General features: G+C 44.0%; 1 protein-coding gene and 1 non-coding gene across 2 annotated transcripts; one reads left to right on the forward strand and one right to left on the reverse strand.

Annotated features, from left to right (window-relative positions):
• Positions 1 to 21,565: 21,565 nt before the first annotated feature.
• LOC126109457 (uncharacterized) lies at positions 21,566 to 217,846 on the forward strand. The gene is made up of 3 exons (XM_049914486.1): positions 21,566 to 21,607; positions 34,788 to 34,924; positions 217,601 to 217,846. Exons 1-3 carry the CDS (start codon positions 21,595 to 21,597, stop codon positions 217,844 to 217,846), a joined length of 396 nt encoding a protein of 131 aa, XP_049770443.1. The 5' UTR covers positions 21,566 to 21,594.
• Positions 163,402 to 163,475, reverse strand: Trnat-ugu (transfer RNA threonine (anticodon UGU)). Its single transcript has one exon. It is a non-coding gene; the product is annotated as a tRNA-Thr (tRNA).
• Positions 217,847 to 255,091: the final 37,245 nt, after the last annotated feature.

The raw sequence follows: 255,091 nt of genomic DNA on the forward strand, positions 1-255,091 counted from the left end.
TAGTCACCAGACAGACATGTGACACACTGCTCTATGAATCTTGAATTACTGTGTACACCATTTACTCTTCTATAACATTAAGATCTGCTGTATTCAGTGTAGCATTCAGTTCATCATGTTCATCTATTGTACACACTTGGAATATGTCTGTAGACTAATTTTTATAGATATGTTATGTGACTCAGTTGGCTGATTATCTGTGAAGCATATAATTTTGTTGTTTTAATCTATGCTAGACTTCCTGAACTCTACAGCCATTGAAGATTGTCACATTATGGCTACAGGTTGCATAAATGGACACTGACTGTCTGTGCTCTTCACCAGCAGTCATTTTTATAGCTCACTAGTTACTTGAAAGAACTGTGCTACTGAAAATGAAGTGGGGCTGGAGGAAGAGAGATTTACTCGCTGTGAAATTTTTGATATAATTAATGTGAGACTGACATCGTAAACAGGTTACATTCAGTATAAATGCATTTTAGTACAATAACAGCATTTTATAGGAAAAATTAAAAGTATTTTTTTAGTAATCTACTCTTACGTCTAGGGCTAGTTGATAGATTTTTATGCCTGTTCATTTTCCTCTGTGTCAGTAAAAACATCTGCACCACACAGCATCCCAACTGTTATGATTGTTGGGGATCCATTTTGTTAACTAGCTTTACTTGCTCATTTAGAATGTGTTGAGGTGAAGTGATGGTGTAACCAAAGTGTGTCCCACTCAAACCTCCTTGATTTCAAGGACCCAGGAGAGATTGTGCTGTTGTATGTACTGTGGTTTTTGTTGTGCATTTGTCAGAGTATCTCAAAGAATTTATATTCCCACATCAGAAGTGCCAAATTTCGTCGCCAGAGTGCAGCATAGTCGCATGAAGTGAAAACGGAACTCCACAGCAGTGCGTGCAAGCAGTATTGTGGTTTGCAGAAACAAAATCGCCGATTACTGCGCAAAGAAATTATCGTTGTGTGTATGAATGTGATCCACCTGATGTGAAAACAATTAAGGAATGGTATAGGAAGTTTCTGGTAACTGTAAGATGCACCATCAGAATGTTTCAGAACACTTCCTGAGTTTCAGAAGAGACCGTGGAGGACATCAGACAGACATTTCTCAGAAGCCAGTTCATCAGGTATCTAGGCAACTTGATGTACCTCGATCAACATTGCGTCATGTAGTTCACCAGCATCTTCGTATGTGTGCTTGCAAAGTGCAAATTCTGCAACATCTGACGCCGACAACAATTTGGTGCTGATATGCTGCAGCGTATTGAGATGGATGACAGCTTCCTGGAAAGATGTTTATGCCAATTATCCCTTCCTGATAGATGAAAGGTTGCGTCATCGGAGAATAATGTTTGGGTTTGGGGTTCGCAAAATCTGTGCGTTGTCATTAAACATGTTCGTGATAGCCCTAAACCAAACGTCTAGTGCGGGCTAATGCACGACAGGATTGTTGTTCCACAAAGGAGAACAGTCCAAACAGTGAATGGGTCAGTGTATCTGGACATGGATTGCAAGTCTTGTTGAAAAATGATGTTGGGGCAGTTTGTGTACCCTGAGATACAAGATGGAGCTTTGCTGCATTGGTCAAAGGCTGTTCGCAAGTTCCTGGGTAGGTAATTTCCCAGTCATTGGATCGGACGTAGAGGACCCATTGCCTGACCACTACATTCACCCAATGTTACGCCACTTGATTTCTTCATGTGGGGATTTGTTAAGGACCACATGTATGCGACCAAAGTGGTCGATATTCCTACGCTAAGACATTGTAGCATTTCCTCTGTTGTTGCATTTGCATCAGTGATACAAAGAACTAGGCAAGAAATTGAATATAGACTTGATATTCCTAATGCTACAAATGGTTCACATGTAGAGCTGTAGTGATGATAAATAAATTCTTTTAGATGCTCTAAAATGTGGTGCATTTTTCATTGCCATATCTACTGTTTTTTTCCTCTCTCCCGGATCTTTGAAATCAGGGAGGTTTGAATGGGACACCTTATACATAATTCTAGTTTTCTATTAGGTCTGTTTCCTTGCTTTTGTTAATTGTATACAATATTTGTAACTTATCTTTAATGTTTGAGACAGTGTGTCCATGTTGAGTTATGAAATGGGCAGTTGCAGATTTAATTAAATGTTTCTGCCAGTATGACCAAGATGAAAACTGGGGCAATTGTCACAATCAGTCATGTAAAATCAGGAAAATACCAGGCCTAGTCTGGTGATTTTGGTGCTGTGTTCTATGTTACAGTGCACAGTATTTGGCTCAATTTTATGTTTAAAGTTGAAATTGTTGTCATTTCAATTATGTGCAGATCCTGGGCATAGGATTTAGCACTGAGATTCAATTGTTTACTGTTGAATGATGTTAATTTGGTAGCATTTGTACCTTGTGTTATTTAAATAATCCTTGAGTTCATAGTATCATTATTTGTGAAGTGTGCTTCAACAGACTATTTAAATATGCAATTTTTGTTTTTTTTTTTGTCACCTTGGGCAACCCATACAACAATTTTATTCCTGTGTAGAAAGTGTTGTTTTGTGTTTGTTTGTTTTTCTCTTGGTAAATGGAAGTTCAGTCTTACTTTTGTTCTGTGATCATGAATGCCGCTATATTTGTGATTACTGCTAATGTTGCATATATGCAGAAAGAAATTTGGATGTTTCTTGATATTATGTAATTGCCCAGAACCTGTGTTTTTTGACAGGGTTATTTCGGAAATGGAGGCTCGGTGATTATTACACAGCTGTCCAAACAATACTTGGGAATGAATGTTTTGCAGGAGATAACATCAACTGTATGTCATGTGTAGATTGATTGACCGTGCTCAACTGTAAATCAATTTGTGCTCATTCACAGTAGAATAGGCTGATGAGCTACAGCTGTCCTGTTGTCAGAGAACACTTCTTTCAAGCTTTATTTGAACAGTAAGTTTCTATAAATTATAATGTGTCAAGTGAAATGCTTAGCTGATGTTCCTTACATACCATAGAAAATTGATGATTTAACATGAACTATAAATAATGAGTGATTATTTCTGCCTTAGCCATCATTATCCACATTTACAGTTACATTGTACGTAAAAAATATAACTATTCAAAAGTAGCTTCTTTTCTTGATAAAATCATTATTTTTTTTCTGTTACAATATCATAAGATTTTCAACTAGTTTATTCATGTTAAAAGATAATGTCTTCTTACATTTTGTTATGTAAATGTTCACTGATTGTCAAACAACTGTGTAATGGGAATTCCACTGACCTCAACTTCATTTTTTGCCAGTGTTCAAAATAGCTTTATCAGCATGTGTATGAAACGTTTATCAAAAATCAGATGTAAGGTAAATAGAAATAGAATTAATGTTTAAAAACAAACTTCACTTTCTTACTGTGTACTGAATTGTGGAGATAGATAATTTTCTTGTGGGCATTTTCAAATGTAAGCTTACTTCATGCTGTAACTGTTAACTTTCATAGGTTCACTCTTACTTGGTTACGTATCATGCATATTTGTAAAATGGTACAAGTGAAATAAGTACAGTACTATTTTTGTGTAAAAAAGAAACTCCGAATACAGGGATTTACAGTTGTATCAGTCCTGAATGAATTTAACTAATTATAACCAGTACAGTACAATGAAATTGTCTTATTTGTCAATGTAAGTGTGTGTTTTCCTTTGTTACATAACCCTTAATGATATCCTCATTTTACCTGGAATTATCATCTCGTGTCCTCAGCGGTACTCTTCGTTGTAACAATTCATGAGTAACTCAATAGTCATGAATGAGGTAATTTATTTATTTACTTTTTTTTGTATGGAATTGTAAATACGATGACTATGTTAAAGTCATTTGTGTGTATTTAGTACTAAAAAGTGAAAATTATAATAATCAATAACACTTCTTGAAATGTACCACAATCTTCACAGGCATTAATATTGCAAGGGTTATTAGTTTACCACATACTAAGTTTTACATGAAATGGTCTTATTTGTATAAACACTTGATATATCATGAGTATGGCTTGTGTATTCTTTGGTATGAAACACGTTGGGTTCTTACTATTTGCTGGTTTAAAATTTGTCAGTTAAACAAAATTAACTTTAGTAACTGTAGAATGTTCAAACCAATTTTCATATTATTGTCCTGTTCATGCATTATGGGAATCTGGTTGGAGACAGTGTGTGTGTGTGTGTGTGTGTGTGTGTGTGTGTGTGTGTGTGTGTGTGTGTGTGTTAGTTTTTATGTAGAAATTGATTACATTACAACAAACAATACAATACAATGAAAATATTTGTTTTCATTTAAGCTAATTGTTATAACAATTACTGCTGCTGTTTCTGTTTTTGTTGTTAACACTGTACAGTTAATATTCTTGCAATTCTCTCTGCATTTCCAAAGACATATTGATGAGGATTGAAGTCAGTGTCATGGATAAGGAAGCTGAGCACTATCACATTTATCTACTTGATCATTGCCCATATTTGTTGATGTAACTACACTCAATGCTCTGCACCATCAAGATGCCATCTCAAGACTATTGGCATACCTATTACTTTCATTAGCACCAGTAGGACAGTTGCAGGCACTTAAGAAAGTATGTGTGATACTGACACTGGAATCTATTACAGAAGCTGTGTGCATAAAAACTAAAATGGGTCAATAGAAGGTGCTTCGCCAGGCCTGTCACTTTAGGCAGAAGACATGGACGGGGCCTGGAACATGCTGCACAGGACGTGTCCTGCCACACTTCCATGAAGACATCACTAAAACATTTGGTGGGGATAGTGGAAAATACTTTTGCACTCTCGTTACTGCAAGACTACCTTGCAGTGCTGGAGACCAGTAACCTACCCTTGGATGACTGAGTGGTGATTGCTGACACAATGGTGACATACTGTACTTAGATGTACTGGACATTTAAGATATCTTGAACTCCTGTTCACATTGGTTGTCCCTATCCGCTGTGCTTGGCATCAGAAGGTGCTGGATATGTGATACTAAAGAAGGCACTTCAGCTTCCTTGCTGAAATTATGTTGGCACCAGGTAGGTCCATCCTGACCACAGCCTTCAATTATCAGCAGGTACAGTTTTGAGTTTCAGATTTGGCATTACCGTTTGGGGCATCAACCCCACTTGCAAGAAGTTACAAATATAGAAAACTTTACCTACTGATTTTAAAGCAGAATAGTAAGTGCCTACTTAGTTGCTCTATATCTGTATTTAACATTTTATTTGTTTTGCGCCATCCTAATACTGCCACTTAATTATGGAAGATGTAATTGCACTATGTGAATAATGCTAGGTGCTATGAACAGCATTAATGACGACAACAACAATAATAATAGTCTTGTCAGTGCACACTCTCAATTAATGTATCTTATGGGACGAAGAAATGGTCAATCAGTGTATTTCCAGCAGTGTCCTGCATACTAGTTTAGGCGAGTTACATAAAATATGTTTTTCAATGTATTTTGATCTTTGTTTTGCATTCAGCACTGTGCAACAATATTTTGTAATTCAGTTGTCAAAGCCATTACTGGTAAAGAATTCACGGGTTACTTCTATTCAGTATTGTTTGTAAAATGTTGATATCTATTGACCCCTGTAATGAAACAACAACACGATTGATTACTTAAAATATTGTACAGCACCAAAGACAGTTTTTGTTCCTCTTATAAAATTTATCTATTGATTGAATTATAGTTTCCCCTCATTCACATAATTTTGTCACTAATTTGCTATACAACAAATCATTGATGTTATATACATTAGTCACTTTTTAGATCTGTATTGTGTATTACAGGCATCCCCGTGGATGCCCGCAATGCTGAGAGTACCTTTGCCACCATTCCAAATGAAATAAAATGTGGTTTGACTGCACAGCTTTATTATTGAATGCCCCTGAATATCTGTCACTTGCCAGTTGTTTCTCCTGCAGCTGTGTAGCAACCTCAAGATGGGAAAAACTCCTGTTTTTTGTGATTATATATATGAGGCAAATAACTGATATTTACACGTATCAAGTACACAATTCTGCAACACTTGTATTTCAATGATACCTGTAAATATCATTCCCAGTAAGCAAAATTACTTTTGTGACAGCATTCTGGAATAAAATTCTCTGTTTCCTCATGTGAGGATAACTTAAGCTTTTGGCAACATACTACATAATTGTTGACAGTAGCTGAATGTCTGTATAAATGTTAAATGTGAAACACCACCTCCACAGGATTACTTCACAGATCACTACTATATTATTTAAGACAGGCAGTTCCTGGAACTGACAGGGAAATTGACTTTCAGTGAGAAATCAAGTTTTCAACAAAGGGGTAAGTAAACCTGAATGTCAGTATCTAATAAGTTTATTTCATTTTGATATGACTGCAGATCCAATTTCTGGTCATAAGCCACAAACACTGTCACATTTACAGAAGGTAGGATGCTCACATCAAGGCTACATTATCACATTTGTGTAGAATGTGGCAGAGCCAGATAAATTCTCTTTCTGAAGCTTTGAGCACATGTCACTTTTGTAAGGCCATGTAATCGTGTGGCTGCTGGAAACAGAACAAGAGGCATATACCATGTATTTCATGCTGTGAATTACTTGACAGAGGGCTCAATGATAGTAAACTAGAAGGAATACTGGGGTTTAACCTCCTGTTGTTAATGCAAATGCTGCCTTCACACTTCTCTCCGTGGCAGTACATTTGTCACAATGAATCAAATTAGAACTGCATGCATTATATCATTACGTTTGTTCCAAAACAATGAGTGTTCGTTTCACTAGGTGCCATTTTCAAATCTATTGGTTCAAAATGCCTTATATCAGAAGAAGGTGTAAACTAAAGAAAGATCGAATGCAAAATTGGTTTCTTGTGTTTGGTTCACACAATGTGTTAAGCACAACTCCATCACTCGAATGGCTACAGTGATATTCATGATGTTCTGTAGGAATCTTCTGTGACTCACACATTGTGTGCAGGCTGTTAAAGTTGAAAGGTGTGTGTTGTTGTTGATGAAGACCAACAGCCGAAAGCTTTAATTCTGATAATTTTTGCTGTGCGTATCTGTCTGGATCTCCACTATATGGTGAGTAGCAACTTTCCTTTTCATAATATTGTTACATTCAATCATGGATTTTCCACTGTTTCATATATGCTTGACAATGGTCGCTTTGGAAAGCTGACTGGGAGACTTTTTCCTCTGCAGCCACTTTTGCAGATGGTCATGTGATGAATATCAAAAATTGGTACAGGATACTATCGATACTATTACTCACGCTGCAGCAGCAATGATATCCTAATCCTTCTGCTCATCCTGACAACCGTCTGTGCTACGGTGGTCTGAAGACAATGTCGAAGCTATTGCGGAACATGACAAGGTGCCTCATTGGTGCTAGTGGCATTCCTTTATGGATAATTTAATAGCATTCAAAGGATTCTAGGCGAAAGTGCTGTTTTTAATAGAGAAAAGGAAGCAGTGTTATGAGCAATATGTCTCAACTATGAGGTCCCATACCCTATTTCCAAGTACAGACTAAACTCGGCATTTGCAGCCATTCATCACACGTAGCAGTTCCTTGCATCCTCGTCAATGGTAACATGTGCTCTGATCTTGTGTTACTTGTAGAATGTTTCGTGGCACAATTTGCTGAAATGTCCGCTTGCAGTAATTACTGTCCTCATTTCGTGATCCAGAAACACCTTCTTGAGCACTGGCCGCTATCTTTCTACACAAACGACTCTCACCATACAGCACCCCTTTCACAACATTGTGGCAGAGTATCTCAATACGGCCTGTGAACATTCTATTGTGGATTTTCTGAGGTCCAAACACCTTCACGCTGACAGCATGAAACATATCATCTGGCTTTTTAATCATATTTCCCTCTCAATGGCTGGAAGGGATTATTATATCTGTCCTGAAACTGGGAAAGGATCCACATATTTTAAGTAATAACCAGCCAATCTCTCTAAAAAAGAGGTGTGTAAGTTATTCGAATGAATGGTCAAACGCCATCTTTCTCAGTGCATTGAAGCCTGAGGGTATGTATTGAGATTCCAAAGCGGCTTTTGGGCTTTCCGTACCACCACAGATCATGTGGTTCATTTGGAAACTGCAGTGTGTAATTGCTTTTAGGCAATTCGATTGTTATATTCTTTGACCTACAGAAGGCATACGATACTGCCTGGTGACCTCATCCTATCTGCAATGCACAAGTGTGGTTTCCAGGGCAGTTTACCCATTTTTATCCAGAATTTCCTGCCTCTCTGATTGGTTTGGGTCCAGATACGTTACGTTAATGACTTTCCAAAGATTGTAATGGAGGTATCTTTTTCTACTAAGTATGCAGATGACACTTCAGGCCTTTGTTGGGGAAATGATATTCTTAATCTCAGCACAAAAGTAAAAAAAAAATTACATATATTGCAAAGGAAAAGTTTGAAAATGACAATCTAAAAGTCAAGTTACCAACATTGAAGGGGATTATATATGTTTTTTGTGATTTGCAAACTTGTGTCCATAGTAGTTTGCTGTCTATGCATTTACCTAGGAACTTACACTCACTGTAAGATTTTCCCTAAAATATTACTATATTGAGAATCAATACAACTCCAGAAAAGAGCCTTGAGAATATTAGGCAAAAAAGATTATAGAACATCATGCAAGGGGTTGTTTATAGACTCTAAAATTCTGACTATCTCTTCAATGTATATGTTGGAAATAATAGTATTAACAGTAGAAGATAACAAATATACATGCCGTAATGCAGAAATTCATGATCACAATACCATAAATTAATGGAGGAAAATATTTCAATGCACTGCCAAATGAACTGAAGAGACATTCAAAATACACAAAAATCGTGCCTCACTGAGCACTGCTTCTATAGCCTACTGTAGAAACTAAAATCTAAAGTATAATAGGAACTTAAGAATGTAGTCTAAATTTACGTTATTTTTATGTCAAATAATTTGGATTGTGTACTGTTGTATTGTACTACCAATTGCTATGCATGTAATTACATGTTTCACACAAATAAATTACAAATAAGACAAGTTCGAATCTCAGTAACCGGTACTACGAGAAGCTGGAGTCCTTCGGTGATCAGTTCTGAGCGTAGCACTGTTTGGTATCGCCGTAAATGGTATCGTAAAGCAGGCGGATGATGTGACAGCCACTACCAAAATATTGCATTTCCTGAGGGAGAGCGGATTTTACTCTAACCTACCATACTCTTCCACTTCCAGTGTAATAAGAATTGAAGCAAATGCACAAAATGAGATTTCTATTGAGGCAACACAAAAGCCTGCGCTAAACCTACTAGTTTCCTAAAACATTTTGAGGTTAATTATAGTTATTAGCAAACTAGAAGAGAGTTAATTTACTATAAATGCAGATAATATACAGGTCTACCTTCTTTAAGGGAAAACTAAGTGTAACAGTATGTTATAAAATCAGCTACATGAACTAAATCACAAATGCTGATTTACTACAAATTGCTTGTAGATTATGCAAAGGGCCATGGTAGCTTCTGAAAATTTTCAAAAACACATTTATTTGCGTTGATATACAATGAAATTCACTGTACGTGTATGATCTTTGCCTGTACTATGTCTGCATCACTGTACACTGCTGAGGGTCAGTTTCGGGGAGCTGTCTGGAGAGTCAGCCGTGGTTTGGGGCCCAGTCGCGATTAATTTTCCCATGCAAAATCACGAGTAATGCATTTTTTTCGACTTCGGACTGTGCAGCCACACCCAGGAATTTATCTCGGAAACTGTCACCAATTATGAGGTATTTTAAATAAACTCCAAGCTAACTTGGCTGTCACATGTCCGTTGTCTCAAGGCAACTTGCACGAAGCTGAATGCTCTCTGTAAAATCTCACAGAAGTGACTGGGAGAACAAAGCACCGATTTTATCCCACTCTAACTGTGGACGTGTTGCGTGCGAGCCAGCAGCACCGTCCGTACTGACCCTGTTCAGTACCTTGGCGTGTGGTTGGTAATGGGGGCGCCTTCTGTAGAAGCCCTGTCGACAGCCTTCTGGTGGAAGCCAGTGTCCTACTGCTGCGAGTTAGATGACAGCAGTTTCTGGCAACTTAGCTGTCAGCAGTTTCTGGCAACTTAGCTGTCAGCAGTTTCTGGCAACTTAGCTGTCAGTCTGTCCGATGCCGGTCCTCCCGTGGGCCTCAGCTATTCCACAACCAGCAGTGCAGACTGTTTGATCCCAGCTGGCTTTCCCAGTTTTGGGCAATGCACAGTCTTCATTTTCTACTGAAGTGCCTCCAACAGCCTCTGTTTGTCTGTGCTCCTAGGGCTCCCTCCGTGGGCTGTACCGTCCTGTGATAAGGGTGGACTTCTACTGTGGCCTAAGGTTGGAGAAGGATACGATCAGCATCAAGTTTCTTTCAATTCTCCACAATTATTCTAATTCGGCACTCATCTACACAGACAGATTGAAAGTCGACGACAGGACCAGTTACGCTTTTCCACCACTTGCAAGCAAACACGAGAAGGCATAACCCTGTGCTATCCCAAAACTCTTTATGGTCACAAACATCCAAGATCTACTAGCAGACCTCTACACTTCTGGAAAAATGGAGAGCTTCATACAGACACCGAGCCACATAGGCACAGAGGGAAATCAACTTGACGACTGTTTAGCTAAAGATGCAACAGATCATCTTAACATCGCACCACTGGCCCGAACTTAAAATTACAACTTTGTCACAATATTTTGAGGCACTGGGAATAGGAATGGCAGGCTACTAAGGAAGCGCCACTGTTTATAGAACTACTTTTTAACCGGCAACTCTGCTGTTTTATAAACCCAAACGTTGATCCGACAGCTGTTCATGTTTATAATTTTTTTTCTTGTCCGCTGTTTCTATAAAAATGTGATGAAAGTTACTCGATATTTAAATTTTGAAAATGTCATTATGAACTTGTTGGTTAGCTACAGGTAACAACGCTTTTTTGTATGGGTAACACTACTAACAATGTGTACTAAGCGGCAGGTTGCAGTTTCAAAAGTTAACGCCAGTTGTTGTTCTCTTGTAGGAACCTTGGCGCTTTATTGTTACCAAGAGCACTGAAGCAGGGATAAATTATCTTTACAGAAGACACTATTCAAGTAAAAAACAAGCTGAAAAGAACAATCAGAATGAATAATACTAATATAAAGTTGTTGTTTTATGGTTGAACATTTTAGCTGAGTGTACACTATAGACGATGGTACACTCACTTTTAATACATTCTTCTATTGCAGGAGAAATAAAGAAAACGTGTAACACATTTGCTATTAACGTATTATTCTACAGAGAATCATGCAAAATTAAATTATTATTTTTTGATCTAATAATTTGAGATGGGCATGTGCAGCAGATAACAATATGTCCACTGTTAATACATTATCATACAGAAAAGGATAAGAAATCAAAATGAAATAGAAATTTTTTTTCAGTGAGAGATATAGATAGATATCCGCAAGGCGGGGATCAACTTTTGAAACCATGTGTATGATGGTGTTGTTTAGTGTCCCAGGTACCACATCCTAATGCGATTCACCCTAGCGGGCCCCCGTTTCCAAGTAATGGAAAAAAAAAAGTTTCCAGATTGTTGTGCAAGAAATACCATTAAAATGCAGAGCACATACTGTCAGCTGAAGTACTGCACTAGGCAATGTGTCTTCTTACTGTGCAAGAGGTTGTGGGTTCGTATCTTGTCAGGCGATGTAACTTTCTTTTTAATTTTCAGATCATTATGAAATGACTTTGACCACTTAATTACTAAATCTTGTAGCGAAGAATACATTTTTCACCAATATAAACAGATGATTCTACTTTTGTTTGTTAATACATCAGCATTTTCAAACGTTTAAATATGATGGATAAATAAAAATAATTAAACACACACACACACACATGCGCGCAGATTCCAAATGAAAAAAGAAAGACAGGAACAAAAAATGTGACCTAGTGAAAAAGTTAATGCAATATTTTCAACAATTTTTAATCTGTATGTAAGGGCTGAACACCTATCTCCTCTGCCTCAACTGCTGACTTGGTAGAACTGTTGCTGATATTTGAAGCAGCTGTCTCTGGTGGAGGAAGCTATTGAGTGTAATAATTCAACTTCAACCAGACAGTGCCAGTGAAATTTTATCACGTGGTATTGAGGATATATCCAAAGAGGCACATTCAGACTAGACAGTGTGTCATTATGCCAGTATTCCTTCACAATAGTTTTCACTTTATCACATGCCTTGTTCCAGTCGTCTTTCGCAGTGCCCTGTATTGCAGCCATGGTCATTTGTTTAAGTTGGGAAAGGGTAACAGTCCTGATGATGTTCAATTAAACTTTCTGTTTCATTAAATAACAGGTAAGTTCGATGGAATAGCTTTAGGGTGGAAGGTGTTCTAATGGTTTTCACAACAAACTGGTGAAGTATGTGTGTAAACTCCCACTTCTTTAACGATACGACTTACTTCAGATTGCTGGTTAGCTTGCTGCTCCAACTTCCTTTTCTCTTCTTCTCCGAAGTATATTTACTAAGAACAGGAATTTCTCAAGACTCTGTCTACTTATAAAAATAAGCAGGCGTACGTAGTTTCTTTTGCTTCCCTCGACGACGTATATTTAAGATTTGTAAAATGTTTGTTTATGTGGAGATTGAACATCAAATACTTTCACGTAAGTGTCTTCGCATCTCCAAATGTTAGAAACAAAGTAGATTTACATATAAGGTAAGGTTGGCTTGATAACCTTGTCCTTTCCCAATGATTTTCAATGCATGTCTTATCCTCTCCATGTCCAAAATGAACATTAATTAACAATACTTCAGTGGTCCTTTTTTTTCCACTACAATAGTCAAAATTGTAAAACAGCACATAATACATAAACACTCCTTGTTTTTTCACTATGGCTTCCATGGCGCGACCGGCAAACACTTGTCGGCGCCATTCGACTGCCATGTCTTTAATGTTCTCATGATAAACTTCAAACCTGCACACACAGACATGTGATGCGCCCTACCAAGAGCACTTGCCCGCGAAAGGCAGAGGTCCTGAGTTCGAGTCTCGGTCCGGCACACAGCTTTAATCTGCCAGGAAGTTTCATAAATAGAAATGATTGGGGCTGTCTTCTTTCTCTTTGATCTAAGCAAAGGCAGGAAACCCTACCCAGAATCCCTACGTCGCCGGTATTGGAGTGAGGCGCCGGAGGTGGTTTGGTGTTAAATCGTCTTCAACAGAACGGACATTCCCACCTTCACCCTTGAGGTCAGTGAAGGAAATTTTAGCAACCCCATTGAAATGGCAAATGGTGAAAAACCAGGTACACTTGTTTACGAGGGTTGTTTGAAAGGTATCATGTGGTGTGTGTTTTGTGTTAGTCATGATTTATCTGATGGTGTAAACATGCTTTTATCTACAATACCCACCCCTTTCAAAACCGATACAAACCCTCCCACTACATCACATCTCAAAAGGTATAAAATATTCTATGCAAAATAGAAAGTCTATCCACTATAGTATAATAATTATTTAAATTAGTCACATAATATCATGTTTTCCACAAATATAATATTCCATTCAGTTTATTTCGTCTAGAGATCACCTTTTATCCATGTCTCTCTTACGCCAGTCCTTAGGTCATAGTCATATCAAGTTTCCTAGGTCATCAGATTATAGAATAGTTCAAGAATTCCGAAATAGATGACAGAATAGTTTAGTTTTCCTCCACCGAATTCCCTTCAAATCTTATTGTGGAAGAAACACCGAAAACAAGTTGGGATCGGACAGTCATCACTCTGCCCATAAACTCAGAATGTTAACGTCTCTGGCGGATAGATGACTCCGCCTGGGTCCCTTGGATCCGATATTAACTTCACTTGAGCAAGTGCAGACCAATACCTCGCGTTCAATTTTGTTTGAAAGTCTCCCCACTGCAAAACAATCACCACTTCACTAGGTAACACATCATTAGGTGAGGATATACTTTTTTCTACTTTGTTTTGCATAAGCTTCAATTCTTTCCATATATCAGTGATACTAAGAGAGGTAGATAAGTTCAGAAGATAAAATAGTAGATACATTCCTGGATGTTACTTTTTCGTAAACTTTTCGATCTATAAGTTCTTCCATCTGTTCCCCCAAACTATTTATATTTAAAATGTTGGAGTTCGCTAGTTTCTCTCTGAAGTTTATTTCCACAGTATCTACTCATGTATTAACGCCTGTAATTTGCGATTGGGTAATTGGTATTGTAACATCCACGAATTAAATTTTAGCTACAGTGCGACGAGAGGAAATTATGCCTCTAACACTTATAAACATTATCTGTCCGACATATAGAAAAACAGTGAAATAAAACAAAACGATGATAAAATATTATATAAATAATTAATATATATGATGAAACTGGACATATCGATGTGTATCATACAAAGACAATGATAATTGTAAATTCCGTTTATGATCTGCGTTCGTCTTCCTTTGTTTTTCCTTTTTTTGGTTGACTTTTGTAGGTTGCAGACGCAAGACGCATATCAAACTGTCTGTTATGAAGTTGTAAATATTTGTTAATTATTACTTGAGAATAGAGTTCATTATTATTATAAATATGAGTGAATTATTATTTGTAACTTTAACACAGATAATGCTTATTGAGAGAGGAATTAATTATTTCTTTACGCTGCAAGGAGCGCAGCCATTGATTATAGCGACTTGTATCGCATTTTTATCTGTGTTTCTTACGAAAGTAAGAAAGTTACTAATGGAACGCCAAGATATTGCAGCCTGGCGATGCCGCTTTCTTAGAGAATTAGTGGGGATAAATTTTGATGACATCGTTTGGCTTGATGAAACGTGGGTGAATGCAGGACACAGTTTAAAAAAAGGCTGGACAGACGGTACCATCAGCGGTAGTATGGCAGCTCCGATCGGCAGAGGAAAAAGGATAATTGTAGCACATGCCGGAAATTCGAAAGGTTTGATTCCAAATTGTCTGCTGCTATTCAGTTCAAACCATTTCACAAAAGTATTGTGGTTCATCTCTTCGTGGTAGTCGGAGGTCTTATTTGAAGACTGTGTGCTCCAGAACTTAACAAAAAACTCTATCATTGTTATGGATAACGACCCTTATCACTCAGTAATACAAGATAAAGCATCCGCAAAGGCAACTAGGAAAAACGACATTGTTAGCTCGTTAAGGAAACGTAAGGTACAGTTCTAATAATTGTGCCCTTGTCAAATTACTGTCGAACTTGTATCGCAACACAAGCCAAAGAACCCGATTTACATTGTGAATGAAGTAGCAAAAAATACGGGCATAAAGTGCTCAGATTGCCTCCTTATCATTGCCATTTCAACGCAATAGAGCTGATTTGAGCTCAGCATATTGCTGCATAAAATAAGAAATTCACATTAACCGAAGTGGAACGCCTTTTGAAAGAGGCAGTTGAAATAGTGACACCGGAAGACTGGCAGAAGGTAGAGCATCACGTGAAAGGAGTGATACAGGACGCATGGTATCTTATAATCAAGTCTCCGACACTTTGTTGTATCTGTCAATACGAGCAGCGACGCGGGTAATTCCACTGACTCTGAATTAAGCGGTGTTTTCGCATTGTCTGATTAGTATGTAGTGTACTTACTGCCATTAAATATTGTTTGTGAATTTATTTCGTTTAATTCTTATTCTTGTTGGGAGACTAAGAAATACTGTTCGGCCAGCTCTCGTCATCCCCTTACGGTTTCGAGATTTGCAATCTAAAGAAGAAAACTTTTCCGGGCGCGAAAATTTCTCACACTTCAATAGTTTATGTAACAACGGCCCTAATTAAAATTAAGAAAAGATATTTGATACGCTTATAGATACCACTGAGACCGATACTGTACTTAAATTTCAAAATATTTACATAATATTTATAGAAGATAGAGATTTTAAACGTCATACTTGTTTCGAGTTCAGTACTGATAGGGTTGCGTAAAAACGCTGTTTTCAGAAATTTATATACAGGAATCGTAATGCACTACGAAACCTTTTACGCATTCTTTGCCGAGTGCATTATTTTGGTAATGAATGGGAAAAAAATATTTTGCTGTGACACCAATAGTTTTTCAATAATGACGTGATAATTTAGAAGCAGTTTGAAACCATTTAAATTCTCAAATTCGCAAACAAATTTACATAACTCTTGTCCTAATTAAAATTAAAAACAGATATTTGACAGATTGAGAGACATTGTAGAGATATACATCATATGTGGGTTTGAAATTTTTTACTTACTTTTTGTAGAAGATACAGGCTTTAAAACGATTTTCTATAGCCGGGGGTAGCTATGCGCTGAGGCGGCTGCCTCCAGCCAGTGCTTGACGTTACAACGCCGCAACTTCGCAGCGCAAACGTCAAGTGACAATTACTTTAAATCAGACGTAGAATTACAGTCAATATCTAATAGGTTATGGGCCCAGGAGAGATTAGTGAGCTTTCTGAACTTTCCATACCAGCGAAATAAACTGATAAATCAAGGTTACATAATTTTCGCGTGCGTTCAACGTGTTGCAATTTTTTTTTTCAGAGAAACTTTCAAGATTTATTTGTTTAACTATCTGAACGTATTCAAGATGACTTTGGGTGGACAATCACTGTTTAATTTTGAAAAGTTGACCGGTATGACAACGACTGGAAATTCACGATGGAAATGTACCTGAATCATGAGGGACTATGGGACACAATTTCGATAATGCTTTCTGTACATTCTTCTCATCTTCGTCAGTGCCAGAAATTATGTTTATCTGTAAATTCATCTGTGTATCCGAAACTTCGTGGAGCAACGACTGTTAAAGAAGCATAGCAAAATTTCCAATCTGCATTAGGTGATAAGAGCTTATCTAGTTATATTGGGCTGTTACAATGTTTAATGAATGTACGACTGGCTGCTGGAGGAAATTATGGAGGCGTATTTGTCGAAAATTATGTCACTTGCTCAACAAATTCGAAGCACTGGTAAGAAAATGGACGTTGATTTCGGAGCTAAGTGGACTTCCAGCAGATTTCCAACCCTCGATTATGGCAATTGAGAATTAGGGTGTCAAGATTACTAGTGATTTAGTAAGTCAGCGATTAATTCAAGAATCGACGAAACGTCAGTTTACTGCCCTGCTTACTAGCTGCCAGTCCGATTTATGGATGCAAACACCAGAAGACGAATATCCAACGTGATGTGCGAAATATCAAGCCTTTTAAGTGTTATAAATGCCAGAAACCTGGTCACAAGGCGAATGAGTGTAGAACAAAGAAGAAACCAAATAAATTTTCAAATTCTGCGAATGCAGTGAGAACTGAAAACTAAACTGTGTTAATGGCTCTAACTGCATCTTCGCATCATAGTGATGGCTAGTATGTGGATTCCGGGTGTTCACGACATATGACGAATCAAAGAGACTCGTTCAACATTTTCCAATCGACCACAGCTGCTAAAGTGACAGTAGCAGATAATAGCAATCTTCAGGCTATTGTAGAAAGCGATGTTCATCTTCGAGTTACTTGTGACGACAAGAATAAACAGATAACTGCTAATGATGTTGCGTATGTTCCAAGCCTTGCTTACAACCTACTGTCGGTTAGTCAGATGACAAGACGTGTATTGTATGTATTGTTTGACAATGTGCAGTGCGGAATATGCAATAAAAGTGATGTAATTGTTTCTGGAACACCAGTAGCAAGTGCAACTCAAATAAATGGTATGTATCAATTAGATGAAGTGCATCATTACGCAAATGTTGCAGAAATTGGCAGTTATGAATTGTGGAGTCGAAGATTGGGACATTTCAATCGTGTAAGCATGCATTTATTAAAAGAAAGAATGGCTGATGGACTGAACTGGCGAACGTCAGTTTAGATCCGTGTATTCCCTGCATAGAAGGTAAACAGTCTCGACAACCTTTTCCTAAAACATCAAGTAGAAGGGCAAAAGATCTACTTGACATTGTGCATTCTGATGTTTGTAGACCAAGCATGGCTTTGTGGGGAGGATCACGATATCTTCTCACTTTTACGGATGATTTGTCAAGAAAATCTTTTGGTTGTATGCTAAACAGAAGTGTGTGATACATTCATCGAATTCAAAGCACGAATAGAAAATGAAACTGGTCGAAAAATCAAAATACTTCGAAAGACAATGGAAAAGAGTTCGTCCATCGGCGCATGAAGTTATTTTTAAAGACGAATGGAATTCAACATGAAACAACAACTCCTTACACTCCAGAACAGAAAGGTGTTGCAGAACGCTTAAATCGGACAATCATTGAAAAAGCAAGATCATTGTTAACAGATGCAGGTCTAAGTAGACAATTTTGGGCTGAAGCTGTAAACACAGCAATTTATTTGAAGAATCGATCTCCAACAAAAGCTGTTAAGAATGTCACTCCTGAGGAATTATGGAGTGGTCAGCGGATAAATCTGAGTCATTTACGAATCTTTGGATACGAGAATTTGTACATACACCAAAAGAAAAAAAAAGGACGAAATTAGAAGACAAATCTAAGGAACTTATCTTTGTTGGATATTGCAAAGATTCTAAAGCATATCGTCTGATTGATCCAAATTCACCAAAGACAATTGTGAAAGCCCGTGATATGCAATTCATCGAAAATTCAAAGTGCACTTGTGGAAACAGTACTCCAAACAGTAACCCAATTGACGATAATCGTCTAGACAGTCGTCAACTAGTGCCAGCACCTAACTTCATTGAAGAGGCAACTGAACTGACAAAACCTGCTGAAGTTGACAGTAATGCAGTTTATCTTGAATTAGCACAAAGTGACTCTGAGAAAACAATAAATAGTAACGTACATAGTCACACGGAAATTGCGCAGCCAGAAATGTAAGCAGAATTAGAAAATCATCACGTGAAAGAAAACCAAATACTAAATATTTTAATGATGATTTTGCTTGTCTTGCTTGTATTTCTGAACCAAATTCGTATGAAGAAGCAATGAATTGTGATGACTATGAAAAATGGAAGGAAGCCTTAGATAATGAATATAAATCTTTACTTGAAAATGAAACATGGATTTTGACTGATTTACTACCAGGCAGGAAGGTAATTAATGCGAAATGGGTATTCAAGGTGAAAGAAACGTCAAATGGTGAAACTGAACGTTATAAGTCTCGTTTTGTAGCGAAAGGTTATTCCCAAATACCAGGAATAGACTTTGATGAAACGTTCTCGCCTGTTGTTCGTCATTCTTCACTTCGCATCCTGTTAGCTTTATCAGCTGAATTTGATCTTGACATTGAACATATGGATGTTCAAACTGCATTCCTATATGGTGATCTCGATGAAGAAGTTTACATTCGTCAACCTGAAGGCTACGTGAAGAAGGTTTGCAAGCTGAAGAAGGCAATTTATGGTCTAAAACAGGCGTCACGCTTTTGGAATATGAAATTAGACGTGACATTACATAAAATGAACCTAAAGAAGTCAGAATATGATTCTTGCATTTACTTCAGAATTGAGGAACAAAATACACTCATTATAGCTGTTTATGTAGACGACTTGATCATTTTCTCTATTAGAAATAATAGGCGAATGAAAGGATAAATGAATCAGTTTAAGATGAGAGATCTTGGTGAACTTAGTAGGTGTCTTGGAAAGAGAATAAAACGAAACAGGAAACAAGGGACGATTAGTATTGATCAAAGCAAATATGCAGGAAACGTACTCAAGAAATTTGGTATGGAACATTGTAATCCGGTTACATATCCATTTGAACCTGGTTCAAAGCTGCAAAAATGTGAAAATAAGGAATGCGATGTAAAACAAGGTTTTCCTCATCTGTCAATTTATCAGCAAGCTGTAGGATCACTACTGTATTTAGCTCAAAGCACAAGACCGGACATTGCATATGCTGTGGGGTTCTAAGCAGATTCAGTTCTAATGATCGGAAAATCCAAAGGGAAGCGGTCAAACAAATAATGCGATACATTAAAGGCACAGTCAATGTAGGACTAACTTCCCGAAAAAGTGGAACAACTGAAATTGAAGGTTTCTGTGATGCTGATTATGCATCAGATCTTCAGCGGCTATCAACGACCGGCTATATCTTCAAGTTAGCTTGGACAGCAGTTCCCTGGACTTCACAACGACAATAAACCGTTGCTTTATCAACTACAGAAGCTGAGTATATGGCTCTATTCAGCAGCAGCGCAAGAAGCGGTATACCTTCAAGGATTGCTTCGTGAACTGTGTTTTATGCATAGTGAAAAACCAGTAAGTGTATGCTGTGATAATAGAGGTGCCATTGCACTGAGTCACAATAGTGTGCATCACGCTCGAACAAAACTTATTGACGTGAGGCACCACTATATTCGTGATTTAATTAAAACAGGAATATTCAGTCTGAAACCTGTAAATAACGATAAGCAGCAAGCTGATTTTTTTGACAAAGGCACTGTCTAAAGGTAAACATCAGTGGTGCTGTCAAGCTGTGGGACTTTCACAGAGTTCACGAATTGACATCTCGAGAACTTGTGAGGGTGTTGGGAACATTCATATTTTACTATTTGATGTGTTATATGTATGGTAGTTTATGTTTTCTCCTTGATCTTCGTTATGTACATCGCTGGATAAATGGTCTCTAAAAATGTGTGTCCTTCGCAATATGGTGTATTGCGTATTTGATTAAAATGTCAACTTTATAATCTCACAGAGGACTAATTAGAGTCAATATCTAACACTTGTAGTTAACTCTTCTGAGAGCTCTCAGGGCACAATCTGCACTATAACATCCATACCTTTGGCCGTAGGACTGGGTACTGGCCCGTCCGACCGGTTAGCTCCTAGTTTGCGATAAATAACGCACAACGATATCTCCAGTGCTGAGATGACAAGATCTCTATTCGTTCGTTCGGCAATTAATACAGGACGTCTTTTAGACGCAGTGTATGTCAAGGCAAGACTCGCGCGAAAACGAATTAGTAACTTGTTGACTGGATAGTCAAGAACTAAGTATCAAAAGATACTTAAGAACTAACATGGAGAAAACAAGAACATGTAAAAAACTATATACTGAGAATAAACGGCACGACGAAACGGACACAACACAGCGCTCCTGGTGGGCGGCGCGGAACTATTTCATCAGCGCAAAATAAAATACTTGCGATGTGACACAAGAGTGATACACACGTGAACCGAACTGGAACTGCACTGCTCTGCTAATTTATTGTGGTGTCTACATACCCATCCACGTGGTTTCAATTGACGCCATACTGAAATCTGTGCAGCTAAGTAGAATTTGTGGTGTCCTGTGTGAACGGTATCTTATGATGCCACTACAGCAAGTGAAGGTCTATGCAGCAAGTCAAGTTGTGGCGCCACATTAGATGCGTGTGTGAAGCTGACTCCACATTTGGTTTGTCGCCAACTCGTTTGTGTTTCAGATGTTCACTTTGCTCGGTTTCCTCCTCTTTGGACGCATCTGTACGTGCGGGTCAGTGATCACGTGGTGTCAATATGAATTTAGTGGCGGTTTGTGTACTGTTTTGAATTGTGCGTTATTACTGCGGCAACAACCATGCTGTGCCTGCGTAAGTTTAGTAATTACAGCGCGTGCTTTTATTATGTCTACAGATTTAATTTTGAAGTTGGCTAGTTTATGAAGCTACGAGGAAAAAAAATCTAATAATCTCATCTTGTAACACGCAGACCACAGTGTTAATACTTCACTAAATGAAGGAAGAAAGGCAGGTCTTTAAATTAAACGTGTACAGTACTTGGAAACTGTACTATGCACAAGCTTTCACTTTAATGTGCGCTACATAATTGTCATATTTAATACGCGCTGTTTTGTGGAATCCAGTCATTTCATTGGCTTCTAGAGGAAAGTGTTCGACGTGAAAAATATAACGAATGCATTTACGGCAGAGGGTCGAGAGCATGTTGTTACAGCATGATCAATCTCGTCCTGCTTGTCCGTACAAAGATCTGAAATAATAAATATAAAATAATTAAGGCCCGTGAATGTGGAAACGAGTTTACTTAAGTTAGGTGTTCTAAATATTGTCCAAAACTAACTTGTCTTGTGTGAATAACAAGTTAACGTTAAAAAAATTGTTATACATCAGTAGCAGCTTATGAGGCTTGTACAGGCTTCACCTCCATGATCTGATAAAGCTCTGGGTTACATTAAATATATTCTGTTACATAGACTCATTGTGAGGTCCTCCGTGAGGATATGAAGGATGACAAAAATGTGAAATGTGATTTCAGTATATTAGAGGCAGACACTATTGCTATCATTTCATCTACCACCTTTCCTCTTTATTTATTCTCTAGGGGAACATTTCATAATGGAACAGGATTTGTCATCATAATATAATGAAAATAAATACCTGAAATAAACTCTTAGTGTCCTTTTCTTTCCCAGGGTAAGGTTTGCATTTTCAATTGTGACTTTTTGCTGGAGGAAATTGAAGTTCTTGCACATTGTAAAATACTTTCAGGTGACATTAATTAATGGTTTACACCAAAAAATGTTGGGATCTATGTTAATTGGTGCTGCATTTGGACACTGTTATTATGTCAATAATTTTCAGGCTGTAAGGATGTGCATCTGAATAAAAGCATTTTTCGTTTTGCTTGACCCATTTTGAATTAATTTGTTGTTGTGTCATCATTGGAAATACATTGTGCCGAAGGAGACTCAATAAATTAAGGGAAATGAAAATTGGCTGATTAGTTGCACATAGACAAAAGCTGGACATTAATAACATGAGATTGCTAGCAACAGATGTAGACAGACCAAGAAATATTAGATAGGTCACTTTATCTTTCACATTCTAAGTGTTGCAATGAAAGTGTTGGAGATGAAAATGTCGAAAGGTTGTCTTCTCCTGTGTTTGCATTCACAAATGTCTCGCTGAGGGGGAAATATGTTTGTTGCACGGAAGCATGTAATTCACATAATGCGGTATTCTTTTTTTGAATCTTGTAGACAGCTTATTACACAGTGGGGCATATGGACTTTAGCCTCACAGTATGTTTACTCTCAAAGTTTGTTGTGAACAATCATAGTTTGAAAACATTAACATTCCTAAATGGAAGAAAGGAGAAATTTACTGTGTCCATCACTCAGCTTTAGTATTACACAGAAAGCAGTGAGGTATTTGTGTGTAAAAATATTAGACTGCCTGCCCAGTGGTGTAAATAATGTAATTTTACTAACTTCAAATGGAAACTGAAACCATTTCTGCTTGACAGCTACTGCTACTGCACAGAAGAATATCTGAATAAATGGTGGCATTGGGTATGTGGAAAGGAAAAAGAAACAATTTAAGACATTGTGTAAACAGCCAACATGTTGCTATACTTTCCACTGAGATGTAGTGCCTGCTATAATTTTGAAACTGACTGAGTCCTTGTCATAGATAACTTAACTCATTGTGTTGTTTCTACCTGTCTCTAGAAAGTGGTTTGTTATTAGTTCTTCGACTAAAATTAGATTTTTCCACAGCAGTTTGACCTTCAGTATCCATGTCGTATAAATTGCCTTTCCCTTTCAGTCATTGTGCAGATTTTACTAGTGTAATCTGCAAGCTGTGGCTAAGAATAAAACTCTAGTAATCAACTTTGATAAGTGATTCTGTCAGTGCATTCCCAGGACTACATTTGAGAATGCCTCATCAATCAATCATGTGTATTTCAACTGAGTGTGGGGGATTCAGATTGTGTGTTCTTATTATTCATGCTTAAAGTATATTAAACATGTCACAATTTCAGACCACAAATAATAAAGACAGACTTTCTTCCCCCTCTTTCTGCCCCCCCCCCTTGTCTCTCTTTTCCTCTTCCTTGCCCTCCCCACCCCCCCACACACCCTTCTCATCACCACAGTGGGTGGCTCCCCTCTCACTCACCCTGGTCTATGAGTCAACTGATCCTCTTTCCCAACTTTTCTATCTGGGAAAGGAACTAAACTTCTAAAAACCACGTAAGTTTTTTGTGCTTTTAAATTTAGCTGTTGACAGCACTTGCATTTTCCCTCATGAAGGCAAGTCATACTGTCACTTGGAAATTAAATACTTTTTATGCTAGTGTTAGGATACTTTGATGGTACCATTTTTGTAATATATTAGGGTTGATTTGGTGCTGTGTTCACGCTATAAGGGAAGTGAACTTTGCTTACACCTATACCGAGTCAGGGACGTCAGGTCCTGAAATGCCATATTTGATTTTAAAAAAAGTAAATGTAGTGTGAGAAGTAATGAACTAGCAATGATAAAGCATGTTGAGGGCCATAGCAGTATGCATAATGGATGTTTTTCACAAACTTTGTATGGTAAACTTTCCATATTGCTGAGAAGTGAAAGTGTGGAAAAAGGGTTGTCTACACAGTTCAAAACATGAACCTTCATTTGTTAGAGAAAAAATATATACACAAACAATATTTAGAAGGCAGTAGGCTGCATAGGGGTTTTATTTTTAGGAACCAAATAAAGTCAATAACGACAGTTTTTCTCCTAGGGTGGTGCTGAGTTTTTCCACTGTTAAAAAAATGCTTTTTATCAAAATTGTTACAGCTGTTTATTTTCTTATTTGTGGACAGTGCAGGTTTTTCCCACTTGCTGTGAAACCTAAGTTGTTTTCACCTTCATTTAGCCTGTTTGCTGAAAAACACACACAAAAAAGATTTAAGCTCTTATATCGTGGAAACATAGCTAACAATGCAATAACTGATGATATGCCACAAAAACATAACATCAACTGCTGTAACATGATGGAGGATGGCAAAAATTGGTAAACTTTTGACAGTAAACAGGTGATGCCACTTCCCCACAAAAGCATCATCAGACCTCTCTTTCCAAGAAACCTCGTTGTTGACATCCCGTTCATTTGACATCTGTGTAAATGCTACAGTTTGAAATGTGCTGTGGGAAGTTTCAGCATTCCGTTCCTTGAAGTATCAATTGATGTTTACACTCCCAACATGTGTATCTGACAAGAACCATTCAGATAATTATATCTTGACACATTCCAGCACAAGTGTTTGTTCTGCCTGAGTTTGCCGCTAGAATAGAGTAGGTGGTACCTCGCTGAGTATGGATGCAGGATTATCCATTCTAAGGCAGAAAAAACAAAAATGATGCACCACCAAGGAATTATCTGAGTGGGATGGATATCAGTAGAGGTGATGTACATACGAGGTGCGACAATAAAGTAATGAGACTGATGTGAAAAAAAAAGTTACTTACCGTTTTAGTCAAGTTGAGTATGGTCTCCTTCAAAGTAGTTCCCTTCTGATTGCACACACTTTTTCCAGCACTTCTGTCATTGATGGTAACATTTCTGGAACTCATCTTCGGTAATATCCTCCAAAACCCTCATCACAACTTTTTGGACATCTTGTGTTGCTTGAAAATGGTATCCCTTGACTGCTGTTTTGACTCTTGTAAATAGAAAAAAGTTGCATGGAGCAATATCTGGTGAATAAGGTGGCTGATGGGATGGCGCATTATCATGATGCAGAATCCAATTATCAGCAATGTTGACACGGACACGAAGAACTCTTTTATGAAGTCTTTCTAAAATTTCTTTATAGTAATATTGGTTAACTGTTTGTCCAGGAGGCACCCATTTATGAACAATTCCCTTGGAATCAAAGAAGCACACAAGCATGCATGTCACTTTTGACTTCGACATGTGAGCTTTTTTTGGTTTGGGTGATCCCTTTGAGCACCATTACGAACTTTGGCGTTTTGTCTCTGGATCATACTGAAAAAACCGACTTTGATCCCCGGTGATAACATGGCTCAACAATTCTGGATCGATTTCCATCTGCTCTAACAGATCGGCTGCCACATTTCTCCGTGTTTCTCGCTGTTGTGGTATGAGATTTTTTGGGACCGTTTTTGGACAAATCTTTCTCAGACGAAGATTTCAGTTATTACTAAACGAACCGTTTCTCAATTGATGTTCAGTTCTTCTGAAATCATTTTTTGATAATCTTAGATCAGATCGTACGAGTTCACGCACACTGGCCAAGTTGACATCGATCCATGAGGTTGATGGTCGTCCACTGTGATCTTCATCTTCAACATTCGTTCTGCCTTCACTAAACATTTTATGCCAACGAAAAACTTGAGCTCTTGACATAACCTCCTCTCCAAAAGTCTTCTGAAGCTTACTATAAGTTATCATCGCATTTTCACTCAATGTAATGTAAAAAGAAATGGCATACCGTTGCACAATATCAGGCGGTTCCATTTCCGTGATGAGAGACACAAACACGTGTTAACTCATTACAACACAACTCACTACTGAGCAGTTGCATCGATGTGCCGCTTGGACTAGAAGTAGCTTATAGACCAAGGTCAAAGATATTGTGCCTGCGCAAGCCTGCAGGGTAGTCACATCTTCCAAGGAAAATCAGTCTCATTACTTTATTGTCACACCTCGTATACAGCCAGACAAATAGTGTTTCAGAAAAAATGGATGATTTAATCAAGAGAGAGAGCTTCACAAATTGAGCAAGTCAGTAATGCATTGGTCCACTTCTGGCCCTAATGCAAGCATTTATTCAGCATGGGATTGATGGAGTGAGGTGTGATATTGTGCCAAATTCTTTGCAGTCAGTTCCGTGTTGAATTGTCAAAATCCTGAGGTGGTTGGAGACCCTATTCATAATGCTCCAAACATTCTGAATTGGGGAGGCATCTACCGACCTTGCTGGACAAGGTAGGATTTGGCAAGTGCGAAGACAAGCAGTAGACTGTCATGCCTTGTGCAGGTGGCATTATCTTCGTGAAATGTAAGTCCAGAATGGCTTGCAATGAAGAGCAACACAATGGGCGAATACAGTATTGTTCACATACTGCTGTGCTGTAAGTGTTTCATGGACAGTAACCAAATAGGTCCTGCTGTGAAAAGAAATGGCATCCCAGACCCACTAGCCCCAGTTGTCGGACTGTATGGCGGGCAACATTTGGGTTGGTATCCCACCATTGTGCAGAGTGTCTTCAGTCACATACCTCTGGTGGATATTTGGGCTCAGTTCAAATTGGGTCCCATCACTGTAGTCAATTATACTCCAGTCAGTGAGATTTCAGGCCCAAGACATGTCTGGAGATGCCGCGGGCAGCGGTGAAATATGAACCTGTCTATTGCCCATCATAAGGTCTGACAGCCAAGGGTGATGGCCTGGGGTGTCATTTCTTTTCATAGCAGAATCCCTTTGGTCATCATCCGTGCCACCCCTTAGCACAGCAGTACACTGACAATATTTGGCGCCTGTTTTATTGTCCTTCATGGCAAGCCATCCTGGACATTTCATTTCAGCAAGGTAATTTTCTTGCTACATGGTGAGAGTTGTTACTGATTGACAAACCCTACCTTGTCCAGCAAGGTTGCTGGATCATCTCCCCAATTGAGATGATTTGGTGCATTATGGGCTGGGCCCTCGAACCAGCTCGGGATTTTGATGATCTAAAACACCAGTTGGACAGAATTTGACACAATCCAGCAACTCAAACAATGCCAAGCTGAATAACTACTTGCATAATGGCCAGAGGTGCTCACTTTTTGAAACTCTTCGCTTTGATTGCCATTTTTTTTGTTTTCCATCTTTCCGTTAGTTGCTCTAAATTTGTCTTGGTATGTACCGTCTATCCAACTAATTGAAGGCAGTTTGTGTATTGCCATATGCATTTTGCTTCTTTAATTTGGCAAGCATCATCAGTGGTCTGAAATACATGTTTTCTTTTATACATACAATAAATGTATTATGTGGTAGATACAATATGCTGCTATATTACATTTTGTCATGATATTTTTTTGTTTTTTTGAAGCAACTTTTGTAGCACAAATTCCGCAACGTGAACTTATCGTTCATTGTTACTTAGGATTTCCAGCACAGTTAGCTCGTGTGTGGTCCTGGAAATGTATTCGTTAGTTTCCATACTCCAGCTGGCGTTCTTTCACCTGCTTTTGTCACCTTGCATATATCACTTGCACTTTTCCATTTTGTGATCAACATGTGTGTGTTTTCGGCGTGTAGTGTTGCCAACTACTGTTGTGTGTTTGTCTTTTGTTTGTTTGTGTTGTGTTTTGGTTTGATATTTTTCGTGTGTGTGTGTGTGTGTGTGTGTGTGTGTGTGTGTGTGTGTGTGTGTGTGTGTGTGTGTGTGTTTTTCATCCACCAAAACTGCTTTTGGATGCGAAACACATTGAAGAAACATACAAAGAATTTGAAATTTTCATGTATGTGACTGAAAACTGTGACTGCGTGCTTAATCACTGTGATAATTTTCCCAGCGGTGGCAAACTGTCAGAATTATTAAAACAGACGTCAGCTTACAAAAAAGCTGATGATAACTGAGTTCAGATGATCAGGCAGAATTGTTAAAGTCTACATCTACATCCATACTCCGCAAGCCACCAGACGATGTGTGCCGGAGGGTACCTTGAGTACCTCTATCAGTTCTTCCTTCTATTCCAGTCTCGTATTGTTCGTGGGAAGAAGGACTGTCGGTATGCTTCTGTGTGGGCTCTAATCTCTCTGATTTTATCCTCATGGTCTCTTCATGAGATATACGTAGGAGGGAGCAATATACTGCTTGATTCCTTGGTGAAGGTATGCTCTCGAAACTTCAACAAAAGCCCATACCGAGCTACTGAGCGTCTCTCCTACAGTCTTCCACTGGAGTTTATCATCTCCGTAACGCTTTCGCGATTACTAAATGATCCTGTAACGAAGCGTGCTGCTCTCCGTTGGATCTTCTCTCTCTCTCCTATCAACCCTATCTGGTACGGATCCCACACTGCTGGGCAGTATTCAAGCAGTGGGCGAACAAGTGTACTTTCCTTTGTTTTCGGATTGCATTTCCTTAGGATTATTTCAATGAATCTGTCTGGCATCTGCTTTACCGACGATTAATTTTATACGGTCATTCCATTTTAAATCACTCCTAATGCGTACTCCCAGATAATTTATGGAATTAACTGCTTCCAGTCGCTGACCTGCTATATTGTAGCTAAATAAGGGATCTTTATTTCTATGTATTCGCAACACATTACACTTGTCTACATTGAGATTCAATTGCCATTCCCTGCACCATGCGTCAATTCGCTGCAGATCCTCCTGCATTTCAGTACAATTTTCCATTGTTACAACCTCTCAATATACCACAGCATCATCTGCAAAAAGCCTCAGTGAACTTCCGATGTCATCCACAAGGTCATTTATGTATATTGTGAATCAGCAACTGTTTGTGAATACATAGACTTGTTGGTAACAAAATTACTGGCACTTAAACCACACTCATTTATACCTGTCAGTCAAAATCATTGAAAAAATTGAAAGAAAATCTTACCCCATAAAAAGCAATTGTGTTACTGGACTTTGGTGAAAATTACAGTTTTGTAATTCAGAATGAAATTCAGAGTTACCACTGCACAAGAAGCAGCTGTACAATCCATCCCATGTGTGTTCATTTGGTAAATGGAGAAAGTAAATTGGTAATAGTGAACTGCTGCTTTATAAGTGATGATTTGGAACATGATGTAGGATTTGTAAATGCTGTCCAAAAAGAAATGGGTAACTGGCTGGCAGAGCATTACCCACAAGCGAAGAAAGTCCATTCTGTAACTGATGGATGTGGTGCTCAATGTAAGTATAGAAAAAGCTTTAAAATTTGTGTGAGCATAAAAACATTTTTTTAATTGATGCTGAGCATTCCTTTTTTGCTACTAGACGGTAAATCTGTGTGCGATGGTTTGGGAGGAACTATAGAATGTATATAGAGAAGAGTTGGTCGTCGACTAGCAGATGATGCACAAATAAAAACTGCATGTGGTGTTTGCGATTTCTGCTATGCTAATATTGAAAGATGTTTTTTTCATTTCTTAGAGAAAGATTTCCTACACAAGAACACCGAAGAGATTTTCTACAACCCGCAGAATACCTGGTATCAGGAATTTTCACAATTACAAACCACTTTCTTGCGATTCTTTAGAGCTTAGAAGAGTAACTTCTTCTGCCTCCCTTGATTTTTTTCATCCAATGAAAATGCTGCACAATGGACATGCACTTGCCCTCAACAAAATTTTTTTGTAGCAGCTGTATAAGATGACAGGCAGTACTTTGCCTTTGTCAGAAATGTCTATGGTAAAGGAGACTGTGTTGAATTACTTTTTCTCTACCCACATGTACCAACAGTGTCATTCTTTTGGCCTGAGAAGGAAGACTCGTGTGCCTTTGGGATATATTTTATGTGCTGTTGGTGTACCTAAATCATCATCATTAGGCAGAATATATTAAGCCAATGAAAAAGATATGAAGTTAACAGAATATAATTTGTCACAGTGGATTAAAAACGGAGATGCTCTTAAGAAGTTTCATTGACAGTTTCAGGGATCTTCACTGCTGAATCTGTATATTTTAAATTAACATTAGTGTGGCTAGAATAATTGTTGTTTATTTCGGGCATCAAATTAGCGTCTTTAAAGTTAACCCGTGTAATGAAAATGTCTCAAATGAAGTTATAACTTTTGCCTCTGTACCTTCATGAGGCAGCTTCACTACAGGTTGTCGGTTTACAGAATTTGATTTGAATGATCTTTTGAACAATGATGTGATATATGTTAAATGTCCAATATCTATCAATACTCAGGGCGCTGCTTCTTTTTTCTTTTTTAAAAAATATCAGTTTCGATAAAAAGAAATCTTGTACCAGCTGTCAGTGGTTTACGAATTGTTTGGACCACAACAGCTTAAGTTAATTTTGTACATTCCCCAAAGTCAAGAATAGTTATTAATTTTTTTCCAGTAAAGATACATCTCTTCTGTGACATATTAGGAAATATGACACTGATGTATTGGAAATAAGATACTTTCTGTTAGTATTATTTTTGTCTGAAGTAATGTAATCCAAATGACAAGCTTCGGTTTTGGCTTTTACATTTGTAAAAATTTTCCTTTTTCTCCCCTCAAACTACATGGTGGAGAAATTTTGCATTTTACCATGCAGAAAGTAACAAGTAGAAAAATTTTCGTGAAAATCTGAAGCAGTGGATGTCAGGTATGGATGATATTTCTTAGAATTTTTTTTCTATCACAACACAATGTAGTTTGATTTCAGATTTATTTGTGTGTCCATTAACAGAAGACCCATTACTAATTTTATTTTATTACAAAGTGTACTGTCTTGGGAATTATCTAAGACCAGTTATGAGTGCCCAGCATGTTGGAGAAATGTAATACAGGCATTTTTCAGTGTGTCTGTACTTTTTCTGGAAATTGGAAAGTCACACACATCTTTTTTTTTTGTATTGTTCTTTGTAACTTTACTGCTTAAATAATTACATATCTGTTAAATATGTGCTTCTCTTAACTTACAAAATAAAAAATCCAAATGAAAAGCTTCATAAACGCCTGAGTTATGTGCATTTATATAAAAAAAGTACCCTTTTGCACTGACACTCTTGCAGAGTGCAGTTATCAGAATATCACTGCATTTAAAATTTGATACTAAAAAAAGTTTCAGTCTGAGATCAAAAAGATTTTGTATAAGTTCTTATGTTATAAGTATAAGAAAATGTGCAAAGTTTCATGAAAATATGAGGTGATGGGTGACATGACGTGCGTGATTTGATGTGGAATGACCCCGCAGAGTTATTTATTGAGGTTTGACTTGGGATTTCCAAGCCCCAAAATTTAATTAAAAATTGTGAATTTCACATATTACTTGACTATTCACTAGTACTTCATGAAAATGCACTTTTTTTCATTATATTACCTCTCAGATATAATATAAATTAAATAATCTGACCATTGATGAAAAAAGATTAAAATTAATTGGGGTGGGGGGGAGGGTTGAACTGTCTGCTCATCCCCAACCCCCAAACAGGCAGCCTACCGCCGATAGCTTCACACATATACATAAAGTACCTAATAATACCAGAGAAGGAAAGTTGCTACTCACCATATAGTGGAGATGCTGAGTCGCGATAGGCACAATAAAAAGATACACACGTGCATATAAATGCAACTTGCACACACAGGGAGCTGAGACCACACTGCAAACAGCAGCACCAGTGGCAACTGGGATGCTGGGGAGTGATAGTAGGGTGGGAGTGGCGCACAGTCAAGTGTTGCAGTTTAGATAGAGGGCAGGAGAGAAGGTGCGGAGGGGGGAGGGGCTAAGTGCGGAAAGGAGATAATTAAAAGAAATTAAAAGACTCGGTGTGGCGGTGAAATGATGGCACAGTAACCGGCCACGATGGGGCGTCCTGGGTGATTGGTTAGTGTGCTCCCACTGAGAGAATCTCTGCTCTCGTAGACCTACACCTTCAACGTATTACCCAGAACCTACTCTCCTATATAAAAGATACCCAACCATTTCCTCGACCGACTCTCCACAGTTCCTGTCCCTTTACCTCACGGTGCCCTGCTCGTCACTATTGATGCCACCTCCCTGAACACTAACATTCCTAATGCCCATGGCCTTACTGTTGTCGAACACTACCGTTCCAGACACCCTATGGATTCCAAACCAACAACCTCCTTTCTAGTCTCCTTGACCAACTGTATCCTCACCCACAATTACTTCTCCTTTGAAGGCATTACCTGCAAACAAATCCGTGGTACGGCTATGGGCACCCGCATGGCACCATCCTATGCTAATCTATTCATGGTCCATGTAGAGGAATCCTTCCTAAAAACCCAGAATCCTAAACCCCCTCACCTGGTTCAGATTCACTGGTGACATCTTTGCTATGTGGATTGAAGGTGAGGACACGTTATTCACATTCCTCCAGAACCTCAACTACTTCTCCCCCATTTGCTTCACCTGGTCCTACTCAGCCCAACAAGCCACCTTCCTAGATGTTGACCTTCACCTCAGACATGGTTACATCAGTACCTCCGTCCATATCAAACCTACTAACCACCAGCAATACCTCCACTTCGACAGCTGCCAGCCATTCCATACCGAGAAGTCCCTTCCGTACAACCTAGCCACTCGTGGTCGTCGCATCTGCAGTGACAAGCAGTCCCTCTTAAACTATACTGAGGGCCTCACTGAAGACTTCACTGACCGTAATTATCCTCTCATCCTTGTACAAAAACAAATCTCCCGTGCCTTATCTTTCCAGTCTCCCACCACCTCTCAAAGTCCTACAGTCTGGCCACTGAGGAGCATTCCCCTCGTGACCCAGTATCATCTGGGACTGGAGCAACTGAATTACATTCCGCCCCAGGGTTTCGATTACCCCTCGTCGTGCCCTCAAATGAGTAAATGTCCTACCCACTATCACTCCCACCCCTCCTACCGTGGTATTCCACCGAACCTACACAATATACTCGTCCATCCTTACACAACCCCCAATCCCTTACCTCATGGGTCATACCCCTGTAATAGACCTAGATGCGAGACCTGTCCCATACATCCTCCTACCACCACCTACTCCAGTCCGGTCACTAACATCACCTATCCCGTCAAAGGCAGGGCTATCTGTGAAACCAGTCATGTGATGTACAAGCTAAGCTACAACCTCTGTGCTGCATTATATGTAGGCATGACAACCAACAAGCTGTCTGTCTGCATGAACGGCCACCGACAAACTGTGACCAAGAAACAAGTGGACCACCCTGTTGCTGAACATGCTGCCAAACATGATATCCCTCATCTTAATGACTGCTTCACAGCCTGTGCCATATGGATCCTTCCCACCAACACCAGCTATTCTGAATTGCGCAGGTGGGAACTTTCCCTGCAATACATCCTATGTTCCCGTAACTCTCCTGGCCTTAACCTTCATTAGTCACTGTCCTCACCCATCCAGCCCCCTCCCTGTTCCCATTCCAGCACTACACAGCCCTCATTTCACTGCCACACAGGGTCTTTTAATTTCTTTTAATTCTCTCCTTTCCCCCTCCCCCCTCTGCACCTTCTCTTCTGCCCTCGGTCTAAACTGCAATACTTGACTGTCCGCCACTCCCACCATACTATCCCCCCCCCCCCCCCCCCCCCCAGCTTCCTCCTTAGCCCCACCCAGTTGCCACTTCCATCATGCACTGGTGCTGCTGGTCGCAGTGTGGTCTCAGCTCTCTGAGACTGCAGGTGTGTGTGTGTGTGTGTGTGTGTGTGTGTGTGTGTGTGTGTGTGTGTGTGTACTGCTGATGAAGGCCTTAATGGCCGAAAGCTGTAATTGTGTGAATCTTTTTATTGTGCCTATCGCGACAAGGCATCTCTGCTATATGGTCAGCAGCAACTTTCCTTCTCTGGTATTGTTACATTCCATCCTGGATTTTTCATTGTTTGATTAAAGTACATAGTACATGTGTAAAATCTTTCTTGCGATTTCCTCAGAATTGTCAGAGTAGTGCCCCGTACTACTTGAACATTATGTTGTTTTAATGGCCTACTAAAGGTGTAAAAAGTCAATATTTTTCTTAAGTTATTTCTTCTTGTGTACCATGTTTTCTGTCTCTTCGTAGTCTGATTGAAGCATTTGTCTGCACATTGATATTTTGACTTATTACTGTAACACAGTGTTGTAAATTTGCTTGAAACAAATTAGCTCTCTTATTGAACATGTATTTAGTTCACTAAGGCTCATTTCCATAATCCTTGACCCGAATTTATTAGCCTCTGTTCCAAACATTCTCCTGTGTTACCTCACCAAGATATTAAAATTTATCGGTTTTCTTAAATTTTTCATATCTTGTCCCCATAAAACTTCCTGGGTAGTACATGGTATCCTTTTTTACAGGTGGTCTCAACTGCTTCTGCCACGATTTGACATCTAACAACTTTGAGGCTTCGCCTTCGCTGAGCTGCACGAATCTCATTCTCAGCAGAAGCATCAGCTGCCGTGATAAGGTGTTGCTCCACTGTGACACGCCTCAGGTACTGTACACACAAACCCAGGCCCGACACCTGTCAAGTCTGCCACAGTGGTGAGTAGGCTGTTCAATTTGTAACCCAAGTAATCAGTGCACCATCTCAGCTGCCAGCATTTTTATTTATTTATTGATTGTGCCAGAAGCATTCATACGTTGAAGAGCTATGCAGTAACTTAGTGGTATTAAAACAGAAGTATCCAATAAGTTACATACCTTTGTAATGATTTTTATTTATTGATTTATTGTTCAGCTAAATCAATATATACAAGATGTAGCCTTTCTGAGTTATTAGATACGTTTTTAAGAGGTGTTTCCATGCATCTCTGTTAGCTGCTGTCTTTTGAAAGTTGAAGCCTGCAACTTCCCCGAGTTCCTTATCCCAGCGATCACATGGTACCCCTGGTGGTCTTAGTTTTTCTCTGGGACTCCACTCTAAAACTGATTTTGTCCATCTTCCATCCTTCGTTTGGTTAGTATGTCCTGCCCACTGCCATTTTAGTCTTAACCAGTTCTATAATATCTTTTACTCCTGTTATTGCTCGTATGTCTGGGAGATTCCATGGTGACTCAAGTTACATTTTGAAATCAGTGTTTTATTATGTTGTCTTCTTATCAATGTATAAACCCTTATCTTCTTTTGTAAATCACCATTATAAATTATGTTATTCAGGCAAAGATCTTGAAGTGTTATTTAAGCAGGGAAGAGCATTAAAATTAAAGAACACGAATGTAATTTTTGTTGTGACTCGTGTTACAAATTTGGGACATCCTATTCCTAATGTGCATCTTAGGGCAAAAGTGTCCTCAGACTATCTGGAGTATGCCTCTGGTTTTTGACACAGAAAATGCATGTTAGGTTGGCATTCAAATGACAGTGTTACAGATTTCTAAAAATATTTATACCATGTGAAATAATGTAATATTCTGAAAAAGGCATGTGACTCATGTTACTTGCTACTTCTTGTCGGAAAAACTTTTTTCCTACAAGCAGAGAAATGAAAATATGACATTATGTGCCAAATAAGGTAACCTTAACATTAACATTTCACATTTCACACACTATGAAAAATTATAAGAGCATCACATCTGGGAAAATGAACTTTAAATTCAGTTAAGTCAGAGAACTGAAAATATCCTCTTGCATTGACAACAGCAAGTTCATTAATTTTCTTTATAATTTCGTCACATTTTACAGGTCATTTCCAATTGCGACCAGCACACTCCATTGCATTGATTAAGTAAGAATTTCCAAAAACTGCATTTACTTCTCCAGCATTGAATTTACTGTGATATTCTGCTTAGTACCAGTCTCCAATCTTCACACTTCCTATAGTTTCTTCAATATGATGACCTGCAGCAGCAAAATTTTTTGGAAACAGGAGATACTTTTGTAGTATTCCTTTCTGGGAGTGAAAGCATTGAATGCTTTTTATGTTTGGTACTGATGGTGCTGAAGAAAATATTGGAGCCAGATTAAGTTTCACATTGATATGTTCAGGAAGTGCATTAATTTTCCTAAAATATATTCTGAACTTTTGTGCTAACTTACCGAAAACATATACCAAAACTCGCCTGGCTTGAGAAAGCACGTAGTTATAGTTTTGTGCCTTTGAGCTGTCACTCGAGGATGCGGCCTCATCAGGTATTTCTTGAATGGGAAAGCCTTGTCTCCCTCAATCACAAAGGGTGCTGGCTTTCTTGAGGTAAAATAAAATGTGTGGGCACGAGACTTTTTGATGATTGTGATTTGGATTTGATATTGAATTGAAATTATTTTTTAGATTTTATCTAAACTTTTGAGTTCATGCTTTTAATAAATGACTGATTAATAAAGATTAAGATGAGCAAACTTTTTGTTCGCGTAGAAGTTACTTTAATATGAGCCAGTCTAGAAACACATTGCATTTAAATTGAAAACTGAAATAGTATTTTTGTATTTGCCTCAGCTAATATTTTTAACAAGCATGAGTTGTTTGTTATAATTTGCAACTGCCCACACACGTGTGAGAATTGTTCTTATTGCCGTTAACAAGTAATTGAAGTCAGAGTCGTGGCTCTGGATCTCGGCGAGTAACTGAAAATAAAAATCTTAAAAATTATGTTTCCTTCTACTGCATCAGGCGGCTGTGGAAAAATTTGTTATGTTTTGAGTGGGCGATGTCTTTGCTTCCACTACATTCGTGAATTAAAAATGCCACATAATGGCATCTGTTGCTGCAACGGCGCCTGCAACTGTTGAGCTGAAAATTACTCAGAATACTGATTTTAAAGGGAAACAGACATGACACAGGGTTCACCTTCTACAAATAAATGTGTACAATAACTTTTAAACTATTATAATACTGAATTAATATCACAAATGAGCATAAATTCGTCAGCAATTAACAAACATGACGGACCTCTACCACATCAGACAAAAGGAAAAAAAAGTAGAACAACTGACTGCTGTTCTTCTTCACATTAAACTTACATATATTATATTGTGCATAATTAGTAATCTTTGCAATCAAATATTGAAATTAACATTTTACTTAAAGATAATAAAAATTGTTCCTCCTGTGCGGCCAGTATCGCACTCAATATAATATTTCGCATTGAGATAAAAGCTCTCGTCCATATTAAATATTTTTATTATTTGATTTTAAGTTTTTTCAATATTTTCACTGGGGATGGCACAGCATGTCCGTATCAGGCAGGTTCCTGACAGTGGGCGCACAGGAGTTGTTCCTTATCTGTGCTTTGCCCAGATTGGACAGAAAAGGTGTGCTTGTGGAAGAGGGAGGTGCAACTATGTGCACATGCTTTCCATCAATTGCAGCAGTGCTAAAGGGGGAAATACCATAATTTCCAAAATTCGTCAGCAGTTGTTAGCGAGTGCTCTCTTGTAGGAGGAGGCATCACAACATTAGGCATGGTATCAGTAACTGCCCGGCACACCCCGTAGACAATCCTGTGCACTGTAGAGAGCCCTAGCCAAAAGCTGGAGGCTGTTGTCTGTAAAGAATCTCCTAGAAGGAGAAAAAGGGGAATTAACAAAAATATTAAATGACGTCTGAAAAGACTAACAGTCTCTCCTCCATTCATTAATTTTATGCCTGTCCGACAGAGTTCGGCAACTTTATAAGCTGAGGAAGTAAAGGTTGTGCAACATGTGTAATGGTCTGTCTTTGCCAAAACAATGATTGTTACTTTGCCTGTCATTGTTCTTATACTGACTATATTAAAAGTGTAAAAGTCACTCACAAATTCTGAATTATTTTGAAAATAAAATGCACAAGTTGTAAATGGTAGACTTAAATTTTAGGGCAATGAATAAACTGTGGGGGCTGCACAAAAGTAAACAAATACAAGGAAAGTGTTTACTAATGCATAATTTGGCAAACTTCTTGATGTTAATGCAAATTATGGAAATTGAAATTGTCACTAAATTGGCTGTCAAATATTTTTTAGGGCAAGCATAATTCATATATAATCAGTAATCAGATATGATGTGGGTACCTGGGGTGAGGGAACTATCAGCTCACAGATACAAGTCAGTGTGGGTGGGCTTCCTATAAAAAGAATGTCCCAATGTACCATCAATCTTCCTGTTGACCAAACATCAAGGAAGGGAAGGCATCCATTCTTTTCCACCTCCATAGTGAATTGAATATTCGGGTGGATTGAATTCAGATGTTCCAAAAACCGGTTTAAATTCTCACTACCATGAGGCCACACAACAAAAGTATTATCTACATATCTGAAAAAAACACGCAGGTTTCAAGGTCGCTGACTCCAGTGCACATTCCTCAAAGTCCTCCATAAACAAATTGGCCACAGTAGGTGACAACAGGCTTCCCATTGCAACTCCATCAACCTGTTCGTAGTACTGACCATTGAATAAAAAGTAAGTGGAAGTCAGCACATGTTGAAACAAATTTGGTAACACTAGTTCCTCTTCCCCGTATACTACTGTGGGTTCCTCTTCATAAGACAAACTTATCCTAATTCTTCCTCTTCTTTTATTGTACTACCCTCAGCAAACTTTAACCTCTTCTCTTCTCCCTTTCTTCCTTTGACCTTGATAGTACCTTCATCAAAACTCACTATCACTTCAACTTCATTCAACCAATCTATTCCTAAAATAATTGATGTGTTCAGTCCATCCACCACCAAAAATGTTGCTTCGTATTCTTCTCCCTCTATTTCGAAGGTAATCAACACTTGTTCTTTAATAGGTTTACTCCTTGCAACCAGTGCATTCACAATTCTCGCTCCACTCACTGGGAAACTAGGCAAGCTAATGTTTGCTTTCAGTACCTGTTCATGTAGCCTCTTGGATATTGCACATGCTTCACTTCCTGTGTCAACTAATGCCTCAATATTCAGTCCACATAGCACGATCCCTCTCATGGGTAGTATGGGTTCTTTGGGAATCCTACTTCTTTCCTCCAGTAGATCTCTTAGATCTCCACAGTTGTCGTGTCTTAGTAGGTTTATTCTGGTCCTTGTAGCTCTCACTCCGGACCGGACCTCATCTAGAGTGTCGTTCAGTTTTCTGGTCTCTCTGCCTCTTCTATATGCACAGATGGCCGAGTGCACCAATCTCGATTAACAGTTAACCGCGGTTAAGTCGATATATAATCCTGTTCAGCGCAGTATTCTGGTGCACCAACATCGATCAAAGTTAAACGAGGGAATCAACCGCGGTTATATTTAACCGGGGCTCTTTCCCGGTTTTCTCGACATAACTACGGTTTTGGAAGCATACGCTAGTAAGATGGCGGCGCGTTTTGATGTTATGGATGGCATTGAGGAAGATTTGTTATACCTTGACCATTTAAATCGTGTTGGAGTGATTGTGGAAAGGGGAAACCCTTTTGAAGATTATGGTGACAGGAAGTTTGAAGAGAGATTTCGTCTGTCAAAAGAAACAGTGTGGTGGTTATTAAATCAAATTAATGATAGGTTAGAATTTCCTACTGATCGGAATAACCCTGTTTCTCCGATAAACAGACTTTTGATTACTTTAAGGGCATATGCAACAGGTGCACTCAACATTCTTATTGGGGACAACAGTAATATACATCGTACAACAGCACAACGAATCATCAGTAATGTATCAGACATCATAGCATCACTGTCTCCTCGCATTATAAAATTTCCAACAAGAGAAGAAGTGCACTCTGTGATGTATGGTTTTAGTCAACTGGACCGATTTCCTGGCGTTCTTGGTACCTTGGATTGTACCCATATAAGAATTCAGTCTCCTGGAGGACATAATGCTGAACCTTTCCGCAATAGGAAATCATATTTTTCTTTTAACTGTCAAACCATTAGTGATCACAATTCGTTAGTAAGGGATATTGTCGCTCGATGGCCGGGCTCTGTGCACGACAGTACCATATTTCTCAACTGCGCTCGCAGAGCTCAATTTTAAAACGGCGAAATACCACAAGGTCACTTATTGAGAGATAGTGGTTATGCATGTAAATCCTACTTGTTAACTCCACTTCTAAATCCGCAAAATGAAGCAGAGCATCGGTATAACAGGTCTCGTATCAAAACTAGAAACACTGTTGAGAGAAAATACGGCATGTGGAAGAGAAGATTTCCCATATTATTTGTAGGAATAAGATGTAATCCACAGGAAGCAATGTCAATCATTGTGGGTACAGCTGTCTTGCATAATATTGCGAGGAGTTCAAGCAGTGATGAACCACCAGAAGATCCTGAAATTTCTCGACTTTTAAATCAGTTACGTGATGAGAGAGGCCTCAACATTGAAGACAACGAAGAAGTGCTACCTGGACAGCAGATGTATCGTGATGATACATTACCTGGAAGAGCAGTTCGCTGTGCTATAATTAATGAACATTTCCGATAATCTAACATAAATTCAGACATTGTTCGTAATGAAAAATTATGATTATAGTTATGGGATTTCGCCGTATTTTCAATTTTTCAGATTATTTCAGCATATAATCTATTTTGTTTCTGCTGTCTAGCGAACATAAAAGTACTCACTGAACCGGGTGTGTGATGCGAAATTTGAGGTTTTGTTGTGCGAGGGACAGGATGTGCTGCCTACAGACAATTACCCAGCTGCTGCTTTTCTGAGATATTTTTTTAGTGTGGAACTGTTGCTAATTCATTATTAAAGATATATTTCTTGCATCACATTGGTTGTGAAAGCAATGCTGTACTCTGTTATTTATATACATGTTCAGTTTCTGGGTATATACTTAAATTTGAGAACAAATGACTCCGTTACATTTAGAGAGTGTGAGAGTAAAAGCGAGTGGAATAAAATATCCATTATATTTCTGTATTATGTTCACTATAGATCCTAAACATCTCTTAAATTTTCTACTGTAACAACAAATATGTGAATGTCCAACAGTTTTGCAGTATTAAAAGAGCACATTCTTTATTATTAGAACCTTACAGTTTAGAGATTATTTTACTGCACTTCTCCTCATTAGTAATGCAGTCTTATCACCTAGATAAGCTTAAAATTGTGAATATGCAGTACACACATGGGCACAAAATAATCATTTGTGTAATAACATAAAGTGTCAGATTGGGATTGCTTATTTGTTAAATTGTTTCCATATTAATCACTACTCTTTATTTACAATATGATTTTCTTAAACATAAGTGTGTGTGGCCATAAGGTTGTGCAAAGAATTAAATTACGTTGTTAATTCTAGTCAGTCATGCGTGTAGCAGCACTTTACACAATATTATGCACAACTGTATGGCATTTAAAAAAATACATGAAATTGAAGACAAATTTGTGTTTAGAAATTGCCACCAAAAACAAGTTCTCATTGCTACAAAAGGCAATTGAATGTTGTCAGCAATGTCTAATACTTTGGGGACCAGTGCAAGAGTAATAATTAGTTAAGGAGTGTGCTACTTCGGAAGATATGAAAGCAGAACTGTAATGCTGTGAGTTGACAGTACAAAGTGTCATACTTTAAGTTATTACTGAAAACTCCCTCCCTCACCGTGTCACTGATATTGATGCAGTTTTTTCACATATTTAATGCTCACCTGTAGAGAAGGGAATTCCTTGTCATTGCATAGTGCCACAGAAAAATGCCTCACTACAAATACAGTTGTGGCAGAAGTTCTGGGTTGCCATCATAAACATTAGCAGGTGCAGAATATTGCTAAGAAAGCCACACATGCTATGACTACTATAGCAGAAACCAGTGACCCATCATAGGAATGCATTTCTGAAAATATCCTGCTACAAATTTTGCTGTGATAAAAGTTATGGGCTGACATTGTAAACATTAACAGGTGCAGAATATTGCTAGAGAAGCCACACAATTCTAATCTCACTACTGTCCATATTAGCAATGTATTATTCAATAATGCCTCTCTACAAATACTGTTATGATAAATGTTACAGGTTTCCACCACACACATTACCAAGTGGTGTGGTTAGGAAAGCCACATATGCTATGCTTACTTTTGCAGAAAAGAGAACCCACCACAGCAATGTATTTCTCAACATGCCTCACTTCAAATTGTATTGTCATAAAAGATATAGGTTCCCATTATAAACATTACCTGGTGCAGAGTATTGCACGGATAATGGCGCACACACAAAATTATGATTTGGAGCACTTTCCCTCATATTCTGGTACAAACAATGCAAAACATGATAACATTGGGCCTCATGTATGTAACGTTACAGCATGTATGTTCATTCCAAAGTTAGAGTAACAAGGATGCTTTATTACTATTATTTTGTTTCATTAACAGTCTACCTCATTGTTAAGTCATTTAAGTAGAAATTGGCACCTGACGCTATGGCTGCTGGCCTGCAACTGACATGTATCTTACTTGTGTAAACTGCAGTGTTGCTAATCTGTTTTTATATATGAAGTAATTCTAATTTTAAGTGATTGGATGAAACTTAGTCCAGACCAAATAAGCTGTAAGCAGATATTAGACAGACAACAACTAGGATAGAAGCAGTATCACTAACAGGACAAACACAGAGAAACAATTTGAACTGAGAGACAACTTTAATACATTAGACAAAATACAACACAGCACAAAAAATTAAAAAAATTCACTGTCACAGGAAAAAAAAAAGTCACGTGTCACTGGCATTTTTCTTCTTCCAGTACTTCAGTTTTTCTTTCAGGGCCAGAATCTTTAAATTTTTTATCCTCAGCTCCTTTTGGTGCTCTGCCTTCATCATGAGTAATTGGGCCTCCAGTAGTTCCACTCTCTTCTTGCACACATTGTCAATCACTGTTCCCGAACCTGATGGCCTTGGTTTTGCAGGCATCCTGCGACGATTCCATGTATTTTTTGGCGTGAAAATGTTTTTATTCGGTTGATCAGGAGACTGTGAAACAGGTTGCAACTGGGTGACATCCGCCAGAACATTATTTGGTGTCTCTTTACTTAATAATACGACAGGTGTGTGGGAAGTGCTAGGTTGTGTGCACTCTGCTAACTCGACAACTGAAGCAGGTGGCGTGTTCTCACTGCACTGCACTTCACTGCTCTCGGTATTGACAACATCCACAATCATGCTGAACTGTGCATCGGAATCATATGCATTTGTTAACGGTTTCATTGAGGAACCAACAATTTCTAATAGTTTAGCCCGATCATGGATCGTGGTTTTTTGGGTAGGCTTCCCCCCACCTGTTTTATACACTTCCACCTTTTCTTCTGCAAGGTCTTTTCGAAGTCTTCTTTTCATATTTTCATAACAGGTTTTCAGCCTGTCACAGGATCTTTCTGTCACACCTGAAATTAAATAAATGTAGTTTGTAGTACCATAAATTAATTCTTATATTATTTGCATTCATAAGTCCATTTTGCATTCTGAGGCTCTTAACTTATAACTGCAATAAACATCTAAGATCTGTATATGGCTTGTGTTTACATATCAGTTCATTAAAAAGAAAGTGGTATAGGCATATATGAAGAATACGGCACAGGGCTAAGTTAGAAACGTATGTTCACAATTTTCAACATAAAACCTTCCGTTAGTCACATAATATTTAGTTAACAGTAGCACGGCATTGGATTTTAAATTTAAAACTAACAAAACAATTCCAACCGTAAATGTGCATAGTCCTATCACGTATTTCAGTGGTACGCCAATAACAGTTTTAAATTTCAAACTAAAAGCCAGTGTGTCCCATATCCTATGCTTACGATGAACCTAGAAAAGTTATTTATTTATGAGTAAACTTACCAGGAGTAGAATTAAATTGCGCCTCCACATGGGACCACATTGCCTGTTTTTCTGTAAAGCTGCTTTTTGCTCAAAGTTTGTGGTTTCCGCTACCTCGGGCACACGTGCGAATGTCCACGGCTTCACTTGGCAGCGTGCTGATGTACGCAGCGCCTTCGCCTGTCGCTAATCCTCTGTGGGCCTGCCCCCTGTGAAGCGAGCCGACATGGGCGCGCGACCGCCGCTCGCCCGTGGGCGCTACCTGTGTCCACCTGGACGCAGGGCTTCCCAGCTAGGAACGCATCAGAATTTCTTTGCAAAGAGAAGATTCATAGCCCTTTACCGATGCTTAATGACACAATAATTCACCTCCATCACACTTCATATGTTGCAATAAACCAATGACTTATTTTAAAAGCAATTATCTCCTTTAATTATGAACATGAAAAGCTTTGACGCTTTTCCACATATAGGGTTTTGTATATTGATGGGTGCCTGTTGTGCCCTGGGTTCTGTAATGCCTAATATTTGTATCTCCTCCTTCCTTATGAGTTGCTCATTGAGTGGTTTCTTTGTGTTGAAGCCATTGGCGTTAACAAAGCCGAATTTTGCGCTGTTTTGGTTCATACCTGCGAAGGTGGTTGATTGTCTGTTTGCTTCTTTCTTCCTGTACTTTTTGGGCGCTTTTGGTCGGGGAAATGTTAAAGTGGATGTTATTCCCCCCCTGTGAAAAATTTATTTCCCGTTTGAAGAAGGTTTTGGATACTTCTCTCATGGCGCTCAGAACTAGATTTTCCCTGTCTCGAAGGATGTTCATTAGAGTGAGTGTTGTTGCACTGAGAAAGTCTTCACATACCACCGCTTGTGGCTCTTCGCTTTTTTCACCAGCCAGTGACTACTCCGACATGCCACTCTTCATGGCGGTTCAGGATGACACTGTCGAGAACCGCAACATCTTTCAGCTGACTCACGTGGGCGATGTCGGCGTCACTGTCGAAAAACTGCGCAGGAGACGCGGCCCTCCGCAATGCTTCAGCTGCCAGGGCCCGGACCGTGAGGCGAAGTACTGCAAGATGCCTCCCCGCTGTGTCAAATGCGCGGGGGAGCATCCCAGTCAGGAATGCAAGATTCCGAGGACGGACGCGCCCAAATGCTGCCATTGCGGCGAGAAACGTGTGGCATGTTACCGCGGCTGCATTCCGCCCTGCTACGAACCAGGAGGAGCTACGCTTCCTCTGCCACTGATAAGACACCCGCCAAGTCGGTTCAGCAGCGCCCTGCCACCCCCGCTGACGTCCAGGGGCGTGGCAGACAGTTGGATCCAGACTAGATTATCTGATGGGTATGGATACCCTGGTAGTAGAAGGATCGGATCGACTTCTGTCATCCCTGCCTTCTGTCTGATGATAGTGGTAACGGACCGATGGGATTAAGTGTCGTGAATCTGTGGTCAGCTTGGATTTCCAAGGTATGGATTTTTCTGGGAATGGGATATGGTCGGATTTCGGCGTCTTCTTGGCTTCCTGCGCCCCAACGTGCCGATAATGTTGCGGCTCGGAGAACTCGCATGACCACGCTTTGCAGCCTTTGTCTTCGTTCTCGGCGTCTTGTGGTTGGAATCGGAAAGCTGTTGGCTGCTGTGAAGCAGCCTTCTTCCGATTTTCATCGGAAGTTGGGGCTACATTCGGCTTGATGGCTGCCTCAACCTTTTGGGAGGCGGCCAATTCGAGCAACCCTTCCAGGTCCTTGGAGATCCTCACTGCCAGCTTCTTCTTGGGCAGCAGCGGGACTGGATCTGGCTCCGATTCCGTCGTGTCCATGTTCTCTGTGGTCTGAGGTCCGCTATTGCGTCTTCTGTGGCCGCACGAAGCTTGTTGTGCGGCACAGCGTCGTCATGGCGGCGTCTATCGGGAGGCGGAAGGCCCCTCTGGTGCTGCTGCTCTGTTCCTGCCGCAGGCGCTGGCCCACGGCCGGAACGGTTCCGTCGTCTCTTCTTCCTCTTCTTGTTGCCTCCGTGACCCCAGTTATCGATGTAACTGCAGCCACGAAAGCTCACAACGTGCTTTCCTCCGCAGTTTGCGCACTTCGGCGCTACATCATGCAGCTTTGTGCAGTCGCGGGTGTCTTGCAGCTCCGCGCACTTCATGCACAGCGGTTGGTCGCGCCGGCAGTATTTAGCCACATGGCCAGTGGCGGAAGCACTGCACTACACATCTCGGCGTGGTTTGCTGCCACCGAAACCGAGCGCCTCAGTCGGAGCCTGCGCCAGAAGTGGTAGTCGTCCACGGGCGCGGACCGCTGAGGGAGCACCCTACAGCAGCCAGGATCAGCCGCCGGCGCGGACGGCGGAGGGAGCGCCCTTCCCGCGAGCCAGCAGCCCCACGGCCCGCTGTTAGAGACCAGGAAGCGGCGCCATCTCCCCGCACTGACAGGACATCTGCAGTGAATGTTGGGGACGAAGTCAGGGCCTTGAGGGAGCGCTTCAAGCTGCTCCTGCAACAACTTCCGCAGATGATGGCGTCTGCAGTGCAATCGGCCGCCCAGGCCACCATGACACCAGCTGTTCAGACACCCAAACATGGATAGACAAATCGAGGGTCTAACCGTTTGTGTGTGGAACGCAAACAGCATTCGTTCCCAAGCGGGAGAATTTCTCCATTTTCTGCAGGACGTCTCCACTGCTGACCGCCAGTCGCAGCGTCCGAAGCGCTGACACTCCACACTACGGCGCAGTAGGGGTCCAGCGCCGCGCGCTGATTGGCTACCGCGCCCCCCACCACTCAGGCATGCACCGCTGCGCCTGTGTAAGTACCCCACCGCCAGGCGCCGCAAACAATCAGACCAAACCCAGCAAAGACACAAACAGTACTCTTTCGACACAGAAACCTGACCAAAAAGAGACAGCAAACCGACGACGACATACAATTAACACTCTGGAACACGGCACTCAGACTTGTCAACACGGCCAGGTACCTTTGCGTATTCCTAGACAAACACATGAACTGGATGACTCACCTGAACTACCTTCTTGACAAGACTAGAAAACGCCAAAGACTGATACGACAAGTAGAAGGACGCCTCCGTGGCTGCAGCATGGAAACAGCCATACACACTTACAAAACTTTTATCAGACCTGTCCTAGAATACGCTAGCGCCCCGCTGGGAGGAATTCCGCACACGGTAGCAGACAGACTTTACAGTACAGAACGACGACTGCTCCGCAACCTTGTGAGACTCCCGGTAAGGACGCCCAGCAACGACGTATACAAAATAGTTAACGTGGAACCACTCCAGATACGACTGACAAAACAGCGCGCGAACTACGGACAACGAATACTAACGCAAAGACCTGACATGGAAAACCTAATTACAACAAGACCTCGTACTGAACGACTCCCCAAACACAAGTATATCTGCCCAGCGTGTACGGTAGCACAAAACACATCACACCACTTCTCATACTTAGCTCCAACTATGGAACCGCTGACAACCCATACCACTACCCCTCCACATCTAGACGTCAGACAATAAAACACAGACAGACATATACCCTCTCTCCCTCGTTCTCTTTCTCTCTCTCTCTCTCTCTCTCTCTCTCTCTCTCTCTCTCTCTCTCTCTCTCTCTCTCACACACACACACACACACACACACACACACACACACACACACACACACACACACACAAGCAACAAAACGACAACACCAAATGCCAATGCTTAAATCTTTATCTCTTACTGTCACACCCCCAAATCTCTCCCTTAACCTCTTCCCTTCCATATTCTATTATTATAAACATTGTTAATTCTAGTACTACATACATTGAGAAACTAAAATATAACCTTGTAAATTATATCTCGTTGTTAAATTCTTCTACTATATTCTTTGTTAAACCACAATATAATCTTGTTAATTTTATTATAACCTTGTTAATTATATAAACCTGTTAATTATGTAATGTAATACTAAATGTTAATTGTTAATGGCCACAACAAAGTGCAAAAAAAACTGTAAAGCACCTTTCTGCAAGCACTTTAAATTATATAAAAAAGAAAATAAAATTGTAAATCTCGCCTAAGGCTAAAAAGTGCAATGCAAGCACTAGAATAGCCCGCCCTCCCCCCTAAGGGAAGGGAATGAAATGTGCTAAAAAAAAAAAAAGCGCCGCAAACAAGACGTACGCATCTGTGCTGAGCCGCCGTAGCGACAGGTCGCTCATGCTCCACGCTGCGCTTTGTCCCGCTCGTGCCATTGTTCTCGCGCGCCTTTGTCAAGGCACACTGGTCAACGGCGACCGCATGGCACAAGCTGCATTGGACTCTCCACTGCTGACGACTCGCTTGGGAGTATGTTAGTGGCAAAACTGTCGTGTAAACCTCGCCATTGGCTGCGGCACAGATCGATTCAGGAATCGATTTGCGTCGCGCCTAGGGAACGTTAGTGCAAGCCGTGATCCAGGATCCCCTTTGCGTGGGACCAGTCTGCGATCAGTAGAGTAGAAACTTCCTCCTTTCACTCTCCCTACTGGTCGATGGACCCGAAAAACGGCGATCAGATGGTCACGGAGGATTCTGCCCCACAGAGTGCACTCTGGCGGTGGCAACGTCCACCCACAACACGCGGTAAACCAAGCCACGACGACGGTAGATGCCTCTGCCCCCCCCCCCCCCCCCCCCCCAGGGTATCGCCCACTCACGTGGGTACAGTTATTTGCCATAATGAAAATGTGGCCAAAGCCATCTCAGTCTCCAAACGTGAGGCTGCGAAATAGGCATATGAGAGATTCGTGCGGTATGAATTACCCGCCACACTGCCAGGAGCAGCCAGTGAAGAGGCCAAAGTGCTACTGGGAGCCCCGCCGTGCGTGTCCAAACAAGATGACACTGTCTTGCCGGAGGCGGCCCCGACGGGAGTAGCACCACCAGGCATGGCTACACAAGCAGCTGATGCCCTGCTGGCTGTCCCATCGGTAGAGGCCAGTCAAAAGGCTGCTGACCTGCCAGCAGAAACTCGCGAGGAAGCGAACATTCCAGAGGCCAATCTAGAACAAGTAATTCTTGACGAGGAGGACATGGAATTCGCTGTACCATCCCGAACGAGACCAGCGGACGACGATGAATCGTCCGTAAACACTTCCGGTCACAGATCACAGCACAAGAAGTCAAGCGCGCCTCAGGGCGCTATAGCGGACAATGACGCCGCCCAAGAAGACGAAGAGGGTTTGTCGTCCCCCAAGTGGAGGCACACGGCTAGGGCAAGGAAGCTCGAGCAGGTGCAACTGCTTCTGTCAGCAAACTCGTTCGAGAACGCACCGACAGAGAACGAGGCCATGGACGCAACAACCGTGCCGCCGAAAAGGCTGGCCCCTCCACCAATAAATGTTATATGGAAGGACACTTTTCGTGCCTTCCTAGACAAATTCTCCAATGGTGTATCCACACTGCCCAAAGTTAAAACAGCCGGGCTTGAATTATTGTCCATCACGCTCGCCAACATGGACGACTACCGCGCAACTATGAAAAAGATTAGGGACAAGGCGTTGTTCTGCTACGCAGAGTGACTTCCTTTCCTGAAAGTAGTCTTTCGCCACCTCCCCATGAGTATGGAACCATCCCACCTCAAGCAGGAACTCGCCGCCTTGGGATATGGGGTACGCTCTGTGGGCCTCAAAATATCCCAGGACACGGAGGGACATGCCACTGTTCCTTGTTCTGGTTGATAGCATTGAGGCACGCAAGATATTCCAGCTAAAGATGGCAACCAGGGTAAATATCGAAGTCGAGCTGCTCAGGGCCAAGGGAAGAAGGGCCCACTGCTTTTCGTGCCAAAGCCTGGACCACGTAGCTCACTTCTGCACAATGCCGGCCCGTTGCGTGAAATGTATGGGCTCGCATCAAAGTGCAGAATGCAAGAAAACGAAAGACCAGCCATCCAAGTGCTGCAATTGCAGCAAACGACATGTTGCCAGTTACAGGGGCTACAGTATGTTCAGGAATACGAACTGACGCAGTGGAGCACCTTCACGCCCAGTACAACAGGGGACCAGTTACGCTGCAGCCGCAGAAGACTCAGACTCGGTCCTCCAGTGGCGGCAACAACCACCCCCTGACCGTACAAAAATGCCCGTGTTAACAAACCCGCTGCCAGCTGCCAAGGCTGGCCTCAAATCGGCCCATTGGACACCCAAGGTAGAGGACAGGGTACATAGTGCTCCATTCCCATCTATCCACCAAAATCTTCACATGCAGAGACACAGGTGGGCGGTTCCGTGGCAGCTGCCGCGCCAAAGCCATCACCTGCATCTACTTCAAGGTCTGTCCCAGAGCCCCCATCACTCCTGGCATGGACACAACCCAGTTGAATGTGCTCCTGCATTCTCTAAACTACATGATGCAGCAACTGCCTGTACTTGTACAGGCAGTCACGGCGGCCCTTCAGGCCAGCACCGTGCAAGCCTCATCACACAATGGATAAACCAAATATACATGGCCTATCTGTTTGTGGCTTTAACGCAAACAGACTGGTGAGGCAGCAAGCTGAGTTTTGCAACTTCCTGCAGGAAGAAGTAATTGATATCTGTCTCGATTGCGAAACTCACCTTAAGCCTGGCGTCCAAGTCCGGGCAGCAAATTATGCCTGTTATTGGTATGACACACCGACCGCCAGTGGTGGGACAGCTGTCTACATACAGCGCTCATTGAGGCACCACTCCATCCACCTCCCTGACCTAATAACCATGGAAGCTACAGCAGTCAGCGTGTCAACCACCATAAGCCAGATCACCTTTGTCCTGCCTATAAGCTCCCACACGCTACTCTCACTGATCAGGATGTCGATGCACTACTGTCAGTTGGGGGCGGGTTTTCATTGCGGGTGACTTCAACGTGAAGCACTCAGAATGGAACTCCCGCCTCATGAATGCCAGTGGCCGTTGCCTCCGGGCTGCCCGGAGAAATGGCGCCATAGTGTTGGGGCCTTTCGGGCACATGATTTTCCCGGCTCGCCACGAGTCTGATGTACTGGACATTGCCTCCATTAAGGGTATTGGGCAACACATCTCTGCCTCGACATCCTGTGCACTGTCATCAGATCACGTGCCAGTGATCTATGACGTGGACATTGTTGGGGCTGCCCTTCCACAGCATCACCCGAAATTCAAGTGCCTGGATAGAGAGTGGTGAAGTTTAGGGTATACATACATTTAAGAGTGGCTTCTTTGACACACTTATTATTGCCATGCTTTACTCTTCACTACTGGTTAGTGTGGTATGCATTGACTCGTCCATTCGTACACAGACTCGCCACTGTTAGTGGCAACATTCTTCTTGGGTTGTGTTTATGTACATATGTATGGGGGAATATTATTTACAATATTTACAATTTTTTATTTTTATTTTTTTTATTTATTTTTTTTTTTTTTAATTCAGGGAGGGGTGATGTCTTCTTTGTTCGACTATCTCTTCAGCAGTTCTGGCCATCTCGTTTTCTCGTTGAGGTGTGCTCAGTGACCGCGGGGGCGATGAGGGGGTTCTCTGCTGCCGCCGTCCTCTCGTAGAACATCTGCGCTGCTTGCTGTATCTCTTGCAGAGGCAGGGGAGCCTGGCCAGCTCGTGCAGTTCTTCTTTTGGGAAATCCCACGGTAGGTGCAGGGCCCTTTTCAGCACCCTGTTCCTGGCTCGCTGCAGGCTGCCTATGTGCTGTTGTGCTGCGTTACCCCACACCATTGCGGTGTACTCTAGGAGCGGCCGCACCAGCTCCTGCGGGAGTGCGTAGCTCGGGTTGAGAATTGGGTGGAGCATCCTGAGTCTAACCATTGCCTTGTTTTTTATGTTGATCATGTGGTCCTTCCACATGAGGCGTCTGTCGAGGGTGACTCCCAGGTGACTCCAGGGGATTGTGGTGCCGCGTAACACTATTGGTGGTAGGTCCATCGCGAACTTTCTTCTGCAAATGGCGATTGCTTGCGTCTTCGTTCCATTGAACGCTAGTCGCCATTTCTTCACCCAGTCGCAGAGTTCATTTGTTGCTCCTTGTAGTCTGTGTCTGAGGATTCTGGCGCTCCTGCTGCGTGCATAGAGTGGTGTATCGTCCACATACAGGGCTGTGTGGACGTTGTGTGATGTTGGGATGTCGCTGGTGTATAGTGTGTACAACACCACGCCCAGTATGGTGCCTCGTGGTATCCCAGCAAGGATGCTTCTCCTTGAAGATTCTCCGTTCTGCAACTTTACGTGGAATGTTCTGCCTTCAAGGCATGACTTCAGTAGTGTCTTATGTGACACCGGCACACCTATGTCCAGTAGTTTGAATAGTAGGCCCTCATGCCATACTGAATCAAATACTCAGGTTACGTCCAGAAACACTGCGCCAAAGAATTCTCTTCATTCCATCGCTTCCATTGCCCCCTCCGTGGCTCTTAGAAGTTGTTGTGTTGTTGAGTGCCCAGCTCGGAAGCCGAACTGTGTGTCGGGTAGTAGCTGATCTGCATTCACGTGTTGCAGTAGTCTTACTAGGTAGAGGCGTTCAGAGACTTTTGAGATCGCCGGTAGCTGGCTTATAGGCCTATAACTTGATGGTTGGGTGGGATCCTTTCCCAGATTGGGGACAGGGACGACTATGGCGTGTTTCCAGGTTCAAAGGAATATCTTCATCTTCAGTATGGCATTGAAGGACTTCGTGAGGATTGCGGCTGCTTCGTCTGGCATTTGTTTTAACATGTTGTTGGTGAACAGATCTATTCCTCCCACTTTTCGTTTAGGTATTTCAGCTGTATCTAGACTACTTCGGTGATGATTTCTTGTATCTGGTCTTCCTCTTGTGCATTCAGTATCAGGGGGAGGCGGTTGTTCACCGTTTGGATGTGCTCCGGGTCGCTGGGGTCGTCTATTGGTGTAAAGTTCTGTGCAAATACGTCTGCAAGCGCGTCCGCTTTGCTGTTAGGCTCACATACGGCGTTGTTTGCCACTACGAGTGGGGATATTCTTTGGTAGTGGCATAGGAGGTTCCTGGTGATGTTCCAGGCAGTCCCGTCTTTGATTCTGAGTGCGGATATTATGGCGGACCAAGTTTGTATTCTGTGTGCCTCCACTGCTGCCTTTATTTCTCGTTGTAGTCTGTTCACTTGCCTATTCGTTGCTGGGTTTCTTGTTCTGGTTCATTCTCGGAAGAGTCCGTTTTTATCTGCTATTGTCTGTATTTGTGGAGGGAGGTGATGTGGTGTGGTGTCCTGTTCCTCTTCCCTCCTTGCTGGCGTGGCTACTATGGCTGCGTCTATGGCTCTCTGTCATGTATCAGATGGTTCCCTCGGCCCCGACTACGTCTGGATTGGGTGGTGTGGCGAGGTCTTCGGCTAGCTGTTGCTTGTAGCTCTGCCATCTGATGCCTCGGAGGTCGAGTCCATCGTTAGGTGGGGCACGCCCTTCCAGGGCGATGTGGTAGATGACTGGTTTGTGGTCCAAGGCCAGCGCGTTGCGTGTGCTGGTGTGGATGACTAGGGGAAGTCCTTTGACCATGGCCACATCCAGTATGTCCGGGTTGTAGTTCTGGAACTGTTGGGGGTGGTTGCCAGCAGCGTCATGTAGGGTTATAAGCAGTTCCTACTGATCTTCTAGGTGGTCACCTGGAGTTGGCTATGGGAGTGAGAGTTCGGAGTCTTCCCTATTTTATGTGTGTCTATTCATTTCTGGGGCGTGCAGAAGTTTGGCATAGAGAATAGAGCAAACCTTTGCCTAGTGGCCACAGGTTGGTCCCATGCAAAGGGAACCCTGGACCATGTGTGTCCCTACTCTAAAAGTTCTAGGTGACTTTGCCTTGTTCCTGAAGAACGCAAATGTCAACCAAAGAAATTTAGCATTAAGGGTCACAGAGAGATGAGCGCCAACTTAGTTAGCAACAACGACAATTTGCTTTCCTTTTCTGAGGGCTGAGGTCCCAGAGTAAGAACTGATGTTGCTGTCTTCTCGACAGTCTCGGAGATTCTTCTTGAGCTTCTAGTTAGTCAGTGATCTCGGAGATTCTTCTGGCGTAGCTGTCTTCTTTCAGATCTCGGAGGTCCCTCTACTGTCTGGCAGTGAGGGTGCTGGCGTCTTCTTCGATTGCTGCTCAACCTTTCTCCCATGCTAGCTCTCTTAGCGACGCATGCGTCCTCTGGGGAGTGACCCCTAGGAGAGGTTTGAGAAGGGCGGTATCCCGCCAGCTTCTGACACTGGCACTACACTACACTATTACTTGCGAGCGATCCTTGGCTCATGAATGGTCAGGGTGAGCGGCAAGCGCTATTCCTGCTAATCGTGATTTCATGAGGGTGAGAGGGAACTGGCTTAGTTGGGCTGGCCTGTCAGATGCATTAGATCCATTGGCTGTGACGAGTTATTAGGCTCGCAACAGGTCGGGCCAACGTGTAGTCGGCCTGTGGTGGATTTGGTGGCCCAGTGCCTGGATGAGCCTATTTTGAGACTGGTCGGTCTCTTGGTAAAAATGTCTCACTGATTGGCAGAAGTGGTCGTTCAGCAGGGGTATTCAAGTTTGCTCATGTAGCTGGGCGGTTGAGTAACGCCATGGCAGTCGGAGGGCGCGCTGAAATGCTCAGTTCTGCACCCTCTGGAGCTCAAGAATATGTTGACATGATGGAGACCATGGCTGTTGTTTGAAGACAAATTTTGATGGTGTTAGGACAGCAACTAGCCACAAATTTACTTTCAGTTCCTTTATTCAAATGCTACCGTTACCGATTTCGAATCGTTGTGATTCATCCTCAGACGGTTTACATGCTTTCTTTATGACTTGTGGTGTGTTTTTTTACAGATTAATTGTCGTGAAACATCAGTTTCAAGTGTTTGTTTTCATAAAATTCGTCCTGCAGATGTAAATGCATTCCCACTGCATTCTTATTGTTGCACACGTAAATTGTTCTCACTGAACACTTAAGATTTTTCACTGAGATGATTTCTACCACGCACCACATGTTTTGCATGAAGGCGCGGAAAGTGTCCTTCCAAAGAACATTGATTGGGGGTGGGGCCACCCTTTTGGGCGGCATGGGTGTTTCTTCCATAGCCTCGTTTTCAACCGCGTGCCTCTGCTCAGGGACGACGAACTCCTCTTCATCCTCCTGGGTGGCCTCGTTGCCCTCAGTGGCGCCCCTTGCTTCTTCTTCTGCAGCGATCTGTGAGTAGAAGAGGAGGTGTTTTGCGCAGTCCCGGCTTTTATGTTCGTCGGCGCATTTAACGCAGCGGGATGGCATGCTGCAGTAATATGCAACATGATCTGGGCCCTGGCATGAATAGCACTGGGCCCTTCTGCGTTTTGCTCGTAATAGCTCGACCACCAGTCACCCACGCTACCCTCTCTACCTGGAATATTTTCCTGTTATGCAGGTTGTCAGGGAGGACAGCCAGGAACTGTGGCATGTCGCTCTTGGTCCGTGGTGACTTCATAAGAGTCACCGAGCTGACTGGGTAGCCCGTGGCTACCAGTTCTTACTTGAGGTGGTCAGTCGCCATCTGCATTGGCAGGTGTCGAAGGACCACCTTGAGTTGTTTCCCAGGGTCGGCATTATGAGAGAAGAATTTGAGCTTCTCCTGCTCCGATGACTTTCATTGCTCGACGGTAGTCTTCCATCGAGCGGACGGTTGTTTTTAGCAGGTCAGGCCCCTGGGTTATTACTGTTAGGAAGGGATGTTTTTGAATAACTGTAGAAAGGAATTACAGTCTTCTTTCCACTGGATAGTGATCGGAGGTGGTGCAGGCGCACGTTTTATGGGCGCCTGCCCCGTCTCCATGGCCTCGTTTTCGTCTTGGACGACTGCAAAGGACTTCGCCGTCTGCAGAGGCGCCACGGTTTCGAGCGTCTTTGCCCGAGCCGTGTGCCTCCGATTGGAGACGATAAACTCCTCTTCTTCTTGGACGGCCTCCTCTTCTGTGGCGCCCTGTGGCGCATGTGGTTTCTTATTCTGTGGCAGCCTGTGAACAGAAGAAAGTGCGCTTGCGGGTGGCTCGTCATCGTCAGACGTCGCTGACCCTGTACGAGACGGCAGCGCGACGTCAATTCCTTCTTTGTTTAGAAGAAGTTGTTTCATGTTCGCCTCGGGAATTTCTGTGCCCTCTTCTGCTGCAGTCGGCAGGTCAGCAGTCTCGTGACTGGCCTGGCGACACAGCGGCAAGCTAGTATTTTTTTTAACCTTTCATAAGCCTTCTCGGCAGCCCCTCTTTCAGAGGCTGTGGCAGCTTTGGCCATTCGATTAATGATGGCGATTAGTTGTACACCGGTTAGCGGGATGTATCCTGGGGGCGCACTAGAGGGCACGACCTCGGTTAGAACTACGCAAACCTAACTAACCTAAGGACATCACACACATCCATGTCCAAGGCGGGATTCGAACCAGCGACCGTAGTGGTTGCGCTGTTCCAGACTGTAGCGCCTAGAACCGCTCGGCCACCCCGGCCGGCGAACACAGTCATTTCACACTTCTTATTCACTGCATATTTGTGTGCTATAACTAATACAGCAACCTTTTATTTTCTCATCTTTGATCTGGAACTCGTGTCACATCTTGCTTGTTTTCCTAGAGCAACTTTAGGTTTACAAGATCCACATTTCTTTTGCCATATGACAGATGATGGTAAATATTCATACTTTGCCTCTGAGAAGTAGTAAATGATTTTTACCCTCCATACTGCCCTCCAATACTAAATTGGTGATCCCTTGATGCCTCAGAACATGTCCTACCAACCGATCCCTTCTTCTGGTCAAGTTGTGCCACAAACTTCTCTTCTCCCCAATCCTATTCAATACTTCCTCATTAGTTATGTGATCTACCCATCTAATCTTCAGCATTCTTCTGTAGCACCACGTTTCGAAAGCTTCTATTGTCTTCTTGTCCAAACTATTTATCGTCCATGTTTCACTTCCATACATGGCTACGCTCCATACAAATACTTTCAGAAATGACTTCCTGACACTTAAGTCTATACTCGATGTTAACAAATTTCTCTTCTTCAGAAACGCTTTCCTTGCCATTGCCAGTCTACATTTTATATCCTCTTTGCTTCGACCATCATCAGTTATTTTGCTCCCCAAATAGCAAAACTCCTTTACTACTTTAAGTGTCTCATTTCCTAATCTAATTTCCTCAGCATCACCCAACTTAATTCGACTACATTCCATTATCCTCGTTTTTCTTTTGTTGATGTTCATCTTATATCCTCCTTTCAAGACACTGTCCATTCCGTTCAACTGCTCTTCCAAGTCCTTTGCTGTCTCTGACAGAATTACAATGTCATCAGCGAACCTCGAAGTTTTTATTTCTTCTCCCTGGATTTTAATACCTACTCTGAATTTTTCTTTTGTTTCCTTTACTGCTTGCTCAATATACAGATTGAATAACATTGGGGAGAGGCTACAGCCCTGTCTTACTCCCTTCCCAACCACTGCTTCCCTTTCATGTCCCTCAAGTCTTATAACTGCCATCTGGTTTCTGTACAAATTGTAAATAGCCTTTTGCTCCCTGTATTTTACCCCTGCCACCTTTAGAATTTGAAAGAGAGTATTCCAGTCGACATTGTTAAAAGCTTTCTCTAAGTCCACAAATGCTAGAAACATAGGTTTGCCTTTGCTTAATCTGTCTTCTAAGATAAGTTGTAGGGTCAGTATTGCCTCATGTTTTCCATCATTTCTTTGGAATCCAAACTGATCTTCCCCGAGGACGGCCTCTACCAGTTTTTCAACTCGTCTGTAAAGAATTCGCACTAGTATTTTGCAGTGACTTATTAAACTAATGGTTCGGTAATTTTCACATCTTTCAACACCTGCTTTCTTTGGGATTGGAATTATTATATTCTTCTTGAAGTCTGAGGGTATTTCGCCTGTTTCATACATCTTGCTCACCAAATGGTAGTTTTGTCAGGACTGGCTCTCCCAAGGCCGTCAGTAGTTTCAATGGAATGTTGTGTACTCCGGGGGCCTTGTTCCGACTCAGGTCTTTCAGTACTCTGTCAAACTCTTCACGCAGTATTGTATCTCCCATTTCATCTTCATCTACATCCTCTTCCATTTCCATAATATTGTCCTCAAGTACATCGCCCTTGTATAGACCCTCTATATACTCCTTCCACCTTTGTGCTTTCCCTTCTTTGCTTAGAACTGGGTTTCCATCTGAGCTCTTGATGTTCATACGTGTGGTTCTCTTATCTCCAAAGGTCTCTCTAATTTTCCAGTAGTCAGTATCTATCTTACCCCTAGTGAGATAAGCCTCTACATCCTTGCATTTGTCTTCTAGCCATCCCTGCTTAGCCATTTTGCACTTCTTGTGAATGTCATTTTTGAGGCATTTGTATTCCTTTTTGCCTGCTTCATTTACTGCATTTTTATATTTTCTCCTTTCATCAATTAAACTCAATATTTCTTTTGTTACCCAAGGATTTCTACTAGCCCTCGTCTTTTTACCTACTTGATCCTATGCTGCCTTCACTACTTCATCCCTCAAAGCTACCCATTCTTCTTCTACTGTATTTCTTTCCCCCATTCCTGTCAATTGTTCCCTTATGCTCTCCCTGAAATTCTCTACAACCTCTGGTTCTTTCAGTTTATCCAAGTCCCATCTCCTTAAATTCCCACCTTTTTGCAGTTTCTTCAGTTTTAATCTACAGGTCATAACCAATAGATTGTGGTCAGAGTCCACATCTGCCCCTGGAAATGTCTTAAAATTTAAAATCTGGTTCCTAAATCTCTGCCTTACCATTATGTAATCTATCTGATACCTTTTAGTATCTCCAGGCTTCTTCCATGTATACAACCTTCTTTCATGATTCTTAAACCAAGTGTTAGCTATGATTAAGTTGTGTTCTGTGCAAAATTCTACCAGGCGGCTTCCTCTTTCATTTCTTAGCCCCAATCCATATTCACCTATTACGTTTCCTTCTCTCCCTTTTCCTACTACCGAATTCCAGTCACCCATGACTATTAAATTTTCGTCACCCTTCACTATCTGAATAAGTTCTTGTATTTCATCATACATTTCTTCAATTTCTTTGTCATCTGCAGAGCTAGTTGGCATATAAACTTGTACTACTGTAGTAGGTGTGGGCTTCGTATCTATATTGGCCACAATAATGCGTTCACTATACTGTTTGTAATAGCTTACCCGCATTCCTATTTTCCTATTCATTATTAAACCTACTCCTGCATTACCCCTATTTGACTTTGTGTTTATAACCTTGTAGTCACCTGACCAGAAGTATTGTTCCTCCTGCCACCGAACTTCACTAATTCCCACTATATCTAACTTTAACCTATCCATTTCCCTTTTTAAATTTTCTAGCCTACCTGCCCGATTAAGGGATCTGACATTCCACGCTCCGATCCGTAGAACGCCAGTTTTCTTTCTCCTGATAACGACATCCTCTTGAGTAGTCCCCGCCCGGAGATCCGAATGGGGGACTATTTTACCTCCAGAATATTTTACCCAAGAGGACGCCATCATCATTTAATCTTGCAGTAAAGGTGCATGCCCTCGGGAAAAATTACGGCCGTAGTTTCCCCTTGCTTTCAGCCGTTCGCAGTACCAGCACAGCAAGGCCGGTTTGGTTATTGTTACAAGGCCAGATCAGTCAATCATCCAGACTGTTGCCCTTGCAACTACTGAAGGCTGCTGCCCCTCTTCAGGAACCACACATTTGTCTGGCCTCTCAACAGATACCCCTCCGTTGTGGTTGCACCTACGGCTATCTGTATCACTGAGGCACGCAAGCCTCCCCACCCACGGCAAGGTCCATGGTTCATGGGGGGTGTTGATGGATAAGTGCGTCTCGCGGGCTCCGAGGAATCGCTTCATGACGTCATCAGAAAGGCTGAAAGCGTGACAGCGCTGCCTGGTGACTAGACCTGTTAACAACTCTGTTGACATAAGTGACGTCAAAACAGCATTTATACAGACCTGCCTTCAGCTGTTGTTTTGGAACGTCAAATCAATCCAGATGGCAGATTGTTTGAATGAATCTTCCGTTAACAGAATTAAATGTAGAAAGAAGGTTTGAATGCGAATAATCTGGATTATGGTGACATAATAATCCTCAGCGTAGTCAAAGTTACGTTACGTGATTGATTGAAGCCAACTGATTACAAATTATTGGTCGAAAGGCAGAGTGATTTATAGCATAACACATATTACGCATTGAGGACAATGTGTCTAAATGTTTTTAACACATTAACTGCAGCTTACTAATGTAGACGTTTGCAGCACGAATTTGTCTTTGAACCCATACCAGCAGTAGCAAATGCGGAAAAACGAATCAAATATGGTAAAGGATACGTAGTGGAACGCCCATTGCATTTTTCCAGTTTGTGTGCGATATCTGTACGTAATATGCATCAAAACATGTCGGATGCTTGTTCGTTTTCTAATATATGTTTTTGTGGATGACCTAGTAGTTTTACTATTTTTTTTAATTATGAGAAATGCGTTAAATGTGGGAAAATACATTTAAATATGCCGCAAACAAATATTAGGCAAAGCCACACATCTGTGTGTTACCACAACCTTTATTTCTCATTCGCTGTGTTCCACAACTGTCAACGAAATGATCGCTTTTCACCCTAATCTATACCTCAGACTATGCTACAAATAAATTTATAACTCCAGCCAAGGTTTCTAGGGAAAATGGGGAGGGGGGGGGGGGGGGGGGGGGGGGGGAAGGGAGCGAAATCCAGTATAGTGCTCTAGCCCAGGTATGTGCTCTTGCCCAGTGTGTGTTACCGATATGCTTAAATTTTGATCGTTGTTTTTCTGTAAACAGCTATATGCCGTCTTCCTGTGTGTAGTTTCTCAAAAATCCAGTTTATGTGATCTTAAGATAAAAAGAGCTCACTGAGGGAATATTAATAGATCTAAGCAATACTACATCTCCAAATTGTAAGACTACTATAGATGCAAGTCACTGACTGTCAGTGATCAGTGGGGAAAAACATTTGAAGTAAATCACGAAGCTTTAGGTTAGTTCAACTATTACTTCTTAATGTAGTAAGCAGTCACAATTTTCTACCGTATTTTGATGTATATACATACTACACAAGCAATCAAATGGTACCTGGTGGAGGGTACCTTGTACCACTACAAATCATACTCTTTTCTGTTCCACTCGCAAATAGAGAGAGGGAAGAAAGGCTATCTACTATCCGAGCCCTGTTTTCTCATGCCCTCTAAATTTTCTCAGTAGTGTTATACAAAAAGAACATTGTGTCCCCTCCAGGGATTCTCACATGAGTTTGCCAAGCATCTTCATAATACTCGCACATAGTTTGAAACTACTGGTAACCTACCTAGCGTCCAACCTCTGAGTTGCTTCAGTGTATTGCTTAAATCTGACCTGGATCTCAAACATTGGAGCAGTACTCCTGAATGTGTCACATAAGTGTTCTATACAGTTGGTGTAAATGATCTTCCCCTCATTTCCAGTCACAAAAGAGATTCATCTTTACAGAGGAAGGAAGTAATGACCGTGACAGCTAGAAATGTTTTTTTTATTCAAGTTCTGTTTTTCTTTCATACTTCGTACAAAGCAATGAGTACTGTCAGCCCTGCATAAAATGATAAAATGAAAATCCTGTTAATTTGAACCGTCGTGTTAACTAGCATATGCATCCTTGAGTCGAAACATTACGTTTAATTATAATTATAGAAGGAGAGGCTAATAAAATAATTTTTTATTTTGTATTTTTTTTTTAATATCTTAGGATTTTCATTTTTCTGCCTGATGGTTTGCAGCAACCTATTGAAGACTTTCGATCCGAAAGTGAAATTCCATTCTGAATCGTAGGCATGGATGTATAGTCTACATGGACATTGTTTTTACTTCCAGTATTTTGCTAGTTCACTTAACTGAACAGAGTAAAATTACCCCTATTATGAACAACAAATACTATTAGGGAGTAAATATGTTGACATGTAAGTGAAAGACTACCAAGGACCCTGAAGAGACTTCTGTAAGAGGCTGAGCTATTGATTTTACACAATAATTTTACTCGCTTGGATAAAAAGTTCTGTTAACTCACCATATCAAATTTGTATAAAATCGCAAGATTTTCATAACAGCCTCCATCACCATCACCAGTAATGGTACCAGTATGTGATGGTCTGATGTACTGTACCAGCACATTAAAAGTGTTTCAATTGAATTGGTTCTGCATTATTTCTCTTCCCCGTGTCCTTGGCAGTAATGCTGCCAAGTTATGGTCCTGTATGGTAATTAGTTTCAGTGTTATAACATGTTAAATACAGAAAGTTTAATTATAACCAACCGGTAGTTTTCCTTGATGACAATATCAGTTCCAGTGCACAACTGAATCTCAAAATCTGTCTTGTGGGGTTAAAATACATCACTGCTGTTATCATCTTTTGCTGAAGTTATGAATTATTTCATTTGTAATACAATTTCACAGTATTTGTAGCTGCTCATGATCTCTATGCTTGTGCACAATAAATGTAGCACTTGCATACGGAACTATCTTTGAATTTGGCGAGCAGTATTTTACGTCATTTACCTAAAACAAGAAAAGAAGACATCCCATTACAGAGCCCTGGCTACCCTGTATTACATATCAGTAATGTTAGATCTGTGTGTGTCACTCACCATTCGTAACAGTAAAAATGATTCCTGTTAGATAAGATTGTATAAGACCATGAACAATTATCAGCCTATTTACCCAGACATTTTCTCAGAGTATTTACCATCTGTCTCTGCAAGCATGTAATGGAGATTAACTAGAAAAATACCTATACTTGCAGATGGAGGACTGTCCATACACACAATTATGTGTTTCCTTTACCATCTGTAGTTCATCACAGAAAGTCCAATGACATATTCAGCCGGTAAAGAACTTACAATATGGGGCAGTAATTCTTCCAACTTTTTGCAAACTTTGGAACATAATCATAAGGCCTGAGTTTCCTACTGAAAGATGAGGACAGATTCTTTGTTAATGGATGCATAATAATGTTCTTCTTTGGTATCCCAGTGCACAGTAATAACTGAAAAATCTCATTTATTAACATATGTTATGATGACCTAATCATTGTGCTTACTTCCAAGGCTTGTAAAATTTTGGTTGATAATCTTGAAACTGTATTTGCTTTGTGGATCATATCTGCAGATTTAACTCCACACTGTGTATTAACTAAGTTTACAGGCTGCATTGTCACTACCTTTTTCTTTTCTTTGTTTGAAGCCGTAAGTATCCTCATTAAGCAAAGCAGATGTACTTGTCAAACTGGTAAGAGGCCACAAATGTAAAAAGATAATGATGATAATAATAAGAAAGAGCAGAAACTAGAAAATACACAAAGCAATCACTCATATAAATACATTGGCTACACCACTGGAATTTCATAACCACTTCTACAACCCTTTAGATCACATAACATCAACAGATACGAAGAAAGTAAATTGGAAAAAGAAAACACTACATGGCAAGCACCCGTATCATCTAACACAGCCACACATCGATCAAGATGCATCCAACACATGGCTAAGAAAAGGCAACATATACAGTGAGACGGAAGGATTCATGATTGCAATACAAGATCAAACAATAAACACCAGATATTACAGCAAGCATATTATTAAAGATCCCAATACCATAACAGATAAACGCAGACTTTGCAAACAACAAATAGAAACAGTAGATCACATCACAAGCGGATGTAAAATACTAACAAATACAGAATACCCCAGAAGACATGACAATGTAGTAAAAATAATACATCAACAACTTGCCATACAACATAAACTAATAAAACAACATGTTCCCACATACAAATACGTACCACAAAATGTACTGGAGAATGATGAATACAAATTATACTGGAACAGAACGATTATAACAGATAAAACAACACCACATAACAAACCTGACATCATACTCACCAATAAAAAGAAGAAATTAACACAACTAATATACAGAAGAAAACAGGAGAAAAAATTGAAAAATACATCCAACTGGCTAAGGAAGTCAAGGACATGTGGCGTCAGGATAAAGTTGACATTATACCAATTATACTATCAACTACAGGAGTCGTACCACACAATATCCACCAGTACATCAATGCAATACAGCTACATCCAAATGTATATATACAACTACAGAAATCTGTAATTATTGATACATGTTCAATCACTCGAAAGTTCCTAAATGCAATGTAACATATACCGTACAGTTAAAAGCAAGTCATGCTTGATCAAGGCCCGCATCACTTTCCATTCTTGACAAGACATAGCGTCTGAGAAAAGAAAGAATAATAATAATAATAATAATAATAATTATTATTATTATTATTATTATTATTATTATTATTATTATTATTATTTCTATTTTTCTCAGACCTTAGGTCTGGTTAAAAATGGAAAGTGACGCGGACCTTCATCAAGCACGACTTCCTTTTAACTGTACGGCATATGTTACATTATATTTAGGAACTTTCGGGTTATTGAACACGTATCAGTGATTACGGATTTCTGTAGTTGTATATATACGTTTGGATGTAGCTGTATTGCATTGATGTACTGGTGGATATTGTGTGGTACGACTCCTGTAGTTGATAGTATAATCGGTATAATGTCAACTTTATCCTGACGCCACATGCCCTTGACTTCCTTAGCCAGTTGGATGTAATTTTCAATTTTTTCTCCTGTTTTCTTCTGTATATTTGTTGTATTGGATATGGATATTTCGATTAGTTGTGTTAATTTCTTCTTTTTTATTGGTGAGTATGATGTCAGATTTGTTATGTGGTGTTGTTTTATCTGTTATAATGGTTCTGTTCCAGTATGATTTGTATTCATCATTCTCCAGTACATTTTGTGGTGCATACTTGTATGTGGGAACGCATTGTTTTATTAGTTTATGTTGTATGGCAAGTTGTTGATGTATTATTTTTGCTACATTGTCATGTCTTCTGGGGTATTCTGTATTTGCTAGTATTGTACATCCTCTTGTGATGTGATCTACTGTTTCTATTTGTTGTTTGCAAAGTCTGCATTTATCTGTTATGGTATTGGGATCTTTAATAACATGCTTGCTGTAATATCTGGTGTTTATTGTTTGATCCTGTATTGCAATCATGAATCCTTCCGTCTCACTGTATATGTTGCCCTGTGCTTTCAAGTGTCACCTGCAGTGAACTGTGGAGAGAGAGAGAGAGAGAGAGAGAGAGAGAGAGAGAGAGAGAGAGAGAGAGAGAGAGAGAGAGAGAGAGAGGGGGGGGGAGGAGGGGGGGGGGGAAGTTGCAATTTATTGGGAAGTCATAATTCAGTTTCCTTTTCAGGTATGTTCATTTTGAAATATTAAAACTAAGAAGAGTTTCATTCCTAGGCCCCTAATTTTGAAATCTGGACCACCTCACCATGCCAGCAGTGGAACAAAAAGTACACCATACGCATGACAGGTTCAATGTAAGCTCTCCTCTCCCAGAAATTCACACCACAGAGGTGTAGGGAACACAGGAAACTGCACCAAATATGTAAATATAATCCACAGTTCATTTTCCAAGTATTTGAGCAAAACCAGTTCTGGCATGCCATAAAATTTGTACGAAGAGTTCTCTGAATATTCTGTACCTACAACCAATGAGTGCATAACCTAGTGTGCCACTCAGATGGGTTTGCTTGTGTATCAATACAATTGTCTTGTTTGATTCTGGGGGGTTTCATAAAATGTATTCCCACATCAGTTTTTAAGTATCTATTCTCAGTTGCAAAATATATTATGCACTTGTCAATGCTACTTCAGTGTTAACATTTTAGATCATGCTGGGGAATATACCAATAACACGATTTGAACATACCTCAGAAATTTTATTTTCTTCAACCACAGAGAACTACGGACCAAGTTCTGTGTAATAACTTGTTGGCTGGCACAAGGTGCTGGTGGTCACAGCGGATACGTCTGCTGTTACTGGTAGTATCAGTTATCAGCATTTTTACACTTTAATTGTATTGAGCAAAAATATTTGTATCTGACATTCCTTATCATTTCCACAAGACTTTTGGGTCTGCAGTATTTTTATGTCAGTATCTTATAAAATCAAATGATTAAACGATTAGAAAAGTGTCCACAAATTCAGTTTTACACACATATTTCAACACAGGATACCTGACTGTGTAAAGGGCAATCCCTCAGACGGTATTCATGCTCCAGTTTACTAGGAGCCTGGTTAACACACTGACTGCCATCCTGCTACACCAACAATGGCAGAATCACACACCTTACTTGATGTGCCCAGCCTGCCAGTGTAACATCTGTCACTAACCAAGTCAGTCAACTGTTAAATATAGAAAATTAAGGCCAGCAATTACTATAATCTAAAAAAAGTAAAATTACAACTGAAAAGGTAATTTACAATTGTGTCAACCAAGTAAATTTTGCTTTGTATCAGTGATTTTTTTGCCACAACTGACTAGTAAACATGCATACTCGAGGACTGCTGCATATTCATACTTTACCTGTGAAAAATAAGCAAAGCCATTAGAAACAGCTATGCACATAGTCCAATTTATGTTGAAATTATTACCTGGGTATTTCAATTAAATTTGGGAACTATAGGTAACAAGATAAAAAACAAAAGAAACAGAGACACACAGAATTAATTTCTTTATTAACAATGCTTGGGTTTCCACATCACCATAGAGGTACCAAGCTTGTCGTGTTACTCATTATTTTACATGGTGAGTTTCCCCAGTAGGCCTACAAACCATGAAACACTCACAAATCAAGGGGAGATCAAGTTAGATCTTACAGTACGTGTGATTGAAACCAGTATGTACTGTCAACACTTCAGATTCAGATTGTTTCAGTGCACTAGCAATGTTCAACTTCTCGTCAGTGGTTGGTTTTGCAAACGTGCTCTTTGGACGGATGTTATGCTTATTAGGTATTCGTTGTACTTTCACCTTTTCGTTGTTGGCACAATGTCGACCTTCCCTATTGCAGCGAGAGTTAACGAGTAGTAGCAAATTGTCAATTTCTTTTTCCACAGTACCTACTGTTTCTGTATCTAATTGATCTACTTGGCTTAACAGAACTTTCAATTAGGCTTTTAACTGTGTTCCATGTGAGGCAATTTCCTCATTATCACTTTGTTTTTTTCATCAAAGAAAAAATGGCAGAAGCCTCTTTGATCGAAGTAGTTTCCATCTTTTTGCCTGTTTTAATGGAATGTAATCCATACATCATAGAGACAGCGTGAATATGTTTACATATATTCAAATTTATTAAATTGTCTGGGCAACAGCAAGAAAAACTGTGCACACACATCTCACATGCAGAGCACAACAGTTTGCACTTCAGGTCACAATCCAGGGTTTGTAGGACAACAGTGTAAGTCATACCACTTATTGACTGAGATTTTACCTGAAAATGCTTCCCATCATTACTGGCCGCAATCTGTCCCCCGTCAATTTTTTTTTGACTCTGTATGTCGTTGTTGAATCTGCTGCAGTCTATGGGAGTGCCCACCCTTAAACAGTTTCACAATTCTCTCAAAAAATTTATCCCTCGTTAACTTCATAAGTATCAGCAGCAACGTGTCCAGTCTGTTATTAGTCTTTCCGTCCAGATAACAATACTTCTATACTCTATGCATGGCTTCCAGGTGCATATTAGTGTTGATATTTAAACTGCGACGATGACAGTAAACCCAATGTTGAGGCCTGAATCCATAAGTGTTTGAGAAATATACTCCAAAGTCTTTCGTGCTTTCATCTTCTTGAAGTTCCCTCTCAAACAACTCTAGCAGCTCACCGAACTTGTCTACATCAGGTTCTTCCAGCAGCATGCGTAAGGCTTTGTAAACCTGGGCTTGTCTCTGTGGGCCACCACGCACTTTCCTTAAGTTGTTTCTCCAGGAACGGTCAACACGCCACGTACATAGCAAATTATTATCTGCTAGGCCCATTACACGCGTCCATGCACATCGGAAAATTTGCGTATCGTCCGACATGAAAACAGCTGGTTTTATTAGATCTGCTTTCTCTTTGACACAGGTAAAAAATTGTGTCATCACTGCAGTGTTCTCTTTATTCGAAACACAGAAGGCAACTGGAATGCCGCTTCCAAATTCATCAATAACTAATAGTGTTGTTACTAGTAACTTGTACACATTTGTACAATTTGTTGAATCCACACACACAATTTTTGGGCCAAACTTCTGAAGCATTTGACACTGTAGATCTGTCATTAGCACAATCATCACATCTCTGTCTGATGAATAGTCCACATTACCAATGACATTTTTGTTCATTAGAACGCAGTCTTTTATTCGTTCTAAAAAGATGCTCACACTTGTCGTATCATTGGCATGGAACTGGTGACTATTGATTCCAAAGTCCCTCTTTATGTTAAAGGTAAAAAAGAAAAGACAGGGCTAAACCTAATTTTAAGACTTTACCACATTTTCACACTATAACATTGTAAAAAAAAAAAAAAAAAATTGACACGAGCTAAAAGAAAATTGCATAAGTTTCCATAGATTTAGATAACACTTATGATACTATTCCAAGGAACGTACTTTGGAAAGCATTACATATGGCGGGCAGAGAGGACCTCTCAATAAAAATAAACATAGTTATAATTACACCAAACTAGAACTACTCACAGCCCCAAGAACATGATATTATGAACACACTTTAGTTAATTTATTCTTTAAGAGTCACTTTCTACATTCCCCATGCAAGAACCTCATAACCAGGAATGCCAATCAATGTGATACACATCAATCTGCTATGTTTCCACCAGCAAATTTGTTGCATATGTTATGCACAATTTCTGGTCCAACTATGCACACAACCTGATACAAATACCCTTTCTGTAAGTAATACAACACACTGTCCTGACTTAAATGCAGATTCCATACAGCAAGTCAACCTACTTGAATAGTCTTAAATTATAAAAAAAAGTTTAACTAATATTAAATATATCTGTATAAAAGCACTATTTAATACTGTTGCATCTATTCTACAGTTAAGGTAACACTCACCAGCAATGACTTCCCTTTCAGATCTAGGGAGGTGTAGAAACTCTACATTCTTTTCATGTCCAAAATGTGTTTTGAAATAAACAACATTACAAATACCACTTGTATCTTGGCTAACCTCTATGGCAACAGTGCAATGACCTCCCATTTTGTTACTGCCTTGCGACTTAGGCTGCCTCTGACCTTTTGATTGAGATTTGAATACCCCAGATCTATGACACATGTAAATGGTCTTAGTGGCACCTTTCATAGGCTTAGCACCACCGTGTGTTACAAAGCTACTGCTTTCTTCCTTCTCTTCTCTCGACTTCCACTTCAGAAAGTCTGAAACACCCATTACAAAGAAATATTACACTACTCACAAATCTGCTTTCTGTCGTGCAATCCATATCTATTTTACTGCCAAAAAGACTTACTACGGTCAGTGATGTAACTTTGAACCTCAGAAGTTTTCATGTCTGTATGAACATGTTACTGAACACTATTTGAGCGATACTAAACTTAGAATGCAGTTACTACACAATTTCTGACCAACAAATCAGTTCAACATTACATCTGAATACTGCAGGTACAAAGAACGAAATTTCGCTACACATTTTACTTTTCTTGTACATCATAAAATTATTATACGATGATACTTACCGTCCATTGACTGAAATATAAGATTTTCTTTCTCTGTTGGAACCATGTGCTTTTCCTGTACATGTGCTCTCAACTTAGCCAAACCGTTAAACGAAAAACTACAATCGTCCTGTGGGCATTTCACTGTACCATCCGTATTCGGTTCTATATCATGCACTTTCCTTATGTGTGCATATAAAGTTTTTCTCAACTGAAATGTTTTATCTCAAACAAAACACGTATTCAAACCCGCCATTTTAAGCAACGTATCAGCAAAGAATGCCTTGGTTGAAAGAATATCTACGGTTCGAAAACTACCAGCGATATTGCCTAGCATGAGAGACGACGTCATGTCTCATGATATGACGTCATGATTCCTCGGGGCCCACGAGACGCTTCTGGTCCTGGGTCACGGCGTGCCCTAACAGTCTCTGGGCGCTGCGCAAATCGATTTGTTTCGCAGCCGATAGCGTGGTGTACACGACAATTTCGCCGCTAACGCACTCGCAAGCGAGTCGTCTGCAGTGGAGATTCGCAGCAGCTTCTGTAACGCACTCGCCGGTGACCACGTGCACGCAGACAGAGATGCGCGGGAACAAAAGTGCCAGCGAGACAAAGCGGAGCGGTGAGCCAGAGTGTCCTCTCGCTACGGCGGCCCAGCGCAGACTGTTGGTTTGCTGCTGACGCTCTACAAACGGGCCTTGGCCTTGGCCCGAGGTGTGGGAGTTTTGATTTACTACAGTATTTCCTCATGTTCCTGATGATGCGATGATGATGTGGCCTCACTCTATGGTGTGTCCCCTCGTTGTCCGGTGTCTGTCCTGGCTACTAGCATGCAGGCATACTAGTGGTGGACTTTGGTGTTTTGGTTCTTCTTTGCCTCGCGTGAGACGGTCTGCAGTGCTGTCTGTAGGTCTGCGGACAGCTTCCTCTCGCCGTCGCGAACCTCCTTCCTCAGCTGCACGACTGCGTCCTCTAGGATGTATTCCCAGTCGCGCGGCGTGAAGACCGGGTTCGCGTTGATGGTGTTGAGGTCTCTCTTGGTAACTAACTCGAGCAGAATTGCCCGATGCCCGCCACGTAGCTCGAACGGCCTGTGTGGGAGTGACGGCTTCCGTTCCCCTTCCACCTGGGCGAAGAGGTACAGGTTCTTTTGGGCGTTGTAGCATGGTAGCAATCGTCTTCAGCACGTCTGGCATGTTCGTGCTGTCCGGGAAGGGTATGATGTCCGTGCGTAGTTCGCCATCCTCTTCTTGCTTCCCCTTCTGTGTTACCTCCCCGCCTGGAGTAGGGGAAGGTTGGTTTGTGGCGCCTGGCGGTGGGGTACTTACACCTGCTTCTCGGCGCAGCGTCTGCGGCGGCTCGGTGCATGCCTTGAGTGGTGGGGCCACTGGACCCCTAATGCGGCATAGTGCAGAGCGTCGGCTCTTTGGATGCTGCGACTGCGACTGGCGGTCAGCCGCGGAGACGTCCTCTCTGCACGGAGCCAACACTCACTGTGAGGGCTTTTTTTTCTGACCCCCGACCATCCCCGGTTTATGGGGCGTGGGTTTAGGGTTGTTAGGTTCTGTGCAATGGGTTCAGTGGGTGCTGCTTCCCACTGCTTCCTTTTGTGTAGTTGCACCAATCGGCAGCTCGGCGAGTGTTGTCGTCGTTCCGTGGCGACCGCTGTGCTCGTTCTGGCAGGATGTTGACCGTCCCCACATGGGTGGGGTGTGGTGCTCCCCGCCGCTTGCCGGCTTAGGGTGGGCGTCGTTGCAACGTAACCCTCAGGGTGTGTGTTGGGTTAAGTATCAGTAGGACTCTACCCAGTGGAGAATTACTGTTACTTAACGAGCCCAGAGATTATGCAATTTGCCCTCTGTAGCTTTGACTCAAAATTCGTGTGGTTCACGAAACAATAGGCCCGAGACTTAATACTGGGGTGTTAATGCTTCAACAAGGTGCTTTAATTAACCCACCAAATTATAAAGGCAACAGATAACGCATGTATAAAAGCCGCTACAGAAAGCACCTAAACAGAGCTTATTAGGGGGCATCTGATCTTTCAGTATTTGTTGATTAGATCAAACATGTGACTAGCTAATGGGATTCATTTGTCTCATATCTTAGGGAAGATTAATTAATTTCTAATTTTCTGTACTGGGGCATATGAGCTATTTGAAATTTGAGTATGCTTTAAATTATTGATGACAGGTTTGAGGAACAACTATTGGCAGTTCTATACTGATTGGAATTTATTGTCTAAATGATACCAAGACAATTGTTAACACATTAGTACTAAGCAAGAACCAAAGTCATACAACTACAAGGGCATCAGCCCTATTTACTCTCAAAGAAGATCTCTCTAACAAAATTAGCCTATGGTTATTACCACGCTATTTTGGGAAGGGTTGGAGTGCTGACCTGGTTTCAGTGTAAGTACATATTCAACCAGTCATGCCTAGACCCACGCTTTGCTTTGGTATTATTAGTGTGTATAAGAGAATAGGCAGTATAACTCTCTTCCCCTCGCAACACCGACAAGCATGTTTCACACTGTAAAGTTATCTATAAGTGATGAACCACAAATCCTGAAATATAAACAACACTATGGGTTGCCACTCCAGAGACAATCATTTCAGCTTCAATGTAATCATGATCGCGGCTCACCAAATGGGTTTCCATATCTAATAATTGCCTACACTCAGTGGTGAAATTGATTTCTTGTTCTATAGTCTGACCACTGTATGTCAAAATTGGGTTCTCTTCCAAGGCTATACAATTGCCTCTGTCTGATTCACAAATTTAATTAAGAATCAGGAGTCTCTTATAGGCACATATGAATGTCGAGCTGTTGGATTGTTATTCCACCCACCACGACTACGGATTGCACTAAAAAACATCTCCAAATGATCTTGGGAGCACTTATAAATGGGGAGGAACTTCAACAAAAGTGCAGAGGATTGTGGCCCAAGCTTTGCATAAAGATGCAAGACACTAGAAATACACACTAGGAAGCCAGTGAAACCTGTTTTCCTGCTACTGTCCACAACTCTTTGTCCCTGACATATCTGAGACACAGTAAGTGTTTTGATGTATGTCTGAGCTTCCATTAAAAATTCTTTAACAACCTTGAACTTATGAACATTCAAAGGCTGCTTCCACTTATTCTGCAGAAGGATTCTGGAATTTAATATATCAAACAGGCAGTTGAATATCCTTAGAAATTTCACTGTAGCAGAAGTATCTTCAAAGCCTGGTTTTCTTCATATCGCAGCAGTACTGCCTTGAGTTTGCCACGGAAGTGATGAGCAGCTGGGCTGCTAACCTATCTTTCATTTTGTTATTCACAAAATTGATGTGGCTACTCGTAATGCTGTTGCCTAAGTAGAGACCTTCTATCACTTGTAACTTATGCAGTAGTTCAAATAGGTACCATGAAATTACATTACCTTGCCCATCCCAAAAATGTTTTCTCTCCTCTAATGCATTTCTTACAAGTTTTAGCATATGGGGTGGATCTAACAGAAATGCAACTTTAAAATTGTTACCCTGAACAAAAAAGGTGGTCTTTAATCCATCAACATCGGTATTGCATCCCAGGCATTTGGACATAGACATATTGGAGGCACAACCGTCACACAAGAGAGACACTACTTGAATGGCACTGGCAAGGCTGATGCCTTGTTTAATCAAATGAGCTTTCTGCTCCCCAGTCAATCCACATGTCAAAAAATACCCTACTGGTAGCTTCCACGACCCATTAATTGCGACTAACATTAATACAAAGGTCTCTTTAGCTACAGGTAAACTATCCATAGCAACAGAGGACCCCATATCTGTGTGTGGTGTGCTTACTGTAAGACCTTTGTTACACACACCATCAGATTATTTGACTTGTCGCTCTAACGAAGTAGGCGAGTTTCAGCAATATGTCTCGTGGCCTTATCGGGGCGTGTTTATCTTCTGCCGTTAGGTCAGACGATAGAAATGCCACTTGCACGCTTAGAGTAGCAGATTGACGGTGACCAACTTTAAACAGTACTTGATTAATTTTCACACACATTTATTAAAATAATAACACTCATAAAAATTACTTAACTTGGTTCTGGATGCTATTTAAAATTGACAATCTGAAGTTCCTTAGGTCTTGGTACGTTAATCTCATTCTCACATATCTCATACTTGACAAAGTGTCTATACATGTATCTTCATGGCTATGTACAGGAATATGATAATCTTCTTAGGTGCAGACTGAAACTTGACTATAGACTGGTACAGACTAATGCAGACTGGTACAGACAAATGCAGAATGACTAATCGGAGGTCTGTACACTCGTTATAATACCTCGCGCGTTCAGGTATCACTGCACGAGTGTGATCCGCGAGGAGAAAAGGTTCTACGTAAGCAGCAACCTCATTGGCTGCGTTACATATTAATACACGGATCGGCGGAAGCAGAATTTGGTCCGTCTTTATGGCAGCGCCATCTCGTAGAGCGGAGACGGACAAGCACTGTGCCTGCGCTGTTGTGCTTAGCGGGGCGCGCTCTAGTGGGAAAGTTGTGTACGCGCTGACTATGCGGAACTATGTACACAATACTATGTATCTGTGTTCCATCAAATTCTATGTGTTGCCCGATTGCAATTTCATCCATTAACAAACTGCATAGAATTTTATTAATCTGTCTCTGATGAGAAGCTTTTGCTTTAATAATGGCAAGTGCCTCCGTGGTAAATCCAGGAGCACCATCCACACACTGGTACCACCTTGCTAATGTTCTTGGATGTGGCAGACACTTGTCATAGCAGCGTCCAACATATTTATACGCTTGTGGGGAATAAAAGTTTAATGTAAGAGCAAACGAATGTAGCTCAGTGCTGTAAGTTCTAGGTACACTCTTACAGTTTGCCTTTGCTGCCTGTCGTTGCAACAGCTGCTTGTGCATTCCATTCATGCTTGCAATAACGCTTAGACTGTCTTCATCCACAAAATGTTTTTTTCTGAGTTCTTCCATCACTGTACTCAAACATGCCACTTGTTTTTATTAAACAGCACTTGGATTGCTGAAGAACTTTGACTTTCTTCCTATAATTTTCATTTTTTGTCAGCAGCACAGACAAAACCCTCTTAAGGGTCCTCACCATTGGTGTTTCTTCAGGATTTACATTCAATGGTGTGGTGGGATTAGCAGGATGAGAAGCTTCAGCCTGAAAGCCACTGGTAGTGGCTTCATCTTGAGTTGTGCATGTAGCAGTTAAATTAATTGTACATTTTGATGTCTGTTGCCTTTGTGTTGGTGGTCGTCTCTTCTTCTGTTCCTACAGAAAACCAAGATTGAAAACAAATAAAAACTGTTCCATTACACCTTACAGCCTACTTATGATTATTTGCATTTCATAATGCATTTACAATATTTGTAGATTCTGATCGGACTTTTTACTATTTATTTGCACTACAATGACAGTACAGAAACGGGGGGGGGGGGGGGGTTGGGTTGGTCAATGTACTCTCAGTGCAGTAAGAAATTGCCAATTTGGTGGTTTTGGATCCACTGTATGTTTTGAAATAGCAGCAATACACACTTGAACATATGATACATTAGACATGGATCCACTGTATGTTTTGAAATAGTAGCAATATACACATGAACGTATGATACATTAGACAAAATATCTTACACAGTTAAGCACTTTTTTCCGATATGATTATTTGTCGCTGCTCATAACAAGAGTAAATGCAATGCTGTTACTGGGGCATTTAACTAGTGTTCTTTCACTACAAACACCAATGCTTACAGGTGTGAAACTATTATCAAAGAATACTGATTCAACTTGTTGAATTTTCCAAAATGTATGATTAAGTAATTAAAGACCGAAAGAAGTAAAAATAAAAATATGACAAAGAGGAAGAGCAGATTATGACAGTTATAACTTGACTTAATGCCTGAAGTCTTATTACACAGAAATAAAATTACACAAAACACACCAACTCTCATGGAAAAAATAGAAATTTACGCCAGAAAATGTGATAAAACTATGAAAATATTGTTACATGGATTAACTCCACTGTAATCCGCACATGTTATTGGTTGTAGATAAAAACACAACTTAAATTAGAGCCCTAATTAAAACATGCATACTTTCTGGCATTGTACGTTTATTTATAGTTTTACAGGAATTCAGAATCAATATGCTGATTTCACGTAGACCACCTTTTGTAAGTGAGGTGGAAAGGCAGGAAAAACTGATGGTACAGCATTTTCCTTGATCCGAACACTTGAAACTAAAGTTAGGTCAATATCTTATTCTCGAAAATGCTGGGAACATATTTTTCTCCATTTGTTAGGTATCCAGTCTTCTTACCATATGAACCCACAGAGCTCTACGAGCTTCATTGATCGGAAATCTGAAATAAAATAAGAAGAAAACAGTTTCACGGAACGTAAACAAGGCCGCACATCTCACGAATATAAACGACAATATTTTAGGAACGGTGCCACTTACGCATGGAACGTGATTCCTTTTAACTTGGTAGCACTTTTACAACGGTTAGTACAACCGTAAACAACGCAAACCGGCATTATAAAATGAAAAAAAAACTTCCGCAGCTCTACACAGTAGCACAATCTGAAACGAGTCTTCTGAGCAAACTGCAATGGCGGAGCTCGGTTTCTGTCTGCTTCAAGTTTGTGACGTCATGGCATCTTCCCTCCTTATATCTCCATGGCATTCACACACACGCACCACCATTATTGCCGCTTCACATATACCCCTTGGCCGCCAAACAGGCGTCTAAAGCTAGCGAAATGAGGGATGCTCAACTACCGGACCTACCGATAGATGGCTCTACCAGCTGATTTCTATCGTCCGTATTGCCCGCCATATTTGAATTTGCCAAGAAGTTTCTCTCGGTCTGTACGGTGTATAAGGAGTTAAGGATTATCGAAATGGTGATTTCTTGTTCCGCTTTCAATTGTACGAAGCGATGGAGTAAGGAAAGTGACTTACTATTTCACAGGTAATAGGACTACCGATACAATACGATAACAATACAGACTTAGTGCGTTTGCTAATTCGATGTTTTTGAACAGGTTTCCTCTAAAGCACCCAGAGCTGCTAAAGAAGTGGATTACTCCCGTGAAGCGGAAAGATTTTAATCCTACGTCTTTCAGTTTTCTTTGCCGAAACCTTTTCCGACAAGATGATTACGTAGTGAGCCCTGGAAGGTGGAAGAAACGTCTCAGACCCGAAGCAGTGCCATCAGTTTTTGATTTTCCGACACATTTGATGCCACCAAATAAACACCCACGACGACATGTTGTTAGGATTTTGAGTGACAACGATGCTTCTCCATTTGAGGTAGCTAATTAATTTCCTTGCTATGTGTGTGCTTTTGACTTTTGTGAATTTATTTCGTACGGACACAAATGGGCTACATAGGTCTAAGCAATGTTGTAATACAGGTCAATATTTTTGTTTTTAGCGTTCTATCCTGGAATCCGTGCTTGATTTGCCCTCTGCAGAAGCTACTGATTGCGTGGAGAATGTTGTCAATGAGATTTCTTCCGTGAAAAGCATGTCCCATTTATCCAATGCAGAAGCTGCGAATTGTGTCGAAAACGTTAGTATAAGGATGTTTTCACACCCCCAAAGTTTTATTATAATATTTTTTCACCAAGCCTTGAGTTATTTCAATCATATATAACGAAATTATTTCTTTATTTCAGAGTGCAGTTGGTTCTTAAGTAATTGATTGTGGTATAGAGTCGAAAGTAGAAATGGAAGACAAGGCGACATTTCTCAGACATTGTGCACGAATTAAAACGTAGACTGAAGTGCGTCCGTGAAAAACTTCGAAGAAGAGAGAAGAAAGTGTTTTCCATGGATGACATCATAAGTTCATTGTAGGAGAAGGGGCATCTTCCTAAGAAGTTACATAACTTCCTCAGTCATCAGAAAGGAACACAAGTGGAATTAGTGTGCAATTTAGTGAACAACTCTCTCGTCAAAGGGTAATAGATACACAATAAATCTGAAAATGTTTGCGATGACTGTGTACTTTTATTCACCAGCAGCATATGAATACCTGCAAAAATTAATGCCTCTGCCCCATAAATCATTGATTTCCAAATGGGTGGCAAGTGTAGACTGTGAACCTGGCTTCTTAAAAGATGTTTTTAAGTACATTGATTTGAACCCAATTGTAAGGGACCAGTTCAGCGTTTCATGTCTAATTGTAGGCAGTATGGCACTTAGGAAGCAAGTAGTTTGGGACCAAGGAACTAAGCAATACACAGGTTTTTTGGAGTTTGGTGGGGAAGTGCCTCAGTCAAAAGAAGTAATAGAGCCATCAGAGGCTCTGGTTTTCATGCTTGTCTCTATTAAAGGCAAATTTATAATCTATTGCATATTTCTTTATCAACGGTGTACAGGCAAATGATCAGGCCACACTGATAAAATCTGCTTTAGAGAGGCTGCATAGTGTGTTACATGTGATGGCTGCGAGGTAAATATAAGCACTTTATGTACACTTGCTGTACTTTAAATTTTTCCAAGGGTGATTTTAAAAGCTACAATGTTTATTGTATCTTGCACATGTGTCATATGATTAAGTTTGCCAGAAGTGCTCTAGCAGAAGTATCTGCTATTGAGTCTCCAACTGGCATTATTAGATGGCATTTCATTGAGCAATTGAACAAGGTACAAGAAGAAGAAGGCATGACATTTGCCAACAAACTATCAGGACAACATATAAGTTATGTAAATAGAAAAATGAATGTTTCATTAGCTCCACAGACTTTGAGTTCTAGTGTAGCAGCTAGTATAGAGTTTTTGAGGAGGGTTGGTGATCCAAATTTTAAAGGAAGTGAAGCAACAGTAGAATTTTTGTATAATATTGATAGGATTTTTGATATTCTGAACTCCAGAAATCCATTAGGTAAAGGGTATAAGAGCCCCCTGAGACTTGACAACAAATCTGATTGGCTTGGTATTTAAAAAAAAAAAAAAAAAAATGGTTCAAATGGCTCTGAGCACTATGGGACTTAACATCTATGGTCATCAGTCCCCTAGAACTTAGAACTACTTAAACCTAACTAACCTAAGGACATCACACAACACCCAGTCAACACGTTGGTATTTTCAGACACACTGAAAATTATATCAAAAGCTTAAAAATCATTGGTGCTCCGTTGCTGCCCCCACGCAAGAAATACTTTTGCTTTTGGGACAATTTTCAATATGCATAGCTCTGACAAGTAAGCTTCTGTTGAATCTCGTCTGAAGTATTTGCTAACATGTCACAAGACCACATAGTGCTTCCCCCCCGCCGCATTCGGTCCAGATGTGGTTGGAACAACAATCCAAATACATACCAGTTCAAATGTGCCATGAGAAAGTTGCTCTTGGGTAACAGTGTCACTGCAATGAATGGGAATTGCTCAAATTTTAATATGTGTTGTTTGCCACCTGTTTATGATTTTCATGCAAGAGAGCATGTAGTACAAAGTGATGAAAGTGCTGCAGAAAATGAAGTAGAGAAGTGGTGTGCCCTTCTTGATGATAAGATTAAGTTCTCATTTTACAAGTAAAACATACTCTCCTACTATATTGCAGGGTATGTGTCATTGCACCTTTCAAGGCAGATCACATGCAAAGACTGTCTTCACATACTGAAGCCACCAGTAGTTAAATCTGCATTAGAATGTGATTCTCTCTATGCTTTTCCCAATATGGCCAATAAAAATGCATTTGTAAATTTTGTTAACCGGGGAAAAATGGTTAAAACAAGGGACTGCGTGTACTCTGTTGTAGAATACTCAGAAAATGTTTCAGATGTTTGTGATTGCTGGGGATATGCGACAGAAATATATACAGGCCAAGATTTTGCATTGTGTTAAAAATAAATTTGTAGATTACCCATTTCCTGCTCTTGGTCATGATTACCATTATGAAATTAGGATTGAGGACTTACATCAAACTCAACTTGTTTGTAAGATTGCATCCCTATACTCCTGCATACACTTAAAAAAATATGGAAAAAAAGCCTGCTGAGAAAATTTTAAACAACAAATCAAGTATTAGGCAGAAGTTAAATAAACTCATATTGTTTAATAATGTATAGTGCTCAAATTGGAAAAATTATGTAATGGGACATTCCATGTGGATGGGTGTGACATTTTGACAGATTTTTTAAAACTATTTTGTCCATAGATTTGTTGTGTAATGATGAAGTTCAAAAGATGAATCACATTGAAGTAAAATTAACTCTTTACGTCCTGTGTAGATATTGTAACAAAATTATAATTATTGTATAAGCTTATTTTAAGATGTTTGGTGTTACAAAATATGCACTTGCATTAAAAACAGGTGATTTGTGTGAAATTAATGAAAAAAAAATGTTCTGACACTTATTTGACAGATGGCTTTCCATCTGAGAAAATATTTTCCTCAATAACTATGTTAACTTGAATTTTTCACTTTAAGAAAACAGTTTAATCACAGAATGGGTGTGATCTAATGGAGTATGCAGTGGCCCTATGTTTCAGAAAGTAATGTTTGTGGATACTCTGCAACATAAGAGCAATAAAATTGTTACTCTGTTAATTCTTGTTTAATACTTCCTATAGTGAACACAAATGTTCCAGTTGATCATAAGCATTCTTATTACTTTACAACCATTCTGGAATAAGAGGGCCTGAGTCAGGCAAAACCTAATTTTCTGAATTTTTTCTTTATTTTGCTAGGATGTCTTTCTATTATATTTTTTTGTGTTGAGGGGGGTGGGGGTGAAAGAGAATGCAAATAATCATCTAGAATTATCTTTCTAGCACTACAAAGTACAGAATACAGTGATTACAGGTACACTTGGAAATCTAGGAAATTTCAGTATTCATGTTGCATGCCTAATTTTCATCAACATTTACCTTAATTATATGGTTACACTTTTTGCTGATTTGAACTGTGTACTACATGTTAAAAAGATTTTGTTTGGTCATAGTAATAAAAGCATTTCATTTTGTTAGTTCATATGTCCCATACAGAACTGAAATTATCAAGTTATGATGACAAAGGAAGGAAATAACATTAAGGAATCTTACTTTATGTAACAATGGTTACACTTTTTGCTAGTTAACGTTAACATAAACCATTTAGTTTTCCATTAAGAGTGAAAGCAGTTGCACGTGTCACGTAAAGAACAAAGTTTCCCATAGGGAACTAAAGTATTTTACGTTTGAGTTATTGCAGACCCAAAGTATTGTGATTTTCATATTTCTATTTTAAAAAGTTTGTAACTCAAATTCACAGACATTTTGGAATCTGTACATACATGTGTGTAGCAAGGTATGTTTCATATGCCATGTGGAACCTTTAATTTTCTGGTTTAAATATAATTTATTTCATGAATTGCCTTTAATACCAACACTGTCTGAATGCATTATTTACCATATAGAAGAAGAAATATTAGTGTACAGAATAACAAACCTCATGAAAAATGCGAGAGATTGTTCTGTACAGAACTTGGAATGGCTCTTTATCAATAGCAGGTAAAAAAGAAGGCTTCTATTAAATGTTCAAAGAAACCAGACAGTACCTCTTAATTCACCATAGAGGTGATACAGTAATAAAACAATTTACTTTTTTCAGAATTTCTGCTAAGTATCAAAAGTGGGAAGACCTATTCAATTAGTATTTGCTTTACCAATAACCTGTAGTACAAGCACACGTATAAGCAGGTAATTATGGGAGTCAAGAGTTATGTTAAATTAAAGATACTGACTGTTATTACTTATAGTTGCTGCACAGTTTATGCTGTATGTGGTGAACCCAATGTGATTCCTGGAGGACATAATATTCTGTTATCCTATGGGATTGCATTGGTACCACACCTATTGAAAGTACGTTTTGCTGTGGAATAGTTGTATCAGATGTCTGTACCAGAAAACAAATCTCCACTATGACATCCTCATGTTCTTGGTATGCTATTAGCTATTATTACAGGAATACTCTTCACATGGAGGAGGAAGCATAGTGAGATTTTCTTTTTCATCATTTCCAACATTGTACACAAATGTTATCGCATTTTTCCCTTGATAATGGAAAAGAGAGAGGAAAAAAAGTGAGCTTTCATAAAAACTGAAAACTCTACTTGCGTCATTTGTTATTTTTAAAATGTTACTCTTTTTCTAAATATTGTTCTATTTCTTCAAACCAATTTTGAATTTCTCAGGTTTACTTTGTCCACCAATACTTCTGTTGTTACTGGATAGTTTGTAATGTGGCACTACCTTTGTGCCACTCGTATTGGCTAGTGTACTTTTGCAGATAAGAAAATTGACTGGACTAGAATGTCCTGTCAGTATAGGACAAATTCAGACAATATGGAACTTTTTACACTAAATTTGCAATATGTCACCGTTGTCTTACACAGATTGTAGCAGCCATTGGAGTGCCTGTCTGGCCAGCTTCTGCGGCTTTCTATTTCAGGTTTGTTTTTTGCTTGGGCCATATACTGACAACCAGTCATTCCAGTGATTGACACTGTGTCAAAGACTGTAACCAAGATTCACAGAAATAAAATTCCATGGTTGTAATTCAAAGTGTAATTAATTTTGCTCACTGACATGTTTTGAATTCAATTTTAAAATTGTTTGGGTGTCAGACTGGTAATTTACAGTTTTAAGACACCCCAACCTATTTTAACAGCTGTGATCGAGGTTTTTTTCCACAAGTTCCTTGACTTCCTACATCATCATGGATCAGTCCAATATAATATTATTACTAGACTTAACTTCCAAATGATACAAGTCATGCATTTAAGACGAGCCTTAATGTTGGCCTTTGTGTTTGTCTCATTTAAATGTATTTCTTGTCTCGTATCAAAGACTGAAGCACTGTTAAAAACTGGTGCTTCTACCTTATCACTCAGTTTAAATACACCGTGTCATGTACAGGCGTTAATAAAATCATGGCATTTAAATTTATGATCAAAGAGAGAGCCAAATTCGTAAGTGCATGTTGCAATTACAGTGTCAGCATATATGCAGATCGGTAATGCATCACTTCAGATAAAGAAAAAAATAACGATTTTTTTCCGTTTATACGTAAGTAATACTTTAATAGTTCAGTTGTAATTTCTGTTGTCAGTAAAGATACCCCTAGACAAACGATGTCAACTTTTTTTCAAGAGACGTCTTCACTGTTGTCCACACTTGATTTTCCGAATTATACCTGTCGTTAAAAGTTTCGGCAAGTAAGGTAATTTGTTGACCTCCATTGAATCTTAAATAGTGTTTCAAAACGGGCAAATAAGTAAAGCACTCATAAAATTAATAGTAAACAATTTATAAGGTCAGCTTGTCAAACTTTCAAAACACACTCGAATTTAGGAATTTCATAGCCGAACTGTGTTTTTCCTCGCTAGATTAGAAACACTTCATTATGTTGATGTGTAGATGTCTAGAAAATCCAATATAAAATACTTATGAGGGTGCAGAACGAAAAGCGTTTTCATCCATGTTTTGACACTTCGTTTTTTGCAAAATTCAGATATGGCGGACACCAATGATAACTTGCCAGCACGCGCTAGAGCCATCTATCGGTAGGTCCGGTAGTTGAGCATCCCTCATTTCGCTAGCTTTAGATGACTGTGCCAAACAAGGAACCCGTTTCCGCAAGTAGTTAAATTTACTGCCGCCAGATTGCAGCACCAGACATACACTTGTACCTCTTGGCCACCATAATTTTACATATATTAGGAACTCATTCCTGCATTTAACTCATTTTTTCCGAAAATGTCACTTATACCCATTGGCTTCTCACTCCTTAAATATAACACTGTGTTGGGCCACTTGTTTTGTACCTTCTACTGTTACCGACATGTAGAGGAGGCATTTTAGTTGAAAGATCTTCTGGGCTTCCTCGGTGTTTAGCAAGTTGACATGGTAGTTCGGTCCCTTTCTCCTTGGGGGCGGACATTTTTTCACCAGTTTCAGTCGTTCTTGTTGCCGGTGAAGCCATTTGAAAAACTTCATGGACCGGGAAACCTTTCTCTAGGAGTGCCTGCTTTATGTCTTCCTTTTCCCAGTGGGGCGTGAGGCGCTTTATGACCACCTTAAGCGTACTTTTGGAGTTGTCGTTATATGAGGGCTATCCACAAAGAACATTATGTTTTGGAATTAAAAATAAATAAAGCATTGGAAATTTTTTTTATTATATACAGATGAAAGCCACACTTAAATATTACTTTTATACATAGTTGCCATTTAAATTAAGGCACTTATCGTAGCGACGGACGAACTTGTAAATTCCTTCGTCGTAAAATTCGGCCGCCTGCGCCTTCAACCATGTGGTTACCTCTTCTTGAAGCTGTGCATCGTCATCAAAACGCTGCATAGCCAACCACTTCTTCATTGCTGGGAATAAGTGGAAGTCGCTCGGTGCCAGGTCGGGACTGTACGGCGGATGAGGAAACAACTCCCACTTAAAATATTCAAGAACTTCACGAGTGGCATTTGCCATGTGGGCCCGGGCGTTGTCGTGAATCAGCAAGATCTTTGAGCCCAACTTTCCCCTGCGCTTGTTTTGTATTGCTCTTCTGAGGTTGTGCAGAGTTTGTCAATACCTTTGAGAGTTTATTGTAGTGCCACTTTCCAGGAAATCCACAAAAATCACACCTTTTCTGTCCGAAAAGACAGTCGCCATCACTTTCCTTGCCGACATTGTCTGCATGCATTTCTTGGGTTTTTGGGGGGAATTTGTGTGCCCCCACTGCATTGACTGCAATTTTGTCTCACAGTTCACATGCATAACCCATGTTTCGTCACCAGTAACGATGCGATCGAGTAATGAGTCACCATTTTTCTTGTAAGCGTCCAAAAACTTTAACGCTGCAGCCATTTGCTGATTTTTGTGAATCTCTGTCAAGATTTTTGTTATCCATCTTGCACAAAACTTGTGGTAACCAAGCTTTTCGGTAATGATTTCGTGCAACAATCTTCATGAAATTTGTGGAAAACTCATAGAGAGTTCCGTTATTGTGAAATTACGGTTTTCACGGACCGCGGCATCGACTTTTTGGACGAGTTCGGCAGTCACTATGCTGGGTCTTCCACTTCGCTCTTCGTCGTGAACGTTAGTTCGGCCATTTTTAAATTTTATGACCCATTGACGCACTCCACCTTCAGTGATTACGTTGTCCCCATACACTTCATAAAGCTACCGATAGATTTCTATCGGTGTACAGTTTTTTGCAGTCAGAAACCTTATTACAGCACGCACTTCACACTTCGCGGCATTTTCAATTAACGCTGACATTTGAAAGTGTCACAGTAACTCAACGGAGTACAGCATGAACCTCTCACTAGCACGACAGGATGCCGACTGAGCGGTGGAATGCCATGACACCAAGATGGCCGCGCTAGCCCCGCCCCTAACGGACACAAACGGAAACGTAATGTACTTTGTGGATAGCACTCGTATGTGAAAAATTCGAAATTTCTTTTCCTGAACTCGTCTTTGAGATACAGGAAGTCTTCTGGGTTTGTTGCTTGGTATACTATCGAATTTCCTTTGTACGATGTGCCGAGAGCACCTATAAGTTTTCCCTGAATTTGCCCTAAGAGTGTAGTGTATCCCTTGGTTTCATACACCGAGACTGGTGGGACTCTTCTGCTTCCTTTTGTCTGTTGCAGTGTCCGGGTGTTTGCCGCCCCTGCTGCGGGTGGTTTTGGTACTTCGTGTGATTTCGGTACTTCGGGTGATTTCGGTACTTCGGGTGATTTCGGTACTTCGGGTGATTTCGGTACTTCGGGTGATTTCGGTACTTCGGGTGATTTCGGTACTTCGGGTGATTTCGGTACAAAAAGGTTTTCAGAAATTACTGCAACCAGTCGCCTTTTATGTAGATGTATTTTATTTAACCATGACCGGTTTCGAGCTGCCTAGCAACTCATCATCAGATGGTATATACATTTAGTGCTTTTTTGTACCCATTGTGTGGGTGGTTGAGTATCTGTGGAGATAAATCTTTCTGCAGGTATATATATCTCTTTTAGGACGTATTTTTGAAACCATTGTGTCTTGTTTTTCACAATTACACAAGTTAAAACTTTCACTAGATGTATATTACTTTTATGAGGCACTGTTGGAAACATATATCTTGTTTTTCGTAAACATCGCTGAACACACTTAGCCACAGATACGAATACACATCCACAATGGATAAAAGTCTGATTTCGGTACTTCGGGTGATTTCGGTACTTCGGGTGATTTCGGTACTTCGGGTGATTTTGGTACTTCGGGTGTCTTCGAGCTTTCTGTTCTTACTTTGTCACTGAAGGTGACCGTAGCAGGCTCAGGTTTTGTTGGTTGGTTTTCTCGTTTGCCGACATTGTCTTGCGTCTGTGTGGTGACCACCTTTAGTGGATCTCCTGTCTGTGCCCCTTTTGTGACTTTTGAGGGTGGGCCCTGATTGTTTTTGATTAGCCTACGACTGCGCCGTGGGCCTTTGTACAGGGGAGTCATGCTGGTCATCCTCTGATGAGGGGTCGGTGTTTATGATGTGGTTTGGTTTGTTACTATCATCAGACACAAAGAGTTCACGGACGATGAACATGATGATGGGTTGCGTTTTCTGGGAGGGTTTCCCGATTTTCCTGAGAAAAGAGAAGTTTCTGTTCTGCGACTCCTCCTCTTTCTTCCCTATCCGGCAGGCGGCGCGAAATCTATCTTCTCGGAGAGCTATGCCATCCACGAATTTGGAGCGCACTGATGCTCGAAAACTGGGCGTGACAGATACTGGATGCGAGCAACACAAACAGTCCCGCCAACGGCAATTTGCTGTTTTACAACAAGCGCTCAGCAATCACGAACCACCAGCCCAGAACAACAGCACAGTCTCTCACAGCCCAGCAAGTGACCAAGCATGGCGACGCAGCGAGGAACACGCGAGGCGATGACCAAGCACATGATGCTCCTAACAAAGAGGCGGCCACGGCTAGCGACGGCACACATGGTGTGTTTTTCCGGGTCGGGCAAGCAGTAGCGGAGCCCAGCAGTGTCCTTTCACTACGCGAGCACGACACAGAATGGCCTGACCGCGTCGATGGATAGGTTGGAGCCCCTCCACGCTCGCACAAGCACGGTGACCAACTCAAAAGGTCTACTGTCACCTCTCCATTGTTAGTATTTAGACTCTAGGAGATCGCGGGAATGAGGAACTGCGATGTTATCCATACCTCTGGGTAAGATTACCCATTAATACGGCCGCATCTGGGTGATAGAAGTGGTCGTAAAAGCTTGACAGAATCAAGCTTGAAAGAAGAGCGGTTTTTAAGGGCAGAGGGAAAAAAGTGTCAAGGGAAAAAAGCTCTGCGACAGTGTGAGGTTGGGTAGTAAAGGCAGCAGTGGTTTCTTGCTATCAGCGACAGATCGTGCAAGGTAAGGTTATGTTAGTGGTTGGGTATCATACATCGGTACCATAGAAGCGATGCCAGATTGTCATGGAATGATCAGTCCTGTGGAGGAGGTTGAGCGCTGCTGCTGGGCACCGACGATGTTCCCTGGGCCAGCTGCTGCTCCTGTAACAGCCATGTCGTTATAGGTTTGTCAGTTCGATGGTCCTCAAGAGAGAGACAGTGTGATATGTGTTGGGAGTTTGTTCACGAGTCATGTTTGGCTTCCCTGGGATGCCGGTTCTCAAGGCAGAGGCTCAGCTAACAAGCTAGTCAGTGGCTAATGTGCAGGGACATGTCTCATTGTGTCGTCTGTGTAGTTACGAAATTACCATAGATGGTTAGTTCCTAAGGAGTGTCTTTGGGCGCTTGTGTTTCCATCTATGGTTGTGGTCGTAGTTGCCCAGGTGTAGGACGTGAGGATTGTTCAAGTAACTTGATTTCTTGTACAGTCGTGTGGCGAGTTTTTTGAATACCTCCTGGAGAACCTTCAGGACGTACTCTCGATGAAGGTCCTCTGTGTGCGTGTATCGGGGAGCATTGCTTATGATATGTAATACTGTGTTCTGTATTTTCTGGAGGCGGTCCAGGTGTATGGACACTGCGTATCCCCAGAGAGGAGCTGCGTATGTCATTAGCGGTCTAATCAGTGTCATGTATAGTGTCCTAGACACCCTCCTATTCAGTGTACTATTCCTATTGAGCATAGGATGGAGTTGTTCGAGCCTCGCGTTTGCCCTGTTTGTCATGTGTTGTATGTAGGCCCCCCCCCCCCATGTAAGCTTCCGGTCTAGCCAGACACAGATACATCTGACTTCTGCAGCGAAGCATATTGGAATTGCATGTAATGTTATTGGCCTACAGTTTTGGTGTTTGCGCAGTAATTTCGGCCTGCGAGGAAACAGAACTGCCTCGCACCTGTCGACGTTTACTTTAATACCCCACTTCTCCAACGAAGGCTTGGAAGTTCTGAGTGAGTGCTATCTGTAGTCTGTTAAGATAGGGACTGTTCGCTTTCTGTCTCTACTGTTTGTGTGAGAAGTAATCATGGGAGTCGGAGTTCTACTGTTCGTCTGAAAACCTCGTCAAAGTTGTTGTTCGGGAAGGAAAATACTTTTTCTAACACGTCTCTGTAGATGTCGGCTTGTTGTTGTGGGTCTGTCGGCTCGTTGTTTACTGTTAGTGTATTGGTAGTTGTTGCTCTTTGTCCTGTAAGTGTTTTGAACTCTTTCCAGAATTGTCCTACGTTTCTGTAGTTAAATCTCTCGCAAGTTTCTTCCCATTGTCTTTGTCTATGCGGCGAGATGACTTGTTTTACACGATTGTTCAGTCAGTTCCAAATCTGTCGTAAGTTTGGGTTATTGGTACGTCTCATCTCTCTTTGTAGTCTTTCCCGTTGTATTAGGTCAAGAGCTTCGTGGGGGATAGTGGGTTTCTAGTTGTCTATAGTAATTTGTGGTATTGCTTCTACTATTGCGTGTTTGAAGGAGGATTCCAGCTTCGTCGTAATAAGGTCGAGGTCGTCGGGGTCTGTCACGGTCATAGGGATAGATAACTCTTACTCGAGTACGTCTTTGTACTTGTTCCAGTCTGCGGTTCAGTGTTGTCGTATGGTGCGTCTGGTTGGTGATGGATTGGGTGGTTCTTTTACGTCTGTGGAAAAGAGGATGGGAAGGTGATCGTTTGTGATTGAGTTGCCGATTTCCGTATTGGCTATTGAGTCAATCATAGCAGGGCTATATACGACGTGATCGGGCGCTGACGTTCCTCGGTGGCCTATGAACGTTGGTTGGTATATAGGGAGGCGATGTACAGGTTCTGTTATCAGAAGGTCGAAAAGGATTTGTCCGTTTTGGTTTGTGCTTTGATCACCATGTCTATCATGTCGCGCATTCAAGTCAACTAGCAGGATGAATCTTTCTTTGGACATGAGGCATCGTATCGCATGGATCGGGAGAGGGTTATTTGGTGGGTTACAAAGACATGCATTGTTATTGTCCTTGCATTGCCCCTCTTGAGCTTGGTCATGACGATCTCTGTGTGTCCAAGCTGTGAGGGGGAAGGGATTTCAGTTACCACCGTCGTGTTACACCGTGTGACATCGCCCTACCGTCTCTGTCTTTTCGGAAACAGTTGTATTTCGGTATATTGCGTTGCTGTCTGACTGTCAGCCAGGTTTCGGCGATGCTGGCTATGCGTATGTTGTTGAGTAACATCATGTGGGTAAGAAGTGTCCGCCTATCTTTAACTCCTCTCCTCTTGCCCTGGGGCGCTGTTTCTGGTACTGTGGCGGGATTTTGGCCATTGAAGGCCTGGCATCCGCGCCAGTTGGCAACATGCTCACTGCCGCAGGGGGCGCAGTTCGGTTGGTCGTCTCTGGTGCTGGGTACATATGCGGCTGTCGTGTTGACCTCTGCACTTGACGAACCTCGCAGCAGTGCTTCGCCACATGCCCCTCTTCTTGGCAATTGCAGCACTGGGGCTTTGTGTCCAGGTAGGGGGGGGGGGGGGGGAAGTTTCCGGCTCCACGTGAAATTCTAGCAGTTTTTGGATGCCGAATATGTTGCCGCCGCTGTCTGCCTCTGATGTGGCGACGATAAACAGCGGCGGTTTCTTCCTGTTGCTCTTGTTATGCAACCTGACAGTTGCGTTAGCGAAGCCTTGGCGGTGCAGTCCTTCTCTGACTGCACGCACCATGTAGTCGTTCCAGTTCGCACACTGAAGCTTTATAGTGGTGTCTCAGTCGACCGACTCAATGGCAACCTCCTTTACGCAGCGCTGCCCCATCTCGTCAAAGATTTCCAACCACTCGACCTCTCTGTACTTGATGTACAGGACGGGAGTGGGGGAAACTTCCTCTTCTGCTTCCAAGCTGCCGCCTCTCGTGACATTTCTTCCTACGCTGCTCATTTTCACCATACCATGCGCTGGGGTTACAACTTGTTTTTCTTGCTGTTAAAACAGCAGCACGACAATTTGCCACCCCGCATGCAGTGCGATGTTCACAGCCAACTTTCCCACAGTAGCAGAGCACCATGTGCTGCACTGACCCGCTCGCTACGGCTGCCAGAACTCGACTGCCTACCCTTTTTCTTATTTTTTATTTTTTTATACTGTTCATTCCCGACCAGAGAGGTCGGACAGGCCGCTGGAGAGCATCTGCTCTATTGGGGCCATAGCTTAGGTAATTCTGTTTTGGCACTGTTTATTTGGTACGTTTGGGATATGGGGGCCACGACTTAAGTCTCCCAGTAATGAATTTATTTGCAGGAACTTTGGGGGACACGACTGGTATTCACCTTACAGCCTAAGGAAAACCTGCAAAACCTGGCTGGAGCTGCTGGTTGTTTACAACCAATTGTCTTGGTTTGATTTGAACTATTTTGGTTTCCAGTTTTGATGTATTCATACTCCTTCGAGCACGGAGGTCTTCTCTGTGGCACGGCTGAAGTTGTATTGGGGCCACGTCCCAGGGCGTCGCCTATCATTCATCGATTCCGAGGTCTTCTACCTCCGGAGAGGGAGATCTCGGTGTGAGTGGTCTGCTGTTCGGTGTTATTGTAATCTTTTGTAGCTTCCATGGTGACCTTGTGGACTCCGTTGCTGCCATTTCGGATTGCATGCCGCGATGACGCTTGTCCCGCTTGGATTAGGTCTGGGTGCCCTCTTCGACTCGAACACAAACTTTCATCGGGATGGATGGGGTGTCCTCTATAGTCTGTCTAGTGCAGTTGACCACCATCTTTTTCTTTTTGGTGCTGTCTTCTTGATTGTCTGTTTGTGTGGCCATCGACGCTCTGCTATGCACTGTCGGCTCATCTCGTTGCAGGTGGAGAGCCCATGCTTCCCTTAGTAGGAGGCTGGCTGCCTCCATCTCTTCGTGGAGGGCCATCCGGAATCGTGATTCGGCTTCCTCCATCATCGCGTCGACACTGCTCTCTCCGCCGCTATGTGCTGAGTGGCGTCCCTCCTGCTCCGCAAGGGTCATTGTTTTGATGTTGTTTGATGTGCTTCTGCCTTTTTTGATTAGTTGTGGCTTTCGTCTTCTGTCAAGTGCTTTAGTATTTCAGTTGCGATGTTTTGAGTGGATCCGCCTTTTGTTTCCATGCACTCTTTGATTATTTTCGGTGGGAATGGGTGTTTATACTGTGGGTAATTAAATTCTGTGGGCGCGTAGTTTGAGAGATCTGTTGTTAGAGTTTTGTTCGTTGTCCTGTTGTTGCCAATTCTTGCTGTCAGCGTGATCCATCTGCGTTTTATGGGGATAACTTTGGTGGTTTGGTACACAGTTTCGTTTCTTGTTCGTTTGTTGAGCCGTCCTGCTATTCTTAAAATTTTCCTCTCTAGCGCTATTAGCCTCTGGGTGTTATTTTTGCTAGCTAACCAGACTGGGGCAGCGTATTCTAGAACTGGTCTTACAAAAGCTTTGTATGTGTGAAGTTTGGTCTCGTTGCTTGCCCCGTTTGCCCTGCCTCTTATTAGTTTAATTAGGTTGCATCTGTTGTTCGCTTTGTTTTTTGTATGTGGGGTGTCCATGTCAGGGTTTTGTCTATTATTGTTCCTAGGTAGGTGGCTGTATTTTTTGGTTTTATTGCTTCTCCCCATAGTCGTATATTCGTTTGTGGTAGTGCTCGATTTGTTGTATGTGAGAAATGCTTATGGTTGCAGATGATCAGCTGGGTTTTCTGCGCATTCGGTTTGATTCTCCATTTTCGCAGCCACAGCTCCAGTTTGTTGATGTAGGTGTTTGTCTTCCTGTTTATTTCGTTGATATCGTGCACGTGACACCAATAGGCCGTGTCGTCAGCGTATAGGGCTAACCCTTCGTTCCAGCCTGTGGGGTGCGGGATGTCGGAAGTGTATAGGCTATAGAGGAGGGGCGAGAGAATCGCTCCCTGCGGTACACCTGCCTCTGGGTGGAAGGGTTCTGAGTGGCTTCCGTTGACATAGACTCTGGATGGTCTGTTATCGAGTATGTTTGACAGAAGTGTGGTCAGTTGGGTCGGTATTCCTAGCTCATGTAATTTATAGTACAGTCCTTTGTGCCACACACTGTCAAATGCCCCTTCTATATTGAGGAAGAGGCCTGCAACGTGGTTGGTCAAGTTTACTCCTTCTGTTAGTCCGCTGCAGATCCTTAGAATGGGGTCGATCATGGCATGGTGTTTGCGGAAGCCAGCCTGTGTTTTGGGTATTAATTGCTTTGTTTCGGCGAAGGTTAGTATTCTTTTTTTTTTATGATCGATTCGAAAGTCTTTCCGATTACGGAGAGTAGTGTTATTGGTCGGTAGGATTTTGGATTGTTTGGGGCTTTCCCCGGCTTTAGGATCATTATTAATTTTTGCCTCTTTCCATTTGTTTGGCACGGCTTGTAATCTGAGAACGGCGTTGTAGAGGTTTGCTGAGGCAGTCGATTAGTTGTTTTCTTGGGGCTAGTCGCAGTTGCCGTCGTGTTATGCTGTCTAGTCCTGGTGCATTGTTGGGACCTTTTTGTAATGATTCTTCTATTTCTTCTGGTGTGACGATATTTGTGAGTTTGGCCTCTTCTTCTGTTGGGACGTTTGGTGTCATGAGTGTTGCGGCTATGTTTTTGTTTACTTGTCCCTCGTGGTCTGCGTCGAAGTATGCATTTGTTGGGTGCTGGTATGTCTCTTCCAGGACTGATTTGAAAATATCTGCCTTTTCCTTGTCATTTGTTGTGATGGTGTCTTTGTAAAGTAGAGGGGGCTCGGCCGTGTGTGTAAGGCCGCCAATCCGTTTGAAGGTTTGCCAGAATTTAGTGCCTTGTGTGTGGTTGAGGTGTCGGCAGGCTAGTGTCCACCTTTCTGATCTATATTCTTGGAGCTGACGTTTTACTAGGGCGTTCAATTGATTCCATTCTTGTTTGTAATGGATACAGCCTGTTCTCTTGAACAGTTTGTACATCTGCCTCTTGTCTTTAATGGTGTTTCGTATTCTTTGTGGGATTCTTTCGGTGTGTGGCTTGATGATCTTCGTTGGGGCGTTATCTGTGACAGCTTTACTTGTGGCGTGAGCTATGGTGTCGTTATATGCGTTTACATGTTCGATATTCGTGATGTCTTCTGGTGTGGGTAATGATGTTTTCAGCTGATTTTCATATTCTTTTATCTTTAGTTTGCTGGTGTCAATTATCATCTGTCGCTGGTTTGTGCTAGTGGGGCAGAGAGGAGCGCTGTTTGAAATATAAGGGGGAGGTGGTCGCTCCCCACGCTGTCTCCAACCCAGGGGAGATTTATTTGGCCGATTAATGAGTCGCTGCATAGGACATGATCGGGTGATGAGGAGCCCCTGTGGTTGATGAAGGTTGGTGCTACGTTGGCGAGTCTTGTTAGTTTTGTGTCCTCATCCTCTAAGTATGATTGTAGTTCTTGTCCGTTTCGGTTCGTGGTCGTGTCGCCGAAGGATTCCGCTCTTGCGTTGAGGTCGCACATGATTAGGCATTGTCCTAGGTTGCACAGATAGTTGAAGAAGTCTATCGGGATCGGTTACGTTTGGGATGTCTTTCGTGTAGCAGATATAGTCTTTTATTTTTAGTGGAAGGCTGCTGGCTTTCTTTTCTAGGACGCCAAAAATGTCTATTTGTTCTTTTTGTACAAGGTGTTCTAGTAGGGGTTGTTTGGGGCGGAATCCGTTGGCATTCACAAAACCGATCGTGGCTGGCTTGGCTGTTTCACCCGCCATCTTGGGGTCGGGATGTGTGTTAGGCCTTTTGGTTCTTAGGAGTCGGACGGATTTGTTTTGTTGGTGGGTTTGTCCTTTTTGACGTGGTTTTCGTCTTGCAACTGTTCTTGTGGCTTACGGAAAGCTGCGGAGAGGATCGGTGGTTTGTCCTGGGCAACGGATGGTGTCTGTTTATTGATAGTTTGTAGATGGAGGTGTATGTTGTTGTTGATGGGCACAGGGTTAATTTTGACAGAGAAGAATTTCTTTGACACTTCGTTGATGGTGTCTGTAATTTTCGTCTTCCTTTCCGGTAGGATGTTGATGAGTGCCGTTGTAATTACTCATAGAAAATCCTCAACCTTCACGAATTTTTCGCCTGCCGGTTTGCCTGGGCTGGCGGCTGCTGGAGGGTCTACGCACCTGATTGGTGCCGTTTCCTCCGGGGATTTCGCTTCGGATGGTCTTTTAGGGCATCTGATGTCCATTGCGTGGTGTTCTCCATCGCAGTTTGCGCATTTACGCGAGGTGTTTTCGTCTGTGCAGGCGTGTGTTGCGTGTGGTCCGGCACATCTTCCGCATTTGGGGCCCTGATTGCATTGGTCCCTCATGTGGTCGAAGCTGTAACATTTCGTGCATTGGATGGGCTGTGGTGGCGGCATGTGTGGTGGCTCTACTTGATATGAACGTAGGTAGAGCTTGAAATGCTCTGAAAGCAGTCTGTCTACCGTGGCTTGGTCTCTAGTTATGACGCGAATCATGGGGGCCTCCCTTTGCGTCTTTCGTGATCGTACCCTGACTGCTCTGAGGAATGTGTAATTCTTGTTGCAAAGCTCCTCTTCGAGTTCTTGGGGGGTGATATCAAAGTCAATATCTTTGATTACTACGCACATCGTGGGCCCTAGCCGCTTTGGTGTTGTTTCGGTGTTCACGCGTACATCTTTGTCGTCAATCCGTCCTTCGGGTCGATGTTTTGTGAGGAACTTCTGTACCCTTGTTCGGATGTCCTCGTGTGTACTCCTGAGTACCGCCGACCTGTCTCTCTGGAGTGTAGCGTCGATTAGGTATGGTTCGACGTTGAAAATTTTTAGGGCGGAATGGAGAGACTTTTGTGTCTCTTTGGAATCTAGGTTCTGGATAACTATTGTTTGTATGCCCTTCTTGGTTTCGCTGCTCTCGTTTTTCGCCGGTGAGCGAATCGGGATTGATGACTTTCCCGCTGGTGTATTAGTCGCCATCTGTGATTCCAGGATGTAATTGTTCCCGCCAGGTGATCTCGACAGCTTGAGTGAGGCCACTGGTGTTTCGGTTGGCAGATCGTTGGTTGGTGCCGAGTTTGTTTTTGAGTTCTCGGCTCTGGTATTGGCCTTGTTTCTCCGCCCTGCGGAGCTCATAATGGCGCGCGATGTGTGTGTCACGGCTTTGTGTCGGGTCTTGTGACGTCACCGCTCGGAGTAAGGTGAGCGGGAACAAAGTCAGATGCGGCCGCGTGGTTTGGCCACGTGCGGCTGCGGTTGTGTTGCTGGAGTGTTTCCTGGCCGCGGATGTTCTATTCTTGCCCTGATATGCAGCCTTAGCCTCTGTGAGCGCGGGTTTGCCCGACGTGAACGGGGCCCTGGTTCACAAAATCCCTATCTATCAGCCCCAAATTCCAGCTGCCTGGAATATCTCACCTAATAGAATCTATACATCCTACGTGGACATGACAATTTGCTTTTTTGGAATGGCAAGCCGAGCTTGTCCTTGGTAGATTTAGCAACGAGTTGCTAGTAGCAGAAGCGTAACATACGTGCGTCTCGCTCGTCTGCCTTGCAAGTTTTTTTTCATTCCTTCCCCAGATGGGAGAAGGCGGGCACATGGAGAGCCTAATGCTCTTTGGTGCCTTAGCTTATCTTATGGTGTTCTGTTGAGGCTCCATTTATTTCTTCATAGGGGAGTTTCTATTTGCTTTCTGCATATTCTTTTGTTTCTGTGGTGAGAGGAAGTGAGGACCCTGACATTTGCCCAAGTGCTAAGGGAAACCTCTCAAAAACCTTAGCAAGGGTCCTTATGTTGAGTGTTGATGTCTTCTGCCTTTGTTCTTCGGCATTTCTTGTGTTATTCTTCTATTAGGTGGCTGATGTAGTTGGTGTGGTTAGTCCTGTTGTCATTGTCGTTGCTATCGTCGGTGTAGGCAATGCATTCTTTTATGGTTCTAGGTGGGAATGCATATTTATATTCTGAGAAGTTGAATTCTGTTGGTGTGTAATTGAGTAGATCAGTCGTTAGTGTTTTGTTGATTTGTCGGTTTCTTCCTATTCTTGCTGTGAGTTGTATCCACTTCTTTTATTGGGGAGACCTTTGTGCTTCGGTAGACTGTGTTGTTGTCATTTCTCCTGTCGAGTCGTCCTGCAATGCGAAGAATTTTTCTCTCGAGAGCTTGTAGTTTTTGGGTGTTGTTCTTGTTCGTTATCCACACTGGGGTGGCATATTCGAGGACCGGTCTTATAAACGTCTTGTATGTGTGAATTAGCGTCTCGTTATTTGCACCATTTGCTCTGCCTCTTATAAGTTTGATGAGGTTGTATCTATTGTTTGCTTTTTGTGTCATTTTTTGGGTATGTGGGATCCAGGACATTGTGTAATCTAAGGTAGTTCCTAAGTATACAGCTGTGTCTTGCGGTTGGATGGGCTCTCCCCACAAACTTATTTTGAGTTCTCCTAACCGTTGTTTTCTCTGTTGTGAGAAGTGCTTGTGGTCGAATAGTACCAGTTGTGTTTTTTGTGCGTTTGGTTTTATTCGCCACGTTTTTAGCCATTTTTCCAGTTGTTTGATGTAGTTACTCTTTTTCCTGTTGATTTCGTCTATTGATTTTGCTTGGCACTAGTAGGCTGTGTCATCAGCATAGAGAGCCAGCCCTTCGTTCCAGCTTCCCGGGTGTGGTATATCTGATATGTACAGGTTGTATAATAGAGGTTATAGGATTGCTCCTTGCGGCACACCCGCTTCTGGGAAAAATTCCTGTCACTGGGATTCGTTGACATGTACTCTTGATGGCCTGTTGTCTAAACTGTTCGTCAGTAGTGTGGTTAGTTGTGTTGGCACACCCATCTGGTGGAGTTTATAGTATAGCCCCTTGTGCCATACTTTGTCAAAGGCTCTGTCAAGAAAGAGAGCCCCGCAAGGAGTGCCCACCCCAGCTAGAGCATCTTCATCAGGGTACGCCCTCTTACCCTGGTAGGTCGGAGTATTTGCAGGCTTCCCCTGCATTGCCTCCATAGCATCTCGTTGACGAATTGTTTCTTGGTTCTTCTCTTTTTGTTGATGTCTTCTCATTGCCCTTTTCAGGTTTTTGTTGCCTTCTGTGTTGCCCGCGTGTGCGGGCAACGCTGTTGGCCCATGGCGGGCCGACTGCACGTCTCCCGGCGCGGACGGCGCAGGGAGCGCCTCACTGCTGCTGCTGCTTAGCGGCCGCTTGTGTGGCCGTCAGCATGGCCTCTGCAACACGCTGTAGCGTGTCGGCAAGGCTTGCCACCTTGTCGATCGCCACAGACAGTGCAGAGACGGCTGCTGCCAGGATGTCTTCGCTCGCTGCAGGTGCAGCGTCTCGCCTTGGCGCAGCAGGCTGACGGGCGGTGGCAGTCGTGTTGCCACTCTTGCCTCCGCTCGTTGTTGTGGCGTCTTCTTCGCGCATTTTCCCCGTGTGGGGGGAAACGCGCTCAGCTTCTGGTGTGCCCTCTCGGACACGTTTGGTGGCGCGTATGCGCCTTCTTCTGTTTCCCACCGCGGTGGGGGGGTTGGTAGCGCCTGCGGCTGTCCTCTGCGTAGTCGCTGTTGCCTGCCGCCTCGCCGGTTTTGCGCCTGGGCGCGGACGGCCGAGGGAGCGGCCGGCAGACTTCTGTGCTGGCTGCCCGCTGGCGAGCAATCGCAGCTTTGATGAAATCGCAGCCACGATAACTCGCCACATGTGGGCCGCCGCAGTTTGCACACTTTGGAGCGTGCGTCCTGGGATGTGGGCAGAGCCCACTTGCGTGGGGGCCAGCGCACTTCACGCGTGCCTCTGGAAAGGTACAGTGGCGAGCCACGTGTCCCATCCCCTGGCAGCAGAAGCACTGGACGAGCCCCCTCTTCTGCTTGAGGCCCTCCGCGGTGACCGATGTATTGGCCACCTTCTTCAGCTCGAAGAGCCGCCTGTTCTCTGGTGTGTCAGTGGCAATCACCAGCAGGGAAGGCGACTCTTTATGACTGACGTGGGACTTGACCCGCGTCACGTTCCTGACGTTGAAGTCAAGGTCCGCCAGCTCTTCCTTCAGCAGGTCCGGTTCTGCCGTCATGGGAAAGCCCTTGACGACTACCTTTAGCAGCCTCTCGGGGACGGCGGCGTGCGTGTACCAGTGCAGGCCCTGGTTCGACGCCTCCGACGTCACCTTTATGTAGTCCTGCGTGTTACTGACTTGCAGCCGCACAAGGTTTCCAGAGGCAGCTCGCAGCGTGAAGTCGGCAGTCGTCCACTGCCTCACGAGCTGCAGGAAACGCTTGTAGTCTTTGGCCACCTCAAAGACTATCGGCGGCGGCCGTCGATGAGACCGCCCGGTGGGGGGGGGGGGGGGGCGTCTCTCCTTCGTAGTCAGAGCAGCCATCCAGCGCAGCGGTCGTGGGCGCCGTCTGCGCGGATGATGACTGCTCTGGCCTCACGTCGTCTGCAAGCACGCCGAAACGGTTTGCAGTCGATGTGGGAGGCGGGGAAACGGTCGTCCAGGTGGCGCCTGCCACGCTGTCGTCACGGATGGCACGTTTTCTGCCTCCTGTGGTAGAGACAGTAGGCTGCCTCTTCTTCTTTGTCGCCTTTCTGGCGCCGAGTTGAGCGGCGGACATCGGCCGTTTGCGCCGGCCGCCTTCTGGGAGGTGCGGTGCGCTGGCTGTCGTCCTTCGCTCGTTCGTCGCGGGCAGGAAGTCTGCAATGTTGACGATGACATCGTCATCTTCTTCCGACTCAGGGTCCCTGTGCGGAGGCCGGGTCGTCGTAGGCGGCGGGTCAGACGGGGCCGCCGGTGGAGCACGCTCCTCCGGACGGCGGTCTGCCGCACCAGCTTCTCCAGTCGTCGTAGTTGGGGGGCCGGATGGGGACGTCGACCGAGCGGGCTCGGCCGAGCGGCGATCCGCCACACCCATAGCTCTGCTCAGCGATCCTCTGAACTCCGGGCGTGCCCACGACATCTCTGCGCGCTGCCGGAGCGACGACTGTCCTCTGCGTCTGCCAGTGAGTGCCCACCCCGGGTGTGCTAATGTATGGAACGGTGGGATTGTGTTCCACATGATTAAGGTGTAGGTTTTAATAGCCTACCGCTATTTTTCCTACATTAAGTTTGATAAAGTTATGGGATATGCATTTGAGTTCCTAAGCTGTCCTGCACGGGGACAAATGTTGTTAGGGTTGCTGCATCGTTCTTACCGGCGCAGCAGGTCTGGCCAGCGTAATGACGCCCGCCAGTGTGGTCGGCTGCCGAGTCCTCTGACCAGCTGGTTGGTCGACCTCTCGGCTTTATTGTAGAATGTTGTCGCTGCGTCCTTAAACCTCTCGCGTAGTGGCTGGACGGCAGCGACGCGGTGAAGCTCCTCCGTGGGGAAGTCCTTGGGCAGGTGAAGTGCCAGTCGTAGCGCCCTGTTTTGAATCGTCTGCAGGCGCTTCAGATTTGTATCGGCCGTGTTTCCCCGCACGACCGCTGCGTATTCCAGCAGCGGTCGTATGGCGGCCTTGTACAGTGTAAGACCGACGTCTTCTGGCAGCGTTGACGTGGGGTTGAGCACAGGGTAGAGCAGCCTCAACCTACCCAGCGCCTTGCCCCTGATGTTTTCAACGTGCTGCCGCCATGTGAGACGCCGGTCTAACGTGACGCCTAGGTACTTCACTGTGTCGGTCCATTCGACTGGCACTCCACACACCGATACTGTTGGCGCGTCGTGGCGGAAGGGGCGACTAGCTATAATAATCGCCTGGCTCTTCTCGCCATTGTAGGCGAGGCGCCACTTCTTTGCCCACTCGGTGAGCTCGTCGGTGGCCACCTGTAGACGCCGCTGCAAGACGTCGACGCTCCAGCTGCAGCTGTAGATCGCCGTGTCGTCAGCATAAAGCGCCGTCTGGACGCGGTTCGTACGTGGCAGGTCGGCGGTGTAGAGGGAGTACAGCGTCGGACCGATGACCGAGCCTTGAGGTACACCCGCAAGTATTCGGCGCTCCGTGGAAATTCCACAGGCTGCGCGGACGTGAAACGTCCTTTCTTGCAGATAGCTCTGCAGGAGCCTCACGTGCGACACAGGTACCCCCTGCACAAGAAGCTTGTACAGGAGGCCGTCATGCCACACGGAGTCAAAGGCACGAGACACGTCCAGCAAGAGAGCGCCGAAATACCTACGTCGGTCAACGGCTCCGAACGCTTCCTCCGTCAGTCGCAGCAGCTGGTGCGTCGTCGCGTGCTCCCGACGAAACCCGAACTGCTCGTCGGGGAGAATTCCTTCGGCATTTACGTGGGCCAGCAGGCGGACCAGGTAGAGCCTTTCGAATACCTTTGATGTTGCTGGCAGGAGGCTGATGGGGCGGTAGTTTTTAGCCAAGCGAGTGTCCTTCCCCGGCTTGGGAAGAGCAACTACCTCCGCATGCTTCCAGCAAGATGGGTATACGCTGGTGCGCAGTATCCCGTTAAAGATTGCCGCAAGATGGTGTGCTGCGGCGTCGGGAAGCTGCTTCAGCAACATGTTGGTGACGTTATCTGGTCCGCCGGCTTTCTTGCGTTGCAGGCGGCGAAGTTGCAGCTGGACCTCTTCCGGCGAGACGGGCTGTATCTCGTGGTCCTCCGCGCGTTCGCGGAGAAATACAGGAAGGCGGTCCGCTACTAAGCGCAAGTGTTTCTCGTCGACGGGCTCTTCAATTGTTGTGAAATTTGCAGCGAACGAGTCCGCCAGTGCGTTTGCCTTGGCGTCCGGTTCGCTGACAAATCTGTTGCCCACGTGTAGAGGAGGGATGGGCTGAGTGCGGCGGAGGAAGCTTTTCATTGTCTTCCACGCCGTCCCGTCCTCGGTGTTCAGCCCTTCAATTTTGGCGGCCCACTCGGCGTTCCTGTGTGTGTCTACGTCTGCCTTGATGTGGCGGCGCAGCCTGTTGAGTTGCCTTTTCGTCCTCGGGTCCTTGGTTAGCTGCCATTCCCGTTGCAGCCTGTTTTTGGCAGCTATCTGGTCCCTAATGTGACGTGGCAGTATGCGCGGCGTGTGCTCGTCTGCCGTCTGGCGCCTTGCGGGTGTTGCGGCCGTTGCTGACTCCGTCATGGCTTGTGTTAGGTGTTGCAGTGCGACCTCTGCACCTTCAGCGTCGACGTCGGGTATAGCCTCCAGTCCTTCTGCGACGTTTACACGGTACTCTTCCCAGTTGATGCCCCTGAGTGCCCACCCCGCGGCCGTCTTCTATATACAGGGTGGCGCAGATGGATCGGGTGGTTTTAAAATACTTGTCAAACTGTCAATTGTAAAGGTATTGGATTGAAATAAAGTGCAAAACGTGTAGTTACAATGGAAGTTTATTAACAAAAAAATAGTAATGTTAGTTTTTAAAAATTACATCCATCAAATGCCCTCCTTCTCGAGCGACGCATTCTTGGAGTCGGTCCTTAACGTTCCGCATTGCCCGCTCAAGCACATCACCAGGAATTGATGTGATTTCGGTGTGAATTGCTGCCTTCAACTCCTGAATGGTCCGGGGTTTGTTCATGTAGACCCTTGCTTTTAAATAGCCCCATAAGAAAAAGTCACATACCGTGAGGTCCGGTGAGCGAGGGGGCCAATGGACATCTCCATTACGGGAAATCAAACGGCCAGGGAACAGAGCGCGTACAGCTTGCATTGATATCCTAGCAGTATGTGCAGTTGCCCCGTCTTGTTGGAACCACATATTGCCCATGTCGTAATTGTTCTCTTCAAGTTGTGGGAGAAGAAAATCTTCAATCATGTTCACATAACGCTGCGAATTAACAGTAACCGCCTGCTCCCTTTCATTTTCAAAAAAGTAAGGACCAATTATCCCTACCTTAGAAACCCCACACCAAACCGTCACTTTGTCACTATGGAGAGGCCGTTGGTGTAGATCTCTTGGGTTAGTGTCGGCCCAGTAACGGCAATTTTGCTTGTTTACGTATCTGTTAATGTGAAAGTGAGCCTCGTCAGACATCATGATAATCAGGTTTACATCTTCCAATAACTCCAACATCTGTTGGCTAAACTGAAGCCTTTGAAGATGGTCTGTTGGGAGAATCTTCTGTACCAACAGGATTTTATAGGGGTGGAATTTCAGTTCTTCGTTAAGAATCCTTTGAAGGCTCCGACGTGACATTCCAAGAGCTTGAGCACGACGTCTCGTTGATCGACGTGGGCTCGCAGTGACATCGCGTCTCACACGCTCCACGTTCTCAGGCGTTGTTATTGTTGGCGGTCTAGGCGTCCATTTTGGAGCACATGAACCAGTAGTGCGGAAATTATGCACCCAACTCAATATCGTATCTCGCTTAGGAACACTACCGCGAGGTGGGATGTTGAAACGCCGGCGAAAGGCACGCGTCACAGCAACAATTGACTCGTTATTGCGTATGAACTCTTCCACTGCGAAAACACGATGCTCAACGGACCACGCAGCCATCGCGACTGACTGCCAGCCTGCAACTGAAACTTCCCGTCCCCCCCCACCACAGGACGAAGTCGCCGAACACCTGGCTCCCCCCTCCAGACGTACAGTCCACTTCAAAACCACCCGATCCATCTGCGCCACCCTGTATATAGCTGGTCAGCGGCGAGAGGCGGCTTTTCCTCCCCACCCCTCCTACCGGCTATTGCGGGAAGGGGGGGGGGGGGGAGAAAGCCGCCCGGGACCGGGCGACCCCGGCCGCCTGCTACGTTAGTCTAGCCGTATAGCCCAGAAGCCACTGGCTCGGCAAAACATTTTTGTATCTACAAATTGGAAAGTGTGTCACTCATTGAGGCTGTGTTCTGCCATGGCTGATTTGTCCTTGTGCCCCAGCCATACGCAGCTAATGTGTTCCTGGCTGCGTTGCGTGATGCAGCGTTGTGGTTTAACAATGCACTGGAGCCCACACTCGCACGGTGTACTATATTTACCAGGAACTTGTAGCTGCAATTTGTCCTCCACCCAGCCCAGTAACTCTTCCGTTTTTGTAGGTGGTCGAAAAAATGGTTTGATGTTGTTTTTTCCCCGTTACTCTCGCAATCTTGGCTGATGGGGCCCAATGTAGGGGATAAAGGAGAGTTTCTTTTCCTCTTCTCAATGCACGTCTAATGTGCCCTTCGCTGTAACCATTCTGATGAAACACATCCTTAAGGTGCTGCAGCTCAGCTGGAAGGCTGTCTGTGAACCAGCGTTGTTAGAATGGTGAGCCGCTGCGCTGGGTGATGGCAGCTCGAAGCATGGAGATATAGGTCCATGTTGGTCTTCTTTCTGTATACTGCGTGTCCTAGCATGCCGTCTGCTTTTCTCCTTACAAGGATATCCAAAAATGGAAGGCATCGATCTTGTTCTAACTCCATTGCGAACTGCATGTTTTTGTGAATGCTGTTCAGTTGTTCGTGAATTCATTCGGGGCTTCTCTTCCGTGTTCCCACACAATGAACGTGTCATCAAGGTAACAGGAGAAGTGTTTAGGTTTAAGCCGTGCCGTTTCTAGTGCCAACTCCTCAAAGTGCTCCATATAGAGATAGGCAATCCCTGGAGCATGTGGCGAATCCATGGCCACCCCATCAACCTGTTCATAAAATTCTCCATCGTATTTGAAATAGGTTGTGGTGAAGACATATTCAAATAATTTTACTATCATGGGCTCGAAATGATCTGCCAATAGTACCAAGGCGTCCTGAAGGGGTACACGTATGAAGAGGGATGTTACGTCAAAGCTCACAAGTAGATCTTTCTGCAGCCGCATCTGCTTCAGCGAGGTTACGAATTCGGCCGAATTCTTAACGTGGTGACTGCAGTGGCCAACTATAGGCTTTAGAAGCAAGACTAAATGCTTCGCTACTCTGTATGTAGGTGCATTAATGTTGCTCACTACAGGGCGATGAGGCAACCCATCCTTGTGAATCTTGGGCAGTCCATAAAGCCTTGGAGGTGCTGGGGCCCTGGGGTAGAGTCACCTCACATCTTCTTTTGTTAGATCTGATCGGTTGAGAAGACTTCAGTCCACAAGCCCAATGAAAGATGTTGTTTTACAGGAAGTAGTATGTGGATGACGAAGAGGTTAATGATGCAGCAAGACTTTGGCGCTGTTGTTGACCAATGGAGTGTTACCATGAGAACATACAGCTCGTCCCAGTAAGTCAGTGTAAGACCATTGCATTGAATGTAAAACCGACCGACTTTCAAGAAGAAAAATATAGAATTATGTTGCATTACTTACTGAACGCGCCCCCATACATAAATGATGCGATGGACAGGGAGAGCAGCAAACTGTGCGCTGTTTGCTAAGGGGGCTGTGGTCGTACATGAAGGTGGTGTCGAGTGACTGTAGGACGACACGAGATGACTGGTGCGGTGAATGGCAGATTGCTCTCTGTATAGAAAACTGGAAGTTAGTGTCGATGAGTAGCAAAGACCAGTTTGTAATGTGTGAATAAAGCATTAGTAGTGTATTGCTTCGCACAATCATGTTGATTAAATATCTGGGCATAACATTGCAAAGCGATACGAAATGGAATGAGCTCGTAAGAATGACAGTAGGGAAGGTGAATGGTCGACTTCAGTTTATTGGGAGAAATGTTGGAAAACAGACCACATGTTGGGTGCTAGTGTGACCTATTCTGGAGAGTTTGGGATCTGACACAAAGCCAGATTAATAAATTGAAGCAATACATAGGCATACTACTGGATTCGTTACCGGTAGGTTCGATCAACACGCAAGTGTTAGGGACGCACTTGCTTGTTGAATTCAAATTGGAATCCCCGGAGTGAAGACGATGTTCCTTTTGAGGAACACTATTGAAAAAATTTAGGGAACTGTCTTTTGAAGGAGACTGCTGCCAATGTACATTTTGCGTAGAGACCACGGAGATAAGACCCGTTAGGGCTTGTATGGAGACACGTAGACAGTCGGTTCTCGCTCATCTACATCTACATTTATACTCCGCAAGCCACCCAACGGTGTGTGGCGGAGGGCACTTTACGTGCCACTGTCATTATCTCCCTTTCCTGTTCCAGTCGCGTATGGTTCGCGGGAAGAGCGACTGTCTGAAAGCCTCTGTGCGCGCTCTAATCTCTCTAATTTTACATTCGTGATCTCCTCGGGAGGTATAAGTAGGGGGAAGCAATATATTCGATACCTCATCCAGAAACGCACCCTCTCGAAACCTGGCGAGCAAGCTACACCGCGATGCAGAGCGCCTCTCTTGCAGAGTCTGCCACTTGAGTTTGTTAAACATCTCCGTAACGCTATCACGGTTACCAAATAACCCTGTGACGAAACGCGCCGCTCTTCTTTGGATCTTCTCTATCTCCTCCGTCAACCCGATCTGGTACGGATCCCACACTGATGAGCAATACTCAAGTATAGGTCGAACGAGTGTTTTGTAAGCCACCTCCTTTGTTGATGGACTACATTTTCTAAGGACTCTCCCAATGAATCTCAACCTGGTACCCGCCTTACCAACAATTAATTTTATATGATCATTCCACTTCAAATCGTTCCGCACGCATACTCCCAGATATTTTACAGAAGTAACTGCTACCAGTGTTTGTTCCGCTATCATATAATCATACAATAAAGGATCCTTCTTTCTATGTATTCGCAATACATTACATTTGTCTATGTTAAGGGTCAGTTGCCACTCCCTGCACCAAGTGCCTATCCGCTGCAGGTCTTCCTGCATTTCGCTACAATTTTCTAATGCTGCAACTTCTCTGTATACTACAGCATCATCCGCGAAAAGCCGCATGGAACTTCCGACACTATCTACTAGGTCATTTATATATATTGTGAAAAGCAATGGTCCCATAACACTCCCCTGTGGCACGCCAGAGGTTACTTTAACGTCTGTAGATGTCTCTCCATTGAGAACAACATGCTGTGTTCTGTTTGCTAAAAACTCTTCAATCCAGCCACACAGCTGGTCTGATATTCCGTAGGCTCTTACTTTGTTTATCAGGCGACAGTGCGGAACTGTATCGAACGCCTTCCGGAAGTCAAGGAAAATGGCATCTACCTGGGAGCCTGTATCTAATATTTTCTGGGTTTCATGAACAAATAATGCGAGTTGGGTTTCACACGATCGCTGTTTCCGGAATCCATGTTGATTCCTACATAGTAGATTCTGAGTTTCCAAAAACGACATGATACTCGAGCTCTATTCGCCATTGCCATTGGAATGGGAAATCTGCAGTGCACCATATGGTAGCGCGTGTGTGTGTGTGTGTGTGTGTGTGTGTGTGTGTGTGTGTACGCTCACCATGTGGGGACAATTCTTGCACAGTGGTGCACATACTAGCATTGCATCTCATAGGCCAGGCCATTCAGAAACAAGCACTTTATTCTCTCTGCAATCCTGTAGACTGTCCTGTGTTTGCTAATTTCTAACTGCAGACATCGTTATTAAAACAGTGCTGGGTGGTTTTTCCAATTTATGTAATAATCAAATATTTCAAAGCAATGATAGTTTTGTGAATAAACATTACTAGTTTTTAAAAAAGTGATATTTAAAAATTTTAAAAAAAGTGCTATAGCTACGGGAAAGTGATTTGCCAGTTTTATTATCCGATTATTTGTAAAAAAAAAATTGAAAAATTGTTACAACAATATCGAAAGATGCCAGTTGTTCTGAATCAATATACCATTACTCCTTATAAACAGTCACCCAGCCCTGCACGGTAAGCAGACATGTGCATCACTACCCACTTCCTTGCCGCCAGTGGCTGGGTCCACTGCTGTGCGAGAGACAAGAAGGCCTTTCCCAACACGAGGAATAAGTAGCCAGCTATTGCTATGCCAGTTGTGGCTACCGAAGAAGCCATAGCGCTGCCAGACGAACCTGTGGTTGCCGAAGAAGCCACATCGGTGCCAAAGGCAGCTCTGCCAGTTGTGGTACCCGAGAAGCCGGAGGCATCTCCACCAGTCGTGGCTACCGAAGAAGCCATACACTGCTGGAGGCTGCTGCAGAGGTCGTGGCCACCCAGGAAGCCAGAAGCAGCCCCACCAGTCGTGGCTACTGAAGAAGCCATACACTGCTGGAGGCAGCTCCGCCAGTTGTGGATAATGAAGAAGCTGGGGACATAGCTGGTCTATCATAAAGGCTGGGGGAGGAGGGCTGGATCCAGGGACTGGTATAATTCGACTGTTTAAAACTGATACTGATATTTTAATTCAGAACAGCCGACATCGTTTTGTAGTTGTCTGGCCTCAGTTATTCATTTTTACTAGTAATCGGATAATAAAAGCAGTGTATCACTTTCCCATACCAGCAGTCCCAAAATTTTTAAAAATTATTTCCTTTTTACAAATTAGCTAATGTTACCATAGCTTTGAAATATTGGATTATTAAATGAATTGGAAAAAGCAGTCAGCACTATTTTAATAACAACGCCTGCAGATAGAAATCGGCAACAAAGGGATGACATAAGAATATGGAGCATTGCAGAGACAATAATGTACCTGTTGCTGCGTGACCTGGTCTATTAGATGGTATGTGTGTACGTGCCATGTGGGAGACTTGCTCCCACCTGGTCAGCAACTACACATACATACATACATACATACATACATACATACATACTCCGCAGCCACCATATGGTGCACGGCGGAGGGTACTGATCACTTTCTTTCTCGTTCAGTGGCAAATAGTGAGTGAGAAGCAACTGTTTGTATGCCTCCGTACAAGTCCTAACTTGTCTTACCTTCGTGGTCCTTACACAAAAGGTACATCGGCAGCAGTGCAGTCATTCTGCAGTTGGTTTCAAATGTCGGTCCTCTAAATTTCCTCAATAGCGTTCCTCGAAAAGAATGTCCTCTTCACTCTGGGCATTCCTATCCGAGTTCAACAAGCAAGCGTCTCCGTAATACTCAAATGTTGATTGAACCCACCCGTAACGAACTTAGCAGCATGCCTACCTGAGAAATCAGCAGCAGCATTGCCAGGCATGGCTAGTCAAGAAACCACAGATCTGCAAGAAGCAAACATGTCGTATGCCTAAATGTGCAACACGAGGTGACCAATAGAGCGACCGCAGGCCTTGCGGAAGCTCCCTGCCTTGCTAGACGAGGAAGAGTGCCACCTCAACTGTGAAGCTCCAGACAGTGAATGAAGAAAAAGTCCCTCACTGATAATGCCATTGCAGCTCAAACATCAACTCAACTGACGCAGAAGATGGCCTTGTTGCACTGTGTCTGGATCTACATACATACATACATACTCTATGAGCCACCTTTTGTGTGTGGTGTGGTGTACTCTGAACTACTACTGCTACTACTACTACTACTACTACTACTGCTGTTGAATTCCTTCCCTCTTTAATTCACAAACAGAGGAAGGGAAAATGGATACTGTATGAGACCTAATCTCTCGCATCTCAACTACATGGTCCTTACATGAAGTTTATATAGGAGGCAGCAGAAATGCTCCACAGTTAGCCTCAAATGCGGGTACCTAAATTTTTTCAGAAGTGTTCCTAGAAAAGGACGTCGCCTTCCCTCTATGGACTCCCATTTGAGTTCCCGAAGTTCTCCGTAAGTGTTCCCTCTTGTTCGAACATATTGATAATAAATCTAGCACCCTGCCGCTGAATTCTTTTAGCGTCTTTCTTTGATCCACCCTGCTGCAGATCCCAGACACTATAGCAGTACTCAAGCATAGGTTGTACTGTCATCCAAAAACTTGGTCGCCTTTCCAGATGAACCGCAGTTTCCTAAAATTCTCGCGAAAAAGTGAAGTCTACCATTCACTTTCCCTATCAAAATTCTCCCGTGCTTGTTCCATTTCACATCTCTTTGCAACATTATGGTTAGATATTTAAGTGACGACTGTATCAACCAGGACACAACTAATACCGTATCCAAACATTGTAGGTTTGTTTTTTCTTACTAATCTGCAGTAACTTACATTTTTTCTATATTTAGAGCTAGCTGTCTTTAATCACAGCAACTACAAATCATGGCCAAGTCATCTCGTATCCTTCTACAGTCACTGAACAATGACACTTCCCCGTTCACCACACCATGATTTGCGAAGAGCTGCATATTACTGCCACTCCTGTCCGCCAGTTCATTTATGTTCGAGGGCATTTCGAAAAGTAAAGATACAGTGGCTCGCAGTCCTTAAATAGAACATTTATTTAGAAAACGTCAGTTACATCTTATTAACTGGATTATTTGTTATTTTTCGACATAATCACCCCCGTTATCCAAACATTTGTTAAGTCGGTGCCCAAGCTTTTGTATCCCACAGTCATAGAAGATTGCCGCCTGTTGTCGGAACAACATTTCAACTTCATCTCTGATCTCTTCATCGTCGTGGAATGCTTTTCCATCGAGATGTGACTTCAGGTAACGGAAGACATGGAAGTCGGGGGGCTGTATGACAGATGGTCCAATACGTCCCATTTGAATTGTCTGAGTAGTGCTTTGGTTACGAGCTCTGTGTGAGGCCGAGCGTCGTCATGAAGCAAGCGGACTCCACTTGTCAGCATTCTCCTGCGTTTGTTTTGAATTGCCTTCGAAGATGTTTGAAAGTCTGGCAATATGCAACAGCATTAATTGTCCTTCCATTGCATTGCATTGCATTGGATTCAGGTGTATGGTGATAAACCCACGTCTCGTCACCTGTCACAGTGTGATCAAGGAACTCGTCACCTGCTTCAGCATAGCGTATGAGGAAGTCGAGCGCAAAGCCAACCCTTATATTTTTGTGTTCTTCCGTTAACAGTTTTGGAACCCAGTGCGCACACAATTTCCTGTACCCTAACTCGACAGTCACAACGTCATAAAGCATTGTCATTGACACGTCCGGTATGATCTGATTTCAATTCTTTCAATGTGAGACATCTGTTCGCACGAATTGCTTCCTCCGTTCTCCGAAGAAGGGCATCAGAGATCACAAATGGCCGACCTGTTCGTTGTTCGTTATGAACTACTGTCCAACCTTCAGAGAAATGACGACACCATTTCGTTACATTTTGTCGATTTATAATGTTCCCGTAAACAGAAACAATTTCTTTGCGAATATCTGCTGTTCGCTGACCTTTTGCATGAAGAAAACGTGTGACTGAGCGAACTTCGCATTTGGCGGGATTCTGAATCGGCGCAGCCATTTTAAACACGACCCAAGGTTGGTACATAGAAGGCTAGGCCAATGTGTTCGGCAGCGATCGGGCGCTTCCGTGTGACGTCACTGTCGAGAAGCGTCAGCAGCGCGAGACGTTCGCATACGGCACTATTGCGCTTAAACTAACATTAATTTACGAAAAGTGAAGGGCAATATAATGAATTATGGATTCGATCGAAGCTTATCAATACAGGGACTGAATGTTAATACCTGCTACGACTGTGAAACTCTTATATTGTCTCTCTGATAATGACAAAAGTAAAACTACAGATTTGTGGCTCCACCTCAATTTATATTCTATTACTCGATATTTTTTGTTAGATAACAACAATCTGGTATGCTTCAGTCCCTTTTTATATAGAATGAGATTTTCACTCTGCAGCGGAGTGTGCGCTGATATGAAACTTCCTGAGCTACCGAAGCACTACTCACGCCTGGTACTCACAGCTCTACTTCTGCCAGTACCTCGTCTCCTACCTTCCAAACTTTACAGAACATCCCCCAGGCTGTGGCTAAGCCATGTCTCCGCAGTATCCTTTCTTTCAGGAGTGCTAGTTCTGCAAGGTTTGCAGGAGAGCTTCTGTAAAGTTTGGAAGGTAGGAGACGAGGTACTGGCAGAAGTAGAGCTGTGAGTACCGGGCGTGAGTCGTGCTTCGGTAGCTCAGATGGTAGAGCACTTGCCCGCGAAAGGCAAAGGTCCCGAGTTGTAGTCTCGGTCGGGCACACAGTTTTAATCTGCCTTTTTATATATTTTACAATTTTTAATAGTACTGGAAACGCAACAATTACAAGAGCTTTCAGTTTACTAAACACGTTTTGTGCATCACAGTCGGCAATAGTGTGTACCATCTTTTTCATGCAGGTATTAAGCAGCAACCGCAAGTCTAGTTAGTTGAGACATTACTACGCATAATGATACAGAAGCCCGGTTTAATGAACTCACATTCAAAAATTTTAAGAAGAATTTGAATACCTTAACCAGATCTGGAGGGGACTGCAGAAGCTCTCCACCTGTGTGCTGCTTTCTGCTGCTGCTGTTTGGCCCTCTGTGCCTTTGCAGATGTGTTGCACTGTCTTATCCGGATGTGAAGGTTCTGGCTTTAGCGTACACTGTGTAAAGACGGCAATGTGATCAGAAACCTGACGAGACTTTTAATTGGGAAGTTTCCAACTATTCCTCAAGAGGTCATCACAGACTGCTGCCATGAAAATTTAAAAATAGCACCTCTAACTGCTTATCATCAAACCACTCATCTGAAGGGATTATTAAGCCACCACGAGACAGTTTCTCAATCCACCCAGAACTTGTATGGTCTTTCGACACTTCGAGTGTCTTACCACTAGGATGACCAAGTGATTTGTCAATGGAGACGCACCTGGAGGCAATATATCCAGCGATGTAGCAGAGACCTTCTAGAGAACACTCTGAATCTTCTATCAATTAAGTCATGTAGTGTAATGTCCCCCATTTGTTGATCACCTTTTATCATTGACAACGCTTCCTCAATGCCCGGCACAAGTCCTGTAAACAGGTTGGAAGTCAAATAATTTGTATCAGTTTCCGCTGAGACTGGACAAGAACTGCGTAACTGAATGTCAGCAATACTTTTGTTTATAACTAAAATACGCAAACTGCTTTTAAATTCCACTGGTAAGGGATGATCGTTGTTGTTGTTGTTGTTGTTGTTGTTGTGGTCGTCAGTCCTGAGGCTGGTTTGATGCAGCTCTCCATGCTACTCTATCCTGTGCAAGCTTCTTCATCTCCCAGTACCTACTGCAGCCTACATCCTTCTGAATCTGCTTAGTGTATTCATTTCTTGGTCTCCCTCTAAGATTTTTACCCTCCACGCTGCCCTCCAATACTAAATTGGGGATCCCTTGATGCCTCAGAACATGTCCTACCAACCGATCCCTTCTTCTAGTCAAGTTGCGCCACAAGCTCCTCTTCTCCCCAATTCTGTTCAATACCTCCTTATTAGCTATGTGATCTACCCATCTAATCTTCAGCATTCTTCTGTAGCACTACTTTTCGAAAGCTTCTATTCCCTTCTTGTCCAAACTATTTATCGTCCATGTTTCACTTCCGTACATGGCTACAATCCATACAAATACTTTCAGAAATGACCTTCCTGAAATTTAAGTCTATACTCGATGTTAACAAATTTCTCTTCTTCAGAAACGTTTTCATTGCCATTGCCAGCCTACATTTTATATCCTCTCTACTTAGATCATCATCAGTTATTTTGCTCCTCAAATAGCAAAACTACTTTACTACTTTAAGTGTCTCATTTCCTAATCCAATACCCTCAGCATCACCCGACTTAATTCGACTACATTCCATTATCCTCGTTTTGCTTTTGTTGATGTTCATCTTATACCCTCCTTTCAAGACACTGTCCATCCCGTTCAACTGCTCTTCCAAGTCCTTTGTTGTCTCTGACAGGACTACAATGTCATCGGTGAACCTCAAAGTTTTTATTTCTTCTCCATGGATTTTAATACCTACTCCGAACTTTTCTTTTGTTTCCTTTATTGCTTGATCAATATACAGATAGAATAACATCGGGGATAGGCTAAAACCCTGTCTCACTCCCTTCCCAACCACTGCTTCCTTTTCATATCCCTCGACCCTTATAACTGCCATCTGGTTTCTGTACAAATTGTAAATAGCCTTTCGTTCCCTGTATTTTACCCCTGCCACCTTCAGAATTTGAAAGAGAGTATTCCAGTCAACATTGTCAGAAGCTTTCTCTAAGTCTACAAATGCTATAAACGTAGGTTTGCCTTTCCTTAATCTTTCTTCTAAGATAAGTCGTAGGGTCAGTATTGCCTCACGTGTTCCAACATTTCTACGGAATCCGAACTGATCTTCCGCGAGGTCGGCTTCTATCAGTTTTTCCATTCGTCTGTAAAGAATTCGCGTTAGTATTTTGCGGCTGTGACTTATTAAACTGATAGTTCGGTAATTTTCACATCTGTCAACACATGCTTTCTTTGGGATTGGAATTATTATACGAGGGTTGTTTTTTAAGTAAGGGCCGTTTTTATTTTTAAAAAAAGGTACAAATACTTTTGTAAGAAACCTTTAATTTTCTGATTCTACCCACTTTTACCTATTTCCCTACATAGTTGCCTTGTTTATTTAAGCACTTGTCCTACCGTACAACTAAGTTTTTAATTCCCTCTTTCAAAGAATTCGGCCGCCTACTCCGACAGCCAAGAGTTCACAGCCACTTTCACTTCATCGTCGTCATTGAAGCGCTGCCCGCCAAGATGGTGTTTCAGGTACTGGAAAAGGTAAAAATCGCTAAGAGCAAGGTCGGGGCTGTATGGTGCATGGTCCAAAACTTCCCAGCCAAAAGAATCAATCAAATCCCGAGTCTTTTGAGAGGTGTTAGGTCTAGCGTTATTGTGCAGGAGCAAAACTTTTTTTGTCAGCATGCCGCGCCTTTTGTTTTGAATTGCTCTGCGGAGCTTCTTTAGAGTTGCACAGTAGGCATCTGAGTTGATTGTCGTTCCTCGTGGCATAAAGTCCACTAGCAAAACACCGCGCCAGTCCCAGAACACAGTTGCCATAATCTTGCGCTTTGACAGCGTCTGTTTGGCTTCGACCTTGACGGGTGAGGTTGTGTGTCGTCATTCCATCGATTGTCGCTTGCTTTGGGGAGTGATATGGGATACCCATGTTTCATCTCCAGTGACAATTTGACTCAACATGTCATCCCCTTCTTCCACGTAACGAATCAAAAAGTCTAATGAAGTGGCAAATCTCTTCCCTTTGTAGTCCTCTGTGAGGAGTCTGGGTACCCACCGAGAACATAGTTTCTTAAAGTTTAGGTTTTCAGACACAATTTTGTACAAAACCGATCTTGAAACTTGTGGAAATTCCAAAGAAAGAGTGGAAATTGTGAATCTTCTGTCCCACGAATCTTTGTTTCGACTGCAGCCACCAAATCATCAGTGATCACAGAGGGCCGGCCTGAGCGTTCTTTGTCATGGACGTTTTGACGGCCATTTTTAAGCTCTCTAACCCATTGACGCACTTTACCTTCACTCATTGCATTCGAGCCATAAACTTCTGTTAACTGACGATGAATTTCTGCAGCTGATACGCCTCTCGCGGTCAAAAAACGTATCACTGACCGTATCTCACACGCGGCGGGCGACTCAATAAACGTAAACATTATAAAGTAGCACAGCGATGCGTACACGTCAGCTACAGAGCTGCAACTTGCATCAGTGTGAACGGGAAGGATGCCGGCAAGTGGCGCAGTGGCTTGTTGCGGCGTCCGCGCGAACTACGGGACTATACGCGCGAACGGCCCTTACTTAAAAAACAACCCTCGTATTCTTCTTGAAGTCAGAGGGTATTTCGCTTTCCCTTCTTTGCTTAGAAATGGGTTTCCATCTGAGCTCTTGAAATTCATGCAAGTGGTTCTCCTTTCTCCAAAGGTCTCTTTAATTTCCCTCTAGGCAGTATCTATCTTACCCCTAGTGAGATAAGCCTCTATATCCTTACGTTTGTCCTCTAGCCATCCCTGCTTAGCCATTTTGCACTTCCTATCAATCTCATTTTTGAGACGTTTGTATTCCTGTAAATAAGTTATACACAACTGCAACCAGTCACTTTTTTCCAATAATAATGCTTTATTACATGAACCTGTTTTCGAACCCTTTCAGGTTCATCTTCAGATGATTTCGGGAGGATCCGGGAAGTTACATCATTACTGGTAGTAGCATAATGCTGAGTGCTGGTTCTATGGCAGAAAGATGGGTCACACTTTATTGTATCGCCATGACTATAGCTTATCTGTCGATATGGATGTAAATTTAGTTTTTACTTACTGCGACAGTATAGGCGGCTTTTTTCGTATCTGTCTACCTCCATTTTGATGTCCAGAACACTTTCACATGAACTATATTAGTTCACACTTTAACAGTGACACTTTACCAGCATCCAGATCTTGACAGAGACATATGGCATAACCTACTTTGCACAGAGATGTAATTTGTTGTTCTTTACATGTGTTAAAGTCGATATAAGGGCAAGTTTTTTTTTATCAGAATGGCGATAACATGAGAGCACTAGATAAAATAATAATCAATTACTACAAGAACAAATTTTAGGTGATCTGATATGTTATTTCTACTTGTATGTTACAGGCAGTTTTTTTTTTTATAATAGCAATTATCGTGTTTGGCATTAACATGAATCCCAAGGAATCAATAATACAGAGTTATTGTATCTGCAGTGAGGTGCAGCTGTCTGTATGACTAGGATCTGTATATTTAAATTAAGCCAACAGTTCATCTGAAGATTTGTTATTATTTCTGTTGTTACGTTAACGTGATCTGGAGTATTATCACGAGCAGATTCTGTTTATTTTAGCTAAAGGTATATGTATAAGAGTTATAGTGATTGTAATGGATTAAAGCTGTTTGTATGGCTGTACATTTAATATTTTAAAAATCATGAACAAAAATTCTTTAACTGTTGACTTATTTTCATTCTAACATTACAGTGATCTGGGATATTGGTAAAGGCAACTTCTGTTTGTTCCAGCTAGAATTAATACGTATAAAGTACTGATTTATGTTAGCAATGGAGGGCTTTAACATTTAGAGATATGGTACATGTCTGATTCTGTGGTAGTATATTACATTGACACCGGTGTGGTTAGGATGTAAGGAGAGGGAGGGGGTGGGTCATTGGGCGGGGGGGGGGGGGGGGTTGGGGAGCTGGTGTAGGGTTCGTTGGGTGGTTACTTCTTTTCAACTAGTAGATCTTCAAAGTTCTGAAGGAAAAATTTGTTTCTCAGTTCAGTTTGATCATTGAGTAGGTAGTCAGTAGGTGGTATTTGTGTGGATAAATATTTCAATTTCTTCGAGAAGGTCAAGTATTGTGCCTTTGTTCGCAAAATGTAGTATTCGGAGATTCTGTTCTATGTTGTTTGCAGAATGATTGTGTTGGGCAAGATGTGAGGCAAAGTTGGACTTGTTCAGGTTGTTAAGACGGAGTGCATCCATGTGTTCTTTAAATCTTGTTGTGAAGCTTCTACCAGTTTGTCCGTAGAAGCTTGGACATGAGTTGCAAGTGAGCTTGTACACACCTGACTTTGATATTTTTGTATAGTGGTTTTGGTGCTGTGTATGATTTTATTTACTTATTAATATACAGTCACGGTTCTAAAATATCCGTCATGGATAAGCATAATATAGTTTGTATTCCTTTTTGCCTGCCTCATTTATTGCATTTTTATATTTTCTCCTTTCATGAATTAAATTCAGTATTTCATCTGTTGCCCAAGGGTTTCTACTAGCCTTCGTCTTTTTACCTATTTGATCCTCTGCTGCCTTCACTATTTCATCCCTCAAAGCTACCCATTCTTCTTCTACTGTATTTCTTTCCCCCATTCCTGTTAATTGTTCCCTTATGCTCTCCCTGAAAGTCTGTACAACCTCTGGTTCTTTCAGTTTATCCAGGTCCCATCTCCATAAATTCCCACCTTTTTGCAGTTTCTTCAGTTTTAATCTACAGTTCATAACCAATAGATTGTGATCAGAGTCCACATCTGCCCCTGGAAATGTCTTGCAATTTAAAACCTGGTTCCTAAATATCTGTCTTACCATTATATAATCTATCTGGTACGTTTTAGTATCTCCAAGGTTCTTCCATATATACAACCTTCTTTTATGATTCTTGAACCAAGTGTTAGTTATGATTAAGTTATGCTCTGCGCAAAATTCTACCATGCGGCTTCCTCTTTCATTTCTTATCCCCAATCCATATTCACCTACTATGTTCCCTTCTCTCCCTTTTCCTACTCTCGAATTCCAGTCACCCATGACTATTAAATTTTCGTCTCCTTTCACTACCTGAATAATTTCTTTTATCTCATCATATATATCATCAATTTCTTCATCATCTGCAGAGCTAATTGGCATATAAACTTAGACACGAAGCCCACACCAACTATAGCAGTACATCTTGGCCACAATAATGCGTTCACTATGCTGTTTGTAGTAGCTTACCCGTACTCCTATTTTTTTATTCATTATTAAACCTACTCCAGCATTACCCCTTCTTTTGGGCAGGCGCCGGGGGCGCGGCGCCATCGTCCAATGCATCGACGCTGGCGCCCGCAAACGTGTTGGCGGTCGGCAGCGGGGTCGGTTGCTGTAGCGCAGCAGCCCTGGCAGTGTGCCGCCGGGGTGGAGCAACAAAACCGTCCTCGTCCGGCTGCCGGGAGGCGGCAGGTGAACGAGTGGACCGCCGCGTCGTCTTGGTCGGTTTCTGCGTGGCGGTGCTCCGGGAGGAGCCCGCGATGGTCGTCCCAGACTCTGTGGTGGAGGTGCGGGAGGCCCTAGGGGCCTTCTTCCGCGGCCTCGCTGTGTCAGATGTCTGAGAGGGAGTGTCGGAATCGTCATGCGTCACAGCCCGGCGCTTTCTGGGCGCGCGGGCAGCGTCAGGGTCGGTGTCACGGCGCTCTGACTCGGCAATGGCCTCAGCCAGATTTGCGTCGGGCAGATCGATGTCCTCCATCTCGGTGGCCGCAGCTAGCGCAGCCACGGGCTCTTCTTGTGTCTCTGGGGCCAGGGGGGCAACCGGGGGCACATTGACCTCTTGAGTGGTCGAGGCCAGCGGCGCAACTCCCGGCGAGGCCGCCACCACCGGGACCACGAGCACATGCGATGCGACCGGCGGGGCTCTAGGTGGCACACCCAACACCTGCTGCCTCGTGTGCGGTAGAGCGGCAGCCTTCTGAATGTTACAGAGGGCGAATATAGCCGCCTCGTCGGCCTCTCGACCAGGGTAGGGGCCCCCGTGGGCGAGTTTGTTCATAAGTATGAACACTCGTTCACAGTGCGCGCGTCATAATCCGAAGAGTCAGTCTTGTCATCGTCAGGTGTCGAAAGCCGGTTCGTCATAAGTGGGGGGCGGGATGAGGCCGCCACCGGGATCAACTCAGTCGCCTGAGCTGACCCCGACGGGCGGCGATCCGCCACACCCTTCGCAAGTAAAGCATCCTCTCTCAACGACATCTCGAACAGCACTGTAGTCGGCGTGAGTGAGTGTTTTTTTCCCACGTCTCTGGGATGGAGAACGTGTGGCTGTTGTTGCGCGATATAATCCGCTTTTCAGCCATGGAGGTTGGAATGTAATGCTGTTTTGTCACAGTTTATTTCATTAAATGGGGATTGTTTTTCCTTTTGTTTGAATTCATTCCGTTTCGTCTTGGGTGTATTCTTACTTTTCTGAATATTCAATACCTTATTTTATTTTCTGTTTTGGTGGGAATACTCGCCCTGGCATTCGCCTTACAGCTTGAGGAAAACCACCAAAACCTCAGCTAGGGCGGAACGAATATTCAGCTATGTGATAAATTCTATTCTATTCTTGCAAGATATGTTCTTAACCTGATTTACTAGCCTAGTTTACTATCGCAATTCTAACTATTTTGAGTTCTTTCTATAGCTTACGGTCCAAGTCTCTTATCCTATCCTGGCTTGCTTGTCTTATTCTACGTAATTTTGTCTATTTGGTGCTCCTTAAGTGTAGTTTTGTCCTTTTCTTTTTCGTGTCTCTGATATCTTAGCCTTCTATTTCTTGTATGAGGTGTAGGACTGGTGTGATATGTTCTGGTGTTTTCTTGTATACATTTGGCTATTGTGTATGCTGGGAGTGGGTATTGGAAGTGGGGGTACCTAAATTTCCAGTGTTTACTTGTTAGTATGTCCTTTATAGGTCCATCTGTTATAAGTCTTTGCGATCCATAGTTTGCTATCTGGAAGCGGCATTTTTCTGGTATTGGGATGGTGTTTGTTATGCTGTGAATGTCAGTGCAGGCGGTGTTTGGATTTAGACGACCGGCAATGCGAAGATTGCGTCTGTCGTGTGCCTGTATCCTGTTGGTTTGCGCTTCTGAGTTCAGCCATGTAATTGCCGCGTACTCGAGTACGGGTCTGACGAAGCAGCTATACGTGTGGACGGAGTCCCAGGAGGGGGCGCCGTAGAATTTCCCTTTTATAAGTTTTATTAAATTCATACGGGCGTGCGCTTTGTCGATGATGAGGGAGGTGTGAGGTTGCCAACTTAGAGTGTAGTCCAGTGTGATACCTAGATATTGGGCTGTGTTTTTCGGGTAAATTTCTTTGTTCCATAGGGTTACCTTTAGGGAGTCTGTGGTCTGGTTACGTTTTTGGCAGAGATGCCTATGACGGAAGAGAATTAGTTGGCTTTTAGCGGGGTTCGGTTTTATTCGCCACTTGCACATCCATCTTTCAAGTTTGTCGATGTAGTCTTTCGCGAGAGTTTGTACGTCGGCTGTTGAGGTACCGGAGCACCAGTAGGCGGTATCGTCAGCGTAGAGGGCGAGGCCTTCGCACCAAGTTTCGGGTTTCGGTATATCGGCGGTGAATAGTTTATATAGGGTAGGGGAAAGTACCGCTCCTTGTGCCACACCGGCCTCGGGGGTAAAGGGGGTAGACAGAGTTCCTCCCACTATTACCTGTCCCTGCCGGTTGGAGAGGATGTTGCGGATTCCCTGAGTCCAGAGTTTGTATATGAGTCCACTGTGCCACACCTTGTCAAATGCCCTCTCGATGTCTAGGAACAGTGCCAGAGTGCACTCGCTTCTGTTTAGAGCTTCGGTTATGTGGTCTGTAATTCTGACTATACAGTCTGTTGTGGAGTGATTCCTATGGAAGCCTGCCTGTTCCACGGGTATTACGTTCCGTTTGTCTGTGAATTTAGTTATTCTTGCATTGACGATGTGTTCAAAGAGCTTGCCTAAAACAGGGAGGACGGAAATTGGCCGGTATGAGTCCGGTCGATTGAGGGGTTTGCCTTTTTTGTGGATCATTGTAATTTTGGCGTGTTTACATTGTTGTGGCACTGTTCCTAGGGAGAGGGCAGCGTTGAATAGGATAGATAAGGAGGTGAGGAGAGGGAGCACAGGTGCGTTTTTGACTTGCCTCAGCGTGATGCCGTCTAGTCCTGGTGCTCCGTTCTTTCCTATTTTGATGGCTGCCGTTATCTCTGTGTCGCTGATGGGCTGGGTAAGATCGGCCTGGTCTTTGGTGGGCGCGATTTGGGATTGGGATAGGTCGTCTGCGAGATTGTTTACGTTCTCCGCGTGGTGATGGTCAAATAGTGGGTCTTCGGGGTACGAGTGCACTAGCGCCAGGGAGTCGCGGAATACTTGAGCTTTCCCTGGATTGTCCGCTATAATGTTGTCTTCTATCACAAGTGCGGGGCTCGAGGGAGCGTGATTTTTACCAGTTATGTCCCTGAAGGATCGCCAGAATTTTCGGGGCTCTTTTGGGTTCAGAGAGCTGCACTTTTCTGCCCATATTTCAGCTCGCCAGCGCTGCAGAGCAGATCTGGCTTGCCTACTTAGGCGGGGTCGAGAGTCAGTTTGAACTGTCTGTAGGTGCGCCTCTTTTCCCTGATGATGTTGAGGATGTGGGGGGGAATTTTAACGCATCCTTCCTTGATGGTAATGAGGGGGACGCTGTCGCAGTAAGCTTTGTTGAATGCCTCTATAATTTTTGTGTTGTGGGCGTTCAGCTCTGGTTCGTCCGAAAGTGGCGATTGTGGAAGTTCGTGTTTAAGGATTTCTGCAAATTTAGTCCAGTTCCCCTTGTTTTCAGCTCTTAATAGTTTTTGTCACTGTGTGGGGTTTGGAGGAACTGAAGGCGGTTGTGTTAAATAATAACGGGAGGTGGTCGCTGCCCACACTGTCGCCTATGGTGCAGTCGGAGCAGCGGTTGGCTATTTTTTCTGAGCATAGTATGTGGTCGGGGATTGAGTGTCCACGGGAGTTTATTAAGGTTGGGTCTGAGTTGTTGAGGCGGATGATAGGGAGGCTGTCTAATAGATTTAGGAGTGAGACGCTCCTGGTGTTGGTGGCTGTGTCCCCAAAGGACGTGTGGCGCGCATTAAAGTCTCCCATTAAGATGAATTCACCTTTGGACACCAGGTAGGTAATCAGTTCTGTAGGGAAGGGGTCTTGAGGGGAGATGTAAACTGTTGCGATTTGCAGGCGACCCAGATAGGGGCTGTTTGCCCTCAGTATAATGAGGTCGAGATGGGCTAAGTGGGGTGGTGGGTCGACTCTGACGGCAGGGAAGTCGGCGCTGTGGAAGACTGCCACTCCTCCTTTGCTTGCTCGCGCTTGTGGTGTTCTGTGTTGCGTCATTCTGGCGAGTTGGAGGGGGTTGGGGCCGGCGCGGACCTCGGCGAGGCCTATGAGGCATATGCCGTTTGTGCTGACCAGTCGCTCCACTAGTGGCTGTTTTCTATTGAAGCCGTTCACATTTAGGAAAGCGATGGTGGTTTTGTTTTCATTTGGCGGCACTTCCATTTTCCGAGTGTTGTGTGGTCGGTTGGAGGGGCGCTTGGGGGGTTAGGGATGGGGGATCGATGTCAGGATTGATGATCGGGAAAAGGATTGTTGGCTGGATCGGGGGGGGGGGGGGCAAGATTCTGCCTCAATTGCGAACCGCCTGTGCGGGCCGTGAGCGAGGATTGTTAGTTTACGGTTGAAGAAGGATTTTGCTACCTCCGCCATAGCTTTTCCTATTTGGTCACGCCTGTCGGGTATGACATTCATTAGAACTATTGCGGTTGCCCTGATGTAGTCCTCAACGAGCACGAATTGTTGAGTGGGGGCAACAGTGTCGCAGAATTGGGCTGGGGGGTCGGTGCAGCGTACCTCTTGAATTTTTTCAGGTGCAAGAGGAGCCTTGGGGAATAGGGGGCATATTTTAGCTAGAGAGGGGTGGTCTCCTCCGCAGTTCGCGCATCTCGGCTCTTTGTTCGGGCAGTCCTTTACTGGGTGGTGGCCAGCGCACTTCGAGCATTTCAGCACGTCTTTACAGTCTTCGACTGTGTGCTCGTAGCTGAAACACTTGAGGCAGGTTTCGGGTAGCGCGGTTTGGGTGCGGGAGGGTTCGACGCGGTGAAACTTGCTGAACAGGCGGAAGCCGTTCTTTAGGAGCCTGTCTTGCGAGTCCTTGTCTGAGGAAAATACCCTGACCAGGTCGGTTGGTTTGCCTGTTTTTTGTGATCGCACCCTGATCACGTTGTGGAACACATAGTCTTGTTCGGACAGGCCTTCTTTTACGTCCACAGTAGTGGTATCCATCTCTACTTTGGTGATTACTACCGAGTAGGATGGGAGGCGTGGGGACCGGGATGGATTCGGGTCTCTTTTGCTCTGCACGAGTCTGCAGGAGGCCCTGGGGTGGCAGTTGGGAAACAATTTGGTCTCTATGAGACGTTTCAACTCTGGCTCGCGCGATTGTTGCTCTGAGGGGGGAGGGAGCAGGTGTGGATGAGGGACGGGTTGGGGAGGATACAATTTGTGAGAAGAATGGGGTTTGGGAGGGAGGGTTGACAGTGATCTCAAGTAGGGGGCGGGGCTGGCAGCTGCTAGGGTCGTTGCTTGGAGGAGGGGCTGGGTGAGGCTCGTTGCAGCTGGTTGGAGGGTTATCTTGTGTCGGGTTAGTTGCAGGTGGTTGGGGGGGGGGAGGGTTTGGGGCCTCTGGGGGCGGCTTGGAGGCTTTACGGGGTTTCCTTTGCATGATTAATTGATTTGTCCTACACGCGGAGATTGTTCTAGCCTGTTCTGTTCCTTGGCCTCGGCAAACGCGGGTTGGTCTCTCCGCGGAAAGGGCCCTGGCTTGCAGAATCCCTAACTAACAAGCCCTAGATCCGGCTTTCCGGGATCGCTATTACCTCTCTTCTATGACCGGACCTAAGTGTCACTGGGAGCGTAACACGCAACACACGACAATAGAGCACTCGACACTTTGCTTTTTTACTGCGTTAGTAGACTGACGCAGTGTGCAGTTGGCAACTGCGATGACACTGGCGTGGTCATACTCAAGCTGTGGCAGGCGGTCGCTGGAGGTGGCCTCGGACGTACCGCAGAGGCCGTGGCACGGCGGTGCGTGGCCTCCGGCAGTCGCGCGGCGACTGGCAGACGGGTGTAGCCGGCAGCAGTAGAGGCGCGCGGCAGCTGCGGCGCGCACCCTCTAGCGGCCAGGCGGGAACTACCAGCGCAGCGGCGGCGGCGGCAGCAGCAGCGGCGGAGCGGAGTAGAGCGTAGGCTGCGTCTTCTCCCGTCTCCCGTCCACTGCGCGAGTGAGTGGGAGTGCCCACCTCCTTTTTTTTTTAGCACTTTTCATTCCTTCTCTTAGGGCTTGTCTGTTTGCCCTTTATCAGCCATAGGGTACATTTTTATTTTATTTATTTCCATTTTTCTTATATATATCTGATTACATGCTATTAACTTATGTTGGGTATCTTTAATTTTACGTAAATTTTTTTTTGTGTATATAATGTGGGAGAGTATTCATTGATATTGTTATGTATTAGCTGAACATGTTTAACGGTGTAAGTAACTTAAAAACTAATTTTATACTTAATGGAGATTAGTTTATAACTGGAAGTGACACATTATTCTAATGGTTTTTTTTTTTTTTTTTTTTACAGCGCTTACAATTATTTTTCCCTCTGCAATACACTCCTGGAAATTGAAATAAGAACACCGTGAATTCATTGTCCCAGGAAGGGGAAACTTTATTGACACATTCCTGGGGTCAGATACATCACATGATCACACTGACAGAACCACAGGCACATAGACACAGGCAACAGAGCATGCACAATGTCGGCACTAGTACAGTGTATATCCACCTTTCGCAGCAATGCAGGCTGCTATTCTCCCATGGAGACGATCGTAGAGATGCTGGATGTAGTCCTGTGGAACGGCTTGCCATGCCATTTCCACCTGGCGCCTCAGTTGGACCAGCGTTCGTGCTGGACGTGCAGACCGCGTGAGACGACGCTTCATCCAGTCCCAAACATGCTCAATGGGGGACAGATCCGGAAATCTTGCTGGCCAGGGTAGTTGACTTACACCTTCTAGAGCACGTTGGGTGGCACGGGATACATGCGGACGTGCATTGTCCTGTTGGAACAGCAAGTTCCCTTGCCGGTCTAGGAATGGTAGAACGATGGGTTCGATGACGGTTTGGATGTACCCTGCACTATTCAGTGTCCCCTCGACGATCACCAGTGGTGTACGGCCAGTGTAGGAGATCGCTCCCCACACCATGATGCCGGGTGTTGGCCCTGTGTGCCTCGGTCGTATGCAGTCCTGATTGTGGCGCTCACCTGCACGGCGCCAAACACGCATACGACCATCATTGGCACCAAGGCAGAAGCGACTCTCATCGCTGAAGACGACACGTCTCCATTCGTCCCTCCATTCACGCCTGGCGCGACACCACTGGAGGCGGGCTGCACGATGTTGGGGCGTGAGCGGAAGACGGCCTAACAGTGTGCGGGACCGTAGCCCAGCTTCATGGAGACGGTTGCGAATGGTCCTCGCCGATACCCCAGGAGCAACAGTGTCCCTAATTTGCTGGGAAGTGGCGGTGCGGTCCCGTACGGCACTGCGTAGGATCCTACGGTCTTGGCGTGCATCCGTGCGTCGCTGCGGTCCGGTCCCAGGTCGACGGGCACGTGCACCTTCCGCCGACCACTGGCGACAACATCGATGTACTGTGGAGACCTCACGCCCCACGTGTTGAGCAATTCGGCGGTACGTCCACCCGGCCTCCCGCATGCCCACTATACGCCCTCGCTCAAAGTCCGTCAACTGCACATACGGTTCACGTCCACGCTGTCGCGGCATGCTACCAGTGTTAAAGACTGCGATGGAGCTCCGTATGCCACGGCAAACTGGCTGACACTGACGGCGGCGGTGCACAAATGCTGCGCAGCTAGCGCCATTCGACGGCCAACACCGCGGTTCCTGGTGTGTCCGCTGTGCCGTGCGTGTGATCATTGCTTGTACAGCCCTCTCGCAGTGTCCGGAGCATGTATGGTGGGTCTGACACACCGGTGTCAATGTGTTCTTTTTTCCATTTCCAGGAGTGTATTTTTATGTGATGGAGTATGTTGTTTTGGATGGTATATTCTAGCTTAGACTAATCTTAATACTAATGTTTACAGGTTCTCCTTTCCTGTTTTGTAGTACTTGGAGCTGGTTGCTACAATGTTTTTTGCCTTATTCTAGTTTTACATATTCTCCTTTCCCTTTGGTGGTACTTGGAGTTGGTTTTTTTTTTTTTTTTTTTTGTTTGTTTACAATAGTTCTTATCTTCTGTATGATTGCCTTAATGTTATTGTGTATTGTTCTATTGTTCTATGGGGTGTGTTGTGTGTTGAGTGTGAGGGGCTGTCGTGGTGCACTAGGTCATTTGTTGCTGTGCTATTGTCTTTTGTCTAGGTGGGGTGGGGTGGGGTGGTTTCGCCTCCTGTCAGTTGCGTCATTGTGGGTGCTAAGTCGGGGAACTCGGTTGTTGTATTTTGTGCTACTGTACGCGCCGGGTAAATGTATTTCTTTTTTGGGCGTCTTGTTGTGCGTAGTTTGGTCGTCAGAATGTCTTCCATGTCGGGTCGCTTGTGTAGGATGTGTGAGCCGTATCTTGCCCTGAGTTTTGTCAGTCTTGTTTGCAGAGGGGTTATTTCTTTCGCTTCGTATACTTCGTCGGTAGGGGTGCGGCATGGCAGTTTTGCTATGCTGCTTAGTAGTCGGCGTTCTGTCGAGTACAGTCTGTTTGCTACTGTCTTTGGTATTCCGCCTAGTGGTGCAGCGGCGTATTCGTATATTGGTCGTATGTATGTCTTGTATGTGTGTATGGCTGTCCTGGTGGAGCAGCCATACAGTCGTCCTTGTACTTGTCGGATTAACTGTTGTCGTTTCCTCGTTTTGTTGAGCAGGTATTGCAGGTGGGCTTGGTAGTTGAGGTGTTTGTCTAGGTAGACACCGAGGTATCTCGCCTTGTCAGTTAGTTGTAGGGGTTCGTTCCATAGTCGGAGTGTTATGTCTTCTTGTTTTTGCTGTCGTTTTTTCGTCATGTTTCGGTGTTGGAATAGGACTAGTTGCGTTTTAGTCGGGTTGGGTGGGATTCTCCATTTAGTCATCCATGTCTCTAGTTTGGTCAGGTATTTTGCTGCTTTTCTTTGTATTACGTCCGTTCTGAGTCCTGTGCACCAGTATGCAGTGTCATCTGCATATAGAGCGATTTTTTCGTGTTGGTCTGTTGGGGTCGGTATGTCGTGTGTGTATAGCGCGTACAGTAGTGGGGATGATATTGCACCTTGCGGGACTCCTGCCTCTGGGGTGAATGGCTCCGAGGTGGCGTCTTGCACATGTACTCTGCTGTGTCGTCCAGTGATTTGAGTTTTTATTAGGCGTACGAATTTCGGTGGGATTCCAAGTTTGAGCAGTTTGAACAGGAGCCCATTGTGCCATAGACGGTCGAAGGCGCGCTCGATGTCAAGGAATATGGCTAGCGTACAGTGCGATCTGTTGAAGCCCTGGGTGATGTCACATGTCAATTTCAAAAGTGGGTCTGTGGTGGAGTGGTTGGGGCGGAAGCCGGCTTGGAGTAGGGGGAGTAGTTGTTTGTTGTCCAGATATTTTCGCAGTCTGTCGGTCAGTATACGTTCATAAGTTTTTTCCTATAACGTCCAGTAGTGAGATAGGTCGGTAGGAGAGGGGGTCTGTTCGCGGTTTGTCGGGTTTGGGGATCATTATGGTCTTACTTGCCTTCCACGCAGTCGGTATTGTTTCTGTCGTTAGGCAGTAGTTGAACATCAGTGAGAGGATTGGGATTAAGGCAGGGAGGGGGGCGTTCTGCAGGTGGATACGTGTGATGTTGTTTTGTCCAGGGGCTGAGTTTTCTCCGGTCCGTATTGCGTTGGTGATTTCAGCGTCTGTTATAGGTTTGGTCAGTTCGGCGGTGTCTTCTGCTTCTGCTGTTGGACTTGTTAGTAGGTCAGGGAGTTGGTTCTCTACATGTCGGTAGAAGTCGTTGTCGAACTTGGCGTCTGTTGGGAAGGAGTGGATGATTCGGAGGGCGTTCTGGAATGTGTCTGCTTGTGTTTTAGGGTCTGTGATTGGTTCGTCGTCTACTATTAGTGTCTGGTTGGGGGGATTCTTTGGTCCAGTCAGCGTCTTGAATTTGTTCCAAAATTTTCTGCCTTCTTTATAGTTGAGTTGGCGGCAGGTGTCGTCCCACTCTTTTTGTTTGTGCTGGGAGATTATGCGTTTCGCTTGTGCGTTTAATCGGTTCCACTGTCTTCTTAAGTCTGGGTTATTTGTACGTCTAATTTCGCGCTGTAGTTGCCTTTTCCGCCTTAGGATCACTAGCGCCTCCGCCGGAATGGTGGGTCTCCAGTTCTCTATTGTCTTTTGTGGGATTGCCTCGTCGATTGCTGTTGTGAAGGTGGTTTCTAGTCGTTCGTGTAGGTATTCCAGGTCGGCGTTGTCTGTCAGGGTAGTCGGCAGTGCTAGTTCGTCTTGTATGATGGTTTTGAATCTCCTCCAGTCGGCTTTTGCGTATAGGCGGATGTTGCGTTGCGTTGTGTGGTGGGTTTATAGCAGTTGTTGCGAATATGATGGGGAGATGGTCGCTGGTTATGGGGTCACCTATGAAGGGATTGGATAGGTTATTGGTTAGGATCGTGCTATGGAGGATATGGTCTGGGGTGGAGGAGCCGCGGTGTCCGATGAATGTTGGTTGGTCGAGTGCAAGTCTGGATATCGGGTCGGTTGTTAGTATGTCAAAGAGTGCTCGTCCATTGTCATTCGTTGCTGTGCAGCCTAGTTGTGTGTGGCGTGCGTTCAGGTTGGTCAGCAGGATGAATTTGTTGTAGGTCATCAGGTACTGCAAGAAGTCTTCTGGGATGGGGTGTCCGGGTGGGTTGTATAAACATGCGACAGTCAGCATGCATCTTTGTTGTGTCCTGATTTGCACCACGACAGCTTCCGTATCCTGTAATTGTTGCGGGAGGGGCATCTCTTTAACTGGGATGTTGCTATCAGTGTATATTGCTACGCCCCCCTGCCGTCGGGTCTGTTTTTGGAATGGCAGGTGTATCTACTTAGTTTGCAGTATTGTTGTGGGCGTAGCCATGTTTCGGCCACGCCAAGGATGTGTATTTTGTGTTGATGCAGGCTGTGCATAAGTGCATGTTTTCTATTTCGCAGCCCTTGGACATTTACAAACATGATGTTGGCGCTGTCGTTGTCGTTCTCTGTCAGTCCCGCCATCATGCTTCTGCCACTATAGGGGGTGGGGGGGAGGAGTTGTTTACGTCTTGTCTGTAATTGTGACGTGGACCCTGTTGTTGCTTTGTGTCACTTCCAGATCTTTGTTTAGAAGTTGTCTGACGGTTTGACGCAGAACAGTCTTAATTTCGTGCTTCCTGTCTTGGAAGACGTTGAGCAGGGCGGTAGTAAGTGTGCGAATGAAGTCTTCCTTCATGACCGCCTCTTCTTTCAGTTCTGCTGTCGTTTGGGGGCGTGGGGCAGGTTCGTCAATCGTTTTTATGACGGCTTGAGCATAGGTGTTGACTGCTTCTTTTGGTCGGCTCTGGTATTTTAGTGATAGTGCCGAGTGGCTCTCTCCGCAGTTCGCGCATTTTGTGTTGTGCGGAGGTGCGTTACACCTTGAGAGCGTGTGTTCGCCGCTGCATTGTGGGCATCTTAGCTTGGCCATGCAGCCGTGCGTTTTGTGGTCGAATGACAAACATCGACCGCATTGCGCTGGCTGGGGGGGGCAGAAGGTTCGATGGTTCTACTGCTCAAACTTTGTAGTCGATCCTAACACCATCGTTTAACATTCTGTCGATGGTGTCAAGATCGTGAGTCAGTACTCGGAATTTCATCGTTGGCCCACCAGTTTCGCGGGAGGTGATTCGCCAGGTTTTGTGGACCTTCAATCCCTGCTCTATAAGCTGTTGTTGTACTTCTTCCTCATCCGCCTCTTGCTCTACACCCATGATTACCGCGCTAAGGGAGGGTTTGTTCAGTTGCCTTCGTTGTAGTGGTTCCCTAGGTGGGAGCAGTTGCACTTTAACTGCTGGGGAGAGGTGGTTGCGGAAGAGGTTTGCAGGGTTGGCGCAGCTTCCTCGGACGCGTATTTTATTATTGTGGAGAGGCCTCTCCTGACATTGTAAATATCAATGTTTGCTTTCATATTTGCGCTGGCGAATTGTTTGAAGGTCGTAGCGATGGTGTTTTGTGTGGTATCTCGTGGTAGGCTGAGTATTTCATAGGTGGACACCCTCTGTCTTCGTGGCGGCGTGCTGCAGTAGGAGCTCGGTGAGGTACCTCGCGATGACGGGGTCCGGCTCCTCTGATCCAGCTGGGCAGATGGTATGTCGTCTGGGGATGCTGGGCTGATGGTTGTGGGGTTGGGGGGTCACCAGTCGGTCTTCCAGTCATCTCGGATCGGTTTTGATTTTGATGTTGCGCTGGCGTGTTGTCAGCTCGGTAGTCCAGATACTTAGGCATGTGTGTGTGGCCGCACTTGGGGCGCTGAGTTCCCGTTTGGTTGGCACCTTGCTTTGAAGCCTGAAGGTATCCACGGGAGTGGTCAGCCCTATCTACTCGTGCGCGGGTTACGGAGCAGTGCTGCCGGCCCTGGCACGGATTTGTCCCTATAGAGGGGGGCAGAGGTGCTCTGCCGTGCGGCGCTATGTGGTGAATGGAACTGTGGCTGTTTCGCCTTAGATTCGTTCCGCTGCCATGACGGAACGGTATTGACACTTTTGCTTTTTTTTATTTAAACAATTGCTTTTCTGGAGGTTACCGCTTTAGCGGCAACAGCTATCGTTGGTTTCCAGCCTATCTACTATGTCTGGACGCTTTGCCTCGTCCGCTAGCCGCTGCTGCCTTTGTCCTGCGGTGGGGGTAGCGGTGGCTGGTGGCCCCCTCAGCGCTCTGCTACGATGACCTGCACGCTCCGGCTGCCACGGCTCCAGTGTGCCCATCCCGCGGCCGTCTTCTATATATAGCTGGTCAGCGGCGAGAGGCGGCTGTTCCTCCCCACCCCTCCTGCCGGCTATTGCGGGAAGGGGGGGGGGAGAAAGCCGCCCGGGACCGGGCGATCCCGGCCGCCTGCTGCTTTTTATTTTTTTTATTTTTTATTTTTTTTTTCTCACCCTGAGGGAGTGAGGCGGGCACATGGAGAGCCTATTGCTCTTTGGTGCCTTATATTAACTTATGGTATGCTGTGGTGGCACTTTTTATTTTGAGCGATCCCGGCCGCCTGCTGCTTTTTATTTTTTTTATTTTTTATTTTTTTTTTCTCACCCTGAGGGAGTGAGGCGGGCACATGGAGAGCCTATTGCTCTTTGGTGCCTTATATTAACTTATGGTATGCTGTGGTGGCACTTTTTATTTTGAGAAGTGGGGTTTGGGTTTCCTAGTCTTGTTCTGACTCTCTCGTCTCATAACTTATCGCTTTCTGTCGCGTGGGAGGGTATTGAGATCCTGGCATTTGCCCGTGTGCTGAGGGAAACCTCCCTAAAACCTCAGCAAGGATCTGTTGAAAGTTCTCTTTCTTGTGATTTGTTGTTTTCTCTTCTTTGTTGTCTTGTTAGTCTGTGGTCGTAATTTTCGTACTCTTTTTATGTGTCGTCTTCCTCTTCTGATTCTTCGTCTTGTAGGTGTTTTATCATGTCCTGTTGTATGTCGTCGTCAGTGAAGTTTGTTGCTGAATTCGCATCAATTGCCTTAATGCTTGTTTTGATTACTATTGGCGGATAGGGGTATTTTGTTTGCAGGTATCTCAGTACGGTGTAATTTCTTAGGATAATGTCTGTTGTGGCTGTTCTGTTGCGTAATCTGTTGGTGCCGATTTTAGCGGTTAATTCTAGCCATCTCTTCCTTAAGGGGTACACTTGTGCGTTCCTGTATACTACTTCGTTTCGTGTCCTGGGGTTCATCTGGCCTGTTGTTCTTAATATTTTCCTTTCTGTTGCCATTAACCTCCGAGTCACTGTTTTGTTCGCCATCCATACCGGAGCGGCATATTCCAGTATGGGGCGGATAAAAGCTTTGTAGGTGTATATCATTGTATCCCTTTTGGCTCCGTTTGTTCTGCCTCTGAGTAGACGGAGTAGGTTGAGTCTTGTTTTAGCTTTTATCGTGATATCTCTTGAGTGTGCCTCCCATGACATATATTTGTCGAGTGTAATGCCCAGGTATCTTGTGGTGTCTTTCGCTTTTATAGTTTGTCCCCATAGTTGTAACCTGCAGTCTTCTTGGTTCTGTTTGCGCGTGCGGGCTCGTTTGTGTTTGAACAGAATAAGTTCTGTCTTATTTGCGTTAGGCTTAATTTTCCATTGGCTGAGCCAGCTTTCTAGTAGGGATAGGTAGTTTTGAGTTTGTCTGTTGCTATCTTGTGTTGTTGGTGTATGGCACCAGTATGCTGTGTCGTCAGCGTACAGTGTCAGACCCTCGTTCCACTTGTTGGGTAGTGGGATGTCTGCCGTGTACAGTGTATATAGCAGGGGAGATATGATGGCTCCCTGTGGGACTCCCGCTTTTGGCGTAAATGGGTCTGATTCCGCATCGTTGACGACGACTTTGGATGGGCGATTTTCGAGGATGTTCGACAAGAGTGTGGTGATTTTCGCTGGTACTCCCATTTTTAGGAGCTTGTAATATAGGCCCTTGTGCCACACTTTGTCGAACGCCCTTTCAATGTCTAGAAATATGGCAGCAGCACAGTCCAGGAGGTTTAGGCCTCTTGTGACGCCGCTACATAGCTGTACTATTGGGTCTATGGTGGCGTGATTTTTTCTGAATCCTGATTGGCAGTCGGGTATTAGGTGGTTTGTATCCGTAAAGGCGATTAGTCTGTTCTTGATTATTGTCTCGAAAGCTTTTCCTATTACAGGAAGTAGGGTGATGGGCCGATAAGATCTCGGGTCATTGGGTGGTTTCCCTGGTTTAGGGAGCATTACTATTTTCGCTTGTTTCCAGTGTATTGGGATGTTGCCTATTTTCAAGGTCGCATTGTATAAGGTCTTTAGACAGGTTATTATTTTTTCTCTGGGGGCCAATCGTATCTGGATCCTTTTGATGCCATCTTTTCCTGGGGCGCTGTTTTTTCCTTTTAGGATGGCTTCCTCCACTTCTGAGTCTGAAATTTCCGCCGTTAGCGCTGCTTCGGCTTCTGTCGGTGTAATGACGGTTTTTTGCAGTTTATCTAACTCGAGGGTGATCTCCCTTTCGTGTCTTAGATCGAATTTTGGGTCGGTTGGAAAGCTGTGTATTTCGTCTAGAACTTCTCTAAATATATTAGCTTTTTGTTTGTCGTCTGTTATAATATTTCCTTTATGGTAAAGGGGTGGATCTGTTTTGTGGTGGATTCCTGTTACTTTTCTAAAGGCATGCCAGTATCTATTTGCTTGCTTGTGATCTAGGTTCTTGCTTACTTCTGCCCACTTCTCTGCTCTGAACTCTTTTAGCTGCTGCCTGACCAAATTGTTTAATCTATTCCATTCCCGTTTATATTCGCAGTCAGCTGTTTGTTTGAAGAGCTTGTAGATGCGTCTTTTTTCTTTGATTGTACTTAGTATTCTCTGCGGTATTCTGTCTGCGTTGGGTTTAATGACTTTGATCGGCGCGTTGTTTGTTGTCGCATTCGTGATTGCCTGTATGATGTTATTGTTATATTGTTCCAGCTCTTCAACGCTTGCGATTTCTTTCGCTGGTGGTAAGCTCTCCTTGAGTTCCTCTTCGTATTTTTGAACGTTTAGCTGTTTAATGTCGATTATGGTTTTCCTGTTTTTGTTGTTAAGTGGTGAGTGCATTAGGTGCGTTCGTGTTATTAGCGGCAGATGATCTGACCCCGTGCTGTCCCCTGCCCATGGAGGGCTGAAGTGTGTATATATGGATTTTGCGCAAATGAAGTGGTCCGGAATGGAAGTTCCCTGGTGGTTGATAAATGTTGGTTTGTTGTAGGGCAGTCTCTTCCGTTCCTGTTGTTCTTGGTGTCTCCAAATGCTTCCGACCTTGCGTTGAAATCCCCCATGATTATAAAGTCGCCTAAGTTCCTGATGTATAGAAGGAATTCAGTTGGGATTTCGTCGCCAGGTGGGATATATACGGTAATTAGGTGTAGGAATTTCCTTACACGTGTTTGTAGCTGTAGGTGGATTGCTTGGACATTGGAGAACTGTGGCGGTAATTCGACCCTTATAGCTGGGGTTTTCTTGTTGTGGAAAACCGCCACGCCGCCTTTGGGAGTGCTTTTGGGTACGGGAATGGCTTTCAGTTCGTGTGTGACGAAGTCAAGTAATCGTAGAGGGTAGTTCGTTGTCCTCGTTTCAAGGACCCCTAGGATGGCTAGTTTCTCTTTGGTGACTAGCATTTCCAGCATTGGTTGCTTCGTCCTGAAGCCATTGGCGTTGACGAAGCCAATGTTTATGTCGTCTTCGTGTGTGTCCTCCATCCTGAGTGTGTCTTCTGTCTAGTGTGTGTCCTGGTTACAATTGTGACGGCCTTGGTTTGTGCGCTGGCGCTTCTTGCACGCAAAGAGACGTTTGTTGGCTGTCAGAGCTGTGTGTTGTATGTTCTTGCGTTGTTGATTCACTATTGCGAGTGGCTGGGGTCGTGGCTTCCTTTATTGCAGGTGGTTGTGTTCTGCTTTGTGTTGATGTGCTTGGCGCCTCTTCAACTGGCCCGTTGTGGCGGGAATCTGTTGTCGTCTTCGTGGGCTGCAGATGGAAGTGTATTTTGTTTCCTACTGGGACTGTCTCGAGCTTTCTGCCAAAGAAAGTTTTAGATACCTCTTTCATTGCTTCCACTACCTTTGATTTCCTGTCCGGTACGATGTTGATCATTGCTGTTGTGATCGCCCTTATTAGGTCGTCTGTTTTGACGTACTGGTCGTTCGCGGGTGTTTGCGACTCTTCTTGTGCCGGTTTGTCCATGCACTTTATTGTTAGAGTAGTTTCTAGGGTTGTGGGTGCTGTTGGCCTTTTCGGGCATTTGAGGTCCATGGGGTGATGGTCGCCTTCGCAGTTCGCGCATTTAACTCTGTCCTCTTTCGAGTTGCATTCGCTTGCGAAATGTGCCCCTGCGCATCTGGCGCACTTTGGCGACTGGTTGCATTTGTCGGCTGTGTGTTCATAGCTGAAACACTTAGCACAGTGTGCTGGTTGTGGAGGAGGCAGGTGTGGCGGTTCTACTTTATACGATCGCATATGAATTCTAAAGTGCTCGGTCAGAAGTTTGTCCACCGTATTTTGCTCCCTGGTCAGTACCCTAATGTTGGGTGTGAGCTCCGACGTGTTTCGTGATCTTATGCGAACCGCGCGCTCGAAACTGTACCCCAGTGTGGTGAGTTGTTCTTCGATCTCTGCCGTGGTAACATCGAAATCGATGTTTTTAATTACCACGCACATGCATGGTTTAGAGTTGGCTTTTTGGCCTTTCGGCGTGCGGTATTCTCTGATAGTGCAGCTGGCTCCTGGGCGGTGGTGAGACAGGAACTTATCGATTCTGTTTTTAATATCTTGGTGTGTGCTATGTATAGTGGCGGACCTGTTGCGATGTACCACTACGTCGGTTATGTACTGTGCCACGTTTAACGCCTTTAGTGCATAGCAAAAGGATTTTTGGGTTTCTTCTGCTGCAAGATTTTGCACCGTCAGAGACATGCTTTTTCCGTGGTAAGGCTCGGTTTTGTTCTCTTGCTTTGCGAGTTCCTCTGATTCGGGAGGCTTTACTTCGGTCACGACGATATTCATGCCGTTTGGCGTAAGTGTTGCTACGTTAGTCTAGCCGTATAGCCCAGAAGCCCACCCCGCGGCCGTCTTCTATATATAGCTGGTCAGCGGTGAGAGGCGGCTGTTCCTCCCCACCCTCCTGCCGGCTATTGCGGTTAAGGGGGGGGGGGGGGGAGAAAGCCGCCCGGGACCGGGCGACCCCGGCCGCCTGCTGTAGTCTAGCCGTATAGCCCAGAAGCCACTGGCTCGGCAAAGCATTTTTGTTTCTACAAATTGGAAAGTGTGTGTGTCTCATTGAGGCTGTGTTCTGCCATGGCTGATTTGTCCTTGTGCCCCAGCCATACGCATCTATAGTCTGTCTGTAAACTGAAGAGCGAGCGAGCGAGTCCCCACTCTGCCAACCCAGCTACGTCACGAGGCGCTTCTACAGGCTGCTTCACAACGTAGTACCGGCCCTGACGCGGCGCGCGGTTTAAATCTGTGGCGAAGCCGTGTACAGACAGGTCTCGGCTGCGTTCATTTTTAGACAAATGCATTAAGACCAGAAGGGATAGAAAAAACGATAGCTTCTTCCGAAACACAACATTATAGAGTAAATAATATTAAGATAAGAATGGAAGTCAGGATTACACTACAGACATAGAACCGAATGCCTGTTCATGTCAATGTATTGTATGATCCTCTATTGCTATTCGTAAAACGAACGCCATATAATGCACTCAATCTGTAGAATATAAGGCTTGTTCTAACTTTGTGTTTCTACTAAAAGGTGGAAGTTTTCTTTGAAAGGCTTGCAACACGAAGAGTGTTTAAAAAGTAAGCAGAAATTTATAATTTTGTGTGTCCGATTTGCACTACTTTTTTGTCACTGTCTTCGTAAACATGTCTCGAAAGTATGTGTACAATGTTATACATATTGGGTGTTTACTCTGTTGTCAGTTCTCAGAAAGGTTACATGTGTTTTGGTAACATAAGGATTTTTTGTTTTGTATAAAAACAGATTAGAGAAGGTGTATTACATTTTGTTATAGGAATGGAATAAAGGAATAAAGTGTATGAAATTTTTAGAAATGTTAAGTATTGCCTTTGGTGAGCCTGATATGGGTGAACCAAGTGCATAGAAGTGGTATAAACATTCCAAAGCATTGATGAGATTAAAAATGCACAGTTAAGAGATCTATAAACTATCCCGAAAAAACAGTTCCTAAAGAATTCGGGAATAGGAAAAAGCACTGACACAAGAGTATAGTATGCAACGGGGAATATTTTGAAGAGGATAACGTTGCTGTAGATTAACAAATAAAGTTCTTAACAAAAAATAAAAATTAATTTGTGAACGCACCTCGTATATCAGGCTATTTGCTTATAAGTCCAGAATCGATGTACATGTTTCGAAGAAAATTTCAGCAGCGTTTAGAATATCTATTGCGCACATATTTGTAGTAATATGTCTCAGAATCAAGTGAATAATGACCGAGATAGAGATTTAGTGTTCCATAAGTATCAATGGTTTCGCGTGATTTTGAAACTGTCTATAACGATCGAATTCCTCCCAAGATTATTAGTTTTCGTTTGTGGCGATTCCATTAAGCCATGCGGCTTATTTTCGCGTTCGTTCCTTATGCGTCCTACTGGACGAGGCTGACTTTTGCATAAATTTCAGCCCTTTGCTTGGGGCTGGCAATATTAGCCAACAGCCCCTTTTGAGTCGCCTCTTTAATACAAGCTGTAATAACATTAGAGACGATCGAAAGCTCGTTTACTCCGCAAACACCTACTCTTCCTCGTATTCTGCACATTTTCTTGCAATGCTAGACGATTATCCATCACTTCTGGATATCGAAGTATATCAGCAAGTATACAAAGTTAACTGACTGACACTGGCAACTAAGGTCCCACCGACAGAAATGACGTATATCACTGCACGCCGATCTACACCGCTAGACAGGTAACGGGCAACAGATTTTGGGTGCCCCTGTAGGCCGGTGGCAGCGTTCTTCCGGGAAAGGCCACTTCCCCCACCAAAAGCGCTGCTCGCTCTTGAGTTTACAGACAGACTATAATGTGTTCCTGGCTGCGTTGCGTGATGCAGCGTTGTGGTTGAACAATGCACTGGAGCCCACACTCGCACGGTATACTATATTTACCAGGAACTTGTAGCTGCAATTTGTCCTTCACCCAGCCCAGTAACTCTTCCGTTTTTGTAGGTGGTCGAAAAAATGGTTTGATGTTGTTTTTTCCCCGTTACTCTCGCAATTTTGGCTGACGGGGCCCAATGTAGGGGATAAAGGAGAGTTTCTTTTCCTCTTCCTCTTCTCAATGCACGTCTAATGTGCCCTTCGCTGTAACCATTCTGATGAAACACATCCTTAAGGTGCTGCAGCTCAGCTGGAAGGCTGTCCGTGAACCAGCGTTGTTAGAATGGTGAGCCGCTGCGCTCGGTGATGGCAGCTTGAAGCATGGAGATATAGGTCCATGTTGGTCTTCTTTCTGTATACTGCGTGTCCTAGCATGCCATCTGCATTTCTCCTTACAAGGATATCCAAAAATGGAAGGCATCGATCTTGTTCTAACTCCATTGCTAACTGCATGTTTTTGTGAATGCTGTTCAGTTGTTCGTGAATTCATTCAGGGCTTCTCTTCCATGTTCCCACACAATGAACGTGTCATCAACGTAAGTGATGTTTAGGTTTAAGCCGTGCCGTTTCTAGTGCCAACTCCTCAAAGTGCTCCATATAGAGATTGGCAATCCCTGGAGGATGTGGCGAATCCATGGCCACCCCATCAACCTGTTCATAAAATTCTCCATCGTATTTGAAATAGGTTGTGATGAAGACATATTCAAATAATTTTACTATCTTGGGCTCGAAATGATCTGCCAATAGTACCAAGGCGTCCTGAAGGGGTACACGTATGAAGAGGGATGTTACGTCAAAGCTCACAAGTAGATCTTTCTGCAGCCGCATCTGCTTCAGCGAGGTTACGAATTCGGCCGAATTCTTAACGTGGTGACTGCAGTGGCCAACTATAGGCTTTAGAAGCAAGACTAAATGCTTCGCTACTCTGTATGTAGGTGCATTAATGTTGCTCACTATAGGGCAATGAGGCACCCCATCCTTGTGAATCTTGGGCAGTCCATAAAGCCTTGGAGGTGCTGGGGCCCTGGGGTAGAGTCACCTCACATCTTCTTTTGTTAGAAATGATTGGTTGACCAGACTTCAGTCCACAAGCCCAATGAAAGATGTTGTTTTACAGGAAGTAGTATGTGGATGACGAAGAGGTTAATGATGCAGCAAGACTTTGGCGCTGTTGTTGACCAATGGAGTGTTACCATGAGAACATACAGCTCGTCCCAGTAAGTCAGTGTAAGACCATTGCATTGAATGTAAAACCGACCGACTTTCAAGAAGAAAAATATAGAATTATGTTGCATTACTTACTGAACGCGCCCCCATACATAAATGATGTGATGGACAGGGAGAGCAGCAAACTGTGCGCTGTTTGCTAAGGGGGCTGTGGTCGTACATGAAGGTGGTGTCGAGTGACTGTAGGACGACACGAGATGACTGGTGCGGTGAATGGCAGATTGCTCTCTGTATAGAAAACTTGAAGTTAGTGTCGATGAGTAGCAAAGACAAGTTTGTAATGTATGAATAAAGCATTAGTAGTGTATTTCTCCGAACAATCACGTTGATTGAAATCTGGGCATAACATTGCAAAGCAATACGAAATGGAATGAGCTCGTAAGAATGACAGTAAGGAAGGTGAATGGTCGACTTCAGTTTATTGGGAGAAATGTTGGAAAGGAGACCACGTGTTGGATGCTAGTGTGACCTATTCTGGAGAGTTTGGGATCTGACACAAAGCCAGATTAATAAATTGAAGCAATACATAGGCATACTACTGGATTCGTTACCGGTAGGTTCGATCAACACGCAAGTGTTTGGGACGCACTTGCTTGTTGAATTCAAATTGGAATCCCCGGAGTGAAGACGATGTTCCTTTTGAGGAACACTATTGAAAAAAATTTAGGGAACTGACTTTTTAAGGAGACTGCTACCAATGTACATTTTGCGTAAAGACCACGGAGATAAGACCCGTTAGGGCTTGTACGGAGACACATAGACAGTCGGTTCTTGCTCGCTCTATTCGCCATTGCCATTGGAATGGGAAATCTGCAGTGCACCATATGGTAGCGTGCGTGTGTGCGTGTGTGTGCGCGTGTGTGTGTGTGTGTGTGTGTGTGTGTGTGTGTGTGTGTGTGTGTGTGTGTGAGTACGCTCACCATGTGGGGACAATTCTTGCACAGTGGTGCACATACTAGCATTGCATCTCATAGGCCAGGCCATTCAGAAACAAGCACTTTATTCTCTCTGCAATCCTGTAGACTGTCCTGTGTTTGCTAATTTCTAATTGCAGACATCGTTATTAAAACAGTGCTGGGTGGTTTTTCCAATTTATGTAATAATCAAATATTTCAAAGCAATGATAGTTTTGTGAATAAACATTACTAGTTTTTAAAAAAGTTATATTTAAAAATTTAAAAAAATAGTGCTATAGCTACGGGAAAGTGATTTGCCAGTTTTATTATCCGATTATTTGTAAAAAAAAATTGAAAAATTGTTACAACTGAGACTAAACAAATATCGAAAGATGCCAGTTGTTCTGAATCAATATACCATTACTCCTTATAAACAGTCGCCCAGCCCTGCACGGTAAGCAGACATGTGCATCACTACCCACTTCCTTGCCCCCAGTGTCCGCCGCTCGTGGTCTCGCGGTAGCGTTCTCGCTTCCCGAGCACGGGGTCCCGGGTTCGATTCCCGGCGGGGTCAGGGATTTTCACCTGCCTCGAGATGACTGGGTGTTTGTGTTGTCCTCATCATTTCATCATCATCCAGGAAAGTGGCGAAATTGGACTGAGCAAAGATTGGGTAATTGTACAGGCGCTGATAACCACGCAGTTGAGCGCCCCACAAACCAAACATCATCATCATCATCATCATATTGCCCCCAGTGGCTGGGTCCACTGCTGTGCGGGAGACAAGAAGGCCTTTCCCAACACGAGGAATAAGTAGCCAGCTACTGCTATGCCAGTTGTGGCTACCGAAGAAGCCATAACGCTGCCAGACGAACCTGTGGCTGCCGAAGAAGCCACATCGGTGCCAAAGGCAGCTCTGCCAGTTGTGGCACCCGAGAAGCCGGAGGCATCTCCACCAGTCGTGGCTACCGAAGAAGCCATACACTGCTGGAGGCGCCTGCAACGGTCGTGGCCACCCAGGAAGCCAGAAGCAGCCCCACCAGTCGTGGCTACCGAAGAAGCCATACACTGCTGGAGGCAGCTCCGCCAGTTGTGGATAATGAAGAAGCTGGGGACATAGCTGGTCTATCATAAAGGCTGGGGGAGGAGGGCTGGATCCAGGGACTGGTATAATTCGACTGTTTAAAACTGATACTGATATTTTAATTCAGAACAACCGACATCGTTTTGTAGTTGTCTGGCCTCAGTTATTCATTTTTACTAGTAATCGGATAATAAAAGCAGTGTATCACTTTCTCATACCAGCAGTCCCAAAATTTTTAAAAATTATTTCCTTTTTACAAATTAGCTAATGTTGCCATAGCTTTGAAATATTGGATTATTACATGAATTGGAAAAAGCAGTCAGCACTATTTTAATAACAACGCCTGCAGATAGAAATCGGCAACAAAGGGATGACATAAGAATTTAGAGCATTGCAGAGAAAATAATGTACCTGTTGCTGCGTGACCTGGTCTATTAGATGGTATGTGTGTACGTGCCATGTGGGAGACTTGCTCCCACCTGGTCAGCAACTACACATACATACATACTCCGCAGCCACCATATAGTGCACGGCGGAGGGTACTGGTCACTTTCTTTCTCGTTCAGTGGCAAATAGTGAGTGAGAAGCAACTGTTTGTATGCCTCTGTACAAGTCCTAACTTGTCTTACCTTCGTGGTCCTTACACAAAAGGTACATCGGCAGCAGTGCAGTCATTCTGCTGTTGGTTTCAAATGTCGGTTCTCTAAATTTCCTCAATAGCGTTCCTCGAAAAGAATGTCCTCTTCACTCTGGGCATACCTATCCGAGTTCAACAAGCAAGCGTCTCCTTAATACTCAAATGTTGATCGAACCCACCCGTAACGAACTTAGCAGCATGCCTACCTGAGAAATCAGAAGCAGCATTGCCAGGCATGGCTAGTCAAGAAACCACAGATCTGCAAGAAGCAAACATGTCGTATGCCTAAATGTGCAACACGAGGTGACCAATAGAGCGACCGCAGGCCTTGCGGAAGCTCCCTGCCTTGCTAGACGAGGAAGAGTGCCACCTCAACTGTGAAGCTCCAGACAGTGAATGAAGAAAAAGTCCCTCACTGATAATGCCATTGCAGCTCAAACATCAACTCAACTGACGCAGAAGATGGCCTTGTTGCACTGTGTCTGGATCTACATACATACATACTCTATGAGCCACCTTTTGTGTGTGGTGTGGTGTACTCTGAACTACTACTGCTACTACTACTACTACTACTACTACTGCTGTTGAATTCCTTCCCTCTTTAATTCACAAACAGAGGAAGGGAAAATGGATACTGTATGAGACCTAATCTCTCGCATCTCAACTACATGGTCCTTACATGAAGTTTATATAGGAGGCAGCAGAAATGCTCCACAATTAGCCTCAAATGCGGGTACCTAAATTTTTTCAGAAGTGTTCCTAGAAAAGGACGTCGCCTTCCCTCTATGGACTCCCATTTGAGTTCCCGAAGTTCTCCGTAAGTGTTCCCTCTTGTTCGAACATATTGATAATAAATCTAGCACCCTGCCGCTGAATTCTTTTAGCGTCTTTCTTTGATCCACCCTGCTGCAGATCCCAGACACTATAGCAGTACTCAAGCATAGGTTGTACTGTCATCCAAAAACTTGGTCGCCTTTCCAGATGAACCGCAGTTTCCTAAAATTCTCGCGAAAAAGTGAAGTCTACCATTCACTTTCCCTACCAAAATTCTCCCGTGCTTGTTCCATTTCACATCTCTTTGCAACATTATGGTTAGATATTTAAGTGATGACTGTATCAAGCAGAAGACAACTAATACCATATCCAAACATTACAGGTTTGTTTTTCTTACTAATCTGCAGTAACTTACATTTTTTCTATATTTAGAGCTAGCTGTCGTTAATCACAGCAACTACAAATCATGGCCAAGTCATCTCGTATCCTTCTACAGTCACTGAACAATGACACTTCCCTGTACACCACACCATGATTTGCAAAGAGCTGCATAGTACTGCCACTCCTGTCCGCCAGTTCATTTATGTTCGAGGGTATTTCGAAAAATAAAGATACAATGGCTCGCAGTCCTTAAATAGAACATTTATTTAGAAAACGTCAGTTACATCTTATTAACTGGATTATTTTTTATTTTTCGACATAATCACTCCCGTTATCCAAACATTTGTTAAGTCGGTGCCCAAGCTTTTGTATCCCACAGTCATAGAAGATTGCCGCCTGTTGTCGGAACAACATTTCAACTTCATCTTTGATCTCTTCATCGTCGTGGAATGCTTTTCCATCAAGATGTGACTTCAGGTAACGGAAGACATGGAAGTCGGTGGGCTGTATGACAGATGGTCCATTACGTCCCATTTGAATTGTCTGAGTACTGCTTTGGGTACGAGCGCTGTGTGAGGCCGAGCGTCGTCATGAAGCAAGCGGACTCCACTTGTGAGCATTCTCCTGCGTTTGTTTTGAATTGCCTTCTAAGATGTTTGAAAGTCTGGCAATATGCAACAGCATTAATTGTCGTTCCATTGCATTGCATTGATTGTTGCTTGGATTCAGGTGTACGGTGATAAACCCACGTCTCGTCACCTGTCACAGTGTGATCAAGGAACTCGTCACCTGCTTCAGCATAGCGTCTGAGGAAGTCGAGCGCAAAGCCGACCCTTATCTTTTTGTGTTCTTCCGTTAACAGTTTTGGAACCCAGTGCGCACACAATTTCCTGTACCCTAACTCGACAGTCACAACGTCATAAAGCATTGTCATTGACACGTCCGGTGTCATCTGATTTCAATTCTTTCAATGTGAGACATCTGTTCGCACGAATTGCTTCCTCCGTTCTCCGAAGAAGGGCATCAGAGATCACAAATGGCCGACCTGTTCGTTGTTCGTTATGTACTACGGTCCAACCTTCAGAGAAATGACGACACCATTTCGTTACATTTTGTCGATTTATAATGTTCCCGTAAACAGAAACAATTTCTTTGCGAATATCTGCTGTTCGCTGACCTTTTGCATGAAGAAAACGTATGACGGACCCAAGGTTGGTACATAGAAGGTTAGGCCAATGTGTTCGGCAGCGATCGGGCGCTTCCGTGTGACGTCACTGTCGAGAAGCGTCAGCAGCGCGAGACGTTCGCATACGGCACTATTGCACTTAAACTAACATTAATTTACGAAAAGTGAAGGGCAATATAATGAATTATGGATTCGATCGAAGCTTACCAATACAGGGACTGAATGTTAATACCTGCTACGACTGTGAAACTCTTATATTGTCTCTCGGGTAATGACAAAAGTAAAACTACAGATTCGTGGCTCCCCCTCAATTTATATTCTATTACTCAATATTTTTTGTTAGATAACAACAATATGGTATGCTTCAGTCCCTTTTCATATATTTTACAATTTTAATAGTACTGGAAACGCAACAATTACAAGAGCTTTCAGTTTACTAAACACATTTTGTGGATCACAGTCGGCAATAGCGTGTACCATCTTTTCCATGCAGGTATTAAGCAGCAACCGTACGTCTGATTAGTTGAGACATTACTACGCGTAATGATACAGAAGCCCGGTTTAATGAACTCACATTCAAAAATTTTAAGAAGAATTTGAATACCTTAATCAGATCTGGAGGGGACTGCAGAAGCTCTCCACCTGTGTGCTGCTTTCTGCTGCTGCTGTTTGGCCCTCTGTGCCTTTGCAGATGTTGAACTGCCTTATCCGAGTGAAGGTTCTGGCTTTAGCGTACACTGTGATGGCCTCTTGAGGAATAGTTGGAAACTTCCCAATTAAAAGTCTCGTCAGGTTTCTGATCACATTGCCGTCTTTACACAGATTGCTGCCATGAAAATTTAAAAAAAAAGCATCTCTAACTGCTTAACAAAATCAAACCACTCATCAGAAGGGATGATTAAGCCACCACGAGACAGTTTCTCAATCCACCCAGAACTTGCATATGGTCTTTCGACACTTCGAGTGTCTTACCACTAGGATGACAAAGTGATTTGTCAATAGAGACGCACCTGGAGGCAATATATCCAGCGATGTAGCGGAGACCTTCTAGAGAACACTCTGAATCTTCTATCAAAGGTGGAACAATTAAGTCGTGTAGTGTAATGTCCCTCATTTGTTGGTCACCTTCTATCATTGACAATGCTTCCTCAATGCCCGGCACAAGTCCTGTAAACAGGTTGGAAGTCAAATAATTTGTATCAGTTTCCGCTGAGACTGAACAAGAACTGTGTAACTGAATGTCAGCAATACTTTTGTTCATAACTAAAATACGCAAACGGCTTTTAAATTCCACTGGTAAGGGATGATCATCATTGTTGTTGTTGTTGTTGTTGTGGTCTTCAGTCCTGAGACTGGTTTGATGCAGCTCTCCATGCTACTCTATCCTGTGCAAGCTTCTTCATCTCCCAGTACCTACTGCAGCCTACATCCTTCTGAATCTGCTTAGTGTATTCATTTCTTGGTCTCCCTCTACGAGTTTTACCCTCCACGCTGCCCTCCAATACTAAATAGGGGATCCCTTGATGCCTCAGAACATGTCCTACCAACCGATCCCTTCTTCTAGTCAAGTTGTGCCACAAGCTCCTCTTCTCCCCAATTCTATTCAATACCTCCTCATTAGTTACGTGATATACCCATTTAATCTTCAGCATTCTTCTGTAGCACCACATTTCGAAAGCTTCTATTCTCTTCTTGTCTAAACTATTTATCGTCCATGTTTCACTTCTGTACATGGCTACAATCCATACAAATACTTTCAGAAATGACTTACTGACATTTAAATCTATACTCGATGTTAACAAATTTCTCTTCTTCAGAAACGCTTTCCTTGCCATTGCCAGCCTACATGTTATATCCTCTCTACTTCGACCATCATCAGTTATTTTGCTCCCCAAATAGCAAAACTCCTTTACTACTTTAAGTGTCTCATTTCCTGATCTAATTCCCTCAGCATCACCCGACTTGCCTCACGTGTTCCAACATTTCTATGGAATCCGAACTGATCTTCCTCGAGGTCGGCTTCTATCAGTTTTTCCATTCGTCTGTAAAGAATTCACGTTAGTATTTTGCGGCTGTGACTTATTAAACTGATAGTTCGGTAATTTTCACATGTCAACACCTGCTTTCTTTGGGATTGGAATTGTTATACGAGGGTTGTTTTTTAAGTAAGGGCCGTTTTTATTTTAAGAAAAAAGGTACAAATACTTTTGTAAAAAACCTTTAATTTTCTGATTCTACACACCTTTACCTATTTTTCTACATAGTTGCCTTGTTTATTTAAGCACTTGTCATACCGTACAACTAAGTTTTTAATTCCCTCTTCAAAGAATTCGGCCGCCTGCTCCGACAGCCAAGAGTTCACGGCCACTTTCACTTCATCGTCGTCATTGAAGCGCTGCCCGCCAAGATGGTGTTTCAGGTACTGGAAAAGGTGAAAATCGCTAGGAGCAAGGTCCGGGCTGTATGGTGCATGGTCCAAAACTTCCCAGCCAAAAGAATCAATCAAATCCCGAGTCTTTTGACAGGTGTTAGGCCTAGCGTTATCGTGCAGGAGCAAAACTCCTTTTGTCAGCATGCCGCGCCTTTTGTTTTGAATTGCTCTGCGGAGCTTCTTTAGAGTTGCACAGTAGGCATCTGAGTTGATTGTCATTCCTCGTGGCATAAAGTCCACTAGCAAAACACCGCGTCGGTCCCAGAACACAGTTTGCCATAATCTTGCACTTTGACAGCGTCTGTTTGGCTTCGACCTTGACGGGTGAGGTTGTGTGTCGCCATTCCATCGATTGTCGCTTGCTTTCGGGAGTGATATGGGATACCCATGTTTCATCTCCAGTGACAATTTGACTCAACATGTCATCCCCTTCTTCCTCGTAACGAATCAAAAAGTCCAATGAAGTGGCAAATCTCTTCCCTTTGTGGTCCTCTGTGAGGAGTCTGGGTACCCACCGAGAACACAGTTTCTTAAAGTTTAGGTTTTCAGACACAATTTTGTACAAAACCGATCTTGACACTTGTGGAAATTCCAAAGAAAGAATGGCAATTGTGAATCTTCTGTCCCACGAATCTTTGTTTCGACTGCAGCCACCAAATCATCAGTGATCACAGAAGGCCGGCCTGAGCGTTCTTCGTCATGGACGTTTTGACAGCCATTTTTAAATTCTCTAACCCATTGACGCACTTTACCTTCACTCATTCCATTCAAGCCATAAACTTCTGTTAACTGACGATGAATTTCTGCAGCTGATAGGCTTCTCGCGGTCAAAAAACGTATCACTGACCGTATCTCACACGCGGCGGGCGATTCAATAATCGTAAACATTTTAAATTAGCACAGCGATGCGTACACGTCAGCTACAGAGCTGCAACTTGCAGCAGTGTGAACGGGAAGGATGCCGGCAAGTGGTGCGGTGGCTTGTTGCGGCGTCCGCGCGAACTACACGCGCGAACGGCCCTTACTTAAAAAACAACCCTCGTATTCTTCTTGAAGTCAGAGGGTATTTCGCCTGTCTCATACATCTTGTTCACCAGATGGTAGAGTTTTGTCAGGACTGGCTTTCCCAAGGCTGTCAGTAGTTCTAATGGAATGTTGTCTACTCCGGGGGCCTTGTTTCGACTCAGGTCTTTCAGTGCTCTGTCAAACTCTTCACGCAGTATCATATCTCCCATTTCATCTTCATCTACATCCTCTTCCAATTCCATAATATTCTCCTCAAGTACATAGCCCTTGTATAGACCCTCTATATACTCCTTCCACCTTTCTCCTTTCCCTTCTTTGCTTAGAAATGGGTTTCCATCTGAGCTCTTGATATTCATACAAGTGGTTCTCCTTTCTCCAAAGGTCTCTTTAATTTCCCTGTAGGCAGTATCTATCTTACCCCTAGTGAGATAAGCCTCTACATCCTTACATTTGTCCTCTAGCCATCCCTGCTTAGCCATTTTGCGCTTCCTATCAATCTCATTTTTGAGACGTTTGTATTCCTGTAAATAAGTTATACACAACTGCAACCAGTTACTTTTTTCAATAATAATGCTTTATTACATGAATCGGTTTTCGAACCCTTTCAGGTTCATCTTCAGATGATTTCGGGAGGATCCGGGAAGTTACATCATTACTGGTAGTAGAATAATGCTGGGTGCTGGTTCTATGGCAGAAAGATGGGTCACACTTTAATGTATCGCCATGACTATAGCTTATCTGTCGATATGGATGTAAATTTCGTTTTTACTTACTGTGACGGTATAGGCGGCTTTTTTCGTAACTGTCTGCCTCCATTTTGATGTCCAGAACACTTTCACACGAACTACATTAGTTCACACTTTAACAGTGACACTTTACCAGCATCCAGCATGCGCTTTACAACTGTTGCTTATAACAAAGATCTTGACAGAGAGATATGGCATAACCTACTTTGTACATAGATGTAATTTGTTGTTCTTTATATGTGTTAAAGTCGATATAAGGGCAAGTTTTTTTAATCAGAATGGCGATAACATGAGAGCACTAGATAAAATAATAATAAATTACTACAAGAACAAAATTCAGGTGATCTGATATGTTATTTCTACTTGTATATTACAGGCAATTTTTTTATAATATCAATTATCATGTTTGGCATTAACATGAATCCCAAAGAGTCAATAATACAGAGTTATTGTATCTCCAGTGAGGTGCAGCTGTCTGTTTGACTAGGACCTGTTTATTTAAATTAATAACAAATCTTCAGATGAACTGTTGGCTTATTTCTGTTGTTACGTTAACGTGATCTGGAGTATTATCAAGAGCAGATTCTGTTTATTTTAGCTAAAGGTATATGTGTAAGAGTTATAGTGATTGTAATGGATTAAAGCTGTTTGTATGTCTGTACATTTAATATTTTAAAAATCATGAACAAAAATTCTTTAACTGTTGACTTATTTTTATTCTAACATTAAAGTGATCTGGGATATTGGTAAAGGCAGCTTCTGTTTGTTCCAGCTAGAATTAATATGTATAAAGTACTGATTTATGTTAGCAATGGAGGGCTTTAACATTTAGAGATATGGTACATGTCTGATTCTGTGGTAGTATATTACATTGGCACCGGTGTGGTTAGGATGTAAGGAGTGGGAGGGGGTGGGGGTTGGGGAGACGGTGTAGGGTTCGTTGGGTGGTTACTTGTTTTCAACTAGTAGATCTTCAAAAGTTCTGAAGGAAAAATTTGTTTCTCAGTTCAGTTTGATCATTGAGTAGGTAGTCAGGTGCTGTATTTGTGTAGATAAATATTTCAATTTCTTCAAGAAGGTAAAGTATTGTGCCTTTGTTGGCAAAATGTAGTATTCAGAGATTCTGTTCTATGTTGTTTGCAGAATGATTGTGTTCGGCAAGATGTGAGGCAAAGCTGGACTTGTTCAGGTTGTTAAGACGGAGTGCATCCACGTGTTCTTTAAATCTTGTTGTGAAGCTTCTACCAGTTTGTCCAATGTAGAAGCTTGGACAAGAGTTCCAAGTGAGCTTGCTGTTTGTAGTAGCTTACCCGGACTCCTATTTTTTTATTCATTATTAAACCTACTCCAGCATTACCCCTATTTGATTTTGTATTTGTAACCATGTATTCACCTGACCAAAACTCTTGTTCCTCCTGCCACCGAACTTCACTAATTCCCACTATATCTAACTTTAACCTATCCATTTCCCTTTTTAAATTTTTTAACCTACCTGCCCGATTAAGGGATCTGACATTCCACGCTCCGATCCGTAAAACGCCAGTTTTCTTTCTCCTGATAACGACGTCCTCCTGAGTAGTCCCCGCCCGGAGATCCGAATGGGGGACTATTTTACCTCCGGAACACTTTACCCAAGAGGACGCCATCATCATTTAATCATACAGTAAAGCTGCATGCCGTCAGGAAAAATTATGACTGTAGTTTCCCCATGCTTTCAGCCGTTTGCAGTACTAGAACAGCAAGGCCGTTTTGGTTAACGTTACAAGGCCAGATCAATCAATCATCCAGACTGTTGCCCCTGCAACTACTGAAGGCTGCTGCCCCTCTTCAGGAACCACATGTTTGGCCTCTCAACAGATACCCCTCCGTTGTGGTTACACCTATGGTACGGCTATCCGTATCGTTGAGGCATGCAAGCCTCTCCACCAATGGCAAGGTCCATGGTTCATGGGGGAGGGGGATGATCATAGGCTCTGCCAATTTCTATTATCTGGGAAGATAAGTTTTCAAGGCAGTCTTGGTTGAACCTTGAGGTCAATACATACTTCAAACTGTAGCCATGTCTTAAATCCGAAAAACAACCCAGCAGTGACTGAATAAAGGTGAGTAATCCCTTTTGGAAAGGAAGTAAAGTTTTATGATTTCCCACTCTCATTTTTTCACAGACGGAGTAGAATCTGCGAAGAACTTCCTCCTGCGTCTTCTTACACAATCCAAAAGCACTTGAAATTGGTTGTTTGCCGACAAATACCCTCGAATTCATAACATCAAAAGTGTCGTACACTAATTTGAAGAATTCTGTCGTGTCTTTTTCTTCAGGCATTACAAAAGAAATTGCTTATGATAGTGTTGGAAAAGAGTTGGCAAGCAAGATGAACGCGCTGTTGATCTCTTCCACAAACTGTCAGATGATGAGTAGTAAGCTTAGGGCACAGTTTTAGTTCTCCATTATCTTTCGACAATAGCTGCTCGATTACGTGCTTTGTTATCGTTCTTCCGTCACTTAATGAGAAACCATCATCTAAAAGGTGGTTTCTGAGAAGTTTCACCATATGTGGTACATCAGCAAATACCCAAACACATTTCGTTTCATCATCTGGGTTGGTGAAGCACGTGTTTGTGTAGTCGATGTGGAATTCCTTCCACACTTCCCCATTTTTACCCCCCCCCCCCCCAAATCAGACACTATACCAACTACGACAAATCCCACTTTCTGCGTGTCTCTGACGATACTGATCTGTAAATCCCGATTCATCGTAGCATCAAAGTTATAATATACGGGCTGCTTCCAGGTTCCACACAAACCACGTGCGATAACAACCTGTACCTGGCTATGTGGTCCGTATATGGTGTCAGTTTCTTGATCGTAGCATATGCGACTGTCCACATTCATTTCGTCAAAGCTTAACACACACAGCATCTCTGCTTGACTTAAATTTGTTGCTTGCTTATTCATTAAGTACTTTACATCAGTCAAAATTCCGGGAACACAACGAAAAGAATTCGATATCCATCGTTTTAACGTAGAAAATCCAGGGAATGGTATTCCCATTATATTTCTTAAATAAATAAAAGTTTTTCTGGACAGAGAGCGCAGAAGCAAGGCTTTGCTTACATCTTCCTGGGTACAATGGGTGCTCTTCTTTGATTTCAGAAGACATTCAATTTGTGCGTTCGTAAACAAGTTTTTTAAAACTTGGTGTACTTTAGTTGTCAATTTAGTACTTCGTTGATACTGAAGGCTTTGACATAGCTTTCTCTGTCTGCTTAATGTATGAGCCAGTAATTTGTTTCTCGTTCTCAGCGTGTTGTTTTCAGCTATCAAACGCTTACTTTTTTCTGTCTGTAGCGATAATTCCTTATGAAGCCTTTTTCAGCTTCTGTGCTTTGATCCACTTTTTTTTTTTTTCTTCGGTGGCAGTGAAGCTAGTCTGTTAAGTGCACGTTTACGTGTTTCACGATCTTTCCTTCTGTCATTTCTTTCTTGGACAGAAGACGAAAAGGCAGCAGCAGCTGCAGATGTGGCTTTAATGAGGTGCAAAGAAGGAACTGCAGTCGGCTTGAAGATCTTCTTTGGCGGAAGTTTCATTAATTCAGCTTGGAGATCCCGTAAATAACCGTCTTTTTTAAAATGTACGTTACAGATAGTAGCATTTTTAATGTTAATACTATCACTTCTTCTACAGAGCTGAATCCACCGAGCACATGTTTCAGGATTTTTCGGAAACTTCTGATAGGAAATACTACCCCCTTTAGTCTTCTGATTATAGTTACCACACACAGCCACAGCACAATCCGGCATTGTTTAAGTGTAGCAGAAAGAATAAACTCGACTCAACACGATAACAAACAGCAACAACACAACACTTACTTGCTTCAACACATAAGAAATAGCGCGCGTACTGAGCGGAGTTTCTCGACGCTGACGTCATGCGCAGTACGGCGAAAAATCTGTGTTCTGCGCACGCATTATGCCGCCCCGCCCCCCTGCCTCGCGACAGAGCTTGACCGTTTGCTGACCGGGGGGGGGGGGGGGGGGGAGACATGAGTTGTATCCGTGGTGGGGCATCGGCTGTAGTTGGTCGGCTGATCGCCCCCACATAGGGCACATTTTGCCGGGGTTTGTCAAGTGTGGGCCGGCACACTTGACGCACTTTGGTGGGTGATGGCACTGTTCTGCTGAGTGAAACAGCTGCTGGCCAGGGCCTACAGGCTGTCTGTACTTCTCTATCGTAACCTTGCAGCTCATGAAGAGCTCTGTTTTCAAGAGCTCTCTATTTCTTTCATCTGGGTGCAGAATAACCTTGAACGATGCTCTCTTCTTGCGCCCTTCTCCCGGGTTGCTCGGGTCAGACGCCTCGGTCTCTTGTTTAACCTCAATAACCCGGAAGTGACGCTCGGTGAGCAGTTCCTTTATTTCTGCGGGAAGTAGTCTACGAGATACCTGTAATCTGGCGGGGTCGATGGTTGGAATTTGACAGAGGACCCCCTGCATGAAGTGTTTAGTCCTCCTTTTAGGTGTGGGGCGACCTCCGTTATGACTTTCATGGTGCCATTGAGAATCGTTGCGAAGATTGGGGGCACCTTTTCCCGTTTCGGCCTCGGCTGAGGTCGAGGGACGGGTAGGCGTTGCTTCGGCCGTTTCCGCGCCGTCAGTATCGATCGGTGCGAAGCTGTTCGATGTCGGGATATACGGGACAACAGTTTCCCCCCCTCCCCTGCTTCCATGTCATCACTGGCTGATTGTTCTGGTTTATCAGCGAGCCGGCTTGGGGCCGGACGCTTAGGCGCTGGCATCACGTCCGTGTCTTGAACTCGTGTTTTTGCTTTTGTGATTGCTGAGTTGGGTTGGCCGCGGGTACCCAGTGACTAGAGATGGGTAGTTCGCGAACGAACGGGTGCAAAGGAATGGCTCACGAAGATGAACGACAGGACCGAGGAACGAATTCCAAGGAACGATCGGTTCATAGTTCACTTAGATCGCGGCGGCCTACTTCTAGTTCCCGGGAATGAGGAACAATCGGTTTATAGTTCACTTCGGTCGCGGCTGTCACTTCGGCAGCTCTCGTTCCAGCCTCGGTCGCGTACTCGTCTCAGTCTCGGTCTCCCTACTCGTTCTTCGCATGACCACCTGTCTCAGTTCCACTGCCGACTGCTCCTAGTTAGTTCAATATCCAGTTGTTCGTTTCGTTCACTGCGCTCGCCCATTTTACATGTGTTCCAAACTGTTCTTGCACTTTGCTCTGGTTATTCAGCGTCCACGACCGGTAATCAAAAAGTATTTTATAGTTACGTGAATTACATAAAAATTACGTTGTATGTAATAGGTATGTCTTTTCAGGTAACAAAAGGACATATCAGCTCACTTCATTACATTGATGAACAGCAGAAGACATATTTATAACAAGCCTTCTTGTTATTCATATATTTTTTGGTTTCATCGACTTGATTTAGCAGCTAACTTTCAATAATTTGCTTAATTTTTAGTGTAAGATAATTCGTATAAAACGATTTTCGTGTATCTTTCATATACAAAACATTACATTTAGGAAGGTTCTAATTATTTTTAAGTTTGGTTGTTTCCAATTTGCATTACCTGCTAGTTAGGTTTCTTTGAAAAAAAAAAAAAAAAGTGGGTTATTGGTCGTTTTGGCTCAGTAGGAAAGGCGGTGCCTCTCCATTTGAAAAGACTTAGATTGCCATAAAATCGTATTTAGTTATTATCTCAAAAACATTTGTTCAGAAGGAGCTTTCAAACCAAAAACTTTATTACTTCGAACTTAATTATTATTATTATTATTATTATTATTGCATTAACTTTACTAATGCAACATAAAAACTTAATTTTTACTAGGCGTCTGACGCAAGTATGAGAAAACCACATTTTATTTTATGCATCCATAAAGTCTCTACTTCGCCTACGAACTCGGAGACAACGTGAAGTATATATAGGGCGAAAACGATTATTATTTACAACGTAGCATAGCTATGTAGTGGAAGCCGAAACGAAGAATTTATACAAGACACTTGTGGTCTACTAAGTTGGGAAACAGCCACAAACAGGTTTACAGGACTATATGAGCTATAGCCCATGCGCGTCGCGTGAGATTTACATGTTCTCTTCTCCAGCTCTCTACACATCGTCATCGATTGTTTCGCAATTGTTGCTTGCATTAGATTATTTCTTGACTGCCTAATTATTACATGTTTGTCTGTTTGTTGTATCTGCTTGTAACGGGCAACACATCGTCCGTAATTGGCGAGCAGTCTGTATTCTGGCCCGGTTTTCCATGCGCCACCCTATATTATTTCCCCGCGATCAGCCACACAAGGCTACGGTTGGCTCAACGAGAGGTTCTGCAGGATCACAGAAATTACTTCTAAAAGTGTGTAAGAATTCTGTAATAAATAAAATCTCTATACTCCAGGAGGGAGGCAATTGCCCTCTCTCGGTGCCCTCCATGCTTTAGTCACCTACACTACTAGTTTTCAGTTTTTCATAAGAACCACATACCAAACACAAATGAACGGTGAACGAGTAGAAAATGAACGGTTCCCAAAAAAGAACGATCAGCAGTGAACTAGTTCCCAACGATGAACGAGTTTGCCCATCTCTACCAGTGCCTGGGTGCCGCAGTGGACTGGGGCTTTGGACTTACCCAAGATGTCTGTGTCAGCGGTATTTGAAGTCTGACATGCGCTGCCCAGGGGCACTGGTCGTCCGTTTGTTGGCACCGTTAGGTCTCCCCGAACAGCGCTGGCCCTACCATTGACTATGCACGGGTTACCGGTGGCAACACGGACCCTGGCGTAGGAATTTCCTTACTCTCGGAGGAGCAGGGAGGATGCCCTGCGGCAGTGTCTGAAAGATTCGCGTCTGAGGCAGATCAGACGACTGTTGAACTAGAAAGCCACAGCCTTCGCCGCCACCGCGCTGCCTGTAGACCGGCAGCAACTGCACGACAAAGGGACCACGTATGAGTCCTACCACGACAAAGACTAGAGCTGGCCCTGGGCTCGAGCATCTTCATCAGGGACCCCCTCTTCCCCTGGGTCAGCGGAGTCCTTGCAGGATCCCCCTGCATCGCCTCCATGTCTTGATTTTGTTGTGTTGGATTTAGTCTTCTCTTTTCGTTCGTGCCAGCTTGTTGCCCTTCTCAGGTTGTTGATGTCTTCTGTGTTGCCCGCGTGCGCGGTCAACGGTGCTGGCCCCAATTCTTTTGGGTGGGGGTGCGACGGTGGGTGCTGGCTCGTTCGGAGCCTGGTCCCTCGTGTTTGTGGGGTAGGATTTTTGATTGGGGGTACCATTTATTTTCATAATGGGGTCTCCATCCTTCTCTTTAGAGGTTCCTTGAGCACGTTTTTGGCTCTTCAGGACCTCAGCTTTTGGACTTTCGTGAGGCTTTTGGGGCTGCCTCGTTTGTTTGGTTTAGGATTGGTTTTCCGTGCCTGTAGTAATTTGTGCCTGTTTTCTCGTGGTTTATAATGGGTGCTTGTTGTTTGATGATATTGTTATACGAGGGCTATCCACAAAGTACATTACGTTTTGGAATTAAAAATAAATAAAGTATTGGAAATTTTTTTATTATATACAGATGAAAGCGACACTTAAATACTACTTTTATACATAGTTGCCATTTAAATTAAGGCACTTATCGTAGCGATGGACGAGCTTGGAAATTCCTTCGTCGTAAAATTCGACCGCCTGCGCCTTCAACCACGTGGTTACCTCTTCTTGAAGCTGTGTGTCGTCATCAAAATGCTGCATAGCCAACCACTTCTTCATTGCTGCGAATAAGTGGAAGTCGCTCGGTGCCAGGTCGGGACTGTACTGCGGATGAGGAATCAGCTCCCACATAAAAGATTCGAGAACTTCACGAGTGGCATTTGCCGTGTGGGCCCGGGCGTTGTCGTGAATCGGCAAGTTCTTTGAGCCCAAGTTTCCCCTGCGCTTGTTTTGTATTGCTCTTCTGAGGTTGTGCAGAGTTTGGCAATACCTTTGAGAGTTTATTGTAGTGCCTCTTTCCAGGAAATCCACAAAAATCACACATTTTCTGTCCCAAAAGACAGTCGCCATCACCTTCCTTGCCTTACATTGTCTGCATGCATTTCTTGGGTTTTTGGGGGGAATTTGTGTGCCCCCACTTCATTGACTGCAATTTTGTGTCGCAGTTCACACGCTTAACCAATGTTTCGTCACCAGTAACGATGCGATCGAGTAATGAGTCACCTCTTTCTCGTAAGCGTCCAAAAACGTTAACGCTGCAGCCATTCGCTGATTTTTGTGAATCTCTGTCAAGATTTTTGGTATCCATCTTGCACAAAACTTGTGGTAACCGAGCTTTTCGGTAATGATTTCGTGCAACAAACTTCGTGAATTTGTGTAAAACCCATAGAGTGTTCCGTTATTGTGAAATTACGGTTTTCACGGACCGCGGCATCGACTTTTTGGACGAGTTCGGCAGTCACTATGCTGGGTCTTCCACTTCGCTCTTCGTCGTGAACGTTAGTTCGGCCGTTTTTAAGTTTTATGACCCATTGGCGCACTCCACCTTCAGTGATTATGTTGTCCCCATGCACTTCACAAAGTTGCCGATAGATTTCTATCGGTGTACAGTTTTTTGCAGTCAGAATCCTTATTGCAGCACGCACTTCACACTTCGTGGCATTTTCAATTAACGCTGACATTTCAAACTGTCACAGTAACTCAACGGAGTACAGCACGAACCTCTCACTAGCACGGCAGGATGCCGACTGAGCGGCGGAATGCCATGACACCAAAATGGCCGCGCTAGCCCCGCCCCTAACGGACACAAACGAAAACGTAATGTACTTTGTGGATAGCCCTCGTATGTTGCTAATCTGGTTTATGACGTTAAGAACTAGTCCTGTCTCTATCGAGGTTTCTTATTGTTAATCCTATCTCTCTTGATGTTTCCATCCTGGAGTAGACCTGCCGTTTCTTGATGTCTCCATCTATCTGGTTGGTTGTGATCGTTTAGCCTGTCGGTCTTGATGTTTTCATCTAGCCTACATGCTACTGTCTAATTATTGCTAATGGCACTCGAACTTTGTGCCATGGTGCTGGTTCATAGGATGCGATTTCGTTCAATTGTTGAAGTCTAGGACTGAGTCGGGCCACCTTTTCAGCCAGTCTCGTTGCTGCGTCTTTGATTTGTTGCTCAATTCTCGGGATCTCGAGTTCTTCGTGTATGACGTCCGTGCTGGTCCAGGGTGGCACGTTTACGATGAGCTTTAGGCAGCGGTTCTGAAGAACTTGCAGCGTTTGGGCGTTGGTTTTGCTTGTTATGCCCCATGACGAGCAGCCGTAGAGCATTGCTGGTACTATTATTGATTTATAGATTTGTAGTTTTGTGGCCGGGAGCATTTCCTTGCTGGATAGGAGTGGGTACAATGCGTGTATTGTTCCTATTGTTTTTGCTTTCCTGTCTTCTACGTGTTGTTTGAAGAGCATTTTGTTATCTAGTTGGACCCACAGATATTTCACTGACGTCTTCCATGGAATTGTTGTCCGTTGATTTCTATCCTTTCTTCTAGGATGGGTCTACTCCTGGTGAAGAGGATGGCTTGCGTTTATTTTGATATGGTTAAGTCTTGCCCACTTTTCGGTGTTGGTAACTTGTTCTTGCAGGCGTCTGATGGTTCTGTCTAGCCTTCTGTTGCTGACCAATAGTGCTGTGTCGTCAGCGAACTGTGCGAGTACTGTGTGTGGCGTGGTGGGCAGATCGTTAACGTAGACCGTGAAGAGCGTTGGGGAGATGACTGAACCTTGGGACATTCCTTCCCCCAGGGTTTTTGTTTCTGATCGTTGGCCGTCAATTTGTACATAGCACTGTCTGTTGGTAAGATACCTGTCCACTAGGCGTAGGTAGCATTTGGGTAGATCTGCGTTTTCGTGTAGCTTGACGATTAGGTTGTCCACCCATACTCTGTCATACGCTTTCTCTATGTCCAATAGGACGGCCGCCGTGTATCGAGATAAGTTCAAGTTTTTGGTGACATGTTGTGTTATCCGCAGCAGTTGCAGTTCTGCCGATAATGTTGATTGATACGCGAATTGTTCACGTCTTATTATGTTGCCGTCTAGCAGCAGCTGGCGTTTTCTAGGTATCAGTACCCTCTCCATTACTTTGGACATATTGGGAAGGAGACTGATAGGTCTACGATTTTCGGGTTTACTGGTGTCTTTTCTTTTTTCCGGTATTGGGACCACTTTGCTCGTTTTCCATGCTGTGGGGTAGTAGCTCTTGATCATGCAGGCGTTTATGATTCTTGTGAGTAGTACCAATGGTTTTCTTGGTTGGTGCTGCAGCTGTTAGTTGGTTATTTTGTCCGGGCCCGGGGCCTTTCGTGCGTTTAGGTGTTTGATCACGTTTTTAACTTCAGCTGGGGTCATTAGTTCTGGACAGTCGTCGATGGGTGTGTTCCTTATTTGTTGTACTGTGTGCATGATGTGGCGGTTGAATTCTTCTGGGCTGGGGGCTGGTTTGGCTGGTCTATTCTGTTTTGTTTTTCATAAGTGGTCGCGAATAGTTCCGCCCGTCTAAGTGCGTCGTAGGTCGTGTCGTTGCCGTCTTTCAGGGCGGGTTTTGCTTGTCTCGGTTTTCTGAGATTTTTGATGAGTCTCCAGTCGGCTTTTAGATTTTGGCGGAGCGTGAGGGCTGACATTCTGTCCTCCCACATCTCTGTTTTCCATTCTTTGGCTCGTCTGTGTATTTCTCTATTGAGTCTGTTGACTTCTGTCCTTTCTCTGGGGTCTCTTGTTCGGATACAGCGTCTTCGTGCCTGGTTCTTGAGGAATTTCAGGCCCTGGACGAGTGGCGGCAGTGTGCTGTATTTGTCTTCTTCAACTGTAACTGTTGTCGATGCTTGTGTGTGTGTGTGTGTGTGTGTGTGTGTGTGTGTGTGTGTGTGTGTGCCTTTTGGATCTTGCTGGTGAGGGTACTGATGGCTTCTTCTATTTGTTGTTCAGAGGTTAGTTCGATGGTGGGGCTGGTGTTGTTCAGCCACCTCTCGAACTGGTCCCAGTTGACTTGTTGTGCGGCGGGGTCGGGGTGGTTCTAGGGCGTTGCCGATGTGCCCCGTGACTGGAAGGTGGTCGGAGGTTAGTTTGTTATGGACTTGGAGGCTCAGTTCTGGTTCTAAGTTTTTGACTGTGCAGACATCCAGTACATCCGGCCGGTGGCGACTATTGAGAGGTATGTAGGTGATGTCTTCCGGTGCGTGACGACTGCTTGTAAGCGTCCTTCCAGTTGTTGGAATTGAACTCCTCTGTCGTTGTTTCTTCGCGAATTCCAGGCCTCGTTTTTCGCGTTGAGGTCGCCGCACAGGAGAACTCGGTCGTGGGTGTCGAATATTTGTGTTAGGTCCTGTTCGTCGTAATTTACACTTGGACTGAGGTATGCGGCTACAACTGCGATTTTTCCCCGTGTCGTCTCTAGTGTGATTATGGTTGCTTCCAGTGACGTCATCCGTGGCGTTGGTTCTGGGTGGTGAGTGATGTCTGCCCTTATGAAGACGGCTGTTCCGCAATCCTAATCTGTTGATACGGTCCGTCCTATGGCAAATAATGTTGCGGAGTTCGTAGCTCTCTTGTTGTTGTTGAAGGTGTGTCTCTGTAACACATAGAATGTCAATTTTTTGTTCTTCTATGAACTCGTTTAGTATTTCCTTCTTTCGTTTAAGGCCGTTTGCATTGAAGTTGCAGAATAGGTTTTTCGCTGTTGCACGCTGCAGAATATATTGGGGCATCAAGGATTGCCCAGTCTGAAAATGGAAGTTCAAGCCATGTGGCTACGCCTTCCATAATAAAAAATTAACATTAAAACAATAGCTTTTTGGTTGTCATTTTTCTGCTTTTAAATGGTTTAAAATACGTTAGCTGTATGATAATTTTTTGTATTTTTTCTTTTTTCTTTATTTTTTTATATTTTTTCGCTGTTGCCTGCCACCTCGCCAGATTTGCGCCTTGGCGCGGACGGCTGAGGAAGCGGCTGGCAGACTTCTGTGCTTTCTGCCCGCGCTGGCGAGCAACCGCGGCTTTGAATACTTCACACCCACGATAGCTCGCCACATGCAGGCCGCCGCAATTCGCACACTTCGGTGTGTGCGTCCTCGGAAGTGGGCAGAGCCTACTTGCGTGGGCGCCAGCGCACTTCACACTTGCCTCGGGAAAAGAGCAGTGCCGAGCCGTGTCCCATCCCCTGGCAGCGGAAGCACTGGACGAGTCCTCTCTTCTGCTTGAGGCTCTCCGCGGTGACCGTTGTGTTGGCCACCTTCTTCAGCTCGTAGAGCCGCCTGTTCTCTGGTGTGTCGGTAGCGATCACCAGCAGGGAAGGCGACTCTTCGTGTGTGACGTGAGACTTGACGCGCGTCACGTTTCTGAGGTGGAAGTCGAGTTCCGCCAGCTCTTCTTTCAGCAGGTGAGGCTCAGCTGCCATTGGGAAGCCCTTGACGACTACCTTCAGCAGCCTCTCGGGGACGGCGTCGTGCGTGTCCCAGTGCAGGCCCTGTTTCTATGCCTCCGTCGTCACCTTGATGTAATCCTGCGTGTTGGACACCTTCAGGTTCACTGAGACAGCTCGTAGGGTGAAGTCTGCAGTCGTCCACTGCCTCACGAGCTGCAGGAAGCCCTTGTAGTCTTTGGCCACCTCAAAGACAATGGGCGGCGGCCGTCGATGAGACCGCCCGGTGGTGGGGGCAGTCTCTCCTTCATCAGAGCAGCCATCTTCTGCAGCGGTCGTGGGCGCCGTCTGCGAGGCCGTTGACTGCTCCGGCATCTCGTCGTCTGCAAGCGCGCCGAAGCGGTTTGCAGTCGATGTGGGAGGCGGGGAAGGCGTCGTCCTGGGTCTGGCCGCCCGTCGAGACGTGACGGTCGTCCAGGTGGCGTCTGCCCCGCTGCCATCAGCGATGGCGCGTCTTCTGCCTCTCTGCAGCCACGGCGGCTGCGAAGGCAGTCCTCTCTGCGCCGTGACGGCTTTGAGGGCTGCGTGGCCTCCTTCACGGCGGTGCCGAGTTCGACGTCACATTTCTTCTCGGGAGCGCGAGCTGCATCCTGACTGCCCGTTTCCGGGCGGTCGTCCCTGCCCCTGGCAGGTGGAGCTGCTACTGCGCCATCCCTTGAGAAAGCCGTGCAACCGCGCCAACTGGCGACGTGCGGGCCGCCACACCTCCTACTTCACTTTAATGCTTCCTTTGCTTGAGGGTGGCTGCGTGTGGAGTTTGTTGTCCTAGAGACATTTTCTCCAACTGGGTTTGGGTGATTTTTTAAAATATTTTTTTATTTATTTTTGCTTTTCTTTGTGGTAGGTCTTATTTATGGTGTGTATTTGTTTGTGGTTACTTGACTGCCCTAATTAGGGGCTGACTTGGATGATGGTGATGTGGTTGTTAGATGATTTAATGGATGATTTGTTTTCTAGTCTTAAAAGATCGATTTCGGTCTTTTATGCCTGTCTCTTGTCGGATCGTATTGTCCCAGCCTGTTGATCAGGTTTTTGTGGACCTCGATGCTGTGTCATAGAAGGTTTCCGCGAGTTCTTGGAATCTATTAGTGGCATGACTTCTGCCGCCTCGTGTAGATCGGCCGTTGGGAACTGCTAGGGGACATGTAGCGCTCGTCTCAGCGCCCTATTTTGGACACGTTGGAGTTTTGCTATGTGTGTTTTAGCTGCATATCCCCACATGGGGCATGCATACTCCATGATGGGGCGGATAAGGGAACGGTATACTATTACACCTATATTTGCTGCCAGCGAGCTTCCTGTGTTGAGAACACGATACAAGAGGCTCATTCTGGCGCTAGCTTTACGTCTTAGGTCCTCAATGTGTGGCTTCCATGTGAGGCGTTTATCAAGCGTCACGCCTAAGTATTTTGCCGTTTGCCTCCACGGTAGCTCCTGGCCGTTTAGCCTAAGGTGCAGTGGTGGTCTTCTTTGTGGTCCGCGCTTGCCTAGTCGGCGGGTTGTGAGCATCGCCTGTGTTTTCTCACTATTGATGGTGATGCGCCATTTCTTTGCCCATTGTTCCGTGTCGTTTAGGACTGTCTGTAGTCGTCTGGTGACCAGATCCCTGTTGGCGTTACGTGTGAATAACGCGGTATCGTCCGCGTACTGCGCTGTGTGCACCAGGGGGCGCGGTGGGCGTGTCCGCAGTGTATAGACTGTACAGGACGGGCCCTAGCACCGAACCCTGGGGCGCTCCAGCGCGGACGCGTCTTCTCGGCGAGAGTGAAGAGTCAACCCTAACGGAGAAAGTTCTGTTCGAGAGATAGCTTTTCAGTAGTTTGACTATCGTCCCGGGGAAGCCCTGTGTGTATAGTTTGTAAAGTAACCCAGTGTGCCATACGCTATCGAAGGCTTTGGCTACGTCAAGTAGTACTATGCCACAGTAGCCTCTTCGATTGAAAGCTTCGGTTGCTACTTCGAGCACTCTCATGATTTGTTGCGAGGCTGAATGTTTCTGCGTGAAACCGAACCGGAAATTTGGTAGAATTTGCTCTCTTGAAATATGGTGCTCGATGGTTATGAGCAGGAGGCGCTCGTAAATTTTACTGAGAGTGGGTAGGAGGCTAATCGGCCTGTGGTGCTGTGGGAATACTGGGTCTTCACCTGATTTGACCATCGCGACCACTTCCGCGTGTTTCCAGCACGCTGGAAACTCGCGGGAACGAGATATCTCGTTGAAGACGTCCGCGATGTGTGTAATTGCTAGTGGCGGGAGATGTTTTATTAGTTGGTTCGTGAGCCGGTCGTGGCCTAGGGCCTTTTTGTTGGGAAGAGACTTGATTACTTTTTCCACGTCTTCTGGGGCGAAAAGTGGTGGGTCATCGTTTTCGCCGTCTTCAGCTGCAAGGAAGACTGCAAGCTGTCGACGGACTGTGTTTTCATGGTCTCTATCCTGTGCCTCCGCTGGTTTGAACTGCTGTTCAAATGCGTCAGCGAGCGCGTTGGCCTTGTCAGCTGCGCTGTAGACCATGCCACGCTCGCCGTGCAGCGGCGGCATTCTAGCGCGTCTTTTCGTAAATTGTTTCGTCGCTTGCCATAGGCTGTTGTCTACTTTGAGGGCTGAGAGGCGTGCAGACCATTGCTGGTTGCGGTGCTCAGTGAGTGCGGCTTTCAGCTCTCTCTGTAGTCTGTTCAGCAGCCTCCTAGTGTTTGGTTTTCTTGTTATTTTCCACTCCTTTGCGATCCTGTTTTTGTGCCGACTTTGCGCAAGCAGGTGCTCCGGGAGTCGTTTTCGAGGAGGCGGGCCTTCCCGCTGCCGGGCTGTGGCCTCCTCAGCAGCCTGCAGGATCGTGTTTGTGAGGTCTTGAAGCGCCTGTTCCGCTGTATTTGCAGTTGGAGGCGGGCCGCGAGCAATTTCTGATGCGACGTTATCTTGAAATTGCTCCCAGTTTGTGCGTTTGTATGACGCCTGGCGTTGTGGGAGAGCTACCCACTCTCCCACATCGACGTCTAGTATAGCAGGGTTGTGATCGGAGGACATGCTGTTGACTGTCCTCGCGGTCACGAAGCCCATTATCCTTCTTGTGAGAGCTATGTCGAGGACGTCCGGCCTACCTCCGTTCTTTGGGAAGTGAGTCGGCTCCTCTGGGCCCCATACGTAGAGTTGTAGGTTGCGCGCGAGTCGTTGCAGTTGACGACCTGCTCTGCTAGTGTTTCGCGAGTGCCAATCTGCGTGCTTGGCGTTGAGGTTTCCTTCTATTAGGAGCTTGCCTCTAATCTGCCCTAATGCGGTAATATCTTCCTCTACTATTACTGGGGTAGGGTGGGGGGAGGGGTGGGGGGGGGGGGCAATATACTGCAACGACTGTTAGGGGTCCTGTGGCTGTGGCTATTTCCACTGCCACAGTTTCTAACTGTTGGGTAGCTGGAATATAGACCTGGTGGTGGGGGATCCCTCTTTTGATGAATATGGCTACCCCGCCTCCGGCGGTTAGCCTGTCTTTTCTATAACAGTAAATGATGACGAGCTGACAACCTCAGCTGCCGACAGGTGTTGTCGATATACCTCGATGTGGACAGCTGAAAATATGTGCCCCGACCGGGACTCGAACCCGGGATCTCCTGCTTACATGGCAGACGCTCTACCCATCTGAGCCACCGAGGTCACGTGATTCCACCTCCACACGGACAGGAGCCCCCCCATGAACCATGGACCTTGCCGCTGGTGGGGAGGCTTGCGTGCCTCAGCGATACAGATGGCCGTACCGTAGGTGCAACCACAACGGAGGGGTATCTGTTGAGAGGCCAGACAAACATGTGGTTCCTGAAGAGGGGCAGCAGCCTTTTCAGTAGTTGCAGAGGCAACAGTCTGGATGATTGACTGATCTGGCCTTGTAACATTAACCAAAACGGCCTTGCTGTGCTGGTACTGCGAACGGCTGAAAGCAAGGGGAAACTACAGCCGTAATTTTTCCCGAGGACATGCAGCTCTACTGTATGATTAAATGATGATGACGTCCTCTTGGGTAAAATATTCCGGAGGTAAAATAGTCCCCCATTCGGATCTCCGGGCGGGGACTACTCAGGAGGACGTCGTTATCAGGAGAAAGAAAACTGGCGTCCTACGGATCGGAGCGTGGAATGTCAGATCCCTTAATCGGGCAGGTAGGTTAGAAAATTTAAAAAGGGAAATGGATAGGTTAAAGTTAGATATAGTGGGAATTAGTGAAGTTCGGTGGCAGGAGGAAAAAGACTTTTGGTCAGGTGATTACAGGGTTATAAATACAAAATCAAATAGGGGTAATGCAGGAGTAGGTTTAATAATGAATAAAAAAATAGGAGTGCGGGTTAGCTACTACAAACAGCATAGTGAACGCATTATTGTGGCCAAGATAGACACAAAGCCCATGCCTACTACAGTAGTACAAGTTTATATGCCAACTACCTCTGCAGATGATGAAGAAATAGATGAAATGTATGACGAGATAAAAGAAATTATTCAGGTAGTGAAAGGAGACGAAAATTTAATAGTCATGGGTGACTGGAATTCGTCAGTAGCAAAAAGGGAGAGAAGGAAACATAGTAGGTGAATATGGATTGGGGGGAAGGAATGAAAGAGGAAGCCGCCTTGTAGAATTTTGCACAGAGCATAACTTAATCATAGCCAACACTTGGTTCAAGAATCATAAAAGAAGGTTGTATACCTGGAAGAATCCTGGAGATACTAGTAGGTATCAGATAGATTATATAATGGTAAGACAGAGATTTAGGAACCAGGTTTTAAATTGTAAGACATTTCCTGGGGCAGATGTGGATTCTGACCACAATCTATTGGTTATGAACTGCAGATTGAAACTGAAGAAACTGCAAAAAGGTGGGAATTTAAAGAGATGGGACCTGGATAAACTGAAAGAACCAGAGGTTGTACAGAGTTTCAGGGAGAGCATAAGGGAACAATTGACAGGAATGGGGGAAAGAAATACAGTAGAAGAAGAATGGGTAGCTCTGAGGGATGAAGTAGTGAAGGCAGCAGAGGATCAAGTAGGTAAAAAGACGAGGGCTAATAGAAATCCTTGGGTAACAGAAGAAATATTGAATTTAATTGATGAAAGGAGAAAATACAAAAATGCAGTAAATGAAGCAGGCAAAAAGGAATACAGACGTCTCAAAAATGATATCGACAGGAAGTGCAAAATGGCTAAGCAGGGATGGCTAGAGGACAAATGTAAGGATGTAGAGGCTTGTCTCACTAGGGGTAAGATAGATACTGCCTACAGGAAAATTAAAGAGACCTTTGGAGATAACAGAACCACTTGTATGAATATCAAGAGCTCAGATGGCAACCCAGTTCTAAGCAAAGAAGGGAAGGCAGAAAGGTGGAAGGAGTATATAGAGGGTTTATACAAGGGCGATATACTTGAGGACAATATTATGGAAATGGAAGAGGATGTAGATGAAGACGAAATGGGAGATAAGATACTGCGTGAAGAGTTTGACAGAGCACTGAAAGACCTGAGTCGAAACAAGGCCCCGGGAGTAGACAACATTCCATTTGAACTACTGATGGCCTCGGGAGAGCCAGTCATGACAAAACTCTACCATCTGGTGAGCACGATGTATGAGACAGGCGAAATACCGTCAGACTTCAAGAAGAATATAATAATTCCAATCCCAAAGAAAGCAGGTGTTGACAGATGTGAAAATTACCGAACTATCAGTTTAATAAGTCACAGCTGCAAAATACTAACGCGAATTCTTTACAGACGAATGGAAAAACTGGTAGAAGCCGACCTCGGGGAAGATCAGTTTGGATTCCGTAGAAATGTTGGAACACGTGAGGCAATACTGACCTTACGACTTATCTTAGAAGAAAGATTAAGAAAAGGCAAACCTACGTTTCTAGCATTTGTAGACTTAGAGAAAGCTTTTGACAATGTTAACTGGAATACTCTCTTTCAAATTCTGAAGGTGGCAGGGGTAAAATACAGGGAGCGAAAGGTTATTTACAGTTTGTACAGAAACCAGATGGCAGTTATAAGAGTCGAGGGGCATGAAAGGGAAGCAGTGGTTGGGAAAGGAGTAAGACAGGGTTGTAGCCTCTCCCCGATGTTATTCAATCTGTATATTGAGCAAGCAGTAAAGGAAACAAAAGAAAAATTCGGAGTAGGTATTAAAATTCATGGAGAAGAAGTAAAAACTTTGAGGTTCGCCGATGACATTGTAATTCTGTCAGAGACAGCAAAGGACTTGGAAGAGCAGTTGAACGGAATGGACAGTGTCTTGAAAGGAGGATATAAGATGAACATCAACAAAAGCAAAACGAGGATAATGGAATGTAGTCGAATTAAGTCGGGTGATGCTGAGGGAATTAGATTAGGAAATGAGACACTTAAAGTAGTAAAGGAGTTTTGCTATTTAGGGAGTAAAATAACCGATGATGGTCGAAGTAGAGAGGATATAAAATGTAGACTGGCAATGGCAAGGAAAGCGTTTCTGAAGAAGAGAAATTTGTTAACATCGAGTATAGATTTAAGTGTCAGGAAGTCGTTTCTGAAAGTATTTGTATGGAGTGTAGCTATGTATGGAAGTGAAACATGGACGATAAATAGTTTGGACAAGAAGAGAATAGAAGCTTTCGCAATGTGGTGCTACAAAAGAATGCTGAAGATTAGGTGGGTAGATCACATAACTAATGAGGAGTTATTGAACAGAATTGGGGAGAAGAGGAGTTTGTGGCACAACTTGACAAGAAGCAGGGACCGGTTGGTAGGACATGTTCTGAGGCATCAAGGGATCACAAATTTAGCATTGGAGGGCAGTGTGGAGGGTAAAAATCGTAGAGGGAGACCAAGAGATGAATACACTAAGCAGATTCAGAAGGATGTAGGTTGCAGTAGATACTGGGAGATGAAGAAGCTTGCACAGGATAGAGTAGCATGGAGAGCTGCATCAAACCAGTCTCAGGACTGAAGACCACAACAACAACAACACGCACAGGAGGCGGGGTGTGACTGCCAGCGCTCCTGGTTTTACTTGAGTGTACTATGTTGCCTTTTCCGCCGGAAAACAAACACACTCTCGCCTGCTTTGTGTTTGTAAGCAAAACCAGCAAAGTGCACTACAACCAGATTGCACAGATTCTTTTCAGGTTTTTACTACGAGTTGTTCAAAAATTTACAGCCCAAAAGGAACCTAGAAGATTAAGAGACTTAACAAAAGTTTGCACTCTTATTCCGTTTTGTTACTCAAAATAAATATTTTTCTTATTAACTTTCGTGTGTAGCGAATATGAGTTTCTACTGTGATGTTGTTATTGCTCAAAATAAAATGTCTGTGACAAAATTACCGAAGGAGTCTGCTTTAATTTCGTGTACAGCAATTAAAAAGGCTCAAGTTCGTGAAATTTCCACTTTAACGTGCTGTAACGAGTTGACTATTTGTTTGTACATAAACATTTAGCAGATGCAAACAGTTCATTGTTCGTTTCGTTTCATTATTAAAGTTGCTGTCTGCTGGTGTTCTTGTGAGATTTTATTCCACATACTTCAAGCATTATGTTCATAATATATCCGTGTCTTAGGCCGATATAACATTTAATGCATAGTTTGGCAATACATGGAATATGACTTTTCAGAGTTTTACAGTCGGCTGAAGAATGAGTTTCCAACATTTTGTCCTTTTGCTGCTCTAATAGGATACAATAATTATTGAACTGTCAATATTTTCCATACAGTCGTCCTCAGCAAACTGCTGAATGGTTTTAAAGCTTTCTACAATAACGATATATATTTGCTGCCATGATAAACTCTGTTGCCATTATTATGAATTACAATATGTATCTATTGCATATCCAAAATATGTGTTATTAGTTTCGGAAACTTGTTCTTTTGAATAACATTGTATAGAAGGTATGTTTCTAGCACACACTTATATTTATCTAAAAACATTGAAAATGTCTTGTAAGCAACATGTTCAAAAATTGTAGACTTTGACAATTTTTATTTCAGTTATTAAAACCCAGGTAAAATCATGATGAAGGCGAATAACATCTGTTTGTAGTAGTCACACCCCGCCTCCTTTCCGTGCCTCCTGTCCGTGTGGAGGTGGAATCACGTGACCGTCCTTTGGCCGTTGTGGAGGGGAGACTGCAAATTCCATGTGAAACTTCGAGTCTTGCGCTGTGTTTGCCACAGGCGGCGGGGGCAGGCGGCCGCACGTGAGCGTTGGCCGCCTTCGCCTCTCCCCCGGGTGCCGCCGTTGTTGCCCCCCTCCTCTCGCGGTCTCCTCTGCCCGCCCGTTGTTCGCAGCGGCTGCGGGACGTTGCCGTCTCCTCCTTCTGCGGCGTCTCCTCTTTCCCTGGAGCGCCGTTCCCGGTGCTGTGGCGGGATTTCGCCCAGTGAAGACCTGGCATCCGCGCCAGTTGGCTACGTGCTCGCCGCCGCAACGGGCGCACGTCGGCTGCTCTTCTTCGGTGCTGGTGCAGGTGCGGCTGTCATACTGACGTCCGCACTTGGCGCACCTGGCGGCGTTGCGGCAGTATAGTCTGTCGGCAAACTGAACCGGCCCTGCCGCGGCGCGCGCTTTAAATCTGTGGCGTATTTCTTCCTTGGACGAAATTTTTCAATTTTGCCCACACCCTTTCAATTGGGTTTAAATCACAGTCGTATGGTGGAAGTCGCAGCACACTGTGCCCATAAACTTCAAATGTTTTATTAATTTCAAATACTTTGTCTTCCAGCGCATGTTGTTTAATTAAATGAAATAATTTTGTTTTCATCATTGACAAATCAACTTCCACCTTATTTTTTAATAATAATTCAATCATTTCCCTTTTATTCAAGGACCTAGTCGGAGCTCTGTCATGTTCCTTGTTGTGACTTGGTGTTGTCCATTACAGTTAACAAAGTTCGGTGGCAGATTCGGAATTACTTTAGTCGGTATCCAGTTTGAAAAATGTTTGTAGTTCACTTGCCCGTGGTAGTTTCCTATTGCATATCCCGCTTTATAAATTAACTGTGCGTTGGATAAAAACCCAAATTTTGACTCAGTATTGACCACTATAATCCTATTGCTTCAGCTAACATTGTCGATAATGCTATCAACGCCAGGGCCCCGCCAACATTTTCTGTAAGTAATATTATTGTCCACCCAAGTTTTATCAATATAAAAGAAATTTTCTGCCTAGTTCCCTTAATTTCCTCGGTTCAGGTACTAAAATCGCCAGTCAATTATATCCGTTCTCTCTATCAGAATCTTTCGTTTACTTATAGATCTTTTCCATGTAAATCCCATTTCAAGCGTGTTTTATGTAAAATATCCTTGTGTCAAAGAAAATCGATTTTTTTGTTTCACAGCAGTAAGTAGTGCCGTAACGTCGGAATTATTTTTTGGTTTTTGTGAAAGTCCTCCATCGTTTGTCCAATGACCAATTTTGTGAAACTGCCTGTAACGATGAATTTCCTCCCAAAATTATCAGTTTTCCTTCATGGCGGTTTCAGTAAACCACGCAGTTTATATTCGCACTTCTTCCTTATGCGTCCTTTTGTGGCGAGGCCGACGTTTGCATAAATTGCATCCCTCTGACTGGGACTGGTAATATTAGCCAACAATTCTTTTTGTGCTGCCTCTTTAACATTAGAGACGATCGAACGCTCGTTACTCCATAAATACCTCATCTTCTCCATATTCTGCATATTTTCTTGCAATGCATGTCGCTTATCAATCACTTCCGGATACCGAAGTATATCAGTATGCATACAAAATTAACTGACTAACAGTGGCAATTAAGATCCCACGAACAGAACCTCGTGTATCACTGCACGCCGATCTACAACGCTAGGCAGGTAACGGGCAACTGATTTTGGGTGCCCCTGTAGGCCAGTGGCAGGGTTCTTCTGGGAAAGGCCACTTCCCCCACCAAAAGCGCTTCTCGCTCTTAAGTTAACAGACTATACTTTGCCACATGCCCTTCCTCCTGGCACTTGAAGCACTGGGGCTTCGTGTCCAGGTGGGGGGGGGGGGGGGGAGTTTCCGGCTCCACGCGAAAGCCTAAAAGCTTTCGGACGCCGAATATGTCCCCGCCGTTGTCTACCGCTGTGGCGACGATGAACAGCGGCGGTTTCTTCTTGTTAGTCTTGTTGTGCAACCTCACGGTTGCATCAACAAACCCTTGGTGGCGCAGCCCTTCTTTGACTGCTTGCTCCGTAAGAAGTCAACGCTGTCCCCTCCACTAAATGAGCGGCCACAAGGTCCTTCAGGGCCCTGTAGTCGCTCCAGTTTGTGGCCTGGAGCTTTATGGTGGCGTCGGAGTTGGCTGACTCGACGACGACCTCCTTGGCGCAGCTCTGACCCATCTCATCAATGATTTCCACCCACTCGACCTCCCTGCACTTGATGTACAGGGCGGGAGCGGGGGAAACTACTTCTTCTGCCACCGAGCTGCCCCCTCTCGTGGCATCGCGTCCTATACTGCTCATCTTCACCATACCGCATGCTGGGGTTACGACAACTTGCTTCCCTTGCTGTTACAACAGCACACGACAATTTGCCACGCCGCGCACAGTGCGGTCTACACAGTCAACTCTCCCACAGAGGCAGGTGCCGCGTGCTACACTAACCCGCGCACTATGGCTGCCACAACTTTTTTTTTCCACGTCTCTGGGATGGAGAACTTGTGGTTGTTGCTGTGCAATATAATCCGCTTTTCAGCCATGGGGGATGGAATGTTGTGCTGTTGTCACAGTGTATTTATCCAAATGGGGATTATTTTTTTCTTTTTGTTTGGATTCATTCCGTTTCATTTTGAGTGTATCCTTTCTTATCTGAATATTCTATACTATTCTATATTATTTTATTTTATTTTTTGGTGGGAATACTCGCCCTGGCATCCGCCTTACAGCTTGAGGAAAACCACCAAAACCTCAGCTAGGGCGGATCGAATATTCAGCTGTATGATAAATTATTTTCTTCTCTTGCATCTTATGTTCTTAATCTGTTTTACTAGCCTAGTTTACTTTCATTATTCTATCTATTTTATCTATTTTGTGTTATTTCTGTATTTTATGTTCTTAATCCGTTATACTATCCTAGTTTACTTGTGTTATTCTACGTATTTTATCTATGTAGTGCTCCTTCTGGATGGTGTAATCAATCCTTTCCTTTTTTGTGTCCGTTATAGCTTAGTCTTCTATTTCCTGTATGAGGTGTAGGACAGGTGCGGTGTGGTCTGCAATTTGTTGGTTGTATACATTTGGCTATTGTGTAAGTGGGGAGTGGGTACTGGAAGTGGACATACCTAAATTTCCAATGTTTTGCTGTTGGGATGTCCTTTATGGGTCCATCTGTTATCAGTCTTTGTGATACATAATTTGCTATTTGGAAACGGCATCTTTCCAGGATTGGGATGATGTTTGTTATGGTGTAGATGTCTGTAGAGGCGGTGTTAGGGTTTAGTCGTCCAGCAATACGGAGGTTGCGCCTGTCGTGTGCTTGTATTCTGTTTGATTCCGTTTCTGAGTTCAGCCATGTAATTGCCGCGTACTCGATTACTGGCCTGACGAAGCATCTATACATGTGGACTGTGACCCAGGAGGGGGCGCTGTAGAATTTCCCTTTCATAAGTTTCATTAAGTTCATACGGGTGCGCGCTTTGTCTATGGTGAGCTAGGTGTGAGGTTGCCAACTTAGAGTATAGTCCAATGTGATACCAAGATATCGGGCTGTGTTTTTTGGATAAATTTCTTCGTTCCACAGGATTACCTTTAGGGAGTCTGGGCTCTGGTTTCGTTTTTGGCAGAGATTCCTATGTAGGGAAAGCATGAGTTGGCTTTTCGTGGGATTCGGCTTTATTCTCCACTTACACATCCATTTTTCGAGCTTATTGATGTAGTCTGTGGCGAGGGTTTGGACGCTGTCTGTTGAGGTACCGTAGCACCAGTAGGCGGTATCGTCAGCGTAAAGGGCGAGGCCTTCGCACCATGTTTCGGGTTTTGGTATATCAGTAGTATAAAGTTTATACAGGGTAGGGGATAGTACCGCCCATTGTGCTACTCCGGCCTTGGGGGTGAAGGGGGTAGATAAAAATTCTCCTGCTGTTACCTGCCCCTTCCGGTTGGAGAGGATATTACGGATTAGTTTGCAGACAAGGGGTGGGAATCCCTGAGTCCAGAGTTTGGCACTGTTCCTAGACATGGAGAGGGCATTTGACAAGGTGTAGCACAGGGAACTCATATACAAAGTGCACTCGGTTCTGTATAGGGCTTCGGTTATATGGTCTGTAATTCTGGCTATACAGTTGGTTGTAAAGTGGTTCTGACGGAAGCCTGCCTGTTCCGCGGGTATTAGGTTGTGTCTCTCTGTGAATTTGGTTATACGTGTGTTGATGATTTGTTCAAAAAGCTTCCCTATGACGGGGAGAACAGAAATTGGTCGGTACGAGTCCGGACGGTTGAGGGGTTTGCCTGATTTGTGGATCATTGAGATCTTGGCGTGTTTCCACTGTTGTGGCACTGTTCCTAGGGAGAGGGCAGCGTTGAACAGGATAGACAAGAAGGAGAGGAGAGACAGTATAGATGCGTTCTTGACTTGTCTCAGCGTGATGCCATCTAGTCCTGGTGCTCCGTTTTTCCCTATTTTGATGGCTGTAGTTGTCTCTGAGTCGCTGATGGGCAGGGTAAGATCGGACTGGTCTTTGGTGGGTGCTATTGGGGATTGGGATAGGTTCTCTGTGAGATTGTTTACGTTTTCCGCACAGTGATTGTCAAATAGTGGGTCTTCGGGGAATGAGTGCACTAGCGCCAGGGAGTCGCGGAATACTTCCGCTTGCCCTGGATTGTCCGCTATGATATTGTTTTCTAGTACAAGAGCGTGACTTAGTCCTGTGATGTTCGTGAAGGATCGCCAGAATTTTCGTGGTTCTTTTGGGTTCAGAGAGCTGCACTTTTCTGCCTATATTTCCGCTCGCCAGCGCTGTAGACCACATCTGGCTTGCCTATTTAGTCGGTTCCATTCTCACTTTAGGGAGGGGTCGAGAGTCTGCTTGAACTGTCTGTATGTGCGTCTCTTTTCCCTAATGATGTTGAGGATATTGGGGGTGGGGGGAATTTTAATGGTTCCTTCTTTGATGATGTTGATAAGGGGGACGCAGTCACAATACGCTTTGTTAAATGCCTCTATAATTTTTGTGTTGTGGATGTTTAAGTCAGGTTCGTCCGAAATTGGCGTTTGTGGAAGTTCGTTTTTAAGGATTTCTGCGAATTTTTCCTGTTTCCCTTGTTTTCTGCTCTTGTGGTTTTTGTCCCTATGGGCAGTTTGAAGTTACTGAAGGCGGTTGTGTTGAATAATAAGGGAAGGTGGTCGCTGCCCACACTGTCGCCTATGGTACAGTCCGAGCAGCGGTTAGCTATTTTTACTGAGCAGAGGATGTGGTCAGGGATTGAGTATCCTCGTGAGTTTATCAGGGTGGGAGCTGAATTGTTGAGGCTGATGATAGGGAGGCTATCCAATAGGTTTAGGAGAGAGACGCCCCTAGTGTTTGTGGCCGAGTCTCCAAAGGCGGTGTGGCGCGCCTTGAAGTCCCCCATTAGGATGAATTCTCCTTTGGACACGAGGTAGGTTATCAGGTCTGTAGGGAAGGGGTCTTGGGGGGAGATGTCGCGATTTGTAGGCGACCCAAATAGGGGCTGTTTGCCCTCAGTATTGTGAGATCGAGGTTGGCTACGTGGGGCGGTGGGTCGACTCTGACAGCGGGGAAGTCGGCGCTGTGGAAGACCGCCACTCCTCCTCTGTTTGCCCGCGTTTGTGATGTTCTGTGTTGTGTCATCCTGGCGAGTTGGTGGGGGTTGGGGCCGGCACGTACTTAGCGAGTCCTATTAGGCAAATGCTGTTTGTGCTAACCAATCGCTCTGTTGAACCCATCCACATTTAGGAAGGCGATGGTAGTTTTATTTTTAGTTGGCAGCACTTCCATCTTCCGGGTATTGTGGGGTCAGTTGGTGGGAAGTTTGGGGGGGGTTAGGGTTGGGGGTTCGATGTCAGGATTGGTGGTCGGGAAAAGGATTGTTGCCTGGATCGGGTGGGGGGGGGGCTAGATTCTGCTTCGATTGCAAACCGCCTATGTGGGCAGTGAGCGGTTGAAAAAGGATTTTGCTACCTCAGCCATAGCTTTCCCTATTTGGTCGCGCCTGTCGGGTATGACATTCATTAGAACCATTGCTGTTGCTCTGATGTACTCCTGTTCCAGAACAAATTGTTGAGTGGGGGCAACATTGTCACAGAGCTGGGCTGGGGGGTCAGTGCAGCGTACCTCTTGGATTCTTTCACGTGCAAGAGGGGCCTTGCGGAATTGGGGGCATACTTTAGCCAGTGAAGGGTGGTCCCCTCCGCAATTCGCGCACTTTGGCTCTTTGCTTGGGCAATCTTTTATTAGGTGATGACCAGTGCACTTTGACCATTTCAGCACGTCTTTGCAGTCTTCGATCGTGTGCTCGTAACTGAAGCACTTGAGGCATGTTTTCGGGAGCGCGGTTTGGGTGCGGGAGGGTTTGACCCGATGGAACTTACTGAATAGGCGGAAGCCGTTTTACAGGAGTCTGTCTTGTGAGTCCTTGTCGGAGGAAAATACTCTGACCAGGTTGGTTAGTTTGCCGGTTTTCTGCGATCTCACTCTGATTACATTGTGGAATGCGTAGTTTTGTTCAGATAGGCCGTCTTTGATGTCCTCAGTTGTGGTCTCCATCTCTACTTTGGTGATTACCACTGAGTAGGACGGGAGGCGTGGGGGTCGTGATGGATTCGGGTCTCTTTTGCTCTGTACAAGCCTGCAGGAGGCCCTGGGGTGACAGTTAGAATCTCGCGAGCTGGAATTGAAACGACTCATAGAGACTAAATTGTTCCCTATCGCGGCGACTCTGTCCCGCCTATTGTACAGGTTAGAGATCGCTGTGTATGTGAACTGTTTAAGTTGTGTGTGGAGGGATTTCTGTGTGTCACTCCTGTTGTTCAGTTGTGCAATTATAATTTGTATGGGGCGTCATTGGGGGGTTGGTTGTGGCTGAAGGCCGTGGTTGGGGTGTTGAGGCGGCTTGCCCTGTGTGGAGAGGGAGGAGGTGTGGTTGAGGGACGAGGTGGGGAGGATACTATTTGTGAGTAGAATAGTGTTTGGAGGGGAGGGTTGGTAGTGCTCGCAAGTAGGGGACGAGGCTGGCAACTGTTAGGGTCGTTGCCTGGAGGAGGGACGGGTTGTGGTTTGTTGTTGCTGGTAGCGGGGTTCTCCTGTGTTGGGTCGGTTGACTGTGGTTGGGGGGGAGGGTTTGAGACAGGGGCCAAGCGTGTCAGTTTCGTCTGGGGGCGGCTGGAGGTTTTACGAGGTTTTCTTTGCATGGTAACTGAGTGATCCTACACGCGGAGATTGTTCCTTGCCTGTTCTGTGCCTTGGCCTCGGCAAACGCGGACTGGTCTTTCCGCGGAGAGGGCCCTGGCTTGCAAAATCCCTAACTAACTAGCCCTAGATCCGGCTTTCCGGGATCGCTATACCCTATCTTCTATGTTTGGACCTAAGTGTCACTGGGAAAGTAACACTAAACACTGAATAGAGTGTTGCACACGATACTTGCTTTTTAATGCGTCAGTAGACCGACGCAGTGTGCAGTAGGTAACTGCAGTGACGATTGTGTGGACGTACTCGTGCTGTAATGGCGCGCGATCTCTGAAGGTGGCCCCAGAAGTAGTGGAGCGTCCGTGGCAGGGCGGTGTGTGGTGTGTCGGATGGGTATCCCTCATCTGGTTTCGAAGGACCGGGACTGCTCGAGCCCATACCTTCTGTCGGATAATATAGGGGTTCGGAATGATGGGTTGGGAAAGAATCGTCAGTAGTGTTTGGTTGTTGGTAGGATGGTCTTGGGAAGATATTTCTGGGATGATTTAGGGTGTGGATTGATCTGAGATTGGGATGGGATCGGATGTCGACGTCTTCTTGGCTTCTCTCGCCCCAACACGCCAACTGCGTTGTGGCTCGGCGAACGAGCTCCCCCCCTTGAGGAGGGCGGCGAGATCATTCCCGGCGTCTCGTGGTAAGGTTTGGACGACTGTTGGCTGTCGTGAAACAGCCTTCTTCTGTTCTTCGTCGGAGACCGGGGTTGCGTTTTCCTTGGTGGCAGCCTCAACCTTTTCGGAGGCGGCCAATGCAAGCAACCCTTCCAAGTCCTCGGGGATCCGCACCACCAACTTCTTCTTGGGAGGCGGCGGTGCTGGATCTGGGTCCGTATCGATTGCGTCCATTTTTTTCTATTGGCTCCCGCCCCGATGGGGATGGAGCAGGTGGGGTGAGCCGCAAGGCTTTGGTGGCAAAAGCCACTTCAGCCCGCAGCTGCTGGATTTCCCGATGAGCCGCGGCCAACTCGTCTCGTAGGGTGGTCCTCTCTGCCGCGAATGCGGCTTTGAGGTCCGCTAGTGCGTTTTCTGTGGCCGCACGAAGCTTGTTGTGCGGCACAGCGTCGTCATGGCGGCATCTTTCGGGGGGCGGAGGGGCCCCCTGGTGCTGCTGGTCTGTTCCTGCCGCAGGCGCTGGCCCGCGGTCGGAACGGATTCTTCGTCTCTTGTGCACCCTCCCGCAGTCGCGCGGCGACTGGCAGCTGAGTGCGGCCGGCAGCAGTAGTAGCGCGCGGCAGCGGCAGCGCACACCCTCTAGCGGCTGGCTGGGCGGGAACTACCAGCGCGGCGGCAGAGCGGGGTGCGGATCGGAGTGCAGGCTGCGTCCTCTCCCCGCCGTGCCACTCTGAGGTGCGCACTGTGTTCCAGTTCGAGTGCGCGCATGGTCTGAAGATGGAACGATACCGCTCCAACTGGAACACAGTGCGCACCTCGGAGCCGCGTGGACGGGGCACTCCTCTCTGTTGCAGCAGTGCGCGGGGTGCAACAGCGCGGCGCAGCACGACGCGGCGTGCTTAGTGTGGACCCGCCTTAACACGACAACTTCGGTACGGTGACCCGCGCGCTACGGCAGTCACCGGCCACCCTCTTTTTTATTTTTTTTATATATTTTTTTTAATCTTTTCTCTTCCTTGAGGGGGATTGGGCGGGCTGCTAGAGAGCTTCTTTTTGCTCTATTCAGCCTTAGGAATACACATATTTATTTTATTAACTTTATTTTCTTACAATTTTGGGGGTTGTTTTTTATTTAATTGGATATAATGCTAAGTTGGTTGCTTAAAACTAGTTTGTTATGTATATTTGATTATTCTACTCTTATGCTTAAGTACAGATCCCACTGCTGTGTGCAGTGACTGGTTACTACAATCGTTTTGTTTGTAGAGTTTACGTCTTCTTCTTGTTTGCTGTGATCTTGTTGGCTGCGTCTGGAGTTGTTCTATTCTTGGTCTTGTCTCTCATGTAGGTGTGGTGGTGTTTCTTGGCCTTCGATGAGGGGCACCATTGTTGGCGCTAGTTCAGGGAATGTTTTGGTAGTATTTTGTGCCACTGTCCTGTTTGGAAGAATGTATTTATATTTTGGTTTTCTTGTTTTGTTGGTTTTGGTGCTTGTGATGTGTTCTAAGTCGGGACGGTTCTGTAGTATTTTTTTTTGCCGTATTTCGCTCTTAGTTTGGCTAGGCGTGTTTGCAGCGGCGTGATCTTGGATGTTCTGTATACTTCGGTACTTGGTGTGGTGTTTTGCAATTTGAGGAAGCTCCGTAGGAGTCGTCTTTCTGTCGTGTACATTTTGTTGGCTGTTGTGGCTGTCATTCCTCCTGGTGCTCGGGCCCCATACTCTAGTAGTGGTCTTATAAACGTTTTATAAGTGTGTATTGCTGTGTGTGTGCTACAACCGTCGAATCGTCCTTATACCTGCCTGATGATGAATCCCTGCCTTTTCCTTATCCTATTGAGTACATCTTGCTGATGGGTATGCCAGTTCAGGTATTTATCGTAATAGATGCCTAGATACTTGGCGGCGTTTCCTAGCTGAAGTGGAGTACCCCATAGTGTTAGTCTTATGTCTCTTTCGTCTTGGTTTCGCTTTTTGGTTAGGTTTCAGTGCCGAAAAAGTACCATTTGAGTCTTGTTGGGGTTGGGTTTGATCCTGTTTTTTGCCATTCATTTTTCTAGTTTGTTTAAATACGCACTTGCCTTTCTCTATATTGTCTGTGTTTGTCGGTCTGTGACCCAGTACGCCGTATCATCAGCGTATAAGGCTACTGCTTCTTTATTGCCGTCTGTGGTCGGAATGTTCGCTGTGTAAAGGGTATATAACAATGGGGATATGATGGCTCCCTGCGGTACGCCAGCCTGTGGTGTGAAGTAGTCTGACATTTCGTTTCCTACATGTACCCGACATTGCCTTTCGGTTGTTTGTCCTTTTATTACCCTGGCCATTTTTGTGGGGTTTCCTAGATCGGTTAGCTGTGTTAGCAGGCCACTGTGCCATATTTTATCGAAGGCTCGTTCGATGTCTAAAAATATGGCCAGGGTGCATTGACTGGTGTTGAACCCCTGTGTGACATCGGTGGATAGCCTCATGAGCGGATCATCAGTGGAGTGGTTTTTGCGGAATCCCGCTTGGATGGTGGGTGTTATGTTCTTGTTTTCCACGTATTTGCTGATTCGATCCGTTATTATTCTTTCATACATTTTTCCTATTACGTTAAGCAGTGTGATAGGCCTGTATGAGTTGGCATTTGTTTTTGGTTTATTCGGTTTGGGTATCATGATGATTTTCCCTTTCTTCCATGCCTCTGGTGTCGTTTCCCTGGTTAAAAAGTAGTTAAATACCTTTGTTAGTATTGGTGCTTCTGTCCCTAAGGGGGCTTTCCTGAGGTGTAATCTGCGAATTCCGTCTTCTCCCGGTGCCGAGTCCCTGCCTGTCATTATTGCTTCTATTACTTCGTTTTCGGTGATTTGTGATGCGAGCTTTTCTTCTTCCCCCCACCCCCCCCCCCACCCCCGTCTACTGTGGGTGCGTCTAGTATTCCATGTATGGTCTGTTTCGACGAAAAACACCGATTAGCGACTGATCTCGGGTCTTGTGGATATGGGTGTATTACTTGTAGATTGTTTTTGGACTCCTGCGCTATTTTCCTGGCATCAGTTGTTGGCTCATTGTCGATTAACAGGCATGGTGCGTTGGGCTGTTTCTGGCCTGTGAGTGTTTTAAACCTGTGCCAAAATTTGCCACCGTGCCTGTAGTCTAGTTCTTTGCATGTCTCAGTCCATGTTTCTTGCCTGTATTCGGATATTGTTCGTTTTACCCTTGTGTTTAGTCTGTTCCAGATTGGTTTCAGTGTGGGGTTATTGGTTCTTTGGATTTCCCTGTACATGCTTTTCTTTTCTCTTATGAGCACTAGTGCTGTCTGTCGGGTTGTGGGATTCCATCTTTTTTGGGGATGTTTTCTTCGATTGTGGTTTGGATTGTCGATTCTATTTTGCTAGTGACTGTTTCTAGGTCCTGGTTGTTTGTAATCGTTATTGGGTTGGATAGTTCATTCCGTATTTTTTGCTGGTAACCCTCCCAGTCTGCTGCTCTGTAGTTTCTGATCGTTCGTGTTTCGGGTCTTGGAGGTGGTGGGGGGCGACGGTGGTTGTGAACAGTATTGGCAGGTGGTCGCTTGTTATTGTTGGGCCTATTTCCTGGTGTATTATGGCTTCTTGTAAGCATGGGCTGTATATGATGTGGTCTGGAGTGGAGTGGCCTGCGTATCCTATATACGTCGGATGATTGATTGGAAGTCTGCTCCACGGTTCGGTTGTCAGTAGATCGAATAAGAGTTGTCCGTTGTTATTTTCGGTGGTGTCTCCTAAATTTCTGTGTCTTGTGTTGGCGTCCGCCAAAGAAGTCTGTTGGGAGGGGGTGCCTGGGGTGTGTGTAGAGGCACGTCCTGTTAGTTTTTCCCTTCCCCCGATTGGTATTTGTATTACTATTACTTCTAGATCCTGGTGTTGTTGTGGCAAGCTTAGTTCTGTGGCTGGTAATTTCTTGTCTGTGTATGTCGTCACTCCACCTCTGCCATATAAAACACAGGGCAGACGATAGCGGCAGTTATATCCTGGGAATTCTATTTGTCATTTTTCTTTGTTCACGTCTCTGCTACCCCCATTATGTGAATTTTCTTTTGCTGAAATGTGTAGTTGACTATGGCCTTTTTGTTATTTAATCCATTTGCGTTTGCGTATAGGAAGTTTAGTTGTGGGGCTCTTCTGTCTGCTTCTGCCATGATCAGTTTGCTTGGGTTCGCTGTGTTTTGTTCTTAGGTGCTGGTGTGGTTAGGGTCTTCTTCTCTTTTCCTTTTGTCTTCTGTTGGGCTGATTGTAATATGTACTCCGTTGCCTACTTGTGTTATTTTTACTATTTTCCCGAAGATCTTCCCCTTCATTGGGGACGGAGTTGGCAGCATTGGCTGCCGGCGTCTGTCTTGCGTGTGCCGGCCGCCTCGCCGTTTTTGCGCCTGGGCGCGGACGGCGGAGGGAGCGGTCGGCAGTCGTCGCGGCCTGCTGCCCGTTTTGGCGAGCTATTGCGGCTTTGAAAACTTCGCAGCCGCGGTAGCTCGCCACGTGTGGGCCGCTGCAGTTCGCACACTTGGGCGCGTGCGACCGCGGTAGCGGACACAGTCTACTGGCATGGTACCCGGCGCACTTCACGCACTTCTCGGGGAAGGAGCAGTGGCGAGTCACGTGCCCCATCCTCTGGCAGCGGAAGCATTGAACCAGGCCCCTCTTCTGCTTCAGGTTTTCGACGGTGACCTTTGTGTTGGCTACCCCCGTCAGCTGGTAGAGCCGCCTGTTTTCCGGTGTATCGGTGGTGATCACCAGAAGTGACGGCGACTCTTTGTGACTGACGTGTGACTTCACGCGCGTCACATTGCGCACGCAGAAGTCGAGCTCCTTCAGTTCTTCATGTAGCAGCTTGGGTTGAGCTGCCATGGGTAGTCCTTTGAAGACTATCTTCAGCAGTCGCTCGGGGACGGCGGCGTGTGTGCACCAGTGGAGGCCCTGGTTTGACCAACACCTTCTAACATACAGGCCTCCCAGCCAAGACGAGTAGGCCATGTGACGTCACTTTCACTAGGCCAGTGGTGGAAAGACAGATTTTGCTACAACTAGCGGTGCTGGTGGCCAAAACTGGATGTAATAGCCATACCAACCATGCAACAAAAGGCACCGGTAGAATACATTGTTCGTTTAATTGAAAATGAGTATATGAAGCACTGCAAGAGAAAGTAGCACCGTTTACAAAGCAATATGCGATAAGAAATCTGCACCGTGAGATGCTGTGCTTCATTTGTATGGATTTACCTTTATAAGCAATTCGAAATTCTGTGTTTATGTTGGCTAACCTACCCGGGAAACAAAACTTGTGTTCTGTTTACTTTCAAAGTATAGTGGTTGATTCGTCGAAATTACATCTCCGTTTAACTCTGAGATTTGATTTAATCGTTCGAAATGGTGTATAAGTGTTGTGTTCCACGTTGCAGAGGAAATTACGAAAATGGGCCACGAGTAGCGGTGTTTTCTTTTCCTAAAAGCACTGAACTACAGCAGAAATGGATATCTGCAATACATCGTGAAAATTTCCAGGTTACACAGAATTCGAAGGTAAGCTCAGGTTCTTTACAATTCAGTTAGATTGTCTCAGGGTGTGTGATCTTTAATTTAGAGAGCGGGAGCAACTAATCACATATTTAAGTAGCACGCTCTTTAGATGTTCATTAACAGCTGAATTCGATTGACTTGATGCCCTTCTCTACAAGATCAACTGCATTACATACATTACTGAGTCACTGGAAAACTGTAATTTACTTGTGCAAGAATAACTTTAACCTTTTAACCTGAAATACCGAGTGAACAGTAATCAATTTGATCTGACGATAACTGACACTAATCCCATGTGTTAGCATTAGTACCCCTCGGGATTATTACATGTAGCTGATAAAAGATTTTCTCATTATTTCAAGGTCCGCGAGCTCCACTTCACTGAAGACCTCATTCTGAAACATAGTGAATATTTCGACAGTTCCACAGGGAAGAAATATTCTGTGCCACTTCCAAAACCTCGCCTTAAAACAGGAGCCATACCATCCATTCTGCCTAACTGTCCGCAGTATCTTTCGTCAGCTTCTTGTTCGATGGAAAGTGGAGATGAGAGACGAAAGCGTCTAGAAAATAGAGACTTAGAAATAGCTATTGCAGCGAGTGTAGCAACTCATGCTCAGTATGAACAGGAAAGACATTTTGTGGACTTTAATGGTTTTGTTAAGTGTTTAGTGGGTATCAAGCTGACTAATGACTGGCATCTGATAAAGTCAGAAAGTTCCATAACTTTTGTTCTAATAGACGTCAAAGGTATTCCTACACTTTTGTGTTCTGTTGTGGTGACTACTGACCTGAGCATGTCTTTATATGAGGGTAAAAGTGTAATCTCAAAACTTGGTACAAGAAAGTTCCCTTTAACTATAAACCATTTAAATGACTTAATTAACACTATTGATAACTTGGAGAACTTTACTAGGAAAAACAATGGTAGCACTGGAAAAGACCACTTGCTATTCGTCACTGATTATTTGAAAGATATGGCAAAACATTTTGATGAGAGTGAAAGTAACAAAATAAATTTTTTATGTGAGCAATTAAATCTAATGGGAGTCCACAAGAGCCATTACAGATACTCAACAGACTGTATTATATTTTGTAGTGTTCTATTTTCAATATCACCACATGCTTATATGTTTATAAGAAGTACACAGTATCTTGTGCTACCTCATCCTAATACCCTGCATAAAATCTGTTCACATTTTCAAACAAACCCAGCAGCTGAGCAGCTAGGTGGCAATTTTCTGATGTATATAAAACAGAAATTCCAGTTTCTTTGTGAATTAGATCATGTTGTTTCACTAATGTTAGATGAAATACACTTGAAACCTTATTTAGACTTCACAGGAGGTAACACTTTGGGTGCTGCATTCAATTCTAAAAATGTGGCAACTAGTGCTCAGGTTTTTATGATACAGAGTTTGTTGTCTTCATATAAGATGTAGTCCACATTCTTCCAGTAAAAAATATAAATGGTGAAGGACTTTTCACTGTAATAAAGAAAACAATTTCCGGACTGCGTGCAATAGGTTTTAAGGTAGTCTGTGCTGTTAGTGACAACAATTCAGTTAACAGAAGGGCAATGTCATTCTTTGCTTCCCCTCCTCGACTGTCAATTGTGTACAAACACCCCTGTGAAGACACTGATCCTCTTTTTTATGTTTTAGATTCTGTTCACATTTTAAAATGTGTCAGAAACAATTGGATTAATAAAAAAGATCCTGATCAGACAATTATGTACCCCCAGATTGAAACAGATTCAGAAAATACACAGCTGTATATGGCCAGATTCTCTTCAGTTAAAAAACTTCATGACATAGAGTGTACACAGATATAAAATTTGCCAATAAGCTTAATTTAAAGTCTCTTTTTCCACGTAACCTGGAGCAACAAAATGTCAAACTTGTACTTAATGTTTTCAATGAGATGACTGTCCAAGGTTTGCTAGCCTTGGGGGAACATCATCATATTGAAAGTTTTGAGAGCACTGCTAAATTCATTAAATTAATTTGTACATCGTGGAACATTGTTAATGTTAGCTCACCTGGTAAAGATATCCGTTTCAAGGATGCAATGCTGAAACCACTCTCGAGCACAAGTAATGAAAATATCAGATATTTAGAAAGATTTCTATCATGGCTGGATAAATGGAAACATATTTCTGATAGTGCATTTGGATTATCCAGTGATACACATTTGGCCATATCACATACCACTCATGCCCTTCTAGAACTGACCAAGTATTACACTGAGGAGCTGAATTTTAAATATCTTTTGCCAGGTAAGGTTCAGACAGATGCTCTAGAAGCAAGATTTGGAAAATATCGAACAATGGCACGATCTCAGTATTTGGTATCTTTGAGACAGGTATTTGAAATTGAATCCAAGCTAAGAATTCAGACTGCTTACCTTGAATATTTCATCCTCTGCTCTTGGTGAAGTTGGCATAGATTTAGATTCTTTTGAAAGTGATTGTGTAGATGATATTACCTTACCACCAGCATCAAACTTTCAGAGCATAATGGATTTCAGTGGAGAACAAGTTCAGTCTGTTCAGGAATACTTGCCTGTTTTCACATACTTGTCAGGATACTGTGCCAGAGCTGTTCTTAAGAAGCTGAGGTGTGAAACATGTAAAACATACTTAGTGCTTGATAAAACATTATCAGTAATAGAAAGTGATGAAAGCTATGGACTTCTAAGAAACGTAGATAGAGGTGGATTGTATTGCCCTAATAATGAGGTCATTAATGCTGTTATTTTCACTTATTTGATTGTTAAAAACTTGGTGTCTGGAGAACAAGAGCTCTCCTTCATGAGATGTACATCCCAGAGAAATCTAGTTATAAGATTAGCTGTTGATGTAATTAAAAGGGAAGACTTTTTCCTAAGGGAGTTTTCTTGTAGTCAGGTAGATCACACTGATGACAAAATTCTTCAGTCTGTAGTAAAAGTAGCATGTAATATATTTCTCAATAATTATGTTAAAAAAATTAATGACAGCCATATTGGCAGTAAAATGAAAAAGAGAAAACAGTTAACTGTAAAGTAGTTTAGACTAAATTTTGTGACAGGTTAACAAACATTTACATTTGTCATTCTCTCTTAATTCCTACTTTTCTCTACTTGATGTGTGTAGCTGCATTGCTTAAAATGAATGTGCATAAAATTAGGCCTATATTCTATTTACAATGATGTCATATCATTATCAAGAATATTCTGTTAAATATTTGAGAGTTTTGATGAGAGAGACATACAAAGGTGTCAAACTTACAAAATCCCTGATTTTGCTTTGTGGGTTAAAGGTTAGAGTAGATTCAGTTTTTGTACTGTAGACTCAAAAATGATATGAGTCTCATGGGTGTGGGACATAGCAGAACGTATCACATAAAACCATAGGACACTTTAATGTAATACTCACTTCCCTGATCATTTTGCCAGTAGATTGTCAAGATATCCAGATACATTACAGTAAACTGAAACTGCTAATATCTACAGAATGCTACGGCCACAGGTTCGAATACTGCCTCGGGCATGAATGTGTGTGATGTCCTTAGGTTAGTTAGGTTTAAGTAGTTCCAAGTTCTAGGGGACTGATGACCTCAGAAGTTAAGTCCCATAGTGCTCAGAGCCATTTGAATCATTTTCTACAGAATGTACACAGTCAGAACGAAACATAATTATACACTTTTACTAAATATCTCATACACAAATTACCTAATCTTGACTGTTGTGGCTAAGTGCTGTCAGAGCTTAAATCTAACAGACATTTTTACTTCAGCTGTTCTAACAGTCCCTGTTAAAAAATTCATCTATAGAGTACAAAAGGAGTTACCTACCAAGAAGCTTTTCAACCTGTGCTTTACCTTAAATCAAATTTTTAATGGTTGCTGGTAATTTATTGAAAATATTTATTCCTGAATATTGGACCAAGGTAAGTGATCTTAGGTCTTTATGTAGATTGTTCTTATTCCTAGTATTGGTACTATGTATTGAGCTATTGGTTGGAAGTAGAGACATATTGTTTGCAACAAATTGCTTTAAGGAATAAATATACTGAGAAGCAGTGGTTAAAATAACCAGTTCTTTGAGTAGGTTTATACAGTATGTTCTTGAATGTACACCACAAATGAGTCTTATTTCACGCTTTTGCATTGGTTAAATGAGCGTTTGTAATTAAGCTTCTCACTGTGACAATATCTCCAATATCTATGTGATCATTGATGAGCCATTCATGCCGCAGTGAATTACATTTTTGCCCCAGTAATAAACGTATGATCACTACAATAATTTCGTCATCCTGTCTGTTAACTGTTACGAAGTATCTCAGTTAGTGTCATTTACTGACTAATGGATCTATGTTTCTGTAGCGACGTTTTTCTTAACAAGTAAGTCAGATTTTGCATACGATTTTAAACACAACAGAAGGAGATCACACTGTGTTGTAATCAGTGTGCCACATTGCGCGCGATATCATACAACGGCGGCACAATTTATCTGTAAAGGGCAAATTCAACGATCAGTGAATTTGTTATGGTTTCACGAAAGAAATACACGTTCATCGGCTCTACCGCAAAGGCTGTCTTGCAGCGGCAGAAGGTGTTAGCCTAGCGCTGATGACGTCATAGTTCCGCCGTGAGGCCTGTGTATCAGAAGGTGTGGGTTTGACGCCTCGTTCGTCACCCGGCTGTAGTCTTCCGTGTTTGCGACTTGTAGCCGCACAAGGTTCCCTGTTGCAGCTCGCAAGGTGAAGTCGGCAGTTGTCCACTGCCTCACGAGGTGCAGGAACCCTTTGTAGTCTTCTGCCACCTCGAAGAATATGGGTGGCGGCCTCCAGTGTGACCGTCCGGTGGTGGGGACGGCTTCTTCATCTTCTTCAGTTGAACGGCCTGTTTGCGCAGCGGCCATGAGCGCCGACTGCTCGGAAGTAGGCTGTTCACTCTTCTCTTCGACCGCAAGTGCCCCAAAATGGTTTGCGGTCGATGTGGGCGGCGGTGAAGGCGTCGTCCTTGATCTGGCCGCACGTCTCGACGTGACGGTCGTCCAGGTCGACCCAGCATCGCTGTCGTCTGGTAGGGCGCGTCGTCTGCCCCCGTTTGTTGAGACAGCGAGCTGCCTCCTCTTCTTGGGCGTCTTTTTGGCGCCGGTTGCTGCGGTTGTGTAAGACCTCTTGCGCCGCTCGCCCGCTGGGCGTTGCTGCGCGGTGGTCTTCATTCTCCGCGCCCTCTCGTTGGCTGGGAGTGCGTGATGCACTATAATATCGTCTTCGCCAGATACGTCGTCCATGTCGTAATCCGTGGACGGTGGCTGGGTTGTTCTTGGCGGCGGGTCAGACGTGGCCGCCGGGGGAGCACACTCCTCCAGACGGCAGTCTGCCACACCATCACCAGCAGTCGTCGTAGTTGGTGGGCAGGATGAGGCCGACGACCGAGCAGGCTCGGCCGAACGGCGATCCGCCTTACCCACTGCTCTGCTGAGCGATCCTCGAAACTCCGGGCGTGCCCACGACATCACTGCTCACTGCCGCGTGGGGGCTGCGCACTTCACGCATGCCTCGGGAAAGGAACAGTGGCGAGCCACGTGTCCCATCCCTTGGCAGCGGAAGCACTGGACGAGCCCCCCTCTTCTGTTTGAGGCTCTCCACGGTGACCGATGTGTTGGCCACCTTCTTCAGCTTGAAGAGCCGCCTGTTATCCAGTGTGTCGGTGGCAATCACCAGCAGGGAAGGCGACTCTTTATGGCTGACGTGGGACTTGACCTGCGTCACGTTTCTGACGTGGAAGTCAAGGTCCGCCAGCTCTTCCTTCAGCAGGTCCGGTTCAGCCGACATGGGGAAGCCCTTGACGACTACCTTTAGTAGCCTCTCGGTGACGTCGGCGTGCGTGTACCAGTGCAGGCCCTGGTTCGACGCCTCCAACGTCACCTTCATGTAGTCCTACGTGTTTGCGACCTGCAGCCGCACAAGGTTTCCAGAGGCAGGTCGCAGTGTGAAGTCGGCAGTCGTCCACTGCCTCACGATCTGCAGGAAGCCCTTGTAGTCTTTGGCCACCTCAAAGACGATCGGCGGCAGCCGTCGATGAGACCGCTCGGTGGTGGGGGCCGTCTCTCCTTCATCGTCCGAGCAGCCATCGTGTGCAGCGGTCATGGGCGCCGTCTGCGAGGACGTTGACTGCTCCGGCATCTCGTCGTCTGCAAGCACGCCGAAGCGGTTTCCAATCGATGTGGGAGGGGGGGAAGGCGTCGCCCTGGGTCTGGCTGCCCGTCGGGACGAAACGGTCGTCCAGGTGGCGCCTGCCACACTGTCATCACGGATGGCGCGTCTTCTGCCTCCTGTAGTAGAGACACACCGAACAAACGAACGAACCGGGCTCCTGCAGGGGCCCCCCGACCCCTGGTTGGCGGAGTCCTAGTAGGCTTGCCCTACTTTGCCTCCAAGTCTTCTTTTCTTTGATGTGGTTTAGTCTTCTCTTTTTATTCGTGTCTTCTGGTGGCCCTTCTCAGGATGTTGAAACTTCTTGGTGTCTGCACTGCAGACACTGAGTGGGCCCATGACAGGCCGTCTTCGCTGCTCCCGGCGCGGACGGCGTAGGGAGCGCCTTATTTCGACGGCTGCTGGGCAGCCGCCGGTGCGGCGGTCATCACGACATCCGCAACTCTCTGCAGCGTGTCGGCAAGGTGTGTTACCTTGTCGATTACCGCAGAGAGTGCGGAAATAGCTGCAGCCAGCCCTCCTTCTGGCGGTGTTGTAGTGGTACCTTGGCTGGGTGACGTGCGGCGGCTGGCACGTTACCACGCCTTTCGCCTCCCGTCGATGAGTGGTCTTCTCTGCGCGCCTTCCCTTGGACGTTGAAGGCGCGCTGGTCCTCTGGTGTGCGCTCGCGCGCACGTTTTCTGACGCGAGTGCGCCAGCTGCTGTTGCCCCCTTCAGTGAGGCCGGAGTTGGCAGCATTGGCTGCCGGCGTCTGTCTCGCGTGTGCCGGCCGCCTCGCCGGTTTTGCGCCTGGGTGCGGACGGCGGAGGGATCGGTCGGCAGTCGTCGCGGCCTGCTGCCCGTTTTGGCGAGCTATTGCGGCTTTGAAAACTTCGCAGCCGCGGTAGCTCGCCACGTGTGGGCCGCTGCAGTTCGCACACTTGGGCGCGTGCGACCTCGGTAGCGGACACAGTCTGCTGGCATGGGCCCCGGCACACTTCACACACTTCTCGGGGAAGGAGCAGTGGCGAGCCACGTGCCCCATCCCCTGGCAGCGGAAGCATTGTACCAGGTCCCTCTTCTGTTTCAGGTTTTCGATGGTGACATTTGTGTTGGCCACCCTCAGTCACCTGGTAGAGCCGCCTGTTTTCTGGTGTATCGGTGGCGATCACCAGAAGTGACGGAGACTCCTTGTGGCTGACGTGCGACTTCACGTGCGTCACATTGCGCACGCGGAAGTCGAGCTCCGTCAGTTCTTCTTGTAGCAGCTCGGGTTGAGCTGCCATGGGTAGTCCCTTAAAGACTATCTTCAGTAGTCGCTCGGGGACGGCGGCGTGAGTGTACCAGTGGAGGCCCTGGTTCGACGCCTCGCTCGTCACCCGGATGTAATCTTCTGTATTGGCGACCTGTAGCCGCACCAGGTTCCCTGTTGCAGCTCGCAAGGTGAAGTCGGCAGTCGTCCACTGCCTCACGAAGTGCAGGAAGCCTTTATAGTCTTCTGCCACCTCGAAGACTATGGGCGGCGGCCTCCGGTGTGACCGTCCGGTGGTGGGGACGGCTTCTTCGTCGTCATCTTCATTTGAACAGCCTGCTTTGGCGGCGGCCGTGGGCGCCGATTGCCCGGAAGTAGGCTGTTGAGTCGTATTTTCGACCGCAAGTGCCCCAAAGCGGTTTGCGGTCGTTGTGGGCGGCGGTGAAGGCGTCGTCCTGGGTCTGGCCGTACGTTTCGACGTGACGGTCGTCCAGGTCGCACCCGCACCGCTGTCATCAGGTAGGGCGCGTCTTCTGCCCCCGTTTGTAGAGACAGCGAGCTGCCTCCTCTTCTTTGGCGTCTTTTTCGCGCCGGTTGCTGCGGTAGTATACGACCTCTTGCGCCGCTCGCCCGCTGGGCGTTGCTGCGCGGTGGTCTTCATTCTCCGCGCCCTCTCGTTGGCCGGGAGTGCCTCGTGCACTATGATGTCGTCTTCGCCGGATACGTCGTCCATGTCGTAGTCCGTGGACGGTGGCCGGGTCATCCTAGGCGGCGGGTCAGACGGGGCCGCCGGGGGAGCACACTCCTCCGGACGGCGGTCTGCCACACCAACATCTCCAGTCGTCGTAATTGGGGGGCCGGCGACCGAGCGGGCTCGGCCGAACGGCGCTCCGCCACACCCATAGCTCTGCTGAGCGAACCTCTAAACTCCGGGCGTGCCCACGACATCTCTGCGCGCTGCAGGAGCGACGACTGCAGCGGGAGAGACACACCATGTGTGGTTTCGGATGGGTTAAGTGACCCCTGTGGTTTTGAAGGACCGAGACTTAAATTCAGCTCCTGCCTTCTGTCTGAGATTTTATTAAGAACTAAACTGATGGCTTGGTGTCGTCATGGGTGTTTTATTTGTTGTGTAACTGTAGAGGCGGTGTAGATTGCTTAGACGTGAAATGTGCGAGTGATTGTCATTTTTGGAAATTTTGTGGTGGTGTGCTCTGGGTTTATTCCACTGTTGCGGATGTGATGATATTCGGAGGCGGCGGCTTTGGTGAAAAATGATTCTGATTTTTGTTTAATGATGTCGGTGATGAGGGGGAAGTTTGTGAGGTTGTATAGATTTCGGGTTGACTGGAAACGGGGTGCATTTGTTGCCAGTCGGAGGAATCTGTTATGGACTGATTGGACTCTCTTCAGGTTCTTGTCGCTAGCCAGTGACCAGAGTTCCGACCCATATAAGATGGCTGGTAATACAATTGTCTTGTACATCTTGAGTTTCGTACCAACTGTTAGGCCATCCCCTTTTAGGAGAGGATACAACTGATAAATAAGCTGGGATCCCTTGTTGCAAATTTGGGTAATGTGTTGCTTGAAGGTCATCCGTTTGTCGAATATTAAACCTAGATACTTAATGCTATCCTGCCAGTCTAAATCTAACAATGACATTTGGACTCATCATACGATGAGTGAACATTATAGCTTGAGTTTTTGTGCTATTTATAGTAATCTTCCATAGGTTGGCCCACTTCTGGATGATCTCGAGGTGCTCTTGTAGTTTGCGAGCGATAAAGTGCAGGTTTGGCCCACTTCTGTACACAGCTGTGTCATCAGCAAAGTGGGAGAGTTGACCTCCCCTTTGCTGAGGTATGTCATTTGTATACACAGAGTAGAGGACTGGGCCCATTACGGAGCCTTGCCTCTATGTGTTTGGTCGAGCTATCAGCTCCTGGTAGGTGCACATAAAATGTACGGTTTCGGAGGAAGGAAGTTAACATATGGAGGAGGTGTTTTGGGCAACCGTACTCATGAAGTTTGTATGTCAGGCCGTAGTGCCAGACGCGGTCGAAGGCTTTCTCTATGTCGAGAAAGACCTCGCCCGTACTATGCCTGACATTCTTGGCCTTGCATATGTACTCCGTAAGTCTCATAGCCTGGTGGATCGTGCTGTGTTCTCGCCTGAATCCAAACTGCTCTGGTATGATTATATTGCCTTTTAGGAATTTGTCTAGTTCTTTCAGTATTATTCTTTCGAGAACTTTCCCCAAAAAGCACAGGAGCGATATCGGCCTGTGGTTTTGGGGAAAGAGGTGGTCCTTCTGTGGCTTTGGCATGGTGATTACTTTCGCTTTCTTCCATGGGAGTGGGAAGTAGTTCCTCTCCAGGCAAGCATTCAGTATTGTCGTGATGAATTCCAGGGCGTTTGGTGCAAGGTATTTGAGGTGCAGTGGGCTGACTTTGTCTGGTCCACCTGCTTTCTTGTTGCCTATTGTTTTTATTATCGTGCTAACTTCCTCCATTCCTACTGGTGTAAATGAAGTTGTGACTGGGGCCCTGAGGAACCTGTTAACATGAGCGATCACCTGCTCTTCGTGGTCGTCACTTTCCTGATCGTTGGTAGTAGGTGTTCTGAATTGTAGTTCTAGGGAATCGGCCATAGCCTCTGCCCTTTCTTGCGGCTCATAGACTATGCCGTTCCTGCCGTGAAGTGACTGGAGCGAGGTGGTGCCTGCTTTCCTTGTCTTGATTACCCTCCAGAACTTATCTGGCGTACTGTCGATTTCTGTTAAGAGAGATTCCCAGCAGTTACTCCTGTGCGTTCGAAGTTCTCGTTTGACCCTCCTGGCCAGGCGGTACATCTGTGCCCTGTCGGCAGGGTCTCTGTAGTTCTGCCACCTGTGCCTATAGTAGTTCTTCTCAGCTAGGAGGTCCTGTATGTGTTGTGGGAGATCAGTTCTGGAGGTCGTATGTGTGATAGTAATTGTGGCCTTCTTGCCACACTCTGTTAAGACTTCGGTGATCTCTCCTATAGCTCTGTTAATGTCGCTTCTAGATTGAAGGCGAGCTACAGGCGGTGTTGCCTGCTCTGTCAAGCTGGTGTACCTCTCCCAGTTCGTGTGTGATGTCCTTATTGTTCTTGTATCTACTTGTCTTGTGGGGTCGCCTCCCAGGGTAAGAATCACAGGATTGTGATCAGAGTCCAGGTCGTTGATGACTCTGACCGATGCCTGGAGTCTGATGTTCTTTAACAAGTAGATATCGAGGATGTCTGGCCGGTGGTTTGGGTAGTACGGGTAATGGGTCAGAACATCTGGTGCTATGACTACAATATTCCTTCGTGCATTCAGGTAAGGGCGTAGTACCCTGCCGTTTGTATTTGTGGCTCTGCAGTGCCAGTCACCATGTTTGGAGTTAAGGTCACCACCTAGTATGACTGTGTCTGCCTGGCCGAATAGGACGTCTAGATCGTTTGTCTGGAGGTTTGGCGTCCCTGGGGGGTTGTAGACTGCCGCTATATGCATTAGTCTACCCTTTATTTTGGCTTCAATGGCAGTGGCCTGAGCTCTGCGTAGTCTTGGTAGTTGCACTTGGCGATGGGCGAGTCTGTTTTTGATGAGCACAGCCATCCCCCCTCCAGGTCTGTTTGGCCTGTCCGTTCTAACGACTGTGTAGTTTCGGATTTTGAATGTGGTGTTGGGTTCCAGGTGTGTTTCAGTGATTAGGGCAATGTCTACCCTGTGCGAGTCAAGGAACTCCTGCAAGGCGTTCCTTTGGTCAAGAATGCCATTGGCATTCCAATTCATGATATTCACCTCCTGATTAGGGACTAAGAATGGTCACTGCGGCGGAGAAAATGATACTGATCTTTGTGATTGGGTCAGATGCTTGTCGGAGTAGAGCTGCAGTTTCCTGTATTGTGTGCAGGAGTTTCGGAATGTTGAATTGGGACAGAAGGCCTCGGATGTCCCTCAGATCAGCACCTAATCCGGGTGAGGCGGTAGGAGCAGTAGAATTTTGCGGTTGCTCAGGTGGTACTGTGGCTGTTGTTGAGGAAGTTGGCTGTGCGTTCTTCTGCGTAGCCCAAGGATTGGAGAGGGGATGTCGTGAGTTTCCTTTCTTCATTTGCGGGTAGTTCTTAGTATCCATAGCTGGGGCTGGAGGTGGGGGTGGCTGTCTTTGGGCTGCCTTTGACTGTGCCTTGTTCAGTCTCGCCTGGACGATTGCTAAGCGTGTGGGGCATTTTTTGAAATTAGCTGTGTGTGGGCCTTTGCAGTTCGCACAGGTCGGGGTTGACGCGTTTCGGAAGTCAAGCTTCCATCATCAGAATAATAAAAAGTAAAAGAACCTGTTAAAACTCGCTAAAATTGAACATGCACCAAGCACAATAAAATTGATAATAAAATTAACATGTGGCTACTTCCCTTGTTGCAGCCGTGTCTTCCAAGGTGCATCTCCACATAGTCGTCAAAATATAAAAAACTCTAAAATGGTGTCGCCTATGGTGTTCAACATCTAACCACATGGCTCTCTCCTCTATCGTCGTAAACCGCCCGTGCGTCTTCGTTGATACCATACACCACGTAACCAAACACGACACTGAAACGCGAGTGAGCTCACGCGCAAGTAAACAAGGAAGTCACAGAGACTTTGTTATTCTGATGATGGAAGCTTGATTTCCGAAACGCGTCAATCTTAGTGTTTTACACTATAAACAAGTGGTCGAGCCGATATATTTTTTAACATTGACAATCACAACAACGACCTCTCATCCAGTATGGAAAAAATCAAATCAGCACACTTTGTCTTGACGTCCACCAGCCTCAGCCTTCCTTCCTCCTCCAGTGAACGCGTCGCCTGTGATACTTTGAATATCTCCCGCCTCCACAGCAGGTAATAGGCGGCTCCTTGTATCACTCGTGCAATGTCTGTTGGTGCACTGTGCTACGTACCAGGCTTTCGACAGGATCTTTGTGTTGATCAGTTCGCCTCTTTATTCCAACGTTAGATTTCTGTTCGAGTGAGTCCTGGTTTTGTATGCAGGGTTGTTCGCCAGGTTTGTGCCGCCATCTTTAAAGGGCATTTATGAATTTGTATTCCTACTGTTTTGTGAGTATCGGTTATTCGATACCACTGCCTGTTGACTGTCAGACTCCCGTTGCTAATGGGGAGCAGCACAGTCTTTCTGGAATTCACCCTTGTTCCCGATGCGTTTTGGAACGTGTTCTTTATTGGCTCTATTTGTCTATCTCCTGCTCGTTGGTCACGGAAATTCCCACGTCGTCGGCGTAGGCCATGCATGTGACTTCTGTTCTCCGATTTGGTGTCCATTCAGGCTTGCAGCCAGTTTCCGTAGCAGTGGGTCAAGTGCTGCCGCGAAAAGGGCCGTAGACAGCGGGCAGCCTTGTCTTACTGACTTCCCTAGTTGTATTCTTCTCGTTGTCCATCCATTCATAGTGGCGTTCGTTAGGAAGTTTCTTATGAGTTGAGTGAATTTTTGTCCAAAACAGAGTTTTGTCAACGTTTGTAGGAGATATCGGTGGCTGATCGTGTCAAAAGCCTTGTGGAAATCGATGGATATTATTGCTGGCGGTGGCGCGCGCAATCACGTCCCTGTATGTGCAGACGGTGTCTTGAAATGTTCCTGCCAAGCACTGCACAGGTTTGCCATGGGCTGATGGCTTCGTTTAGTGCGATCTTGATGTTTGCAGCCAGGCACTTTGCTACTATTTTATAATCCGAATTTAGAAGTGTTATGGGCCGAAAATCTTTGATTCTGTTGGCTGCCTGCGTTTTGGGGAGCAGAATCACCGTTCCTTGCTGAAATTTTGAAGGCAATTCTACATCTACATTTATACTCTGCAAGCCACCCAACGGTGTGTGGCGGAGGGCCCTTTACGTGCCACTGTCATTACCTCCCTTTCCTGTTCCAGTCGCGTATGGTTCGCGGGAAGAACGACTGCCGGAAAGCCTCCGTGCGCGCTCGAATCTCTCTAATTTTACATTCGTGAAGGAAATATGAAAGACCTCTACAACATTACCAAACGGTTGTCAATGAAGAACTTCAGACATGAAGGACCAGTTAAGAACAAGAATGGTGTGATGCTTACAACTCAACAGGCGCAGCTACAGAGATGGGAGGAGCACTTCAGGGAACTGTTAAATTGTGAAGACAACCAAGAGAAACAAGTACGAGATGTTCCAGAGGAAGTCGAAGAAGACCAAAATATAAATTTGCAGTGCCCCACAATGGACGAAATTAGGATTGCCTTGAAAACACTAAAAAATACAGAGGCTCCAGGCCTAGACAACATAGCACCGGAGCTCTTAAAAGCCGATACTGAAAGTACTGTTATAATGCTCCATCCTTTGCTGAAGCATATTTGGCTTGAAGAGAAATCTCCAAAGGAGTGGAAAAATGGCTTGGTGGTAAAGCTCCCAAAAAAGGGAAATTTGTCAGACTGTAACAACTGGCGTGGTATTACATTGTTGTCAGTGCCCAGTAAGGTCCTCACCAGAATTATTTTAAACAGAATTAAAGAATCCCTTGAAAAGCGACTGCGTAAAGAACAGGCCGGTTTTAGGGCACAACGCAGCTGTGTTGATCTTATTAACACTCTTAGGATCATCTTAGAGCAAAGCAAAGAATTCCAAGCAACCATGTACCTGGCATTCATTGATTTTCAAAAGGCCTTCGATTCCGTGAAACATAAAGTGCTCTGGCAGGTGTTGCGGAAGTATGGCATACCACAGAAGATCTTAAACATCATAAAAGATCTATATGATGGCTACGAATGCTGTATACTCCACAAGGGAAATATGACAGAGCCCATAAAAGTAACAACTGGAGTCCGGCAGGGTTGCATTTTGTAACCAACACTTTTTCTACTCATTCTAGAGTGTTATGAGAAGAGTCACAGCAGGCAGGAGACGAGGAATCCAGTGGGGGATCCACGAACGTCTGGAGGATTTGGATTTTGCAGACGACATAGTTTTATTAGCTCCAAGGCTGACTGATATGCAAGCTAAATTAAGCTTGCTGAAAGAAGAAGCAGAGACTGCTGGCCTCAAGATAAATACAGGCAAAACAAAGGAAATGAGAGTAAATTCAGGTAACATGGAGATGCCCCTGTTAATAGGTGAGCAGCGAGTGGAGACTGTCAACTCATTCCTGTATCTGGGTAGTATAGTGGCGGAAGATGGCGGAGCTGGAGATGACGTGAAAAACCGCATTAAAAAGGCAAGTGCTGCCTTCATACAACTTTATCCAATATGGAAAAATAGAAATATCACATACAAAACAAAAATCCGTATTTTTAATACAAATGTGAAGGCCGTCCTGTACGCCAGTGAAAGCTGGAAAATGGATAAAAAGATAACAACCCAGTTACAAAGCTTCATAAATAGATGTCTTCGACGCATCATGAATATCTGGTGGCCAGAAAAAATATGTAATGAGGAGCTCTGGCGAATAACAAACCAGATACCTATAGAAGACCAGATACGAGAGAGAAAGTGGGGCTGGTTGGGGCACACCTTGAGGAAACCACATGGAGCCATCGAGAAAAAAGCATTGGAATGGAATCCCCAGGGAACAAGGAAGAGAGGAAGACCAAGGGGCACATGGAAGAGGACAGTGGAAGGGGAAGCAAAAAGAGTTGGCAAGACCTGGGCAGAATTGAGGCAAATGGCCAAAGACAGAGACGGATGGCGAGTTCTCCTGGATGCCCTATGCCCCCATAGGGGCCAAAGGAATTAAGTCAAGTAAGTCAATGGGCCGAAAATCTTTGATTCTGTTGGCTGCCTGCGTTTTGGGGAGCAGAATCACCGTTCCTTGCTGAAATTTTGAAGGCAATTCTACATCTACATTTATACTCCGCAAGCCACCCAACGGTGTGTGGCGGAGAGCCCTTTACGTGCCACTGTCATTACCTCCCTTTCCCGTTCCAGTCGCGTATGGTTCGCGGGAAGAACGACTGCCGGAAGCCTCCGTGCGCGCTCGAATCTCTCTAATTTTACATTCGTGATCTCCTCGGGAGGTATAAGTAGGGGGAAGCAATATATTCGATACCTCATCCAGAAACGCACCCTCTCGAAACCTGGACAGCAAGCTACACTACGATGCAGAGCGCCTCTCTTGCAGAGTCTGCCACTCGAGTTTGCTAAACATCTCCGTAACGCTATCACGCTTACCAAATAACCCTGTGACGAAACGCTCCGCTCTTCTTCGGATCTTCTCTATCTCCTCTGTCAACCCGACTTGGTACGGATCCCACACTGATGAGCAATACTCAAGTATAGGTCGAACGAGTGTTCTGTAAGCCACATCCTTTGAGATTCATTGGGAGAGTCCTTAGAAAATGTAGTCCATCAACAATCTGGCACCCTCCTTACGAACAATTAATTTTATATGATCATTCCACTTCAAATCGTTCCGCACGCATACTCCCAGATATTTTACAAAAGTAACTGCTACCAGTGTTTGTTCTGCTATCATATAATCATAGAATAAAGGATCCTTCTTTCTGTGTGTTGTGTTGGCAGAAGAGCCAACACCGTGTTACTAGAGGAGGCTGAAACGCACACTTTTTAGCTCATGCAGGCTGGCGTGAGGAGGGAAGGACTATACTGACGTGAGGTCTGGGAATGAGAAAGGAATTAGAATTCATAAAGCGGACGCAATTAGTTTGATAATTATCTTTAATCCATTAATGATGAACGTCGCTCTTGAAGGTACATGATTCACAATATCAATCTCAATAGCAACTGAATATGGCGCCTTGCTAGGTCGTAGCAAATGACGTAGCTGAAGGCTATGCTAAAGTGTTGTCTCGGCAAATGTGAGCGTATGTAGACAGTGAACCATCGCTAGCAAAGTCGGCTGTACAACTGGGGCGAGTGCTAGGAAGTCTCTAGACCTGCCGTGTGGCGGCGCTCGGTCTGCAATCACTGATAGTGGCGACACGCGGGTCCGACGTATACTAACGGACCGCGGCCGATTTAAAGGCTACTATCTAGCAAGTGTGGTGTCTGGCGGTGACACCACACTGTGTATTCGCAATACATTACATTACATTTGTCTATGTTAAGGGTCAGTCGCCACTCACTGCACCAAGTGCCTATCCGCTGCAGATCTTCCTGCATTTCGTTGCAATTTTCTAATGCTGCAAATTGTCTGTATACTACAGCATCATCCGCGAAAGCGGCATGGAATTCTGTCCCGTTTAGACTTTCATTTATTATTTCAGTGAGTATACCGCCGACTGTGCCCCAGAGCGCAGTGTAGAATTCCTTTGGGATTCCGTCTGCGCGTGGTGCTCTTCCGTGCCTGCTGTCTGTGATGGCGGCTTTCACATCGTGTGTGACATTTTCATCTAAAAGTGCCCGGTCTGCGTCGGTAAGGATCCGCCGGGTTTCTTGCAGGATTCTCGCCATTCCTGCGTAGTCATTTTCTTCTGGGAACAGGTTGTTGAAGTGTTCTTCGACATGGCTCGTGATGTCTTTTTTCGTCGATAGTTTGTGACCATCTTTGTCAACGAGTTCCCTTATTTGTTTACTGTTAGCCCTCTGTCTTTCCCTGTGCAGGTGGTGCAGCGTGGCAGGTTCATCTTCGATATCGCCGTTTGTCTGTCTGCGGGCGATGACACCTCTCATTTTGTCCCTTTCCGGGCTCAGTATACGCGCCTGGAGTCTTGTGATGCGCGGCAGAAGCAGTTCGTCGTCCCCAGGGGCGTCCATCGCGTCTCGTAGGCATCTTGTGTAGAAGTCTGCCGTGTTTCGTTTCCAGAAAGCCTTCTCAGCGCTGTACATTATCAGTTCCCTTCTTATTTGCGGTCTGGCGTGTTCTACGAGGGCTATGCCGAAAGTTTTTAGCAGCATGTGTGAAAAAAATTTATTTGCAAAAAAAAAAGTTTACTACTTTTCAAAGTACTCTCCATTCTCTGAAACCACTTAGAAAATGTGCCATCCTAAAAGAAGCTTGGACTGACACTTAGTTCACTTTCGTACGCTGCAATGGCCGCTTCATCTGATGAAAACCGCTGCCCTCGAATTTTTTCCTTAGTCTTAGGGAACAGAAAGAAGTCACAGGGGGCCAGGTCAGGTGAATAGGTGAGATGGGGTAACACTCGCCCTTTTTCCTTCTCCAGAAAGTCCATCGTTCTGGCAGCCCTGTGCGCAGATGCATTGTCGTGATGCAGCAGAAGGTGCCCATTCTTGGACTTTGGATGCTGTGACTTCCATGTGGCGATGACTTTTGGAAGACAAGCGTTCACGTACCATTCAGCAATGACTGTACAACTTGTGTCCAAGGTCACAGAGGTGAGATGCCCGAACGTTGAGAAAAAAGTTGCCACCATCTTTTTCCAGAGCTCCGACTTCGTCGAACGTTCGAGAGTGGTTCCTACTCTGGAAAGCACCACACAGAAGAGTGTCTCTTCGTTTCAGGATCATAATGGTAGACCCACGTTTCATCACCTGTGACTATATTGTAGGTGTCTTGGGACTTCCCTCCATTGAATTTTTCGAGCATGAAACATGTCTTAGCAAGGCCTAAGTGACAATGAACGATGGTCTGGGCTGCTGTTGATCCTATATTTAGGGTCCCTTCAATGTCGCAGAATGTAAGATTTGGATCTTCTTTGATCGTTTCCCTCACAGCATCAATGTTTTCAGGAATCACAGCTGTTGCTGGCCGATCAGGACGAGGTTCATCTTCAATTGACTGCCGACCCCTCGAAAACTCGCGAAACCAATTTCCAACTGTGGCCCCAGAAGGGGATGCTTCACCAAAAACACCAAAAACACGCAGCAAAGAAGAATGGCATTCTTCGGCACTTAAACCCTTTTATAATCGTAAAAAATCATGGCGCGAAAGTCGCGGTGCGACAGCTCCATCCTGTACCGTCTCTGACTCAGCCAAGACCACCTACAATACATCAGACCACATCACAGAAACCAAGATGGCGGCAGTCTTAGGCCAAGTATTTCAGCGCTACCCTAATACGAATTATTTACAAACTTCATATCATAAACGGAAAGTAGATTGTAAATTACGTAAGAAATGTCGTACTGTTATGTATTTTTCTATATTCAAACTTAAATGAAAAGTTGTCACTAAAGCCACAAATTACGTAATGAGTACCATGACGAAGTAAAATTATGAGATGCAAACCAAATCAAATCCAAACTACTACTACACAACACAAGTATATGGCATATTTGGACACTAATAATAATTTTCAAAATAGAAGCTACATAGCAATAATAAATGAATCGTGTAACTAAAGCTCAAAATTGTATTAAACACTATGCAGTTAATTCTAGTCCCTGTCATTACGTAATATGCTAGAAGTGGTTTGATTTTGAGTACCTGTTGGATTTATTTGCTGCTCAACTTGGCCATTTTGCGTTTTGTTAGTTTTGCTGCAATGTCTTCATGAGTTCCTCTTTTTTTGTTTGAGTAGTGTTCGAGCAATTTCCTTTGAAACACACTTTTCATTCAATAGTTGTGTGTAATTAGTAATAAAAATATTTGAAAGGACTTTAATACTTTTTTTTTATTATTGCCTTTAAAGGAATGCCGCATTTGCACACATCACTGAGGTTACTAAAGGCATTTTCACACAATTCAGTTCCTAAGGCAAGTACTGCATCTATCTGATTTTCAAGTTTGAGAAATTCTGGTTCATATGTGCTGCTAATCAGAACTTGAAAAAGTTTATATATATTACAACACAAGGAAATCGTTATAGGAGGAGGACTCTTAAATCCCCCATGATTCAGTTGGTTGAAATAGGAAAGGAGTTTTTTGGTTGCACACTGCAACAAAATTTCATCTTCTGTCTGTAACATTTCTTCACAGCCTGAACATTTTCCACCTTTTCAAGCACTGTTTTGCTGGTTTAGCTAGCAATACAAACCAAGACTTTCCCATGATGGATGAAGATTTGAATGTTTGTTAGTTCATCTAGAGCAGGTTCTAATTGATCTAAATTTTCATATGTTTGGTGTTTTATGCTGTAATTTACTTTTGGTGCAAAATCATTTAATGTAAATTCACCATGTTTAGTAGATCTGAGCTTTAGTAGACTTATTAATTAAACTTTCCTCTCAGATTCCAACATTTGCTCAACTAAAACAATATATGTGCAGCCACTTAGCCTTCTATAAGCTCCAAATCTTGCTTCTAAAGCATCAGTGTGTAATTTTGCTGAAGAATCTAGGACCAGTTGTAAGTGTTATACTGCTTTCTCTCACACACTTGCAACAACAGTTCAGTTATGCAGATACATTTTTATCTTTCATTGGTTAATTTTCCATGAGTAGGCAATGCATGCCAGGTATCAAGATGTGTTTCTTGAAAATTTGAAAACATAAGTTTGGAGTCAGTAGGTCCAGTGATTGGGCTAGAATTATTATCTGATTTGTATTTGCCTTTCATTTGATGCTGTACATTAGAAACTGTCCACAATTTAATGATTAATTTCAAAAACTGAATAGTGCCATCAGAAATCTAAATCCCCTAACTTTTCAGAATTTCTAGTGCTGCCACATTTTTAGAATCAAAAACACTGGGTGCAAGGGTAACATTCTGTCTCTCAATAGAAGCCTTTCTCACTAGCTTTGGGGCAAGTTTCAACAGTTTATTTTTTTCAGAATGAAACAGGGTCCTGAAATCTGAAAAATTTGCTTCACTGACACTATATTCACATGCAGAACTCCCTTCATCACTGTGTAGAAAGGTACTGATGAAAGCAAATGTATCCTCAATATTTGCCATTATGAAGGATTCATTTTTCCCATTCAACCAGTTATATCTGATACACTTAAGCAAGTGCACACTGTCAAACATAAGAAAGAGAAATTTGGATGGAGCGACTGGATTTGTAATATACTGCTGTAAAGTGCCACCACACATAAGCTGATACATTTTTCTATTAGTGCTATGGTTATCTGTTACCAGGCATATAACATCATACTGGAGCTCATGCGTTAACTTTAATACATCAGTTGTCATTTTCAGTAGTGTATCAGAATTAACATTTTTTACAGGAAAGAGAGCTATTACTTCTTTATAATCAGAATGTAAAGATGATGCCATGAAAACCTGCATTGTACCTGCTGTTGTAGTATCTGAAGCATTCTCAGCAGCACCAAGTATCTTTCCTGCCTTATAAGAGAATTTTGAGTTAACATAAACTTCATCTAGCATCACTGAAATTACCTTGTCACTTTCCTGAAGAAATTTATTTTTTCCCCTCAAAAAATGCTATCTGTGATGGACCAATATAAGGTTTATTTGGACCCATTTTGCATAGAAACTACCCCATCCTGTCTATTTAAGGCAATGTTGACACATTTTTCTCAAGTGATGGAAGGCACCAGGAAATGAAAAGCAAATGGTTGCTGCCCATATCAAAACCGCAGGAGAATATGTACTTTACTTTTTTTTCTTTTTTGGAGCAATAAAAAATTCTATTTTAGGTGCTATTTCAGTGTCAAAATCACTACCAGCTTTCACTGCTTGTTTGAGAACAGTGACTAAAATTATAATCTTGTCAACGGTGCCAGCAGAGTTACCTGTGAAACGAAATGTGACAAGTGGACGAAATTTGACAATCTGGTGAGTCACCTAAATGAAGTTCTCTTCCTCCCCAGACTGTAATATCCATTTCAAGGTTTGTTGGCAAACACACATTTTTGTGAAACACTTTTACTTCCAAGGAACTTGATATCTTGAGACACACTGAAACTAATGGCACATACTGACTGAATCATCCTTTAATTTAATGAAGGATACGTAGTCATCGTTTACAAAAATTGTAAATGGAGAAACATTCCTTTTCTGCACTTCGCTTTTAAAATGCTGAAAGTCAGGTATATTGTCATTTTCGCACCACTTACTGAAACCACATTCATCACGTTCCAGTAGCTGTTGAACACGATCTTCAGGATTCTTCCTTTCCTTAGGAACTGGTACTGTTTGATAAGAAGGTTGATTGGGAAAGGTAGTCGGAATTGCATCATTTGTTAGTTGTGGTATTTATGTGGCACACATATTGGTTCACTATTTCCACAGGAAAAAATGTCTTCCCTAACCACAAACTCAGGTTCAAAATGCTTAATGCATACCACGGTTTTTTCGTTCACTTCAAAATTCTCTCTATGAATTAGTTTAATCCATTTGTTCCTCAATGCTGTTTCATTGGGAAACTTTAATTTTGAGGTCTCGTATGTTTTGCCATTATTGGATTTACATCCTGGTACGCAACAGCTACGACCCATCGCAAGAACAGTTTATACCTTAAATTATACTGAAGTTACTACAGAATCTAGAAAATAAATACTAGCGTAGCACTTGTGACGACATTCACAGCATATGGCATAAATAACAGCTAGTAATAAATGCTTTTGCTTCTCTTGAACGTCACGTATACAATGTTACACACACACGTTATGGAAACACAAGCACACTGGTTTGTTTCCCCCACGATTGCCGCCATATTGTCAACTATCGATATCTGCCTCAAGGTCTGATTTATTGTAGGTGGTGTTGACGTAGCACTGCCTGTGCTTTCTTACCGCGTTGTTGGGGTGGGGGTGGAGGGGGGACAGAGATCACCGCTAGCCAGGGGCTGCGCGCGCACGTCCCAAGGTCGAAAAACATCGCTCTTTCGAATGAAGGACAACCCCATTGTCCTCCGCCTTACGCTTTACAGTTTACAGACTGCTAAAAACTTTTCGGCGTAGCCCTCATACCCACCAGTCAGTAGTAGAATTATACTCGCCTCGCCGCTGTCTGCATGCATGAATCGTGTCGGCAATTTGCTGCCTTAACTTTTCGTCCATGGGATGGCTTGTATTCAGCTTCCACGCCCCTCTTCCTTGTGGCAGCTTTCTTGTTTGTAGTCGGAGTTTGCACTGATAGGCAGAGTGGTCTGAGAAGATCACGGGGCAGACTTCTACTTCTGTCACAGAGGTGGCCATCTCTCTGTTTACATAGATTCTGTCGGCTCTGCTTCTGCCGCGGTTGTGCAGGTACGTGAACTCGGTGTGGTTTCAGTGTATTAGGTGTCTAAATTAGCAGACACCTGGCGTCTAACTAATTCCTGCAGTTCGGCGCTACGTTAGGTACCGGGATCTGGTCTTCGGGTGCAATTACACAGTTGAAGTCACCTGCCAGCTCGACGTTGTTGTTGTTGTTGTTGTTGTTGTTGTTGTTGAGTAACAGCTCGCAGATGTCTTCGTTGAAAAACTTGCTTCTGGCACGCTTGTTTCCCGTTCCCGACAGAGCGTAGATGTTTACAAATACAGTGTCTTCTACCTTCACCGCTATTCCGCATCCGTCGGACATCAGTTTCACGTCGACAGTTGCGAGGTCACGTCTGACTAGGGTACATCTACATCTACATCTACATCCATACTCCGCAAGCCACCTGACGGTGTGTGGCGGAGGGTACCTTCAGTACCTCTATTGGTTCTCCCTTCTATTCCAGTCTCGTATTGTTCTTGGAAAGAAGGATTGTCGGTATGCCTCTGTGTGGGCTCTAATCTCTCTGATTTTATCCTCATGGTCTCTTCGCGAGATATACGTAGGAGGGAGCAATATACTGCTTGACTCTTCGGTGAAGGTATGTTCTCGAAACTTTGACAAAAGCCCGTACCGAGCTACTGAGCGTCTCTCCTGCAGAGTCTTCCACTGGAGTTTATCTATCATCTCCGTAACGTTTTCGCGATTACTAAATGATCCTGTAACGAAGCGCGCTGCTCTCCGTTGGATCTTCTCTCTGTCTTGTATCAACCCTATCTGGTACGGATCCCACACTGCTGAGCAGTATTCAAGCAGTGGGCGAACAAGCGTACTGTAACCTACTTCCTTTGTTTTCGGATTGCATTTCCTTAGGATTCTTCCAATGAATCTCAGTCTGGCATCTGCTTTACCGACAAGCAACATTATATGATCATTCCATTTTAAATCACTCCTAATGCGTACTCCCAGATAATTTATGGTATTAACTGCTTCCAGTTGCTGACCTGCTATTTTGTAGTTAAATGATAAAGGATCTATCTTTCTGTGTATTCGCAGCACATTACACTTGTCTACATTGAGATTCAGTTGCCATTCCCTGCACCATGCGTCAATTCGCTGCAGATCCTCCTGCATTTCAGTACAATTTTCCATTGTTACAACCTCTCGATACACCACAGCATCATCTGCAAAAAGCAGGGTAGCAGTTCTGCAGCGAGTTTCTGCGTCGATGTTGCAGATAACTTCGTAACCCGGTACCTGTTCTGTAGTCGTTGTGACCACCTCCTGTAACATAGCCACGTCTGCGGCGTTGCGCTGCAGGAAGTCAGTAAGTGCGTCTAATTTTAGTGCGGTGGCCATTCTGTTCACGTTGCACCTAATTACGTTATATACTGAGCCCTGTTGCATTTAGTCGCGTAGTGGAGGCTGGTCTGTAGTGTGCTGTGGGCGTTGTGGCCGTAGTCCTACGTCCTCTGCAGATGTGACGGTAGCCTCAGCGAAGAAGAATGGCCCGATAATTCAATCGTGCAATAGCGCGCACCAAACATTCACCTTTGGACCGCTTCTGGTGCACTCCATGACCTCGCTAGGGGGTTGTGAACCCCAAATGCGCACATTATGGCGATTCAGTATTCCACTGACAAAAAAGGTCGCTTCGTTGGAAAAGGCAATTCGTTTGAGATAACCATCATCGTCCTCAATACGTGATAGTACACGTCGATTTGACTTTGCGGTCGAAATGCTGTCATTGGGCAACAAGGCCTGAACGATTTGCACTTTGTATGCACAAAACAATAAACGTTTGTGTTAAATGTCATGGAGAGAGCTTTTTGGCATCTGTAATTCACGTGAGGCCCTGCGCACCGATTTCTTCGGACTTCGCAGAAAAGACTGCCTTACAGATTCCACCCGCTCTGCTGAGGTTCTTGGTCGACCAGACCTCAGAAGGTCAGAAACCGATACGGTGTTCTTGAACTTCTCGTACCAGGCTTTAATGCTCTTGACATCAGGTGGATTCCTTCCAAATGTTGTCTGGAAGTGTGTCTGCACTGTGGTTAGTGCTCGTGTCTCATGGTACCACAGGACACACTGTGCCTTCTCCTGATTGGTTAACATGGCTTCTTGGGCACTGCACCTCATCCACTACTTACGTACTGCGAACTTAAAACAGAAAAAAAGAACTTTGATAGTTGTAAACAATTCGACACAAGTTTCATATCTGTATCTTACTTCTAGCCTGAGTTATCAATTTACGTAATCAGGGAAAGTCTTTTCGGACACCCTGTACTTTCGCCCTCTGCTCAGCTGGCGTTTCTCAGCCGCGCTACCTGCGCCTGCCGCGGCCGGGGCATTGACGGGGCCAGGGGCAGCCGGCGGGCTTTCCGTGGCGGCGGCTAAAGGTACTATTTCGCTGTGAGTGCCGGCCGTTTCGTTGAGACTGCTGACCGCAGCGGCCACGCCACTCAGTGAGTTACCTCTGTGAAAGGAACACGCACCCTAGTTCGCAACATGGATGCAATACCATTCTAGGTTTTTTGGTGGACGAGGAAGAAGAGGAGGAAATTATTGCAATGCTTAAAAGATCTTGTCCCCACAGCATTTTCCAAACACGGAAAAGTGAAGGAATTTATGCTAACTTAGTAACCGGTCACTTGCGAAACGATGAAGAGAGGTTCAGAAATTTCTTTAGACTTAACCCATCGCAGTTCGATTTTGTTTTGAGTCTTTTGAAAGAAGATATAGCAGGAACAGCTACCAGTGCAGTGCAAACTCCAATAGAAGCAGACGAAAAAATGGCACTGACTTTACGGTAAGTAGCTGTATAAAAACACGTATTCATCAACAATGCTTTAAAGTGGATAATTTTGTATCTGTGAAATAACATAAATTTCTAGTAAAATAATAGGTGTGGCGTTCGCTGTGTTATGCAGGGGTTTGGTACTTATCATTTTCATTTACAAATTAGTTAATCTTATTTTATTACACTGAGTAATTATTAAATAATTTTTCTCCCGGCTAAAGATTTGATCAAGTTGATAAAGAACTCCAAGTTAACTTACAGACAACACTTTAACACGACGTTAAGTGTCACTAAATCAATAGTTGCATAGAATCTGTTGTATGAACTGTGATTAAGATGGAAGCAGTTATCTTCAGCAAAATGATCATTAAAACCACCGAATATCAGCCGCGCACAACACTGGCGTATGTTACCTGAAACAATATTCTTCGCAACTCGTGCGTGATTAATTTCGGCTCCATACATCAGTTAGAAGAGTTTGTTATAAGGATCGTGCTATGAGCACTGTTTTTAAAGAACCAATCTGATTCGAATTATTTTAATTAAAATGAGTTCGGGACCACCGGTGCACATTTATTTTTACACATTTCTATTACGTTCGGCATTTATGTCTCCAGAGTTGCGTAATTTGAATTTGCCGCTGAGATAATTGTTAAGATGGCGGCAGACAATTGATAGAGACTTTCTATTGTTAGATCAAATAAGTAAGTATTTGAAATGCTTATTAAACTCTACTTTCGAATTGTGCACTATTTAGACTTCATCAAGCAAACATTTGATTTGTTTCTAAGGAAAACACAGACAAAAACGCGATACAAATCGCTACCATCAATGGCTGCGCTGGTTGCAGCGGAAAGAAATAATTAACACAGATAATGCTTACTGAGAGAGGAATTAAAGTTACAAATAATTAGTCACTCATATTTATAATATTAATGAACTCTATTTTCAAGTAATAATTAACAAATAATTACAATTTAACAGACCTCACTTTGATATGCGTCCGCAACCTACAAAAGCCAACCAACAAAAGGTAAAAAACAAAGGAAGACAAATGCAGATCATAAAAGTAATTTACAATTATTGTCTTTGTATGATACACATCGATATGTCCAATTACATCATAGAATATTATATAAATAATTAACATTTATCGTCGTTTTCACTATTCTTTTTATATGTCGAACAGGTAATGTTTATAACTGTTACAGGCATAATTTCCTCTCGTCGCACTGTAGCTAAAATTTATCTCGTGGATGTTACATAGGTTTATTTGGAAACGACTCAGGGCCTGTACAGTTTGTTGTTTATTTTTACATTATCTTTACACTGTGTTTACATTATGATTAGTAATTATTTTCAACAGTAGTATCACCTGCTTGTGGTTCGACGCTTATTAATGGGGTGGAAGTGTACGTATCGTCACCAACCGATGAAGTTCGTTCGAATGGGGATGAAAGGGAAGACGAGCCGGAAGGACTGATGTTGACAGGTAGTGGCACGAGAGATGACATTTCAAGCTATGTTACGGGACTTGACAGTTCTTCAGAATAAATTCTCGCTTTATTAATGAGGTGACGTGGTAGAAGCCTAATGGATGCTGCGATGGACAGCCCCACATCATCTTCCGACTTCCGATTATTAGCCAAGCGCTGCAGTAATTCCAATCGTCGTTGGCCCCTTTGGTTGATTGAATCCCAGTGCGTTTTCCTCGATCTGCGAGCTGAGATGGAAGAGTTGGCAGCAGGTGCGTCACCAGAGGAAAAGGAAGCAATGGCTTGTGGAGTGTCAGGCCCTGTTTCATTGGCATTTTGTCCGTCTTCACCAGATAGCAGGCTTAACACTTGTTGGCTCCTTTAGTGGAACACTGCAAAAAGACGACCGCTCCCTTTCTACATCTCTCAGAAAGCCTATTCTGTGTAATTAGGACAAGACATATTACTTATGTTTCATGTATTAATAATAATTATGGTTTCTGTTACACGTTTCTAGCTACAGGGGAGAGGTTCGTGTCCCTTGGATATGGTTTCCGGATATCACCAAGCTACGTGAGCATCATACTTTGTGCAACAGTAGAAGCTATGTGCCAACACTTGGCAACTATCTTCCTGCCCTCTCCATCTGGAGAATCTTTCAGGGAAGGTGCGAAACAATTCTATTCTCCTTGGGGTTTCCCTAATTGATGTGCTGCGATTGATGGGAAACATATAAGGATACGGTGTCCTGGAAAAAGTAAAGCAAAAAGTGTAACTTGTTTCTATTTTAAATGCTGCAGGTTAGACAGTTGTAAACTTGTGGCCATCAATCTGCTGCAGTTACAGTACAGAAATTACATTAAGGTTCCAGCAGTTCACGTTAACCTGTTGTGTCCAAAGCTATTTACTGTGTTGTTGTGGTCTTCAGTCCTGAGACTGGTTTGATGCAGCTCTCCATGCTACTCTATCCTGTGCAAGCTTCTTCATCTGCCAGTACCTACTGCAACCTAGGTCCTTCTGAATCTGCTTAGTGTATTCGTCTCTTGTTCTCCCCCTACGATTTTTACCCTCCACGCTGCCCTCCAATACTAAATTGGTGATCCCTTGATGCCTCAGAACATGTCCTACCAACCGATCCCTTCTTCTGGTCAAGTTGTGCCACAAACTTCTCTTCTCCCCAATCCTATTCAATACTTCCTCATTAGTTATGTGATCTACCCATCTAATCTTCAGCATTCTTCTGTAGCACCACATTTCAAAAGCTTCTATTCTCTTCTTGTCTAAACTATTTATCGTCCATGTTTCACTTCCATACATGGCTACACTCCATACAGATACTTTCAGAAAAGACTTCCTGACATCTAAATCAATACTCTTCTTCAGAAACGCTTTCCGTGCCATTGCCAGAGTGCATTTTATATTCTCTCTACTTCGACCATCATCAGTTATTTTGCTCCCCAAATAGCAGAACTCCTTTACTACTTTGTCTCATTTCCTAATCTCATTCCCTCAGCATCACCCGACTTAATTTGACTACATTCCATTATCCTCGTTTTGCTTTTGTTGATGTTCATCTTATATCCTCCCTTCAAGACACCATCCATTCCGTTCAACTGCTCTTCCAAGTCATTTGCTGTCTCTGACAAAATTACAATGTCATCGGCGAACCTCAAAGTTTTTATTTCTTCTCCATGGATTTTAATACCTACTCCGAATTTTTCTTTTGTTTCCTTTACTGCTTGCTCAATATACAGATTGAATAACATCGGGGAGAGGCTACAACCCTGTCTCACTCCCACCACTGCTTCCCCTACATTTTCCTCGACTCTTGTAACTGCCATCTGGTTTCTGTACAAATTGTAAATAGCCTTTCGCTCCCTGTATTTTACCCCTGCCACCTTTAGAATTTGAAAGAGAGTATTCCAGTCAACATTTTCAAAAGCTTTCTCTAAGTCTACAAATGCTAGAAACGTAGGTTTGCCTTTCCTTAATCTTTCTTCTAAGATAAGTCGTAAGGTCAGTATTGCCTCACGTGTTCCAGTATTTCTACGGAATCCAAACTGACCTTCCCCGAGGTCGGCTTCTACTAGTTTTTCCATTCGTCTGTAAAGAATTCGTGTTAGTATTTTGCAGCTGTGGCTTATTAAACTGATAGTTCGCTAATTTTCACATCTGTCAACACCTGCTTTCTTTGGGATTGGAATTATTATATTCTTCTTGAAGTCTGACGGTATTTCACCTGTTTCATACATCTTGCTCACCAGATGGTAGAGTTTTGTCAGGACTGGCCCTCCCAAGGCCGTCCGTAGTTCCAATGGAATTTTGTCTACTCCGGGGGCCTTGTTTCGACTCAGGTCTTTCAGTGCTCTGTCAAACTCTTCACGCAGTATCGTATCTCCCATTTCATCTTTATCTACATCCTCTTCCATTTCCATTATATTGTCCGCAAGTACATCGCCCTTGTATAGACCCTCTATATACTCCTTCCACCTTTCTGCTTTCCCTTCTTTGCTTAGAACTGTGTTTCCATCTGAGCTCTTGATGTTTATACAAGTGGTTCTCTTGTCTCCAAAGATCTCTTTAATTTTCCTGTAGGCAGTATCTATCTTACTCCTAGTGAGATAAGCCTCTACATCCTTACATTTGTCCTCTAGCCATCCCTGCTTAGCCATTTTGCACTTCCTGTCGATCTCATTTTTGAGACGTTTGTATTTCTTTTTGCCTGCTTCATTTACTGCATTTTTATATTTTCTCCTTTCATCAATTAAATTCAATATTTCTTCTGTTACCCAAGGATTTACTGTAGTATCTGAAAATTCTGTTCCAGTTTGAATAGTTACATGTTAAACAATTTTTGTTGAAAGTAAAATCGATGATAGAAATGAAAAAAACACTAAACAGCATTTTATTATGTAACATCAGAGCACTGTGCTTTATTTTCATGAGGAAATAATTATTGTAATTACAAAAATTATACAAATTGGGTTTAATTATGCAATGTTTTGACAGACTCCCATACACTGCAGTTGATGTATTACATTTACAATTTCCCGTCTTCTATTTGTTCCACGTACAAGTACGTTTACTGCTTCCTCTTCTCCCAGTACTGGAAGATTGTCGTCGTCATCACTAGGTGCCTCAAAATCCTCATCCCCTATATGTTTTGCTACGCTGTGCAGAACAAAACAGGCTATTATCACACTGGGGATTTTTGTTTGGACAAGCCTTATATTATTTTGCAGAATTGGGAAACGCCTTTTCACCTGTCCAAAGCACCGTTCGATTATCACCCTTTCCTTAGAGGGAAGTCTGTTGTATGCCCTCTCATCAGGTGTTTCAGGATTTTGAAACGGTTCCATTAACCACGGTGCAATGCCATATCCTCCGTCTCCTAAAATTATGGCGTTGCACTGGTTCTCTCGCAATATACGGTACACATCCGAGTTTCTCCATATCCTAGAGTCATGTACAGACCCAGGCCATGAAGCATCAACACTCGTAAACATTTCACTGTTATCACACGTCGCCTGCACGTTTATAGATGGAAAGCCCTTTCGATTAACGTATTCGTCTCCATGTGAAGGAGGTTTCATTGTAGGTATGTGAGTGCAGCCTAGGGCCCCTACCGCACATGGAAACTGGTATCTCGATTGCCATTTAACTTTCGCTGTTTCCAGTTCGTTAATGTTTCTCGGAAATCGGATACACAACGGTGCTTTTCTGTTAACTTGTTGCAGAACATACGAAAATGTTAGTGATACTGTAGTCTGGTGTACTCCCAAATCTTCTCCTACACCAATCTGAAAGCCTGGATCCGCTAAATAGCGCAAAAATATTTTCATTTTGCATTCATTGGAAAGGGCGCCTCCTCTTCTTTCATAATTTCCGGAAGAAAGTGATTCGCCAACCAATTAATGTTTTCACTTTTAAATCTATACAAACTTATACGTAGTACGTAGAAATACAAAAGAAAGGAACTGTGTATCTTTTTTTGACTTTCAAGATACATAAATTCCAACCATTTTCACTAAAAACACTCGGTAACGCTTAACCACAACACAACTCACTCAGCTCGAAGTATGCTACGGAGCTCACTCAGAAAAACAGAGAATGTTCTCCGCTTATGAGAGGCTTATTTTGGCTTTATTCATACGAAATCGGAGAATATTCTTTGCTTTGAGCAACTTCCCCCGCCCTTCAACCCACACTGAGAACATACTCGGGTGAAGCATGTTCTCAGACTCGCTTTATTCGTGCCAACCAGAGAACTTTATACTCAGAAGTTCGGAGAAAGTATATTCTCCGTTTTATTCATACGACTCATTATTTCGATAAACTCTTCTATCACTTGGTTCCGTTTCCGATTTGACATGTTGAGTAGTAGAGTTGAGCAGTACCGCGCATGTAATCACTAGTTAACTGTTGTGCACGTAAATAGAAAGACGCTCTCTAGTCAAGGAGCTAGCCCCAGCTAACCATGCACCTTTACAGGCGTGCCGGAGTGACCCACAATAACGCTCGGGTCTACACGCCTGCGCAGGTACAAAGAATGAATTTTGATTCTTCTCCGGTTGCCTACGCAGGTTGCTATGCCTGTACAGTTTGGCCTGAACAGACTGGCAGACACGCTCGGGCTTACCTTGTAGTGTTACCTTTTCCTCGGGGTTCTGCCGTGAGAAATATAAAAAAGAAAATCTGATTGATATCTTGAATTTTGGTGGTTTCAGTTACGGATAAGGCGGACTTATTATTATCGATTGAGATCGTGCTGTAATTTGACCGTGCATGGCAGACCGGGTCGGCAACACTACAAAAAGCGACTGTACGGAAATAGCATCAGAAAACTAATTGAAATTTACCTTATAAACTTGTTAGATACGCAGTATTAATTACAATATAGTCTTCATGGCTGTCCTCCTAATTTCTCTTGTAGGACGACCCGTCTTTCACTTTTCTCCGTCTGTTGAAAACTTCTTCAAGTTGTCACTGTCATGATCAATTTACAAATTTTGCGATAACCACCTCGAATCACTATTGAAACAACCTCGCTTTGTAATGTAATTTTAATTTCCACCCAAAAGCACATTCAACGCATCGCCGAAAAATGCACGTCTTTCTTATGAAGACAAGAGAGAGTGTGACATCAATTAGTTGTTAAAAACAAAAAACCTACTCAAAAGTAAAAAGACGAACAAAATTATTTATAAAAATCGGTCGCTGGCGCAGCGCTCTTCTGCGTGCGCGATCGTAAATTATATCTTTGTATTGGCGGAGGCGCGGAAGTCAAAGTACCATTACAACCTGTACCGGTTTACCTGACAGGTATACCGGAACGTGTGTGGCGGGCCTAAAGTGGGATTCCTATGCCGTGTTTGACGCACGCGGCAGCCATTGTGCGTGTGACGTAGTGTGGCTGACGCATAGCTGGCGATTCCTATAGAGCGGCGCCCACAGAGTTTTTACTTGGTCTGCTGCGTCTGTGCCGAAAGGATGAGTGAGCGCGATTTGTTGTTTTATCTTAGGTTAGACGTTGAAGATGAAGATATTCAGCTTCAGCTATGTGAGGGAAATGCTGAAATACATCGATTTACCTCGCAGTGTTGGTTGGGGGTTGGATTGTTTGGGGGAGGAGACCAGACAGTGAGGTCATCGGTCTGATCGGATTAGGGAAGGACGGGGAAGGAAGTCGGCTGTGCCCTTTCAAAGGAACCATCCCGGCATTTGCCTGGAGCGATTTCGGGAAATCACTGAAAACCTACATCAGGATGGCCAGACGCGGGCTTGAACCGTCATCCTCCCAAATTCGAGTCCAGTGTGCTAGCCACTGTGCCACCTCGCTCGGTCAGGACTGAAGGCACCAAACCAATTTGCCATTTCTGTGGATGCACCCTTTCTGAAACCAATCAGGCAGGTCGTCTCCAGTGCAAACTGTGACGAAAAATATGTTGTTGCCATTTTTGTGGACATAGCAGGTACCTTCGACAATTTGTGGTGGCCAAGTGTAATGAGGTGACTTAGAGCGATGCGTTGTCCCCAAAACATGTATCACCTAGTAGAAAGCTACTTTAACAACAGAAAGGCCACTGTCTACAGTAACAATGGGTCAGTTGCGAAAACCATCACAAAGGACTGCCCACAATGTTCCACTTGAATTTTTGATAAAAGTAATATGGGGAAGTTGTTTTCCATTGTCACCTTCTTTCCAATATGATCCGACATCAATGAAAATGAATTTGTAGTTCGCAGTAACCACAGTAGGAACGATAGTAGAGAAAAAAATGTTTGTAGTTCTAATACAATGAGCCTGATAGTGAAGGGGAAATAATTCGCACGTTTTCCATCGATGGCATCAACACATTTAGGAAATTACCATTTTTCTTCAAATTCCTTACATTTTGATTTCAATTGGTCAGATGACATCGGTGGCAAAAGGATTGGCAGTAACTTCTTACGTAGAACTGACAGCGCAACTTGTATGATTTTACCGACGTAACAAGGAGATACTCTGAATGCAAATGCCAGTGATCTGAATGTTTCCGCTGTTGCCATAAACCTAAAAACAAAATAAAAATAAGATGTCTAACTTTAAAAATTACTATTATTTTTACATCTAACGAATATTAACGTACATAATTATTTGACTGTGTTATGTTTTATAGTCGAAGACTGCAAAAAAAGATGGAGGAATGTAAAAGACACACATCAAAAAAGGCAGAGAAAAGGAAAAAGTACTGGAAGTTCTGCTTCCAGTAAGGGAAATAAATAGCCACTGGCTGAAAAAGAAATTTTTTCCGAAGACGTGGAAGACACCGCGTCATTCATACCACCCAGGAAAAGGCGCCACAAAACTGAAAAATCATGGAGTTGATGAATTCTCGGCGGGCCGAAAGAGAAACCTTAATGAAAAGACTGGCCGAAGAAAAGCGGGATGATGACACCGATTTATTTTTTAAAAGTATCACCCGCAGTGATAAAAACAATCATAATATGATCAATGAAGCCAAAATGAGATCCTTGCAGATGCTTATTGATTTGGAAAATAGCAGTTCATTTGAAAACTACTCTTCAGTGGGTCTTTCACCTCTGAGTACTTCCTCATACTCCACAACTCCAATGACATCAAGTGTGGATAACTCTGCCATCACACCATCTGACAACACACAGACTGAAACGCCAGCATTTCATATGTTTGTATTGTGCTATTTTCATTTGTTACACTGCGTGCATTATTAATAAAGCAAAAGCACATTAACAAATTTTATTGTACATACCTCAATGTTAAAAATAGTTTTTCATTTGGTGTTATAGGGTTTGGGTATATGGGAGATGAATCCTTCCTGATATCTTCTTTGACGAGATCGAGAACATAGTTGAACTGCGCTATGTTCAACCTGAAATACTCTCTAAATTTCTGGTCTTTTCTATCAAGTGCCGACTGATGAGTTGTTCAAAACAGCCAAAACAGTTGGACATCTTCAGAGGTAATGGCTGGTCCTGGTGAGTCCTGCCGACTGACCAGCAGGACCAGCCATACTCTTCTTGGAAACATGACCGAAAATATGGATAGTGATAAAGTGCTATTGGAGCTTGAAGCTCCTATCAGTGAGTCAGACGATGTGAGTGTCGTAGGTAGACACGCCTTTTTCTCTCCGGCTCTTTGAGCGGAGTGTAAAACGTGGGAAAATAAATTCAGAACAGATTAGGGTCATAAAAGAAAATGTAGCCACTTGGGCTCTTGCCCCCACACGACTAGGTCAGTATGCTGAAGTAAAGGCTGAAAACGAGAGGTTGAGGAAAGAACTTGAGAAACTGCAGAAGACAAGCTGTTGCAATCACAGCAGCAGCACCATTACAACCGAAAGAGATGGTCCAAGAGACCATAAAACAGAATTTCGGAAAACCAGTTCCCACAGTCTTTGTAGAACATAAAAAGGGAGAGGATGTCAAGAAGGTGAAAGAGAAATTCGAAAAAAAGTGTCAATCCCAAACAGATAAAATAAAGATAATCAAGTAAGAACCACTAAAAACATACTTACTGTTGAACTGGTTTCTGTTGAAGACAGTGAAGGACTTTATATGTGAGAAACTACGAAAGTGCCGCCCACTAATGATGATGTATCATAATACATGACCCAGGACAATGTGGTTGACTGTGTCTATGCTCAAAACTTTGAAGAAAGCATGAGCTGTGATGAATTCGTTGAAATGTTTGTTACGTTTAAGACAGGTCCTTGGGACCGACCCACTGTACATCTTGCAGTGGAGATGGCACCACAATTGAGAAAACAGATAAGAATAACCAACAGGCTGTACATAGCATATCATGCAATTTCCGTAAAAGATTACACTGCATTAGTAAAATGCTCCAAATGCCAGAATTACACTACATACTAAATTTTGAAAAGTACAGTATTTGGCCACATGGCTGTAAGAAGGCTGTTTCGGTTTTTATGTTGGTAACACCACGTAGCGCTCTGTATGAAAATCCCTGACTGTGCTTTGTGCAGTCTGTGGCTGGTTAGTATTGTTGAAATATTCTCTATTGTAGTGTTGGGCAGTTGGATGTGAACAGCACGTAGTGTTGTGCAGTTGGAGGTGAGCCGCTAGCAGTGGCGGATGTGGGGAGAGAGATGACAGAGTTTTGAGAGCGGATGATCTGGACGTGTGTCCATCAGAGAGAGTAAATTTGTAAGACTGGATGTCATTGACTAATTATATATATATATATATATATATATATATATATATATATATATATATATATATATATATATATATATATATATATATATACACTTTTGAACACTATTAAGGTAAATACATTGTTCTCTATCAAAATCTTTTATTGCTAACTATGCCTATCAGTAGTTAGTGACTTATTTAGCTGGCAGTATTGGCTCTCGCTGTATTGTAGTATTTCGAGTAACGAAGATTTTTGTGAGGTAAGTGATTCATGAAAGGTATAGTTTATTGTTAGTCACGGCCATTCTTTTGTAGGGATTTTTCAAAATCAGATTGCGTTGCGCTAAAAATATTGTTTGTCAGTTTAATGATGATCAGAATAAGTAAAGAGAGAAATGTCTGACCACGTTCAGTTTTGCTCAGCTGTTTGAAAATCAAATAACGTAAGAGGTTTATCAGCACAGTAATTCATAAATTTTTCGAAGGGGACGTTTCAGTAGTATATGTGAAGACGACAGTCACGAGAAAAAAATTGCAAATAACAAAAACCTATATGCATCCTATGTAAATACAGAAAACGGGTATGTCATGCTCCCAGAAGGGAGTGTCTAGCATACAAGTTACTAATCAAACGATTAATACAGAAAACTGATTATGGCAACTAGTCGTAGGGTTTCTGGAGTAAGCTCCCAAGCAAGTTATTGAGGGATGCAGAATGGTGGAGAAAACTTAGATCGTCACGGTCATCTTTGGATGATGAGGACGAGGAGGAAGGAAAGACTTAAATTGTTACAGATCCAATTGAGCAGCCAGACACATTGGACTTCTCCTGCTAGGTCGGGTACTTTCCTGGCTACCAGGGGGAGTGATCCAATCACATCAGCGGCAGCACTGGCGGGGACGACGGACTTCTCCTGTAAGGTCGGGGGCTTCCTGGCCTTGGGGAGGACATCATCGCCACCCACTGCAGAGGGGCCTGTGGCCGAGCAACCTGAAGGCAGTATAGAACTTAGAAATGTAAATACAAATGTAGAGATGTAACATCTACTGATGGTTCTGTACAATATTTAACAATTTCCTCTGTAGTTAGACAAACTTATAATATGTGTCCACTTGGGAGTATATATAATATTTGTTATGATACCATAAAGTTCTCCAGACTAGAGGATCCGTCTCTGTTGATGGTTGCTCTGAGACAGCTGGGTCGGAATGGGGTATCCTGGAGGTGAGAAGGTAACATTCCTGAAGCGGGAACATGTGGTATCTCCGCTAACAGTCACTGACGTTAGCCCACGCACTATGCTCAAGGGAGAGGCTTGGTGACAAAAAACGACTAAAGCAGTTTCGGGACAGGACACATTTATTCTTCCTAGCGTTACAATAAATGACAAATACCATTCGTTGCTAATGTCCGTCCATACAGGCGCGTTGCACTGGCGGCACGGCTCGATCACCGATCCCGGAGGGTATACACTACAGTGAGGAGCCGTGGCGCGACCGGGTGGACCGAGCGAGACAAAAGGCCCCGTCACTCAATGTTCTGCTCCTGGCGCGACCGGAGGCTCCGAAACGTCTGCGAAGGAGCGAAAGACACTTTAACAGTATGGTGCACACTGCGGAACTGCGACTGCGTTTACGACCGCGCGTACGCATTTACAGCAGAGTCACGTTGACTCGACGCACGTGGTCCGCGGCGGGAGAACTGAGAGATGTGTGTCGCGTCGCGTCGACTAGCTCGCACTGCCTGCCTGCTTAGTTCCTGTGCGGTCTGGTGTGCCATGCACCGTTGCCGAAATTCAGCGTAACGGTACAGCTGCCTCTACTTCTGTCGGCAGCGGCGTAGTTCAGCCCTTCGTGCATTGGACGGTGCTGCCGCCACACAGATCCCCCCTTGGAGAGCGGAGCTCCGTAGCTGCGAAAGCGCGGCGATCGTTCGGTGGCACGCGTGTGTTTAAAGTTCGCGCGCTGCGTGATGGCAGTGCGGCAACGTTGGTGGGGGTCGGTCGGCGTTTTTAAGGGCATGTCCTCGCGCTGTCGGCTAGTGACAGCGGCAGCAGGCACTGCCTGCAACTGTCCGTAGCAATGCGCGTGAAGGCGCGCGTTGCAGGTCATTGGTGGTGACGTCTCGAAGGCACTTGCGCCAGTGCGTTACCGTCGGGACTCGAACGCGGTCTGGGAGCTGCTACGGACAAGCCGGGCGGTGTGGAGCGTGATGTCCAGAGCTCGACGGCGAAGCGAATGCGGTAAACTGACGCGGGTGCCGATCCGGCCTCAACGCCCGACGCGGCGGAGGCAAAGCGACGCGAACGCGGGTCCAGGAGCTGTGACGAACGCAGGAGACGGTGTCCGGGGCTCGACTGGAGTTGCCAGCCGAATGCACTTCCGGCTGGAGGCCGGTCTCTACAGCGGACGGCGGCTCATGGGCGCCGGTTTCTGACGGCGTTCGGCGGCTCGGGCGCGATTGCCGGTTTCGGTGTCGTGGCGCGCTGGCGACGCAGCACGGCCGTTTGAATCGGACACGGCGGCCGGCGCGCGTGACGTAGTCCGCCGGCGGCTGCGGTGGTGGCGACCGGTGCGCCTGTGGTGGGCGTGATCCGGGCGGCGGTGCCAGCTGCCTGGGAGTGGTGATGGGAGGCGCACGTGGCGGCGCGATGAGAGCACGCTGCAGCTGTGCGTCACCGACGGCTACGGGTGCGGGTCCTGTCTGACCGCTGGCAGAAAGAGTGTTTTCCGTGATCAGGTCTTCTGCCGGGTCGAAGAAATGCAAGGCTGATGGAGCGGGCAAGACGTAGGCTGGTTTGACGCGGTCGACTGACACTGTCTACGGCTCCCCGTTGCACTCGATGACCAGCGTTTTGTCTCCTCGGGCGATCACGCGGTGCGGTCCACTGTAGGGCGGTCGGAGAGGTGGCTGTACTGCGTCGGTACGCAACATGACGTGTGTGCAGCGCTGCAGGTTGGCATGGACGAATATCTTCCCGGTGCCGTGCCATGTCAGTGCGTGTGCTCGGAGGCCAGCCATATGAGTGCGCAGACGTTCTGCCAGAGTGGGTGCCACGGCGTCGCGTGGGAGTCTTACATCTTCGACAAAATCGCCTGGGATTGTCAGAGATTGCCCGTAAACGAGGTCAGCAGGTGACGCGCCGATCTCCTCGTTCGGCGTTACTCGCAGGCCGAGCAACACCAGTGGGCCTCTGGCCATGAGGTGTTGTGGCAGGTTAGAGCGGCTTTCAGAGTCCTGTGGAACCGTTTGACTGTGCTATTCGACGCCAGATGGTAGCTGGTTGTCCTGTGTAACCAAGTGCGACACAGTCTGGCGACGTGCGTAAACAACGCGTAGTCAAACTGGGGGCCGTGGTCAGTTGTCACGTGACTGGGATATCCGAAGCGTGCCACCCAGGTGTCGACGAATGCGATGGCGACGGTCTTGGCTGTGATGTCCGAGACGGGCGTTACTTCCAGCCAGTGACTGAAGTGGTCCACCATAGTTAGGAGGTACTGTTTGCCTTGTGAGAGAGGAAGCGGGCCGACGGGGTCCACGTGAACGTGCGCAAATCGGCGTGTCGCGTCCGGGAAGGTGCCCACGGTTGTGTGGGTGTGCCTCCCGACATTGGCGCGCTGGCATGTGGTGCAATTGCGCGTCCATTCGCGACAGTCCTTCCGAAGCCCGGGCCAGATGAAACACGCAGCCACGAGCGTCGCAGTGGTGTTGGTGCTGGGGTGTGACAGGCCGTGGGCACGATCGAAGGCAATGCACTGGAATTTCTCCGGGAGGAACGGTCGGTGCGTGCCGGTTGAGATGTCACACCAAACCTTCCGTGCAGAGCCGGGGACAGGCCGCTGGAAGTGTCGTGACGGAAGCGGTGCAGTTCTTCATCACTCTCCTGTACTTGGGCCATGTCCTCAAAGTTCACAGGGGGTGAAATAACGGCACACGCTCGGGACAAACAATCGGCGACGATATTGTCTATTCCTGAAATGTGTCGGATGTCTGTCGTGAATTGCGACACGTACTCTAACTGCTGGAGTTGGCGCGGTGAACACTTTGTGTGGTTGTTCCCGAACGCGTGGGTAATGGGTTTGTGGTCGGTGAAAATGAGGAATTGTCGGGCTTCTATGGACGGTCGGAAGTATTCCACCGCCATGTACACCGCAAGCAACTCTCGGTCATAAGCACTCCAAGCACGTTGCGATTCGGAAAGCTTTTTAGAGAAAAAAAAACCGAGAGGCTGCCAACTCCCGCCGACGAGCTGTTGTAACGCCGCACCGATGGCGGCCTGGCTGGCGTCCAAGACTACAGCGAAGTCCGCGTCATGTACCGGGTGCGCGAGCAGCGTCGCGTCCACGAGATTCCCTTTTGAGTCCGTGAAGCTCTGCTCCATTGCGTCTGTCCAATTCACGAGGGTCTATCCTTTTGAGGTAGGACCTTGTAACGCCTTAGTCAGCGGCTCTTGCACGGCTGCGGCGTTGGGCAGGTGTCGACGATAAAAGTTCAACATGCCGAGGTAACGTCGTAATTCTTTGTGCGTCTGCAGACGTGGCATGTTCAGTATTGCTTTCACTTTCTCCGGTAGCGGTGTCGATCCGGTGGGCGTAATTAAATGGCCGAGGAGCTCGATTTCCGTCACACCGAACTCGCATTTAGCGGGGTTAATAATGACGTCAGGTTCACTCAGGCGCTGAAAGACGGTCGTTATGTGGCGGCGGTGGAGTTCGGGCGACTTGGAATACACCAGGATGTCGTTGAGGTACGCGAAACAAAATGGCAAGCCTCACAAAACGCCATCTAGGAACCGCTGCCAAGTCTATGAATTTCAGTCTTTGGAACGCTGCCCAAACAGCCTTTTGAAAAGCCCAAAGGGCATTACGATGGCTGTTGTCTTCGGGCGCCACCGGAATTTGGGTGTATGCCTTTGCACAATCTATCTTGCTGAACACCGCGCAGCCCGCCAAGGTGTAGCTGAAGTCTTGAAGGTGTGGGGCTGGGTATCGGTCCGGTACCGTTCGCGAATTATGGGTGCAATAGTCCCTACACGGGCGCCACGAATTGTCTTTTTTGGGCACTAAATGCAACGCCGAAGACCGTGGGCTGCTTGGTGGTCGCACGATGCCTTGCCGCAGCATGGCCTCGAACTCTGCCTTTGCTGCTGTAAGTCTGTCAGGCACGAGCAGACGTGAGTGACACGATGTGGGGGGGGGGTCCGGGTGTGGTTATTATGTGGTGCAATGTCGAATGTTGGATGTCTCTCGGTGCACCGGCTGGGCGGGTGAGGTCGCGGAATTGTTCAAGGATGTCAGCGTACAGTCCGGGGCACTTCACGGGTTTAACACTGTAGTATGCATCCTGCCGGCACTGTCCCGCTACCTTTAAATTCGTTGTCGCATTGATGAGCTGGCCGTTTGCGATGTCGGTTAACAGCCCGTAGTGGACGAGAAAGTCTGCCTCCAGGATCGGCTCATTGACGTCGGCCACAGTGAAAGTCCACGAGAACGTGCGACGTAGACCTAGATCTATATTGCGGCTGTGTGTGGCGTAAGTTTTAATGGCGGAATTGTTCGCCGCTGTAAGGCAGAGTGCCTCGTCCCGCCTGCGGTCTCGTAACATAGAACAGGGGAATATCGAGAGGTCCAAACCCGTGTCGACGAGGTACCTTACGGCCACCCCCCGTTCTGCAACAAACAGACGCTTTGATATCACACTGCAGCCGGGTGCGCCTAGGTCCGGTAGCAGCTGGCGTTTTGGTGCGAGCAAGGAGCGCGGCACCTGGTTGCTTTGTTGCCGAAGCGAGTGTGGTACCAGCAGTAGCCGCTTTGTGCGTGCTCTGACGTCTGCGGGGTACCGTTGGAGTGGCTGTTGCTGCGTTGCCAGCTACGCGAGCCGTGCCGCCTGTAGCCCGGTCTGCTGCCGCTGCAGCGCGTGCTGCCCTCTTGCTGCGAGCGCGCCAACTGGGCGACTTGCATGGAGAGAGCTGCCACCTGTGTGGTCAAGTTTTGCACTAGCTGGTGCAGGTCGGCATCCGATGCGGGTGCAGGAGCTGCATGCCACCACAGAGGAGGGGGGACGGAGTCGTAAGCTGCCACAGCCACGGTGCTAGGCGCCGTTGTCAGCGCGTCGTGCACCCTGTCGGCCAAGATAGCAACGGCGTCCAGCTGCATCTCTGTCTGTGCGGCTATCACTGCCTGCACCTGAGCTGGGAGGCTGCTCACCCAGATAGTGCGTAACAGCGAATCTGGCACCATATCGGACTGCGCGAGGCTCCGCAAGTGGCGCAGGAACTGCGAGGGCCTCCGATCGCCGCATTCCTCTTACCGCAGCAGTTGGTGCACTCGTTGTTCCTCGTGCACTCGTTGTTCCTCGGACGACGAAATCGACTGGATCAGCTCTTCCTTGAGCCGTTGGTAGCTTAATTGCGTCGGCGGGGAGGTGATTTATATCCCGCACTTCGTCCGCATAGTTCTGGTCCAGCTGGCTCACTACGTGCCCAAATTTCGCCAGGTCGCAGGTCACGTGGTTGCTCATAAATACCGCCTCAACTTGGCTGAACCACATTACAGGGTTGTGTGGCCAAAAGGGAGGCAGCCTGATCAATGCCCGTCCAGCGCTTGTCGGCGTTCCGGGGGTCGCAGGAGGCGTCGGTGTGGCGGGGATTTGCGCGCCAACATTGTCCTGAGCAGTCTGTGGCTGCGCAGCGTCCGCGCATGTAGTCGGTGCTTGTAGCTCAGTCTCCACCCTCATGTTGCGTGTGAGCAGTTCTTCAACGGTCTTTTGCAACGCCTCTAATGTCGCCAACTTAGTTCAGAGTCGAATCCTCGTACAAGAGGAAAGTACACAGTGAAAATGACACGACAAGGCAAGCACACGAAAAAAGAATAACAGTAAGCAGTCCGCAATCAAAACATACGCGCACAAAAACAATCCAAAAAACTTAGTTAAAAAAATTTTACTACGGAGCACTGTTCGGGGCGGACGTATACGCACAACCCTACTCGCGGTTCCACGTCTCTCGTACCGACGAACGTTCATCACCACGTGTTCTTTTTTTTAGCCTCAGGTCACATCGGGGTCACCAGTGAAGCGGGAACGTGTGATATCTCTGCTTACAGTCACTCATGTGCAGTGAACTGGCTTTATCTCCGCGCCCACACACTATGCTCAAGGGAGAGGCTTGGTGACAAAAAACGACTAAAGCAGTTTCAGGACAGGACACATTTATTCTTCCTAGCGTTACAATAAATGACAAATACCATTCGTCGCTAATGTCCGTCCATACAGGTGCGTTGCACTGGCGGCGCGGCTCGATCACCGATGTTAAAGTTTACCAGATAAATGCGATGCGGAGCTTTCTGGTTACACAGGAGTTACGCATACTAGGAGAGGAAAATGAAATTGATGTATTGCGTATAGAAGAGCCAAACTCTGTCTCTGGTAGTGTCTTGGGCTTTACTGTGATCCCCCAGGTGATATAAGCAGGTCCATATCCAATGTCAGTTATTGTTATTTTGAAGGAAGGAATTAATACTGTGGTGTCACCACCAGACACCACACTTGCTGGGTGGTAGCTTTTAAATCGGCCACGGTCTGCTAGTATACGACGGACCCGCGTGTCGCCACTGTCAGTGATGGCAGACCGAGCGCCGCCACACGGTAGGTCTAGTGAGACGTACTAGCACTCGCCCCAGTTGTACAGCCGACTTAGCCAGAGATGGATCACTGACAACTATGCTCTCATTTGCCGAGACGATAGTTAGCATAGCCTTCAGCTACGTCATTTGCTACGACCTAGCAAGGCGGCATAGCATTTGATATTTATTATTGTGAAGCCTGTACAGTAACAAGAGCTATGTTCTACAATTGTGGATTAAAGTTAAGTATTCAAGCAACTATGTACTTTATTTACTAGACTCAACTCCTTTAACTGTTCCAGACCTCACGCCCTCCTGCGTGAGCTTATAGCGTGCATTTCGGCTTCCTCCAAACTCCGTGAATTGGCTCCTGGCCAATTCACAACAAATACCACACTTCTTATGCAGTTTTGCACCTCACATGTAACAGCTGTGGAGATAAACTTCAGTAATTCCTTTTGGTACTTAATCAATGTATACTTTCAATACAGAGATCAAATAGATGTTTACCTGAGACAGTTAACTAACGTGCTATGAGCCCTCGAATGGAAATTGGTGATAATTTCTATGGACAGCAACGTAGTTCCCATTCTGGCACAGTCCAGTGCAGGATCATAGAGGTGCTGCACATAGAGGATATTTTCATGGAATATCACCTAAATGTTGTAAACCTTCCCTGCAATCCTCCTACGTATAGGAGTCAAGCCGGGGCAGCCTATTATATTGACATAACGCTCAGCTCAATCTGCATTGCAAACCAAATTCAACATTGAAAAATACTGGATAGCATCACTGCAAGTGATCATAATATAATAGACTTCATTATAGCGCAACAAGTGGAACAAGTGCCAGAGGGGTGGGTGATGCAGTATGATTGTGGGAGAGACAACTGGGACCTCCTAGAGGCGGAATTCAATACTTCAGAGTTGGGAGACGGTTGTTTCGACATAGAAGAGGCCGTTGAGGCCTTAACTGCTTCTATCAAGACGGCTGTGGAAGTGGCTGTGACAGCAGTACTGATGAGTAGACATCTCATTCGCAACGTGACTTCTACATGGACTCCAGAGCTGTTGAGGCTCTGGCAGTCTGATAATTGCGGCACGCTCTTCTCATAAAGGTCTTTCACCCAGGCGGAATGGCAGTATCATGCAGCCAGTTATCGAAGGCACAAAAGAGTCTTTAAAGACACGCTAATACAACACCACCAGCAGAGTTGGGAAGACTTTGTTCAGTCTCATTTGACCTTGGACCCCTGAGGTATACCATACAACATTGTAATGGAGAAATTACATTCTCCCATGCATCTCTCTACAGTGAGCCTTGGAGGCACTGCTGTTTCCACCCAGTCTGTCGTCATTCTGTCAGAGGGGTTACTAAATGTTCTTCACCCTGACGACCAACCTGTTTCGGACAATGAGGTGCAACAGATGATAAGACAACAAGACCAGACAGACTATTATAATGAAACCCAGGTATACCCCTTTTCCTCTTGAGGAGGTGGTACATCCCATCCATTCTTTTGCGCACCAGATGCAATTCCTGCAGAGGTACTGCAGTGTGTTGCATATAAACTGGCTCCAGGGCTTGCAAAAATATGCAATAGATGTTTGGAGACACAATGCTTCCCTACCTGCTTGAAAACTGTGGAGGTAATCATTATAAAGAAAGATCCAGATGAAGGCCCAACTTTGCCTAAGTCTTACAGGCCAATCTGTTTACTCGACGTATTGGGGAAGACCTTTGAGAAACTGTTGATATCTAGATGTCACACCACAGGATCCTATGTGGAATGAGTGACTTGCAGTATAGCTTTCGGAAAGGCAAGTCGACATCTGATGCAATAAATCAAGTAACCAGTATTGTGCACTCATCCACAAGGAAGTACGTTCTTGGAGTAATGGTGGACATTTCCGGTGCCTTTGACAACCTGTGGTGGCCAGGGCTCATCTCTGCTTCGGGAGATGGAGTGTCCGGTGATGCTATACGGTTGTCTAAGGATTACTGCCGGAATAGAGTCGCCAAGATCACGGCTCCTGGTGCTGTGGTGTTCAAAAATATTTCAAAGGGCTGCCCACAGGGTTCTGTATGCAGCCCTTTGTTCTGGGATGTTAATATGGACACTTTGCTGGTATCACTAAACGAGAACAATATAGTGCTGGGAGTCGGGGCATATGCAGACGGCCCTTTCATCCTTGTTGATGGGAACAGCCATGCTGAAATAGAATTTCTCTTCATAAGCGGATTTTGCTTCTATTACAGTGGTGCCAACGATCCAAACTTCAGATAGCACCTCACAAGTCTAATTACATTTTGTTAAAGGGCAGATTAGCCCGTGATCCCGTTGTAAGACTAGATAATCGAGTGGTAGCTAGAGCACGATTGGCCAGATACTTGGGCATCCTTATTGATGAGACGTTGAGATGTGCTCCACATATCGGCCATGATGCCTCTAAAGCATAAATGCTGTTCAATAAAAACATAAGTACTGCAAAACGATGGTTCCATTTGCCCCCAGCGGCAACAAATATGCACAATAACTGCATACTTGTGCCAGTTGTGGTGTATGGCTCTAGCACCTGGGCCCACAGACTAGTTCGGGTTAAGCCTGCTATGTTAGTTACGCGTATTCAAAGGAATGTTATTTTACCATGTGTAGGTGCCTTCAGCACCACTCCTACAGGCGCTCTCTGTGCCATAATCGAGGTTATGTCCCTCAGACTGAATGATTAGACAACAAGTGGCGATCTATATTTACAGGAGAGACATCATGAAAAGATTAGACTCATTATGGGAGACCATTTTAAACAATGTAAAGGACATAAACCGTACGGCAACAGCAGTGGCAGACATCTGACACAGGGAGTGAGTCTTTGACTACCTTCCCAGTGTTCAGGAGAGATTAAAGCTAAAGCACTTAGTAGCAACACGGGATTGTACATTTTCTATCCGGACATGGGCCACACCCTACCTACCTACCTACCTACCTACCTACCTACCTACCTACCTACATAGGATAGGGAGCCGTCCCACACCTGAATGTGTCTGTGGCACCCCTATAGGCATGCCTGAGCAAGTCGTTTTCGAGTGCCCAGACTTCGAGCCAGTTGCCTTGGAAGCAAAGCAGGAAATAAAGAGACATTCCACTTGTGGAAATATTAACAAACCCTGACCAGTACAGACTGTTACAAGACCTGGTCGACAAGGTCTCAAAATTCGCGAAGTTACCGAGTTAAATTGAGAAAAGCCATACTCTTCAGCAAAGACTAAAGAGTATTGTGCGTTAACAAGATGGAAATACCAACAGTTAAATGACCCATGGAGGGTGTAATGGCGGGCTTGGTCCCGCCTTCAGGATACCGCCATTGGTGGGACCATGCCCATCCACCCCGCTCCAATGGGACAATCTATACCGTGTGTGGACGGCAAAGAGGGCAAGATGGAAGAAGATGGTGAGGCTCGCTATTCTGTGGTAACATAGAGATGGAGGATGCCTCGGGGTGTTTTCAAAACTGATGTTTTGCCTTCCTGCCTGTCCAGACTCAAATCCCAATGTAGACATATTAACCCGGCTAGACAGTGGGACAGTGAACTATGTAAATATTGTATAAATTAAAAAAAATTCCCATGTTTCTTAGTTGTTATGTTTAAATTAGAACAGAAGCACACGTTTAGTTTGATGTAATTATGTAGAAGTAGTTTTTTTCGTTATTTAGCTTTTTGCGTTAACAATAGGCGGAGGAGGGATGTTAAATATAATAAAAATATATTACGGCAGTGGTTTCATTGATAGTAGACGGCGCACCTCATCGTGGTAGGGACGGGCAATGCTCTCGGATATCCATAGCAGCTAAGTGGCAGAGTTTGTTGGTTTTTTTATGTCATTTCTGTTAGAATTATAACTAAACAATAAGTTTTTGTAACACTAGATTACAAATGTGGCAGCAACGCCCTCAGTGCTGACCAGCGGACTCTTGCTGTACCTCTCTACACGTTCGGCCAAGCCAGGGCGTGGTGATAGTCCCTGGCTAGGTTAGATGGGGCCAGACCCCTGCAAGTCTGGGGGACCAACCCAGCACCTGGGTAGGACTGAGTCTTAGGCCTCAGAGTGGAAACTCAGCTTAGCAGGGGGCAAAGGCCGAGGGGTGAATCCGCCTCTCCAGAATGCAGTGGCCATTTGCCTGGGAGGGACGGGAGAAATCTCCAGTGATGTGGTCACGGAAGGGGACTTAGTGCGCTGGAAACGGCGTGCTAAACCCAGCAGCTCAAATCTCAAACAGCTCTTGGTCAAGGGGTGGGACTGGTGAGCGACCTGCATATAGCCGCCTCTTCCCCCCCCCTTCCCAGTGCCAGAGGTGTCGGTTGGGGGAAACAGACAGGCCTCACTTTTCACTATCTTACCACAAAATACGGCTGAAGACAAAGAGAGTGATACGGCGCATTCGGAGCATGATTCTCCTACTATGACCAAAGAATTAGATGAGGAAATGTCTGTTGTGGTTCGTCATGTGCACTTTCTTCCTCTCTTTGAGCGAAGTGTGTGGCGTGGGATAATAAGTGCAGAGCAGGAGGCAATAGCAACTTAGGCATTAGGCCATGCTCGCCTTGAAGGTAAATACAGTGAAGTTGTAGCGGAAAGCGAAAGACTACCAAAAGACGTACAGGAACCTGCAAGAACATATGAGGCTGTTACTGCTGCACAAAATACTAGACAAACAGCACAGGTTATCAAGAAGAATGTCGGAAAAACTGTCCCGACTGTGTTTCTCAAATCTAAACGCGGGAAGGACATCAAAATGGCCAAAGAGTTGTCCTCACTGTGTTAATGTGTATCTTGTCTCTCTTTGGGTTTATACTCTTTTCAAAATTCTAAGAATGTATTCATAGTAGAAGTTAACTTTCAGGAGGATTCTGATAAATTAATGAATAATGTCAAGATAAAAGAACACTTCGATTGCGAAAACCTAAAACGATGCCCCTTTATGATGATGTCTTACGTGCCAACATATATGACGCAGGACGACATAGTCGACTAAGCCATTTTATCTTCAAAATTTTGTGTATAGACAAAGTCAGACTTATAGAAAAATTTAAGCTAAGATTTAAAACTGGTCCACGAGACCGACCTACGGTGCACCATGTGGCTGAGGTTGCTCCAGACTTAAGAAAAACAATTATATGCATAGTTCTGTCTCCATAAAGAACTATACCGCCATGGCAAAGTGTACAAAATGCCAGGACTATGGTCACGTAGCCAAATATTGCGAAATAAGAAACTCAGTTTGTGCACACTGTGGCGAGGACAGTCATGTGAAAAAGAAATGTCCGAAGCAGTCCTCTCAGCAGATCTGCATCCCATGCAAGTATAGAAAAAGAACATGTCACACTCCTGGAAAGGAGTGTAATACATACAAAACACTTTTACTACAACAAATACAGCGGTCTGACTATGGAGAATCACAGTAAAGGCGCTAAAAATAAAGCACACAAATCTCCAAGTAAAGTAGCTAGTGATGCGGCACTGTGGTAGAGGCTGTGCAACATATTTTTCTGTTGCAGGGATGGAGACTTACCAGCAGACGGGTGTGGCAGCTGGGACGTTGGGTGGAGAAGAAGAGGCTGCGGCCGTGTTTGCTGCAGTGGCGGCGCCTAGGTCCCGGCAGGAAGAAGCAGAGCCGTTGCCAGTCGAGATGGAAAAGCTGGAAGCGACGCCCGGGATGTCCAACGAATTGGAAGACAATGGGGCTGTGGTTTCTGTGGTTCTGGTGTCAAAATTCAAAAAAGAGAGAAGGAATCTGGTGTGGGCTGCTGCGAATTGCAGTAGATGGGACTTGGTTGATGTAGATGTAGAACGGCTAATGACTGGTGTAGAGACTTTACAGTTGTTAACTGTAGATACTATTCCTCAAGGTTCCTCCAGTAGAGTAGATCTGGCTACAAATGTAAATTCATATAGTGCTTTCCCACCAGGGAATGTATATAAGATTTGCGAAGAAACATATTATCAAGATTGGAAGAGCTGTCATTTTTAATAGTGACTCTGAGGCAACTTGTTCGAGTTGGGTATCCAAATGGCAGAAAGATTACCTTTCCATCTCTGGAGGATGCAGACTGTATCCTCTTGGCATCGGCAAAAATACCTTTTGAGTATGCAGAGTTTTTACTTTTAGTGCATAAAATGTACAAAAGATGAGGAAGGGTATTAGACATTGGAAAACTATGTAAAGAAATGGTGGTGATGTATGGAAGGATTGGTTTCGACCCTTCCCAGAAATGGCCAGATATTCATTATTACACTAGACACCCATGAAAGGTGTTCAAAGCTTTCAAATAAATGCAATGCGTAGCTTAACAGTTATGCAATAACTGAAGAAATTAGCTGAGGAAAACGAAGCAGATATCATCCTGATGCGGGGACCACATTCTTCCTCTGGCAGGCTCAAGTAATAAACACTGGAGACAATCCAATGTCCGCATTAGTAATAATTGACAAATTAATCCAAACAACAGTCATAGATCAACAATGTACTACATAATGGCTGTGGAAGTTAATCTGATGAATACCAATTGGTATTTAGTAAATATTTACTGTCAGTTTAGAGAACATATAACCCCATTTCTAGACCATCTATCTCAGGTTGTGAGCATATTAGAAGGGAAGTTGGTGATAATAGCAATGGACAGTAATTCCAAATCACCACTGTGGTACAGTCAGTCACAAGACCCTCGTGGCACATTTGCAGGTGGAGAACCTGCCGGGTAATCCACCAACCTATAGAAGCAGAGCAGGAGTTGCGTCAGATATAGATGTATCCCTAACCACTGAGAATGTTAGAAATAGAGTGGCAAATTGGCGTGTATTAGATGGACTGACCACAAGTGACCACAACCTAATTGAATTTTCAGTTGTATTGGGAGGACAACAAATGACTGATAACTGGATCTTACAGTTAGACTATGGGAGAGACAACTGGGACCTGCTAGAGGAGGAGTGTTCTCCTCCAGAGCTGGCTGAACAAGATTTTGATGTGGATCAGGCAGTTGAGGCATTAGTTGCCTCTATAAAGACAGCTGTCGCCATAGCAGTACCAACAAAGAGAAGGTATATCCGCAGAGCAACTGCTCCATTGACTCCGGAGCTGTCTCGGCTCAACAGTCTATGAGAAATGCTTGGCACCATTACCAAAGGGCCTTCATCCAGGAATAATTACAGCAGACTAAAAAGGGCGTTTCATGACTCTCTGACCAACCACCAACACAAAAGTTGGGAGGGCTTTGTCAATGCACATTTGGTGCTTGACCCATGAGGACTCCCGAGTGTAACTCTTGAATGTAATGGATGTCTGTTGTGTATTGGCAAATTAAGTGCACTTGCTGAAACCTATGTGAGGGAAGGTCAGCTGCGGGGTTACGGATAGCCTCCGTGAGGGGGCGATGGTCTGTGAAAATGGTTATATTCCTTTCTTTGATGTCTGTGCAGAAATATTTTACAGCTTCATAAACTGCAAGACAATTCTCTGTCAAATGCTGACCATTTACGTTAAGCTGTAGATAGTTTTTTGGAAAAAAAACGGAGTGGTTGTGTCGTGTCATTGACATGCTGTTGGAGGTCTGCACCGATTGCAAAATCACTTGCATCCGCTGTGGTAGAGATGCAGGCATCTGGAAAAGGGTGGTCCAGATCGACACCACGTGCTAACGTTGATTTAAGGTCTTCAAAAGCTCTCACCATGTTGTCAGACCACTGTACTCGGCGACTGCCCGAGGTTTGTTTCCCGGCCAATGCACCAGTCAAAGGGACTTGAATTGCTGCCGCCATTGGCAGGTTACGATGGTAGAAATTGACAGTTCCTAAAAACCGGCTTAATTCACGAAACAACACTGCATTCGCGATCTACCTCTCCCAGTCAGCCCGCTCCTGCAGGGGGCTTATACCATATGAAGAGGCGGTGTACCCCAGAAAAATGACAGTGGTGAAGCAGAGTCGTGACTTGTCATTATTGATCTCGTCTCCGATATGTATCAATAAGTCCTGTATCATGGCCAGGTGGAGTTCATGTTCCCTGTCGGAGGGGGAAAAAATTAGTATGTCGTAGAGATACGCGTAGCAATATGTGCAGTCAAACAGAAGTGACTCTATAAAATGCTGCCAGGTTTGGGCTGCGTTTTTGAGACCATAAGGCATGTAACAAAACAGGCCGAAAGGTGTGATCACTGCTGTCTTTGGTATGTCACTCTGTTCCATTAGTTGTTGTTGTTGTTGTTGTAGTGGTCTTCAGTCCTGAGACTGGTTTGATGCAGCTCTCCATGCTACTCTATCCTGTGCAAGCTTCATCATCTCTCAGTACCTACAAGAGCCTACATCCTTCTGAATCTGCTTACTGTATTCATCTCTTGGTCTCCCTCTACGATTTTTACCCTCCACGCTGCCCTTCAGTACTAAATTGGTGATCTCTTGATGCCTCAGAACATGTCCTACCAACCGGTCCCTTCTTCTTGTCACGTTGTGCCACAAACTCCTCTTCTCCCCAATTCTATTCAATACCTCCTCATTAGTTATGTGATCTACCCATCTAATCTTCAGCATTCTTCTGTAGCACCACATTTCAAAAGCTTCTATTCTCTTCTTGTCTAAACTATTTATCGTCCGTGTTTCACTTCCATACATGGCTACACTCCATACAGATACTTTCAGAAACGACTTCCTGACACTTAAATCAATACTCTTCTTCAGAAACGCTTTCCGTGCCATTGCCAGAGTGCATTTTATATTCTCTCTACTTCGACCATCATCAGTTATTATGCTCCCCAAATAGCAAAACCCCTTTACTACTTTAAGTGTCTCATTTCCTAATCTCATTCCCTCAGCATCGCCCGACTTAATTCAACTACATTCCATTATCCTCGTTTTGCTTTTGTTGATGTTCATCTTATATCCTCCTTTCAAGACACTGTCCTTCCCGTTCAACTGCTCTTCCAAGTCCTTTGCTGTCTCTGAGGTTCGCCGATGACATTGTAATTCTGTCAGTTTTTATTTCTTCTCCATGGATTTTAATTCCTACTCTGAATTTTTCTCGTTTCATTTACTGCTTGCTCAATATAGAGATTGAATAACATCGGGGGAGAGGCTACAACCTTGTCTCACTCCCTTCCCAACCACTGCTTCCCTTTCATGTCCCTCAACTCTTATAACTGCCATCTGGTTCCTGTACAAATTGTAAATAGTCTTTTGCTCCCTGTATTTTACCCCTGCCACCTTTAGAATTTGAGAGAGAGTATTCCAGTCAACACTGTCAAAAGCTTTCTCTAAGTCTACAAATGCTAGAAACATAGGTTTGCCTTCCCCTTAATCTTTCTTCTAAGATAAGTCGTAGGGTCAGTATTGCCTCACATGTTCCAACATTTCTACGGAATCCAAACTGATCTTCACCGAGGTCGGCTTCTACCAGTTTTTCCATTCGTCTGTAAAGAACTCGTGTTAGTATTTGGCATTTGTGACTTATTAAACTGATAGTTCGGTAATTTTCACATCTGTCAACACCTGCTTTCTTTGGAATTGGAATTATTATATTCTTCTTGAAGTCTGAGGGAATTTCACCTGTCTCATACATCTGGCTCACCAGATGGTAGAGTTTTGTCAGGACTGGCTCTCCCAAGGCCGTCAGTAGTTCTAATGGAATGTTGTCTACTCCCAGGGCCTTGTTCCGACTCAGGTCTTTCAGTGCTCTATCAAACTCTTCACGCAGTATCGTATCTCCTATTTCATTTTCATCTACCTCCTCTTCCATTTCCATAATACTGCCCACAAGTTCATCGCCCTTGTATAGAGCCTCTATATACTCCTTCCACTTTTCTGCTTTCCCTGTTTTGCTTAGGACGGGTCTTCCATGTGAGTTCTTGATATTCATCATACAAGTGGTTCTCTTTTCTCCAAAGGTCTCTTTAATTTTCATGTAGGCAGTATCTATCTTAACCCTCACGAGATAAGCCTCTACATCCTTACATTTGTCCTCTAGCCATTCCTGCTTAGCCATTTTGCACTTCCTGTCGATCTCATTTTTGAGACGTTTGTATTCCTTTTTGCCTGCTTCATTTACTGCATTTTTATATTTTCTCCTTTCATCAATTAAATTCAATATTTCTTCTGCTACCGAAGGATTTCTACTAGCCCTCGTCTTTTTACCTACTTGATCCTCTGCTTCCTTCACTATTTCATCCCTCAAAGCTACCCATTCTTCTTCTACTCTATTTCTTCCCCCCATTCCTGTCAATGTTCCCTTATGCTCTCCGTGAAACTCTGCACAACATCTGGTTCTTTCAGTTTATCCAGGTCCCATCTCCTTAAATTCCCACCTTTTTGCAGTTTCTTCAGTTTTAATCTACAGTTCATAACCAATAGATTGTGGTCAGAGTCCACATCTGCCCCTGGAAATGTCTTACAATTTAAAACCTGGTCCCTAAATCTCTGCCTTACCATTACATAATCTATCTGAAACCTTTTAGTATCTCCAGGGTTCTTCCATGTATACAACCTTCTTTTATGATTCTTGAACTAAGTATTAGCTATGGTTAAGTTATGCTCTGTGCAAAATTCTACCATGCACCTTCCTCTTTCATTTCTTATCCCCAATCCAAATTCACCTACTACGTTTCCTTCTCTTCCTTTTCCTACTGTCGAATTCCAGTCACCCATGACTATTAAAAGAAATTATTCAGGTAGTGAAGTGAGACGAAGAAATTGATGAAATGTATGATGAGATAAATTTTCATCATCTGCAGAGCTAGTTGGCATATAAACTTGTACTACTGTAGTAGGCATGGGCTTCATGTCTATCTTGGCCACAATAAAGCGTTCACTATGCTGTTTGTAGTAGCTTACCTGCACTCCTATTTTTTTATTCATTATTAAACCTACTCCAGCATTACCGCTATTTGATTTTGTAATTATAACCCTGTAATCACCTGACCAAAAGTCTCGTTCCTCTTGCCACCGAACTTCACTAATTCCCACTATATCTAACGTTAGCCTATCCATTTCCTTTTTTAAATTTTCTAAACTACCTGTCCAATTAAGGTATCTGACATTCCACGCTCCGAACCGTAGAATGCCAGTTTCGTTTCTCCTGATAACGACATCCTCCTAAGTAGTCCCCACCTGGAGATCCGAATGGGGGACTATTTTACCTCCGGAATGTTCTACCGAAGAGGACGCCATCATCATTTAATCATACAGTAAAGTTGCATGCCCTCAGGAAAAATTACTTAGTATCCCCTTGCTTTTAGCCATCTACAGTACCAACACAGCAAGGCCATTTTGGTTAGTGTTACAAGGCCGGATCAGTCAATCATCCAGACTGTTGCCCCTGTAACTACTGAAAAGGCTGCTGCCCCTCTTTATGAACCACATGTTTGTCTGGCCTCTCAACAGATACCCCTCCTTTGTGGTTGCACCTACAGCACGGCTCTCTGTATCGTTAAAGCATGCAAGCCTCCCTACCAACAGCAAGGTCCATGGTTTATTGGGGGGGGGGGGGGGGGTTGTTCCATTGGTATCTGTAAATATGCCTTGCGGCAGTCCAAGACACTGAAGATGCGTGCTCCGCTAAGTACCTTGTGATCAAAAAGTCAGTATAAATTAGAAAACTGAATAAATCATGGAATAATTTAGGTAGAGTGGTAAAAATTGACACTCATGCTTGGAATGACATGTATTTTTTTGGTACTAATAAAACCCAATAAATTCAAAAAATATCCGACAGATGGCACTTCATCTGATCAGAACAGCAATAATTAGCATAACAAAATAAGACAAAGCAAAACTGATGATCTTTACAGGAAATGCTCAATATGTCCACCATCATTCCTCAACAATAGCTGTAGTCAAGGAATAATGTTGTGAACAGCACTGTAAAGCTTGTCCGGAGTTATGGTGAGGCGTTGTCGTCGGATGTTGTCTTTCAGCATCCCTAGAGATGTCGGTTGATCACGATACACTTGCGACTTCAGGCAACCCCAAAGCCAATAATCGCACGGACTGAGGTCTGGGGGACCTGAGAGGCCAAGTATGACGAAAGTGGCGGCTGAGAACACGATCATCACCAAACGACGAGCGCAAGAGATCTTTCATCTGTCAGACATTTTGTGAACTTTGGTTTTTTTTGGTTCTAATAAAACCCCATGTCATTCCAAGCATGTGTATCAGTTTTTACCTCTCTGTCTACATTATTCCGGGGTTTATTACATTTTCAAATTTATACTGACTTTTTGATCACTCTGTACTTGTGCAATGTCATGTATGTGAGGTATCGGATAATTGTCTAATACCGACCGCACGTTGAGGCGACAATAGTCGCCGCAGAGGCGCAATGTGCTGTCCATTTTGGGGACTTAATGTATGGGCGAGGACCAGTTACTGTCCGATGTGTGACCAATACCTGCCTGTAGGAGTTCCTCCACTGCGGCTTTAGCAAGGCATAGTTTGTGGTGGCAGTCGGCGTGCTTTATGACGCACTGGTGGCCCATCTGTCGTGACAACTTTGTGTGTCGTGCCATTCGTGATAACGTTCAACTCGGCTGGCGAACTCGCTCGGGGGCCGTCATGAACGGGAATCGGTAGCACACAAGAGTCACTAACCTGATGTGCTGGGGAAGGTGTCTGCGTCAGTGGTGACTAAATTCCACGAGGTGCGTCTCCGGTGAGAGCTTGTGTAGCCGACTATATGGCACGGTTCAGTTCGGCAATGTGAGCACTGAGATCGTCGACTACAGGGCGTTTGGGCTGGAGCTGGGCACTGGAAGTTGTGAGGCTGTTGGCCAGTGAAGAGCACTCTATGGAAGCTGTGTCGAAGTCGTCGGGAAGCTGAGGGGGAGGTGGGACTGAAGAGGCGACTGAACATGCAGTATGAGTGGACGAGGCGTGATGCAATAATGTGCCTGACTGAAGATCTGGAGACAGGCATTGACTTCCTTTTCCACTTCGGACTAATACTGGATCTTCAACGTCAGCCACGTAGAAGGACCAAGTAAACTCTTTGCCAGGTATGAGTTCGATAGGTGACTTGGCCAAACCATCGACACGAAGTGGCGACTTATTTGCTGCTCAAAGGGACAGTTTGGTTGCTGTCGTGTCCTTTACAGAAAATGTGGGAGGTATGGCACTAACGTCTGCTCCGGTATCGATGAGAAAATACCGGCGCGAACCTAAATCCAAGGTGTACAGACATCCTCGTGAGGTGGGGGATCTGACAGAATGCAACGTATTTGGGCACCCCTGCATGTATCCACGGACTGTGGCGGGCAGGCGCTAGCCCGGTTAGGGTGGTGAGAGGCTGTTGCCGACACGCTGGCGGTTCCAGGTTTTGGCCGCTAGATGTGTGCTGTCTGCGATATGCATGCGCCCGGCCTCTACCACCCGACGGTGGAAGTATAATCACAGGGTTACCAATCTCGGTGGTATCAGGCACTGTGCTGCGCGGAGGGAGCTGGCTGTGTCGAATAATGGCGTATGCCTGGTCTGCCAGCCTCAGTTTATCCTCAAGTGACGCTGCGGTATGTGGAAGCAAATGTAACTGTAGTTCTTGTGGCAGGTCCACCAACCACAATGCCCAGAGCGCTAAGCTCGGCAAGATCTCGGTACTGACCTGTGCACGCAAGCGTCGCCACAGCTGTGAGGGTGTTCTGTCGCCTAAAGTCTCATTGTGAATTATGTTGTGAATCGTATCGGCTGGCGGACGAGAGAGGCGATCGATGAGTAATGCACGAGCAGAGGCATATTTGTTGCCCTTGGGTGGGTTCAGTAACAAGTCACTGATAAGATCAGGGTGGTTGGTTGGTTGATTGATTTTTATTGCCCGAAAACAAAACATTTACAGGGATGTAAAGCTTGTTTGTACATTTATTGAAGTTGCTTATACAACAGTGACAATAAATACACAAATAATTAATCTACGTTAGAAATTATGCTCACAGAAATCTTCCATTGTATAAAAACAATTTTGAATTAATAGAGTTCTTACAAATATCTCAAATTTTTTCAGCTCCAGACTCTTAACCGAATCTGGTAGTTTATTAAATAGCTTTACAGATGTGTGTTTGAAGCTTTTTAGAGTTTTGGTATATGAGCAGTAGTCTTTTCTTACATCATTACAGTCTCGTGTGTTATAACTAGTTTTGATCTGAATTCTGATGTACATAGACAAGTTCTTTTTAATGTACAAGAGACATTGAAATATGTATATACATGGCAAGATCATAATACCAAGTTTAACAAATAATTCTGTACAGTGAGTTCTAGGTGGCACTTTATTTACAGCCCAGAAAAAAGCTGTCAGACTGATATGTAAGCATTTTGAGTAGAAATTATGAAACATATCTATACTCGGCGCCATCTTGCCAAAGAACTCGTGCAGGTGGTTCACTAAACACACAAAACGAGTGCTGTCATCCACAACACCGTGTATGTCCACCATGGTGTCCACTGAGGTAAACCACGTCACTGGGTTGTCCGGTTGTAACGGCGGCAGCTTCGGAAAACGACCGGGGGCCAGTGCTTTCGGGGCTGTAGGAAAGGCACGAAACGTACAGGGATTCTGCACAGTGTTCACTGGTGCAAACTGTGTCTCAGTGATGGGCGATGTGTTGCGCTTAATGTCCGTTAGCTGTGTAGGCGAGATGGTATCCAGTCCTTGTAGGCACAGAATCTGTACGGCCACACGGCGCGGAAGGATCAACCGCTGATGCAGCCGAAATCTTGAGCAGAGGCGCGAGATCGCGATTGAGCGCCGAGTGACGGGGCAGAACCACGGCAGGTGCATCGCCCGAGGTGTGCACGGGGCGGCAGGACGGATAGGCGTATAAATGGCCTGGCGTGGTTGGCGCCAAGTGTTCCTTTGACTGGTGTGGAGGGGGACATGTTAAATGGCAGGCCGCTCTGAGGTGGGGGCGGCCGTGCGTGTGGATCCCGAAACTGGACAGCCGCGTGGTCCGTGTTGTGCGGTAGAAACTCGGGCGAGGGGTTTCCGGGGTCTTGTGCTGGAGGAGCATTCTGTCGAGTGCAGAATGCCGTGGGAGGTGTCCGTGACGATGTGTACAGCGCCTATTGTGGTATGCCGGCAGAGGTTAGAGTTGTCCGGTAGGCGGGGCAAACACCGGAGATACGAACATTTCCGTTGTATTAGTAGCACACGTCACAGTTGAATGTCCATTCTTTGGTTGTGGCGTCCTGCACTGCCAGAAAACTGGAGGCTGTGACATTGCTGACCCCGAGTCACGAAAATACGTTGCATTCGTTCGCCGTGTATCACCAGTTTCGCGCCGATAGACAATGTGGGTTTTTTGGCAATGGCGACAGACCACGCACAGAAAACTCCAACTTATTATGATAAGACACTTTTATTAAGGTTCCTATAATTACAGAAAACACAAGAAAAACAATGCAGAAAACCTAGTGACGTGGCGCAGTGGTTAGTACACTGGACCCGTATTTGGTAAGACGACGGTTCAATCCCATGTCCGGCCATCCTGATTTAGGTTTTCCGTGATTTCCCTAAATCGCTTCAGGCAAATCCCGGGATGGCTTCTTTGAAAGGGTACGGCTAACTTCCTTCCCTGTCCTCCCCTTATCCGAAGAGACTGATGACCTCGCTGTCTGGTCTCCTCCCCCACAACAACCCAACCCAATGCAGAAATTCATGACACGCATATCACTCAGTCAACTAGTAGACGGAACCCACAAAGAAGCTCGAGTCTCCAAAGACCAATGAAAGGTAATGAAAGGTAGCTCTGAATTATTAATTTACTATTTCAAATGTGTGGCATACCAAAACGTAATATTTGCCCCTACGCATCTGGTGATGTGTTCCAAAGCTGTCTTCTAAATTACCAGTGTGCACTTTACCAGGTCGATAGCGTCTCTTCCCCTTATTGTGAAGCCAATAGTTGGCCAGATCAATGACGGCGTCAGTTGGGTGCTGAAGTTCACAATATGTCTGTCTGCTCACCTGAGGCTGCTTCCTTAACTGCTGTGTAAAGTCTTGCATAGAACTGAAAACTGGGGAAGGTATCTCTTGTTCAACTTCTGTCCTTTCAGTGAACATTTTAGATTGACAAATCCCACCACTAGTTGTACTTTTTCACTGCTCATCGTGTTTTGTGGGACCAAATTCATTCAGAGCAATGGCTGTAGATGGATTAAAAACATGGATTGAAAGATTTCAGATTCTTCAAGTGGCCCACCAACATCACTAGAGAGAGAGAGAGAGAGAGAGAGAGAGAGAGAGAGAGAGAGAGAGAGAGTCACTGTGTTACCAGATTGTAATAATGGGAGTGTTTTAATTTATAAAATGAACACTTAATATGTTCCATTTTTCCAATGTGTTCAGTGCCTTCAGACGTGGCAGCTGCTGTGCAACCAGCTATTTCAGAGCTAAATGGCAGGAACTGTAAATGGCTCACTCCAGTTCAGCGAATTATTGTATACTTTCTGAAATATGCATATTGTTAGAAAAAAGTAATAACTGTCCCCAGGTTAATATTAAAGTATGGTGTGGTACTTCTGTTGACTGTTACCACAATCATAACTCCAATGACCTCATATCCTACTTTCTGCAAATAATGACGACATTCCTTCTGAAGTCAAACAAACTTTGCATCCATGGTTTCTACCCTGTCAAGATAGCACCAGACTGTTGACTGCTACGCTCTGCTCTGTGAGAATCATTTTTACCTTCAGTTTCGTAGTTGGGCACTTGACTGTTTGTTGCCAAAAATGCTCTAGTCTGATGTTGGTTAACCCGTGAATTTATGTAGACGATCATAATTTTTAATTCTTTAAAGAGATTCCTGCATGATCCATATCAACAACCATTTTCATTATCCATATGTTTAGTGTTTGAATTTTAAATGATTATCTTGTAAAACGTCTATTTCCTTTGACTTGTTGTCTGTACTATAACAGGGTATGCACATTTGCATAGAGAGCATATGCTACTGTTTGACAGTTACACTAGTCCATAAGCATTCTCAAGACATATTGAACTACTGACAAAAGGCTGAGTAAATGCTTTGCTTTTATGTTACTCTCTATACACATCCATCCAGTTTCATACCATAGACAAAGTAAATATTCATCAAATTTTCCTTACTTAAAAATGAGGCTGTCTCAGTTACATGAATAAACAATTTGTTGCTGCAGTGGTTATCGGTTTCAGGCTGACTCGCCTGTTCTCTAAATTCACACCTTGTTATTAACAGGATCTAGTTATATACACACCATAGTGCCAAATGGCATGAATTGCTTCATACAGAAGCATCAGACTATGGGCAACAAATACTCTCATTGATATGACAGCCTATGTGTCTACTGTTTCACCTGAATGACGCAAGTGTTTCAGTACGTTGATAATGTGAAGGGTGAAATGTAGATACAAGGAAACATTTTATAATATGTGATAAATGTTGTAAAGTATTATTATCTGCAATATGTAGATAGTCACCAGACATGTGACACATTGCCCTATGAATCTTGAAGTCCTGTGTACACCATTTACCCTTCTATAACATTAAGATCTGCAGTATTCAGTGTAGCATTCAGTTCATCATGTTCTATAGATGAACACACTTGGAATGTGTCTGTAGACTACTTTTTTTATAGATATGTTATGTGATTCAGTTGGCTGATTATCTGTGAAACATATAATTTTGTTGTTGTTTTTATCTATGCTAGACTTGCTGAACTCCACAGCCATTGAAGATTGCGTAAATGGACACTGGCTACAGGTTCTGTTCTTCACCAGCAGTCATTTTTACGGCTCACTACTCACTTGAAAGAACTGTGCTACTGAAAATGAAATGGGACTGGAGGAAGAGATTTACTCAATGTGAAATTTTTGATTTAATTAATGTGAGACTGACAGGTTACATTCAATATAAATGTATTTTAGTACAATAACAGCATTTTATAGGAAAAATTAAAAATATTTTTTAGTAATCTACTCTTAAGTCTAAGGATAGTTGGTAGATTTTTATGCCTATTCATTTTCTCTCTGTTAGTTGGGATGCTGTGTGGTGCAGATGTTTTTTCTGTTATGATTGTTGGGGATCCATTTTGTTAGCTTGCACATTTAGAATGTGTTTACACTATCACTTCATCTGAACACACAGTGTCCCACTCAAACCTCCTTGATTTCAAGGACCCAGAAGAGAAAAACCACAATACATACAACAGTGAAAAATGCACCACATTGTAGAGTATCTCAAAGAATTTATATTCCAGCGTCAGAAGTGCCAAGTATCATCGCCAGAGTGCAGCATGGTCACATGAAGGGAAAATGGAACTCCACAGCAGTGCAAGCAAGCAGAGTATGGTTTGCAGAAACAAAATTGCCGATTACTGTGCAAAGAAATTATCGTCGTGTGTATGAATTTGATTCACCTGATGAATTTGATTCACCTGATGTGAAAACAGTTAAGGAATAGTATAGGAAGTTTCTGGCAACAGGAAGTGCTCTGTAACATGCACCACCAGAATGTTTCAGAGTTTCAGAAGAGACCGTGGAGGACATCAGACAGACATTTCTCAGAAGCCCACATAAGTCAATTCGTCAAGCATCTAGGCAACTTGATGTACCTCGATCAACATTGCTTCGTGTAGTTCACCAGCATATTCGTATGTGTGCTTACAAAATGCAAATTCTGCAACATCTGATGCCGAACAACAAACCACACCGACAACAATTTGCTGTGGATATGTTGCAGCGTATTGATATGGATGACAGCTTCCTGGAAAGATATTTATTCTCAGATGAGGCAACCTTTCATCTATCAGGAAGGGTTAATAGGCATAATATTCAGGTTTGGGGTTTGCAATATCCGCATGTTGTCATTGAACATGTTCATGATAGCCCTAAACTAAATGTCTAATGCGGGCTAATGCACGACAGGATTGTTGTTCCGCAAAGGAGAATGATCCAAACAGTGAATGATGTTTGAGCAGTTAGTGTATCCTGAGATACAAGACTTGCAATCCATGTCCAGATACACTGACCCATTTTTCAACAAGATGGAGCTCCACCGCATTGGTCAAAGGCTGTTCACAAGTTCCTGGATTGAAAATTTCCCAATCATTGGATCGGACGCGGAGGACCCATTGCTTGACCACCACATTCACCCGATGTTACACCGCTTGATTTCTTGATGTGAGGATTCGTTAAGGACGACGTGTATGCGACCAAAGTGATCGATATTCCTACTCTTAGATATTGTATCACTAATGCAATTGCAACAACAGAGGATATGTTACAAAGAACTAGGCAAGAAATTGAATATAGACTCGATATTCCTCATGCTACAAATGGTTCACATGTACAGCTGTATTGATGATAAATAAATTATTTTAGATGCTCTACAGTGTGGTGCATTTTTCATTGGCATATCTACTGTTTTTTCCTCTCTCCTGGCTCTTTGAAATCAGGGAGGTTTGTGTGGGATACCTTAGACCTAATAGAAAACTAGAATTATGTATGTTTCCTTGCTTTTGTTAATTGTATACAATATTTGTAACTTATCTTTAATGTTTGGGACAGTGTGTCCGTGTTGAGTTATGAAATGGGCAGTTGCAGATTTAATTAAATGTTTCTGCCAGTACGACCAAGATGAAAACTGAGGCAATTGTCACAACCAGTCATGTAAAATCAGGATTATACCAGGCCTAGTCTGGTGATTTTGGTGCTGTGGTCTATGTTACATTGCACAGTATTTGGCTCAATTTTATGTTTAAAGTTGAAATTGTTTTCATTTCAATGATGTGCAGATCCTGGGCATAGGATTTAGCATTGAGATTCAATTGTTTACTGTTGAGTAACGTTAATTTGGTAACTTTCGTACCTTGAACTTGAGGCTTATTTAAATAACACATAGTATCATTATTTGTGAGGTGTACTTCAATGGACTATTTAAATATGTGGTTTTTTGCTATCTTTTTGTCACCTTGGGCAACTCGTACAACAATGTATTCCCTTGTAGAAAGTGCTGTTTTGTGTTTTTTGTTTGTTTTTCTCTTGGTAAATGTAATTTCAGTCTTACTTTTGTTCTGTGATCATGAATTCCGCTGTATTTGTGATTATTGTTAATGTTGTATATATGCAAAAAAAAATTGATGTTATCTGATATTATGTAATTGCCCAGAACCTGTGTTTTTTGACGGGGTTATTTGGGAAATGGAGGCTCTGTGATTAGTACACAGCTGTCCAAACAATAGTTGATAATGAATGTTTTGCAGGAGATAACATTAAGTGTATATCATGTGTAGATTCATTGACAGTGCTCAACTGTAAATAAATTTGTGCTCATTCACAGTAGAATAGGCTGATGAGCTCCAGCTGTCCTGTGTGGCTCTTGTTGTCAAAGTACACTTCTTTCAAGATTTATAATTTAAAGAAACTTACTGTTCAGCTAAGCATTTCACTTCACACATTATTTGAAGTTCCTTACATGCCATAGAAAATTGATGTGGCATGAACTATAAATAATGTGTGATGATATTTGCTCTGAATATATTAGCCATCATTATCCACTTTTACAGTTATAATTTTTACAAACAATGTAACTATTCAAAAGCAGCTTCTTTTCTTAATAGAATCATTATTTGTTTATGTTGAAAATCGTATAATATTGTAACTAGTTTATTCAAGTTAAAAGATGTCTTCATACATTTTGTTATGTAAATGTTCATTGTCTGTCAAACAACTGTGTAATGGGAATTCTGTTGACCTCAACTTCATTTTTTGGCAGTGTTCAAAATTGTTTTTAAACATTAATTGTATTACTGGTTACCTTACTTTTGATTTTCGATAAACGTTTCATATACATGTTGAAAAAAACACACTTCCCTTTCTTACTATACACTGAATTCTGGAGAAAGCCACTTTTCTTGTGGCCATTTTCAAATGTAAGGTTCCTTCATGGTACTTCATGCTGTAACTGTTACCTTTCATAGGTTCACTCTTACTTGGTTACGTATAATGCATATATGTAAAATGGTACATGTGAAATAAGTACAGTACTATTTTTATGTAAAAGATACAACTGTTAATCCCTGTATTCAGAGTTTCTCAGTCCTGAATGAATTTAACTAATTATAACCAGTACAGTACAATGAAATGGTCTTATTTGTCAATGTAAGTGTGTATTATGAATTGTTACAACGAAGAGTACTGCTGAGGACATGAGATGATAACCCTTAATGATATCCTCATTTTACCTGGAATTATGTAACAAAGGAAGAGGAACTCAATTGTCATGAATGAGGTAATTTATTTATTTACAATTCCATACAAAAAAAGTAAATACGATGACTATGTAAAAGTCATTTGTGTGTATTTAGTACTAAAAAGTGAAAATTATAATAATCAATAACACTTCTTGAAATGTACCACAATCTTCACAGGCATTAATATTGCAAGAGTTATTAGTTTACCATATATTAAGTTTAATATGAAATAGTCTTATTTGGATGAATACTTGATATATCATGTGTATGTCGTGTGTATTCTTTGGTATGAAACACTGTTGGGTTCTTACTATTTGTTGGTTTAAAATTTATTGAGTGATTACAGGTATCTAGTAACTGTAGACTGTTCAAATCAAAGTTAAACAAAATGAACTGATAGACACACTGTCTCCAACCAGATTCCCATGACGCATGTACAGAACAATAGTATGAAAACTGTCAGCTTCTTTGTATTTTTTGTTTGTTGTAATGTAATCAGTTTGTACAATGAAAACGTTTGTTTTCATTTAAGGTAATTGTTATAACAATTACTGCTGTTGTTTCTGTTTTTGTTTTTGTTGCTAATAGTGTACAGTTAGAATTCTTGCAGTTCTCTCTGCATATCCAAAGACATATTTATGGGGATTGAAGTTAGTGATAGGGTAGATAAATGTAATAGTGTCATGGATAAGGAAGCTGAGCACTGAGTGTAGTTACATCAACAAATATGGTGCAGAGCATTGCTCACATCAAGTGCCTACAGCTGTCCTACTACTGGTGCTAATGATAGTAATAGGTATACCAGGAATCTTAAGAATGAGTGTGTGCGGCACTCACACTGGAGTCTTTTACAGAAGTGTCAGCAGGAACCGTGTGCATCAAAACTGAAATGGGTCAATAGAAGGTACTTTGTCAAACCTGTCACTTTAAGCAGAAGATGTGATGTATGGGGCCTGGAATACGCTGTACAGGACTTGACTTCATGGAAGTATGCCAGGACATCGCTAAAACGTTTGGTGGGGATAGTGGAAAATACTTTGCACTGTCATTACTGCAAGACTACCCGTAGTGCTGGAGACCAGTAACCTACCGTCAGATGACTGAATGGTGACTGCTACGAATAAACATGGTAGCCATCAGCATCACTTCACACCTTCCACAACCATCAAGGACCAGTGTTGATGATATCTTGTGGTCACCAGAAAAGTTCTTTCTTTCACTTTTTCATGATGATGATGATGATGATGATGATGATGATGATGATGATGATGAATGTGATGGTGCGATTGGTGTGACAATGAAAACGGTCTTCTGTTCATCAGCAATACTCATCCACAAACTACTCTAGCTAGAGTCCTTTATCAGAACTACTTCTGCTTTGTATGTGACACACTTTTCTTAGATGTAGTGGACACTTCAGATATCTTGAACCCCTGTTCGTATTGGTTGCCTATCCACTGTACTTGGCATCAGAAGGTGCTGGATATGTGACACTAAAGAAGGCACTTCAGCTTCCTTGCTAAAATTCAGGCTGTGGTCAATATGGACCTATTTGGTGCCGACATAAAGTATCAGCAGGTACAGTTTTCAGTTTCAGATTTGGCATTGCTGGTTGGGGCAAAAACCCCATTTGCAAAAGTTACTATTCTGCTTTAAAATCAGTAGGTAAAGATTCACACTTTCTGTAATGTCTGCATTATTTTCTGTATTTTTATGTGCTTACTCAGTTGCTCTATGTATCTATATATATTTTTACCTTTTATTTGTTTTGGACCATCCTAATACTGTCAACTAATTAGTGTAATTACATCTTCCATATGTGAATAATGCTAGGTGCTATGAACAGCATGAACCATGACGACAATACTAATCTTGTCAGTGCACACTGACCATTTCTTCATCCCATAAGATGATTTAATTGTTAATCAGTGTATTTCCAGCGGTGTCCTGCATACTATTTTAGGCAAGTTACATTGAAAACAAACATATATTTTATGTATTTTGGTCTTTGTTTTGCATTCAGCACTGTCCAACATTATTTTGTAATTCAGTTGTCAAAGCCATTACTGGAAAAGAATTCACAGGTTACGTCTATTCAGTATTTTTTGTAAAATGTTGATATCTATTGATCTCTGTAATGAAACAACAACACGATTAATTACTTAAAGTATTGTACAGCACCAAAGAGTGTTTTTGTTTCTCTTGTAAAATTTATATATTGATTGAATTATAGTTTCACCTCATTAACATTATTTTAGATCTGTATTGTGTATTACAGGCATCCCCGTCGATGCCTGCAATGCTGAGAGTAGCTTTACCACCATTCAAAATGAAATAAAATATAGTTTTACTGCACAGCTTTATTAATGAATGCCTCTGAATATCTGTCACTTGCCATTTGTTTCTCCTCTAGCTGTGTAGCAACCTCAAATGTGAAAAAACTCCTGTTTTTTGTGATGATATATACGAGAAAAATGACTGAAATACAAGTGTTGCAGAGTTGTGTACTTGATACGTGTAAATATCATTGATATGTACATGTATCATCATTTCCCAGTAAGCAAAATATCTTTGTGTCCTCACATGAGGAAACAGAATTTTATTCCAGAATTCTGTCACAAAAGTAAACTTGAGCTTTTTGGCAACATCCTACATAATTGTTCACAGGAGCTGAATATCTGAACTAATCCTGTGGAGGTGGTCTTTCACATTTAACATTTACACACAGAACACCACAATATTATTTAAGACAGGCAGCTCCTGGAACTGACAGGGAAATTGACTTTCAACGAGATATCAAGCTTTCAACAAAGGGTAAGTAAACCTGAATGACATTTCAAAATGAAAGCAACTTATTAGATACTGACTATGGCTTATGACCAGAAATTGGATCTACAAACACTGTCACATTTACTGAAGCTGTTGTGTGTGAGGTAGGATGCTCACGTCAAGGATACATCAATTATCAGATTTGTGTAGAATGTGGCAGAGCCAGATAAATTCTCTTTCTGAAGCTTCGAGCACGTCACTTTTGTAAGCCCATGTAATAGTGTGGCTGTTCGAAACAGCAAGAGGCACATACTGTGTATGTAACGCTGTGCATTGCTTGACAGAGGGCTCAATGATGGTAAACTAGAAGGGATACTGGTGTTTAACCTCCTGTTGTTAATTGCAAATGCTGCCTTCACACTTCTCTCCGTGGCAGTACATTTGTCACAGTGAATCAAATTAGAACTGCATGTGTTATATCATAATGTTTGTTCCAAAACAATGAGTGTTCGTTTCACTAGGTGCCATTTTCAAATCTATTGGTTCAAAATGCCTTATATTGGAAGAAAAGTAATCATTAATTGAAGCGTAAACAAAAAATCAAATTTTCCATTAGATCTTTCTTTAGTGTTTGGTTAACACAATGTGTTAAGCACAATTCCATCACTCGAATGGCTACAGTGATATTCGTGATGTTCTGTAGGAATGTGTGTGTGTGTGTGTGTGTTTTTTTTTTGATGAAGGCCAACAGCCGAAAGCTTTAATTCTGATAATTTTTTGTTGTGCCTATCTGTCAGGATCTCCACTATATGGTGAGTAGCAACTTTCCTTTTCATAATATTGTTACATTCAATCGTGGATTTTCCATTGTTTGATATATGCTCGACATTGGTTGCTTTGGAAAGCTGATTGAGAGACTTCCTCCTCTGCATCCACTTTTGCAGCTGGTCACGTGATGCATATCAAAAACTGGTACAGGATACTATTACTCATGCTGCAGCAGCAATGATACCCTACTCCTTCTGCTCATCCTGACAACCATCTGTGCCACGGTGGTCTGAAGACGAAGCCGAAGCTATTTCGGAACATGACAAGGTGCCTCATTGGTGCAAGTGGCATTCCTTTACAGATAATTTAACAGCACTCTCTCTTGGAATCCCTTGAATGCTGTTTCTAATGGAGAAAAGGAAGCAGTGCTAGGAGCAATATGTCTCAACTATGTGATCCCACACCCCATCTCAAGTACGGACTAAACTCTGCATTTGCAGCCATCTGTCACCGGTGGCACTTCCTGGCATCCTCATCAATGGTAACATATGCTCTGATCCTGTGTTACTTGCAGAATGTTTCGTGGCACAATTTGCTGAAGTGTCCACTCACAGTAATTACTGTCCTCATTTCCTGATCCAGAAACACCTTCTCGATCACTGCCCGCCATCGTTCTACACAAACGACAGTCTATCATACAGCATCCCTATTAGAGAATGGGAGCTTCACAACACTGTGGCAGAGTATCGCAATATGGCCTGTGGACCTCACAAAATCCACAACAGAATGTTCAAACACCTTCACGCCGACAGCATGAAACATATCGTCTGGCTTTTTAATCACATTTCATAGGAGAGAGTGTTTCCCTCTCGATGGCTAGAAGGGATTATTATTCCTGTCCTGAAACTGGCTGGTTATTACTCAAAATATGTGGATCCTTCCCCAATCTCTCTAACGAAGAGGTGTGTAAGTTATTCGAATAAACGGTCAAGCGCCATCTTTGTCAGTGCATCGAAGCCTGAGGGTATGTAACAAGATTCCAAAGCAGCTTTTGGGCTCCCGTACCACCACAGATCACTTGGTTCATTTGGAAACTGCAATGTGCAATGCTTTTAGGCAATCCGATTGTTATATTATTTGACCTACAGAAGGCATATGGTACTGCCTGGTGACCTCATCCTATCTGCAATGCGCAAGTGTGGTTTCCAGGGCAGTTTATCCATTTTTATCCAGAATTTCCTGCCTCTCCGATTGTTTTGGATCCAGATATGTTACGTTAATGACTTCCCAAAGATAGTAGAAAATGATACCTTCACAACAAAGTATGCAGTTGACACTTCAGGCTTTTGTTGGGGAAATGATATTCTTAATCTCGCCACAGAAGTAAAAAAAAAAATTATAGGTATTTCAAAGGAAAATTTTGAAAATGACAATCTAAAAGTCAAGTTACCAACACTGAAGGGGATTATATATGTTTTTTGTGATTTGCAAACTTGTATTGATTCTCAAGATAGTAACATTTTAGGGAAAATCTGCAGTGAGTGTAAATTCCTAGGTATTTGCATAGACAGCCTTGCACATACATGGTCAATTTGTTGTGTCCATAGAAGTTTACAATCATGTAGCCTATATGTTTTAAGAAGAATAGCTCCATACGTCAATACCCAAACAATGAGGATGATGTATTTTGGTTTAATACATCCATTTCTAGCATATGGTCTTTCATTGTGGGGAGGGGCTTCCAAAACTCATTCTCAAGGCTCTTTTCCGGAGTTTAAATATTAGGCAAATAAGATGCTAGAACATCGTGCAAGGGCTTGTTTACAGATTTTAAAATTCTGACTATCTCTTCTATGTATATGTTTGAAACAATGGTATTAACTGTAGAAGAGAAGAAATATACATGTTGTAATGCAGAAATTCATGATCACAATACTAGACAAGTACAAAATTCCCATATGATAAACAGAAGACCAGAAAGAAACAGCAAACAGTCCATATATTAATGGAGCAAAATACTTCAGTTTTTACCTTCATTTCATTTGGCAGTGCATTGGAGAGACATTCAAAATACATCAAAATCGTGGCTCACTGAACATTGTATACTGTTGTAATTACATGCATAGCAATTGGTAGTACAATACATGTTTCACCCAAATAAATTACAAATTAGATAGGTTCGAATCTCAACAACCGGTGTGTACGAGAAGCTGGAGTCCTTCAGTGACCGGTTCTTAGCATAGCCCTGTTTGGTATCACTGTAAATGATATCGTAAAGCAGGCAGATGACGTGACAGCCACTACCAAAATATTGCATTTCCTGAGGGAGAGCGAATTTTACTCTAACCTACCATACTCTTCCACTTCCAGTGTAATAAGAATTGAAGCAAATGCACAAAACGAGATTTCTATTGAGGCAACACAAAAGCCTGCGCTAAACCTACTAGTTTCCTAAAACATTTTGAGGTTAATTATAGTTATTAGCAAACTAGAAGAGAGTTAATTTACTATAAATGCAGATAATATACAGGTCTACCCTTCTTTAAGGGAAAACTAAGTGTAACACTGTTATAAAATCAGCTTCATGAACTAAATCACAAATGCTGATTTACTACAAATTGCTTGTAGATTATGCAAAGGGCCATGGTAGCTTCTGAAAATTTTCAAAAACACATTGAATTTCATTGTATATCAACGCAATAACTGTACGTGGATGATCTTTGCCTGTACTATGTCTGCATCACTGACTCTCCAGACAGCTCCCCGAAACTGACCCTAAGCAGTGTACAGCCATGGTTTAGGGCCCAGTCACAATTAATTTTCCCATGCAAAATCACGAGTAATGCATTTTTTTCGACTTCGGACTGTGCAGCCACACCCAGGAATGTATCTCGGAAAGTGTCAACGACTTCCAGCAACCTGTCACCAATTATGGGGTATTTTAAATAAACTGCAAGCTAACTCGGCTGCTACATGTCTGTTGTCTCAAGGCAACTTGCACGAAGCTGAATGCTCTCTGTAAAATCTCACAGAAGAGAGTGGGATAAAATCGGTGCTTTGTTGTCCCAGTCAAACTGTAGACATGTTGCCTGCAGGTTGGCAGCACCGTCCATACTGACCCTGCTGGACCCTGTTCACTACCTTGACGTGTGGTTGGCAATGGGGGCGCCTTCCATAGAAGCCCTGTCGACAGTCTTCTGGTGGAATCCAGTGTCCTACTGCTGCGAGTTTGACAGTGTAAGTTGCCAGAAACTGCTGTCGTCTGTCTGTCAGATGCCTATCCACCCGTGGGCCTCAGTCTGAACTGCTGGTTGTGGAACAGCTGTTTGATCCCAGCTGACTTTCCCAGTTTTGGGCAATGCATTTCCTGAGGGAGAGCGAATTTTACTCTAACCTACCATACTCTTCCACTTCCAGTGTAATAAGAATTGAAGCAAATGCACAAAACGAGATTTCTATTGAGGCAACACAAAAGCCTGCGCTAAACCTATTACTTTATTTTCTACTAAAGTACCTCCAACGGCCTCTGTTTGTCTGTGCTTCTAGAGCTCCCTTCATGGGCTGTAAGGATGCTGATCCTATCCTTCTCCAACAAGTTTCTTGCATTCCGAGTTACAATAATTGTGGAGGATTGAATCTACACAGACGGATCAAAAGTCGACAACAGGACCAGTTACGCTTTTGCACTTGCAAGCAAACTTGAGAAGGCATAACCCTGTGCTATCCCAAAAATCTTTTGGTCGGAAACATCGAAGATCTACTAGCAGACCTCTACAGTTCTGGAAAAATGGAGAGCTTCATACAGACACTGAGCCACATAGGCACGGAGGGAAACCAACTCGACGACCGTCTAGCTGAAGATGCAACAACAGGAGATCAACTTGACATCGCACCACTGGCCCAAACTTACAATTACAACTTTGTCGCAATATTTTGAGGCACCAGGAATAGGAATGGCAGGCTACTAAGGAAGCGTCACTGTTTATAGAACTACATCAGACAGCTGTTCATGTTTGTCATTTTTCTTCTTGTTTCTATAAAAATGTGGTGAATGTTACTCGATATTTAAATTTTGAAAATGCCATTATGAACTTGTTGTTTAGCTACAGGTAACAACGCTTTTTTGTATGGATAACACTACTAACAATGTGTACTAAGTGACAGGTTGCAGTTTCAAAAGTTAACGCCAGTTGTTGTTCTCCTGTAGGAACCTTGGAGCTCTATTGTCACCAAGAGCACTGAAGCAGGGATAAATTATCATTACAGAAACTATTCAAGTAAAAAACAAGCTGAAAAGGACAATCAGAATGAATAATACTAATATAAAGTTGTTGTTTCATGGTTGAACATTTTAGCTGCACGTACATTAAGAGATGAGGGTACATTCACTTTTAATATATTCTTCTATGGCAGGAGAAATAAGGAAAGAAAGAACAACTTGTGTTGCAATCTAATAACGTGTAATATATTTGCTATTAACATATTTGCTTCAGTTATTCTACAGAGAATCGTGGAAAATAAAAATTATTGTTTTTAATCTACGAGTAATAATTTGAGTTGGGCATGTGCAGCAGATAAAAATATTCACTGTTAATACATTATCATGCAGGAAAGGATAAGAAATGAAAATGAAATAGAAATTTGGTGCACGATTTTTTTTCTTCAGTAAGAAACTTTTGAAACCATGTGTATGATGGTGTTGGTTAGTGTCCCAGGTACCACATCCTATAGCGATTCACCCTAGCGGGGTCCCCGTTTCCAAATAATAGACAAAAAAAAAAACAGAATGTTGTGCAAGAATCTATACCATTAAAACGCAGAGCACATACTGTCAGCTGAAGTAGTGCACTAGGAAATGTGTCGTCTTACTGTGCAAGAGGTTGTGGGTTCGTATCTTGTCAGGCACTGTAACTTTCATAACGATTTGAAAATTAAAAAGAAATGACTTTGACCACTTAATTACTAAATCTTGTAGCGAAGAATACGTTTTTGACCAATATAAAGAGATTATTCTACTTTTGTTTGTTAATACATCAGCATCTTCAAACGTGTAACTATTATGATGGATAAATAAAAATAATTAAACACACACACACGGATTCCAAATGAAATAAGAAAGACAGAAACAAAAAATGTGACCTAGTGAAAAAGTTAATACATATAGATTACAAATTGTTGAAAATATTGTAAGGGCTGAACACTCATCTCCTCTGCACACAATTCTGCCTCAACTGCTGATTTGGTAGAACTGTTGCTGATGTTTGTCTAGTCTAAATCTGCTTCTTCCAGAGACAGCTGCTTCAATATATCCTCAGTACCACGTGATGAAATTTCACTGTCACTGTCTGGTTGAAGTTGAATAATTACACTTAATAGCTTCCTTCACCAGTGTGTAATTATTATGAAGGCATAGTTTTCACTTTATCATACGCCTTCTTCCAGTCGTCTTTCGCAGTACCCTGTATTGCAGCCATGGTCATTTGTTTAGATTGGGAAGGGGTAACACTCCTGATGTTGTTCGATGAAACTTTGTTTCATTAAATTACAGATAAATAGCTTTAGGGTGGAAGGCGTTCTAATGGTTTGCACGACAAAGTGGTGAAGTATGTGTGTAAACTCCCACTTCTTTAACGATACGACTTACTTCAGATTGCTGGTTAGCTTGCTGCTCCAACCTCCTTTTCTCTTCTTCTCCGAAGTATAACTTGCTAGGAATAGGAATTTCTCAAGACTCTGCATATGCCTGCTTATTTTTATAAATAGACAGTTTCTTTTGCTTCACTCGACGACATATATTTGAACATCAAACTTTTTACAAATCTCAGTCTCCACAAAAACAAATACTATCAAGTAAATCTCTTCAC

The sequence above is a fragment of the Schistocerca cancellata genome, chromosome 12, assembly GCF_023864275.1.
Source record: "Schistocerca cancellata isolate TAMUIC-IGC-003103 chromosome 12, iqSchCanc2.1, whole genome shotgun sequence".
Lineage (NCBI taxonomy): Eukaryota > Metazoa > Arthropoda > Insecta > Orthoptera > Acrididae > Schistocerca > Schistocerca cancellata.

What these genes read in the sequence shown, in the direction of transcription:
- LOC126109457 (XM_049914486.1), top strand. An exon ending in TCCACTGTGACACGCCTCAG is followed by an intron (nt 34,925 to 217,600) that starts GTACTGTACACA and finishes AAATTGTTACAG; the next exon opens with ATCCAATTGAGCAGCCAGAC.